Source organism: Grus americana, chromosome 3, assembly GCF_028858705.1.
Source record: "Grus americana isolate bGruAme1 chromosome 3, bGruAme1.mat, whole genome shotgun sequence".
In the NCBI taxonomy this organism is placed as follows: domain Eukaryota; kingdom Metazoa; phylum Chordata; class Aves; order Gruiformes; family Gruidae; genus Grus; species Grus americana.
In genome coordinates, this window is record NC_072854.1 from 85,051,144 (window position 1) to 85,278,823 (window position 227,680).

Genomic DNA, 227,680 nt, shown 5'->3' on the forward strand with positions numbered 1-227,680 from the left:
CATGGGACCCAGGCTACCTGCTTGAATGGATGGATTGGTTTTTTCCTTTCATCACAAAAGTTCTTTCTTTCCTGCACACCCTCAAGAGGGTACATGGTAGGGGTAAACTAAGAAAAATAGGTGCTCAATCAATTTGACAAAGGAGGCTTAAATCATGTTTCCAAAATAGCCTTGGTGTAGTGTCAAACAATTTGTACTCACCCTATCTATGCTGGATGCGGACTTTGATCTAAACACAAATCCTCCAAGAAAAACATGAGGAGTGTGTTAAATAAATAGCAGATAATGAGGTGTTGCAGCAGCTCATGTTCAATCTTGCACGATCTGTAACTGATTTCCCTAAGCTGGATCCTTATCACTGTTAATTGATACAAAGTTATAAGTTGTCTAGAGATGTCGGGTGGGTAATCTTATGAAAGACAAGAAGCTATACCCTTAGTGCTTAAAAATAACCAACCAAGTAGGTGGCTCAGTACATCAGACCCATTTTATCTGGTTTGGGATGATAAATGAGGTAACAGTATAAACCCAGTTTCTGTGGATATTTCTTCTAGCAGCAGAAACAGTTTGAAATATGTGCAAAAGCCACAAACTCTTGAGATAACTAATGCCACATAGTCCAGTTACATCTGTGCTTGTAGAAAGCAGTTGTGCTCAAGAATGCAGAAGCATCTTGTATTTGAGGTTTTCCTGAGAAATTGTTTTAACAGAAGAAAGTGAGGTTGAATGCACTTCTGTGTGGTTGTTAGACAATTGGTTCTATAAAACAAAAATTGAGATGTGCTAGGTAAAAAAAGACATTTAAGTAGCAATAACTTATTTTAGATAGCTCTGAAATAGTCTCGTAATCAATTCCAGTTCTTGAAATTCTTCATGTCTACGTAATGTCTGAAGTGTATCTCAATCTTAGTCATCAAATGACAACTTAAAAAAAACTTAACCCGAACAAAACAAAAACCCCAAACTGAACACATACAATGATTTTTGCAGGCAGTTTGCAAATCTACACACCCCCCTCCCTGACCTGGATAATTTTTTTTTTTTTCATTTTGCAGCATAAGAAGAAAATTCTTTATTCCATCTGAAGTCAACAAATGTTTACATGTTCAAAATTTTAATCCTTACTGATGGTAATTTAACATGTGATGATGTCTTCACATCTGAACATAAGAAAACTCTATTTCATTGCATTGAAGGAATTTCTCTCCATACTTTAATCATTACATTCTGATCTGGAGGTTTCTCTGCTTCTTGTAACAGCCTGAGTCTTTACTATCTTTTCCATCAGAATTTTATGACTATTTCTTCAACATTCTACTCTGTAGCACAGCAGTTTACACACAGGCTATATTTTTAATCGAGAGTTTAATGTTATATTCTCTAAAGCTGCCTTTACATATACTCATTACAAATATTTCAAGACTTTCTTCTCTGCACTGTAGAATGAAACATAATCAACAAAGAATATGAATAGCTCACAGCAGACACTATAATTAAAGGAATTTTTAAGTAACTTGACATTTTATTTCTCTTTGAAATATAAGCTATACTACATGTTAATATTTGAGGAAGGAATAGTTTTCTAGGTCATGAACAAGGTATTTCTGTCTTTTCTCTGTATGCCTTCCTCAGAAATCAGCAGGCAGGATCTATTAATTTCAAGTATACCAACTGGAGTATCACAGGTACTAGGACACAGCTGGAGCAGACCTGAAATGCAGGAGCAAGAAAGCTGTGTCAAGGTACACATATATTTATAAATAAAGATGACTTTTGTGTGGGTTTTGCTTTAAGGTCTCTCTGAAATCTTTCATGCAGTTAGGGCTTTACTTGGCAATAAAAGCAGCATTTATTAATAAATGATTTGGGCTGATGCCAGTTTAAGGAACTGTAATTTTGCCAAGGACTACAGGAGTTTAATTAAAAATATATATTTAAAAAATTATATATATATGAAAATTGTTTGACTTCTATTTTCAGAAAAATCTTAGATCCTGCATACTACTAAACAGATGTTTATTCAAAGCTATTTCCAATTGACTTATTCCTGCCTGTATGGACAACTTTGAGAACTGTGGTTTAGTGCAAAGCCAACTTACTTCTTCTCTGGGACACAGCTGGACGTTCACATCAGAGGGAGAAATGTCAGGCTGCCAACACTGCAAAATTTCACACAGAAATATTAGACTGCTTAGAACCCTGTTATGGCACTTGAGGTATTTTAGATTAATACTGAGTTAAAAGGGATAGAAGAAGCTTATTGGTGACTAATCAGATATTGACGTGATGCTGGAAGTAAAACAATAGCATCATGAATAGTCTATAATGGGAGTAAATAACAATAAATTCAGTGGAACAGAAAAAAACAGGATGAACTGTCTTGCATATATTCTGTCAAACGTTTTCCTCCTTTCTTCTTAGACTGATGCAAGATACTCATCCAACAAGATGAAAATAAGTGTTTTCTAATATTGCTCACTCCTGCTTCATCTGTAATCTTCCTATGCCCCAGAAAAATAAAAATTAATTTTTAAAAAAGCCACCAACCAAACTTCCCAAACCTTGTCTTCTGCTATGCTTACAGAGTGCTTAGTGCACAGTGAGATCCTGATCTAGATTAGGGCTTAATGTAAATACGGATCCTGTGACAAGAGTTGCCTTCACTTTTGCATACTCACATTGGCTACAGCATCTTGCCACAAAAGCAGCAATGGTAACAGTAAGGGTTGAAAATAAAGCTTAGTACGTCAACATGAATAACTATGTGTTCCTGCAATAGGGTAGGAAAAATCCAGCACTACGGTATCTGTGAGGCAGCAAAGGTGTTCTTTGTTCCTTCAGTGCCTGTGGTCTGGTGTATTTGGATGAAATGAAAGCATGAGGTTAATGTCTAGGCCCACAGTTGAGCCACCCAAGAACCAGAGAGTTCAGGGCAATGCTCCCTTTTGATGTATTACAGAAAAGATTGATCTCCCATCTGTCTTCAATTTTCCTTCTCAAATTCTTCCTTTACCTTCCTTGACTTCCTTATAACACTACATTGTGATTGAGCTTTTCATGTCATATTCATCCCATGTCAGTGACGCATATGCTCTGTACTGTCCTGAGCCTTTCAGTAGCTTATTGCCCTTTGCTTTGAAGTGCTGACAGAATTAGTACTCTTTCCTTTCCCACCTTTACACTTACTCGTGTGGTGCTGTACACATGAAATGATCGCTTAATTTTACTAAGCCAGGATGTCTATCCTTTCCACATCAGGAATCTTCCTTGAGTTCATAATTTCTGGAAGGCTGCTGATATTTGTCCATCAAATGCCTCTTCACTGCACTGCGGTGCAAAACCAAAAGCAGTGAAAGGCAGGGGGAAGTGAACAAATGTAATTGAGTTAATGAGGTTATCCACGTGAGTCTACTTAGACTGTAAGCTTTCTGGGGTAGGAATAGTACGCTTGTAGTGTTTTGCTTAGTGTTCAGTACAGCTGGTCCCAGCTTTGACTGACGTGTCAATGAGTACAAAATGCAGCTAACATGATAGCCAGAACATCCTGAGTTACAACACAAGATTGGATTTGTAAGACTCATTTAAAACAAACAAACAAACCCACCTTGTCTAAGGATATACAGTACCCTGGATGATAGACTTGAAGAATAAAATTACCCATTGCTTACCTCTAAGGTGTTTCCTGCAACATTGTACGGACCACTGTTAGAGGCATGATGCTGAACCAGATGTACCATCAGTCCAAATCCCGATTTTTTATTTTTAAAGATGATATATCCTGAAATATTTCAGTATCTGTGGATATTGGTAAGATTTCTGGCACAAAGGCAAATAAATAGTGTCACATGACAATGTGAATACCCTGTTTAAAAGTCATAAGTCTTTTCATGGCTTTTTTTTCTCTTTAGGCTACACTAAAGTAGCCTAATCCTACTTTAGTAAAGAAAACACTTCCTCTAATGACACTCCAGGTAAGACTAAGCTGGATCAGAAAAGACCAGGAGAATTTTGTTAATTGAATAATCTTTTGCCCCCAGGTGGTATTTTTTCCTCAGTGCTGAGTACCTTATGTAAAAAAATAAAGATAACCCCTCTTAGGGTATAATTCATCCTTCTTATCTTACACATATACAAAAAGATGAGCTGCTATATTGACAGTTCACACAAAACCTCACTAAGTTAAATTTAGGACTGCTGCTGAGCATTTCAATCTTGTTTACTTGAACGTATTCCCTGAACATAAGTGAAATAGGAATGGTATATCTCATGTCATTTGATGAGTGAGGCTGACCAGCTTGGATGTTAGGAAGGACTCTATTTTCAAAATAATTTTATGTAAGCTCTTAATTTGATGCCATTGGCAAGGGTGGGGACAGCATAATAAAACATTTTCTGGAAAGTTTTCTTGCCAACAGTTGCATAAATCAATGCTTTGGTATTACTTCAGGTTCCATAACTAATTTCCTAAAGCACTCTAGGCTGTGACATTTTAAACTAAAATGTTTTAGGAGAAGTTAAGACCTTGAGATGTGATGCAAGCATTGTCTGAATTATAACTCTCCACATCATTTGCCATTCTTTCTCAGAACTGAAGCTTGTAGTAGTAACATAATTGTTCTTAATCTCTTTTCTACATGTTTTCTCAGTGGAAACTCTCTATAAAAAGATAGGGAGGCAAATATTTAATTCTTTCCTTTCTGTTTCTGATCAGCTCTGTTTGGATTGTGACCCAGAAGAAGACTGGAACCCAAGTCAGGGTTCCCACAAAGGTGAAAGAAATCTAATCTGCTGCATAAAGCTAAAGGAAATTGTATAAGAATTACAGGTAAAATAGATGGTGAATAGAGAATGTCCTCTATATAGTCATTCATGTCTTGACAATATTTGAAAGACATGGGCATTAACGTTTAATAAAGTTAACTGAGAGCCAGGATAGGGGAGGGAAAAGTAAAAGCAATGATAATATCTGAGATGTAAACCTGTGAGAGATTTTCATTGTACTCCTTACCCACAGTACTGAGTGGAAGAAAGCAATGTTTCGTCCACTCATTACTGGCTATCTACTAAGAGATGGAAGTAACTCCTTCCATCATAGCCACAGATGTGAATCTAGGTACAGTGAAGAAGATCTTGGATTAAAAGATTAAAAGAGAGTGATGTGGTGATACACCATTTAAGGATAGAACACGTAACGCATATAGGAAAGAATGGTGACGGTCAGCAGAAGGAAGAAATGGCACTGCAAGGGAAGGTGCGTTAGAAACTGGCAAACTAATGTCGGTCTTTGAAGTGATCAACAATTTCAGACAAAGAAATGAATGAGGATAAATAATTACAGGAGAAGAGATGCCATTTTGTAGCCGGGGCAGGTCACCCACCATATTGAGACATTCTTGGAGAAATCATGCAACAAGATGAGACTTCACACAAAAAGTTCTTGGATAAAGTGGTGGGGATGAAGTCAAAACAGAGTTGCTCAGGACAAGAAATTCAGTAGGACAGCTGATATTAGATACTTGGTCAGATGAAAATGATGAAATTGAGGAAGAAATGCATGAGAATATGAGATTGGGAATGGGTATGGTGAGCAGAAACAGTGATCTGGCAAAATTTTAACTTGCCTTTGCTCATGGGAGGGACTTTTCATTCCCAAACTGGATCACGCTAGTTGCCCTATGTATTTAGCCCTACAAAAGCTGTAGCTCAATGGTGGCCTCTATGCATGGCATAATCCTTTTGATTCAAAAACATCATCATCCTAATTGAATTTCCTGACCTTTATCTGGGCATCTGGGTTATTCAGCTGCACCATGATTCTTTTGTCTTACTCTAGTCAAATAGATTGCCAGCTGTTCATCTGCAATGTATTTGCTATATAAAGACAATCAGCATGAGAACTTGGCTTATTATGATAACTATTCAGCTGACAAAAGGAAAGCCATTTTAGCTATAAAACCAGTAAGGATTCTAATTAAGCTTTGGGTCCTTCATGCTAAGGCCCAGCCAAGGACATAAAACATAAATTATGGATTGAGCCCACTTTAAATAGTTGCACCTGTCTTAGTGTAGATAAGTCCTACCTGAGCTAGTTCAGCCTAGTCAGGCAGCCAGGACTGCTTGGACATTAGCAAGTAGTATATTTAGGTGGATTTGTAGCCCAGCTGAAATCCTGTGACGCTGTGGCTGATTAACTACTGCTGTCCTCCAAGCCAGCTTCTTTACTGCACTGCAGAGTTAACAGGCAAATACAGATCAAATTAACTGCACCAAAACCAATATCCAATTCTGGCGTACTTGAGGGGTATTCATAAAGCTGCTCTGCTTATGCCCTTTACATGGGAACTTAGTGGAAAGAACTAGTATTCTCTAAAAACTATTCAGATCAGAAAATTAAACTTAGGTGAACCAAAATGTTCTACAGCTAGCCTTTTTTCTACATAAGAACCCCAGAAAGAATAGATCTCAAGGCCCTGAATCACCTTTCATAAATTCCTCTCACTTCCCTGGTCTCTCCTCTATTATGAAAATATATTAAGCTCTGAAACAAAAGTATTGGCCCAGCTAAAGCTACATATGTATAGAGAAGGCAAAGATTTTACTGAAGAGGGGCCACAACTCAACCAACCATTCCTTGAAGTGAACACTAATCCCTGTGCATCAGCAGCTCTTAGCAGTATATATGATAGAGAGTGCATCTATCTAGATAATTCTCTGCAGTAGCTTCCCTCAATCTCTACTTAAGGCATGAACTTGAATTGTTATAATTGCTATAGCAATTTCAGTTTGAGCTGTAGTGTGGAGATAAAGGCAGAAATCTGAAGATAGCAGTTAGGAACCCCCGTATGGATGACTCTTGCCAATCATCATGTGACAACAGCAGAGGATCAGAGTAAGAGGAAGTAAAACCATAAGACATTAATGTTATATGTGATACTTCTGCCTGCCTTTGGTTTTCTCAGAGCTCTTTTCTTCTTTTGGCTTCTTAGTGCTTATCTTACACTGCATTGGATGCTGGTTTCAGTGCACTTAACTCACTTCAGCTGCAAAAGCCTTCATCCTATGAACTCTCAAACAGATGGGGGCATTCACATTTGTTCATTAGTATAAGTAGTGTTCACCTTGCTAATGTTCTATTCTGAAGTAAACCAAAGGACAGGAAAGAGATTTTCTTCCCTATCTTATCAGGTTGGATTTGTTTAATCCCAAATCTGATTATGGAAATACTATAAAAAATACATTCTAAAAACTAAATGTAGTTGAGGCATTGCAAAAAATTTGTACAAAAATATTGCCTTATCTTCAAAACCATCTCATTTCGTAAACTTCTCCAGGTGGTTTACAAAGTGAGCTTGCCCCAGGGTTGTTCTCTCTAGGGGGAACATATTCATGGCAATTGATAGGAGGATGCTTGCTGTTTTAAAAAGAACTGAAAGCGGATCAATGGCTTTCTTTTTTATTTGACCCAGACTCTGGGTGTGCGTATGTCTGCAGCAGAACAGGAGCTGATGCCTAAAAGAAAAGGGTAAAAAATGATGATTTTTTGTCTCCATATATTTTTAAAAACAAACCATGTCACTGGACTCTTTAAAAATGGAGAGAACCTTAGGAAAAAGTTGATCTTTGTCATCTTTTCCTTCAGACTAGTAGATACTTGTTGCGGTAAAAAAAGACAAAATTAGAGCCCTATGTACTTAAGTTAATCTCTTGTCTCCTACAGAAAAGGACTAGGCTCAAAAATCTGCCATTGTTTCATGGCATTTTGGGCTCTCTGCAGGCAAGAAGGTCCACTAATACGATCGAAGTCCACATTTTTCAACCCTGTCATTAAGTACTCTGGGAGTTGTCCAAGAAAACCAAAAAGACAATACGTAATTTTCTGCTTGATTTAACAGAATATGTTCTTCTCTAAGGAATGAAAATGAGGAGGCCCAGTTTCCTACAGATTTGTATTCTTTGTTCCTTTCTCTGTCCTCTAGTACAATAAATCTCTTCTGCTCTCATTTTTCCCTGTGAAATGCTCGCTTGGGTGGGTATTCCTAAACTATATGAATCCCGTTTGATTGACTGACATAGTTCTGCTCATCTTCCCCCCCCCCCCGCCCAAATACTGATTCTGTATGTGCGTGAATTTTGCAGGGGTTTAATGAACTTCATCTTAAAAGCTTGGTCGACGTTTCCTACTGTGTTCAAAAGCTATTATGAGGTCTGAAGAAACACTTTTATTGTATAAATTTCACTCCCTTAGAAAATAAAATTTATAACTTACTCTTACTCTGATGTTTGACTGTACTTCACAGTGGTTCAAATGGTAGAAACTGTCTTATCTGCACTTCTTTGATAGTCTGGTCAGCAGCTATTTTACTAATTATTTTCTTCATGCTGCAGCTTACACTGTTGCATTGAATTTGCTTAGCATATTTTACCAAGCAACTGCTGGCTATCTGCATTTTAAATAAAATTTGTCTGAAATGAATTTTGTGCAAGGAAAGTGGGAGCTGTGCCACAAGATACCTCACTTTTCAGTCTGTGATAGGGAATAAAAGAAACCTTCACACTTCCTATTGTTCAGGTTTGGTTACAATACTAGCGTAGCATCTTGTGGTCCAAATGCAGGAGTCCCCAGCTGTAGTATCTGCAGAGGCCTGGATTTTCCGACTCTTTCTGTGACCTGACCCTGACCTGCAATGCATACATCTCTGGAATGCTGGCAGGGTTTTGTGTGCGGCTGTTCAGCCAACTCTTCCTATATAAGTAACCATGAAAGGTTCTGTATAGCTTTTAAACTGAAAAGTATATTTTACAGTAAAGCAGCAGTAAGAATATGGAAATGTTAGGGGAAACCAATAAAATGGCTTGCTGGAATGTGTATGGATTTTGCTATGTTGAGCTGATCATATTTTTAAACAAAAAAGCTCTGTTTCACAATGTATAAATGTATTATTGCATTTAGGTGAGAAATCCAGGAGGTTAAACGCTTCACAAAGATGTTGGCTCCTAACCAGTGGGTATTCTGCAGCATAGTAGTTGGCAAACATTGCATTGCTGGAGAACCTGCTTCTTCAGATAAGTTTATTTTAAACGTTAGTTCTCACAAGCTAGAAATTATGTGGGAGAAAGTTCAGCACTATGTAGCAGGCATTTGAAAATCCTTGTCATCATTTTCTCACGCACTCAATAAAAGCTCCTGGACAAGCCAAACACTCACCTAGGATCATTGCTTGGTTTCAATAGGTAGAACAGATTTCTCATTAGCTGGATCACCACAACTTAATATAAATACAATGCATGAGGCATGATTTCATACTGCTTAGATGAGTATTAAAAAAAAAAGCAGAGTCTCATATCCACTAGAAACTAAATAAGGCAATGACAGGACCAACTTCATCCCTAGCCACTATGGTCTCTTAATCCACGTTATGTTTTCTGATCTCCTGATTTGGCCCTTGCCAGTCAGAGAGGGGAAGTGAGTCTGCTAGAGCTTGTCAAGTCATAAAAGACAATTCTCCCAATAGGAGGTGGGGGTGGGAAACAATTTTCAACTGCTCAGAGCACAGCTTTGGCAGTATAAGGGACTATTTAATGGTAGTTGATGCCTTCTGGGGAGATAACTTTTCCAGCATGCTCAGTGTGCAGCCAGGGGAGGCTTCCCGCTGCCACAGGACAGCAGGGGCTCCAGAGCTGAACTGAATGAGAAGGAGCTCTCTGCTTGCTTATGAAAATGCAAGCTGTAGTAACATATAGATAGCTTGGAATATCCTGGTCTGCTTGAGCAAATCTTTCTTCATACTGTCTGCATTACCCTATCCCAGTCAGTAATGTGACACCAGAGTATTTTAAAATAATTCTGTTAATCTATGTGCCTTTATCTTCAACCCAAACCTGTGCACATTGAGCCACTAATTAAAAAATAAATTTCTGCCAGGTGTGCATGGCAGAAGGGAGGGTCCCCATAGCTGTCCCTACTCTCCCTCTCCAAGCAGTAGCCCTCTCCCTTCAGGGTTGGGGCGAAGGGAGGCCAGAGGAGCCATGGTGCTGGGGAGAGCGGATCCAGCTCCCAGAGCACTGCCATGGCACCTGGGCCCTGCAGTACAGTCCTGCGGCTCTCACACTGCTGCCACCCCACCCTCAGCCCTCCTCTGTATGGAGGTGAGGCAGAGGGTCTGCCAGTGGCAGCCCAGGTCTTGCTTGCAGCTGTGGAGAACGAGGTTCCGCCTTCTCCAGGAGGCCTCCACTCTGGGCTGCCATGTTGTGGCTTACTCACAGGAAAGCACCTACCCTGGGCTGCAGCAGCAGCCTCCCCCACCCCAGCCACTAAGTCTCCCCAGCAGGGAAGGGGGGTACAGAGCCCATATATACACAGACATAGCCTGGCCAGCCGCTTTGGGCTCCTGGAAGACCTGGTCGTGAGCACAGGTACAGAGCCTGCCCTCAGTCACCATGCAGGGCGGTATGGGGGTATGTGCAGGGTGTAAGGCACAGCTCATCCTGGGGGCGCATTTGCTTCACCCCCCCACCTTTACTGCACAGCAGTGATGGCGCTTCTGTGTTGGTAGCCACAGTGGTACCACCACAGTGCTGTTCTGGGCACCTTGTATGTCTCTGGCACTCCTTCCCCGGGAACCCTTCCCTGGGATTGTACTGGTGAAGCCTAACCCAGCCCCAAAGGCTTGGCCCATGGCAGGCACAGCCTGTGACAGCACTGTGCCTGCCAGCAGCAGTAATGGGGCATTATCTTCTTCCTATAGGGACTTGCCCAACGACTACCACTGAGAGCAGAATGAAATATCACAGTAAATAAATCATAGTGAAAACTCATCCACCCCCAGAAAGCTGTGTGTCCTCAGGGCAGGCTCCCCTAGGCATGCCTCTCTCCACTCAGGCAACCTGTGTTTGCAACAGGCCCAAAACACCTGGTTTTTTGGATATCAACTGATTGCCCAGCCTTTCTGTGAGGAATTTGAGGGGAAGGCTCCCGCCATGGTGCTAGTCCCGCCCGGGGGAAGTGCTCTGCCTTGGCTGTGCTCCAGGAGCCCCAGTCCTGTACCCAGGTGTGGGCAATCCCTGCTTGCAGGCAGCCCTTCCCCTCCCAGCAGGGCGGGCGGGCAGGCAGGCAGGCACCGCTTGGGGATCTCACCACCTTTGCAAGGAGGCTGCAGTAAATAGTAACTGCCTTCTTGAAAATAATCACAATCTTGTAACAGGGGCTTACTTTTCTAACAGGAATACGTTAACGTGGAAGTCTCTGGGAGCGTGAGGACAATGCATCTTGAGTTGTAAGTTTTGACTCCCTTCTCTGTGTTGCTGTTTGCATCTCCTGAGCTGTGGAGGAGAATGAGAGGTGAGGGGGATCTGGGGCCTGTGCCCGCCATCCCACCCCTTGGCGTTTTTACTGACCACTGGCAAATATTAAATGAGGCAGGCAGGCTCAAGGACTAGCCTTGGCTGGTTGTTGACAATCTATGGCAAGCTAAGAATGAGTTATAATTACTCTTAGGTGTTGAAGAAGGATATTTCATTTCTAAATCACCCTCTTTTCCCCATTTATTTTCTGTTGAAAGTTTCTTTTTTGGTGTAGACTGCTGAATATATTCTTAGCTTTTAAAATGTAGCTTATACCAATGCCAAAACATTCTGGTTTCTTGCTGACTTTTAATAATATGTTTTTCTTCAGAAGCTAAAAGACTCCTGAGAATAAACAAATACCAAAGTATTAACATTTGTTTTTATGTTGGGCTAATGTTAACCTGTTGTACTTTCTTGCAAATACTGATTGAGAGTTGTACCTATCACTGCCACTTTGGAGTGATTTGTGTTCTGCCCCCACCCTCCTTTTTTATTTTTTTTAATGTATTTTCTGTGCCTTATGTGGAATAATCAGAGCAAATTCTTTGATGTTCACATGCATACCTCTGTTTACATACGTAAGTATACCCATTTTGGTGATGCTCTTTCTCCATATAGATCAGAAATCCTGTTTGGAATCCATGATGGTTAGGATACCACATTCAGAAGGACTAGCTAGGAACTGGTTTGGCTTTTTTTTCCTTACAGTTCTTTTGCTTTTAGGATTACAGCTGCAGATTGAAAAAACTGAATAATTTTTAGTGTCATGTATTTAAACTCAGGTAATATCTATGGCTTTAAGTTTATGTTGGTTTTTTTTTTTTTTAAGAACTTACTCATCAGGATGTGCTGTATGAAAACTTCTTGGAAATAGTGCAGATATAATGGTTTAAACCATTGTAAGTTTCTAGGTTCTAATAAAAAATGAAGACTAGTCTTTAACTTGACTGTTTTCTAACCCCAGCTCTGTCAATGGCTTGGTTTTGCAGTGAAATTTGCATTGCAATTACTGCTGGTTAATTATCCTTAGTTGTAATGGAAGTGTGTTGACTTTGTAATGCAAGCTTACAGAGAAGGAAAAGGAATGTTTAAAAAAATCCCATTAATGCTACATTTCTCTTACACATTCAGTCCACAATATCTTTATGTTACTTCTACACTATGTTAGTTTCTGGCAAGTTTTAGTGGGAGAAGAGTTTTAAATGGGATTGGAAGCTACAAAAACTACAGTTGTAATCAAGGGTTGGAGCCTTGTCAATTCTAGTCAGTGAAAATACCCATCAAGGTAGTATTCTTCTACTGTGGATCCCTGAAACTGTGCCTTAAGTAATTCTTACTGTGTATCTTCAGATGGACTGAAGTTACCTGAGCTTTCAAAAGCCTTTTGCAAATATGTTATAATTCTGTAAAAGGTAAAATACTGCAACAAATTAGAAACTAAGTAAGATAACAGAAAGCAAAAGGAGGAATGAAGTCAAAAAGCAAAATCATTTAATGTGCTCTTGCAGGTTTTGCTATATTAGCCCTTGCTAGTGCATTTATGAATGCTGAGTGCTAAAAATGGAAAAAAAACCCCACTTCATTAGGTAAGTGAAAACTGAAAAAACCCTACTGAGTGCACAAAGTCATCTGATCCGCTTACCACATTTGAGTTCTTGTAGAAAGAAGGCTTCTGGTGCCTGAGCCACAAGCCCCTCAGGACAGGGCTTACATCAGAGCAATAAGTGACCAAAAAGCACAAGGAAAAAATTATGATAGTTCAAAACAATTTACTTGCATGTATTATTGGCAGTGCTGCTCTTTCCAAACTGAATTAACAGCAATTGTTTAACAATGACTACAGCCCAAATTTGTAAAGGTATTTAGCATCCCTGGAAAAAAAAAAACCCTCTGTATGTGTGTGGGGGGGAGTGCCTGCATATTTTCTTAAGTTTTAATTATATTCTTTTTCTTCTTCTTTAATATGTATTAAGGCAGAAGAAAGCAAGTGAAACCTCTGAAGAGAATGATACCAAAACTAAGAGTTACGTAAATCAATAGGATGCATTTCCCTGGAATGATGTATTGTTTTAAGCAATCTCTAATGAAAGGGAAATTGCTAATAAAGAAGCTCAGAGGTGTGAGGAATACATAAAGTCTTTTGCAGAAACTGAACCTAAGAGACCAGGCAGTTTAGAGATAAATCATAAACAGAAATCTATCTAATTACTTCTTGGCTTCAGCTGAACCAAGATACTGAACAGATCCAACTTGGCAATTTGGCATTCTTATGTCCTTTTGTTTCTATTCCAGCTATTTAAAATCTAAATTTTAAAGGTAGAAGGGAATATCTGTCTGGAAGTTCAGGCAATGTATTTGAGATACGGATGCTTATACATCTAAACCAAAAATGGAGGAGAAGCAGCAATTGATTAAAGCTGTTGCACAAGCTTCCAAAAGAGTTAGCAAGTGGCAGTGTTTAAATAAATCATTAAATATATAAGGTGAAATAGAAGAATGCTTTACTGTATCCTTTTTCCTTAGTAGCATTTGAATAGTGCTATTTTTCTTGTTTGTTTTGTCTTGTTTCATGCCAGATGTTCTTATTAGCGAAAACAATGGTGGTGTGTTTTAATATTGATGAATTGATTCTCCTGGGAATAATAGTATATCTGCCTTCTCAGAATACAAATTGTGGGAGGTTTTTTATAGTGTAATTACCATAATGAGGTGAATTTTAAGTGCAAGTCTTTAATACTGTGGAAAAAACTTTTTATTTATTATCTCTCTTCTATCTACTTTGAGTCACTCTCCTTGTAAAACTATGTATCATGTTTTGGTAGCCTTTAAAAAGTAAACATGTAAATCATCAGAGGGACTGTGTAATCTGTCAAAGTAGCATATGCTTAAGCACCTTATAAACTATTAAATAATCATAATATTTCTCTTTCCAAAGTTGTTAGTTTATTCATTTGAACAATGGCGGAGTAATTAAAGTACCTTGTTTTAACTTTTTCTCCTCCCCCCCCCCCCCCCCTTCCTTCCAGGAACTTGACCATTGAAGTCCTGAAATTATAAATGATTTGGTGACGAGCTGAACTTGCAATGCAGGCAATAAAAACCGTGGAAAAAGAAGTGACTTTTATAAAGGAAATACTTTTCACAGAATCCTTCCTGAAGAAGCAAGAGTGCAGCAGCCTGGAGAGCGGGCGGCTCCTAGAGCAGCAGCCATTGGAAGGAGCTGTCTGCAGCTCTCAGTGCTGTACTGAGCATGTCCCAGCGGAGCCCAATGCAAGCAGCACATTATGCAAAAAGGCAGCTCTAGCAGATGGGAGAGAGGCACAGCAAGCATTTGCTTCACTTGCATCACCACCGCTTGAAAACAAACCTGGATCGCTAGAGGGGATCTCGCCGGCAGGCCAAAGGAATGAAATCCGGGAGCATGGCTTGATTGCTGAAGGTGTTGCACTGCGAAAAATCATGGGGAATCAAGATGGGAAGCTAAAGAAAAACACAGGTGATGTGCATGAAGGAGGAGAGGATGCCTCTGGGCCCAAGGATACAGATGGCACAAAGAAGGTATCGGGAAGCAGAAGGGGACTGGGGAAGCATGCAAAAGGAAGTGAATCCGGTAAGAAGAAGGGTAAGTCGGACTCGAGGGCCTCGGTGTTTTCAAATCTGAGGATCAGAAAAAATCTGTCCAAGGCTAAAGATGGAAATAGTAGTTCACGGGAGGATGTTTTGGAAAGCCAGGCCTTGCAGGCTGGAGAGCTGGACAGTACTCATTCAATTGTTACCAAAACTCCAGATATAAGCATCTCTGCAGATGAAGGGGGTCTCTCAGACACAGATGTTGAACATTTTGAAATCAGAAATGAAACTATCCCAGCTGCTGTGGAGACACAGGATGGACAAAGGACCAGCTCTGGCTCTGATACGGATATATACAGTTTCCATTCAGCCACAGAACAAGAGGATTTGCTTTCTGATATCCAGCAAGCTATTAGACTGCAGCAGCAGCAGCAGGGGGCAATTAACATTGGAACTGAGGACCTTGTCACCAAAACAATGGGCCGACACATGGCTAATTCGCAAGCAGCCCCCTTAGATTTTGAACGGTTTCTTTCAGTAACTACCACTGACAAAGAGAGGAGCCCAGACACTGAGGGGGCTTTTCCAGCGTTATCTGAAACTGCAGAAAACATTCCTGTCTCCTGTGCAACTGAACGTGAACTGAAAGAAGTGGTAAATGGCACAGGCTCTCCTGGTAACGGCTTATTTGAAACACAAGAACGTAAGCTATTGATTGAGGAACAGGAACAGCTCGTTGCCGGAGTGGATGCCGTAGCTAGTGAACTAGAAGATGATGTAAATAGAACTGCAGTAGAAAACGGGTCTCTCTCATACAGCTCCACACGATGTTTTTCAACCTTGGTAGCAGATGCTGAGACTAAAATTGCTGAAGTGCAGGCTGTTGATTTGCAGGACTCGGTAACAGAGGATGATATTTCAGATGCAGGCCGTGATCATGCTGCTGAGACTCAGGAAGGGAAACACACTCTGTCAGCCAGTCAAGTGGACCTGCATAATGGTTTATCCACAGAAATGAAAAATGGCATTTTGTCTTCCGAGGAGACAGCAGGCAGTCCGATGCTCGGTTCCCGATGCTTTAAGCCCTATCTAATTAATCCTTGTTACATCAAAACCACAACTAGACAACTGAGTTCTCCCAACCACTCACCTTCTCCCTCCCCATCCCAGAGCCCGCTTTTTACAAGGAGGCAGGAGTCCTTCCACAAAAAAGAAAAAGTCTCAATCAAGAAGCAGAGGTCTGCTAGTTTGGCAGGTTTATTTAGTCGTTCAGCAGACTGGACAGAAGAAGTATCTAATCACAAATGTGAGATAACGCAGAAGGTGGGCTCTGCAGGCTACTTGGAGCACAAGGGGTTTAGAGAAAAATTTCAAACGGAAAGAGTGCCTTTGACTCATTCAAGAAAGTCCTCAGGGGTTCAGGCTTCTACAGAGGCATTTCCCAATGTCTTTTCAGGTGAGTGACATGTATTAAGGTGTTTTTCCCAGAGAGTCTTTGAAAATATATTTAAAATACTTGAATTCAGTCCTTTGCATGTACTGTTGTCTTGCGTTAACAGTTTTAAAATTGAAGGCCTCATCTTCCAAACACAGTCATATTTCATTAATGAGCACAGCCTCTCTATTCTGTGTCAGCCTGGCAGTACTGCCAGTAAAGAAAGTGCATAACTCTTTGAAGTTTTTCTTTCTGCTTTTCTCCTTTGTCTAAATCCTGTAGGAAAAGGCTGGATGCCTTAAATTATTCTTGTTGAAAAATGCTGAGAGCTGCACTGTTGTAGGCAGACCAGTTCTCTGCATAAATAGATCTTTCAGATGCGAAGCTTTCTGTAACTATGATCCTGTTTGGCGTTTTCTTGTGCTAGGCGCTGTTCTGATGTACTGTAAATATTTGAGAGCTGCACCTGGTGTTAGACTGAGGCAGCAATGAGGATTTGCTTAGTACAAAAAGGAAAAAGCCATGCAAGCACAGATGGACAGCACTACAGAAAGGAACCATTTTTCCCTTCAGAAGGGGGAAAGGGGAGGAGAAAAAAAAAATTAATGACCTGAAAAAGTAGTGTAAAGTGGAGAAGGGAAACTGTGGGTAGTACAATTTGGTAGCTATGGCCAGCTGCTACTCAGGCTGCATAAGGTGACTCACTCAGGAAAGCATTCTTTTACCTTGCCTGTTAGGCAGCTTGCATCCTCTCACAAAGGCATAGGAATATAGAGTTTACAAATGAAATAGTGTGAATAGATGGTTATATTTTCCTGTTCTTTGAGGGTTTTTCCCCCTTTCTCTTACCCCCCATCTGAAGTTTCTATATAAAGCTAATGTATTCACAAATAGAGAAGGCCTCTGCCACATAGGAGGTATGCGTACAGGGGAAACTCTGCAACATATTCCATGTATTTTTCACTTAAGAAAACTGTAGAACTAAGAGAATACAGACAACGTGCCCTATGAGGCATCCATTACAAGATTAAAACAGTTGAATCTATAATCAGGTTTCTTTTGAAGAGAAGTCTGTTCTAAATGCATGAACACAATACCCACATATGTACTGGAGCTATTTGCAAAAAATGCAGTGAGAAATTTTTTGTGCTTTTATGAAAACTAAACAAAATGGTATGATTTATGAAGGGTCCAATGACATGATTTAAAAATCACATGTAAGAAAACAGTTAAGCTATCAACAAGTTTTACATAAAAAGACTATCTTGTTTTATACTGTAGATTTTAAAAATTATATAACGTGTAATTGTTTGCATTCATAGTTGCTTTCTTTGTGCACATTCTACTCTGCTTGACATCACAGTAATACTGGTGAATGAACCTGTCTGGAAACAGAAATTAAAATTAGTGGCTTTTTTGCATAGCAGCCAACTCCAGGAGTTTGAAATACTCAGGTAAAGCATTAACTTTATTTTCCAGATTCAAATCACAAGAATACTTTCATTCTTCAGTAGTATTAAACAGAAATCCCCAATTTCAGTCTTGTACATTAGAATTCTAATTTTTTAACACAAAAAAAGGCAGCCCCCTCTGGGGTGAGCTGAATCTTTTTGTGTGTGTTTTAAATCTCTTCCACCTGTTTTCTTAGATTTATTTATCAGACATCCCTATCTAAAGTTTTACAATTTGAGGTGATCACTACTTTCAGATTTACAGCATATGAAAAGCACCTTTTTTTTTTTTTTTTTTTTTTTTTGGCTAGCAACATTTGACAGCTTATAAACAACTCAGAGAGCAAAGCTTTAAATTACATCATCAGTAATTAGACTTCCTTCTTTCTGGTCGTGCTATGATGGAAATAAATTTTATGTGGCAAACTTCAAGAATATGGAATTACTTTTTAGAGGCCTGTTTTCCAGGAAACAGACTTCTTCACATTTCCTCACGAGGTTTTAATTTACTTATTAATAATTTTTGTTTTATTGTGTTTTCCCACTAACACTTTAGACTGTTATTGTGAAGGGACTAACGTCCAGTGCAACAGTAGTTCTGTCTCTTATGGAAATTACGGCGACCCTCATCTGCATGTACATACCAGCTGTCTTTATAGGCAGAGGACAATTATAGCTTTCAGTTCATGCAGAAAAGCTTGAAATGAGGGAACTGGAAATGACATGATAACAGTTCATCTCTCTTTGATCATTCTTCTTATTTTTACATATATACTTACAAGCTGAAAATTATCAAGAATATAAAAATAACAACTAGTGTACATGAAAAAGGGAAATTAAACTTAACATTAGTATTCCCACAGATTGGCTGTCATTGAAGTAAGAGCAGAAAAGTCTATTTAAATGAGTCTGCACAGCAACAATAACAGAAATAATTTCCTTGTAATTTGAATACTGCTTTTGAAAAATGTTGTATTTTAATTGCATGCATGAGATGTATAGATTCAGGGATTACTGTCAGGCATTGAGAAATAACATTCTTTATAGTAGCTCATTTTTATCTTTAAAAAAAAATAAAAATCAGCTTCTTGCTTAGAGCATTAAATCCAATCTTGCTGTTCAGTGGCTGCAGTGTTGTTCTGCATTTCTAACTAGAATCAAGTGAAATATTCCACAACACTTCAGTCATTGATTTTAATGACAGCAGGTTCTACGCAGATGACTGGCCTACTTTTGCACTATGTTGTGGTTTTGCTATGCACTGTTTGTTTTTTCACAATGATCCATACGAACCCTTCTAAGGGTGCTTTAATGTGAAATGTAGGTGGAAGCCAACAACCGGAATGGTAGAGACTTCACATACTTTAATTTTGCTTTATGTAAGAAATAACTAAAATATGGTATTTCAAATTTTATGCATTGACTAAGAATGTGGTGTGGACAAATTTATGGGCATTTTGTAATTCAGATGTTGGATTTATTTCTTTTATGATGAGGACAGCTGTATTTGAAATTGCAGTGACAGTAATTACAAGTTCTAGATTACCTGATGCACAGTGGAGCCATGGCTTTCATGTTGTGGTCCCAGGAGGACAAGAGCTGAATGAATAGGATTGGCTCTCATTTCGGTATGTGGCAATGAATGATTTGCACTAACATTAAGAGAGTATCGTGATGGAAAATGAAACTGATGTTTCCAAACATCAACATAACAGAAACAGAAGAGATATTAGATTGATTTAATAAAAAGTAGTTTATCCTAGCATTAATCTGAGGTGCAGTGATTGCAGAGGAGCTAGTAAGGGTGTCTGTTACATAAAATGAATATGAGAGTCCCATCAGCTGCCCCACATGGTAATTAAACTCAACCCAGACAAACCAATGCCCTTTCTAATCTCTGTTGGCAGACTGTAACACACTTGCTGCATGAATGTCTTTCAAACAGATCATTTATCTTAAATTTAATCTTCAGAGATTTATATTTGTCCTGCTCTAGCTGTAAACAGGAGACAAACAAACAAATCCTGGTTACCATGAAACCAAACCTGAAGTCAGTCCTGTGCTTGTATACTCACGGCTGCTTTCTGATTTCCACAGAGTGCCAGCCTGCTTCTCACAAAGGCCACTTTATCTCACTTCTATGCTGTACTAATATCATCTGCACCCGCTTGCAGTTCTAGTGCGGTGTCTGCAGGCATATACAAAGGTCTTAGTACAGATAACTATTTGAAAACTTGAAAAAAAAAAAGGATGAAAGTTTGTTTCTGAGACATGAAGTAGATCTTTTTAGATGCTTTTTTCATTCTGACTCATGTGACGATGTGCACAATATGGATTTGTATCTATTGGCATCTGGAGCAGACTATTTATCCTGCAACTGTTATTTAAGATTATTTATGGTTTACTGTTTCGCTGGTGATGTTTGTTAGCAGTAATACAAATGTTTCTTTTATCAGATGGCAGGGCAGTGCAGCCTCCTAAGGGAGCTGCCCAACAGTAGCCCTTCATGTGATATGGGATCATGCGCTACACTGAATGTTGCTACTAAGCATCTGAAGGGAAAGATCTTTCTCCTTTTGCCTAGTAAACCCAAACCTGGGGGGGGGGGGGGGGGGGCAGGGGGCTGCAATACTGCGCTCCAACTACAATAAAATGTGTTTGAAAATGGGCTGCAATATGTTATTGAAAGACTAGTGAGTGCTGAAAAGTTGTTTTAATGTTACTGTGCCAGCACCGCAATATGGGAACCGGAGCAACATGAGTAATGTCACTGGAACGCAGTGCTGCCACAGGGTTGTTTTGATGGGGTCTCATGATTAATACTTTGATCTTTATCTAGAACTTCATTGGGAGTAGCAGGTTTTGGTCATAGCATTGAGTGGCTGCATCTCTCGGGCAACATCCTTCCGAGCAGCAGCCCCACTCTGAGGTCTGACTGGCAGCCTGGCACGTGTCTGGAGTAGAAATGTGTTGTCTTGATTGCCTGCTGGTCTCTTTTGGGGTGCAAAGGGGGAAAGGAAAGGGACAGTTCATAGCCGGAGATCCGTGCAGATCTACTTCCATCTGAGACACAGTACTGTATAATATTCATCACATATGGGATCTGGCTAGAACTGGTCATTAAAGGACATTGTGTGCTTCAGAGATTTCTTTTCTGTGAAAAGAGCAGTGGGTTATTCCAGCTGGAACGGTTATGTGGAATTTAAGTTTGAATATATTTCCTGGATCTAATTATGCTTTATTATTTTTAAAAATATTTATAAATTATTTAATAGCTTGGGGCAGTGGTTTGTCCAGGTTTTTTGATAAAACTGTGCATAGGCCTCTTTGCAGAAAAAAAATCTATTTCTTGAAGCAGGCCTCAGTTTTTTCTCCATGCTATGGTGTCTAAAGGAAACTAAACTTGGACTTGAAAAGCATCTCTAGGAATATTTTAGACTGCCTGTATATGAGGGATCAAGTGGTGAATCACGGTGACAGAAAATGCAGAAATACTAATTACCTAAGATATTTTGTTTGTGCCATGGTATAACCAAGCTCAGGATATGGCCAAGTGTATTCCTTATAAACTACTCCTGCCAAAATTTGAACTTACATAAGGAATAGTGGTGATGAAGCATATATGTGTAGGTGTTTCTGTGACTGTGGCTTTGATTATTTTTAGGTATGTCTAAAAACATCATTCTGTAGCAGCTAGGTGGAATACAACGGTTTCTGGAAACTTACTGTTATGCATAAAACTTACCTTTTGGGGGGATGAGGTGAGCTGATACAAGGGGAACAGGGCAGAAGCAGTGAGAAGGTGTGAAAGGAAGGTGATGGAAGGATGTGAGGAGTTGACATTGTGTCACCTCCATTCCTTCCTCTTCGTATGATAATACAAGGCCAGTTGCATTTCATTAAGTGCTTTAGAAAAGGCAGCAAAGTGGGTTCAGGAGCTGTGTCACACTATTATTTCCTCTAAGCAGCAGCAACTTCCTGCATTCCTCTAATGCAGTTCATGTAAAGGAAGCTAGGGACAAAGAGATGGTCTGTGTTACCTTGAGTACAAAAGTACTGTTCCTCATTTTATTTCCATATTGCTGCTGTGCAGAACAAATTTCCTTCACATTGACGGAAATAACTAGACTTTCTGACCATGAATGTAGGAAGTAGGTTATGTTTTCTGATGCAAAACCTTGCTTTATTCTCAGATAAATACAGAAATTACTTCTTTCATCTGTAGATGCATAGATGATAGAACCAGTTAGCCAGTTAGCAATTTTGCAAGAGTAAGAACCAGTGGTTATGAGATTGTGCATAAACAACATCACAGTTGTAAAAGTAAATCCTAATATACACAAAATTAAATGGAAATATATAAATACAGGAGAACAAAAATGATTGAGAATTTAATCTTTTTGGTGTCTTGAGATATGGAGTTAAACAGTGGCAGGAAAGCCTAGTCACAAATGAGATTTATCGTTTAGACATTCTTACTTGTCAGTAAAAGTACGAACTGTTTGGTCTCAGGATCTATATGAAATTTATCAGCAGTGCCAGAGCTCTGAACCTGGTGTGAATTTGAATCAGGAGGAAGCATAGATAACTTCACTGTGGAAGAAATTACAGGAGGCAGCTTTCATTCTAGAGTTTATTTGATGCTGAGGTCTGGCTCAGATGTCCCATGAAGATGGATAATAGGTAGTGTGTACCAGGGGGAAAATAACTCGTATTCTTTCCTCTTCCTTCCACCGACAAGGAAAATATCACTGTACAAAAGAAGTCAATGCTGCAGTACCACTATAATTAACTACATTAACATCTGCTAAAAGTCATGGAAGAAAAGGTGGTTTTCATTAAAAAAAAGAAAAGAAAAAGAGAAAAAAAAAACAAAACATTGCCTTCATAATAGAGGGTGTGCACTATTTTGTCATGCAAAGAGTCAAGACAATACAGTATGCTGAGAAATAGTTGAGGGAAATATTTGATTACAACAATGAAGGAACATGAAGGTCCAGTTACAGCAAGGGAGATGTGCTTAGGTTTTATTCAAATGAAGTCTAGAAGAACATATCTGCACAAATATATAGGCATGCATGTATAAGTTTTTCATGGAATGGAGTTCTAATTTTCTGCATTTCCCCATCTTAATCTTGCCAGTTTTTGTTTATGGATACAAAGAAGAAAAACTTTTGTACATTGTGATAAATATTAAAAAGTCAATGGTTATTACAGTTGGAGGAGATTGTCAGACCTTGGGTGCGCAGATCCTGGAGAGGAAAGTAAACCAAGGCATTCTGGGGCTCTAATGAGTAGATTGAAAGAAATTTGTTATTTGTGTCCCACTTCAGAGGCTGGCTAGTTCAGTTCAGTTGTGTTTTGTGACCTGTGGCTGCTTGAGCAAATACTTGGATTTACTTCTAAGTTAGAGATGGGCCAGACTGCATTAAACATCAAATGAAATGTAGAACCATTGGGAATAAAGAAATTTTACAAAATTGGGTTGTAAAGAACAGTGTGTCTCAGTTTGGACTGACAAAAGACGCTGTTAGTAATAGCTGCCCAAAAAGACATCAGAGGACCTTCTTACTTTAAAGAGCCAAACCGAAAGAATTGTGGCTTTCCAGCAGTCTGCGAGAACCTGGCACAGAATACTACCTTCACATCGCAAATCACCACAGAAACTAAAAGGGTAAAGATGGGCAGAATTACATACTTGCTGAGAGGAACCTAAGCACCTGGAAAACACAATATGAAAGTTGCCAAAGATGCATATGGTGCCTAAAATATTCAGTAGACAGACACATATAGATTCTCTTTTCTCACAAACTGCTCTAAGTAGGGAAGCTTTAGCAATATACCTCTGTAATCTGCAATAATACTGCATTAGAACCTGAAGAGAAATCGAGGTGAAAGGAGACATGCCATGTAATGTTTTGGGAGGGTGCATCTTGTTTATATTTTTAGAAAGGTATTTTGTACTGTGTACCACTGCTGTATCATAGTCGGGGAATTGTCTGGTATTTAAAAACTTCAACTTCTGAAAGATATTTAGTGACATGTAAGATATGTTCTTACCTTTCACTATATATGTGGCATAGCTTAATACTCTGTCTCAGCTTATCCTGTTATACATATGTCATATATCAGAAAATTCAGTGTGGGGGAAAGGTGTGAAATCTTAGTCATCGTGAAAGCAAAATTTCAAGGAGCTTTATGTTCAAGTTAGGGAGATGGAGTGCTTCAGAGACTTGCTAATCTGCAGGAATTCTGAAAGCACTGTCACAGGCCATCACAAATATTTTAACATCTTTTAAAGCTCTGGTGATAGCAAAGTTATAATACCCACTTTTTAGAAAGAGTACTATATTGTTGTTATTGCAAATGATCCAGGCAATTTTAATCATCTTAATTTTGACTGCAGCAACAAGCAAAGCTTTTTGGAAAGAATCGTGAAGGAGGAAATCGAAAGATATAATTAGCTATCAGGTAGATGATAAAAGGATAAAGAAAAATAGAACAAAATGCAGCATGGTTTTAGCAAAGATCAATAAGACTACATTGATAACTTTTTATGTACAGTTGCTTTCTAGACAACACAAGAGTGGTAGGAAGGAATTCATCTGGGTTTCCGTACAAAATGGCAATACTGTGAATCACTTTCCCAAAGAAGAAAATTACTGGTGACGTTGATAAGGGACTCTGTCATGTTACTTCACTGCCACCAGAGAGGAGCAGCTTTGTTTTGACCTACTTCTACCTTGTGACCAAGATAGGCTTGACCAGACTGTGGAAGTTGATTGCATAGTTAATGCAAGAATAGAGCTGGGTCCTGACCTTTGTCCTGACCATAGTGTTTGCACTGGTCATGTTCATTACCAAGTAAAATTTTTGGTAAACTTTTGTCTTTGTGTATTATAACACAAATTTCAAAATTAGGAGCTGGACTGGCATCAGGAGTTCATTCATCAGGACAAAGGTCTGCATTAATTAGATGTTGATTTGACTGCTTCAGCTCTTTCCAGCATCATTTGTGCAAATATGACATATGGTTAAGTAATCTTTTAACAGACCATTGGGGGATATGCTGAAATTGGTGTTGTTGCCATGTCTCACAGCCAGCACATGTGGAGCAAGCTGTTTTAAAATATAGTTGCTTGATTTGATTAAGAGACACTATGGATAAAGAGTGAGATGGGGTTTTTTGAAAGCAGTCTGTAACATCCTTTCAGGGGTGGTGTTTTACTTCATTAAATCTGGGATCTTTCCTTGTCATCTTTATTTTTGGAGAATCCCATTTTCAAATTTTGCCAGACCTCCCCTTTTTCCATCAGGGCATTTCTGGAAGAATTTCAGGGGCATTTGTCAGAGGTGCCACATTCCCTGAGTGCACTGTGGTGGCCCCAGGAACAGCAGCAGGATTCTCTTGCCGACAGCAGCTTGTGCCCTTGCTTCCTAAAGGGAGCATGCACACATGTGTTCCCTGACATTTTTTTGGGATGTCTGAAACACTTGAAGCTGTTCACACTATGTGTTTCTCTTTCTGTAACTGCGTAATGGGTTGCTCGTCACAGCTGAGTGAGTTCAAATTTCAATGATAGGGTTATTCAAACTGTCTTGCACAATCCAGAATCTGTTTAAATGATTAGTGATAATTGTGGGGTTAAAATAAGGCCAAAAAAAATTGAGTTGCACAGGGGTTGATATATTGTGGATGTAAGTTATAGCTGGTCAAGAGTTTACACAGAAAAATTTTAACCATCAAGAATGGTACTAAAGAGATAGGACAGTGTAAAAGGAAGGAGATTGAGATGCCAAGAGATTCAGATAGCTTGGCAAAAGTAAAGCATGGTGTTTTTATTGTGATAATCAGGTACAGGACTGACAGATGTGAAATTAATAATTGATAGTTTTATTCTAGTTGTTTGAAGAATCTATGAATGTAATCAATCCATCAGTATAATCTTCACTGGAATTTAATAAATATATATTTCTGACTTTGAAATTATGCTGAACTGTGTGTAGGCAGGCATAGAAAATGGGGGGAGATAGTGTTGATATATGTCTTTTTCTTAAATCTGTTATTTAGACAGACTTTCTGCTTTTGACTTCTGAATTTAAGATGATATGTGGGTTCAGTTCATACCATCCATGTGAACAGAGCCAGGAAATATGGAAACAGAACATCAGAGAAGAAAGGACAAACCTCTCTGACACTTCCATGCATCTCTAACTTTAATAATGCCCTACATACTAAAAATAGAAGACATACATATATAAAAAAAATTAAATGTAATATATATTATTACATGATAATATACAATAAAACATATAAAGAAATCAATATAACCTCTGGGGTTTTTTTCCCTTAGAAACAGATGTTTGTGTACAAGCAGTGAATGCATATATTAGCTATTACATTGATAATAAGAACCAAAGGAAATATTTTAATGACAGAATTATAGCAATTTGTACCATTAACCCTAGACCTTGACAAGCTTTGTAATTTTTAAGGTATATGTTGCCTGGAAATTGGACCGATGATATACTTTATGTTTATTCATAGTGGAAGGATTAGATTTTTTTTCTTTTTGTTATGAAACCATGTTGTGTGTGCTGGCCTCTTGCTTGGTGGGTTTTCCATGTTTTATGTAACCAGGCTGTGAGCAAACTGTCATGTGATTTTAGGAAACTCTGTCAATGAAAATTCAATCCCTTAAAAAAAAAAAAAAAAAAAAAAAGACAAACAGTCAAAGCAACCTCTCAGGATGAAAGACCCAGAACAGTTTCCCAATCTAAGTCAGAAGAGGATTAGAAACTCTGCAGTGAAAAAGAACAATAAATGAAGTCTCTTATCCTGGAATATTGGGTGTAATCTCTCAAGTCAGTCTTCAGGCAAGAAAGAGACTAAATTAATTTGTTACTTTTTTAGTGCAAATGTATATTTAATACACATTTATGCAGTACTTGGGCTTGTTATTTGAAGAGAGAGAGAGATGGCTAGAATACCAATCTCCAGTTCTCTTTCTTTCCCCACGTTCCATGAGCACCTTTGAAAACCTCTATTTTCTCAGCAGTCACGTGTTGCACACTATACCTAGGCTGACTGGTACAGGTTGGCTGAAAAACTTGAAATTTGAAAAGATTATAAAATGAAAGGAAAATATTAAAGAAATGTAATACTTTTGATCCTTGAACTATTATTTTTATATGTGAAATATTAGTCACTCAGCGCTTTGTGTATTTGAGACCTAGGAAAGTACATTAAACAGTAGAGAGGTGAAAATGAAGTGTGATTGATTTGCCCCTAGAAATGATTCAGCAAGCTTTTGCTGTGTAGTTTGGGGGAATATGATGAATGAGTAAAACTTGTACTGCAAAGTATTTAAGAAATTACATGTAATTGCAATTACTTGCTTATCTACAAATACGGAAACCTTTGCAGTATTTCTGTCTCTCAGACATGTTTGTCCTCTTCTGGCATTCTGGGGAATGTTTGGTGCTGCGCAGGTCAGCTGCTTTGCCAGATCATTTAGGCCTGACTTAGCTGTGACCTTGATAGTAGTATATGGAGAAAAGGAGACAGAAAAAAATTGGAAGGAATGATTTAGACTTATATAGGGCAGCAGATATCTGAAGTACAGTATTTTCTATCTTTTGAATGCTGTAGAAATCAGTTTTTCTTTTTCCCTATTTTCCATTTTTTTTTAATTTATAGAACTAAGTTTGTAATTGCAATCCTTTGTAAATGAAAAACCATAAGATGACTACAATTGTCTCTTTAAATTTTGTGAGACTAATAGAAAACATATTCTAAATGGAAATTCACCATTTTGTCCATCTCTTCTTCCTTTTCCTTTTTTTCCTCTACTGCCTCCCAAAAATAGAACAAGGCCTATGGTACTTTTGGCTTCAAAGCTTATGAAATCTCTTTGCTGTGTGAGCATTTCTGATCTCACTGAAGTAAAAAAAAAAAAGGGGGGGGGGAAGTCAAGCCGATTTCAGCTTTTGAAGACGTAAGCAGTATGTGCATGAGTCAAGTTAACCCTTGATGTGACTCTGAATAGGGTCTTCAGAACTGGTGTTATACTAAAGTTGCTCACTCTGCATTAGGAACAATTAAAATGGAAAGTCTGTCTCCAGTCTGTATAGGTTAAGATGTGCTGATGCAGCTGCTGTGCTAATGGTGACAGTGTGGTGTAGTGCTCCGGTTGTTAGAAGAGAGAATTGCTGGAGACCGGCAGAAGGGGGAGCTTTTGGAGTATGACTCGTTTTGACCACTATTGTCAACCTGTGCTCACTGACAGCTGTGCTCCTGGGCTTTTGCAAATGCAGTGTAAGGAGGATAGGAGACACGTCTTTAAAGATAAATGTGAGGTTAGCAGCACAATCCTCAGGGAAACATTAATGCAAGCTCTGCTGTAGTGCAGTGCCTCAGTGCATGCATGCGTGTGTTTTTCAGTAGGACTGTGATACTGTAGTTTTCTTCTGTTTCTCACTTCCGTTCGTGCCTCTCCCTCCCCTCAACAATTAAGCAAATATGCTCCTGATATTGCCAGCTCTTAAGGATTTTATTGCTCACCTAGTAGCTCTTGCAAAGGTAAGCCTTCTAAGCAGATTGGACAGGAAAATAGCTATAACATGAATTCATTGAGTTGGGATTTCCCTGTATTTCACTGTGGACAGTACTGAACATGCTTTCAACATTTAATAATTCCATAGGCAATCAAGTGTAAAGCAGACTTGCATTTTGGAAGAGTGTAGATCCCTATGTTTAGTGTCTGCTTGAGGAGAAAAAAGTTGCCCTGGAATATAAGGTTATTGTAATAGAAAGAACATGCTTCCTTCTAAAATAGGCAATCTCTCCCATCCAAAGTGACTCCTAGTCGAGGTCATGACAGCCAAGGTGGTTCAGGTTATCAGTACCAACAGCCAAGGTCTGGAGCAGTTGCTGCCATATGGAAGGAGGCATAATACATGCACACAGATACCTCTGCAGGCCAAGGGAGTGTGTCTGTGGCTGTGTCAGGCTGGTAATGAGTGGGATTATTATATGAAATTATTATATGCATATTATATATAACAATATTTTACAATGTTTCATTATTATATGAAATAATGTTTGTAGAATGACTTTTGATGGGGGTAGGCTTCCTTTCTCCCTCCACCTTACATTTGAGTAAATATGGTTGCAGTACATCTAAAATTGAAAATGATCACTCAAGAATACAAATACTTGCATGTTTCAAAAAGGGAGACAGTGTTGCTCAAGGCTTGGTCATAGGATGAAATGAAGACCTGTAATGTCATATAGGAGATGACAAAATCATAGTGCTTCATCTTCATGGGAATGGGAGGAAGTGGCAGATGCCATGGAGGTGGAGAACATGGAATTTGGAAGCTGAGCCATGGCAGCAAAAGTATCACAAAATATCCACAGAAGGCCGGAGTACCTGATACATTCAAACTTAATATCATGTTCCCATTCTTTTAGTTAATTAATTGTGTAATCCTTTGTAAGAAAAGAAAAAAATCTTTTTATCCCTTAGTGGGATTTAATAAGTCATTCTAAGCTCCTAAAAAATAACTTACAAGTTTATAGTTATCTTATTTCCTGAAGAGTTTTGGCAAGATCCTCAGAATACTGATTTGATCTAAGGCTGAAACTTAGCTACAGTTCTTCTCTAGTTCAAAACTTGATATGCCTTCCACCCCTCACCAAATTGATAATTAGGGGAAAGGTAAGAATAGGCTTTAAGAATTTAATGACCTGGGATTTCTGGGAGGAAAGGTTGTTTAAAATACAGAAAATGGGAACTTAACCTTTTAGGGATAAAAAGAGGTCTGAGAGATCTTTGTTCTTTACTGTGTTCATGGTGTGTAAAGGCAACCAAGAGAAATTGCTTTACCATTGCGTTTAAATCCCTGTAACAGAAATCAGCTGATTATTTAATAATTATGAAATCATTAATCATTTAGTTATCCCAGGTTATTTTCAACTATCTTCACTTATTGAAGGTATTACCTCATGTAAGTTAGGAATATGAGGTGATTAATGGTGTCTGATGAAAAAGACTGTTGCTGTATTTTATTTATAAACCAAAGATGAAAAATTGTAGCTCAAAATCTTGCAGTTGAAATTGATGGGAATTTAGCCTATGCATTAAATATGGCTGTGGTTTTGGTTTTGCTGTTTAACAAATAGATTCAGGGATTAACATTGTACAGTCAATTTCATGTATATAGACACAAAGTCATTTTAATTTGACTTAATTCCAAGTATGTGTAGTGCAGATAGATAGGGTGCTGGCAAACCTTTTCTGGTTCCAAACAAAAGTAGTTAAAAGCCTGTGGAGTCTGGTGTTAAAGAGGTATTTTGCTATAGCTAAGCAAAAATATAACTTTCATCTTGCCCTGAATCAAAATCATAAATGCAATTCCTGCTGCTTCACAAACATCTCTTGCTTTGACATCAGTGCAGGAGCAGGTGGGCTCAGAGGGCAGCGGGGTGGGGGCAAATTTGGCACCAGCCTCCCCAGGCTGCAGAGGATTTTGGAGTTGGAATGCTTCTGCTGTAGTGACAACTGGCTTTTACCTGAAAGTAGGTGAAAGAGAAATATCAAATGCCCTTAACAAGGGAGGAACCACTGCTTGGTAAGCGGTGGCTTTCAAATGTTGTGCTCCCACGTAAAATAGCTTCAGCCCTGTCTGGAGCTACAGTGCTGCAGTGACTCCATCTGTTAGGCGGTGCAGCGCTGCGTGGTGTTGTCACTCATTTCCTCAAGGCATTCTCAAGTATTGACACGCTTTCTTTTGGTAGAGTTTACCTCCTTACTCCCCTTTAAGAAAAATACGTATCGTCTTTTTTATAACTTTGGTTTTTATATTTGATGGGGGTTGGGTCATTCTGACATTTGTAATGACCATTCAATTTGATGATAAGCCCTAGCTGGTTAGGTACAAAACTTCAGTGGTTTATCAGTCTGTGCTAAATATATTGCTCAGTAAGTGCTTTAAGCATTGAACCCATTTACTGTTGATACAAAGATTTTTTTTCACAGCTGTTCACAGTGAAGCTATTTCTGTATGCATTGAAAATTGAATTTTTTTCAACTTGTATTTGGTAAAATGTGGTAACTGAACTGGCAAACGGTATTTCTGTAATTCAAATTTTTGTGTCTGTCCTCAGGTCTCCATAGCAATTGTAAGGAACACAGGAGCTGTGTTAGAGCACAGTTTTATCCAAACGTTATTACCTTTGTGTTAAGAACCTTTATCTTTTTTTCTGACTCAATATATATTTGATGCAAATGACAGCTTAGTAGTACTAAAGGTAGTTTGAGTTAAATGGTTGATTCTCTTACGTTAAAAAGTACTAGCGAATATCATTAAATAATTTTTACTATTGTATTTATTCCAAGACTACTAATATACTACAGAGAACACTTCAGGTTCAGATGGACAAAATGATGTAAGTAATATAACGTACAATAAGAGAAATTAAGTTCATTCATGACTTTTTTTACATATATACTTATTCTATTTTCTCTGAGTGCTTAAGTAGGTTTAGACAATAATTGCTAAGCAACAATAGTTCATAACCAGTATACCAATTAAACTGCAACTGAATGGCAACTAATATTCTGAACAAAGTATTTAATCTTGAGCAAGACTGTTAAGAAGTGCTACAAAAATGAGCAAATGAATGGGTGGATTAAGAAAAAAAAAAAAGCCTGATTTCCTGTTTTGTCATTTACAGTTATTATTCCTGTTAATTAGGTTAAAGCAAAAAGGGGAAGGGGGCTATTCTGCTTCTAGGTCTCCAGGAGAAGACTCCCTAAACATGAAAAAATTAGTTAAATATTGAAACATCCAGACAAAAAAAAAAAAATCGTCTGACATTCAGAAGTCATGGATAACATTTGAATATTTAATATAGCATCAATAAATGTGTAGGTTTTTTGCATAGTCCTTTTTTTAAGTGTGTGTGCAGAGTTCTCTCCCTCTGGTGTATTTTTTTAGTTATTATTTTTTCTTCTATACATTTTAGATAAGTGTAAAACATTGACTTCCTCATTCATCCTCATCGCTTGCAGTCTCTCATTTAGCTAGACAACTTCCCATGTTGTTGAACTTTACTCAGTGATATAAGGTGATACTATGGTAATATGATGTGCTTTGCCCCAGAAATGCTACCTATTGGTGCTCTGGTGCCATTGTGATGCCAGTCCTGTACTCTTATTTTTTTTCTAAAACTGGCTTAACCTCAGTATTTATGGCTAGGAGAATCCATTTATTACAGTAAGAGGGCAGTAGTGGGAGAGGAAGTTTAGTGGTATTTTACAGCACCGCTAAGCATTGGCGACTATGACCCCAAAGAAAAAACGATTAAAACAAATCACAAAAATGTCTGTGAGCGGATAGCTCCCTATTTGCGCTTTGCTTCCATGGTTTTATGCTGTTGCCTTTCTTCGTGTAGGGGATTGCTGTACATTGCTGCAACTGTGGGTAAATTGTTGTTAAAAATCACAGCGCATACCACTCAGTAAGAAAGCCCGTCTTCAGTTAATTAATGACTTTGAAGATTTAAGAACTGAACTGTATCTTTAGCTAAATAGAGGCATATGCTGAATAAACAAGTATGTTATCATCACCTTATAGGTGGTGAAACCAAGGAACAGAGGCAAACTAATCAGCAAACATAACAAAACTTGTGTATAAGTTTATCCCCTAGATTATCCCCTTGAATGTACTGTATTGTGTCTAATAAAAGGCTAGGAAACAAATAATTCAGAATTACCAGATCTTTATATGTGGAGAGGAAAATCTTAGAAATAACTTCTAACACTTTAATGTATTGTTTATTTTAGGCTGTATTGCCACATGAAGTTAAAATAATACAGAAACCTTGGGCTAAATGTCACTTACAATATCCTTTTTTAAATTGCATCCAGATGTTTAAAAGAAAAAAATCTTTTTAGTATGTTCAGAAAGCCTGGGAAATTTTACATTTTGAATAAAATTAACATTCAAACAGAAATAATGAATTTTTGTGTTAAAAACAGTAGTATTATCATTATTATTTTTATTACTACTTTAAATGACACTAAAATGCTTTCTTAATGCAGTATATTTTTTCTGGAAAATACCTTTGGCTTCCAGTGAGCGGGTGGAAAAAACAGACTATAGCAACTGATTTAGGTACAAACTGTATTCACAGCTAGTTCATACTAAAACATGAAATTAACTTTATTACTCAGTTGCCTTTTCTCTTCCAGTAGATCTATTTCATCTCTTTATTTGTATCCTGTAAATCTGAACTTTGGCATCTTTTGACATTTTAGAGCTTAATCAAGCAATTTAATATCCTTACAATGTAGATTTTACTACAGCCTGTGAATATGACTTATTTTTTGTAGTCTCTTTTTGGGTAATTGCACACAGCACAAAGGTCTTTCAAACCTCTAGCATTGTCTCCTGTAATATACTTTATAACATATGCTCTCCTTTCATGCTCTGGTGAGATAACAAAGAAAATGCTTTCATCATGAAATCTGGCCCTGTAATAGGAGTAAGTCTCTTTGCTCTCTCTTCAAAAATTTTACTTCTCTGAATTGCTGCTTGTGGCACTGCTTTTCAATTTGGAGCACTCTGCTGCTCTGGAGCTGTATTAAATACAATTTTAAACAGAATAGTTATCAGGGGGTTTTGTTGTTGTCGTTGTTATTATTCTTTTTTGAAAGTTTCTCCAAAGAACTGGAGCAATTTCTTAAAGACTATGATCATTTTATGACTCAAAAAACAAAGGCTCATTCCAAGAGTTGGGAGTCTTGATTCTATAATAACTTTGTGCGACACCCTTGGAAAAAGTTACTTCATTTCTTGGTAATATCTTGGTTTTCCCATCAGGACAATTGTATAATATAAATAAATAGGAAATTGGTGCTACAATAGCATCTCATGGTTTTTGTTCCTACTCTGCAGTGCAGCCAATACAATGTACATTTTCTTGAATGTCCTAATTAATCAGGCTACAGATAATTTCAAATTATTGTATAGAAGCATTTTATATGAAAGGCTTATTATCAGATACTTTCCTCAAGAATTCCTTTTTTATTTCATTTTTTTTACCTCTAATAGTTGAGATTTTCACTACACATTGTAATGCCTTAATTTTTGTGTGCTGTAGATAGCTACAAATTCTTACTGACCTGTGTCATCACCTTGGCAGGACGAACTCTGCTGGAAAAGCTCTTCAGCCAGCAGGAAAATGCACCACAAGAAGAAGCAGAAAAACTATGTTCTCGCATTATTGCAATGGGTCTTTTGCTTCCATTCACTGACTGCTTCAGAGAACCATGTAATCAGAGTGCCCAGCAAAGCACACCCACCTTTGATGTAAGTACTGAAAAAGTTATCTTTTGTCTGTTTTGCCAAGAAGGACATGATTCATCAATGGCTTATCAGTCCCAAGAGAGGTCCGTTAGTCCTTTTGATGAAAATTACCCTTATGAGAATGGGCAGCTATTTTTCTGAGCTCAGATGCGTATGCTTTTGTGTTCAAGTAAGTGTAAGATTTAAATGTTCTCCCATAATATGATTTCTTAACACTTTAACTCATATATTAGTCTGCTATACTGTTCTTTATCTGTTGTTGTCATTAAGTCTTTTTCTTTGAATCAAAGCGCTCTATAGCACTATCAACATTTCAATCCAACAGCTGCTTCACCAAAAATGTAAATTAAAGGAACAAAAGAAACAGAGTGTCACAAAACTTTAGACAACCCAAATGGGATGTCTGTGCTAGAAAATCTTTTTCCTTCTGAAAAGACTTTTGATACAAAATAGTGCAGGGGTCAGTGCAAATTTGCTGGCAGCCCAACTACAGTGTTATTTGTGTCTTTGGGCTACCTGGCTGGAGCACTGTTATTGGTGATGCTTGCATACAGTTACAAAACTGTGGTGTAGACATCATCTAACATACTTTTCCTTCCTCTTGGATAATGAATTCAACATTAGGATGTCTTTCTATTCTATGATACTGTACAAATCATAAAGTTTTACATTGAACTTGTTTTCATGATCCTTGCCATTAAATTTTATATTTGATACTTCTTTGTACTGTTTTATGTGACTGAAGATAATCAGGGTTTTTCTCTTCACTAACTTCAAAATAATGTACAAATATTAACTAATCTACTTAATACCTTACTGGTATAGTTAGGATCATCCCTATTCTACACATAAGCTAAAGTTTGGTTGGAAATACTCAAAAAATGGTTGGCATAGATATGAGAGAAAATGAGTTTTTTTAATTCTTTAAATCTTTCTCATGTTTTCTAAAAAATAGCTTAAGAACTATTCTTAAGATCTAAGAATAAGTTTAGAACTAGTGAAGAGAAAATGGGTTGAATAAATTTATTTGAATTCTTAAAACAAACAAGCTTTCCTAGATAACCTAGCTTATCTACAAAATCATTCATGGACACTAAAAATATTCAACCTTTATGTTTTTTAAAAAAATAATTTCAAACTGTTTTTTGAAATTAATTGAAAAATGGAATGTGACTATAAAACTGAGGTTATTCAGGCAACTTTAAACACTTTCAGATGGAGTGTGATTTTTACTGGAAAAGACATGTTTCTTATTTTTCAGGTGGTTTAAAGCAGTCTGGCAATGTTTTCAGTTCTCCTGATATTACCATATATTCAGCTAATTTTTTCTTCTTTAGAGTACTGAATACAATTTTTATTTCTTTTAAGTTTCTCCTCACTTATAAACAGATTAGAAGTTTGGAAAGAAGCGGAAGGGGCTCTTTTGTTAACAGGTATTCCATGCTTTGTCTGAGTAAGAGAATTACTCTAGTTATCTTTCATTGGCCGCATCTAACAGGATGGACTTTCCAAAAAGAAACAGTAGCTTAACCTAGTGCCATGTGAACAGTGTCTCAAAGTCAGTGATTTAAGATGTTGCTGGCTTAGCAGAGATCTTGATTTGAATTGGACTATCAGTAAACCACAAATCCCCTGTTACTGTTTTTCAGTATAAGTCCCCTAAATAGATCATGCTCCTGTCATGTCAGAAGTGGTGTAAAGCCCCGTGTATGTGTATGCAAGTAGTAGTGCACCCTACTTCAAAGGAGCATACATCTGCGTTGAGCACTAGGATCTCAACAACTGAATTTCACATGGTACAAAGGTGAGAGTTGCTGTTATTGAGTTTGAGAATTTATTTCTACTTCAGCCTTGGTAACTGCAGTACAGGAATGCCTACCTGTTTATTCATTACATGCCCTACACAGGAGAAAATGTTTAGAATCTGCAGCATAAACTCTAGTTGTTGCAAACTTCAAAATTTGGTTTCTCTTAGCTGATTTTGCTTCTTAGAGTGAGTAAATAAAATATCTTACAGAAAATAAATGCTAATAGTTACATAAGGAAATGGAAAAAATTAACAATTAGTGTGAGAAAACTTATAGTGATACTGTATATTACTTAAAAAAACACATGCAAAATCTTTGATTCATGTCACCTCTTGTGTCTCTCTCCATGTCTGTACTTTGCTGTTTTTCTTATTTAGGTTTTTTTCTTTCTTTTTTTTTTTTTTAATTCATTAGAACAGGACTTTACTGTTGCTCTAACTGTTAATTTCCAAGATAGAGAAATTAAACTAGCCTTAAGTAATACATAAATTTCACCCATCTAGAATTAGGAGATATATCATCTTTGCCCTTACTCCAAAATTGGGAGCACAGCCAGTCCCATATTCTTCCTTCATGTCTGAGCTAATCAGATCTGCCTCCAGTTCCATCCTGGATTGCCTCCAGTTTGGCTGATGTCCTTTTCACTCAGCTGAAACTGCCATCAACAAAGCTCCTGTAACCCTGGCCTCGTCCCAGCCAGGTTTGTCTGCCACCTCGTTGTCCTTCCTCCCTGCTACATTCAGCCCTGGTGCTTGCTTGTGCCTTTGTTACTTATTTGGCTGTTTTGATTTTTGTCTTAGTCTGGTTCTTATACAGTCTCTTAGGTCACTCCTTTAGCATGGGTTGGTTTGGGTTTGGTTTTTTTCAGAAGTGCTAACCTTTTTTCCACTGAAATCTTTCCTTGAATCCCTCCTTTTCCCCTTTTGTGACTGATCCCGTGTATTTCTGAGCTTTAACTTTTTATTTTTTTATGTTGGATAAAATCCATCATTCCCTTTTTGCTTTGTTTTTTGAAGATGTTGGGTTACAGTTTATGAAAATAATTCAGTAAGTTTTGTTCACTCTATGATCTATTGCTCATGGCTTGAGATGAATATAAACAAATTATTTAAAAGTCCTATTTTCTCACTCTGATCTCCTTTTCTGGATGGTCTCCAGTGAATTTAATTTAACATGGCTAATGCTGAACTCTCTGCTGTCTTGAAATGTTTGCAATTGCACACTCCGATTATGTTCTCATCTTTATTACTCATGCCCAGTGGTCACCTTTAGTTTTCCCTGTCTTACAACTGTGTATCCAAATCTTGTGTCTTGTTTTCTCAGTAACACACAAGAGATCTGGGTTTTTTCTTTCTTCCAAGATACTCCAGGCTTCAGTGTGGGTCTCTCCCTTACCCCATTAAATAATTGTACACAACCTCTTTTACTTGTCTCATTGGATTCTATTTCTTTCTCTTCCACACTGACTGGAATTAGGCAATGCGTTGAGAGTGAAGACAACTTTCACAGCTCTTAGTGTCTTGGGCTAGTATTGTAATGGCTCCCTGAAGCCAGTTTAAATTAAATTCTTAGCACTTGTATTTCTGGCATAGATTATGCTTTGTGGATGTGATGTTTACTCCTTTGTTAGTATATGGCAAACATGAAGGACCAACAATTACCCAAAATAAGCATAAATCTTCAGGGAACTAGCAGTTGTCATCACATTTATGCTGAGGATGGTGTCCAGTTTTCAGAGGCTTATGGCTTGATCAGATTTTGGACAGATTTTAATGATGACTGGAAATGGCATATTGCTGAAGTATCTGTGACCTTCTTGTCAAATTTGAAGTCATAGCCCAAAGGATAGAAACTTTAAATCTGTTTTAAGAACTTATGAAAAAAACTTTCATGTTCTATGTTGACCCATTTTATCAATTATTTCTTTCGAAACAGATTGTGGCAGATACCCAGAATAAAAGCTTAGTCTGAAAAACAAAAGTTGAACAAAGCTTTAAAAGTAACAGAAGCAGACAGGGTTCGGATTTTTTTAGATGTTTCCTGTTGAGAAGCAGTGGAAGCTCTTGCTGTAGCTCTTTCTACCTACTCTTCTTAGAATGTAAAGAGTATCTTAAAGAGTAGAGTAATTGTACGATGGCAGATTCACTGTCTAGAAATATGATGCCTTTTTTGCTAGTTTCCTGACTCCTGCAGAGGCTGCTAATTATTGTCTCATGGATGTCATGACTTCTTATTTGGCAGACTATCTTTACAGCCTTTCATTCTTCTGCTAGTATTTTATAAAAGAAAAAAATAGGTTTTTTTTTAAAAAAAAAAAAAAGGCCAAGCAAGCAAATGTACGACATATAGAAAAATAGGTTAGCAAAAGCCTATTCAAAGAATGTTCTCTAAATAATTGCTTGTCTTTTGAATAACTGTTGCCTGTTTTCCTTTTAAATCTTTCCCTTTTTTAATAGTTGTGACTTGTTTACAAGTGCTTCTAAAGTTTCAAATTAAAATAGCCTCTGTATGTAAGAAATTAATACTTTGTTAAAAACTCCGTCAGTCCCAAATGACTGTGTCATGTTATTACATAACTGTATTTCTGTAGCACAGGTGTAGTACTAAGCTTTATTACCTCATTGTATTATCCTACTAGATTAAAATCAACACAAGGCTGAGCTGGCTACACAGTGCATCTTTGGCAAGAATGTAACCACAGGCAAGTTTTGCAGCCACCTGTTGGAGGATCACAATTTTCAACAAGTGGAGATCTCATCTCCCACTTAGCTCCTCTGTTAAAGATGTATCACAGAAGCTAGAAGATTGCTACCTTTTGAGAGCCATCATTAATACCTATAAGTTACACATATTTGCATTAGAATTTAAACTGTTTATGCACCAGTAAAGAAGATGACATTTTCCTATCAGTGAAAGGCAACTTTGTTTAGCTTTGGAGTGCTATTAAGAAATACTGACTGTACATGGTGTTTGCGTTTTATCCAGTAGTTGCAATTACTACATGTCGTGGATATCTAGTCCCTAATTATGACTTCCCATTCCACAATTTCCAGTTCACACTGTGCAGTCTTAATCTATAGGAATTTTTTTCCTTTCATAGCAGATTTCAGCTTTTTTTTCTGACAAGCTTTCCAAGTAGTATTGAGTGCTGTTTCTGCACATTAGGTGTAAAACACTTAAATTCTCAGTGAAAACTTAAATGATTTTGTGATAGAAGCTTTCTATTATCATTTTGTATGTGCTTTTGACAAGAAAATAGAGCACACTTCAATCTCTGTTGCACGCTAAAGGGTCCAACAACTACTTTTTTCATGTGGCACTAACCAGCAATATCTTCTTCCATGTGTCTCTGAAATGCACACTTAACTTTCATCTTTCTTTATTTCTGGTGTCATTTTGGTTGGACTAGCTCTCTTTACATCTTTTTCAGTGCTTTTGTTGAATGCTGTTACTGTGTTGAGTACTGCTGTTAATGCCTTCTTGCTTTATAAATCATTTCAACATAGTTTATATTGAAAGAGCTAAATGGACATCTTCTGGAGAGTGTCTTTATTTACTATGTTATGATGTGATTTTATACATAGGCATGTTTGACTGTTCAGGATAGGGACTGCCCCTTGTCCAATTTGTAGTTATGATGCCTGACTAGGTTGTCATCTGTTTCTGAAATAACACTTCCACAAGGAAGCAGAGCGCCAGACAGCATAAATGGGAAATGCTATACAAATGACTGTGTTCCTATTATCTCCTGGCCACCTGTGGTGATGCAAATGCTTTTTAAGGAAATAGGGACACTGCTTGTTTGCTGCTGAGTAGCAGCAGATGGTGGGACTTTGCAGGTCAGCTGGAAGAGGAGTTAGTGACATGAAGACTTTACTTAATTTTCACTTATTTGCACTGTTTACACCAGTCTGAAAATTAGTAGTTAAGCAGATTGTGGACAAACTCCTTTCTCAGAAGTCGGAGAGCCAAAATACCAGTGATCAGTTTCCAAAGAGCAACTTTCCCAAGAATTGACTTCAGCTAGGAGAACTTCTCTTCCAAACTGCAGCACAAAGCTGGCAACAATGCAGCATTTCTTCAAGTATGCTTTCAATGCTCGGGAACAAAATGTGTGTGACTGAACATAGGTAGTCTCATGAAATTTGTCACGGCAGTATACTGGGGGTCAGTAGCGAATAAGACTTTAAAAGTTAACAAGTGAAAATTGAGGAATAGAGCAGAGTAAACAGGTTGTTTAATCTGCTGTCTTAATCTTTGTTTGTCATGTAGGTTACCATGGCAGTTGAGTTTGGCTAAATCAAAGCTCTCATGTCTCCTCTTCCTTTTCCATTGCCCAATCATACTTTGTGACACTGTGTGTTGTGGTGAGCAATACTGAATGTTCCTGAGTAGTAAAATGGAAACAGTTGGATGATCACTGGGCTGAAGTATTCATGTTCTGCGGTTTCCCTGCTTCCTTTGTTTTGTTTTGTTTTTTTTTTTTAAATTTTAATTACATATTTAGTTTACAGTTGTTACATCTAGCCCTGCAGTCTTTTAGCCTTCTCTTTTTCTTTTTTATTTTTCTTTCTCCATTCCAGTTACTTGTGGTGATGCTACTGTATACACTTTCAACTGAGGTATTTTATATATAGGATGTTGCTAGGTTTTCATGCTTCTTTTTGCAGAGAACATTGTTTACTTGCTTGTTATTCTGAAGAACTGCTTCAGGAGGCATATACTGGATGTTAAGTTTATACCACCTCTTTAAAATTTTCAAAATCATTGTGCATAGGGTGAAGATGGTAGTCACCCTGTCACCTCAAGAGATCTTTGTATTTTATGACTTTCTGTTCACTTTCCTAAGAATGACATAACACAATGTCTTTTTTTTCTAGCTTGGAATTGAGAATACAGTGAGAGTTGAATTTGTGTATATTTCACATCTCTGTAATCAAGAGGAAGTTTTTACATTTTTGTATGGAATAGAGGTGAAAGGAATTTCCTAATGAAACAGATTTCTTTCGAAAATTCAAATTTGTCAGATTCCAAACTTACTGCAGAACTGTGTCAGTGTAAGGGAAAACTACTCCTGATGGAGAAGATTCTTGCTTCAGCTTAGAATTTCTGGAGAGAGTGAATGAAAAAGGACACAGTATCAGATTGTCTAAGTAACAGCCGATTAACCTAGTTGTCTTGGGATGTGGTCTTCTAAGTGGTGGTTCAAGTCAGATGTGTAAAGAGGCTAGATCTTGAGGTTCTACTGTTTCATAAAAGGCTAGCCACTGTTCCCTCTTCCAAGGAAAGTTTGTTGTAAGCTCACCAGTTCAACCCCTTCAGCCATACTAAATGTAGAAATTGTTGGGGAACAGGAAGACCAAGACAGTAACTCTGAAACTGAATGAGAATAAATGTGGAAATCTGAAATTTAGTTTCCTGATTTCCTTTCCCCATGAGGGCCTTAACTGTAGGGCAATTAGCTCTGTTGGCCTCTCATATCCCCAGGACACAATGTTGAAATCTGAGCAAAGTTTGATAGGATCAAGCAAGTTTGTTCTGTTTTGTTGAGGAGGTTGACATCATTCCACGGGAAAGAAATGTTTCATGATTTTTTTGACACTTGAAGTATTTTTGAATGAATTGTTGAGGCACATCAGTTTTCTGAAAAGAAAAAAAAAGTCACTCAAATAAAATGGTCATGCATCAAGTTTAGTTCATGAGGATAAAGTGCTACTTCAGCCATTTATTACAGCGTTATGACTGATTTGCTGTTTTTCAGCCTTGGAAGGCATCTGCTCGCTAGTACAGCCAAAGGTAGTACAAGCAGAGCGCCATGTTAAATCACTGCTCTGGTTCTGTCAGTAGTCAGAGCTTTGTTACTGAACATCTCCTCAAAAAGTAAACTGCTTTCCCCATTCTTGATAGTATTGATTTCTTTATTTTAATAGCTGCTCAAAATAAAGCAGTCTCCTGCTGATAAGAGCATTTTGAGGTAGTTCGGCTCTAGTTTCTCAAACTAAAACCTTGTTTGTCCAATTGACTATTTATATGCAGTGGGAACATGCAATTGGCTTCCTTTCATTTTGCAAGTTGTATACTTAGAATGGTTAAACTTTCTGAGTGTGTGTGTGTGAGAGAGAAATCCTTTCATGCACATGAAACAATCTAAATGACAAATAGTTATATGCAAATGTGGAACAAGCTCTTTGGAGCTTTTACCCAGGAAAACACCACCTGAGTCATGGAGTCTGGCCCCTGTTTATCCCAAGTACCATAAAATGTAATTTCTCTATGAGTTTATCTAGCTCTATGTTAAATGCAATTATAATTTCAGCTCTTCCCATTCAAAGGCTGTCCACATCCAGACTGATTTGATGAGTAGGAACCTTCTTCTAACTACCACTTGGTGTTTAGTCCTGGCCCATTTATACCTATCTGTGCATCTGCCTACTCTTCTGTCCTCCCCTCTTCAGGATAACTTTGAAAGTTTGGGGTTCAAGTGAAAAACTGCTCAAGTTGACTATTTGAAATGAAATGTCCTGTAAGATAGGGCTTGATTCCATCATGGCTTAGCACAGGAGCACTCAGGGAAGTTAGCACCAATGCACTCTAGTATAAGAAAGTTTAGAGGTACTGCTAACGTGCTTCCCCCGTCTACAGCTGTGCTGCGCTGAAGAGCAGAGGCTGCTCCTGATAGCAGTGTACTTGTGTACAGCCCCACCTTTCCCATCTCACCATGCATGATCTGACTGGCTTTTTTTTTTTTTTTTTCCTTGAGAATTGGCAAAATACTTCTGGTCAGATTTCCCCTCTACCTCCTTGATTCTTACATTCATGCCTTTGTGACTAGTTTGGACAGATGTATACATTTATTGCTGTTTCGACTCCATCTCTTGTACCCCTTTTAAGAATTTCTCACAATGGCTATCTTTGTCCTTTCAACTGAAAGCAGATAAACAGTTGATTAAAAGCTATGGTGGCATTTAACAGAAGGTCATGTTACCTGCATATCTCCAGGAGCAATACAGCTGTCAAAAGCAGAGCTTCAAGGTTGCACATTATATTCCTACGGTGAGGGATATACTAATCTCAAATTCAGTCTGTGGCCCAGGGAACAAACCTGGTCTCTGTTTCTCTTCTGAAAGTTCAGGGTCCACTAGTATGCCTTCTGATGCTGGCTGCAGGTCTAGCTTATTGCCCTAATTCTGGGTCCACCAGCCTCTTTCTAGATGTCATTTGCTTTGACTGACTGACTTTGAGTAGATCACAGCGTTGGCTTCCATCTTTAAAGATTAGCAGGAAAGCATATCTTTAGCTCAAGCAATGAAGGAACATAATTAATATTTAATATGTTATGGACTTGAAATGTAACACTGTGGTACCCGAGAATGAAATTTTGTTACAAAAAGCCATTCTTTGTGCCTAGTGATAGCAGGCTGGGAAGAGAGTGAGTTAAAGTACAGACCTGACTCTCTGTGACTCTATTGTAAGCACTAGCCTCTATAAGTGGTAAAATGCCTATTGATTAGGTACCATCAGATCCTGCAGGCAGTTTGCCTCGCCCATGTGCGAATGCTCCGCAGTTTTAAGAACCAGTGGAAAGTGCTGTGTAAGGATATGTGGAAATGCGAACTCTTCTTGACATCATGTTTAGTGCACTGGGCTCAGGCAGCTTTCAGCTTTCAATGTCTGCCCAGAAATGAGTCTGAATAAATAAGACTGGGATCATTCATTGCAAGAATAACTTTTTTTCCTGAAAGAAGTGCTTTAAACACTAAATAGTGGAGTCTGAGCAAGATGAAGTGAATATTCCAGAGGTATTCAAAGCTTGATCACGGTAAGAGTATTCACTGGCTGTACTTACAATGATATCTAGTAAAAATTGCCTCTGAAATGAAAAAATTAAAGGACAAAAAGTTGGATGTGGAAATCCAGGTTTGTGGATGCTTATAGTACAATTATTAATGATAAAATCAAATCTAGATTTTAAAATTTGGATTATTTTATTTCTTTTGCTGGAATAGTACTTCAGCATCATAAAATTGGCTGTCTATATCTTTCTTCAAAATGTTCTAATAATCATGCAAATCTATGGCATTATCAGATTTGGAAAAGGAGAAATGAGATGGGTTAGTATATTAACTGACAAGGAGCTAAAGACAAAAGGTAAAGAGGATTAGATTTTGGACAGTATCCTGAGTGATTAGGAATTAGAACGTTCAAATGATTCATCTCTTTTGAAGGGCACGAAAGTGGAGACAGGGTTAATCTTTTCCCATTCTAAGTGTAGTTTATGGACTATCAACTCAAAGCCCAGACCTTCAGGCTACATTTCTGTCGTGAGGGTTTTTCATATTTTGAGTTATGTTTATAAATTTGCAGGTAATCTGAATGTAGCTGTTGTTTAATGCTTGTTTATATGCTGAACGTGGATAAATTTTGGCTATAGTGCTAGTCCCTGCAAGGCATTTTTGCAAGTTTACGTTTACCTCTGTAAATTTCTCTTACATGATGAGTCTATTCCACCATCCTTCTCTATGTTGAATTGTGAATGAAAAGAATGCCAAAACAAAAAACAAAAAATCCACACAAACAAAAAATACTATCCCTTATACTCACAAACTAATCTCCCATGCTGAGTTAGGGGTCTGTTATGGAGTTGTGCAATGTCTTAATTTATAACTGTTCATAGTTTATATGCTGTAAATTCTATCAGCTAGAAAATAGGTACTTCATATTTTATTACTCTCATAATGTATCCCATCTGTACCATAATTGAGACATACTATGATTTTTTAAATACATCTTAATTCATATAGACTAATCATACTTCAAAAATTTGTTATTAAATGATTTTACTGTACCTTTCAAGAACTGGCATGGTGAAATATCATGTCCAGGAACAGTTTAACTGTTTGTCTTCCTGCTTCATGCTATGCCAATGTTGTCTACAGTCTGTTGTCTTCTGTTTTATTGCCCTATAACCCTACGTGTAATCCTGTTGAAAGTTGACTGTGTTTACCCAGGTAACCCTCTATAGAGCTTGTTCTTCCCTGTGTTCCCCGGACTGCATAAGGTAGTAGAGTGGGCAAAAAAAATTGTTCTTGCTTGCCTCTGGATGACTCTTTAGAATCTTCTTTTCCTCTGTGTTTTTGAGATTTGGATGGTGCAGAAATAAGACAAACAGCAAAATCCAGCACCTTTTCTTTTTCTTTCCACAGTATGTACTGATACGACTCTCCCTCTCACTTTTACTCCCACAGTTCTGGAAAACAGGGAGAAACCCGGAAATACATATCCTCCAAAAAGCTGGAATTAGACAAAGGGAAAGTACTGAGTTACTGAAAGAACTGCATTAATCAAGCCTGTTTGGATATTCAAATGTAGTAGCATAGTAATGGGGAAAGGACAGGCTTTTCAAGGAACATAGAGTTCAGGGCTATGTAAAGAACCTGATGTGATTTTGTGTTAAGCTTTTTATCCATGTATGTTTACCTTTATCTGAGGTCTGCGTATAACACTGGATTTTTTCTATGTTTTTCATGCTGGAAAGACCTAATGAGCTGCTTCTGACCCTGACTGTTTGAGGCACTTTCTGAAAACCAAAACTTTTAACTTTATAACCAGAATTTGTCTATTCTAAGTGAGTTACTCTCAATAGAATATTATCACACTTACCACAACTTATTTTTAGGCAAATAGAAGCTTAGTCACATGCAATAGCAATTATCCCCCCCCAAAAAATGTTAAATTATTTTATTCTTCTCCCTGCATGTCTCTTCAATGTTAGTATCTATGTTAAATTTAAAAAAAAAAAAAAAAAGTTTTAATCTAAAAATGAAATATGCAGCAGAACAAATATATATTACCATTTTTTTACTCAGGCAATAGCGTGAATGAAGAATAAGGAACACAATCTTTCTAAGGAGATACTACTGTGTGATATGACTGTATTTTCATCCTGTGCTTTGATCCCCCCCCCAGTTTTGTACTATAATATTTGCATATTTCCATATTACTCACTAGGATACTCATGAAGTTGCTGTGATTGATCTCTATACAGTATTACAAATATTTAAGCAAAAGGTGTGCATGTTGATATGTACTGTAAGTCATAAGAACACTTGAATTGTGGTCAGCTGAAATCTTTCTGTTGGCTTAAAGCATAAGTTTGCCCTAGTTTTCATCAGACAGTCTGGATGTCTCCTACTTTTAATAAGTGAATTAAACTCAAATCTATTGAGTAATAAGGATATAATCTGATTTGAGCCCAGAGGATTGAGAATACTTTTAGCTGTTGTTTTTGGGTTTGGTTTTGTGGTTGGTTTTTTTGTAAATATTTTATTCTAAAAGCAAACCCACCTTTTTAGCTCCCTTTCTATGAATATGGAAATGTAAATGACAAAAAAATGTTGCAAAGAATAAATGTCTCGGTTTAATTCAAGCTGAAATAATCCTGCTGCTTTTTCTTGCTTGTGCATTTGGTGTAAAAAAAGATTACATAGTGTGGACTGAAATATTTTTCTCTAACCTATAAACTAACCATATGTAAAGAAGTACAGTCATGATGGACAGAACCTGTTATCTCTCCAAGCAAAGAAGTGGTAAAGAGTTCCTCAAAAAAAAAAAAATATGCTCAACTGTACTGTCATTCTGCTGTAGATAACTAAAATATTATATATTCTATTGTTAATTGAGGTAATTGCAAAACGGAAACACTAAAGTCTTTTAATATGGATTTCTGTTAAGTCTTTGTCAGGAGAAGAGCAGCATTAAAACAAGTCTGCCTTGATATAGGGGTGGATATTGAGCTATTTGTGTTGGAAACAAAGGCTTTGATATTTTGAGTTTGTCTTTCTATATGAACTTCTCAACTTTTTTTTTTTTTTTTAATAACCACAGCAAGACCAGCTTTATACTTGGGCTGCAGTTAGCCAACCCACACATTCATCAGATTACATTGAAGGAAGCTTTCCAAGGAGAATTCCATCTGTGTGGCCCCCACCCAAACCTCCAGATGAAGAACAAAGACTCAAAATTACGGAAGAAGGTATAGTGCTTGGACATAGACAAGATATATGTATGGCATAGTGGGGAGCTGCTGTCTTTTAGTATCCAAGATATAAACTTAATATCTTCTAACAAATACCTGATTTTGAAGATCTTGGATTAGCTTCAGAAATAATGTGAGCTAGTATGAATCTAATAAAAAATATTCAGCAGAAATGCATGCTTTTTGTTAACAATGAAGATGTGCACATGGCATCTGCTGACTAATGGATTTTACCAGGTGTTGTGACCTTTGTTCTTTTCCAATTTACATACCTTCAGAGCCATGAAATATGGGTACTTTTCTCTTCTTAAAAATATGGAAAAATTCAGAATATATCACCACTGGTGGTATACTGAAAGTTATTAGGGTGGTGTAAGGTATTCCTATGTGGATTCAGCAGTCCCCTGCTGACAGAGAGGGAGGAAAAGTGTATCTAAAAAATAAATTGAGGTTTTATTTACAAAGTCAGTTTATCTTAAAATTTGTGAGGTTACCAGCCAAATTTCTGAAATCTTCTGCATACTCATTAAAAGCTTTGTTTAAGCTGAGAATTAAAACAAAACCAAACAAACCCCTCTTGTAGCTGACAAAGAAATTTAGAAAAGAATTTCAAACCTGTTTTCTGTTAGTAGTGTTGATGGGCAAATACCACAGGTTCTTGGAGGCTTAGCTTTGCATTAGTTAGTATTCAACAGTTCTCAACACTTTTAGGCTGCATTCATCCTCATGACCTTCATGGAGAGAGAATGGGTATTCTCAAATTTTCCATTTCCTACCACTCCTTTTTCTCAGTGCTCAGACTTGAAGAATTAAGTCATTATTTCAACAGATCTCTTTGTATTGCTTGTAGGCTTTGGGTGGAGTTAATTTCAGATTTGCTTCTCTTTGGGACTTCTCTACCACTTCCTCTGGAACACAAGCACAATATTCCTTGCGTGGATACCATTTATCATGGCAACACTTCACTTTTACTGGTATCACTTATTCCAGTGTTCACAAGTGATGACAGCAAAAATGCAATACTGCTATATTATTCTGTTTATGCTGTGGCTTTTACCAAAGCAGCTCTATTAGTGGTCAAGGAAACATTTCAGCATCAATCTCACTGATGCAATTCAGAGTGTGGAACGCTGCAGTACTGGACTTTTAGGCTAGTCCAAATTTTTTTACTATTAATCTAATATTTTATGCTGTATTTAATGAAAGTACTGTCATACTTGGTAGAAGAATTCATTGCCGTGTAGGCTGAGAGGACAATTTGTGTTTCTCAGTTTGGAGGCTCGGACATGTGATTGGAATATTTATGAACATACTCTGCACTGGAAAAACAAAAGGGTGAATATTTTATTTTGCTTTGAGCTTTTAGTCCGGCAGACGGTGGTGCAAGATAACAACAGTTTTGCTGCTCTAAAATCTAAAGGAAAGTTGATTACATAAAATATTTTGAAATGTAAAGATTTTTTGCTATTTTTACCAATTTCAAAGAGTATTTCCAACAAGAGGATAATAGTAATAACTTTTAAATGTATTCATTTTATACATTTTTTTTCCGTCCTATGTTGTTCTATTTAATATTATACCTACTAAATGAATGTAATATGTACAGTACTTGTCTGTTCCTTATCTCAGCCACTACCTTGTCAAAACCTGCTAAAATATTAAGAAAATAGAATTAGAAGTGAAATGGAAAATTGCGTATTGCGACTGTTTCTAAATGGAACTCTAAATAGTTCTCAAAATTTGCTTGAGGTACTGACGCTTTAAAATATTATTGAAATTTTGGGGTTTTGGTGTGAATTTGCAGTGTAGGGCATGGAGGGAAAAGGAAAAATTATCATTGTTCTGAATAATATTTATGTAGATAAATAATTTAACTTTTCATTTGATTGTTCACATGCTTGCCATGTGGAAGAACCTGGAGGTGAGTCATCTTTCATGTGCAGCCTGAAGGATGAACACCTTCCCCAAGATTTGTAACTAAATTAATTTATGTATATATGGCTTTGAAAGGTGCAGAGGGCAAGCATTTTTTAAAGGGTTTAAATTACTGTGTGCAGAGTAGCTGTATTTTGCTTTATATATAGTTATTACTGTATGGGTTAAAAAGGTACACTATTAACATTAGAGACAATGGTTTATAAACAAAAATGCCCATTTTGGACAAATGTATTGATCCAGAGAGGAATGTAGCAGGATATTTTTATATGTACAGTCTTTATTTTTATTATACAGATGTTAGCATGAGGACAATACTAGGCCTTCAAGGCAAAAGGAAATTCTGCAAGGTCTTAGGTAATCTGTTCCTAAATTAGCAAAGTAGTTAATCATCTTTTTAATATAGTATATATAAAATAGCTTTTGCGTGTGTTCTGTATTATGTGGAGTGTTGCTGGGTGTGAGGAAAGGACTATTAGAGTGGTCAGGGTTTGTTTTTCTTTTTTTGTCAGGTTCATTGGGGTTTTTGTTTGGTGGGTTTTTTAGGCTTTTTTTTTTTTTTTTTTTTTAGTTTGAGTGTTGTTTTTTGGTTTGGTTTTTTTTTTTAGACTGACTATTTATTAAAAAAAATGAAGTTTGGCAATACCTAATATGAATTTGGGTTCAAGCCAGCAGATACTTATGCCAAAAAATTTTTTGATTTCTAGATTCAGAAAAGTTTTTGGGCAAAATAAGTCAATATCACCAATAAGATTAACGTGTATGCCATTAATTTTCCATCCAAATACTCCAAATCTGTTTCTGTCGCTTCCTAAACACAACAGGGTATTTGAAATTCAATTATTTTAATCCTTTGCTGATGATGCTATTCCACTTAACATATAGAAAAAGGCAAGTATGCAGGCACTAGAGCCCAGACATCCTGTCCCCCATGTGACTGTGCTATCTACCTGGGCAGAGACTCAAAGATTATACAACTTCTCCTGCAAAATGAAACTGTCCCAACACACTAAATCTCTGTATGGGTTTACGCCCTGAAATCTAAGTTAGTCTTTTTAACAATACTAGGCTTGTCCAGACATTTATTTCCTTTGTTTTATGAAAAATGAGGAAAAAAAACAGTGTTTGGTTTAGGTTAGAGGGAAGGTTTCATTTGTGATATGGCACTTTTTTCCTTTCCTTACCCTTTTGTTTTTTAAAGTTTTTTTGTTGTGGTGATGGGGTTTGTTTTTGTTTGGTTTTTAGTTTTACTTAAGAAAGATAAAACCCTGTTAGTTTGCTGCAATAAATTGTATTTGGTGAATTTTGGCAAACTAACCTTAAAATTAACTGCTCGTATTACCCTGAACTCAGCTTGTATTTAGAACCTGTTTTAGAACAAGACCTGTCTGAGATAAAAATAAGCTAGGCAATTCTGTCAAATTGTTACATATTCACAAATATATGGGAGCAACCTGTTCCTATTTTTTTTTTTAAGAATTTTTGAGTAAGAGATGTAATTTGTGCCAATTTGCGCAATGGGAAACATTACTTTTTAAGATGTGTGTGTACATGTCTTGTCTAGTACTAGAACATTAGTGAAGCATAAAACCTGGTGTGAGCAAAGATCAAACTCATCTTAAAGTTTCTCTCAACCACACAGAAATCTAAAAATCACATACACAGGCCCTGGGGAGATGACCAATGCACAAATACTAGTGAAGTTTTCCTGGTTTTGCAAAGCAATTGAGGAAGGGTTAGACAAAAAATGTTCTCTTCCAGATAATTTGTAAAACAAGTATCTCACAATTGCTTAGTTTAGAAATGTGTTGTGGTTTAACCCTGCAGGCAGCTAAAACAACCACACAGCCATTCACTCACTACCTGACACCCCTCTGCCCGCCCCCCCACCAGTGGGATGGAGGAGAGAATTAAAAGGAAAAACATAAAACTCATGGGTTGACATAAAGATACTTCAGTAGGACAAAAAAGAAGAGAATAATAATAAAAATCATGATGTCATGTGGTATGGGAATATCACTTTGACCAGTTTGGGCCAGCTGTCTTGGCTCTGTCTCCTCCCGGTTTCTTGGGCACACATGAGAAGCTGAAAAGTCTTTGACTGCTTGACAACAACTAAAATTGTGTGTTATTGACATTATTCTCATCCTAAATCCAAAACACAGCACTATACCAGCTGCTAGTAAGAAAACTAAATCTATCCCAGCCGAAACCAAGACAAAATATTAACACTCTTCCTTCAGAAGAGACATTAATAGCTTTTACCAGAAAATAATCATTGGTTTTGGTGTGGTTCTTTTGGTTGAAATGAGGAGCGAGTGTCCAATTCATAAGTAGCATCCTGAATTTTCTTCAGTAAACAAATTTATCTGAAAGTCAGCAGAAAGGCGGCATGACTTATCCATACTAAATACTTGTCAAAGTGAGAGATGATGAGTTATTTCCTGTTAATGACAGCCTATCCTCATCCAGCTTTTTATGACTTGGAATAATTCTGTCAGATGAGACTTGAAATGCTGTTTTAGTAAACAATTAAAAAAGTAAAAAAGGTTGAGGACTGTTAATTTTCAAGGGGTAGCCTTGCAGCACAACTGCCACTGGCAATGAAACTTCCCCCTTGTATGTCTCACCTCCCAACAGCTGGGATTGTCAGAAAGCTGTGAGGAGGCCAAATGTCTAGGAATTATGAAGCCAGAGGTTCCGGACCACAACTGCTTCACTCTTCCTGCAAATGGTCAACAGATTTGCCTGCTGTATAGTGGTACCCTTAAAAGATACAAGGATGTGAGAGACACATGTTCTCTGGGCATGCATAAGAAAAATACGTCTATTTTTGTCCTGTATACAAAATTAGGTTATGACCGGTTAGAGAGGCATCGTTAGCAGTAACTACTAAGCTGGTTAGTGATCTTGGCACTGTGGAGCTGCTGGGGGTTTTTTTTCTTTGTTTTTTCTAGTTATCTCCTATCACGCAAGGAAACTGAGGCACAAAGAGGCTTTTTTAAGTTCAGAGAAGAAATCTGTAGAAAGGTCAGAACAGAAACCAGAGCTTTTAATTGAAGTCCTGTGCTTTAACTACAAGACTCTCTCTTCCATAAATAAGTTTTTAAAAAGTCTTTGTTATTCTCTGCAATGGCTTACCAAAAGACTTGAGGGTCCTGACCATGTATTGGGTTGTTACATGTTTGTGTCATTTCTGTCAGAAAATCTCTTATTTCTTTTATCCAGCAGCCAATGAAATTACAGCACTGCAGAAACAATGCAGGAATATATAGTATGTGCCTCTCACTGAAAGAAATATTAGCACAGTCTAGGTTTTAATGTAATTTCTTTTGTTTATATAGAAATGTTTTTATGAAAACAGACATTTCAAAGACTAGTATTCGTGGATGGAATAATTGTTATCCAGGTTTTAAAATAAGAAGGGGGGCGGGGGAGGGTGTGTCTTATGTTTTGATGCCCATTTTCCACGTAAAAAGTGCAGATGAAAGTTTAGTCCCACTGTTCTTTTATTTTTCGTTGTCACAGTGATAGTTGAAGATCTGTAGTTCCATTTAAAACTATTATTCTGGGACAATTTTTTTTATCCATTTAAAAACAGTAATTAAGTGAAGGAATGCTTAGATATTCATTAGGATTCTCATTAGTTATTCCAAAGTAAAAAATAATTGAAGGAGATACAACTAGAATGAAGTACTGCTAGTTCATTTTTCAATGTAAAAGAGTAACATGGTCAAAATTCCAAAAGTCAAATTAATGCTGGCTCTTTGCCCAAAAGAGAGCATGTGGAATTCAGTACAAAGGTGAAGAATTAGTTTTGTGTCCTCAGTCTGAATGTCCCCAGTTCTGGGAAGCTCTGACTGTACACTTACACAGTAAGTGTACTACCCCAAACCATCCCTTTTGTAAGGCTGAGATGTTTTAGACAGTGAATAATAAAGCTAGGAAGAAATCGAGTTTTCTCAAAATGTATTTGCAATGGAAAGGCCAGTTGCATTCAAACACACTTTTAAAATGTGAATTTAGATCTTTATCACTATCTCATCGTGGAGATTTCAAATTTTGACAGTAAGGCAGAGGCAGGCCAGTGAGGATATGAAAAAGACTACATAGCTGCCAACAGTCATCATTCGGCTCATGGGTTCTTTTGACCTTTTGTGAACAGTCACAACCCACAGACCTCAAGGAAATACTCCTTAAGGAGATTGGATGGGAGAACAAGCATGAGAACCTTCCCTTGGCCTTCTGTGGAATTTGTATAATAGAGACATAAGTAACTATTTCTCTTTGAATCTGAAATTTTGACAATCAAAATGGACTTTTCAAGTTTAAGATGATAATATTTAATATTGAGTCATAATACATTGCAAATTGAGATCAGGCTGGCTTTATTTATGCATATAACCTGTTTGGTTAATTTTAGATGGATAAATTGGAAAGTGGGACGTTTAAGATTATTTTCTTTTTAACTCTACCTTCTTTTCATTAAATTCTTAATGTGTATTTCAAAAGATCAATGAATTTTTTTTACATAGAACTTCTCAAATCCATATCTTCTTTTCAAATTCAGAGTTGAAATCTGCTGTCCTAGAAACAGAGAAACAATGCACAGATGACGTTCAGCGGGTACAGGTAAGATTCTACCAGAAGTGTTTTATCTATCATTTTGTAAACCTACCAGAAAAGCAGTACTTCGGATGGTTTTGCGATAGTCTTGTGTACTGAATGTTCTGAATGCAAACATTTGGAAGTGCGTTTTTGATTCTAAATTTTGATTTCAAAATACTTACATGCTCCATAGTGTACCTAGGTACAGAGATTGAAGGTTCCTGCCTGCCTAAGGTGATTCTTGTAAAATGTTATTGTTCACTCAGAAGTAAGTTAACACTTGGTTCTGGAGGTCTGATGGCATTACTAAGGAACAGTAATAGAAGATTTCCTTATGTTAGCTAATCTACAAAAGTTCATGTGAATCATAGTGGCAGAGATTTTTTTTTTCTGTTTCTCCACTGAAGCTTATAGCAGTGCTGGTAGGTGAACAGGTTTAGAGTGCCATGCTGCACTTCAAAAGTAGAAAATGTAATACTAGAACAGTGGAGACTTAGTCTGGGCTGGACTTGTTTAACATAAACACAGTCTATTTTTTTTTTAACATGTCACCATTCATGCTATGTTCTTCATTAAAAGTGGTGCAGTTTGATGGAGTTGAGAAACTTCAAATTTTGTTTCCTCAAGAGAGTAGCTTATTTTCTGTGAAAGCTCTTTGATCACAAGTACCAGACTTACCTTACTAGTGAATAAGAGTATAAGACTCTTCAGTTGTTCTGGAAGTCAAGAAGAGGAAGGCAAATTTCTGTTTTCCTTAAATCTTCGTTTGGAACAAGGAGTGGCCAAAAGCTCTTGATAGCTCTAATTTTTTTTCTTTTTTTTTTTTTTTTTCTTCCTTGGTGGAGTTTGTTTTTTGTGGGTTTTTTTGTTTCTTTTAGGTTTTGGGGGGTTTTTTGTTCACGACAAGATGGTTCAATCATCGCTGCGTTTAGCAGAATTTGTGAAAATGATCAGTGATTTGCTTTTGAAATAAGGGGAAATAAGGGGAAAATAAGGAATGGCTTGTTTGTGAAATGCATGCTACTGATCATTAGACTTGCAAATTTAATCTTGGTTCAATCAAGTATTGTATGAGCATGGGTGGGGGGAAGAGGTGTATCACCTGTATAGTTTTTGTCTTGTTAAACAACATTAAAGGAGTTCTTCTAGCCATTTACCTAAATTCTTCTACCTCTGTAATTAAGAACATTTTAAAAACTAGAACCCATTAATTAAAATTATTCTACATTGCAATATTTTAAGTTTAAACTAAAACTTATTTGTCCAATGTTATTTTTATATTTCAGTTACCCAGGTTTCAGTAGCAATGCTTTCTAGTATTTCTTGTGAAAAAGAACTTTTTCCTGTACTTCCAGAAAGGTATTGCACCTAAGCAGTGTATTTATTCTGTCTCTAGGATTTTAATTCATTACAATAAACAACCTATATAAAAGACTTTTTTGTATTGGAAATGTAATTAACGGAAATAGGTTCATGAATGCTTAGGTACTTTACCTAAAAAAAACTCTGATTTTTTTTTTTTTTTACTATGAGAATGAAGGTTAACCAGCAGCACTAGAGCACTGTTTGACTGCTTGAACAAATAACATTTAATTCAAGTTGGTGGTTTTGTTGTTATTTTTAAAACGAGCCTATTATGTTGTCCAGTTAGTGAATTGCATTTGCTGGTGGTGTTAGAGATCCCTATCCCTCTTGCTCAGTGTTGATCTCTAATGACAACAATGCAAACTTCTTCCATTCTGTACTATTATATGTCAATGAAGAGCAGAAATAACTGGTCTGAATGCGTGATCACCTCACTTGCAGAAAATATTAGGTAATCATCATTATGGTTTATTTTGAAAATCAGAGTGGAAGTTATTTAATTTGAGGAACTGTATGTAGATAAAATGTTTTCATGTTTTCAAATTATTTCTGTACAGTTCTAAACAATTGAGTGCATTCTACCTATCAATATCTATCTATATGAATCTATAAAAGCATCTAGGAAATAGAATGGTCACGCTAACTTTTTTCATCATGTTTGTAGATAAATCCTTTAATCAAATCATTCTGGGTGTTATCTGTGCTTTTTAGTGATGAAATACTGTGAAATGTTTCTATTAAAGATCTAGCCTCTTCTATTCTTTGTCTAGCTTGTCCATAGTTTTTCTTTCTGAAGAAAGCAAGTGTTGACTGACATTAGCCAAGTTAGGTGATTTTTCTCTTTTGTTTTGATACATGACAAAGGAAGAGAGGCATGGTGTAAAATTTGAAACTGATCAACTAAGGCTACTTACAGGATTCTTCCCTCTCCTGTTCCTGGGAAAAGACATTTTCCACATCCTATTGAAATAATTGGAGATGGTCAATGTAGACAGAAACAAATGCAAATGCAACATGATGCTGATAATTTGTCTCACTTATGATAAACAGTTAACTGAAAGGTTCAGAATAATTCTAAATTAAAAGCACAAGTCACACACAGAGCCTGGATTCTACACTTTCCTGCCACTGGATGGGGCTTTTTTATATATCCTCTCCATTTCCTTACCTTTCCAATGTTAGACATAACCTTCATATTTTGCAGCATAGTTTCCTAAAGTTTTTAAGATGGCTCTTTTGAGTTCAAAATAGCTAGTTTTTCAAAAATTACGATTAAAACCAAAAAATGAAGGCCTGGGGGTGTGCTTGCTTTTAGTGCAGGAATTGATAAGCAGAGGAAAAATAAGAAAAATTAGCAGCCATTTCAAGTCCTGGTTCTGAAATGCCAAAGAGGAGCAACAATGTCTGCCTAGTCTTCCCAGTACAAACAGAAAGTTTTATTAGGCCTAACTCCTTTAGTGAAAGAATAAGAGAAAAATTGAATGTCCTAATTTAGAAACTCCAGCTTCAAACCTGATGTTTAGATTTGTACTTTTGTACAAGAGCCAATTTCCTTTGTTTCACAGCTCTGATCTTTTATGTTACCCTTGCAATTTTCCCTACACTTTAACTCAGTTTTCAGGTTTGCTTCATTTTGTTTACGTGGTAGGTAAAACCAGAGTCTTAGCAGAAAGAAACAAACAAAACAAAAACAACAACAAAAAAACCCCAACCCATCTTATGGTTGTAAAATGAGTACATGAAAACTAGGCTTTGATTAGTAGTGGGACATCACAGAACTGAAAACCTAAAGTTGTTTTGAAGTCACCTAAATTCCTTGTTCTCTTATACACCTTACTATCAAAATATTTTAGATTTCTTTTTTTGATTGTTTGTGATGTCTATTCTGAGTATCACACAAATTTAAAAAGAAATCCCTCAGTACGTTTATTTAAAGGTCAGCATCCGGATGTAATGAATTCTTCTTCATGCCATTGATGCCTGGTTGCTGTAATCCTGCCTCAGGAGATGAGGTTTTGCCAGGCTGTTCCAATTTCTAGCAGTTTGGTTATGAGATAGTTTACACTGAGTATTTAAACTATATTTGCAGTGGAAAAGCTTGCCATAAAAAAAATTCTTATGCCTGTAATGTTTCCAGCTCAGTTATTCTCTTTGGTTTGGTTCACCCCATTTAAACCAACAAATAAAACCTCAACCAAAATTATATGCCTTCTTGGAACGCCACGTACTTCAACTGGTAGTAACAACCAGACAAAATTTTGGCAGTTCTCAGGCACCGAAGACAGATTTCTACTGCATGATCTATTGGTGCGCTTTCCAACATCACAGGGAAACAATGCCAGCCTTAAAAACCTTAAATTGCAGGACATGTTTTCCTATGTAGAATATACTTCCTACTTTGAAAACATTATAAATCTGACTCTTGGAGTGTCTCTAGAGTATTCCTAATTACCACGCTTTTCTGGTAACCCCTGTCTCAGCCTTTCAGCAGGCTTTTTTCTTACTCTAGTCATTAACTACAAATTATTATAACTTCTTAGGGTAATAACTTAGTGACATTCGAAATGTTCCAATTTTGACACTTAGTAATACAAGAAAAAAGATTGTGAAATCCTGTAAGATAAATACATACTCAGTCTATTTAAAAAATATAAAACATTGGTGGGATTGGGATTTACTTTTCATTATTATAAAATGTCACAGCTAGACTTTCTTGTAAACATGCATGTTGCTCAAAACTCTCTCTTAAACAAAATTTCAAAAAGATTATTCTTTACAGGTGAAGGTAAGATAAGGAAGATAAATGGAAGATTTGTCTGAAATTGTGAAATGATTCTACTACACATACAAAAAGAATAAAATAAAAAAGGGAGATTTTTAAAACCTGTTTTATTTTGACATCACATGGCTTTCATCAGGGGAGAGGCAAATTGTAGGTGAGACTGGTTAACAATTTTGTTCAACAGAAATTGGAGGAAAATTGAGATTTCTTCCTTTATAAGCTCCTGAACCATTCTGTGGCTGTCACTCTTTTTACACTGCTTTATTTCACATTCCTTCTTGAGATATTTATTCAGAAGGACCCAGTGATCCTGGGAACACGTGTCACTCCTGTCCCTTCACTACTTGCTGGGTTACCCTTTGTAAGGGGGGAAGAGGGGGCTTGGGGAGACAATGAACAGTTATTCTAAAACAATTATTTTCCTACAAAAGTATGATTGCTGAAGTCTTAGATTTCAGCAGGGAGAAAAAGGAAGCATATGTAGGCAGACAGTGTTTTCTTGTTAGCCTTGAGAATAAATTATGCTTTTCAAAAATGCACAGAAAGGAGATAAAGTTTGTGTGAAATGAGATGATGGAAACCTGGCAGAAGACTTTACGGCTGGGGTCATAGCATCTACTCAAGTGCAGAGCATTTTGCTCAGGCAGTAAAAGGGAGTCTAACCTTTGTCGAACTTCACTCTGGGACACAATAAGTGCAAATCAGGTATAGCCTGTCTTTTATGTCCATGAAATATAGGTTTTTATGCAGAAGTTTCCAATTTTATTGATGGAAATCTGTCTTTGATTCTTAGTATTAGAATTTACTTTTCAGTTTAAACGTGCTGCAATTTTCAGGTTTCTTTTTGGTTTGTTTTTAGAAAGCCTAATAAGCACTAATAGATTTGTCATTATCTTTAACTGTAGCAGGTTAGTGAATTAACCTTTTTAAAATATTAAGTGACAATCTCTGAGTTAAGACGTCAATATAACGTAAACAGAAATTGTCTGTTCCCATCTGCTGTTCTTCCTATAAGACTAGTAGCTGAACTTTGTGATTAAAACACTGTCTTCTGATAATGTCAGGATTTCTTAGGCCCTGAAGGAAGGAAGAGAACGCAAGTAGAAATATTAGAAATGAGGGAAGAAGTGTTGGAGAGCCTGAAAGACATTATAAAGAGGTCGGTCTACTCAGCCACTAGATGGCAGTTAAGTATTTTTGAATGGACTGTGCAAGGCACTTGTAAATTGTTCCCGGGGGTCCTTCAGCTACCCTACAATGAGAATATTAATTTTTTATTTTCTTTTTTAGTCAGAAAGTGGTGGCTTTCTAGTGGTAAATAAGTTAGCCTGTATAAAGTATGTACACTTTCTGTGTTTAACCAAGTTTTAGTAATTGGAGCATCTCTCAAATATAATAAAACTATGTCCTAAAATAATAACAAAAATTGTGAAACATTAAATGTTTAGACATTTCTATTTTGTCACAGTTAAGTTTGTTTGTTTTCTTTTTAAACCAGTGAAGGGAACACATTTGATTTGGTCTACTGGAATTCTGGATGACTGTCTTTGTAGTGATAATTTAAAAGTTTTACTGCTGAATAACCATCATTTAAAAGGAGAGATCAGTTTTTCTGTTGGATGTGAAATTCATTTCTTCAACCATAATCCTGAATATTTTCCATTAAGTTCTGATGAGGGAGAGATTTTTTTTAAAAAAAAAAGTGCATTAGACATAATTTTTATCAGTTAATTGACATAAATAGAATATAAATCATAGATTCCACATTTAAATAGAAATAAAGGAGTTTAATATGTCAAGCCTGTGTGGTAGAAAAATAAAAGCAGTTAATTCTCAGAACAAATGTTAGTATTTTGTATTATATCCAGACTTCACAATACTTGGATTGACTTCCATTGTTTTGCTTGAGGGCAATGTTTGCTTCTTTAAAAGGAACAATACATTGGTATAATTTTCAGTGGAGTGACAATAGCACATTTTTGCACTTTTCCTCCTGGCCATGGTGAGACTAAAATTTGTTTTGTTCTAATCTGTGTTCTAGGTGTTAATGTCAAGATGAAGTTTTACTTACATGCTCATTTCAATTTGAAAGGCTCTTTATTCTGTTTTTCCACTCTAATACATGGCATGCTACCTCAATTATAACTCTGAACTACCATAAAAATCACAGCATAATTTAGGGCTGAAGAGACATTAGGATGTCATGCTGGCCAATCCCTTCCCTACCAGCACCCTCCTCCAAGCAAGGCTAGCTTAGGTGTTTGGTTGTTTTTCTCGGGAATTTGCTCATCTCTGAGGATGGGTATGTGGTGGTGCTACTATGTACTTCCTGCTTTGCCTAGTCAGTGGTAAAATGATAAGTCTTGCTACATAAATGTGTTGTTTTGGTGACAGCTTAAGGAAACGAAAATGTGTGCTCTAAAAGCACATATATTTCCCGTGAGTTACTCCTAATTCAAACACCACGTACTTACAGTCATTGATTTACATTCTCAAGAAACTGCTGGTGGAGTTCAAGTGATTCATTTGGTTCACAACTTCAACATCACGGACTTTATGACACTATGGCAGAGCATAATATGAATTTTGCATCTTGTAAACATAATTGGCATTCTGCATTCTCCAATTTGACTATGCTTTGCACTTAGACAAAACCAGACAGACTTTTTGTCATTTTAGGTGTAACTTCTTTGGAAAGTAGCACCAACGTTAAGGTTCAGGCAATAATGATGTCTGAACGGTGTGCTTGCAAACTCTACCTGATGGAAGTTAACTGAGGATTTACAGACTTCCCTTTCTTCTATCATTGATGGGAAAACAAGGAGAAATGAGAGTAAAGCTGAGAAACTTACTTATTTTAAGCAGAACTACTTGGTGGTAATTAAAATCCTTCATTATAATGTGAGAGACTTTCTCCTTTTCTCAAGAGACGAATTATTGTATGGGATAGAGCTTGGATAGGAAGAATTACCTCTTTTCTGTGTGTGTTATTCTGAGCGCTATTATGTTGCTTCTCTTGCCTTTTACATTGAGCTTCTTGTAAAATACTAGCAGAGCACTGTCACTTCTCTGAGGGAGCAGTGAATAGAAATGCATGATAGGCATACACTTATTTGAAAATGCAATTTTAAATTGTTTTCTATTTTCTCCTCGGACTCCTCACACTTCTTACTTATGAAAATTGGTAAATTGAGAGAGTGTTCATTCCATCTATGCATTCCTGGTCAGAGCAAAATATATAGCAGAGCTGTATTTATTAATTGTTAAAATAGAATTTATTTTCTTAAATTCTCTCTCTAAAATTGGAGTCCTGTTTCAGATGAAAATCTATAAACTCCCCTTCTCCGCCAATATGGTTTAAAACGGAAGTTTGATTATTTACATATGAAATTCTTTTCACCTTTAGGAGAGAAGTGAAAACAAAGAGGTTTTGTATATTCAATGGTACCATAGTATATTTGGATATAAAATAATCTAGGTACTCTTTACCTTCCTTCCAAACTTTTTTAAAAGAACTCCACAGAAATTGAAGAGAACAGATGAAGAACTCGTATTTAATATAAGACAGCAGCATGAAAAAGTGTGTGTATATAAGTTTTTGTGCATGTGTGTGCATACGTGTGTACGCACACACATACACATGCACATTCCATAAAATGTGTCTCCAAAGAATATCTGGTCACCGAAAGAAAATTTCTTCTTGTGACGTCCCTAGCAGGACAGTGTGATGTAATTTGTCAAGTTGGCTTAATCTGTTTGAGAGACCTCATCCAGTCAAAAGCGAGCCATGATCTAAAGATTAAATTTTTCTTTTGTTTCTCTCAACATTAAAGATCAGGTGCTACTCTACAATGGTGTAGATCGTGAGAATTTCCAAAGGACCCTATGTGTAGAAGAGAGATAAGAAATGCTTTTCTTAGTAAAAAAGAATATTTTTTTTAACTTAGAAATATCCAAAATTATTTAAAACAAAACCCCCAAAACAAACAAAAAACCCCAACCATAACTATGGTATATTGCCATACCAGAATGAGAACTTAAAAGTAAAGCTGAGAAGAATTTCTACTATTTAGAAACAAAACAGGCTAACTGGTTTAACTTCTACTTACAGTCAGATCAAAAGATAGTTATCGTTAAGTTGTCCATTTTAAGTGTGCAGAAGTAAACCGGTAAGATCACTTTTTTCTGTATTTTTAAATACATATTTTTATTTTTATTTGTTCTTTAGAGATTAAGCCCAAAAATATTGACAAAAATTAACTTGCATATTCCTGAATGTTTAATTACTTTCTTTGTTTTCAGTATTCAACTTTTCCTGAAGAAACAAGTGATTTTTTTTTTCTAATGTCCATGACACCAGAAAGTTTTTAATTAACCTTTCAAAATGTAAAGCTCATCTTTGATGAATTGGTTGTGATTGATTTTATTTAATGTTCTCTCACCTGAAATGGTACAGGTTGCTTTTAATATAGCCTTCACACTTTCAAAGAGTTAGAGAAGTTGACTGACCTCCAGCCCCCTGCCTTCAGCATGTTCATGGGAACATTTGTGAAGGCTCTGATTCCATTTCTCCAAACTTTTTCTGTTGGGAGTAGTAGACTCATATTTCAGGGTAATGAAGATTATTCAACCCTTTCTACAAAGATTTATTCTTACTGTGGATGTTTTTTCCTACTTATTCCCTGCTGGAAGCCTGAAACAAAAGCAATATCTGAACCTCCCATTTTGTGGTCTGGCTGACCTCTTGGATGAAAGGGGCAAGTACTGTGTAGAAGTATCATACTCTGGACACTTGCTTATCAAGATCTGGCAAAGTTCACCTCAAAAATCATTAGCTCTTTTGATCTCCAGTACTGGAGATTAAAGGCATTATGAGTCTTTCAAAGTTAGATTGTTAATGTTCACGTTTTGGGCAATAGAATCCTTACTGTTATTTCTAGCATAAAAGCTAGTATAGTTTCTCTGTATAAAGAAACAGAAATAATAATAGAATGAGGTAAGTTTGCATGGTGGCTACCTCACAGGCTACTGGTCAATCTCAGGTTGAATTGAAAAATCAAGAAAAAGCCTGGTGTGAAAAAGTTCAGCTCCTTTCTCCAGTATGCCAATATAGTCATGTTAAAGGTACACCAGATTTTATTTTGTGTTTTAACGGAATGAGATGGATGGCTGCCTTTGCAGCTACCCAAAAACCTACCCAAACCTTTTAGACTCTTAGCTAAAATACTTTAGGACAACCGCAGGTGATAAAAAGGAAGTGATTAATCACGTGATAGTCATTTCAATAAACAGTCTAAATATTGAGCAGAAAATAAATCTGGAACAGTTTTTATCTGAACTTTTAAGGAAATCCTGTTGCCTGTTGGATTGCTGGCATAGGTGGCTAGGTTTTAGTTCTCTCTTCTGCTCAAAGACTCGCGTGCAGATAATTCTGCTCTAGCAGTCTCTTTGTGATCAAGACACCTAAAAAGACAGCAGAAATAGGCAAAATAAGGTTCTATTAAAATTAATGAAGCTAAACCTTTTTTTTCCTCACCTTTCTATGCCCATTCTCATTTATGTACTTGTTTCACACTGGGTGACAGAACAGTTAAACCAGTTTCTAGGCTGAATGAAGCTATATGGGGATGGGTAAGCTTTTTTTGAAGTCTTTAGTGTTTACTGCGGTAGCGTTTCATGCTTCTATAATAATGATATTTCACATATGCTAGGAGAGAAACTTTCAAGACTCGAAGGGGATTTTTGATGGTTTTTTGGTTGTGTTTTGTTGGGTTTTTTGTTTTTTTTTTTAAATAAAGCAGGTCTAAAACTTTCTGGGCAATCAGGCTGAAAAATGCTATTTGTGCAGGCTAAAAGTAATATTATGTAAGATGACAGTAACTATCCTTGACTGCTGTGTAGCTCCTGGGGTGGTCAGTGGTTCTGTGAGATTTTATTTTATCTTGTCTTTTCTGTAGTATACAAAAATTCTTTTGAGGTTCCTATTGTAGCAGAACTTGGGCATAACCTAAGGTTATATTTCAGCTCAGTTAAGTCTTACAACTTATCGAGAGAAAACTCTTTCAGTCTTTGATGTATCTCAGGTTAGGCGTTTGTTTTGTTTTGGTTGGTTATTATGTATTAAAATAGGAACTGTAAAGAACTGGGATCTTATCCTCTGAAATACACTTAGCATCCGGATGAGGAATTCAAACTGTTCTGGGACAGAAGCTTCAAGAAACTGAATCTGAGCAAATCTTTTCTTCTGATTTTCAGCTTTACAAATTGACATTTGTAATGCATCTATCTTTGTTCAGAGGGCCATGGTCCCTACTGATCCTATGTTTGTTTATTTTAACTAATTGAATTGCAATAATTCTTGATTTCTGCATGTAATGTTTTTCAGGGTTTTTTTGTCACCCATGATAGGTTATGATGAAACCTCTTGGTTGATTAGACATGTCCTAGCTCTTGAGTTTAGGAAGAGCTACATAGTCGCAGTGCCAGCGTAGTGCTGGCTGTTGTAATCTATCTGTTACAGTGTGTCACTGAGTGGAAGATTAGCTCATGTCCACCAAATAAAGTTTATCACTTCAGGCAGGGCAGTGCACTACACCTTTTCTATTTCAGGGCTTGCTTGTTCAGTGCTATCTTGTAGCTGTGCATCATGTTTCCTTGTGGTTGTAGGAAGAAACACGGACTACTGTGAAGATGCATATCCTTTGTCCCTATATACGCACCTTCAGTATAATAAAAGCTTCTCAAAAAAGATTTGATCTCTTAGTCTGAGGAAGAAACTAGTATCCAATACTAATTCTACTCCTTCAGCAGTTCTCCCTGGTGCTATTGGCAAGTTTACCAGCTTTTGACTCAACTTCTATTGTAAAACTAAAATGCTGCAATGGGTTTTGAGGATTAAGTGAAACATGAAAATTAATTAGATGAATACTATTTTGTTTGAATGCAAATCAAGTGTCCATCAGTACTTCTCATTTGATAATTGCTGTAGCACTAAAAATGACTGTTAAAATGTTGTGTGTCCTTTTCTTAAGGTTGATCTGCAATTGCAAGAAGTAGCTTTGAAAATGAGACAGCTTTGTAGAGAGAAACCTGAATAGAGATCACATTGACTGAATTAAATTCTTACTGTGGCACTACTTTGTGCCATTTGGTGAGCATGCGCCTTCAAAAATATGTCACTTCATGCAGAAAAGAGGCATTTATTAACAGAGCAGTTGGAAAGACCATCCTTCCAAGTAACTGGACGCTGCTAGTACCACCAGATGTTGATTTATTGGAAGACTCAACGGGTCTTATTTTGCCATCTTAATCCTGTTTAACTGTATGCTTCTATTCCCTCTGCGTGCTTGCAATCAAGTAGCAGCGTAGACTGATTCATGAATTCTGATGTAAAGAAACTAAATGGTTGAGGGTTTTTTTTTTTTAAAAAAAAAGAAAAAAGTATAGTCCTATCATCTAAATATGAATTCCACCCAGAGAGCAAATTTCATGACACTGTGACAAATTGCTGAAAATGATCAAACTTCTGATGCATTTCGTTGGCTAGTAATGCTATAAGGTATTAACTTCTAAAACTAAACTGCAATATGTCTCTCTCTTTCAAATATTCCAAAATTACCATTAAGAAATGCCATTCTGTTTATTTTCAGAAGAAAAAGACACATTATGGCTGTTCATAAAATAGATAAGTGAATGCAAGTTGAGAAACATGTACATAAATATATAATATAGACACACACACGTGTGTGTATATAGACTTGGGCTAACTTTCACAGATGTGTGGGTTTTTTCTACCTGGAAATGTAGTTATAGAAGGCTCTGTAGATTTCAGTCACTCATCTGAGAAACTAGGATGTCAGCCTCAGTAGAGGAGGTAGCTGCAATCTGAGCTTTTACATATTTGAACATCCTGGGCATGTTCTATCTATATAGATCAGCTTATGCTGGACATCTGATGTGCACGTGTGGAAAACATGACAAGATTGGAATGAATTGGATGTAATGTATGGGCTTTTGGTACACGTGCAAATCCAAGTGTGCAACCTTTACCCAGTAAAGCCAGTATTCCCAGATCAGTTGGATACTGTACGCACACAAGCCTATCAGTGCAACGCAAACACAGTCAGGCCAGTAGTCTCAGACTGAGCATCCAGCTCATTGCACGTGGAACATGTTCAACCTGTTTGAGAAATGCTGGACACTGTTCGATACCCATACACCTCTGGAATTTTTTTTCTGCTCACATCTTTCACGCTCAAGTCACCTGGATAAAGCAAGGCTTAAGCTTCCACCTTTCTTTCTTTCTTTACAGAAAGAAGACTGTTCCACAGTACCTGGGTCCTGGGTAAGAACTCTAGTCAAGACAGAGTTCCCTCATATCCCTTTTAAACCCCGTAGGTTTCTGCTGTGGACTTGTCCTTTGGATTAAAAATGAACCTTCTTTTCATTATGTGTGGGGGGTTTTTTTTGTTTGTTTTTTTTTTTTATCTGGGTCTTCTGGTTCTTATCAATAGCTTTTGACCATCTTTTTACATGTATGAAAAATCAAGTCTTATTCTTCTAAGAAAACTGTCTAATTTTCATTTCTAATTGGACTTAGATACATTTTAGATTTCCTTCCTTGTTGAGGATAGTGGGAATATACTGTGGCTTATGTTTGTTTGATACAGCCCTTTCTGATCTAGAGGAAGACTTTACACTTCTTGCTAGTAGAAAGGCAGAAATCTAATTAAACTAGTCTGAGGGCATCTTAAAATTCAAAATGAAAAATATCGCTATCTAAAATAATTACTGAGGCATATAAATACCGGGTCTTTTGTTTTGGTATTTTTTTAAACCAAATAAATTTAAAGTATATGATCTCATCTGGATAAATATCTCTGCATTCATAGCAGTCTTGTTTGTTCATAATATGCTGTTTCTGTGAAAACCTGAATATATTGGTGACTGTTAGGTAACAACACAATAGCAAATCACCAGGTTGTTTGAAATGCCATGTCTCAAGGACAGCAGAAAAATTGCTTCTTGGGGCACGGGTTAAAAAACAAATCCCTCTAATTCATCAGTATATTTTTGTTTCTTGTCTGAATTACTTAATCATCTCACTTGATTGCCTATTTTTTTAAACTTTAAAAAATACTTCTCTTAAAAAAAAATTCATGGTCTGCAGAGTAAATTCTCTTGTAAAACAGTGAATTCTAGGTTTTTCCTGTATTTCAGGTAGAATTTCGGGATTCAAGGATTACATCTTTTTCTTGCAAAAAGCAGAATCCAGTCTCCTGAGTAATGAGTTTTTAAAACAGTAAACTGTTCTGAGATCAGCCATCATTAAGGCAAATCTCTTCAGAATGACTTAATATTGTGTCTAATCCTGTTGGCTTCAGTTTGTTTGTGGCAGGAATGAATTTTCCAATTCAGATAGAATTGGGAAGCTGTATTTGTCATAATACCCTTAGTGGAGAGTTCTTACAGTGTAAAATGGGAGCTTAGGAGAGTTACAGTCTGGGGAAAACTGGATTTGTTCTCAAATAACTGAAAACTGGTGTGTGGCCTTAATAATCCTAGGAACACATTTCCTTTGATAATGTTGCCTTTTGAAGAATTGATAGGCTGCCTCATGTTTGCAGGTGACTGGTGGGGGGGATAAGAGCAGATGAAACAAAGGCATAACAGAATATTCTCTTTCTCCTTTAGAATGTTCTTTAACAAAACTGTTGCTGCTACAAGGGGATTGAAGCACCATGAGTAGTGTGTACTGGAAATGTGGTTTTCAGCCTTTTTTCCTTGTTATAATAGTTTGTTAACACGTCTGCTGCGTTCATTCCTTCACTACTCATTGAAAAACTTTTTTAATATTCCTTTCACTGTTTTACATTTCTCTTCAAAGTTTGGTAGGGAGACCTAGTTGTAATCCATAACTTTTTGTTCAAACTGCCATTCCAGAAAGTTCAAAGAACGTAGGGGATTGTAAGTTTCATAAAGGTGCTTCAAAATAAGACAATATTTGGTTTATATGTAGTAGTTACTGCTTTACTTCTGGGATTGCTTTAGGACAGCTGGGAAACTCTAAGATAAACACAAAATTGAAATTTCATGTTTGAAAACCAATTCTGTGCAGAAACATTTTTTTTTAAGTATTAATGAACATATATTTTCTTAATAGTCCCTAGCTGGAAGCTACAACTTCATTTTCCAGAAAGAAAAATGACTTTTAAATGTTTCATGTGTCAAAGGATGAGATGAAAAACATCATCTTCCTGAAACAAATCAAGGCAATTAGTAGATCAGGTATTGTACGTTTATTTGTAGGACTGCTTTACAAGACCTATAAAATCTGAGTATTTGAAAGATTTCCTACAAAGTGAGCCTACAGTCTCATCCATGAAGCTTATGCTTTTATAAAGGGGAACAAAAAGGTAGTAAATAACTGTTTTGCTGTAACCACTTGGGAAACTTGTATGACAAACTTAATTCAACTAAATGCTTGAAGTGCTGACCAATATTCCAAAGTTAAAGAAAAACAAAGTACTAAGAAGTAAATGCATACAGCTAGAAAATAATAAGTTCTTTATTAAAAGATTTTGTGTTGTAAAGTCATGACTGTTCTGTCTCCTGTTCAACTGTCCTCAATAAGCACAAATGACTATTTTTGGACTAGGTTGCTGCTTTTGGTACCTCTCGATAAAGGCACCTACCCATTAAATCTGGTACAGTTTGTTACTGGTATTTATTTAAAAATGTAGGCATTACTGTGCCATTTAAGGTTAATGGTCCCTCTACTCAGTCTACAGCAGGCAGGATCAGGTGCTTCAGAGAAAGATATAAAATTGTGGAAACTGTCAAATACAGAATAACCATTCCGGACAGGAAGTTTTTCTGGCGTCACTCACTCTCCTGTGCCAAGTGACAGACTGTGTTTCAAACCTTGGTGGGAGGCAAGTTCTCCCTTAGTTTTGTCTTACTTCTTTTCCTTCCCAAGCATGCTGGCTGGAGCGAAGCGTAGTTACTCTGTTCTGAGATTAGCTGTTTTTGAAAAGTGGGCATTAGTTATGTTCTGCATTCCTAATCTGTGTTGTATCGTTAAGGTGTATATTGAGACCCAGTGGTCAGTAGTATGTTGAGCCTGTTACATACAGTGCATCCCTTTGAAGAAACAACGTATTTTCAGTTAGCAGAATTAAAGTAATGCTGTGCCCTTTCCACAGCCATGTCCGCATATCCATGTGTGCACGAACGCTTGCAGCACTTGTGCTCAGTGATCAGTTGTTTTCTTGGTCAGGGTGCGTGGGGGAAGGGTTGATTTTTGTTTTGCTAAATACAATGGCAGTCTAAAACATGCTCATACAGATAATGGTAGTTTCATACTGAACCAAGTCATTTTCCTAAGCTATCTTCTTCCACTGTAGGATGCAGCTAGCCAAAATGATACCTCTGTTTTTTAAAGGTTTGTCACAACTGGCTTATTTCTGAACCTCTGAAATACCAAGATTCTTGATCTACATTTAATTTTTTATGTAGTGATGAATGTTATCTGGTTTGTGCTTATTATTTATTTTCTTTCAAAGGATGATTTTGAGGTGAAATCTGAGGAGCATGCCAGTGTCATCCAGCAACTTGAGCAAACTATTGAGGATCTGAGGACCAAAATTGCAGAACTAGAGAAACAGTTCCCTGCTCCAGAGGTACAGACTGCTGGGAGGGAGCAGGAAAATGAGCACACGCCTGCAGTCTGCAGGGAATTCAGCAGTGTGACTCTTCAAACAAATGAAGAGGAGAACGTACCCAGGACTGTGTCACATGCAAGATCTGTACAAACGTCACCAACGGAGGATTATTTACCACACGCAATGCCTTCAGCCAATGCACTGCCACAGCCACCCCCACCACCGCACTTAGAAGGGGACAAAAGTGAAGGGCCAACTCAGAAATTGCCAGGTCTAGAACTACAGCCCACGTTTTGTTCTGAAATCTCCTTAATTCTGTCGCCGAAGCTAATCTCAGTGCCACTGGATGCAAGCCAATCTGTACAAAGTACGCTCCAGTCACCTCTTTCAGGACCTAAAATTAATTTGTCCCTTGCATTTGAAGGAGAGACTGAAATGCCAGCTTCCCATCAGCCTCTAAGTACTGTAGATGTGACTTGTAGTGAACGTGCCCCCTCTTTGCCCCCGGAGCCCACATGTAGCATTCCCCCATCACTGCCAGTCACCGAACCAGCTGCTCCCCTGTCTGGAGCACATGGCCCTTCCCTTGCCACTCCCATGTCCATAGCAGGTGTACCACCCCCACCACCCCTGCCCAGCTCAGGACTCCTTCCTTCTGCTGGCTCAGCAGTGCCACACCTGGACCACTCTTTGCCGGGCATCATGATGCCGCCACCACCACCCCCTCCTCCTCCTCCGCCTTTACCAGGTGGGGACATACCAATGCTGCCTCCAGCCCCTCCTCTCCCATGTGCTGGAGTCCCACCACCACCTCTACCACCACCTTTGCCTGCAGCAGGAGTCACAGGCCCTCTGCCAGGTTGGGGCATCCCACCTCCTCCTCCACCACTGCCACCACCTTTACCTGGGGCTGGTGTCCCTCCCCCACCTCCTCCTCTGCCTGGCCTGGGAATGCCACCCCCACCCCCAGCACCACCTCTGCCTGGGGCAGGACTACCACCACCTCCCCCACCTTTGCCTGGAGGGGGTATCCCTCCTCCTCCTCCTCCTCCACCACCTCTGCCTGGTGCAGGTATCCCTCCTCCTCCTCCTCCTCCTCCTCCTCCTCCTCCTCCTCCTCCTCCCCCACCTTTGCCTGGTGCAGGTATTCCTCCTCCACCACCACCTCTTCCTGGTGCAGGTATCCCTCCTCCTCCTCCTCCACCACCTCTGCCTGGTGCAGGTATCCCTCCTCCTCCTCCTCCACCACCTCTGCCTGGTGCAGGTGTCCCCCCCCCTCCTCCTCTTCCACCACCTCTGCCTGGTACAGGTGTCCCCCCTCCACCCCCTCCTTTGCCTGGCTTGGGGATGCCACCTCCAGCCCCACCACCTTTGCCTGGACAAGCGCCACCCCTTCCAGTGCCAGCCCAGGGCAGCACCTACCCGGCAGTCCCACAGGGCTGTGGGTTTCTTCCTCCTCTGTTACCATCTGGTTTATTTGCAATGGGGATGAATCAGGAGAAAGGGAGCAGGAAACATGTGATAGAGCCTTCACGGCCAATGAAGCCTCTTTACTGGACGAGAATTCAACTCCACAGTAAAAGGTAAGTTGTGGGGTTGTGAAGAGTGGTGTTTTCACTTTATGGCTGTCCTGATAGTGTCATATGTTATAAGCAAAAGTGTTTACTTGCTGATAGACAGGTCTTTGAGAGAACCTCAGTGCAAACAGGATTTTGTTTGTAGTTGGATATGTAAATGGGGTGCCCATTTTCTTTAAAGCGCACAAACTCTGAGTAAAGTTATTTGCAAATAAAAGCTCTTTGAGGGTAGTGTTTTCAGACGTCCTTTGGGGTTACATACTACGCATTGATCAGAGATTCAGGGGTGACCGTGTGCCACTAAGTGTTCTGTGAGATGGTTTTTAAAATGTCGTATTTGTGCTTACTCTCAGCTTTCAAGATAACCTTGGTCTCTCTTTGGAGCAGCTTGCAAGTTTTGGTAGTGTCTTCCCTCTAGATGAATGTATGCTGAACGCATTTTATCCTTGTCTTTCCTTTCTCCAGTGACCTAGAAATCCCTTTTTTTTTTTTTTTTTTTTTCACCTTGTACACTCAGCAGACAGATTCAAAATGCAATTTCTCTGCATGGCAGCATAAAGCTATTCTGGTAGCCCTTACTTTGATATGACTTTAATACACTTCTTTTCAGTTGTTGATGCTTTTTGTTTGTTTGTAAAATATTCTTGGTTGTGAAAAGAAGTTTCCTCATTAATCTCTTATGTCTCTGAGTACTGATTGTAAAACCCTTCTGCTGTTATTTAATGATTAATTTCTTCTTTCTTTTCAAGTTCTTGCCACGGTCACACAGGTGGTCTGCAGATAACTGTCTATTTCTACTTCTCTTCATGTCCATGTCTGTATGTTTTATAGCCTATATGTAGCCTATTTGTATTCCTATGGATGTAAAGTGGGTGAATGTAAATGAGCCTGACCATTATTGTGTGTGAACAAAGAAGCATGGGGGAGAATCAACAGTATATCTTATCAAAATGCTGCCAGTAGAAGTTAGGCAACAACTTTTAAATTGCCGCTATTTTATTTTCTTCATTCCTCCATTTATGACCTCATTTAGTTTGACGTTGCCCTACATAGGTCTTTTGCTTAACTTTAGAGATTCTAGTGCTTCACTTGTGTGGGAAAAAATTGAAGAACCTTCCATAGATTATCATGAGTTTGAAGAACTGTTTTCTAAAACAGCTGTTAAAGAGAGGAAGAAACCCATTTCGGACACCATTACAAAAACAAAGACTAAACAAGTGAGTACTCATTTAATTTCAGATCTTTTCTAGGCTGGTTTTTACATAAAGACAGATTTTTGCATGCAGCTGAGATGAATTTTGCCTGCTGTGAAATTGTTACCGTATATAAATACACTTACATAGAAATATAATAAAGGGAGAAAATCTAGGATGAGTTTCAAAGCTTATGTGTTAAATACTGAAGATTTCTTTTTTTATAAATTACTTTTCAAATATGTATTCTCTTAAAAATCTATACTTTATCCACTTTAAAATTAACAAAAATAAAACTAATTAGGTGCATATATGACGCTTTGAAATTGACTGTACGTGTGCATTGAGTAGTATATAATTCTGATTAATTTTATAAATAATGAGTTGCATATGAATTACCATGACTTCAGAGAAAAATTGTTTAAGAATCTAAATCCTAATGTTATAACGATCATAACAGTTCTAAGTTTGTGTTGTGTTTATACATATAGTGAATATGAAGCTTATGCATACCATAAATGACAAACACAGTTGGGAGAATCCAATGTTAATCAAACTGGTTTCTTGGAATGATGTACAATCAAATAAAAATAAGAAATGTATTATAAGATAGAAACTCAAGCCCTGGGATAGGAGAATTGAATCTGTTTATGTGCCTATAGAGCTGTAAAGTTCTGCTATCTGTGTGAAAATTGAATTGTGGTGCTATGATAAGTAATTTGCAGTTAAGCTTTTGGGCTATAGAGGAGAGCGTTCTTATGCAGAATCCTAAACTGCAGTTAAAGTTCTTGTTTTATCTCATCTTGACATTCCTGTACTCAATTCAAGACTTGGCTGCTCCTTCCATCATCTTTTAACATACAAGTTAACGCTATACAAGGTTTTTTTCCACGTTAGATATACAGTGAGACTCTTCAAGATCTCCATGCAGTAGATCTTATGTGTGAATATGACCTCTCCACGTGGTACTTCTGGAGATCTTGCCCCCCAGACACGCTTTGGTCAGCAATATAAACGTGCAGGTTCTCTTTACTCTGCTGACAACCTGCTGCAAGCAACAGAACTGGTAGTGAAGTCAGGATGATTATCTGAAGGTGTTGGATAAGACCTTTATCTGGACGGATGGGAAGGATAGTGCAGCTATTCATCACGTACCTGTGTGCTGCACTAGGCTGTACTAACTGGGATGGGAGGAAAGATAACAGTGTTGCTGCTACCTTGCTGTCCTGCAGTAAATCTCCAAAGTGCAAGACCTTTGCTCCTCTTCCCTCCTTCTAGGAAAATGCCCCTTTTGATGGCTGTTCTTAACTAAATTAGTCTGATAGCTCTTTAAGTAAAAAAAGGAATACAAAGGTATACCTGATGCTTTGCCTATGAACTGTTGGTCCATTCGCATCTCATGAGGTTTGGTGATGCACATCTCTAAACAGAGTAGAAATGACGACTGTTTAATTCTGTAACATAAACAGTGGTTAAAGACAGACAGCAATTATGAATAAACACTAGATGTGGATTTGAATACTAAGAGTATTTTTCTCGCAATGACAAAAATTTAGATATGTTGTCAATAAATAAATATAATGTAGATACAACTAAAAGAAAATGACTGATTGTTCTCAACTCCTTTGAAAAGAACATGTTGTTTGACAGAAATTTCAACACAGAAGTTTAAGGCAATATAAGTAGGTGTTGTTATCTAGAATGAACATTCCTGTGGGCCATCTAAATTGACAGAAGAGAATCCCCTGCGTGTTTCTCTTCCTCTGTTGATCAAACAAATGTATCACTCTCCGAAAGAGAGAGAAATTGCCTAATAGAGAAGTCTGATTTGTTAAACTGTAGTATCTGAGGAGAAAAATATCAACCGAACAGATAATCATGGGCTTTCACTAGAACTACAATTAGAGCTATCATTTGTTGTGGATGTCAAAGTTAAACGTTCATGTGTGCAAATCCAGTTTGGGCTTTTCATGGTATTGACATGAGACAACTGAAGTAGAGTAGCTTCGCAAATATATTCTACGTATGCCCTCTCAGCAGTTTGGAATGCAGGCCTTCATTTTTGAAATTCTCTTCATTTACACCACAGTAAACACTTGGATAATGAAGTCCATCCATGTTTAGCAAAAGAAAAAGGGAAAGCATGGCTGTAATTCCACAAGTATGTTTTTATAGGAAGCACCAAGTGCTGTTTAAGTGGTTACTGACTTACATGACTTCTATGATAGTTACGGGCGTTGTAAAGATCTTACAAATGGTGTTTCTGCAGTGATTTTTACAGGGACGGGTTATGCAAAGCAGATGTGTTCTGTCACCTGTTGAGCTATGGAGAAGCATTGTACAGACAGAACCAGGACCCGTAAAGCACGCTCTGCTGCTTTCCAGAAACACTCTAGTCTGGCAATTGGTTTTCCTCCTTGCATTGATGTGTGGATGTGCTGAGCGAATATATTGCTTAGATGGATTTGATGTAAAATACTAGCTACACTGCAAATTGTAGTCAGGCAAAAATGCCCAGATAACTTTCAAATGCATAAAATATTTGATACTTTATGTAAACATCTGATTTTAATAAGACAATATTTTTATTGTCAGCCGAAATAAAAATACATTTACAGAGGAGGCCACATGGCAGCGGGGGGGGATGGGGACATGGAAATTCTAGCTAATCTGAAGAAAGATTTGATAGTTTGGGGATGGCTTAGTGGGTAAAAGATTAATTATTTTGGAGTACGCTGCTGTTCTGCATTCTGCACACAGAGCTATTTATGCTATATGCCGTAGAGTACAAGCACGTGTTTGCTTGTGTATGTATATGGATACACATGATATGATTATTTCTAAATGGTGACCTCTTTTTAAGTGGTAAAATTATCTATATTTTCTGGGTTGTTTGGGGGGTTTTTTTGAGTTAACAATTGAGTTAATTTCACCCTACCCAAGTATTGGTTCTAATTGTTTTTTACTTGGCATGATCATCTGCCAATAACTTAATATAATATAAATCAAGAATGCTTTAAAAAAGTGAATATTACATCTAGCATTGAATAAAGGTGACATTAAAATCCATTCCAGAACTTTAAAGAAAGAGGAAAATACGAAGTGTTAATATTTATTTGTGAATACAGCTAATTTTTTCTTAATGTCTCTCATTTGGTGCTACAGCAAAAGCTGTGATTTATTTTGCTCTGTTAATATGTATATGTCAAATTCTCAGCTGCTGTAAATGTGTGCAGGCTCACTCAATGAGAATGCCTACTAAATCTTCAAAGAAAGTCCTTTATGGGTTATATTATAGGTGGGGCTGCCATTGCTACCTATTAAAGTGGTCTGGCTTTCATTATAAGTCCCTGTTGTTATAACTTTGCCAAAATTTAGCTCTTTAGGCTGCAAATTTTGTTGAGTTGGTTTTTTATCCCCCCACATTGGGTGTCTCCTTCATTTTGCTAACGTTAAGAAAAAAAACAAAGTCTGGTTTTGCTCATGTCCACGTAGTTTCATAGACTTGAAATTCAGAAAAATCATATCAGATACATGTCTTGTTAGTTGTGTAGAAGATTTCTTAAATTTTGCTGCTTTACAGGCTATATCTCAGTTCCTGTTGCTCGGGAGAGACTTCAGGTGTAATTCAAAAGATTTTTCCCTAACCTTGTACCGACAAGTTGGAAAACAGGGGCCAAGAGGAGGAAAGCAAGGCAAGATTAAGATGAGTAACTGGGGAGGGAGTGAAGAACTGAGGAGGTCTGACAGGTGGAAATATAGACTATAATAGATCTGATTCTGTGTCACTTCTTATTCCATCTACAGTAATTTTTCTCAGAAACCTGTTGTGAGCCTGGGGTATTTTTGACCTGGATGTTCCTGTCAGCAAATAAGGGATCTCATCAAACCTACTGTGTTTGACCCAAGCAAAGAGTGAAAACTCGATCTTGGAGTGTCTTGTTCAGCCATGGCATGTAGTTACAATACTAGTTTTGGTTACGTGACCGGACAGTATTTTTCATAGAGCCATTTCCATAGCAAGTATGGACTGTGTGGAAGGAGCACAGTTCCTAATGATTACTTGGGAAATGAAGCTGTCACCTGAGTAAAAAAATGCTTTTATCGGTTGTTGCAGCACTTAAAAAAATCATGTGATTAGTGAAGCAGGAAGAAAAAGGATAGTCTCATGATTAAGGTCACATACTCAAGAATGATGGTAAATGCAATATTAAAAATTTACTTACATGGGGAATATTGGCTAGTGTGCACTGAATGGGTTCAGTGGAAAAATGGTACGTAATCAGAAAATCTTGATATCACTGTCAGCATAATAAGTATACAGAAAGGACTGAGCTGACTGGCATAGATGTCTTTCCTAACTTTTGAACAGTCATCTTAGAAGCCTTACTGATAATCCTCTAACTGTATTTTTGGAAAATAATATACATGTCACTGCAATGAACTTTTCAAGAGCAGACCATGTGTTTATAATCCATCATGTAAACGAAATAAAAATGTTACAGATATTCTCATATGGAAAGTCCACTATTAATCTATTGACATTAAGATTTTAATCTCCCCCTTCCACCCCAGAAAATAAATAATAGGTTACTAAAGTTTCATTCTGTTTCAAAAGCCTTAGATGCAAACAAGATGTATCAATAAAACTGTTTAGTTAATGATTTCAGCATTTTCGCATTTTTAAGTTGAACAAAAAGAAGCTATGGTAATAGAATACCCCTAGAAATAAAATGCCACATAAAATAAGGATAAATTGGTAAATAACGTAAATGCTATATTGAGTTAACAGATAAAAGATTATTCATGTTTATTCATTAACAAGGAATGACATAAAGGGAAAAGTAATTTTCTGAAAAGGAGGGTTTATTCCCCCTGCAAACACTGGAGGCACTGTCTTAAGGAGCTTTCTGTGTCCACACTTAGTGATCTATTACCTGTGTCAATGGCACAACCATTTGCTGTGATTTTATGTACTCTCCAGAGATGCAGTTGGGGTTCTGCTGCCTCTACAGACAGGAATTTTAGAGGACTTGACCAATGCATTGGGGTTTTTTTATGTAAGCAAATAATTAATAGTGTCACAAAGTTGTTTATGAAATTAAGTAATACCTCTCTTATTTGGCTTGTAAGAATAATTTATTTTGAGATGCTTGTCATGGTTTAGCCCCAGCCAGTAACTAAGCACCATGCAGCTGCTCACTCACGCCCCGTCCCCTAAAGGGAAGAAGAGAAGAATGGAAAAAAAAAACCCTCATAGGTTGAAATAAAGACAGTTTAACAGGTTATCAAAGGAAGAGAATAATAACAACAATTTTATATATATATATATATATATATATATGTATATATAAAAAAAACCCCAAATGATCCACAAATGTAATTGCTCACCACCTGCGAAAAAACCAACCTGATGTTGTCTGTTTCCAAGCAGCGATCCCACCTCCCGGCTAGCTTCCCCAGTTATGTATGGATCATGACGTTACATGGCAGGGAATGTCCCTTTGGCCAGCCTGGGCCAGCTGTCCTGGCTGTGCTCTCCCAGCCTCATAGGGTGTGAGAAGCTGAAAAGTCCTTGACTTAGTGTGAGCACTACAACTACCCAGCAACAACTGAAAACATCAGTGTGTTATCAACATTATTCTCATAGTAAATCAAAAACACAGCACTATACCAGCTACTAGAAAGAAAATTATCTCTACTGAAACCAGGACAATGCTGTATGAATGTGATCTCTGTTTTTACCTCTCATTCTCTTGTTTATATGGCTTATTGCGTGTTTTGTTGTTATATTATTTGTTCTATCTACAGAGTTCTCTGTTGCAAATACAATTTTACTTGACTGCATCTATATATAATGTATCTCTACCTGTTCAGGCTGCCCAGGTTGATGTCCTCTTACAACCACATGCCTTTCTCATTCCTGTTTTCTTCCCGCTTTCTTTTCTTCAGATCATATATTTGCAAGTTTCAAAAACAAACACATGATCTTGGCATCTGACAATCTTGCAAACTCATCTTGTGGCCTAAGAGCTCTGTGAGTTTCTCTGGTTTGTACGTGTATCCGCACTAGCACTGAAAGGTTCTGCTGATGTAGTGGCCTGGTTTACATGCTTCGTACGGATTCTGTATGGGAGAGAAAGGTTATGTTCATTTCTTAACCAGAGGAGCTGTGTAGAGTGTCTGATAATGGCCTCATTGGGTTTCTCTATGCTCTGTAAGACCCCTGCAGGGGAAGGTTTTGCTGAAAGTTTGTTCGAATAAAGAGAAAAATAGGCTTTGGGTTGGAGTGAGGGAGCTGCAGCAGGTCTGTGAGACTGAAAGCTGCACATCTAAAAAGCATAACACAAATCTTGAATACAAGCAGAAGGATAGCAGCCACCCTGGGCTGTGTACAATTCTTGCTGTACCTGATGCTGTCGAGTAGAGGCGTCTTTGTCACAGCCGTCTTTCCAGGGAGGCTGGCAATCTCGCATTTCTATAGCCAGTAGTTCTACACCTTTCAAATACTTCCTTCTCCGTCTCTCCATGGTGCTTCTGAGTCTCACAGTACAAGGGCTCGGTGCAGTGGACATTGTAGCATTGGATGATATCAGGGGAAGAAGAAAGAAAGAAAATATGGAGATAGTAATACGCATCTCTTCTATCTCTCTGTCCATGTTGATTTTGCTAAGGAGGCAAGAAACAACACTTTTTTATACAGCAGTTTTTATATCTGATCAAGAAAACTCAAATTGCTTAAGAATTAGATGTGCATATGGATTGAATGTATATCACCTAGAAATTAGAGGTTAGGACAGTGGTCATAATGATTTAGCAAAAAAAAAAAAATCACCTTTTAACTTCAGTGTGAATGTACTTATCTGTATTTCTATCAGACTCTGACAAGTTAAAACTGTTTTTTACTGTCAGCCTGAAAATAAACTTTTTAAGATTAAGAGGTTTTTTATTTGTAGAGAAGTACAAAAATCCTCTAGATGGTAGAAGTATTGATTTTGCAGTTTTTTCTTATGGCTATATTTTTTTACTTAGTGCTGCCTTCAGTACAAACAGCAAGAACAAAAAAGTTGTTATATTCATTTAGAGTAGGTACAGTGAATAATGTCATACTTTTGACTGTAACCATATGCTCCCCTTTAAAAGTGGGAACACTAAAGTTTTTACAGCATGGGTTTTTTGGCTTGTTGATGTTATCTCCTACTAGATATCATATTGGGTTCTCACCTTTCTTTGCGAGTTTTTGGGGTTTTTTTTGCATTCGTTACCCTTCCCTAAGTCCCTTCACCTTCTTCTGTGTCTGTCTCCCTGATTTGATGTGCTAACTTTTTATAAAATAATTAAGGCTGTTAATGTCAATCTCTTAGTAAAAAATCACTTCTACAGTAATAGTTTTATGATATTAATTTCAACACTATTTTAGTGATAAAACAGCGTAAAAGGGCATGAACTATTTCTCATCTCTATTGTCAAAAGCTTTATTTATGAAAGCACAGTACAGTAATAGATAAAATGAAAAGTAAATATTATGTTTAATCTGTACCCTTTAACATAAAGTTCCAGCACCCATAAACTGGCAGACACGGCTGCTTGGCTGCACTAATTTGCATAACATGTCAACAACTTGCATCTAGAAATACATGGCAAAGAGAATTTTGAAACCTTAGGTATCTCCTTATAAATCATGAGAATCTTCAGTGGGGAAAGTAACCAGTAAGTTTGCAAGGGGATTCCAGATTTGATTTGCGTAGGAGATGGAGAGGTGCTCAAAATTACATTTTATGATTGATGTTCTGTGATAAACATTGAGTTCAGTTCAATTGTTATGTGCCATCAGCATGGGTACGCTGACAGCCAGGACTGGATGTTGGGTTAGGGGGTTTGGTTTTCTTTTTGTAAGTATAAAGTAGAAATGTCTGATCTCCTATTGTACCAAAATGACCTCACTACTTGAAGTAGTCCCTGTTTCACCTCTCACAATTGCTGTTACTAGCCACAAGTCACTTCTAGATTTACCTTTAAAAAAACCCTAGGAAACACACACACACAAAACCAACCCACTCATAACAGCATAGTACTATTCTATGATATCTGTAAGCAGGCAAGGCTATATATGTGAAAGATATGATGGATCCAGTTCTGTGATTGCCAATTTTACATTTGGAATACAGTTGAATCTGCAGAAAAGCTCTGTTGTCACAGCCCAGTGAGAAGATGATTGCATTACTGCCCTGATCCTGTCTCCTAACATCTTGTTTGAAACTTTTGGGTTTCTACATCCACTCTGCAAGAGTTACAAGCTATAGGCCTTTGTACAGTAGAGTTTCCTACATGTGACTTTTTTGTAATGTACAGTAGGTTTTTTTCTTAACCACTGAGAGCCTCGGGATAATTTTGCTTAATGCTGGCAGTCAAAATCAGAACCAGAGAGCAAGAGTCATTGCAAAATTCCATGCATTAACTAAATATTATTCTGAGTAAAGGGAATCTTCAGGGTTTTTTTGCTTCAGGGTTCTCATCAAACATGTGTCTTGCATTACCTTTCACTAAATATCTCTTTGACTGTTTTTGCTTGTGTTAAACAATCAGGAACAAATTTGGCGTGTAGCTTGTTTACCACTTAACAATGAGGACCACTCAACAATTAGAAAGTTTGTCCTAGACTTCAGGCTGCAGATAATATCTTTAGCTTCCTTTTTATTTATTTTTTTTAGTTTGTTTAATGCAGACTTCCAGAATCTAAACTAAAAGGGAGCTGTGTATTGTGTCTGAGGCTTTAGATCTTGTAGAGATTGGATTTATCAACCTTTTGTTGTTCCGCCTTTAAATGGCGTCACTTGTCTGTAGCCTGTAGGCCCAGACTGTGCAGCTGATTTATTTTATTGTTTTATTTTTAAATGTGGGAATTGCTTTAGGCACTTATGCTAATATTCATACTTTCTGAATTACTGTTGTATTGTTACAGCCATTCTGTTGGAGGAAACTATAGTATTCATGCAATTGACTGAAATGGCAATGAAATGCATAATAAAGATTAGTATAAAAGTTGACATAAAATGTACATTTTAAATAAAGCCAGACAAAACTGGTAGCTCCTACATGAAAATGCTTTATCTGTTGCTGTTCTGCACCCATTCACCTGACAGTCATGCTCTTCAGTACTCTTTTGATGTCATTACAGTTCAGAATTTTGGCACAAAGACAACCTATTCTTCGTGGGGACATTGCTTTTTTTTTTTTCTCTTTTTTTTTTCCCACCTGATCATTGGCAAAATGTGTCACTCAGTAAATAATTATTCTCTTGGCCCTCAGCTCACTTTTAGAAAAAGCAGCTTCTTTTTCTGCTAACTCTTAGACCAGATTCCTTTTAGAGCACAGTACTTGGAGGGATTTACTAGGCCACTAAATCTGGTCCTAGAACATTGATGAAAATTATGCCTCCTAGGAAAACCATGTTCTAGCCTGCATCATAACAACATAGTTACTTTATTTGGTTCTTTTTCTCTAGCGTGGCTCCCCTTGCTGTATTTGTAGACCTGATCTCAGTAGCTCTCTGATTGCTGATGGGCGGTAGAAACAGCAATTTCACCATTTGAAGCGAATACAGTAGCATATGGGTGCTGACGCCATGAGAAGTGGGAGAGTCCTGAGAACAGACTCCAGCTCATCCTTGCTCTTTGGGCCACCAAGAGACAACCATGTAGCTCTGCTTCCTGTGCAAAGGTCAAGTTCTGGTCCCTTCTGTGGTCCTAAGTACGTTGGTACCTAAATGCACTTGTAACTTTGTTTTGAGGAAGACCACTTAACAAAGCTATTTTACTCTTTCTTTTTTTTTATTTTGTTTTACTTTACTCCTGGCCAACATAGTAGCTTGAATCAATTCCACTTCTACTTATTTTTTCCAGAATATGACAAGAAATATGCATGCATACTCCAGATAAGCTCTTGCCACTTTGTGTGACTATTGTTATTTCCTTATGGGATTTTTTGATTGGTTTGCATTAATTTTTAATTCATTTTTTTTTGTCAGATTTGGGATAGTTCTCTTGTTCAAAATAAAGGCAACAAAGGACTCCCTCTATGCATTGATGACAGCAGCAAGCTTAAGTTATTCTATTATTGGGAGATGTTTCAGAGCTGAGCAAAAGCAATAATAGTGGAGGCTGGACTCAACTGTTTCCTCAACATCTTCCATACCAAATTCAATCTTGTCAGCATTATTGGAGAGGATGGCTTTAAGGAGAAGTTTTTGAACTTTTGTTATGTAACATACCACATTGTTTCTTTGTGTTCCTCTGCCTTTTCTGGAAATATGGTTTGGTAGCGACAGCAGTTAAAGAGTTTCTGTTATTTTGAAATTCTGTACCCACTTTTTTTTTTTTCTTTCTGATAGAACGCAAGATACTTGTTTGTATCTTGGTTTGATACTTGGTTGTTATTAGAGATGTACATCGCACAGTAGTTGTTAGAAAGACTTTGATCCATACCTTGCTACCCAAGATCTATTTTTATTTTGTAAACCTTTTGTAGCTGCAAAGTAGTAAATAGATAATAGCTTCTTTTTACAAGAAGAAAATCTCATATTATGTGTCCCGGAGTTATCTCACTTCCAGGCTTAAATGAGATTTATGTTCCATTTAAAAACCATTTAGATTATGGCCTATTAGAAGGATAGTGCAGGATGTCCTAATCGTATTTTTCTGAATTATGTTACTTTTCCCTTTGAATTCAGAAAATCTGACTATCATATCCTATTTCAGTCCATTTGACTTTAATTTTAAATTTCTAATAATGTATTACAGGGATTAGACAATTGCATAAGAATTTCTTGCTAATTTCTCACAGATGATGTCAATAGCTATGCCTTGAATTTAGGTCTTTAGCCTTGTGAACAATAGTTATGGCATACTTGGTTTCTAATGTTAAAATTTTCAGCTCATGAACAGAATGCTGTATTTTCACTTCACTGTAACTAGTGAGGAATCTATGAGGAAAGGAGGATGAAATACCTTAATAATCGATAGTTATGAAGGTTTAAGGGGAACAAAAATCTAACAAATCAATTGGCCAGCCAGCTACATCCTCAGAAAAACTATATGGCAAGCACCGTGAGTTTCTCAAGCTTCCTTTCCAAAGCAGTCCCAGCGGCAGAGTTCAGGGTCAGGCTTTTACTCCTTCTCTTCAGCTACTCCTCAAACATCAACAAGTATACCTGTCTCTGATTCACTTAAGTTGCCAAAGTTGTCCACAGGGCAAATGTCTTGTGGGTACTTTTATGGGGTTTTTAAGATGTGAATTGGATCATGACATTCTTTACTCTGGCTAAATTAATTCTACTTTTTCTAATCTCATTTCTACTAATCAGTTTCTAAACAGTTTTGCCAGTGGGGCTATAGGTGATACAGCACCTTGGTGCTAAGATAGGAACTGTGTAACTTGGAAAAATTATGTATGTGCTTCCTGACTGCATTGTAAAAAGAACTTCAACTTACAGTTCTAATTATCTGGCTTTTCTTCTTTCCTCCAACTGATTCACAAAGGTTTTCTTCAGTGTGTGTAGTACAGTGTAAAACTGGGCCATGTGAGTAGATTAAAGGTTCACCTCTTTCATCCACGTAATGGTTGTAGCCCTGCATTGAAAAGTATTTCATCTAGAATCCTGCCGTTTTACAGATAAGGGTCCTTTCCTGACATTACTTGCTTCTTATACCAATGATTTAACATTTACAGTAAGTTGCGTTCAAACAGCTTAGAGCCCTGTGGAAGACAGTCTGTGAATTACTTGTTGCTTTTATGCTTACAAAGCAAATATGTATGAAATTGTATTTTAGTGGCTAATTTTAACCCCCTAAAGCAAGATGTTTTGTTGGCTTGATTTTTATTTTTTGTTTATTTTAAAAACAAAAAAGCTTTGAGACCTTTTTTATTCCCTAAAAGTGATCAAAGAAAATCCCAATATGTACGTGGTTATTTTTCTTTTTAAATAAAATTCATATTGGCGCCTACTACGTCAAACATTCAAATAAAATACAAATTCTCACAGTTTTAGCTTACATCAAAGATGGAAATCATTGTGTGGTTTTGGAAACCAAAGCAATTCCAAGATAGACACAGTTGGAATTTTTTTATATGACAGCCTGTTTCATACACTTAGTAACATCAGTGTGAAGTTGAAAGTGTGCATCCTAATGAAGGAGGACGTCTAAAGAACTTTTATAGTGACTCTTTTAGGGTTAAGATTCAACTAGGTGATATAGTTGCTTACACTTGTGATGGATTTATGCAGCAGAAGCAAACTTAAAAAATAATAAAATTACTCATTTTTAGATGTGTATGTAGACTACAAGGTATTTTTTTCTTGAATTTGTCATTAGTAGTGCAAAATATCTTGTACCTTTTCCTGAGGATTAATACTAATAGTTGGGTTTCTTTTGGCAGGTTGTCAAGTTGTTAAGTAACAAAAGATCTCAAGCTGTTGGAATATTAATGTCTAGCCTTCATTTAGACATGAGGGACATTCAGCATGGTAAGTGAAATAAGTATTGCTAATTCTAGCTCAGATCACATGATTAATAATCTGGAAATGCTAATTATGTCTACCTTTTGATATGTAAAATAAGTTAATAAGAGGCTTTTTTTTTTTACACTATTTTTTGGAAAATAGCTTGTTTTGACATTTATCTTCCCCTTTCTAGTCACGTATTCCCTTATCCTGTATAGAAAATAAAACCGTGTATTTGCAGAATTGCCTTCTATAGTTTTTTGTATCGGTTATCTAAGTGGTATAAAATATAGATGCTTTGATTCTGGTCTTTCTGAGGAAGAAAGTGTGATATGTTGTTTATTTTAATTCAGATAGCCTCACGACATATCCTGAAAAATGAATTATAACATTTAATTGATTTGTTCTATAAAATAGTTCCTATATTTGGGTTAGCACGAACTGTGGAGTTCTTTCATCCTCAACAACATTTTTTTATAAAGGGAGATCTTTTGGGGGAGTGTAATACTTTTCACATTTATGCTAGGAGACAGTAGTGCAAAAAGGTGAAAAGCGGAATTACATTTATATGCAGAGCATCCCTTACGTTTCCCAAAGGCTTTGGATAGATTTGAAGCAGATTGAATTATCCTGTGAAGTGCCAGCCTATCTATTAAATAAATGTGGTTTCAAGAATAACACAGACTTCATAAATCACAAAAACATCTTGTGAACTTTCTAGGCTACATATTTACAGCCATGCATTCAGTTTACTATGATTTGCTTATTTTGTCAAATTATTCATAAATAGAACAAATTTCAGAGTATTCTGTCAGCTAGTGAGTAATGCTTAATCACAGTTTTAAGTTTTTATTAAACTGTTTTGATGGTTACTAGACTTCCTCAAGCTGAAGCGCTTAAGATGGTAGTCATAGAGCAAGGCGCCAGTACTGGCGCCAAGAAGTACTTGGTATTTCCAAAGCTGGCAGATGTAGTTCAGTTAAGTCATAGAGCAAAATCTGAAAACAATGATATGGTCCTTTCCTTCAGTCAAATATTCAACTTGGTTTCAGTTAATAATGAGAACCTTATGAACAAAGGAGTCCGCCTAACATCTGTGTCTGTGGTAAAGCCAACACAAGTTCATTGAAAATTTGCTTGCTTAACATGCAACACTAACAATAACATGGCATGAATGTCAGTAGTTGAAGGGGTCAAACAATATTATGCTTAACCTTTATCCTATTACAATATTAAGCACACATGATCATCTAAAAGCTCTGTGCAGATTTTGTATATTCCTCTTTCAATAGCTGTTTTCTAAAACCAAAAGTCTTTGCAAAGGGGAATTTAGTAGTGCTCTGATTCCCTTGCTGTTCAGAAGTGATTGAACAAACGTGAGAGAACTTTAGTCTGATGGGGGGAATTTGTGGAAACAGTTGGAAGATCCTGATGTTAAAAATATTTGGGGTTTTTTTCTTGTTGGTGGTTTTTCTGTAGGGTTTTTTTGTTGGTTGGTGGTTGGGGTTTTTTTGTTGGTTTGGGGTTTTTTTTGTTGGTGGTTGTTGTTGTTGTTTTTTAAGAACATAAAATAGGCGTGGAGGAAAAGTGGTGAAGAGCAGGAAAGAAATTTGCATGGTGGGGGCGAGGAAAATCTCACCAAAAAGTATTTCTGGCATCAGTCGCTCTATGCAGAGCTCTCTGAGTGATCTAGCCATAGAGACTGTGGAGAAATTATAAATTCACAAGCCCAAGTATTTAGCTTCACCTTTATGGTCTATTTTTACTTGCTTGTTAAAAAGTAAGGGGTTTACATATTTTTTACTTTTAGAGCTTATTGGTTTATCTGCTGCAATTTGAATTTACTAATGAGAAGGTAGTAGCAAAAATTAAAATAATGTTAAAGAGTTACCCGCATTAGCAAAATAGGCAGTTGATATATTTGCATCTTAATGTATAAAGATTTAAGATGTATGACAATAACTACAGCAACAAATGTGATCAGTGTTCTTTGTCCCCTGGCCCAGGGTTTTAGTGGCAGTCTTGAGTTTTTGCCGTGGTTAATGTACAGTAACAGGTACATTCACCCATCTCTCAGTACAACACAAATAATGTTTTTGCATAAATTTGAAACTTTTCCCCCCCAATCTGACAATTTGTGGTATGAGACAACTTTCTTTATAGGCTTTCTTATAAATATTCTCTGATTTACATATGTCGGATGCAGTGTTCAAGCAAATTGCAGAAGAAATTTTTTTTTTCTTTTTACTGGCTATAGAAAAGCACCCAGAAAGAGACAGAAACTTTCAGTGCAGTGTGGTACGCAGTCCATTCCTTGGTTTGCATGCTATTGTGTTTTATTTTTCTAATGGTTTCAGCAAATTTCAGTGTTACAGGAACAGAAGGGAAAACAATTGTGCTGAGTATTAATTCACCTAATAAATTTAGGGTTTCAAGTAATATGAATAACTTGAAACCTGGGCAAATGTTGTATTTAATGTCTTGTAAAATTTGTTTTGGTTGGTTGGGGTTTTTTGGTGCATTTTTGTTTGCTTTTTAAGACACAAAAAAATGGTGAAATATTGTCTGTAAGAAATAATCCTTGATGAAAGACTGTTTTGGAAACTTGAAAATCTGAATCATTTATGATATTTTGTTAACTAATCTTGGACACTTAGCTACTTTTTCATGCATGTGTGATGAGATGGCATTTAATGGAAGGTCTCAGAATATTGTAGTATGTGCTAAATAGCTTTCTTTGACGATGAAGATATCCTTGTTGTCTGCTTGCAGAATTGCATTTTTCTGCTCCTATCTTTGAAATAGATTTAGTAAGATAAACTCCCAACCCCTGGCTGCTTTTAAAATATTCTTACAGTGTGGAAGGAGTAGTTGCAATAAGCAGAGCACGTTTGTACTGAACTCCAGTATGTCTTTCTAGTAGTGCTTTAAAGTAGGATAGGTTGATTTTTATTGTTGTTATGGGGTTTTTTTTAGTAGATTCTAATTGCTAACAGAACTCCCAGCTATTTTACGCAGTCTAGGCTAGAACTGTAAGAAATATTGGTCTCTTTATTTGCAGTGCCATTTCTCTATGTTATTAGCACAAAACTGAGTCCTCTTCTCATGGTTTCTCCGGTTTCACACAAGGCTTTGCTGACGCCTATTTTTTACAATCATCTATCAACTATGCAAAACACTTTATCCCGGCATTTTGCTTGCTTTTTTATTTTTGCTATACCGCAAATATCCTTTATCCAGTATTATGTTCCCACTGGAAATATAGCCGTGTTTGGCTGCATGATACAGCCAAAGCTTGAGAAATGCCAAACAAGCACTTCTTACATGTTTTCCCTTTCCAGCTCAGATTTTCTTCCTAGAGAGAAGACTTTGGTTTTAACGTTAGTCTTTTGGGGTTTTTTCTTAACATTTCAGAGGTGCAACATGTGCTTAAATTAGAGATCCAACAAGCTACCAGTTAACTGCATATAGCAATCTATGATGAACACCCTATACGTTAACATAGAAATGCACGTTAAGCCTGGGTCTGCCTTCAGGGACCACGTCTCTTAAGTAAGAGCTCTCTCGCTAATGAACTTGTCATCACATGAACTGTAACAACTGTTTGACATTGTAACTATGATGCAGTGAATATGGTTGGCAGGGCTTTCCCTAATCCCCTTGCTTATAAAGATACATTGTATCTTCTTCGGTGTTTAAGCTTTTGTGACTGTTAACAAGTGCAGTAAGAATAGCAAAAAATTCTGTGCCGGTGTAAAAATAGAAGGAGAAGAATAAACTGGAGATGTCAGCCAGAAGAAAAGCAAATTTTATATTTCATGCAGATAAAGATTACATTTACTACACAGTCAGATTTATATCTAGTATTTATTTCCAAAATAGGAATCTTTCGTTCACCAAAATCATCTTAGTCTGAACATGCCTTGTAAATGTTGAAAGTAGAAGTCTGGCAAAAATAGCGTATGCAATTCTCTGTCTTTTGAAGTTGTCTGTAATGTTTTCCAATTAAGTTTCTCTTAGCAGAGTTTCCCATTTCAGGCACTGTGTTCCTGCCCACATGGCTGCAATACCCTAACTGCACTGCTGTAGGGTTTTGCATTGCACCTTGTGGTTGCCCTGGCTCTGTTGGAAGTAGTTTGGAGATTTCTGCCTCTGAATTTTGGACTCAAATTCTAATATCCTATTTTAATAAGTCATATTCCCCCCCACTCCCCCCCCCCCCGACACTGGTAATCTCCAGAATTTGGTGGCGCTATCTGTCCCACAACTGAAAAAAAACCCCAACAAAACCAACATATGGAAGACCAAGGCTCTTTTTATTACAGCCCTCAGCTAATTGTTGGGCAGTGATACTAGGAAAGGAGGATTTATAAAAGAATCTAATAGGAAAAATAGTTATGGAAAGGGCTAGCAGATTCACCTAACAGCTGGTAAAGCCCAACCTTTAAATCTGGATTTGAGATTATTTTACTGAAAGTTGTATTTGCGGCAGAGCTTGCTCTGCTAACAGAAGTACAGCTTTGAACAACAGACATATCTTCTGCCCTGAATTCAAGACAGATGTGCAGGAAGTCAATGTACTTTAAATGTTAGTGGGCAAAATAAATGTTTATTCTTTAGTTTGTGGCTATTTGTGACAAAGGAACGTGAGAAAATCTTGGTTTTGTTTTCTTACTTGACTGCTCACACTGATCCTGAGAAATGATGAGCTAGGAGAGACTTTGTCAAAGGTTAACTGAATGATTTCTTTGGAGGAGGAGGATAAAATGTTTCTTACACTGCACTATTTAAATGTTCTGTGCAGGAATTCTTCATGCATTGAAGTATCATGTAGTATCAGTGGTCAGAGGTCCAAGAGATGCTTTAAATGGAAAGCAATCAGAAGAGAATGACTCAACATCTGCAAAATAAGACTCATGATTAGTTTATCTTATGGAAAGTCCAGCAGTGATCTGAGCATTATTTATCCTAATAACAATGTTTATGTATGAGCATAATTAATTGAAACTCATAATACTGAAATATTTGTCAAGAATGGGTATCTTCCCAAAAGACATTTTACTGTTTAAACAAGTTATGAGGACAAAACAATACATGATTGGATCAAGGTCTTTGGACATTATTATACTGGAAGGTAAACCAGCTGCCCAAAATTGTTATTTCTGTCCATTTATCCTGGATGTAAGAAGATACATAGAACATTTCTTCTGTCACGTGGGAAGTCTGTATTTCTTTGAGAGGAATGATCCTGAAAGTGATTGCAGTCAGTGCAGGTTAATTACAGAGTTTGAGACTTTACCTGCCAGTTCCGGCTTAATTAATTGAGAATTGCAATTCTTTAAAAACTTTTTTTCTTAATCAAATATTGCACATTCAGACACCTAAAAACTTAATGTTATGGCTTAAACTTCCCCTCCGATAGCCTTTTCAACATGTGTTTAGATTCTTCTGAGACACCACCAAGGAAAGATTAGTTAGTTCAACATGTTTTGGTCCTGTGAACTAGCACTTCCTTGAAACTGCATGCCATAATCCTCAGTCTTATTCCTCTATTTCTTCTTAGCTTTATGCCACCATATTCATTACATTATGCCTGCTGTTAGATTGCAAGCATACACATTTTATTTGCTTATAATTACTTTACAAGCTCCTATTGTGAAATTATTGGTAAGGAAAACAATGGAATATACAAAATGACTTTTATAAAAGACAGACTAGAGTTAAATTAGAGTGCCACACAAGTGCACTGCTGCAAATGTTTCTATTGCTTTGATGCTGTTAGTATGCCCAAAGTGTTCTGTACTGAGCAGCCGAAAGCGATGCTGGGACCCTTGTCTGAACGCTCCTGCCAGAGGCAGCTAGTGAGGAAGGACAACGAAGGTCCTTGGAGACAGGTGGGGTTTCTAATGGATGCGCCATAAACCCCTGAGCTGTGGGTAAAAGCCAGTCCTGAGCACTGAAAAGCATGCCTCAAGTCCTCTTTCTATCCTCTGAGATTTTCTCAAGCTTGGTTCACAGTGACTGGAGGCGAGTAAAGCAAAAGCAGCAGTCGTTAAGGAAAAAACCCAACCTCAGTTATCATTTTCTTTAACTATGCATGCAACATGTCAAGATAATGAGGGACAGAAATATTCATATCACCAAGAAAGGAACTGACGCATCCTTCTGGAATTTACAATCAAAAATAAATATATAGAATTAAACCAGTTTTCTATAATGCAAAATACATTTTAAAGAAGTTAGTTTTCCTCATTTTAAAATGAGGAAAATCATATTGAGTTTTTTCACAATATTTGAATCAGCAGAGGCTAATTACTGCCACATTGGATAGTTTGGATAATTAAAGATTTTTGTTGTTGTTAAGAACATATGAATGTAATTTAATAGAGAAGTTTTGTAAGAAACTGTAACTGCATTGTTTGTCTGTTGTTTCAGTTGAAACAGTTTATTTTTTTTTCTTGGAAGTCTGATTAACTTTGAAACTTTGAGCGAAAAGTTCAGGAAAGTTCTGCTTTCACAAAAGTAAAAAAGCACCACTGTTATTTCTCATTTGTATACCATGTAGTCACTCACAAGAGGGAGGATTACAAAATTCTAAGCATAAAAGCAACAAAATGTATGTTATTAGCATTAGTACCATGCAAAAATTGGGAGGAGGGAAGGAGAAAAAGAGCACCTGGTCTCCTTTCCATAGCAAAAAATATTTTCCAGTGGTCATGCTTTTATCCATTGCTGAACTACTCAGAGATTTTAACATTATAAAAATGAAGACAGACATATTAATTGACTAAGACCTTCCAGTAACAGTCACACCTTTTTCATTAAGTCAAAAGGTTTAGAAGAAAAGGATGCTTGCCACATCACGTTTGTGATTCGCTCATGTGTTTGTTAGATTTGAATATGCTTGTACACACAAAAAATTTGTACACAAAAAATTAATGCCTTTAAAATCTAATTTAAATACAAGGTAGTTAAAATGAGGATTTAGCAAAACTTGCAACGTGAATCCCCCATTTTCTTTTTTTTTAACATTTTTAACATTTTTCTTTTTTTTTTTTAACATTCAGTATACCTTTTTTACTGTATTTTTCTTATCATTCCTCTTTTAAGGAAGCAATTCAAACTACGTGCTATATTTGATCAAATAGAGATCTGTCTACCTTAGTACCTGATCCCCTGTGTAGATAAGCGGGGGGGGAGGGGGAAGTGTGGCACTGACTGCTTATTATGTAATTTTTATAGGTCTCTATATTATCTTTTTGCAGTAGTCATCTTTGTCAAATTGAAAAGTTTTTTTGGAACAACTTTCATGCACGCTTATTCTTTTGATTTTCTTTGTCACCAGCCTGTGTTCCGCAGTTCTTTTTCTTCTGTTTGCAAATAAGATGACTAGCTCTGGATGCTATTTTCAAGATTTATGTGCGCCATATGCCCATGCCATGGTATCACATCATCTTCTATTTCAGGCTTCATTTTTTTCTGTATTGTTACTGACATTCTGTTTTGCTCTTTAACTGTTGCTGATTATTGAGCTTATGTTTTCAGAGAACTATGAAAAAAATCTGAGTGTGTTTTTTGGGGCAGTAGTTGCTAATTTTGTATCCATCGTGGTGTTTTTACAGTTTGGGTTCTTTTTTTCCATCTAGTTTGTATGTATTGACACTGAATGTTTGAGAGATCCTTTTGCACATGTTTGTGGTCAGCTTTAAAGTGGCTAACTTTTATTATTTGCCAGTGTTACCACCTCACATTCATTAAACAGCACAGGAACATGCAAAGATTCTAGTAAGGCTCCACTGCTACAACTCCGTACTTTGAAAACTGATCATTCATTGATTTCCTTTTTCTCTTTTTTGAAGAGTTTTTATTTTTAATCAGAGTAGACCTTTCCTCTTATCCCACGACAGCAGAAATTTTTTTGGAAACCTTAGGTAAGGATTGTGAGGAGCCGTTTGCAAATCCAGGCTGATAATCCTTACCTGTGCTTTTGTTGACTCCATTAAAGCAGTACTATCTAATTTGTGGCTCATCAGTGTCTACTATAAAATTACATGCCACCTCTCTTTCTCATTACCTTGTTTTATCCGTATGTTCTTAAAAAATAGCTGTTCTTCCGTATAGTATATAGACATTTTCCAGGCACAGAAGTCAGACCGACTGGTTTATAGTCTCCAGCACCATCTCGGGAATCCTCTTAAAATTTGCATTTGTATGTTCTGAAACTTGTTCAATTTGAGACGGTGCCGAAAATGTATCACTTGAGAAGTATAGATCTTGTCTGAGAACATCTTTGACCTTTTCTGTGGTTGTGAATCCTAACATAAATACTTTGTTTAACCTTTTCTGAGTCTCTTTCTTTTGTGCTCTTTTTACAGCCAGATTATCTGTACGCCCAACTGTTTCCTGTCAGGCTTCATACATCTGATATGTTTGAAAGCAATTTTATTACTAGCTTTATGCAGTTGGCAAGTTGGGGTTTAGACCTTTTTGTTCTTGTCCAATTTACACTGAACTTACAAGACTTTTTGTTTTTCTATTTTCTTTGGCTGATTTCCATTTTTTTGAAGAGTATCTTTTATTTACAGGTGTCCCCCATGCTCTTGTGTTCAGTCACATATGTGGCTTTGAGGAGCAGGAATACTGGGGATGTGAAAAGACGGGGGGGAAAAGAGAGTCATTTTGAATGTTTCTGTTGGTGAATTTTTTTTTTCTCTGAAACTCTAATGTAGTGTCTGTAAGCCTTGTTGTGACCTCCAAGTTTTTTTACCCTTTTAACTGGCTTCTCATTTTAATGTAATTCCTCCCCGTAAAGTCTAATTTTATGGTGTTATTTTCAAAAATCCTTTCCCCCTGTCCTATAGGGAGATTGCATTTAAGGCTGTTATGGTGTCTCAAATTGTTTTGTACACTCTTCAGAAGTAACCAAGTGTCACTTCTCCTCTTTTGGTATTTCTGCCTAGCTGCTTTGAGTAATACTTGTAATATCCTAAAATTTAGACTCTGTGTGATGTCTCAAAAATACTTTTAACAGATTAAACCTTCCATTATTATGTTTTCTATGTTGCATATTATCTCACGGCTTTTCCCATTTAGAAGCCATTATTAACATGCTTGTTGAGCATTGAGGGGACCAACCGCGTTTCTTCCATTTAGGCATGAAGTCCTTCAGCAGGGAACGTGGTAGATCTGTCACAGCCGATCGCTTTATGTTCACTGACTCATGCTTCCTTCAGTATTCATTGCCACTCTTCCGCAGTAACCATTTATGGCACCATATGCAACCTTATATTGTTAGTGTCACCCTGATTATCGTCCTTGTGTTACGTTTGGGACAGCCACTGAATCCATCAGTAAATATAAATGTGCCCATCGCAAATGTTAGATGCCTGGAAACTACATGGAAACACCTCATATACAACAGCCTGGACTTTATCTAGTGAGCTCTGCTTATCTGGAGCATTTCTCCGACTCATCCCCCTCGGTTTATGCCTGGACTTCCCTCCTCCGCGCCGCACCACTTTCCTCTCCATCCCTGCCAGGTGAGGGGCCGCGCCGGCCTCTGCCGCGCACCTCTCCCGCCAGCCGGGCCTCCCCGGCCGCCCTCGCCCCCGGCGCCGGGCGCGTTGCCCCATGCGGCTCCCCGGCCGCCTCCCTCCCCGGCCGGCCCCGAGTCCCCGCTTCCAGCAGCAGGTGGCAACAGCGGCCCGCGCTGCCGCCGGCGCCGGCGGGGAGCTCCGCGGCCCCTTGGCGAGAGACGCCGGCCCGGCTGGCGGCAGAGCGGAGCCCGCCGCCACAGCGCGCTGGCGGTGTCGGGCGAGGTGCTCGACCTTGTGGCTTCGCCGCGCTTTCCAGCTTTGACTGAGGCGCTGCTTCTCGGCGTGCTTCTCGCTCAGTGAATATCCTCTCTTAAAAAATAGTTCAGAGTGTAAGGAAGAGCAAGGATGATGCAAAGATGGGAGAGGGATTTGTTTGCTGTATCCATCTATCATCCATGGCAGGTAGTGTAAGAAACAGTGCAGGGGAAATTACGGTTAGATGTTAGAAAAATCTTTTTCTTTTGCAAAAGATTGTGAAATATTTAGTCTGAGAGCCTGCTGTTTCTCATGCTGGAGGCTGGAGCCATTGCGTCGGTGTTCCCATACCTCTTGCTTTCTGAACTACCTGGGTTTCTCCTGCTTTTTTCTCCTCTTGTTCCATCGTCATCCCCAAACAATGAAAGGTCAAGGTTATTTCCATTGTTCTCCTGTTCTACAGGAAATCTCCCCAAGCAATAGATGTTAGATTCTCTTTCAGTGCAATGTGGTGTCGTTTTTTTGTGACGCTGCCGTTGCTTTAGCTATATGGACACAAAATATAGTTTAATGCCATTGAACGGAAGCAATATAGAGTACCTCTTGTAAACTTGAAGTCCTCAGTAGGCCGAATCCAATCACAATACTGAAATAAATACTCGTACGTGATTCCAAATAACATTTGAATTTATTTACTTTTTTTTCCTCAGGATGTATATATTTTGATTTTCCACATATCCAGGCATTTGGTGGTGTTGCAATCCCAGCCCTTATTTCCTTGAGTTATTAATACCAGCTTTTGAGAAACACTTTGGAGCGTGAAAAAAGATGGAACTTAAACCATAAACATGCATCCCTCTGCCCTCAGTTATCACAATATTGTGATTTGAATTAGTAAAGCTGTGTCATCTGTCATCTACCTAGCCAAAAATCTTTTCGCATTATTTTCATAATCCCACCACACTTAGAACATGGACTAAATATCACAAGATCATTACATCATTTTCTTAGCATCTGTAGCTCTTTAATGCTGTAACTTCAGAATATTTGGTGAAGGGCTTAACATGCGTTAGTACGATGAATTCCCTGGTGTTTATCCAGACTTCAGACTGGGCAGGCATGTAGAATACCAGGCTACATGAAAACTGCTCTCTGCTGTGCCAAAAAAAAAAAATATTTGGAGAATAAATTGAGAATATTTTTATTCCAGTGAGATACTACTGTCCAACAGAGGGAAAGGGAAATTTGCTTTTGATAGGAAACCTCTTAAATGTTTTGTTTGTAATTCTTGAGCAAGAAAATTTGTATTTTGACTTGTGATTGCAACAGTTGACTGTACAGCAGTTATTGATAAAAGAGGATTTGCGTTGCCTAATTTCTGAATCCCTGTAAGTTTCCAGGTAGTGTTTTCTAACTAGCTCTACTACTACAGACACTAATATCATCACACACAACTGGCTAGCTTGAACCATTAGCAAGGAAAGTTTGTTTCTGAATGGTCATGCATGTCTTTGTGGCTAAAAGAACTTCCAATACTTTCTGTTGTAAATCATCAAAAAGTAGCCATGTTCCATGTAGTCTGTGTAAAATGATTTAGGCTTGTTGATGTTAGAGAAGACTAGTAGAGAACTTCAGAGGGACCCAGCAAAGGGCAAACACACAGCTCAACTGTAGATTTTTAGAAAGATCATTCTAAGCATTTAGTCTGGCTGCAAAATAAGGTAAGTCATGTAATGTTCTGCCTCAAGCCATTAGTCTGTGTAAATACGAACATTTTAGTAGTATAAATGATCTTGAGTTCCAGCTGAAATTCTGACCCTTCAACCTTTTGCTTTCTTTGAAGTCACTGATAGTTTTGCCATTGACTTTGGTGAGTCTAGGATTTCATACGAATACTTTAGGCGATGGAGAAGTCAATGTATCCCATGAAACATTGTTCAAAAGGTTAATTTCCCTCACTTTTAACACTTAAAATATTCTTTCTGTAGTGATTTTGTCAGATTAATTTACAGACGTCATTCTTTCCTACTTTTGGTCTGCAAAATTACGGAGCCGTCTACTTTTGGCTATCTTCTCATGCAGGTATGTCTAAGAACTGCAATAAGGTTCCCTCTTAACTTTCTTCTGTGTAAGGTAAATAGATGAAGCAATTCAACAGAAAGACAAGTTCTCGAGGTTATTCTGCCATTTCCTTTGTTGGTCTCTTTGATATTCCACTAGCTATAGCTCTAGTCCGAAGATTGTTTTGACCTCTAGTCGATCGTTGAGAGACAAGGCGTCTTACATTAGTCATCGATCATGATTACTAAGAATGTAATCGAGACAGGTCTTTAGATAAGTTTGAGTCTGCTCAGGAAAGAGCAGCTCTCCCATTAGCATTGCCACATGGACTTCACTGAGGATTAATAGCTATTTTTAATATCTTTTTGATGTTGGTAAAGATATATTTAGTAGCAGTAAGCTGAGAGCAGATTCCTACGGAATCTACCTTTCTGATAGCAGTTCATAAGCCATTACATTTTCAGATGTATGAGTTAGGCAGTTGTTAACATATTTAGTGTTGACACTTAAGTAATTTAATGTAAGTGTTCTAAATTGCCAACTGGACACATTGGAGCTCCATTAACTATATACTAGCTGTGGGTAAATTTAGAGCACCAAAGCTAAGATCCTAAGTTAGCTGCTTAATGTAGAGAACATATTTTTTTGGAAAAAAAAAAAACAAAAAACCAGTACATTTGGTATATACCCAGCTAACTCTATCAAATAAATATGCAGAGTGCTATATAACTCTATGAAACTGGTATATTCTTGCCATTATTATGAGGGATGAATTGTAGTCAATGCATCTCAAATATAATAGCAAAAAACCCAAGATGTTCAATGCTGGATTAGAAGAATGATTAAAGAGTGGAATGTGTATAAGGAACATGGAAAGACTGGGGACTGTCGAGAGCTGCTCGGGGTCACAGAGTAAGGCAAATAGTTCAGAGATCCTGTATGAAAAAGTTAGTGTCCTTCTAGTGATTATGGTGTTAGAATAAGCCATAAATGAGTCTTCCAATAGTTGGAATAATTTTAACCTAAATTTATTCTTGACTTTGCACTACTTTAAACCTAGGTTTCATCTTTGCCAGTGAACTACTAGATGATTCCAAATAAATCTCTTCCTCCTCCTCCTCCTGCATTTTGTTTATCATTTAGAATGGGCTCTCTAGAGCATGAAAGAAAAAGCTTGTGTCTCTGCTTATGGACTGGACTTCTCAGCCATGACTTTGCTTTGAGCTGCTCTAGTGGAAATAGATAAGATGGTATTAAACCAAAAGCCAGCAAATTTGAATTCTGAAAAAAAATTCCGTACATAATTAAAAGTCTCAATTAGTTTGAAGCCTGAAGGCTTTTGTTTGTATTGCAAGCAAGTCTTGCTAAATTCTTACAGCTGCATTCAGTGAGAGATGCTACCTTGTTCTGCAAAGTTTGACTTGCATACATCCTTTGGCTGTCACAGTTACACTGTCACTGCTATCACAATTAGCCTGTGGAACTCACGGACATAACATCATTGAAATAGAGATTGAAAAATGTTAGAGCCTGTGTGGATCTAAAAAAAGTCAAGTGCTAACACATGGGAAACCCAAATTTTATTTCACTTGACTCATGAATAGAAAGCTATAAATCATATCTGTCTGCAGACAGATTGATACACAACGTCAGATCTACTGCATGTGTGCCTCGCAGCTGATGTGTTTGTGCAGTTTGTTTTTATAACGTGCACTAGAAATACATACTGTCACGTAAACATTCCAAAAATATTCCGCAGATATCCTGTTCTAGTAGTCTCCCCACCAAAAGTGATATAGTTGATAGGTGTGACAAGTTTCCTTTTGAGAACTTTTAAACGGAATGCCTGTGGCATGCTATTCTACCTTAACCAGAAAGTGAAAAAGCTTAGTACAAGCTGATATTGAAGTAAAAGCTAACAGTATTGGGGTTTTTTTATAGCAGTAATATTTTTTCTGTAACAGAATTCCTTACATGTAAAATATATCCATATGCCAATGATTGATTTTATATTAAAATCTTCTTGAAATACTTTTGAAAATACATTTGAGAGACAGGAAGTTTGCCTGGAAAACAACAAACTTCTACTATAAAGATAAAGCACAATTTATTTTTTTAAAATTTATTTAAATGTGTCTTATATCATTTGCATTTGTGTAGTATACTAAGCCCAAAGTAGCTTTTTGGGAGTTATCATGGTAATCCTTTCCAGTTTATTGAAAATCTTGAATCCTGCCAGTCAATCTAGCACTTCACATTCACTCCCCAAAGACCAGCCCCTGGCAGGTTCATTGAGACTGTTTGCTCCTCTACGCACTATAGTTTAAAATAAGCATTATCTGGTAAAATGCCAGTCTTTTCTCAACCTTCCTATATCCCACACCCATGGTTTTTTCACCTGCCAAATTCAAACAAATCTTATCTAAACAATTAAGATAAGCATTGAAGTCCTCTCTATAGTCAAATCAGCAAACCTCTCAAAACCAGAACTGAAATACAATCTCTCTAAATTAAACAGTCTACAATGGCAATCATGTTTGTATTTAAACATTTTATTCTGAAAGGATTACAGCATTGGTCTCCATTTTTTTTTCCTGCCTAGACAAGAAGGCGACATACTGAGTCAAACAAAATATATTTGTTCTCTAAGAACTGAACTTGCACACTTTTTATAAACAAACTGTATAGGTGTATGAAGTTAGACTTCACATAATCAGTAACTGCTGTCCTTAATATAGTAGGCAATTGTTTGAAAGGTATGTAATGTAACTGTTTATATTAACTATGTATAGCTATATATAAAATCTAGTTATATCTGTTGTTGTATGTGTGTATATGTATTTACATGTATGTAAAAAAGCTCGAGAGATACAATTTTATCACTATATGTTAGGCATACAACATAAGGGAATAGTAATGCTAAGGACAAATGTCTGAAAAACCGAATTGTTTTTATAAGAGAAGAATCAGTAGGAAAAGTGATACTAAAGATTCACTCTTTTTGATGAAGTCTCCTATTTCTGTTACTTCAAATTTTGCAAATACATGTTCTTGCTTAATTGAGTCTTATTGCTTCCCAGAAACGTGACTACATGTTCCTGACGGTATTTAAAAATTTTAAGTTGTTTAAAAACAATCTGAAGCAACAGCTAAGTTTGATCCATGGTTTCTACTTGGAAATTTTGTATACTATTCCGGTTTCTTACACAAGCTTTAGATCAAGGTGAATTACTGCCACAGTAAAACTGTGTGCAAGCAGATCTAAGTGTGGTTTCTTGCCTCTGATCCAGGCCGTAAGTACTTGTGTTGAAGATCCAATCTCCATTGTGCTTTGTGCACTTGAAGTTTTCATCCCAAGAAGGTTAGAGTATTTGCTAATAGATAAACATATCACAAAGCTACTGAGGGGAAACAGGTAGGTAACAATACAAAATTGTTTTCATTTATGTTAACTCTACCCAGTGCAGTCATCCTCTACCTGCCCATTATCAACAGGGTGGGTTTTTTTCTGCAAACTGTGCAAGTTCAGATACTCCTGTTTAAATTTTTTTTAATTTCATGTATTTTCTGAGAATCTTTAAAAATTATACAGTCATGATCCTTGTGTGTTTTGCTGCAGCTCCTATTAGCACAGGGACATTTAGTTTGACCACTGTATTTTCCATATTTATTTAAACATAACATTTATTTCAAAGAGGGTCTTTTGGGATTTAACTTTCTACATGAGGAGATTCACATTTCTATTATCTGACATAAAGAAGAATCCCAAGTAAATATCAGTAGTTATCAAGTTGTTGGAAATATCACAGATAAAAACATAACCTTGTACGGTGGGCCTGTTAGATGAATGATGCCAATAAGCTCACATGGGGGGGGAGGGGCGGGAAGTAAAGGATAGCAATTTTTTAAGTTGTGGATTTACAATGTAACCAATAAAAGACTGCAAATTTTGCAGTTTAGTTGATTTTAAAATATAAAGTTGGATTTAAATCTGGGTTTACTTTGCAAGTAGCTTGATATTGCATCATACCATAATTTTTATAACAGCAAAGGAAGCCACTGCACTTTAAGGCTCTCTTGGATCTTTTGTTGATGAGAATGTTGAAGCAGGTGTTTTTCCTTCTGCTTCTGAATTGAGCAGTTCAGCTGCTAGTCATTCCAAGGAACCTGATGAAATTTTCTAAATTGAGACTTTTTTTCTGATTCGCTTGTATTTGCATGTGTGGTGTTCTTGCATTTTCTTCCAAAGACATCTGTCAGTGAAGGCTTCCATTCTGTATTCAGTGAATAAACAAGTTTATTCATTCTTTTTCTCTAATTTATTGTCAGAAACATTTCATACATTGTTGAGGCTATATATTGTCTGACTTGTGTTTCCTGTATCAGAATTTTCCTTGCTAAGGTTTTGCCAGTGTGTTAGTTTTCTAATGATCTTGGGTTTTGACCATTTGAAGTTTACTACACGTATGTTATTCTTGGAGCAGCTATTTTTAATCATTCAAGGAAGATCATACAATGTGACACATTTGACCTACTCATCTTCTCATGTGCCTTTTTTCCTTCCAAATATCCTTTTTTCAGATATTTGAAAATGAATATATCTCATCAAATTTTCAAGTACAATTACTTGAAAATGTTTTAGAAGGTTGAATGAGTTTAATGCTACAGTTCTGCCTCAAAATTATGTAGTAATTCTGAGACTCTTTATATACAGCTTATGGCTTCTATATAATATAGGTACAGGTTCTTAATAACAACAAAGTCTACTTTTGTTGTAAGACTGGTTGATGCCTTTTCTGTTTCTTTCACTCTTCAGCTTGGAATAATATTCCTGGGTTATAGATGGTTTAATTTTTAACATGGAGCAGAGTTATCTGGGGATGGAAGTTAGGAAAAAGTACCATGGAAGTTGTAATCTCTCAGTATCCTGTAATCTTGCATGTTAGAGTCACACGATGGGTAGAACAGCTGTGAAACCCCCAAATCTGTGCCCCATACGGAACTGCGCAATAAGAGTACCGTGATTATCTGCTGTAGAAGTTGGAAGTCTTTCATTCAGTGAAGAAGAATTGGTCTGCCTTTATAATTTGCTGAATTGACTGTCTATTGCTGCCGTTTGGCAGAGATGTGAAGTCTTGCAAAGACTCTTGGTACTCTTCTGGAAAAAGAGAGCAGATGTGAAAGCGAAGAGGCAAAGATGTGCAGGAGGAAAAAAGGAGTGACCTCTTGGAGTGATACTACTTGGTTTTTGGAGAGTCATGGAGAAGTCAATTGTCGTGGAAATCAGCAGGAAGAAAGTGGGTGGGTGGTTTGCTTGTTTGTCTCCCTGGAGCATGGATCCGAGTATAGCAGGATTGGTTCAAAATTCCTTTTGTAAATTTGAGATGGTTTTGCTTCAGCCACTGCTTCTTTCTGAGGAGTTAAACTACTCTGTTACCAGTCAAGTAGGATTTGGAAATTGCTCAGTCAGTTTTTGGGGACAGAGCAGTGCTTCTGCATCTCAAGAAAAGGACACATGCTTTTGGATGGAGTCTGGAGACAGAACAGCTTAGGAAGTGTACTTGGAAAGGCCAGAGAAATGGACTGTGTCTTGAAACCTGCCCTGAGAAAAAGGAAGACATAAGACCAAAATTTGGACTGAATACCAGTATTCTGAAAGTCATCCATAAATGAGATTGTGCTAATGAGAGTTTTATGACATAGAAGTTGGATCCAAAGGATCGGGTTGATAATTCTTTTTCTTCTTCTTGAATTTCTACTCAGTGGGAACTCTTGAATTTTTGGCCTTTTCATTTTAAAAGGAAATTGCAACATCAAAACTCTGGAAACAGAATCGCTTCCAAGCCCTGGGTAGCTGTAGGAAGTTGTCTTTAGCAGTTTATGTAAGTGGTGCTATTGGTGGATTTAGATTTATAGCCTAAGGCAAGTGTAGGTTTGCTGTGTCTATATTACCTATCAATTTTGCTTTAGTGGTAGCTGGTAGTTCACATGCTCTTAGATGTATGAATAATAAACAGTAGTGATCTGTCTTACAATAAAAAAAATACAGCTACTTCCTTTTATAGTCTTCCTGAGAATACACTGTGCATCTTCCAACTTCCTGCTGGTGTTTTCTCATGCATTTCTTCTTCAGGACTATATTGGCTAGCAAAAACTTTGATCTCATTGGTGGCTTGGTTACATACTGTGTTCCCCTGAAAACATGTGGGTGGTGATTATTCATTGTGTTTCATTTTTTTTTGGTGCTGTTATTTTTTAATTGTGTTTGTGTTCTAAATTGGCTTCTTATATGGGAGCAAGTCCATCTGTTCTCAGAGTTCATACATGCCTCTGAATATAGTTGTGTGCTTTACACTGATTTCACTTTTTTTTTTGGCAGTGATATTATGCTCCTGTCAGGTAAAGTATCTTCTAAGGTGCCTAGCCAGACTTGCAAATTAATTCATTAGTAAGAATAGTAAGTCTTTGTGTCTCTGCATATATTTTTTTGTCCTTCTAGTTTGAAACGAGTATCTAAGTTGGCTTTGCTATTGTGATTTGGAGTAATTTATTTTTTGATTCAATTTATATTGTAGTAATACAGCATGGAATGGATACTTCCATTCTGCAGTTGCATAAGAAAGATATAATTTCTGTCCCAAAGTTACCAGTTTAAATTTCTGTGTAGATTGTGACAAAACCAATGAGAATATCAGGAAAAGTGTAAGACTGACAAGAGATTCCTGAAGTCTTTATTCTGGCTACAAATCCTTTAAAATCTCTTTCCCTTCCTCTGTCCTTTATAGTGTCAAGCAACCCTTTGTGCTTGCTCTTCAACCCTTCTTTTTACTTGGTGGATTTTGTGTAAACATCTGTTGACCAGTGCTTGCCAAAAAAAAAAAAAAAAAGTCTTTGGTTTGTACTTTCTTGTATTTTTATCTGTGCATATTTGTGTGTGTATCTGGGCATACTTGGTTCAAATTTGGTTTAATCATATCTATATATGTGTGTGTATATACAGACAATTTTATATATATATATATACACACATCAAGTAATTTTACAGTATTAGTGCATGAAACTGGTGCTGGCTTGCTGTTTTTATTGGCAGCAGTGGCAATAGGAATGCAAGAAAATAGCAGAAGTATGAAATCTTGAAGGTAAGAACTAAATGCCTGAGTATGATGTGATTAAAAGAAAGTTGTTTCTATTAGAGTAAAAACCAAGAGCGATTCTTCACTGATGTCCTGTGAACATATCAGAAAGCCTGGATGATGTGCTGCCTATTAAAGATTGTTTTGTAGTAGTTGAGACAAGGAAATGGCAATATCAAAATCACTTTCTAAAACAGTGACGTGAGTGAGAATATCCAGCAACTGCAAGACTATTACAAACCCTTCTCCAGGTGTTTCCATCAAAGTATACTGGAATTGTACCATACTTCCTCATATTTTCATGAGGAAATTGATGTCTGTCTGTATTTTTTCATCATTGTTTTGCCACCACAGATGGAATCCTTTGGTTAGATATTTGTGTAGTCATGCTGATTGTAGGGAGGGGGCATGTTTAGCTAGTAATCTTGGCTGTGTAAGGAAACATCACTGATTTTATCAGTTCCAATTGTCTAGATAATGAAATTAAATATGCAACAGCTGTGATTTATTTTGCTAACTGTCATGTTCTGCATGACAGTGCTGCAGTACTGTCAAGGAACAGAAGTTCATCTCCTGATTCCTTGGATTCGGGCAGCAAACCTGTGGAGAACGTTGAAAAATCCTAGTGGGATGTTGGAGTGCTATTTATGAATATTTATGTCTTTAGATGAAATATATAGAAATACGTTTGTGTTGGGAGAGGGGGATTTGAAACGTATATACTAGGATCTAATTTCTCCAAGTCCTTGTCTCAGACTGATTTGTTTTAAGCAGCTCCCTGAAGTATGTACACTCTTCTGCATACCTGTTTTGTTGAAAGTACACAGACCTGGCACCATTGTGTTTGCCAGGCGTTCTCTTATCTCCTGCAAGCATTCAAACAAAAGTGTTCTATTGCTCCCTGAATAATCCGTGGGTGATCTTAACATTGAGCAAAAGTCTGAGCAGGAACTTATGTCATATTTCTTAGCGCAGGAGTAGACAGTCTCTGGAAGGAAGGGGAGGGGGGTGGAGCCGGGAGAAGCCAGCCACAACGCAAAAAAAAAAAACAGTTGAAGGGTTGTGAGCGTGTTCATATATGAAAACATTGCATAAGCGTAAGAATGATGAAATGTAGGGATAATACAAACGGGGTTTCATAATATATCCTGGTTTTAATAAAACTGTTTGTGTATAGGCTTTGACATGTGTTTTCTTAAAGTAAAGCTCTCAAACCAATCTAGATCCACTTTCTATTTGCATGTTAATTTTAGTCTCTGGTTCTACAAGGCAAATTTGGCATATTTTTAAGCATGCAGATGGTCCTATTGCGCAACAGGGATATATACTGCAGTACCTTGTTGAGAGGGCATCTTTAAGTCTCTGTTGCAACAATTATTACACTCGGGGGGGAAAAAAAATCCCAAATAATTAGTAGCAGATTTTTGCATGCACCCCCCTCCTCCAAAAACAAAACAAAAACCATGTTGCTTCCTGAACTGTTAACTGTTACATTGCCATTATCTTTCAGATTCTCTTGCTTTCTGGTAAAGGAAAAATGGAAGAAATAGACTTTTATTATTATTATTATTATTATTATTATTATTTCTGAAAATCACATAATTTCCTAATTATTTTTGTTTCAGTCCTATAATTTAGCTGCATGCCCTGCTTAGAGATACAGTGTAGCCTGCTTAGTTTAATCAAGATCAACACTTCTTTGTTTATAATTTTCTTATACTGTAACTAAAACTATGTCTCAGGCCTGGAAAGGGGAAACATGATGAGTCCCAGACTCAGAGTGGTATCTCTAAATGCTTTAGAGCAATCGGAAACAAATGAGCTTGAATTATATTCTCTGTAGTCTTTAGCTGTATACACAGAATTTCTCTGTGACAGTTAGGGAGATGGATTTATAGGACATAAAGTAACCTAGGGCTGGGTTTGTATCTCTGATCAATGTTGCAATTTCTGGCTTAATCTTGCCTAGGGGATTATTCTACTTATTTTACAAGTGCCCACACACACTTGGAGCCCATTAAAAAAAGGGTACAAATTAATGAAGGGCAAAATGGGAAAAGGATGGGTATAGTGTGCTAAAAATATTTTATTACCATCACGTACATTGTAATGCAACATTCTAAATTTCTTTCAAGTTTTAAAATCTGGATGAGGAAAGCTGGATTTATCTGGCTTTTAAATGAATGGTCAGTGTGCTTGCAAAAAACATGAGAGTAAGACTGAGAAGCACCATTTTTAAAATAACTCTTTGTATTAGCTGAGAATAATTTGAGAATAATTAGCTGAAAATAATCTGAGAATGATTAGTTGATAATAACTAGTTTGCACAAACATTTCCTATGCCTCATGAAACGTTCCTAATATAAGTGAGGAGCCAGGGTTGTGTTCCTAAAAGTGTGCCCCTCTTTTTAATTTTTTTTTTTCTTTTGGTCCAGGTTAAGTAGATGGAAATCACTCTGTGCTGTTGAACTGGCTTTTTGATGCTGAAAAAATACAGTGTGTGTGTGGGGCCAGAATTGGTTGGGAACAGGAAAGGCATATTTTGTATCTGTACTAAACCTGTCGGCTTAGTGCATAGAAGACTTGACCCTTGTCAGGTGTCTTGAAGTTAACTGGCTGACTTATGGATTAATCAGTTTAAGACTGAAGCCAACCAGTGACAGGAATGAGCTTTGTTGTGTGAGTGTGTGTGTGTGTGGCTGTGGTGCAGATTTACAAATTTTTATAATGCTTTCTGTCGGACCATGAAAGTCTGATGTAAAGCTTATCTCTGATCTCTGGCTATGGCCATACTCGTGGGATCGTGTTTGTGTGTTTGGGGGGAGGGAGATGAATTCTTTAACACTTGACACCTGGCTTTACCGGGTTTCTAGCCTGCAGTGTTAGGAACAGCACTATTCATGGCTTTAATAAAGTTAAAACCCTTAAGCTGTATGGCCAGTAGGTCATAAAAACTATTGCTGGGTATTGTGCTCAGGCTTCCTTTCACAGCTGGATTATCATCCTGACAACTAATTCTTTTTTCTTTTGTCTTTTTCATAGCTGTTGTGAATTTGGACAACTCTGTGGTTGACCTAGAGACCCTTCAAGCTCTGTATGAGAATGTGAGTAATCAGAGGAAGTCCGTATGATGTAGGAATACTGTAGGTCCATGTGAAGTTATCTTTTGGTTTGCATCAGTAATATTCAGAAAGCTTGCAGAATGTGTCCTATTTTGAAGTGACTTTATTTTACCCAAAGCAATGAACATAATGATAAACATTTAAATTGTGTTATTGCTATTGTATGTTTTATATAGTGCATATGTATTAATTGCCATTGTGTGTTTTATATAGTGCATGCATTTTTATATAAGTAGCATAATCAACTTCTAAATGAGTAGACAGAAATTGAGTTTGCTCCTTTTTTTTCCTTCTTGGGTGGTGCAGTCTTTGGTCAATAGGTATCAGACCTTGCACTCCAGGTTTTTGGCTTTACTTCGTAACTTCACTGATATAACAATGCTGTTCAATTAAAAAAAAAAGTTTTGATAACAGCAATCATTCCATTTGTGGAGTTGTAGCTTTTAATTATTATTATTTCAGGGATTCCTCCAAAATAATTTTTAAGTCTTTGAAAGGAAAGGTTTGCTCTAAGTTAATGTAATAAAAAGTAGTATTAACTGCCAGGGGCTTCATAAATGTCTGGTATTAATCATCAGAGAGTGTTTGACCACTAGGTATGCAAAATCAGGGATCCAGAATATACTCAGACATGTTCTAAAACTTTACAAAGCCAGTCATGTGTAAAATTCAAAAAAGTGGATCTCATAAGCATGTTTCTGCCCTCACTTGAGGCCAATAAGCATTATCCTTTTCTCTGAGCACATTGCCTGAACACATGGAGGTCTGGCTAGGCATCTCTGGAAAGAGCAACGAGGCTTTCTGTTTACCCTCCAATGAACCTGGAAATCTGAAACGTAAAGCTGTGCGCCACAGAATGGCATTCAAGGGCAATGTATGCTCTTGTATAGGTTTGGGGTTTTTTTCTTTCCCTCACGTTGTAATTTTGATAATATGTGAATTACTTTTATACCTTTCAGATTTTTGGGTTTTAGATTCTAGCTTTTTATGATGTACCTTAAATGATTTGTGGATTTATGAAATTTCTCATAAATAATCCACTTTGGGGCCTGAAGAGATAGATAGTAAACTCTAGTCCACTTTATAGAAAAACCAAAAAGCTTAACAAAATGGAAAACAAAAATCTGACAAGAACTAGGAAGCACTCCTACTCTTATGTCATCCCTGAAGAATTAGCTTGTTCAACACTGCTCAGGAAGATAATGGTCAAATGAGAAACCTATTCTAACTACCCCCAAATCTTTATACTTTAAACACTTCTCATCCTTATTCCACAGTATTTCTGGTTTGGTCTCTTATTTTATTTTGCATTATTTTTAATCTGCTCCCTTACACAGCACAGCTATATGCCATTCCATACGTTCTTTAGCATGTAAAATATTGAAGTAATTTTTTATGTTACATATGCATGATTGTGAGAGATTGTGTTGTGGGAAGTACAGAATAGATATTGCCCTCATGATCAGTTTTTGCATGCTTCCCTCTTTTATATTGCACAAGACTTTATTAATTTTTTTTTAAATCATGTCTAACATACTTCGGAGCTCCAGTATAATGGATTACCTACAAAATTTGCAGTTCATTGAAATAACCAAATGCCATTGCGTTCCTTTTGCCATTACCTTCACTAATTACAGAAAATGTCTAGGAAATATTGTCCTGATTGAGGAACGTTATCATATGTTAATCTTGAGCAAGAGTCAAAAAGTTGGAATGACTATAATATATTTCTTTGCTTTGAATAGAAGACAGATCAGCCCAACTTTATCACTATATTTGGGTACAAGACAGAGAAAAAAAAAACCACAAAAACCAAAAAATAATGAACAAACAAAGAAGAAAAAAAAAACCCAAACCTGTTGGTTTGGTGAGAGCTTCATAAGGGGACCTGAATTTTAATCCTGGATCCTCTTTTTGATAAAGCTGTGTCTTGAAAGCAGCATTTTTTTTAATTGAATTTTATTTTCTGTTTTTAATTTCAGTCTTTGGTCAAAATTCGTCAGACTTTGTACTTGCTTCCCTTGATAGCTTCACTAGTTATAACAATATTATTCAACAAAAAAGTGTGACCAATGGGTGGTACCGGAGAGCCTGGCATGTTTGACTCCTCCCTTATTTCTCAGGCTCATCCTGTGGTGTGGGGGATAACTTTGCCTCATTCAGCTACTTTGTAGCCATTAACTTAATTTGTAGTTCTTAGGGTTTATTTATTGGATTGGGATTTTCTGCTGGATATTTAAATACCACTGTACCAGCTCTCAGCCTTTCTATTTGATCTCTATGGAACATATGGGAGCATTTGTTTTACAGTCTTCCTTCAGAATGTAATCTTTTTTTTTTCTGATTGCATATGTCTGGCATGGTGCTTTCCCTTCTTAAATGTGAATGAAATTTGGGCAATCTCCAAACCTAAACACACCCTAATTTCAAAAGCCACAATCCTGAGGGCTCAATTCCTGTTTACTGAGGAATTAAAGTCTTGTTAAACCACAAAGTTACTGTATACATCTTAGTGACTTTTTATAAATGAAGAAATCCACACCCCACCAAAGACCCATGCCCTCAATAGTTTATTTAATAATATTAAGTGGTATTGCATCAAATGAGAAGGACTTTGTTATTGCAGCACTGTATGGTACAGTCACATAGTTCTTACAGGTGGTTGTGTAGTTTACTTTATAAAAAATTGTTTAAATATGTGTTGATATTGAGCTATGCATTAAGACCTAAATAATTTTAATAAGAGAATCTTAATAGGTAAAACTGCATGTGGAACAGTTACTTTACTGTGCTTTTACAAACTCCCTAAAAGCAATACCTTCACATGGCAGCTATAATTAGAGAGGGAGAAAGTAGATAAAATTCAGCGGAGTTATCAATTTGCTGTATGTGGTTAGGCCGTATTGGTTGTGATGAGAAACGTACTTATTTGCAGATAAGTAAATGTTTACTTTGAAAACAGGGAGCCTCATAGCAGCTGAGATTGTAGCTAAAATGTTGCTGTTTGAAACAAGATAAGCCTGCTCCTGCTTATGTCTTCACTATATTGCGAATATAAGTATATAAAAATGGATTAAAAATTGTATCAAAGGATCATCTTTGATCTATGGATTTGCCCTTTTCAAATCTTTTTACATCACAAAAAGATATATACTTTCTTAATTTGACTCCTGGTAAATTGCCCACCCCGTCTCTATCTTCAAAAGACTTAGGTCAATGCTTTCAAAAACCTCAAAATGCCATTTGCAAGTCTGAAGTGCATGCTGGTCCTCTGCCACTAAGATTCAAACCTTCTCCTTAATTATTTCTTGTTTTTTTGTTTTTGTGTTTGGGGTTTTTTTAAACAAAAAACCCAAAAACTGGCAACTACAATGCGATGTCTTAATGTTTTTCTGCAAAGACTTCTGATACATGACCCAGCTTCAAAGGAATATGATAGTTGTTATTAATCTGGGTATCTCTGTATATCCTTATTGTTTCAGTTAAAAATCCACCCCCAAATTAAAAAAACCCTTACATCTAAACTGATCTAAACTCAGAGCTAAGATTCTGCTACAAGGAAAAAACTAACCAAAAAACTAACCGGAAAATGTAAGATTTATGTTTTGAAATGAAAAAATGGCCCTTACCCTATATTTGGTCTTACCAAAGTTCATTGCTTGATACTCTGGCAAAAGTGGGAAAAGCTAAACTAAAGCAGTGTATTTTATGCAGTAATTTCTATCAAATTTATGCTGTCTGATTTTAGATATAGTTAGTATCAACTTCTAGTATTTTACAATATTTTGTTCCTTTTATGATGCTGTTTAATTGCTAAAATTCAAGGAAATAAATAGCAATGACATTCAAAGAGGTGCTAATGCAGTCAGGTTAATGACTTTTATAACAAGTATCCATTGAATGTGTTCTTGACACAAATGTTGGAGGGTAATATAAAAGCTTTTCTTTATTATCCATCTGCAAATTAGAGAATAAATAAACATTAACCATAAAGCTATCTGGTAAAAATTCTGAGAAATAATCTACAATAATACCTGTGCAGAAGGTGTGTCAGCCTTATTCCTTTTCTATCGTAATTTAAAATACACATAAATCAGAATTCCGGATACCAGAGCCAAAATTAGGGACTTGGAATTTTGATTCTGAACTTGCACCACATATTTAAACGTCTTGATTTTGGTGAAGAGTATAAACCATACTACTTGAATTTTGCTCAAGTCTACTCATGAGTGGATCATACTTAGCCATTGTATCTTTGCCAGTTGTTTTTTCTTTGAATACACAATCTGAGAATAATGGCTTAAGTGAGGAGTAGTGAGCCTACCTAACCTTTGCCCATGGGATTTGGTGAAGAAACATTAACAGCTTGAGCACGCATGTATATAATAGATTGCTGTGATAAGCACTTTAATACTTCACTATGTGTGGAACACCAGAAGAGAGTACTCTCGCTATTTATTCTAAAGAATTTGCAAATAACCATTAAGCTTTATGCTCCTTGTTAAAATATTTTCTCCTCTTTTTATGAAAAATTTTCAAGTTATTTCCTTTGTTTAACAGAAGAGAATATACTTTAGAGATTGCTCAGAAATAATAGAACTTAATTTAAAAACTGTTAGTGCGAAAACTTATTTACTTTTACAAAAAACTCATTTACAATTTTCAAGTGTAAATTGAATACATGAGGTCTTTGACATGTTAGTTGAATAAATAAAATAGACCTTCCTACAAAGGCATGTTATTAGCATACCTAGACCTCCGTGGTTCTGACAACATGACCACCGGAACAACGCTACCTCTCTTAGCGTCTTTCTGATTTCTAAATTCTGTAGATTTCATTCAATGCTGAGAGAGTTTTTACTGATTTGAAAAGAAATGGAAGCTTTCTTTTAACTCTTCATTGGGTAAGAATGTTCTAGATGAAGTGAAGAAATCTCCCATTACCCCTGCTCCCTAACACAAAACCAGAAGCAAGTCTTTCTCCTCAATAGCATCTGCAATGTTTAAGTGGAAACTTCTGTAGTTGCATCTTTCCTAGTCCTCACTCCATGCCCAGAGGAGTCTTCTAAGATTAAAAATTGATACAATTTTCTCATCTTAGTATCCTGAAAAATTCCTTCTCAGGATAGAATTATACAAGCAAAATTTACTACTGTAATTATATTTGTATGTCCTAAGCCTGACTTGCCAGAAACTTCACATAGAAAAGTACCTTTGGAGGCTAAATCCCCAAGTTTGTTTTGTCACACTGAAGTGACACTGGGGTAGGGAATTCAGGAAACTAGGTGTTATGGATGTGCTGCTGACAGTATACTAAAATTAAAAAATGATAAATTAGTCTCAGCCTAGCCCTTTTTAACTGAGAAAGGCGTAATACAGTATACACAGATAGATCAAGGAAGGATCAAACAAGTCAACGAAAGAGATTATTTTCCTCTTCTCAGCGGTGGTGAGACCACATCTCGGGCACTGTGTCCAGTTCTGGCCTCCCCAGTGCAAGACACATGAACATATTGGAGGAGTCTAGTGGAAGGGCCATGATGATGATTAAAGGCTTGGAGAATGTATCATACACGGAGAGGCTGAGCGAGCTGGGGTCGTTCAGCCTGAAGAAGAGAAAGCTCAGGGGGATCTTATCAGTATGTACAAATACCTGATTGGGGAGGGGAAGAATACAGAGCTAGACTCAGTGATGCCCAGTGTAAAGACAAGAGGTAGTGGGCCTCTTTACATTGATATACTGGAAATTCCATTTAAAAATAAAACCACCTCTTTTTTACTGCATGGATGTCCAAACACTGGAACAGGCTGCCTAGAGAGGTTGTAAGGTCTCCATCCCTGGAGATATTCAAAACCTGGCTAGACACAATACTGAGCAACCTGATTTAGCTGCCTCTGCCAGAGGGTTCGAATAGACAATCTCCAGAGGTGCCTTCAAACCCCAACTATTCTATTAGTCTGTGATACAGTTCCTACCACAAAGTTTATTGCAGGGGGGTGGGGGTGGGGAGTTGTTTAAAATATTTCTTATCTGTTGGAGTATTTAATAGGTAAGGCCAGACTACTTTAGAGAAGATGACCCTTGAAGAACATCCACAGAAACGCTTGCTAAATATTAGGACGTATAGTATTCAAGACACATGGCCTTGCAGTCATTTCCAGACTTCTTGAAGTAATCAGAGAAACTCTGAAGTGCTTTTGCTCTGAGTGGCTCTTCAATCTCTTCATCTTTCTGTTTCACATCAGTATTTTCTCCCTTTTCAACAGCCTCAGAAGAACTGTCCAAACCTGACTTTCTGGTTTCAGATTGCTGATGGAGCTGTGGCAGTGTGATTTGAGATAGTTCCATACGTCTTCTGCTAGTCGTGCAAAAGCATGTAGGAAAGAATGTAGATGCAGCCTATGTTTTGCTTTGGCATTATTTAAGTATTTAGAATTTAATTTTCCACTGTTGTCTTCAAGTTCTGTGGTGGAGTAAGTTAAAAAAATGTGTGTAGTGTTTTCTTAAAGGAATAAAGGTAGATATATTTACTTCTTTTTTCACTCTTGCACAGATTCATGTTTTGAATCTATTTTGGAAACCACCATGGATGTCAAAAGAAGGGTCAGAAGGAGAAATTTCCATTCTACTTTTATTCCTTTCCATGCCATTCCATTTTCCAGTACTGCAACTGGAAAAAACAATTTCTCTGTAGCATGGAACACAGAAAGAAGTGAGGCTCTGTGTCTTTTGATTGGAATATTGAAGAAAAGACCACACAATGTACCACAGGGTTCTCCAAGAAACTAGGCAGTTTACATGTAATTGTTTTGGCTTATTAAGGTAAAAATGAATAACATTTTACTCCAAAGTAGTATGCAGTAGTTCTCATGTATTATGGTATTACAAATCAACTACTTTTTGTTGTTCCATAGTGTTTTCCAAATACCAAATAAAATATAAATTGTAGTAAACAATACAAACCTATTTTCATTTAGTTTAAAAAAATACATTATTTAAATATATATTTAAAGATCAGATTGCATTCAAATGCAACCCAACAGATTTGGAAAGAGAAATACAACTCATGAAGAGAGTTCTTTGATCCAAAGACATTATAAACAGCCAAAAACAAGGGAGTTAGGATGAAAAATATTGTCTCAGTGCATGGTTGAATGAATAAATCTTTTGCAGATTACTAGTAGTCAATAATATTATTTGGAAGATGTTCTGTTTTCCATCAGATGTATTTATACTTAAAATCACTCTATGGTCCAAGTAGTTTTACCATAAGCAGATGCTAGAAGGAAAAGAAAAATCTATGAACGTGATTTGTTACAGGAGCATTTTTATCTGTGTTTTTTGACTAGGTTACTAATTAACTCTTTTTAATTATTTTTCCCTTTATTCCAGAGAGCACAATCAGATGAATTAGAAAAAATAGAAAAGCATAGCAAGGCATCCAAGGAAAAAGAAAACGCCAAGTCTTTGGATAAGCCAGAACAGTAAGAACATACTTATGAAAGAACAGTTTTGCTCACTTCAGAAAATTTTCCCTGCTATAGTAAACTATCTAGAGATGTTATAAAAGAAAAAAAAATTGTACTGACTGACAGTGATTTTCTTTAATCACTCCTACAGGTTTCTCTATGAACTCTCATTAATTCCCAACTTTTCAGAACGTGTATTTTGCATCCTATTCCAATCAACGTTTTCAGAAAGCATTTGTTCAATCCGTCGCAAACTGGAATTGTTACAGAAACTGTGTGAGGTAGGTTGAGCTCTGTGAAAAGCTAAAGCTAAATTTCTGATATTTAATCTTGTTAAGTTGTACTCATATTTCAAAAGTTTTCTCTTTATTTACTTTAAGTACTCATTAAATCTGAAGGATAGCAGAATAGAACGTTTTATGATTGTACTTCAACATCAAAGCAAATTCTAAGATTAGCTTTTGGTACTGAACTATATCATGTTTTTGCCATCAATGTATATCATTCTCTGGAAAATAGTGTACCTTCTTCTTTTGTTAAAGTAAAATCTTCCCTCTTCATAGTGACCATATCACTCCTTTCCAAATGAATGCTAGTTCAGTCCACCTTCTGTTTGCTTGGATTTTTGAACTGTCCAACTCAATAATATCTCCAATATCCCAAATTAGTTAGAGATAGCAATGCTGTCTCTAGCTAGAAGAGATTACTGGAATTTTGTGGTCCCATGCAAAACAAATATATGGCTTTAAAACACAGGTTTCATCAGTGTTTTCATAACTGAAAACTATTTGAAATATTTTATTTAATTGTTTACCATTTAATAGATTTTTTAAATTTAATTGATTAAATGTTTTAATTGTTCCATGTGGGTTTTTTATGAACTTATTGCAAAATTGTCTCCTAAATTAAATATACTATTTACCATATCACATCAGTTAAGGAATCACTATTTTTTTCTCAACAGGTCATCTCTGATGATATCGTATAAATTTCCTGTTATATTTTTCTAAGTATCCATTTTGTGGATAACATTCTCCATTCACAACAAATTACATATTGATATTATTCTACTTCTACATGTTGTGATAGAAAGTTGTTAATTCCCTATATTTGAGCCTTTATATAAGTATGATTTCTAAACACAGTATCAACAGATTTGTCAGTAATATTGTTAACAGTAGATATTATTGTGAGTTTGAATAGAGAATTGTTTCTTTCTGTTTTGTAGACTTTGAAAAATGGGTCAGGAGTTATGCAGGTCCTGGGTTTGGTTCTTGCCTTTGGAAATTACATGAATGGTGGAAACAGGACGCGAGGACAGGCTGATGGGTTTGGACTAGATATCCTGCCGAAACTGAAAGATGTCAAGAGCAGTGTAAGTTGATTCTAGACTTCCTGTAGGCCTGAGAATTTAACATTCTCAGAAAATTCCTTTGTCTCTATTTCTGAGTAAATGGTGTGAAATTTATGAAGGCATGTCAAAGGGAATTCTTTTGTTAATATACTTAGCTGATCACACTTATAGAGTTGCATGTATTTATGTAGAAATATGAAAATGAACTGTCTCTTTTCATTACAGTAAAAATAAAAATATGTTAAATTATGTCTTAGTTCCTGATCTGAAATGCATTTGACTTTTGGCACTGCATAGTTCTAAATTTTCCTGTATTCAGAAGCAATACTACAATCCTTACACTTAAAAGGTTTGTTGCAGTAGTGGAAGCAATTGTAAAAGAAAAGTTAACTGTGATTTGATGCTGATTTAAAATATTTGTGAGAAAAAAAAAAAAAAGTCACTCCTTAAAATGATCGAGTAGGCATCCTGAGCTTTTGGGACAACCCCAAATTCATCCTTTATATACATCATAATGACAGAGTGTGCATTTGCCATTGGACCACTGAACCACCCAAGTAAAAAGTAATCACAGCAAGTACTTGTTGATTTAAGATTTGTCTGGTATAGTCATTTGAATAAGGAGAATGATAAGTAGTCTTGTTTCTTGCACAGTGCTAAACTGCAGCTTCTGTGTTACCAGCACTTTTTTGGCTTTGGTTATTCAGATTGGGGTTGTATTCAAATATCTACTTTTGTTTACAGGGAAAAAATAATCTTTGAGTCTCTGTGGCTATGATGAAAAGACTCATCTGAATGTGGGCGGTGGTATAAGAGAGGTTATAGCAATAATTCTTGAAACTTTAAATTGGCCCCTACATCTATCTAATGAGTCATTGTCAAGATCTGTTATTCTGAAAGTGGGAGAAAAAGAAGAGTTTGTTTCCCTGCTTGATCACTTGCTAAATATACATGCTTTAGCTGCTGGGTTAGGTAATGGGAGCAGACTGTTGTTTACCCTGAGTTGAGAGACCATGTCGGCCATTTGCCTTTAAAGGGATGGAGGAACTTCATTCTGGCATGCTTGTTTCTCTGGTAAGCCAGGGGAGTGATGATATGAATGGAGCCTTAGTACAACGTGTTTAGGGCAGCTTACTTTAGCTTAACCTTCTGATTGACTCTAGATACATCATCAGGTTTAGAACTTGGTTCAGTACAACATTTAGGCACACTAAATTTAGTTTGGTGACTCAGGTCTTTAGTATGTAATTTGCTGGAAATATTATGAACAGTAATTAACATTGCAATTGCAAGATACAACTTCAGTTTGCTACTCATCAGTCAGCAAAGTTCTTACAAAATAGTTTTCTGAAACATAATTCTGTCAAAAATCCTCTTCAAATCAAAGAATTTTCTGCTGAAGTTTTGTTACAGAGATTACAGAGGAGAAACAATGAGAAAGGCCCCCCAAGACCCCCAAAATTGCCAAAATTTCATTTAGGAAAATAACTTACTTTGTTTAGTTTAACTTTGCTTTCGTTATGATTATAGTTATAGATTAATAAAAAGATCTGAATGTTGCCAAACAAGTTGCATACGTCAACCCAGAAATAGTTTCTCTTTTGTTTCTTGGGAAATTTCAAAATCTAAGGGTTCGGTTTACAATCAGGTAAACTTCAAAACTCAGGAGTGGTTTACATGAGTGTTATAACAGATCTTTCCATTATTTATTCAATGATTAAATGGTATTTCGGTTTCAGGGTGGTGTGTGGTTTGTTTTTGTTGTGTGGTTTGGGGTTTTTTTGGGGGGGGGGGGTTGTTGTTGGTTTTTGTTTTTTGTTATTAGTGAAGGTACCAAATCAGAAAGTATTTTCTGTACTTGACACTAAATGTTTCATTTACTTGAATTACTTTTTTTTTTTTTTCCAGTGAATTTCAGTAACACAGCAAACTTTATTCTCTTCTATACAGGACAACAGCAGAAGTCTTCTGTCTTACATTGTCTCATACTATTTGCGTAATTTTGATGAGGTGAGTGAGAATTAATTTTGCTCTTTTAAATTCAAGTTAAAATCATCTTACTAAATTCACTTATCTGCTGGATGACATGAGGAAAAATGCACAAATATTCATCGTGCTTTCAGTTATATATTTCAGTATATAAAAAAGTAACAAGCACCGTGTAACTGTTCATTTGTGTTTTTGTCAGGATGCTGGAAAAGAACAATGCATCTTTCCTCTTCCAGACCCACAAGATCTTTTCCAGGCTTCGCAAATGAAGTTTGAAGACTTTCAAAAAGATCTCCGCAAAATGAAGAAAGATTTGCGAGGTACTGAACCTAGATTAAGTATTAACTATATGTTTCCAATGTATCCCTGCTGTTATTGTTTGTATAATTTTGAGAAATTAGATGATATTGTAAAAATAGTTGTGTATTTTTGACTCCTCATATTTTGTTTCCTTAATTTGCTTTTTCATGACCATTTAAGCAATAATTCATTATTGATAGATAACCTGGAAGAGGTTAAAGTAAACAACATCAAACCAGTTTGGTTAAATCTTTTGTTTCAAAACCAAAACAAAAAAAATATTTTTTTTTTTTCCAAAAAATGATTTCAACAAGTCTTCACCATAAAAAGAACTGCAAAGTATTGGACCATGTCCATGACAAAAAAAGGTTCATAATCAGGTCCAAATACTATCTAGCAGATAAAATAATATATATGGCATGTTGTTAAGACAGTTGATATAACCTGACTTTACTAAAAAATAATAAGCAAAGGAAGTACTTTTTTCTCATGCTTGTGGCATGATGTCTTTAAATGAATTCAACAAGCTTAAAATAAGGTGTATTTGCTACAATTTAATAAAGAACATGTATCACATATAATAAATTTCTTAATAACATTGGGAACTAAGCACTAAGTTGAAGTTTAAGCAAGAATACAGTTTGCAGAAATGATGGCTAATATCTATGATCTTCGATATTTTTGCTAAAAGTCCCTGCCAGACTAGCCAGGTATGTACCATTATGCTACATTTTGATTCAAATCAAATAGTGAATGTTTCTGTTGCCTTGCTGATTTTGAATACCATGCATCTAGAGACCAAGGAATGGTTTGGTTAAACCATTAGTCTCTGAACAACCTAGAATTGAAGGTTCTCTATTAAAACAAAAACACAACATGGTTACCAAATGATATCTGACCTTCCCTTCTTGCCCCTATCAAGCTTCTGTTTGGGTGTTTTAAAATGTATTTTAAACATTTAGAGGTAATATTTAAAGTTGTATCCAGGTTATGTAGAGTGATACTGAGGAGCAAGCTGCAGCACCATCCATTTGCTGCCCTGAACAACCTAGGGGGCAAAAATCCCACAGTTCAACCATGAAAATTTATTTCTATACTTCTTGCAACTTTCAGATTATCTGAGGGCTGATCTCCAAGCTTGCTCATAGAGAATAAAGCTGCTTAGGTCTGACTGAAAAAAGGTACCTGAATTCAGACGCATGTTTATGAACATCTTTGAGGGTAGATATTATTCCTTGCAAGTTCACCAAAAGAGTTTCTATATCCACAAAAGGTTAAATATTTTTAGATCAAGGTTGAAATTTGCACACAGGCATAAATCTCTTATGGAATAAATCCACACTGTGCAGTGATCAAAGCAGGGGTTCTGTAAAAATGGAAATTACACGCTTCGCTCTGCCATCAGACTGCAGTTGAATTCTTTCTGTGCTTTCAGTCCAGCCCTTAGGCTGGAATCTCTGTTGTCAGTCTGTTCTATAGTTAATGAAACTGAAGAATAACTGCAGACACCATCGCTCTTTCCCTATTGCCTTTGCTACAAACTTTTTTTGGGGACAGCATCAGCCCCCTTCTGCATCCTCCCCTGGATATGGAGCGACAATTTCCATACCAGTCTGCAATCTCATTCATGACTTCCTTATCAGCCCTGAGTAATGCAAAATGCTTTGCATTGGCTCTCTTTTCCAAAGAAAAGTGTCGCTCTAAATTAAAAATAATTTGTGTTAAAATTTTTGACTGCAAGAGCATTCACTAAAAATTCTAGGTATTCCAATAGCTTAATTGTAATGCTTTCAGTGAGACAGAATAGCCAAGTTTAGTGCCAGTCTTTTTTAAATAGAGTACTGGTTTTAACTGAATATATAAAATTACTTCAAGCTCATTTTCCTCTGCATGTATTTTAAGTACAGTACCAGATTTGCTAATCTGCATCTGGAACCTTATGAGTTACTAGAGCTAGCAAGTGCCTCATTAAATAACTGAGTAGGAAGAAGGCTGCAAGATGCTGAGCAAATTCTGACAAAATCATAAATGTGATTCTCTCCTCTTGAAGTCAGTGAGAATAAATGAGCATTGAGTATTCCTGGGAAATACTGATTATCACAGACTGTAAAGCCATACAAAAAGATGCCCATGAATGCATTCCAGTTTTATACCAAGATGCAGACTGTAATCTTGGAGCTATTTCTTCAGTAATTGGATGGAAGATTTCATGAGAGGATTTCACCATTTATGGGAGGTGGGTGGGGGGTGTTTGCTTTGTTCTTTATCACTGAAAAACTGAAAATTGCACATAATATTGATGCGAGCAGTGTCACCAGTTTACAGGTATTCTGTCTGTGCTAGTTTCAAATACCACGCACAGTGAGATCACACTTAGTACAATGTGGGGAAAGGTGTATTGGTTCATCTAGGAATAAAAGCTTCTGAAGATATTTTATTTCTATCTTAAGAAACTTTTCACGATCATTATTCAAAGGTAAACTTCATCCCAGAAGGATCATTTCATAAAATTATAGGGACACTTAAACAAGAACAAAAACCCCACAAAGTAAAAGATTATTATTATTATTAAAAAAAAAAAAAAGTTTTGTAACCATAACAATAGCAGTTCACTCTAGCAATGCTGTACTTTTCCATCTAAATATGTCAATAGCATTCACAAAGATGTGCAGATATAAATAATCTTTATGTTTCTGTAAAATAATTTCATTGTCATGCTCTTTCACAGTTCTGAGCTTGGGCTTGTGTTTGTATTAAAGGAGTTGTTATGCTGATTGCTTAAAAAGAAAAAGCACTCATGATGTTCAAACTTATATGCTTTCTTCCCTTTTAACTGTGGAGGCTCTTGTCCATTTTTAAGTTTTTTTATGAACTGTATGCCTCACAGTTTGTAAATGTTAGAAAAGAAAATATGTTCTAAGATTTCAGATTAAAAGTGTAAGTCCAAAAGACTTTCAGAAAGCATGCTGTGTGCCTGATCCAATATTAATAAGACAGAAATTTCCAATTTTTTTAAATTGAAAAAAACCCCAAAAACCAAACAGCCATCCCCTAAGATTATAGTGGAAGCCACACTAACCATGTAATATTGAACTTGCAAATTGTTCAGGTTTGGTTTTGTTTTTAAAATAATATAGATGCCAGGGATAAAGTTTATATATTAGATTTTTTTTTTAAGATAGAAGACCAAAGAACAGGTAGATCCTTTTACTATCAAACCAGATGAGTTTGGCTCCATCTGTTGCTCCCAGATTTCACAGCTCTCCAGGATTCTCAATTTAGCCTTTTTGACTTCAGTGACATATAGTTTGTTAAGCAACTCGATCTGCTTTTGATCTCTCCTGGCTGTCAGCAGCGTTCCTTGATGCAGTCATGCCAGGCAATGACTTCTGTTCCTATGTCATTCCACAGAAGAAACTTTAGCACTTGCCACATGACTTAAATCAACTCACCATGTAAAGAAAATTGGGCATCCAGGGTCACAAGAGCAGTGCGTGACTCTCACTGATTAGGACTTGTGTTGTATATCTATTATTATCAGTATATTTTTCTAGACACTTCAGAATGCTAGAGGTGGGGCAGAAAGATGTGGAAAACATGCATTGAATCAATTAATGTTTTAATCCTCTCTGCTCTGACGCTCTCTGGAGGTGGAGTGGTGGTTTAGGAAAATGTTGGATTTGTGGCCCATGAAATTCTTCAAGACATGTATTTAGTTTAAGAAAGAACTAGGACACTAAAATGGCAGTGAGAGTTACAGTATTTATGAAGCACTTATGGCAAGTTAAAACTGTTTAGAAGCTGTTCTTTGGCTATGCATTAATATTTTAGCTTTACAATAGTGAGTTTATTCTTGCAAATCAAAAACTAATTCATCAGTTGTCACGTATTGCAAAACTTTCACTGAAGCTCAGCTAAAAGGGAATTAGAAACAATGTCAGGCAGAAAATAAATCTGACTTGTAGAATTTTGAAGAGATGAATAATACCATATGAAGCAGACTGCTATGAACTCAAGTTGAAATCAGTACTCGTTTATATGTCATAATGTTGTCATATTTAATATCTTTGAAAACTGATTACAAGTAATAATTATGATAATTAAATATGATTTTTGCAGTGATGCTTTCTTTTCCTACTGTGAGTGTTTACAACTCATTGAAAAGTCTCCATCGATAAGAAGCTAGGCTGTGTGGCCCAGTACATTGCTCTGATTTGGAATGAATGTGACTGAGAATGTTTATAAAGCATTAGGCATTTGCAGAACACTTTGTATTTAAAAAATGTTCCAAGAAAAGCCCCACAGTAACTTGGAAACATACACGTTCCCTATTTTTTCTGTGCTTCTTAGTCACCTAAAATTACCTTTTTGGCTTGGATCTGCTAGTTGTAGAGCTGGTATGTGCTCTTGGGTTTAATACCTGCTGTGTAAATCAGAGCATTGGAAGTACCATATTGTGCAATAGAAAGACTTTTAAAACTTGAATTTCAGTGGTGTCAATGGGGGACTGAGAGAGATGGGGTAGTAGTAGATATGTTATGCTTTGACCCTTACAATTTCTTTCTCACCTAGTTATCTCATAACTATTTAACTTTTGACAAATCATTCCTCTTGCCTCAGTAATGGTTACCCCTAACACCTAGAAAGAGGCACCAACCCTAAGAGTGCAGTTGCGCTGTAGTTTGAAATGGAATTTTTCTCTTCGTGGCCAATTCTGTATCTGGGATGCATGGATAAGACTGCAAAATAAGATTGTTAGTTCTTTCATAGGTAATATTAACTTTTGCAGGCTAAAATAAAAAAAAATTCACCATTCTATTTGCACGTCATCCCCTCTCTCTCACACACACATCCATATCCTTCTACCTTTTCATATTCACAAGGTGCTCTGTTTCCATTACAGTCCTGATTATGGGAGTAAGACTTTGGCAATGTTTCAGTGCCACTTCTTGAGCAGGAACAGGAGCAGTATTAATTTCAACTTCAATTAAAAAAGTTAAGCAGCCTAAGCCATTTAGGGTCCCACTACAGATGACAGAAAAAGAAGGGATCACTCTCCTAAAATTGAGTGCTAAGGAAAGGTCTTGAGTCTAGGCTGGTGATCTGTCTTTTAAATAACTAAAGTTTGATGAAATGAAGGTCCATCCTATGAGGTTTCCAAAAAACGTAATATTTTTTTAAAGTGCTTCTACGCTGATATTCCAACTTCTTTCAAGAGAAGATGACAGGGAGCTGGAGGAGAGAGAACTGAAATGGAGAAAAAAATTGTATTCTTGGAGAGTTTGAATTAATTGCCTCATGAAAAAATTTCTGTTTTAAGATACTTTGAAGTGGCTGTGTTTCTGTTATTCTCTGTCAATGGTTTTGGTATAAATCGGAATTAAGATTTTTCACAATTAAGGAATAGATCTTCTATTTTTCTTATACGATCCATAGATCCATATTCTGAAGAAAGGATGCCTTTAGTCTTTTATAATCAAATGCCAAATCTCTCAAGGCAATCATTAACAAAATAATTTAGCAACATTAGCTATTTTGGTCAATCCTACGGTTATCTGTACAGTCTACCTTTACAGAAACAGCTATTGCTTTAACCAAATTAAATCTTTACTTTTGCCTATTCATTAACAGCTGTGCATCCACAAATTCTAGCTGTTTGTTCTGCTATCACTGAAAGGGTTAATTGCTGCAGCTATGCAGCATGCAGACTCCTAAACCTAAACCAGATGTAAACTAAAGCCAGGCTTTCAGTCAATCTGTGAGTCATATTTTACTGTCCTTAAAACTCCAAACAAGGAGCTGTCTATGGAAGCCCTTGAAGACTCAGCAGTTCTTAGTGTAAGTCTTTACAATTCCAAAAAAATAAATAAAAGAAAATTAAGAGCTCTTTCTGTACTTGTGGCCAAGTTCATCAGAGTTTGTCTTTTGATGAGGCCAGTATTGTTTCCTTTTGGTAAAGTCTAAGCTTTCTTTTAAAGTCACAGGTTGCAGCTGTAAGGAATCCAGAAAGCACTGAGGAAGTTATGAAAACAGTGGTTATGCTGTTCTATGATTTCCAGGCAAGCAGGACACAGGCACATCTCCTGTGAGAGTCTCAGGACTAAGAACCTCCGAAAATGAGGATGTAATTGCAAAACTTCCTTAAAGACTTAGAAAACAAATAGTCTATCAAATCTCAGTGCAACTTGTACTCTTAAGTGTCTTAAACGGTCTTGAAAATCCACTTGAATTCTATAGGACTGCTATATAAGTATGTGGTTTCAGAAGTGGTTAACCAAAACAGCCTAACGGACCTGTTAATTACTTAGCCAAGATAATTCACAGTTCTGCTTGCTTTCTTATTAGGTATTTTGGTGGGGGTTTTTGTTTTGTTTTGTTGGGGTTTTTTAATGTTTTGAGAGTGCTGAAAGAAAAATCATGGTGCCCATTATTATCCTGACCAAAGAAAATATAGGAAGCCTGAGGAGCAGGCATTAAAATTCTGAATCTTGAAAACACTTTTTTTTTCCTTTTTAAAAAAGTGCAGCAACTATTTTTGATACTGAGACTGGGTGCGTTTTTAGATCGTTTACCAGAATCACTTACTGAAAGTGTTAGTACACTTCCTTTTCTGTATAGATGTCTCTTAACCAATATTGGCTGTTGTGAAACTTTATACAGTTTTAGTATATTGACCTAAAATAAAAAAAAAAAAATAAAAAAAGGATAGGCATGCTAACAGAGTAGCTTGGAAAATGGCAATTAATTGATTTAGAGGGTTGGAGAAGAGGTGTGTCTGCCCGCGCCAACTCCTGCTTAGGATTTGAGATCTTTGAAAGGGATAAGATCAGTGCATGAGGACTGGGCATTCAGGACTACAGGGAACGGAAAACTTTGCTCTGCTGGAAAGCAATATGAAGAAGTTTTTATCTTTATTTATTCTTGTTTGGGCAATTGTGAGAGGAATTCTACTTAGCACTTGGCTTTTGTGACTGCCTACATGACTCTCATTTGTGGTACCTTAAATACCTTTCAATTCTTTCATTACAAGAAAATTTAAAATCTGCTTAAAGTAAACTGAATTTAGGAATGCACTAGCTTTGTCTAAGTTTTTGAGTTGTGTACACATCTACTAAGAAGTGAGAATAACTGAACCTATGAGAATTGGGATGCTAACAGAGTAAGTTTTGAGTCTGTTATCAAAAAAGAGACAAGCTTTTGTTTCAGACAAAACTTTTACAAACTTGTCACAGCAGATCCCCTTTGCCAACCTGTTCCTTTGATATCTGGAATGTTTATCTGGGCTGTTTCATGGACAGAAATATATTTGAGAATGAAGCTGAGGAAAAAAAAAATCACATATAGAAACCTCTGTTGGTATTCTCACATACTTTTTTTTTTTTTTTGGCATGGTTCACCTCCACATTTCTTAGAAGTTATTGAATACACTTCTGACACAAACATTTATTCAGTATCTTATTCCTTCACTTGGGCAGAAATACTGGTAACTGTCTAGTGTTTTGTGTTCCTTTCATATGATCAACACTTGAATTTCTTCAGTTTCAGTGAGGAATAACAATACCTCATCCTCATCAGCAGGGTTTTATACTGTGGTGACAAATTACAGAACATGATAAATTAGTGTACACAGGTTGTACAGTGAGGCCACAATTCCAGTCTTGGCACTCTGGAGAAAGCGGAAACTTAGGAAGAGCTTACAGGCCTGTTATTTCTTTAATGAAGAAGGCATCCAATGAACTAGTTGGTTTTAAGCATCATAATACCAATATTAGTATGGTAATAATGACAGCATTTGTCCTATTTTTAAAAGTTAGATGCTACATATGAGATATTACTTTCTAAAAAGGAAGAAAAAAGGATTTTTTTATTGTTTCCTGTTGGTTTTTAAATGACTTGGATATTGTTTGCAATTCAGGTATAGGGTCAAAAATGGACCTGAACTGTTATTCTGAACATCACTGATTTTAGCCTTGTAACGGAAGGAGAGGAGGAACGAACAAAAAATTACTCCACCAAAAACCAAAGAAACAATGTCATCATTAACCGCGCTCCCTTTCTCCCCACCCCGCATGCGTGCACAAACAAATCAACCATGGAAGAGCTTCCAGTATCTGAACGGTTAAAGAACAGACATTTCATTCTGACAATATTACGTTTTTCTTTTCTGTAGCAAGCTGAATATAAAGGATAGCATATCCCTGCATTTCCTTATAGACTTTGAAAAGGGACTGCTTCAGGCTATTGATATGGGCATAGGCTAAGATTTTTGGTGGGTATATACCTTCATAAGATCTATACTTCTCTCAAATCAGCTGAGAGATCAGGAGTTCATTGTGAGCTGCAGACATTAATACAAGAGAGTATAATGTACTTCTGTGAAGAATATGCAATCTGTATTCTGGAAAAAGGTGTGGAATTCGGGTGATATTAAATGTTATGGTAGGTTCTGCAGCACCTTTGAGCTCTGCCACTTATTTCTGAATAGGAGAAAAGAATAATAGAAATTCTATATGTCTCCATTAGAATGTGTTCCTTTGCAGAATAGTACATAGCTTCTCTATTTATTTTTTTTTGTTTATCGTACGCTGTAAGAAAATTCGTGGTCATTTGGATCCCCTCCCCTGTTTCAGCTGTGTTGACTAACATTTGTTTAAGAATCTGCAGGACAATTTGGGAATTTTTGGAAAGTGGTTCTGTTAATACTGTTTTATATGGAATTTAAAATTTTCTTTACTGAGTATCAACACACTTTGATATTTTTTTGCACAATCTTTAGACATAGCAAAAACATCGGCACCAGAAAGGAAAGTTGAATCATTTTGCATTTACAGTCTGTGAGCTGACCAACAGTAAACACCTATTTATCAAAGGAACAGATTCTGTTCTCTTCCATTCTGAAGGAAGTTTCCTCCAACCTTAGAAACATTTGACATACAGCAGTAATTCCATTTTCATATTTGACTTGACATGTGACTGAAAGATCTACAGGTTTGTCCATGTGATTATATTTGTAAGGGGTTTTTTTTGTTTTGGTTTTCTTGTGGGTTGGTTTTTTGTTTGTTTGGGGTTTTTTGTTTGTTTGTTTGTTTTTCAGTAGTGCTTCATAAGCCAAGTTAGCTGTTTAATATAATATATTCACGTTAACTTTCCCCCCTAAAATCTGCTGGTACTTATTTCTGTTTTGCTCTAAGCTTAAAAGAAATAGTTTAAAAAAAATAAGAAATTGTTATTGTCACCCTGACTTTACTCCACTTGTGGGGAGTTACCAATTATTGGAGTCATTCTTCTGTATATATGCATTTTAAAAATTATTATCTCCAATTGTCTTTGGCATTTTCACAACTATGAGAAGAGATGATTAGCCAGTGCCTGAGATCTAAAGCCACATTCTCCAAAGATTTGCCCCAGATATCGCAGATCAGATGAGTAGTACAGTAAAGGTGAATCAATTTAGGCAGCTAACAGAATATAGAGTGATGTGACTACCTTCATATCTGTTTACCTTCTTGGCACTCTAGCTTGAATGACTAGGTACAGATCGACAGTGGGTTGGCTGACCAGGATTTGCCAAAATTAACGAACCTTTGGATCTTTATCTTTAATTATGTTATCTTTAATTGTTCTACCATGCTCTTTTGGAGATATCATTAGTTTCTTGCTGTAAACTAGAGTCTGGTATTATTTACCAGATTATGAATTTGTGCTTGTTGAAGAATGAACAAGATGACAACTGATTTTTTTAATTTTTTTTTTCCCCTGAGACCCTTTCAAATATTACAGAACCACATTTTTAGAGCATATAATGGTGATATATTCTAAGGCTACTACCTGTTGTTTCTGGTCTTCAAAAGCAGACTACAAGTCTCATCTGTAGATATTTGGATTGATGCAATCCTAGACATCATTTATATTTAAAGGAGATAATTATGATAGTATATTCTGCTTCTTCAGAATCTTTTTTTAAATGCCTAACTAGTCTTCTGTATTTAAAGACCTAGTAATAATCCTATTTTGCTGAAAGAAACTCTGGAGAGTAAACAAGGAAAATACTTTTTTTTTTTTAAATGTTTGCACTTTTACTGGAAATTTTGAGGCAGAATCAAGCAGGATTCATTTCTGTTGAATGATGGGAACTTATCACAGCCCAGAGATTTCCCCTATAATAGAAATCAGAGCTTAACATTCTCTGAAGTAGTAGTATCAAGTTAACCCAAACTTAAATTAGCTTGGATAGTTGGTGGAAACATGACAATACCACCTCACCAATGAATAATCTGTGTCAGGGCTGCTTCACGCTCCAGCTTCTCTGTCCTGGCCTCTAGTGCAATAAAAACCCATCTGTCCTTCTCCAAGGTCTCTCACAGAGTTCAAACAACGAGAACTATACTCATAATCTTTCACTTTAATCATTTTGCACTATTACTTTTGAACAATGCAAGGCACTTCACTATGTCTACGGTTTAGCAGGTATCAAGCCCTCATCCGGTATTACTCACTAAATTACAGTCCTTCCTACTCTTTGGTGCAGGTTTTGCATCTGAACTTTGTTTTGATTCAAGCACTATCACCTGGGGCCAAGTATTACCACATGGCCTGGGATCTGAGTTTGTAATTCTGTTCCCATACATCTCAGCTCCTTAAATTTGTCTTTCTCCCTCAAAACAATTATTTCCACTCATTTAAACTAACAGGCTGGCTGCAAGTTATCTGTATATTTTGGTCAAAAACATTTGACTGGGAACCTAACTGTTGCTGAATATATTATCATAGTGTTTGTACTTGAAGTAGTGTGTTTGGGGCACATATTCCAGCAATTTCACTGGCTGTGCATTAATTTAAGCATCTTTTATTCCAGTATGCAGATCCATACTATGATGTGTCATCCTAAACTAATCTATTACTTCAATTTCAGTATGTGAGACAGAAGCAGCAAAAGTTTATCAGCTATCACTAGAAGAGCACCTCCAGCCTTTCAAAGACAGCATGGAGCAATTCATTAGTCAAGGTAAATAATGAAACGTCACTTAACCTTTTCATGACATTTCAAAGGAAAGTTATGGGAACAATGTTTATACGTTGTGGGAAAGGGATTGTTTATTTTGGCGTCATAGAAAGATGTGGATTAGTTTAATCAGATGCCACACAGTTCTAAAAGATTTGCAGAATGATTCTGTTGTACTGTAGGTGACTCATTCTCTCTTGCATGACAGCAAAGACAAATGCTATTGGCTTGAGTGCTTGATCTTCTGATAAGTTCAACATTCCAGTTGAAAGCAATTTTACAACCTTTGTTGCCTGAAAAATTATTGAAGCTGGATCTGTTTCATTAACTTCTTTCCAAAGAGATAATTCTTTTGTATGCGCCAAAAACATGGAGTAAGCATAGCAAAAGTAGTTAAAAGTTTTCCAGATATAAGGCAAATCCATATGAAATACTTAGATGTGATTAGTGGAAAACGCTGTAAGAGAAAACATATTAGAAATATCTATGATGAACTGGCATCCTGAGTGCTAGGAGGAAAACACTTTAAAAATGAATAGACTGATTTCAATGCTTTAATACACCCCTCTTTAGCAAGACTATAGGAGATATGGGTAACTAATTTTTGCCTAGTGTATATCAGAGCATCTCTCGAAATACTACTCTGAAAGAGTATACTCTGTATTGGCCAATTCACTTTTTGATACAAGTTAGAATTTACTGCCTCATGGTGACAATGGCCTGATGAGTACACCAATGTAATTTTAACTTTCTTGACCACTTTGCTGCTCCTTCTGCTTTGATATTACATTTTATAATAGAAGACAGACCTGTTATCTCCTCAACAGGTAACTTATGTGAAAAGTCAGTTTCGAGTGATGATTCAATGGAGCTGTTAGTAATTTGTTAGCCTAAGGCTGTGTTAATGAGCTATCATATACAGAAATCATTATTAACTGAATGTGTATTATATTTGAGAGGCCAGTCAGATAGGTATTTATGTCTTCTTGGTTAGAATATCCAAGATGACCATCCATCCGAATATTATAAGGAGATGGAGTACATATGTTCTAGTGTATACTGATCTATGCTATAGGACTCTGAATTACAGTGAAAAAATTCAGCAAACCCACCATTTTCAACCATCGAATGTGTACTGATGTTTTCCAAGACAAATGTCTATTAGCTAAACCTGGCAAACAGGATGTTGTCTCCAGCAATAGTAGGTATGAACTGCTTTAAAACTGGATTCTGATTATGTATGTGAAATATAAATGTTACATTAGCGACATGATTAAACATGTAGCAAGCATTTTAAATTAGGTTTATAGTATTATTTATATATATATAGATAAGAGACAATCAAATCACAAGTTGGTCTGAAAGAAATCACTAATGGTATACTGTAAATCATGCCATATGTTTGCATATTAACCTTAATAACAGAGTAGGAAATAAAACATAAGGATTATATTTCATCAGACGTATATCTGTTAAATTTCTTTCACTTCTTTTAGAAAGCATATCTGCAGAATTATTTGACTCTGTACTTTAGCTTACTTTATGATTTCTGGCTATGACTTCCAGATCATAATTATATGTAAGCTATGTAGTAATCTGTTCTGGTTTTGCAAGGATATGTGATTTTCTTTCTCGATTATGTGTCTGTATTTTAGGAACGTGAGGAAAAACAGAGGGGAAAAAAAATGCATCTCATCCATTAAGAACTTTGCTTTATTCCCATATTAACTGTGGATATTGTCGGGTGGTTGACAAAGGAAAAACCCATAATGTCAGTAAAAATATCATTGTCCCATTTTAATGAAAATAATTGGAAATGTGTGTTGTGAACACACTGGACTGTGACTAAACAATTTCTACATTTATTTAAAACTGTAAGGCATATTTTGCAGAATCCTGTCCCAAAGTAGGAAAGACAAAGTTTAACGTATAGGAAAAAAGAATCCCTGGTTAAGTTCCAAAAATAAAGTAATTTTAAATACCTTTCATTATGAAATCCTTTGTTTTTACTTCATGGGATTGAATTCAGACTTGAAAGAGGCCATGTTTAAAGCAGGATTTCTCTTTCCTGTTCAGTGTTTGACAGGCTTTTGATCTAGATATTTTTTCTAAGGGCTTTTGTTGTTTATGTAGACATAATCGATGAGTCTTTTCAGCTAGACTGCACACATGATCATTTAGAAAAACAGAGGGACAATTCTTGGCACCTTTTGGGGATTTGTGTTTATATAACATATGCTCTGGGCAAAGAAAAATCAAGCTTTAAGTTTTTATCTTTTCAAGTTCCAGTTTCTCTAAAGTCAGAAAAAGTTTTAACTTATAATTCAGATGAAAAGCATTTTTCATAGGGTTGAATAATTTGGCATGTTTATATGATGTCTTTTCAGAGTAGATAACTTGTGTGCATAATGGGACCCAAAAGTTCAAATAGCTAGTTATTTACAGCATATTCACTTATACTTGTTGCTAGCAGCTAAAATGGAAAATGGTTTTCCCATAGGCAAGCAAACTTGGACATCAAATTAAATATCCTTGGCAAGGGGTTAGAAAGGCGCTGCTTTATAAGAATAGTTAGTGTCTGGCACAGTTATATAACTTTGAATTAAGTTACTGTAACTAGTCTAGCTGACTGTAACTATTGATCTGTTAATTAAAAAATCTTTTTTTAATGTTAACACATTTATTAGATTTTTTTTAATGTTAACACATTTATTAGATTTACCAGAGCAAAAAAAAATGTTGTATATTATTTGCTTACTTGTAAAGATTATTTCATTTGAAAGATAAAGAAGGGGAAGAGGCAAGAATGTCTTCAGAGTCATAATGTTTTAGATGAAAATGCTACTGGTATATATGATTGAGGCTGTTCAGCATTTGCCTTGCCAGCCTAGTCAGTAGGGTAAATAATCGCCATATTCATTAAAATACGCAAATTAGCAAAAGGATGCCAGTCCTCTTTCTGATGAACTTCAGGATCATTCTTAAAATGATCATTCTACTTAACAGAAGATCAAACTACCTGTCCTATCCTCTCTACACTGGCTTAGTGGATATTTGCAAGCATGCTTTGTCCTATGCATTTGCTTTCTGAGGGTCTATGTGCCTCAAAACCTCCAAGGCAATCCTCTCTGTTCCCCCATGTTTTCTGTCCACTTGCTGAAAATCATCATCACAAAATATATAATGTGATTCTTTTGTTTTCACAAATGTTATTTTTTTTCCCTGAAATTCTCCATAGTCACAGGATTTAGAAAGGAAGAAAAGGGGGAAAAAAGGAAAAAAGAAAAAAAAAGCAGCTACTTCAAAAAAGGAAATTGGAGAAAAATTGTCAGAAAACACAAGACTCTTAAAAATTATATTTTTTTTTTTGTTACAGATTTCTAATCATTTCTTTAAAGGTTTCCAATATTTAAGTAATATAAAATATAAGCATGACATTTAGTAGAACAATGGTCCTTATCAGGACCAGTTATTCAGACCAAATTGTAGGTATATAAAAATTATTATTTGCATCTCCCCAATATAGAGTTTATATTCATTGAAATTTTCTGTCCTTGAGTTACTCCCCATGAGTTATTACAATCTTTAATCAGAGAGATTGCAAAGGAAAACACTATTTGGGAACCTTGTCTCTTTGTTCTGTATGTAGCTGTGGATAGATAGGGATGCAAAACCAGCAGAGATCACATCCACCAGTTTAGAAAGATTCAGAAATCACTTCTTTTCCTGGGGGAAATGTGTCTGTCACACAGGACAGTAGGGAAATACTGAGGGTGCTAATCATCGTGCAGTTCATAGAGGAATTTCATTAGCAGTTAGTAATCTTTTAACCTTGTCCCTACTTGATAGGATAGCCAGCTCATGCTGAAAGAATTGTATGGGCATGAAACACAATGAGTCCCAGGCCCCAGGTTTTGACTGTGGTTAACTTTGCAGTGAAAAGCAGTCTTTGGGCGTTTGCTGTTGGGACCCCAGCTCGGCTGTGCATTCTTGTCAGCCTGATAAGGCAGGAAACTTATGATAGGAGGCAGCAACCATCACTCCCTTGGAAAAGTCTGGTTTGGGAACTGGGAAGAAGCAATGTGTTGGAATCACAGCTTTTCCACTGAGATTCTATAAATTGTGCAAATGTTGCAGTCTTCAAATCTGAGCAAGTCATCCAATGTTATATTCAGAAGCCAAACTAATATAATTGGGTTTAGACTTTAGAAAAGCATTATGGTGTAGGAAATTTAAGCACTAGAATGCATTGTAGAAGAAGCAAACCCACGATTTTCGAATGTTTAGCTAGTTCATCTAAAATCACTGGGAATAATTCCAGTATGATTGTAAGTTTGGGAGTACAAGGTAATCATTCAAACTTTGGTTCCTTCTAGTCCTATTTTGCAAAATTCTGCAGTTCTGCTCTTGTTAGTGAATGCCAGCCCCAGGTTTCATTGTGCTGGACCCAAGAATACAGCCTCTTCTCCAGACCCAAATTCTAGCCACATCCTCGTGATCTTGCAGAATAAAGATGCTAAACTTGTCCCCTTGGGTGAACTGTCTGTAACCATCTCCCTCTTTTGCCAGGAAGAGCACTCAGGAATCCAGTTTCCAAACCGTTAGTAAATGAATGTATAAATCACAAAGTGCGTTGTATTTATCGCTGTAGCTGCAACCAGATAGCTGGCCGTGACTTGTTCTTTTAGGTCAAGCAGCAAAAGGCTGTGCATCATCAAATGATGGATTGTGAATGAGACTAAAGCATCACACTGAATCTTGGATGACTGGGTTCAGTTCCTGGCTCCAGAAATACTGTAGATGATTGCGAAATGAATGCTGCTAGGGTAATCTTAATTCTGGCATTTTCTAACCCAGAATGATTGATTTTGCAGATTCCATTTTCTTTAAATGTTGCTTTTATAATTTGATTAATATATGGGAGAACATAGCACTGCTTCATAATTTTTGCTGAAAATAATTTGAGAAAATATGACCAAACCACTATTAGGAATATATACAAATAAATGTTTTTGGTTTTCTTCTTTTAGAAAATACACAGAACTTCAAGGGGTTGGATATTGGTAGATTGATGTGGATACATTCACTTCAAATATTATTATTATCAAAATACACTCATTGCTAAGATTAAAATTATTTTTTTTCATTTTAGAAGAAAATGTTGGAGAGATGTGAAAAGCAAGCCACATAAAGTCACTAGAACAAAAGATGCAGGAATTCACACTTAAACAAATTAATTCCATGAATGTTTACATTTTTATGTTAGTATTCTTTTTGTTGGATTATTGAAAGAGCTTTTAAAACTTGTTCTTTGAGTGCTGAAAGTATTTTTTTAATCTCACACTGACATCTTAATGCTAATAAATAGTTTAACGTCAGTGTTGTATAAACTTGTCCCTACCTCAGATGTCAGCACCTCCATTGGTGTGCATTATTGCATAATAATCCTAATTCAGATTGTGTTGTATTTGCAGCACTAAACAGGCTTCACTGAATTAGCCTCACCTTGCCTCAAAGTCAAGGGCAAACCTTTAGACTGGGGCTGGCAGCTGTTCGTGCCTTTGGCACAGGACCTCGTTTAATCGTTTTTGTAGGCATCAATACAATGATTGCAGACAGCACAGGTGTGGTAGAGTAAAAAAGGTATTTTGGCATCACTTGGGAACAGATCAATGGATGTGTCACAATAGCATGATACAAGTCATCCACCCCAAACTATTCTGAATAAACACAGCAGATTACTAAAATTACCAAAAACTTTGTGGATAATGTGGGGGACAGGGGGGAATTACTTCACTTTTTAAATCTCTTCTCCAGTAAAATCCAAACTGTGTTCAATAACATTGATTTTAAAGACTTTAAAGTGACAGGACAAGGGGCAATGGGCACAAACTGGAATGCAGGAAGTTCCATCTGAACGTGAGAAACAGCTTCTTCACTTTGAGGGTGGCCGAGCACTGGGACAGGCTGCCCAGAGAGGCTGTGGAGTCTCCTTCTCTGGAGATATTCAAACCCACCTGGATGCAATCCTGTGCAACCTCCTCTAGCTGATCCTGATTTAGCAGGGGGGTTGGACTAGATGATGTCTAGAGATCGGTTCCAAACCCTACCAATCTGTGATTCTGTAAGAGTACTTAGCTCCTTCATTAGCCCTAATCACTATGACGTGGTCTTCAGCACTGCCTAGTCCAGGCTCACAGCTGAACAGCCTTTCTTTCACATCAGGCCTGAAATCTCTTGCAGTATCTTTACTGTACCTAATAACTTATATTTAGTCCTAGGTATGCTAGCTGGCTGCACATCTGTTTAGTGCCTAGTCCTGACCTGAGACCTTTAAGCAGTGTAGGATTTTAGAAACAGTAGCAAGGACTATGGGGTGAGGAGCTCAAAGTTGCACATGAAATACAACGTATTTTACTTCTGTGAATGTGACATATGACAACATCATAGTGAGTGGTTGCTGAATGGACACAAGTATGATGGAGTGATTTTCTTTTTTTAGTTTTTGGTTTGTTTTTGGTTTTTTATTGGTTTTATATTGGTGGGTTGTTGGGGTTTTTTTAAAGTGTTGGATCAGGGTTCCACTTCACCCTCCATTCAGTTGACAGCAGATGGCATCTTTCAAAGGGTGGCAAATAACCCATCTTTTAACCAGACTGCTGCCTGAGATGGATTAAAAGAGAACACAAATAGCAAAATGTAGAGAGTTCACATCTGGAAACACAGCATGTATGAGGGGTAGATAGGACTTGTGCTGAAGTTTTTTTGTTGTTGTTATTAATTAATATAGTTCTTAATTTCAAAAGTCAGTCTCCTTTTATAGAGTCTGTTGATAAGTTTAATTTTTTCTAACTTTCAACAAAGATTAACTTTCAGTGCTCATATATTCACTGAGAGTTTAAACTTGGTCATAATCTATGGGGCTAGCACATAATTTGAGTTGTTCCTGTTGTGTGAGAGTGTAAAGTCATTGTGAAGTGCAGTTGGTTGGAATCAATATAAATGTTTATGTGTATCATAGATTTTGAAAAAACTGGAACAACAGAAATGTCCAGTATATTAGATGCTCTGTCCCCAGTTATCTTCAAGAAACTGGGGTCTGTATGAAGTATTTAACTGTTCTTTTTCACATATGAAAATCTTAGAAAATGGGGGAGAGGGAGTGGGTATTCTTCATGCTCACAACCTTCTGTGAATTTCTCATAGCAAATACAGAAGGATGTAAGACTCTTGCTAGGATTCCCAGAAGAAATCCTGCTTTCTTCTCAGGCAAAGCTTTCTTAGTGTGAGTGTACCTGATAATAAACCATCCAAATGTACTTGGATCTTTGTTCAGTGTAAATAGAAATTCTGAAAACTATAGCAATGTAAATCTAATGACTCATTGAAAAGGCGTTGTGTCTGTCAAAACCAAAACAAAAACAAACAAAAACCCCCAAAAACACAAGCCAAAAAAATTTAAAAAAAACCAAACCCCAAAATACTGGCTCCACTTGAAAGTTACTGGAAAGCACATTCATAGCTAATTATAAACAAATACTAGTTAACACTTTAAATAAAAAGAGAGGGGGAAAAAGCAAAAAGATTTAGGACATACACAAGCAGATGAAAGGATTCTTGTTGCCTTCCATCTGAGATTACTCAGATGCATTCCTGTATTCAATTACCTGAGAAGATGTGATATTCCCTTAAGAGAGATCAGGAGATCAGAAGGGATGGCAGTTTCGTGCATCTTCTTACTCATAGTCCTTTGAAACTGGTTCAGCAGAAATAGCTTAAATTGCAACAGGGTTTGGGGCCAGACGGTGACTATAGACAGTAATCACTGGGTTAAGATCATACCACAAACCAACAACAAAACATTCTGGTGGAACAAAAGCTCTGAGAGGGCGTTTGAATGCTATTTCAGTAGACCTATAAGGTCTACTTGGAATAATTTCTGAATTGGAACCAAAGGGTCAACTTGTTTTGTGACTATACTTATCAAGTACATTTGCACATAAAGGACACTGATAATTCTTATTAACTGTTAGCTTTGAGTCTATTTTTCTCATGAAATTCCTGATATTACTGCATATTCAAGCTTAAGCTTTAAAGTTGGGTTTTTTTTTTACAAAGCCACTAAGCACGAGCCCCTGTCATCATTTGAAAATTAATGATCATCTAACTTTTCTTTACAATCTTCCTCAAAACCCACTTCCTTTTTGATAGTTTCCATCTAAAATGGCTACTTAGTTCTTCCCAGCGCCTCTCTCATCCCCAACTGCATTAGTCTTATTAAATAAAATTTACAAAAAGAACAAACAACAACAACATCCAAAAATTGAGGCAAAACACATTCAGAAGTCTAAAGGGGGGAAGAAAGAGGCTTTCCTTGAGAGCTTTCTACTGATCCTGGTGTCTTTGCTACTCTGCTTTGGTATTTCAAGGTATTTCAAAACACAGTGTTGAATAGTATGCTGACTGCCAAATAAACTAGCTGTGAGTATTATTTTGGTGTTTTCTGGGGGCATTTAAAAGTACGTGTGCTACCAAGGAGAATGGGGGAATTCTCTTAGGAGCTCTGGCAGAGGTCTTGTAAACTTGAACCTTCAACCCTAATTATACCAATGTAACTACATGCCCTTGCTTATGGAAGTTGTTCATCCAGTGTTTCCTCTGTTTATCTTCACTTTCTTTCTGTCCTAGTCACACGCATGAGATACCTACAGAAGGTATCCTCATGGCCTCTATCAGGCACCTCAGGTCCTTGGATCTTAGTTGAGCTGGGTCAGGAGTGACAGATGAATTGCCTGGTGTTCCATATGGTTTTTAAGAAAGTCTATCCCTTGATTTTGATTTAGTTTTGTTGGGATTTTTTTTTTAGTTTATGGCTCTGCTAGAGGAGATACTTGGTATATTTTCAAAGTCCTAGCTACTGTTCACTCAGCACCACTGTGGAAAAAAATGTTCTCTTTAAAGATCCTAGTAAACCTGCAGCAAGGGTTTGTAAAAGTATTAGAAATAATTTTCTTTATTTTCTATTCGGTAAAAAGGATTTCTAAAAATTTCATTGCTTTTCAATAACGTGTATAGCACAGGGGCAGAATAGTCCCAGTTTAAGACAGTTGTTGTAAGTTTTTGACCTCCCAGTTAGTCTTAGGTGAAATATTTCTTATGATTTTTAAATCCTCTGGAAGAGATGATAAAGAGTGAAATGTCACACTTTAAAAAAAAAAAAAAAAAGCAGCAACATATAATAGAGTCAACAGACATTATATGCAATGTCTGTCCGTATAGAAAATAGATATATTAATGTAAATAACTTTTTTTAAAAGATCAGATACAATGCAGAAGTTATAACAGTTAAATTTGGAGGAGACTAATATAGAAAGTTTATTGGAATGAAAATGAGAGAATACTTGGCAGTGTTCTTAGTTCACAGAGTAGCTTGATTCCTGCAGAGATTTTAGCATTATAGGTCTGAAATGTCACTTGCCATTGAGACTAGAGGGGACAATTTGTGGTCAAGAAATGGCTTTTATGTCCTTACCTTTGAACTCCTCTCCGTTTAATTTAATCTTCTAGGCTTCTTAAAGACAAAGAAAAAAAGGACTATTTGCAGAAAAGTGAATTATACTGTTCTGCTAAAGACTGTTATTTTCTAGAATGCCTGTGTATACTTCTCACATTCCATTTTGTGAGATGCTTCAGATTTTCATAAATGCATAGCTCGCTTTAGTATGGCTTTTCATATATGTGCCTTTGCAGAAGTTTATATGTAATCTTTGCAGGACTATAATCTAAAAGAATTGGAAGAGCAAACACAGAGAACAATGGCATGTATCATTCTGGAATGTGTGTATATGCTGATAACGACAGAGCTTTTGTGAATTAAGTTAATTAGACTTCATTTGTGAGGCCTTGTTCGAAAGCTCAATCTGAATTGCCTGAAATCAAGTTTTATGCCCCAATTATAAAACATCAAGCAGTAAATTTAAGCAAATACAGAAAGTAATAAGATAGAAATTAGAACATCTGATGTGAGTAAATTTTGAAGAAATACATATACCTTTATTTAAAAGAATTGATTGAAGAGTCTTGGATATAGTACAGTCCTCATGCTTGGTAAGGAATGACGTAGGGAGGAAGGAATGTACTTGAATTTTGACCAAATATATAAAGTATTTAGGAAGTATAGACCTTGCTCTGAAGGGAAACCATCTTTAAATAATCTGAAGGTATCTTAATGGAAAAAGCAGGCAAACAGTGGAACATCATCCAAAAAGAAGGCATTACAGATGCTTTCAAAAAAAAAAAAAAGTGAAAAGATAACTAATTCAGTATATGTTGTAAATAGTAGATAAGGCAGCCTTGCTCCATGAGAGGTAATTTTCATTCTGAAATGTTCTTTTTTTTGTGTTTTGATATGGCGATGTTTTTCAATATGACCTGAGGTTATTTTTCAACTATATCCTTTTAAGTAGATTTTACAGAATATATATGCCTTCAGGATTATGAGAGCTGCTTATAAAGCCCTACAATATATTGAGTGTATGCAGGCAGAGATGTAAAACTGTTTTACCTCTGCTTACTGCTGCATTACATGAAATATAGGAGCTAGTATTTCCTGGTATGATATAGTCTTTGATAGATTTAGAACAGTGTATTTGGAGGTGGTTTAGTAAGTTAGTGTCAAGGATCAAGAAAACTACTCTTAGCAGGGGGTTGGAGAAAAGATGATGATTCAATAAAATATGGACTATTTTCATTTGGGAAAGATAACTGACCCAAGAGCCGGAACTCCTACATCTGTCAGAAAAGCCTGCAAGCAGTCGCTGCTGTGATGAGCTGACGGATTCTGAATATATATGAAAGCAGATGTGGCTACTGGATGACTACAAGGTTTCTTTTAATGTTTTTCAAAGAAAATCAGTAAGAGTTTCTGCGGTAATATTGTTTCTTGAGGACAGAGAGAAAGAGAAATTTTAATGGCAGAACGGAGCGGTCAGACATGCTCAGCTGCCACAGTATCCCTGGCAATCACCATTGCCATCAGCCATTGCCACCGTGGGATCACTGTGGCGTGGGTAGGGATTTCCTCTTTACTTCACCTGTTGGAGGAGTTTTCTTTTGTAAAAGGAAATTCACTTTCCTCCCAAGACTGTGCTCCCAAGGTGGACACCTTTCAGCTGGTACTCAGCACTTAGTTGACGTAGGCTGCCGAGAAGGGAGAAGGCCAAACTGGTGCTTTTCAGACAGTCTCTTTACAGTTGTGATGAACTGCTTTTGCAGAAGAAAGGCCAGTAAAGATGCATTATATTGGATGAAATTATAAAGTCTAAGGTATTCTGGGACACTTCAACTGAATCTGTCATAACTGATTTTTTTCCTCCCCTACTCAAATGGGAAAAATGAGTTGAAAGCAGTTTATTAATAGGGCAATTACTACAGAGCAAAATACCAATAACCGCTAATATCCGGTGACAATATTAGTGGCCAGTTCCAGAAGTTGTAGCAATCTTCAGCTGCTTCAACATCTAATAGTTATTCCATTGTATCCAGGTGACAGTAAGACTTTTGTAGTTTTGATGACAGGAGGCTTTCTTTCCTTGCTGGTTAAATCTCAATGCATGTTTTCGACTAGCCATTGTCCATAGCTTTCAGATGTTTGCTGTGTACTAGTGCAAAAGCAGTCATCTGAATACTTGCTTTGAACAGGGACAGATCCCCAAGTGTACGTACCATATTCTCTTCTCTTTCACTGGTGCCACCCGTTGTCTTGTAGAAGCAGAATTGTTTTCATACTGTTCTTTACCTTTTTATGTCTAGAAAAATGAGAAAGTAAATGGATTGCAAGTCAGATTTACACTGGAATAATATCCTTTTAATAACATGCAGAAGGTTTAGAAGCGTCATCATGTATTTGGAACAGACTACAAGGGAATTCTGTTTTAGAGAAAAGTCTTTCCTTGCAAGACTGTTTAATGCCAATAGGTGATCTGATGCAGGATTAAATCTCTCTCTGTGGGTATAGTGGCTGCCTTATGCATATGTACTTAATACTTTTTTTAAAAAAGCTGTTACATATACCTGCATAATTCAAGGATTCTCAAGATTCGTTTCATTGTGTAATACCCATTCTCTATGAAATGAATAAAAGTACAGATACCTGAAGTATTTTTTTCCCTTCCTCTCTGGACCATAATAACTTTCCTTTTAATTGAAAGAAAACTTGTTCCAGAATGGGGACATTCTGACATACTTTGATAAGCCTAGTATGGTATATTGTGCTTGCAGTCTTTCAAAAAGTAAATTAAGCAATATTTGCTCTGTTATTGGTGGGTACATAATTGTTTGTAAGCATGTGCAGAACATGAAATAAGGAAGAACATGAAATAAGAAAGAAAAAACCCCAAAACTAGGCAGCTCAGATGATGGAATATTCCATTAATCCTGGAAATTATAAAAAGAGTTATATCCTACAAATGTGATGTATGTACTAAAAGACTGTCCTAGGCTGGAGCATGCTAGCCTCCATTTCCAAGCATTGTTGAACTGAGAGGAGTCCAAATAATAATAGTAATAGAATTATTTATTTTAAAAGTTGTATCCGCAGATACTTAGTGAAAGTGTTAATGCAGAATTAGATATTGGATCTCCCTTCATCCAGGGAGTTTGTGTGCAGTTTTTTCTCTCTTGCACCATCTGGTTTTACAAGTCATACCTTGACTTTCAGGACTGAAGTATGAAGGAAAAAAAAAAAAATTAATGAAATTCTGTCAAAGCTGCCAGGTTTCACCTGGTTTCATATCCAAAGCAAGGCAAGGCTTTCAAGAAAAACTATAAGTGAGCCCAGATTCACTCAACACTGGGCCCAGGTTCACTCAAAAGGGCTGTGAGCCCTCACAAACCTTTTGAAGAATCTGGGACGCCTTTCAAGTCAGTATTGAAACCTGTAATCAGGCAGGCTTCACATGCTCTTGAATTTCCTTGAGAACATTTACCCAGCTCTCCCTCAAGTTTTCTGTGGTTTGCTGGGATTTTTTTCACTTTCAGCAAAACAATGATGGAGCCCGAGTCTTGAAGTAATGATTACTAAATACAATGTTTGCTGCTGCAAGCAGCCAGGCACTGCTCACCCTTCTCAGTGGACTACATTACTACTAATAAAAAGCATTTGCAGCATGAGACATAGCTCTGATCCTCATTCTGACGGGGAAAAGAATAGGGAAACTCCATTTGTGTATCTTTGCTACAGATTTCACATATCTATTTTAGTGTTACCGTATGTTTGTAAAGTGCTCTTGATTGAAACATTGTAACAGAAAAATAGTGGTTATCTTTGTTCTCTAATAATTCCATTGCCTTTCTCATTTTTGCCAAATTTAAAATTAGGATTTCCTTTTCCAAAGGCGGTGTGTCTACAATGTAGAAAAATAATTTTAATGAATTATTATTGTAGAGCTATGTAAGGAAAGTGGAATGAAAACTAGCTTAAAGGTTTATTAATATTTTTTTAGATTTCTATATGAAGTCTGTACCATTGACATTTGTTTCCAGGACAGTTCAGAGTTCTTCATGTCCCAAAACATAGGACATTTTCTTGGTTGCATTTGTTTTGCTTTGAGGTTTTTTGTGGTTTTGTTTATTTGTTTTGTTTTTTAATAGGGCTATCCAAATTCATGTAGTTTTGTGTGTTTGGGGGATTTTTATTTGTTTTTCCTTTCAGAATTGATGTACATGAGTATATCCTCAGGTGGTTTCTATACATCTTATACATGATATATTAACAATAAACATTATCCTTAAACAACATATTTATCTTGTAGCTAATTCTTTGATTGCATTTTTACAGCTAAAATAGATCAAGAAAATGAAGAGAAGTCACTGACAGAAGCACACAAAAGGTAGGAAAGAGTGATGCAGTAAAACCTTTCAAGAAATATGTTTTGGTAGAAATTGCTATATTGGTAGTCAACATTACCGTATTTTTTGAATAGTGAAAGGAATGCACTCAGAAAACTAAGTGATACTTATTTATTGTCAATTTTAATTTGATAGCTAGGAAAAAATTTGAAAGAAAATAGTCACACAGCCTACCTTTAGACAAATATTGCACATGACTCCTGTCTTTCAGAAAATGCATGTACCATATGTAAAAATTCAGAATATACCATTAGGACTGAGAGAAAACAGCTCACAGTACACCAGAATCATGGCGATTTGACGGACATGTAGCATTCCCCAGACAACTATTATTCATTAGGTACCACTTCCTGTGCTTATAAAATGTCTGCTTTAAAATAACGAAATCTGTTTTTTTAATATACTAATGATATATATAATTAAATGTGACTTCCTTTGTAAAATTGCTAATAGATCTTCAAATAGTTTTTTGTGGCAAAAAGCAAAATACCTCATTAAATTTCATTACAGATGTGTGCAGTTGAAAGAGTTTTCAAAATTAGGAACTTCACTGCATTGCACAACTTGCGGTTTCTTCTGATATTTTGGCAATGTTTAAATGGGACAGATTTTTATCTGTCCCAGCAAAAGACCAAACTATGACACACACCATTTATAGTCCAGATTTAGTGAAACTGACGGTCTGCATTTGTTTTTCTTTCACTAAAAATAGTATCTTCTTTTTGTACGAGCTACAACTGCCACTGAATATATGCTGATGAATATATTAATTCTATATTCCCAGAGCTGGGAAGTGTCTCAATAGGATTCCAGTAAAATATACCGCTATAAAAGCTTCTAGTTCTTACTATGGTTTGTTAGCCATTCTATGGCCCCGGTGCGCAAATTTGCTACCTCCTGTAATGCTACAGTGCAGTTGACATCTTTCCTGGTACGGCACCACAATTTCTCTCTCTTCCCTTGGGCCATGTACTAGGGATAGTACCTGAAAAGGAAGCCAAGGGGAGAGTGGGTGTTCCTCTGCCCTTCTTAGCTGCAAGGAGGTGTTAGGTCCTTGAGTGGTGCATCAGTGATGTGGGATCATGATGGAAAAAATGGAACAAAGGAAGTATTGCTTTGGCTTAGTATCCTACCTCTTGCTCAAGTGTATGAAAGGCATTTCTGACATTTCTTAGGTTTGTTTAACTGCTGAGTTACATAATTCTTATCCTTAAAAATCTCCTTCATAATAAAACTTTGAGAGAAGAAACTCCTGTTAGAATAAGAGATTTTGGTGATCTCTGCCTGCTCTTTAAAGGAAGCTGTTTCTCCTATGGAAAATGGATTAGACGACTTGTCCAAAGCTGACAGATATCTAAGGACAAGGGGAATCTGCAATGCGTTCAGAAATCTTGTGACTTTTCACTGTCTTCTGGTGTCTAATTCACTCGCCACTCTTATTTTTTTTTCCCTGACTGCACTGGAACCATCATATCAAAAACTTCCTATTGGTATACTCAGCATCCACAATATGGGGGAAGAAACCAAACTACTCCCTGGATTATCGTTCAGCTTGGTCTGCTCCTCCCAGCTTGCCCTAATTATTTCTTCTTCTGCGTTGAGTGCAGCAGCTCCTTTTACATAGTAGTTTGTCAAAGAAGAAAATTCAGCTTCGTTGTTCTTCTTTACTGTGAATATCTAGCAAGCATAACACATCCCAAACCTTTTGTGGAACACATGAGGAATTATGCTAGGACAACATTAGGGCAAAGTTCTTTTTTAGTATTATCTAGGCGACGTTTTCCTTCCTTCCTTCCATCCATCCATCCATCCATCCATCCGATTAGTGATATTTGTTAAAATATTGAAGACAGCTTCATGGTACAGTTTTAGTATTACATGTATTTATTTCACTAAGATCTTTAATTGGCTTAAAAATAAAATGCTTGGGATCTTTTTTTGGTGGGGATGGGTGAAAAAGAAGATGAGAGCTTAAAAATCTAAATAAAAGATTAGTTACATTTGGCTAATCATAGGTAGAACAGCAATGTGTAGGATGACTAAACAAGCAAGTAGTGCAAGGAAAAGTGATGGATTAGATGGAGCAAAATTAATGTGATTAATGTGCTTGGATTTTCCTTTTTGAAGTGGATAACTTCAGCCTGTGTATAAGTTCAGGTCTACCCCACAATAGCATTTCTTTAGCTTTCAGTAAAAACTACATTTTTTTTAATATATATATTTATATTTTTTATAAATATCTGGTTTGGGCACAAAATATTAAAGCTGATATGTCCATAAAAATATGAAAGTCTAAAAGAAAAAGCTCTTGCAGCAATAACAACAAAAATGTTTCTAAAATGAATAATGATTTGGGGAAAATGCAGCAATAGATGAGCTGAAATGGAAAGTTAATCTTCCACACAAAATAAAGACAAAGAAAATGGAATGTCTGCTCCAGGGACTCCATACAGTGTATAGCTGTTCATTTGTCACAAGTGAGAAAATGTTTAATCGGTTTTGAAATGATGTATTCTCTCTTTATTTATCGTGTTTAGTGACTTTAAGAGTGTCAGTATGTAAAGTGTTTATCCAAGGAATGGATTTCTGGCACATGGATAAAATGAAAAGTGAAATGTTTAGCTTGCAATAGGCATATGTTCCAAGATCTCTCTGAGTAAGTATCCTGAGATGAGAAGAAAGCACACAGGTCTGTGTTTATCTAGCTTACGCAGGCAGACAAGGAAGGCTCCAGCCTGGTATTAACACTGAAGTGACATGGAATGTCTTCACCAAACCCCAAACAATTACATCATTCCCTTAACAATATTGATAAAGTGTAATAAAAAAGAACCTGGCACTTTCCAATTAGATCCTCATTGCTAAATACTTGAGAAACTGTGAAACACTTGACAAGTTAAAGTAAAAAACCACTGTTCTGGGGGGAGGGGAAAGAAGTAAAAGAGGAGAGGGAGAGGAGGAGGAGAGTAAGAGATGCTTCTATATTTTAGAAGTCCATATTTGACTTTTTTTTTTTAATTTTAGATTATGTCCTCTGTCCCAAGATGCATAACTATATGCTCAATTCACACAACTGTAAATAACATTTAAACAACTTTATAATTAAAATTTAGTATCTTTGAAAATTTGGAGATACAACACACTTCCACCAAGCACCAAATATGTTCTCTGGTTTTTGTGTTTTCATTTACTTAGCTTTAAATATCTCTAATTTTCCAGGATGTGATTTTCTTTAAGCAGGGAGAAAAAATTAGAAGCACTATTTTTTCCAGGTATGCTTAATACAATTTTAGAGTGAGATAAAGTTGGATCAGAGTACCCACAGCAAGTAGGAACCAAGATTGCATCAAAGTTATTGTCAAAAGTAATATGATAGCTGATGTCTTGTTTACCGTGCTAGCATAAAAGGCAATAGCCACAGCAGCAATATAATCTTCCTTGCTTATAGTCAGAAATGAGCTAGTTGCTCCTCTTCTTGCACTTCATTCCTGAAGAAGCAGCAGCTAAACAACCTGACCAGAATTATCAGAAACAGCATTCAGTGAAGTTGAAAGTCCTAATTCTCTGCCTCACTGCCTCTGTGCAGCTGAATAGGTATGAAGGAATTGCGTGTAGCTTTATTACTTTCTTATAATACCTTTCCCAGTATTGAGTTCTGATCTTGGAAGGCTTCCAGATTATGGTCTCTTTTTAGAAGGAAATAAATCCAGACTGTAACACTGATCTTTCTTCTACTGAAATAGTTAAGATGATCTTCCCCTTTTTCTTCCCCTCTACCTGCAATGATTCATCTCTTCTTGGAATAACACCTCGGGAATCATTCAAAATGAACTGGAGATGTTTATTTTAGACCTGAGACACAGTCAGATGATCTTCAGTTCTCTTAAGAACACTACAGATCCTATTATTTCTAATATTTCAGATAGTGTAACCCTGCTTGAAGTGATAACATAGGTCACTGAGACACAACAGTCCCGTATAATGGCGGCTTGATTTGGGGTGAAACTGTTCACCCTTTTTTCCTGCTGCAATGCCTAATGAGGGCTGAATAGACAGAATTGCTGCTCACTATCATGGCTTTGCTTACGTCACTGATGAACAAATCTGAGAATTTAATTTGTTCTTTAGTAAATCTCAATGCATTATGAGAATATATGTTTGTTTTAAAAAAGTCAAACAGAGGACTTTCTGCCTTCTGACATAACTATCAACTAGGGAATTTAGGATGTGCGTGGCTGGGTATGGAACACTCATCTTCCTGTGTCAGGATAGTTTTATTTGGTTTATTTTATAATTTGCTCCCATTACTTGCACATTCCAGTGATTTTTAGCTTTTAAGTGCTTCCTGAGTGCAGCCTCCCAGGCACCTCTTCTGTTTTCAGGACATTTAATAATCCGTTTAGCAATGTGTTGTTGCTTTCTTTGCTGTAGCAACAAATGACATTAATTTTGAAGAGAAATGTTTACTTTTAATTCCCTGGGGGGGGGGGGGAACAACAAACCAAAAAAACCTACTCCTGACACAACACTCGCAGACTTCCATTGGCTTCAGTGAACATGAGACTTGGGGAGGAACAAAGCTTTACACCTGCTTAGGAGCTGACAAGTCGATGACACTTAAAGAAATAGCAGACAGTATGGTACAATGGCACTGCTGAAAAGCAACACCTAGAAATGTGTCACCTAAGTCTGGTAATCCTTTAAAACAGTAAATGTTCCTCCCGCCTCACCACCCTCCACACAATGGTTTCGATTGTTTCCAAAAATGAACTGTAACGTTAAAGTGAAAATTGAGTTAATGATTGAAATAAAGTGGTGAAAAGCACAGAATGGAGAGAGGTATGTAGGTTAAAAAACCCCTAGCACAACACTTTTAACTGAAAGGCAAGAATATGCTGTTGGCCTCCATCTTTCACTACTCTTTGGCCATTCATCCTTTGTTGGTTCCTTTACTGTTAGGTCTCTCTTCTCGCTGTGTGGCTCCCAGCACGCAGACTTGAATTGCTCGTGGTAATACATTTCAGACTGTAGGTATACATTAGTTGCATCAGCAAAAAGTAAATACTGGGTGAGCAAAGGAAATGTGTATAGAAGAAGCTTACAGACTGTTAAACAGATTGGATCGTTCTAGCTTAGTATCCTGTCTGTGACAAAATATCAGGGCCTGTAAATATGCAGTAATGGAAACTTAGCCGGCAGTTTAGTTATGTCAGAAAGTCTCTTATGAAATATGGGCAATTGATCTTTCCCTGAAAGACGAGGTCTTTGTCCTTTTCTGAAAATATTTGCCAAATGACTGCAAGTCTTTACCCACTTGCACAATACAATTTTTGTCTGTAAGTGCATTATCTTTTCTTTTAAAGATGTTGAGCTGCTTGCTTAAAAAAATAATTTTATTTTATTGGTTTTAAATTAGTTTGCATTTAATGGCATTCAGTGCTGCTATGAACAAATAGTAATATAACTTTTAACAGATGGGGTATAATTCAGAGATCTAATATTCTGCAACATAAGCTCATCTTTATACAATTTATTCTACATTTTATGTAGAGGATCTATCTTACAAACAAAGATAAAGGATATTAGTTTACAGTACAAATGCAGTTACACAGTGAAGTGAAGCATTGATGACAATACAGCTAAGTAACACCCTGATAACAATATAGTTAAAATAACTGGGGTCTGATCATACCAAAACCTAATGCCATAGCATTAAATTCAGGATTTAAAAAGGAAAAAAAAAAAAAAAAAAAAGACTAAGAGGAGAATCACTTAGCTAATAAAATTAATGAAAAAAATACAGAAATTAAAATCTTTAAATGTGGCACATTATTTTGACCTCCAATTTATGTCCACCAGGTGGTTTCACTGAGTTTCACTCAAAAATTCAAGATATTCCTCTTGAGCTGCTACAGCTGAAATAAAACGCTTGTGTGCATGTGTGTACACACAATTAGCTCCAGTGCCTCTCCATCAGCTTCTGATTATGTTCAGCAGGTTTTTTCTTTCATCATATTGTCTACCTGAGCTGTTTAGTTAGATTGTTTTCTAAAACCTTCACAGTATCGTGTTCTCATTTGCAGCAACTGTGACTTAAACGTGCATAACACTTCTGCTCTTACTCTTATGTTGATTTGCTGCTACAGTTGTTGATTTCTTCCTTGCTGTACTTCAAGATTTACTTTAAGGATTATTATATTATATTGCTGTTGTCATGTATAAGCAAATAGAACAGCAGAACATCAGGGATGTGGTTTAATTAGGTCACAATTGCATTAACTCATCTGGGAACTATCCAGTAATAACTTGTACGATATAGGTCATTCCTTCTGTAATAATTTCCAGTTGATGGAAGGCTGCCATCAGCCCCTCCACAGTGTAGAGCTTGCCTCAGCCCACTGCTGAAACCTTACTGTGCTTCTCATGTATGGAGATTAAGCGACTATGGAAAAAAGTGTTGCATCTTTACCCTTCCTCCGTTTGTTCCTTGGCCTTGCTGCCTTGTTTCTTGTCTTCCTTAACAAGCTAGATTCAGGAACAGCCAGGTCCCTTCTGCACTGTCTCTTAAATGAACGTTTCTTGTAGGATAACTTGCAACTGCCTCCTTTCTCAAGTGCTGCCTGAAAGATGGTTCTACCTTCATCAGTCTGAGGAGGAGTTAAAGTTCCTTCTCCAGCCCAAAGGAAACAACTAGGGCAATGGTCACTCCAGACCAGAAACACCATGAAGCCTTATGTAATCCTTGGAAGTGATGGGAACAGCTCCTCCAGACATAAGAGAGTATTCTTAGGCCAAAGGTGTATGGTTTATTTAGCTTTGCTTAGAGGTGTGAATATCGATGATTTGCATATCCAGTGTGATATGGTTATTTATTACAATCTTTCCATAAATTCCAATGGCTGCCACCTTTCATTTAAACTTGATCCGTATGGAAAATGCTACCCATTTTTCTCTACTCATCTAAAAAAAGGTACTGTTACTACTATAAAGAGAATGTATTGGGATAAATTGGGAGTTCAATCATAAATGCCTAATGTTTGAAAAAAATGCATGTAAAGAACTTTTCAATCTGACACTTAACCTAAATTTTGAAGTCTTTCAATTTACTTTCATGGCATTTTGTTTTAATTGACTCTAAGAACATGAAAATCCCTGTGAACGTCCTCTCCAAAGGCTGGATTTCTTCCATTCATAGTTGTGCTGGCTTTTGATGATATTTGGGAATCCTGTGTTCATGCGTGTTAAGGAGAGGGCTTGAATCAAGTAAGAATGTTCTTCAGAGCAACCCTGAAGGGTTAAGATGAAACTGTGTCACAAAACATTTAAAATACTAAGAGGTTCTATAATACCCAAGTATTTCAGAGGATTTTTATTCTATCATTTTCAAATAATAGAAACTGAAACCTAAGTTTGGCTTGAGCACCAAAATAGAAAGAGAACGTGACAATACTCCCAATCAGACCTGTAGATTCAGTTCACTTGTTATTTTTAGACTGTGTTTTTGTAAATGCATTTGTATAAAATTCAATCTACGCTGGATTATATTCTTTGAGCGTGGGTTAATATTATACATACATGAACTCTAGTAAAGCATCTGTGTGGTTTCTGTCTAGATATCTAAATAATCCACTCTAGGTTTAAGGCAAATTACTTCTTATTGTGTTAGATAACTCTAACCTTGACCCTGCGTGAATTTCAGTTATAAAAGTGAGCCATACTATGGGAGCAGGCAGATTACAAGCCTGAGGTTGACATCAATAAATTGAAAAAAGCATAATAAAATTTTTAACACGATATTTAGTACACAACAGTTACACTACCTCCATATGTAATTAACAACCTCTGCAAGTAATAATGATTGCTCAGAAGGCCTCCATTGTACTAGACAGTGAAGATGAGGTGTGTTAATAGAAACATCTGGAGACAAGTTGGGCTTTAACGTGAGGCATTTAGCTGGTTCTTACAGCACTGAGGCTAGCAGCTTGTGTATCAGATCACTGCTGTTGAAATTCAGTCTACCACTGTATTCTGTGTCTACTGGCACCTTATTATTTCTTCAAGTTCAACTGGCCAAGGGTTATTTAATATGTTTGAAGCTCATATGTTAGTTTTTAAGAGAGAAAATAGTTTTCTCTTGAATGTGTTACTGGGCCTGACTTTCCAGTGCACACAACTACATGACATTGTTTTATGCATGCTCATATCGTATATGCCCAGTTTAGCACAGAGCTATCCACGTGTCTACATAACAGCCTAGCTGGCATGCACGGGCATGATGTCCACACTAACATAAAATTTAAAGCATTAAACTCTGGGAAAGAGAACATACACGTTCATGCAAAGTATGCAGATTACGGTGAATTGCAGATTGCAGCTGACACCAATGCATCCAGGGAACTGTAAATACCTCAAGCCAAGTTTTTGAAAGGAAGTTTGAAGCCATTTAAAATTGTAATTTTAAAATGACAGGAGAAAGCACATGCAAGTTAAAAATGCATTAGAAGTATCATGCTAAAAAGTGTTTGCTTTTTTCTCCAAGAGGGCTGGTAGAATACAATTGTCAGGGACAAAAAAGACCCCAACGTTAGCTCTGTTTCTAATGTATTATCTCAATTCATGTTTTAATCTGAATAATATTCTTGAACAGAGACATAACCTTTAAATATGCATAACATAATTTGGATTCACGTAAACCCCAATTACTGTTTGAGCTGTGTCTGACGAATACTTTGTACGCGATATAGCGAAGGCAGCAAAAATATCTCTAACCTACGTTTCCTGACCTTTGATTTGCAGATGGCTGGAGGCTGACTCAGTCTGTGCAGAATGGCTTTTTAAACATTGTATTATTTGTCATCAGAAAAGTTCTGTCTGCCAAGATAAACTCCATCCTGCTTGTGACCTAATTTAGCACCTAATCCTATGCCACCTTGGATAAAAGATGTTATTGTTACATCAGCAGAGCATTTGCTTACATCAGAGCAATGCAAAAAACCCCACCAAACCAAACCCAAACATATAGAGGAACGAGGTTGCAGCCTAGCGTTTTAGAGAAGAATGTAAATAAAAATAGGAAGAAAAATAAATAATAAAACCAGAGAATGAAATCTTGAAGAATGTTTTTAAGATGTAGTGTTAACTGTGATCCTTGAGAATCTAATGCTTCCAGAAGATATAAGCAACAGAAAGTGATTTGGCAAATTTTTTTCATCGTGCCAAGCCAATATACCTTAATCTGGACCTGATAAAATTAATTTCTAAAATAAACAGATTGTGAAAATCTCAGTGCTCAAATTCACCTTCCAACAAAACTATAAATTAGCTATGGCCATATTATTTGGCTACTTTGCTACCCCTATTATGAGGGACTTTGTTCCTGAAAGACAGGACTAAAGAAATACCCACCCATTGAATGATGTAAATATAAGGGCTTGAAGTAACAGTTTGAAGTGAGGTTGAAATGGCAATCTGATATGTGAAGGATATTCATTGCTAACTCCATGAGTTCATCAGTCCTCTAAGAACTTTATTTTTCCTGAAATACTTGTTTGAAGTGCAAGGTTATATTCTTAATACCTATTGAATTTAACAGTCTGTGCCAGGGTATATGCTCTGCTTCAGTTACTGGGTCTGCTGCCTTCAGTGTACAGCTCGAAGTACAAAATATGTAAGTTGTGCATTTATGTTACTAATCAATGTGTACAACTGATAATCTAGATCATTGATGATGAATATTAAAGCTGTAAAACATTCCTGGTATTGGGCTGGATCTAAATTCTCATGAACAAGGTAGACTAGACTGTCAAAAAATATTTTCCTGTTCTTCACATTGGATGCTTTTTGTTGGACGTTTGCTGGGGGAAAAAATGGTACCTTGAAGGTAGAGGGGTTTTTGTTGGTCTTGTTGAAGCTGTTATTTTTTTATCTAGTTGGAGCAATAAAACACTTTTCTGTTTAATATGAATTTATAGGAGGCAAGGGACTAGAGATGAGGGAGATGACTTAGGATTCAAAACATTGCAAATGTTTGGCAGGTTTTTTTTTAAGAGGAAAGGAAAAATCTCTTGAGACTTTTGTTTTCTAAGGAACAATATTACAAAATCCATAGTTACACAATATAAATTGGCAAATGAAAGAAGAGATTCATGATTCTGACAGCTGACTTAAGATGGCATATTATCTCAACTTTCTTTTTAATATAAGAAAAATACTTTTCTTCCTTAAAAAAAAAAAAAGGTGGGGGAAGGACCCCAAGAATTTTCTTATCAATATTTAAGTACTAGATATTTTGAATGAACCCATGTTTATTTTTATATTTTCTCACTTCTAATTATGCAGAACAAGGGATAGCACTGAGGAGAGGCAATGATATTATTTTTTTTTAAAGAAAAAGGTGAAGAAAGTGATTTATAGTGCAAAGAGGACCTTCAACAAAACATGTCAATAGAAAATGAGAGGCTGCTTAGGATTCTGTGCGTATTAAGCTTCATCACAGCCTTGTGCTATCTCAATAACCAGGATGCTGGTTCTGTTTCATTTTATATAATTTTGTGTGACTTTGTTGAACTGCTTGGCATTCTGTCTTAAGACTAAGTCTCATTAATGCTTTCAGATGTTGAAAATACAATGAAAATACATACAAAGGCTTTTCCTCTTTATAAGAAAAACCCCAAAATTAATATGACAATTCATATGATTAGCTTTTCCAGGAAGCAAGTGATGTTACCTGTATACTGTACTTATCTTCCCTATGTAGTCATCAATTCAGGATCAACACTCTTTACAGTCTTATATGCCTGCTAACTCAGTTTGGCATTAAATGTAGCTCATGTCAGATTTAAAGTAGTAAGAAGCATATATAGTCTTTTCTCCTTTTTTTACCTTTATTCTTTTGGTAGAATATGCTTAGTCCTAAATTTTACTTGTGACTTTAATCAAACTAAAATGTACCTTAGCAGCTCCTGCCTGATTCAGAACTGCTTCTGAAACAAAACTGCTTCACAAAACTAACACAGTACCACCACTAAGGCTACCTGTTCTTAATCTCAAATGTACATAAATGATGCTTAACAATTTATAAAGCCAAACCTAAGTAGTCAAGAATATCCAGGTTTGATCCTCAACCAAAATATGTAATCTGTTAAACAGTGCAGAATTGCAGAAATACTTTTTTTCTGCTTTTAAATCCACATTGAAACAAATCTTTACTGTTGCAGGCGATGTAGTTTGCTGTAAGGGGAAACCAGATGCCCGTGTGTTTCTCAGAAAGGTCTGCTAGGGCATGTCTGTACCTATGGTTACTTTGCTATTTGGCCACAGAAGCCAGATCAAAGGATGCTGAGATGAAACTGCTGCTGTCCATTGCTTAGCATTGTTGATTTGTCTCCTTATTGGGGGTTTGTTTGTTGGGTTTTTTTAGCAAAAGAAGTATTTTTGTACTTGCCAGCTGGTCTGCCTCCTCACCCTCTCTTTTTGCTTGACTACTGCATACATTCACATACGTACATGCATGTGTACAAACATATGTTATACATATTTATAAACTGGCCAATGATTTGCACACAAGAGACTTGAATCTGAATCATTGTCTGCAACTACTTGCAAACTGGCTTCAGAATGGAATGGAAAAAATTGAATAATCCATAGCTGCTATTAAAATATTCCTAATGGATCAGATCTATTAGCTAGAAATGCTGTCAATGAGTCATTTGCAATGTGAATGGCTTCTTTTCTTTCTCATATGATTAAATTTGGTTTGGCTGTTAGTGCATCCATTCCTTCCTTCTCTCCAAATAGAAAATTCATTTACATAGTCTCATAGCTGTACCCAAGGGAGCACACAGAAAAGTCCAGTGATTCATTCATCAACTTTCCACATTTGAGTAAGCAGTAAGTTCAGTCATCTCAGTCTGCAGTGACTTTTCTGAATTACACAAACACTTGAATCAAGGAAATTAGAAGATGAGAAAAGGAGAAAAGGAACTAACCATCTTTCTTGATCTTATTTCCTTACTTGTCAGGGATGAGCAACTCTTCCATTGTTTTGAGAGATATAATGTTATTTAATTCTCTGTCAGGGCCAGCATGAGGGATATGAAACCCAGCCTGAAATCTGTTTAAACAATTCTGGCTTTTGCCGTGTCAGGGTAAGATAGTGGTGTGAACATCACTGCCTGATTTTTAATCATGCTTGAAAAGTCAGGCTGTTTGAAGCAAAGCCAGTGACCTCCTTTACATCTTTTAATCCCTGAAAATAACTCACATGCCCTTCCTTCCCTCTTCCATGACCGCTATCTCTTCTCTAATGCACATTCTTTTCTTTTGAGACACTTGCTAAGAGTACAGAAAACTAAGAACCTTTTCACTTGAGAAACGGACACTAAACAAGCTTTGCAATACCTGTTTGGCAATAAACGTTTTGTTTTGCAGAGAGGTGAAATCAAATCCAGAGAGGTCAGATGAGTTTCCCAACGTTTGTATGATGCAGAAATTAATGTGGGTATAGGAACAAAAGCCTTCTGAACTCTAGTTCCTTATTTGATTCAAAATGTCTGTGTGCCTGCACATATAGTCAGGAACAGTATCGATGGTATTTGCAGACGTTTTGTTTCAAAATCGACTGAAGGATCAACAGGAAAATTTGAATGTGCTGCCCCACTGAAAAGCACCAGAGAAAAGGTATTTGTTGCCTGGCTGATGTCTGAAAAAACGATATCTGGTCTTGGGGTTATGGTGATGTCATCCCAATTTCTCTTTGTATTTAAAATCCGTGTCCCCTCCTGGAGTCAGCTTTGAGATATGTCTAGTTTGACGTATGTAAACACTTCCAAATCAGATACTTAAAGAGAGTGGTAATATAGAGGATTTATTGATGTGCATGTTTTATTATTTGATGCATTTGGATTCACTTTATTTTCTTTGTCTTTCATGTGTGAATTATGCCACTTTGTCTTGTACTACAAAAATGACAGCATCAAATGTATAGCAAGCAGGTTTCCATATGTCTTCTAAATGTACTCTAAGAGACTTAACTGCTAAATAAGGGTAGACCTCTCTGGTTGAAAAAAAATATAGTAACTGTCTTGGCTGTTTGATCTGCTTATATAGAAAAAATGTTTGATGCATGGAGATTTGTGCCCTGAAGTCTTACTGTGTTGCAGCTGATGTCTTGTGCGTTGTTACCGGGCATTAGAAAGGTGTGATGTATTAACAATGACAACCTGCTACGCTGCTGTTGTTTCACATTTCACAAACAGCTTATTTCCCATACCTCCCAAAGTAACTGCCAGGGAGGCAAGCAACCTGGCTATTTCGCTTCTCTCTATAAACCTAGAAATTAAGCTATAGCTGCTAGACACATCTGTATGCGTGTGTAAGGTGGTACTGGTTATACAAGTGGCCCTCAGGGAGATTTTCAGTCACCAGAGAAAAAAAAAACATTGGTTATGTCCTCCTGCTCCCAGAGGATAGTTGGAGTAATTAAAGAGTAATGGAAGCCTTTGTGTCTCCAATAAATGTCAGTGCTGTTTATGAATTTTTTTAAGCATTCTCCTGTACAGCATGATTTTCATTTTGTCTTGGCTTCCTGTTTCTTGGGACGTTTTCCTGTGAGGGAATTATAGCTCGTTACCTCAAATTTAAAAGCATTACTTAAGATCACCATTCACCGTCAAATTCTTTTTACATTATTGTCATTTGCAGAATGGTTTGAAGACACATTTCACATAACAAGGCTTCTTATTTGAACTTCTGATCTTTCTATGTTCTGTAAATCATTAATGGCTTACATTCAAAGAGCTTCCTTAAAAGTAAGCCATTGACTCAGCTGATGTCTCCAGATTTCTCTCTTGTCCAGTATTCCTCATATTCTTTCAAAAATGTTGTCATCGTTCATTCTGAAAAGTCAAATGAGCCTTTTATATGACATCCCCACTAGCCAGGTCCAGAGCTGTAAGTCTGGGAGAAGGGGCTGGTAGGAGAACCAAAAGATCTCCCTGATATGTTTGCAGTCTTGCAAAAAGTTGAAAATATGTGAAAGTAGATAAAAAGTGTAAAATATAGTGCAGCTGACTGATGAATATCAGGGATATTATTTTTGAGTGATTCTGTGGGACCACAGGATAGATGATAAATATTTTCCCCAGTATAAAACTGTGGGGAAAAATGTAAATAGGTAAGTAGAATGGATTATTATTATTTTTTTTTAGTTTAATCAGTAGTATCACTCATCTATAAATCATTTGAAAAAACACAACAATACCCAGCCACAAAAAAGACATTCTATTTATTAACCAAGCACTGACTTGCAGAACAGAGTGCCACGCTAGGCTAACTGAGAGACTGAAGAAATGATACACTCAGGTAAGGTGGCATTAGAGTATCAACACAATGGGTTAAAAAGTGAGGATATTTTTGTCTTTTATATTTTTCTGTGCTGCATCTTCGTTGCTCAACAGCTTCATTTTGTTGCAGCAGACGGAAAAATGAATTGCAAATTATACGAAAAAGTGTGTAGAATTTAATTGGTAAACTGATGTTAAATTTTTAAGCTATAGACTTTTTTTATTCAGAAATAGGACAATTTACGTAGACATTTATTTTTCATGTTGGGGAAAACAACTGGAGTATTGAGTTTTGAGAACTAGGACAAACAGTTTCACAGAGACTTTGAGGTTGACCCTTCTGAATAGTTGAATCTTTTTATATTATTGTCACTATTAAATACTTTAAATTATAACTACTGTGAAAGCACTCTATCTCCAGTTACAGTAATCCATGAATGAAGATACAATTTCTGTGACTAAAATGACATTTGCATCTATTTAACTGGAATTGCATTTTTTCCCGTAATTAAGTGATTTAAACCGTGATGTGTGTTTCACAGAAAATTATCATAGGGGTCGATGAGTAGTAGTAGATCAGTGAACAAAGCATCTACAATTATATTTCAAGAGACAGCTTTCCATAAAATTTTTCATAAAATAACCAATTCTCCAGAGGCTTCTGTGTTGAGCTTAAAATGAGAAAAATGTTCTTAAAAGCTCCAGTATTTACAAAACATAAGTCAAAAAATAAAATGGAGTAATAGTTAATCAAACAATTAATTTTTTGAAATAATTCTACCATAGCTTCCTATAACATTCCTACATATTTTAAAACTTGAAACAAAATAGAAGCAATTCAAACTCAGAAATTTGTTAAATTTAGTTGCAGTCACAGTCCTCACTCAGTGTTGAAAATATGACCTTTGCATTTCAACAGCAGTTCTTACTTGAGGTGTAGCTTTTGTGTTTAATATGCTACTTTACTTTTGCTGTGCTCAGGAAGGGGTTGTCAGATCGTTGTGGTGGAGTCATGATGGGCACCTGTTTTCCAGCAGACTTGCTCCTGGCCCAGTTTTATGTTGCATCATTTCTTGTTTAGCAGACAGCAGGTTTGAGTTTTAACATTTCTGTGTAGGCTTCAACCTAAGCCATCTACCCTGTTGTGTTGTAGTATAAATCTAACAGAACTTGAAGAACTTTGTTTTCAGTCCTTTACAGGCTTTGACTCTGTGTTTTGAAAAGAGTTTTAAACACAACAGAAAAGCAGTACATAGGAAGGTGTGGATGTCTGGATTTTCAGGGCTCTGGACAGTGCATCATTTTAGCTTTTGAAATGGAAAATACTTTGGTCAAAAACAGAACCTATGATAAATGCCAGATCCCAACTTTGCTGAAGAATCATCTTATATTGTGTATCTATCTCTATACGAAGAGCTCAGACTGTTATGTTTTTATATTCTTTTATTTTAGTTCTGCTACCAAGAATAATTAAATACCATGTCGGTGTTAAGGAAGGGGAAAAAAATCTGCATCAGTGGGTACTGGAACATTTGTCATTTTTGTTTTCTTTGACAGCTTTTTGGAAACTGCAGCCTATTTCTGTATGAAACCAAAAATGGGAGAGAAAGAGGTGTCCCCACATTCTTTCTTCAGTATTTGGCATGAATTCAGTTCTGACTTCAAAGACTTCTGGAAGAAGGAAAACAAACTTATTCTTCAAGAAAGGTACATTTGTTTGTTTGTTCAAAGGCTTTTCTCAGAGAATGTTATTGGGAGCAATGGCACAGAAACCAGTCAGCCTCACTTCATTAGCACACAACCTATTGAATCCCTTTTGGACTTTTCTCAGTACTTTTTTTTTTTTTAAAGGATTTTTTTTCCTCCTAATTGTTATAATTTTTGAATGGGACATTAATATCAGTTTGTGTTAAAGTTTTTCAGGTCCATTACCTGAATGACATTTTTGGTAAAGCATGTAACTACTATGCCACTGTGAATCCAAGCAATAGCAGACTTGTTTCAGGTCTGAAAGTTGATTAGCATATTTAGTGGAAACGAGTCAAGACATGAGATATTGAAATATTTGTCCAATGAAGTTGGGGAAAAAGGAATGGAAAGTAGGAAGACAGAAGGAAAAAGTAAATTGATCCTGCATTAGGAAAAGACTCAGACTGAGCCATATTGCAAATCACAGCACAGGACATGAGTATGTGTGGTATATAAGACATAAAGAAATGAGATAGCAATTTTGAAAAATTATCCATACCGGCTGGTCCATGTATTAGAAGAGCCATGAAGTTCGCTTTCATCTGCATGCAGGTATTGCATTGTGCTCACCCGTTGTTTATAAAAATGATGCCAAGCATTAATCAGTTGTTTAAAAAGTAGTAAATGCCATATAAGGACAAATAAAACACAAACATGAAAACTGTAATCACTGATATATAATTCTGCATCTGTTAGCGACTTGAGTGACCTCAGTATACCGATAATGAAGCTACTTCTGAACCTTAACAGGACTGAAGCTTTATGTTCATGAAATGATTGATATCAATCTATGTTTAGGTACCTTGACAAGAACAGGCCTCTTTTTCAAGAGTACTTGCCCTATGTAATTGTCACAGACACCAGATTAGTGGCTTAAGAAGTCATTGAAAACTTTCCTTAGGCACCTATATGATCAATATCATGTATACCATATATGTTTAGTATAAGTGGATACATTTTGGAGCAACGTCACGGTTAAGAAAACTAGATTCTGCTCCTGTTGCAAGAGTGTGGTGCAAATGTTAGCACAGTAGAGCCGCTCTCTGGGGATCTATTTCATTTTACTGACTGTCTGAATTAATTTTATGTAATTAAATATATCTCTTTGGAATCGAGTTGACAGTTAAATACTATCTTTGGGTTTCTATTCGGGGATTTAGCTGCCAACTTGATACAGGTTAATCTAATCTTGTATATTTTATAGAACTGGATTTGAGAAAAATATCCTGTCCTTTCCAAAAAACTGGGCTATTTTTCTAAAAACAAACAAACAAAAACTCTCTGGAGGAGTCCCGCTGCAAAGTGTTTTTCTTTAGGAGACAATAACTAAACAAGCACAAAACCTCTTCCTCCTATTTTTCTTATACATCTAAAGTTTAAGAGAAGAATGGGATTGCAATACAATCATTTAGTTCTTTCAGCTCAATGTATGAGTATGCTAAGAGGATGTGTTGAAGCAGCAGAGAAAAAAAGTGGCTGCCAGCTGGTGCCTTCTAGGACAAGGGTGTTTTTAGCCTGAAAGGAACGTAACGTATATAAGCTAAGAAATGGCTCTAGTGCAGGATGTGACAGGGAAGGGAAAGGACAGTGAGAAAGGGCCTGCAGTGGGAAAGAAAACTGGGACATCCCTAGGAAGAACAGCAGAGAGACGCAAACCCAGATTCGGAGCTGATGGGATGAAGGAGACTTTCCCAGAGGGACAGACAAGGCTGCGTACCTGCAGTCCAGGAAGTCATTGAGATTAAGACTGAAAACGATCCATCCTGAAAATCACACGTAGATTTTTGTTTTGAATTTTAATTTTGACATGTCTCATCAAGTTTAAATCTTCCTCTTTAAAGATTTTGTTTGTTCAACTGAGGCAGGGTTTAAACTTTGGAAACCTTTGATGTCTTGGTTTGTGCTCACCTCTTAGAATCAAGTTTGGCATGGTGCTGATTCAGGTCTGGCAAAGTCAAGCTCTCTTCATTGCCATTTAGGAATTAAAATATTTTTGCCGAATTGGTAACAAGAGTAACAATTTTCCAAGCAAGACGAATAATTTTCCCCAAAATGAAGACTCTTCTTTGGTAAAACAACTGTCTTATCAAACTTTTAAGCAGAAAATATTTTGCCTCTGATCATAGTTCAACCTGATACCTGAAGCTGTCATTTAGGCTTTTTTCTTTATCTTACATTTCCACTTTTCTTAGTGAAAGACAAGATGCTGTGATGTGAAGGTGTCTTGGTATTGAGAAGCCAAAGGAGAAAAATCTTGATGGGAAAATAAGTGTTGCCCAAAGGTGTAAGAATGTACAACATAATGGTTTTCAAAATGTCAGCCTAGATCAACAGATCTGTAGGTGACAGGAATCTAAAATCTGTCTATTGCCACTGAAATAAACATTATTATTTCAAGAAACTACATTTTGCTCTTTAGTTGATGTTCTTGAAAGTTTTTCTGCTGCTAAAGTTGAAGAGCTGACTAGAACATTAATGGTCAAAGTAATTTTCTGTAGTTTTTCATTGGTGGCAAAATCAAGCGACAGATACAGTGACACTTTTTAAAGTATTGCTCTGTGCCACCTTTGGTGAATTATTTACCGGATTGCTGCCTCATGAAACATACTTTAATCATTATCATTATTTTTAATATGTATAACTTAATTCCCTTTTCTTTTTTAGTTTGATCATCTTTTTTTCTCACCTCTTGGTTGGTTTTGGGACTTTTTTGCCACTTCTCCCTCCACTGTAGTGTTTAGTTTAATAAACTTCTATGCTGTGGGCAGTGTTTCTAGAATATTTTATATCCCAGTTTCCATATGGACTGTGTAGGGAAAGGAATTGCTTGTTAATAGAGGCTGTTCCTTATTTAGTCTCTGCAAAATGAGAGTCACACTGTTTTACAATAATTTACCCAACGGCTTTTCATAGATGGTATTTCCTAAGGTGGTACTACTTTTTGTTACCGATAGATTAAAAGTGTATGTGTTAAAGAAAGCAGTAAGCCAGTTCTTATTTTAAACACTTTTCACTCAGCATTTCAACTTGTATATTGGTTTGCCAGGCATTTATATGCAAAAGATAAACATTGAAGTGTCAGACTTCGTATTTCCTTACAAGAAGATGAGGGGAAAAAAAAGAAGAAAAATGGTGTAAAGTTAAAAACAAATTAATTTTTCTGAAGTTTTCTACTGCTTTCACTCAGTTTTCTCACTTGAAATAAAACAGAACTGGAAAATACCAGCTGTAGGGAAAATTATGCATGACAAACCGTTAAATACAGTAGCAATAAAAAGAAAAATGCACCTGAAAATTACAGTGAAAGCATAGGTCTGCCAAAAGGTTTTTTGAACAGTACTATTTTTTGTGGTCACTGCAGTCAATGCTAAATGGAGCAATCCAATAGACGTTATTATCTGGGTTATTTATAAAGTTCTCAAAAATATTTTGTGGAGGTTGAAATTTCTGATGTTATGTCTATCCTAAAGATGTATCCTTTTAAGTGAAAATTTTCAAAGTAATGTTACTTCTTTCTGATTAAACAACTTTAAAAACAAAAACAAAAAACCAAACCCAAACCAAAAAAAAACAAATGAAAAACCACAACAAAAAAGTAAAACCACAACCAAACTTAATAGGGCATGTTTTGAGTTTTTACATGTTGTTGTTATCATTGCCCTTTCATTGTATATGTAATGTGTCACTGGTTGTCTATGCTTTGCATTAGTACTTTGAAAACTCTTGAAAGGTATCTGTCAGTACAGCCTGCACTTTACATGTGATCAGCAAGAAAGCCAAGAAGAGCTGACATATTTTCCCTAATACGTTCTCAATGTTGTTTGAAAAAAAGACTATGATTTTGAACCTTGCAAGCTTCCTGTTCATCTTCCTTATTATCTATATGTGTATTTCAGTCGCTGCATACCCTGAGATGCATGTTGCTCTCTGAATACATACGGTCAGGTAATGCACAGCGGCAGTGACAGTCTCACCTTCTTAGGAAAACTCTTAGGGAATCACACTACCAATCTTCAAGTGCCTTTTTTTCTCCTGTAGTGAGAAACTGACATAAATATATTAACTCTTTTCTCATTAATCTCTGCCTTTATTTCCCCCCCACCCCGGTTTCTTTATATTTCTGAGGTAGAGATATTCAATGTTAAGTGCACTATTCCAGTCTAGCACTTCTGTGAGACCAAGAAGTATTTTAATTTTTCTTGACATCCAGCAAAAGCCTACAGAAGTGTTGCCCAGACCCTGCCACTTTCCTAGAAACCAGGAAAAGATAACTTGTTCTAGGAATGAAAAGATAAAAGAGCTCATGAGGCAACACCTAATATAACCCTACAGAGGGAAGTCTTGAAAAGTTGTCATCAATTAAAAAAAAAAAAAAAAAAAAAAAGGAAGGAAAAGAAAGGAAAAGAAAAGTTAAGAAACTGCTGGGTATGGCAAATATGGAATATGTGAATCCTTGGTAGCTAAAAATGCAGTTAATGATCAGAAAATCTCATATTGGTGTGGACAGCAATGATCCATGTTTAGGACTACAACTTCATCTTTACGGCCATGAATTACACCCTAGCTCATTAAAGTGACAAAAAGCTGTCAGTCTTTTAAGAACTTTTATGCAAAAAAGTTCCATTGCTGTCAAAGGTTAATGCCAATATCATTAGGCCTTAGATGCCAGTTCAGATCTTACTAGAAACAGGCCGATAACAGGGCAGAAACATGTTTGCAGGGCCGCAGTTCCACCCTCCGGTTTCTCTGGGCACAAGTGAGGTGCTGGCACTCGTCTGTCCACTCCAGCTCTGGACATGTTTCTGCTTCTTCAGGTTGTTTGCTGCTCCAGAGGGCCTGCGCCACCTTGCAAAGATTTACCTCAACAAGGGAAAGAAGGTTATATTTCTAGACAGCAGAGTGAAGGGGGGACGGGGGCGGAGAGAGAGAGAGAGGGAAAGGGACAGATATAGGTGCCCTGTGAGTGTGTACGTAAGGTATGTATTGCTCATAAGCTCAGTCTGGCCCTTGCCTTTATGAAAAGACGCGTCACTGAACAGACTGTGTCAGGGATGCCAGCAGAGGAGAGTTCATAAGCAGGATCAACGTGATGGTAAAATTCTGTAAGTCCCTGATATCTTGCATCACACTAAGCTTGAGAATTTCTTTTGGCTGACTTTGTTCAACCCTTTAACTCCCACGATAAATCTTTGACACATTAAAAATAATCTATAAACTCAAAAAAAATGCACTCGTCTCTCAAATGTAGAAGTTGCCCATTCCCGTAAGAATAGCAGTTAAGCTGGCACCTGGTGTGTCACACTGTGTATATCTAGATGAAAGGGAGATTCCTGGCCAGCATGTCTCCACAGCTCATTGATCTCCCTCTGCAGAAAGACTGGTATGTCTCCCTACAGACTCCTTGGCAGGATGATTTAAAACTTGCTGTTGAGCAATTTAAAGTCTGGCATTGGATATCTGTACGTTGCACAGTGAGGAGCATATTGGTAAGCTGCCACTTCTGCTTGGAGAGGAGGGCATTAAATCCCATAGCACGAGCAACGTCCTCTCAGAGTAATTTAAGGGATATTTTGTTAACGCTTATAATAGGAACCAGTGAGTCAGACTTGAGAGTGAGAAATCGAGGGACACGGGAATATGCACTTGCAAAGAAATGTAGAGGTAGAAGGAAAGAGAAGAAAAATGTATATGGAGGGGCAACATGAGAGGGAAATGATGAAAATGTGGAGTATGTTTCATGCGGTCACATTTTGCTTGGCATGCAGTTGTAATGCCAACTAAAAGCTCCAAGTGTTACGTTAATAAGCAGTTATAGGTAGATACATTCTTCTGACTTGGGAACTTTAATCTCAATGTCTTTATTGCTCTCTAATCAACTAAGTTGCATGCTGGTAGGTTTGGTTTTACAATTCGTAGTTATAATGACATTTCAAAACAGAATGCAGCTTACGTGACTTTGAATTGAATAATTAAAAGGATCATCAGTTTTTGAGAGTATTTCAGAATTTTAGCTTGCATAAAATAGCTTTCTGTTCAGAAAATACTGTTACAGCCATTGGAAAATCTACTTAAAAGAAGCCCAAACACACCAAAGATTCAGAAGCTAGGAACACTCCTTTGAGGCAGTGCCTCACAAAGAGACAATTTGCTGTCCAGCTGAGAGAGATTGCTCAACACTTCAGTACTCTTTTTTTTTTTTTTTCCTTCCTTGTGCACTTTCAGCAATTAGTCCATTTTCCAATGAAAACCATCATTTTTTGGTTAGGGGAGGAGAGCAGTAACTTTCATTTTTAGCATTGCTTTTGAGGGAAAAGTTTGTGAAAAATAAAAGCATTTGGACATAAGTTTCTCAATCTGGATCTTTGGTGGAAATTAGTTTTAAATACCTTAGTTTAACATTTTTAAGTAATACTGTGTTTTGTAAGGCAGGAACAAATATTTCCATTTGCAACTGTGAGCCAATCGGTGCATACAAATAGTAAACTTGAACAAAGTGAAGGATCTAGTAAAAAACTAATTCCAAATCTGTGATCTTTACTAGTTTTTGTGATTTGTGTGAGGCCAGCTTCCAGAATGCCCCCACATAAACAGCAGAGGGCTTTTCAGCAGTCTCTTCTTTATTTATGCAGTGATGGTATTGTATTGTGCAGGCACGTTATGTTGCATCCTAGTATGTGTGTTGTGCATAAAAGGAGATAGATACTGAACATCGTCTCAGTTTGCAGCCTGTTTTCATGGCTGTAATGTCAGACCAGGTGTAACAGTTTAGGGTATAGATGGGATACCATGATTCCTACCATATAGTGATCTTTTCAGGTTTTTTTTACCCTTTCCTGTTCACCAGTGCTTGAAAAAAAGAATGACATTTGCCTATGATAAAAATCAGCCCGACATACTCAATAGATATTTGCATATTGGTGAAACAAATTCCACCACTAAAATTTTTAAACAGAATTTTTGATAAGAGGTGCTACGCTTTCTATACTTGTGAAATGTTTTCATTCCCAAAGTGATTGCACTGACATTTCAGGTGCAATAAAATACTGTAATGTTTTACAAGTGAGCAGCATTTCTCATTAAAATATTAGTCCCTAAAAGTTTGAGATGCTCACAAAGACTTAAAATCTACTATAACCCAGACTGCTCCTGACCTACTGAAGATGTTTGATTCCTCAGTAACTGAGAGTTTGCCAAACCAGTGCATGGAGTGGGCATAATAATGACAACATCCATTAAGTGTAAGTAAATGTCTGTGTGCATGTTTTATGGCATGAGTACAGGGAATAGTCTAATGTCAGGGGTTTTCTTTACATTTTTGGGAAGAGCCTTGCTGTGTCTGCAGTCATTTTGAGTCATTACATAATTATGAATAGGCACCTTTTGATAAGATTATTTTCACCTGATGCAGCAAAGTTGGAGGCCTCTTATTTTCCCATGTCCTGCACTGGAGATTTCTAATTCTGTGGCTTTCCAGCTGACTTCTACTTTTTTTTTCTTTTCTTTCCAGTAATCTCTTCTATTTACTCAATTCTCATCTTTGCTTGTACTGCCAATCTTGTAGCTACCAATTATCCAACGTAGTAGCCTCAGTATACCCAATGTAGCAACTCATCTATCCAGGGCAAGTTTCCATATCCTCTTTAAAATAGTCTCCTTCTCCACATAGTCTGTTCACCAAGACTTTTCTTGTTCTTTTGCTTTTTGCCTTCTTTTCCCTATCTGCTGCTTAAAAATATTTTACAGCAAACACATAGTTTCACATTTCCGTTCACTCGCCAGTTTCCTTTCTTTTTCTTGCTGATTATGTTACCAGTTTTACCTCACCTCTAGTCTTGTTCCCTTCTCTTATCATTTCCTGCTGAATTTCCTAATGAAATAGCCCAGAATGCAGCCAGCTGCTTTGAGAGCAACCTGGCTTCAGTTCCAAGAAAAACAATGGAAGGTGATGACTATCTTTTCTTAGAGAAACCTTGATTTTCATAGGCAAAATCTGTAGGAAAGTGATTTCCATCTTGCCTGGAGGTAGCCAGGTATAGCCTGAAATACTGGCCACTTTGACAAGAAGAAAAAAAAAATGTATTTGATGGCAGAAGTCAGGAAATGTATTTAAGTGGATATATGCATGTTTTCATTTTATTAGAATCATAGCCACCCTTAACAGTTTCATTTTTTATGTCATTACATTTTCAAGATGAAATTTTCTTTGATGCTAAAGTTATAACTTTTAAAATGTTTTTCAACACAGTATCCTTTTTTGTATTTATCCACATCTGAGCATCTCTGCACAGATAGGAGCAGAATCCCTAGATCGCTAAGAATATGATTGCCAGATAGAATTGAGGGAAATGGAATACTTCTGAATTGAAATTCTTTCAGAATATTTTGAAGTGTGTTGTGGATTATAGTAAGACTCTGCAAATGGGAAGGTCTCATTTTCATTTCGGCTGGCCTCGAAGCCTTATTTTAGGCCTGTTTGACATGATGCACACTGGAGAAAATCTGAAATGTATTCCCCAAAGTCTACTCTATACTGTTGTCAGAGGAGGGACCTTACTCAGGGTCCTGCTACAGGTTAGTCTCTGTGTAAAGTGGCCAGATTAAAACACTTTAATCTATTTGTCCTTGGTCCTCTGAGCCAAAGTATGATTAATCACTGCATCTTTGAGCCGGCCATTGTCTGGCCCATGGTTCTTGAAGTAACCATGCAAGGAGCTGGCAGGGATGTCAAGATAGTCTAATACATAAGCTCTTTGTTGGCAGGCAGAGGTTAGGTTTCATCAGTCAGTTTGATGAGACCAGGTACACTACAATGTGCTGCTTATCTGTATAAAGTCTTTGCGGTCAGTTACTGAATCATATCTATGTCATCACTTCAACTCTATTGGCATGAAAGTAAAAGCTCTACATTTTTTACTCAACTTTTACGTTGGGAATTGTAATTTTCCTTTCTGTTTTTTTGCTAAAGAGAAACTCCTTAGCAAAAAATCATTTCAATATTTTAGTAACTGGGTCAAAGAATAAAATATAGATACATTGCTCTGGAAGAGTTTTCAAAGAAAGAGTTCTAAAGTTTTCTGCTCTTGAAGTCTTTAAAGACATCTGGCACTTGATATTTTTGCTGAGGATTTTTTAAGTCTTTTTTATTTGTAAAGATACTAATATTATTACCAACAAGTTATCTACAACCCAGACAAAACTACATAAAATATTTTGGCAACACCCCTTTTATTTATCTGCTAATAAGCACTTAAAGGGTATTGGTCTCAGCTTTATTTTATGTTAAAAACTATATAAAGATCTGCAGAAAAATGTCTTTTGGGTTTCATGAACTGTACTGTCAAACTGTAAAAGTAATGTCTGTCTGAGTTTAGCATGGAAGTTTTTGTGAGGAGCTCTACTATCTAAGGCATATAACCTTCCAGCCTTCTCACTGTGCTTACATTTGTCATGTCGTAGTGCTCGCTAGTGAAGTGTAAGGCTACCAAGCCTAGATGGAGCCAGTAGGAAATGAATCTGTCTGCCACAGATACTTCAGACAAAATTATTAATGTGTAGTGGCAGGAAAGTGGCTCTCCCTGCCCTCAACAGATTGAATGATGACAGAAAGTCTCTAAGCCTTGATAAGGTTGTGGCCAGGCTGGCTTTTGGTCTAGAAGGTAGATAAAAATACTCTGTCTTTTGGGTTTGTAGGGATGTCTGGTTTCTTTTTCCTCTGTGCGTGCCAAAGTGTAACTTGCTTATTCATCTTACAGACTGTCTTTAAACTTAATCATAGTTTGTATATGTTTGTCTTGCAATAAATATGAGGTAGAAGGAGGTGAAAGTGCTGGAGAAGAGTTTGTACTATGATGGAAATAAGAAACTACTTTGTTACGGGTGACAATTATTAAACTCTCTGAATCTTATTAAGTAGCAGATTCCAAGACTTTAATTCTTGGGCTCTGTAAGTGACTGTTCATTCATTTGTAGATCTCTTTTTTTAATTGATCCATGGATTGCCCACTGTTGTATGCTCCCTACGCATTTTCTTATTGATGGGGCCATTTGGAAGTATATCGTTTCTGAAATAATGCAAGCAATACTTTAGCTAAATTTAATATTTAAGGAGATATATTTGTCCAGATTTGAGTTACGAACACTCTTATCACCCTGCTCTAGGCCTGATGTTGTGTCCACTGCTGTTAATACCTCTGCTCTTCAGATTACTACAGTGAGAGTTAAGCAACTCTCTGATTGTCTAGGTTGAGAAGTCTAGTTTTTGTAGGATTATGTTCTCATTAAGATAAAATCAAGAAATTATTTGTGAAAAGAAGTAACAGGTAAAAATTGCTAAAGGTAATGCAGCTGATGTTATCTTTCCTATCAAACTGATGTGCTCCCTTTTAAGCCAGAAGTGACATGAGATGGGACAGGGGTTGATAGCAAATGAACCAGTCAGTTTACTGAAAGAAAGCGAGTTTGAGAAGGAGTTGAAAAGTATGAAGTGAGATAGTTTAAGCATCAGTCTAGCAAAGAAGCTTAGCACACTGTAAGCTTGCAAATTATTCCCATCACACTTACCAAGTGTACCACCTGTAGCACCTGGCTTCTTCAAGAGCACACCACGTCCCTTGTCACCTCCATCTCACCCACTCTCATACCATGCCTTGAGCATCTGTCCTGCCTCTCAGTATTTGGTTGCACTTAAGAACAATGGCTCTATAAAGGGACCAAACAGCCTCTATAACAGAAAGTATTAGTTGCGTAGAACTAAATAGTTTAAGTAAAAACAGATCTTCAGAACAATAAATCAATCTATACACATGCCTGCCTTTGCCTAAGGGTCATAATTCTCAGGAAGTGGGGAACACCCACCTTCCTCAGACTCTTTTTCCACAGCCTCCCCTGGTTGCAGCCTATCTTTCCACACAGGGCCTGACAATTGGATCCCCACTCGTTTCCTAGGAATGTCTTTTTAACTGTTTCATGCTCTTTGAGCTCTTTGTGCTCTGCATTGGCAGAGCAGCAGTGTCACTTTGGCTTGGAGCCTGGAAGTATGTCATTGTCTGCAGTTGCTTCCCCTTTTGTGACTGTTGGGAGGCTCACAGATTCATAGCTCTTGTGTTGTTTTCTCCAAATATCCTCTTCCCTCCTCCCAGTATCAAATTAGATCCATTGATTTCTTCATGAAGCTCTAACAATTCACCGTAGTTGACTAATTAACCCAGTCTTCCTGATATAACCATTAGCGTTCATACAACTTTTGCACCTTTTGTTCTTAGGTTATTGTCTTGCACCTCCACATCGATCAGGGTCTCACTGAAGTCAGTGGGAAGTAGCACAGGAAAAGGCTGAGCAAGAGGAAGGAATGCAGGAGTTTGCCACTGTGAGAAGTATGACTTGAATCAGCCATGAGTTGACAGAAGCAAGGTGGCTTTGCCTAAATCTTGTTAGTTTTATGGATGGGAAGTTGAAGAACGATTCAGGGAAAGTGCAGAAAACCTAAGAAGCTGACAAAAAATTGCCAGTGGCAACTAAAAGTTATTTTCCAACTGAGTTAAGACTCTTGCCCTTACTTCAAAGGTAACCTTTTATCTGCTTTTCTAGATCTTGCTGTTTAAATGGTACTGGTGTTCATATCAAAACACATCCTTTTGCTCTTCTAGAAGCATTAGGTTATTTTAATTTTATGTTTAATAAAATCCTGATTTAGTTGAATGATCAGTCTTCAGAAGATACACTTGCACACTGTAGAAAATGATAGCAGTTCTGCTGGTTTATGATTTAGCACTGTGGAAGGCTAATGATTGCCTTTGTCTCTCTATCTCAGCAGTCTGCTGACTTTTCTTTTATAGATACAGCTGTAGATTTATACGGTTCTCCGTGCTTCCAGTTTTAACATGGTCATAAACTAAGCCTCATAACAATGAGCCTTTGGTGTGCTATCTTTACATTTCTAAGGATATTTCTTGCTGAAGAAGCATACGTATAGGTCACGTTGGCTTCAGTGAGGCTCTATCCAACCACTTGAATCTTCCTGCGCAGAGAGCAGGACGGGGGCCAAGAGACAGTGAGCTGTCCCAAACCCACACAGTGAGTCAGTGATATGGTTGGAACTGGAACTGAGCGGCTGCTAGCTTTCAGCTTTGTCTTAAGTGCATTAGGGAGTAATGCTTCTCATCTTCTGCATTCCCGTCGGTATGAATAAATAGGCTCAAACTCCAAGGAATTTCACAAAAGCTCCCAAAAACTTGAGGACCGCAACCATACTAGTGAGACCAGAACCTCTTACATAATCCTAGAAAAATGGGTAGCACAAGCTTAAGGTTGTCATTTATCAGTCTGGAGGTTGTGGATCATTTTTTCAAGTGCAAACTAAGGGGGACAGAAGTTCTGACTTCCTCCCCCACAGAATGGCATTGTTATTAGCATTTTGCTGTTTCAGGGGGAGACAGCCTTTCTCCAAATAGCAGAACATTTACACTGACAGTGACATTTAACGGGACCTGCTTTTTAGAAAATGCCTCCTAACACTGTGTTATCCACAGTTCCATTCTGTAAGAGGATTTTTGTTTTGAATTAATGTGAGACCCACAGAGAGCTGTGCTGTCTTATGACCTGCTATGTTAGGCAAGCAGTGGGTAATCTATCCTGGAAGGGGGATATTTAGATGGGACAAAGATTGGAACTAAAGATTCCCTGACATTTCCTGAGAATAACATCTGGATCTGTGTGAACTGGTTTGGTAAATATTTTTGTATGTTACATATGCTGACATTTGCATGATGAGTAGTCTGAATACCTGCATATATTACATTACTGCTATAAAACAGTCATTTTGATAACCTCAATAGTACTTGTACAGTCCCTGGGATTTGATACTAATTTACTCCCAAGTAACATTTCATTTTCTTATTTAAATGATGTCTACGACTGAAGGGAGCTGGCTAAAGTTGTATTTGAAAAAGAGGAAATTATGTGATAGATGTTCTATTTTATATCTAACTTTGTAAGAGTGGCTTTTGATGGGTTGGAATGATTCTGACTGTTAGGAAAAGATCACGGGAAGATCAATGTCACAGATACTTTTCCTCCTTCAGATGCAAGTAGACACGAAACAGAAGTAAAGGTGGCATTTTAGGAAAAAGAAAATGTCTCTGAATTTTACTGCGTTCGGTATCATTCCCATAAGCTTCTATTTAAAGCTATCACCACATTTTGGCTGCCACTTTTACTGAATCTATTTAAATACATTTTAAAGGTGAATTACTTGGCTGTTTCACATTTTTGTTCTATATTATGCTGCAGCAATCTATCTGATTTGCAGTCAGATAGTGAGTGTTACAGCTTGAAAATAATAGGTTTCAAAGCCTTTTTTCCGCCACCTGTGCACGTAAAGGTCTTCCTACATTAATAAAATATAAGGCCATCAAATGAAGAGAGCAGCTTGTTCAAAGTGCTGGAAAAGAACTGACGTTTAAATTAAGTTTTGAAAGTATAAATTTGAAACTTATGAAAAGAACGAGGTGTGTCTGGTGAAGCTGGATAAAGGAGAGATGAATGCGAAGGCGGTTTTTTTAATGTGCTTAGCAGACCCAGCTGGAGTCATATTTTCAAAACCTGGCCCATACCACACACACAAAAAATATTTTAAAATAATAGTAACGCAAAGTCTGATTCTCACATTGCCCTGTGTAGCCTCAGTGAAATAGCAGACATGCAAGCGGTCTGGAGATGAACCGCAAGGAACCAGCCAAGGATATATCATTTCTTCAATATCATTTTACTATTGTTTCACTGTTGGATAATGATGAAAAGGCAGAATAAGCACCATCTAAAGTCTATCTATATTGTTGGCAAGAGCAAGCCAATGTAGGACTTACATTTTTATTTTCTACTTTCTTATTTATAAACAATATTCTCATCTCTCATTAAAAAAATAAATTACACATCTCACACCATTTAATGTATCACATAGAAAGGGTTATGTAAGTCTTTGAAGCTCAGAGAATTCATAACTCAAATCTGTATTATCAGCATTTCAGTAACCATGTGTGTTTGTAAGGTTGATCTACAAAATGAGTAAAAATGGGAAAGAAATGTTTTACTGTGTGCCAGCAAACCCACCAGACTGATTCTGACAGGCTTCCGGTTGGAGTGTAGCCCTCTGCCCTTCACGGTTTGTTTGCTATCTGCAGGACAAAAAAGACATTTAAAATGTCATCAAAAAAGTGGCATTTGGTGGTATTTCAGAAGGCTCTTATTTGGTACCATTTACCACTTGAGGAAGCACTAAGAAGTGAACCTCACTTCTGGAACCTGCTCCTCTTTTTACATCCAAGCAGCCCAAGAGATAGAGATGTGTATAGTCATGTGCACCACCTTGGCTCTAAACATCATGCTCTTTAATAATGATTCCGCAATTTTCCATTTTTATTTTAAGTTAGAGAGTGAAGACTAGAAATTTCAGTTAAGCTGTTTTGCCATTTTAAATACAAACAAATTGGGTGAAAGGGAAGACAGCTTGGTGAGAACCTTTGTTTAAACTCTAGTTGAAGTACTGAGGTTGGGAATAGATGAAGAATGACTTTTAAATGGTCATAAAAAAGAAAAGAAGCTTTCTTAGCAGTGTTTAGTATGAACGCTCTGAAAGGTAATCTTCATGTCATCCAGTGTATTTTAAATCCTGATATGTTTGAATTTTCAACTCAGTAAGTACTGATTGCTTTTGTAACTAGAATTGATTATACCTGTCCTCGTAAGTGCCTTGTATGGCAGCAGCCACAGAGTGCAAGTGCTATTTTGTGGAGCGTGATAATGAAAATGTGGGGAATAAAGTTATCCACTTGTGTCCTCAGGCCTAAATTTGTAAGTTATATACTGCATTGTGTTTGGAAACGGTTTTGGTCTAGGGGAATATTTATAATTTACGTCTCTCTTCAGAGTTAAAGAAGCAGAGGAAGTCTGCAGGCAGAAAAAGGGGAAGTCGCTATACAATATAAGACCAAAACATGACTCTGGAATTGTAAGTAAATCGTTCCCATCCCTCACTCTACCTTTTTCTCTTTGCATTTTATAGGTATGTTATTCTTGATGTACTTTCTTGGTCTGTTTTTTTAATGTTTAGCATTTTCATAAAAGGTGTTAGATTAACAAACTTGAATGCTGCCTATGAATGTTACTCCACAAAATAGATGTAGCACAAGTAAGAGTGGCGTATTATTGCCCCATCCTGCCAACCTGTCTGCATCCCAGTCTTGGTGTGGGATGCTCCCAGAAGGCAGAAAGGCAGTTCCAGTCTTCGAGCCTATTCAGTCTGTATTTGCTCTCTTTTCAAAAGTTACAAAACGTAAGGAAGAATTGTGATAGGAACGCATTAATCCAGTGGAATCCCTGTATGAAATACTAGTGGCTTCTGTTTCACTGATTTGGATTTGTTTGGAATGGCAACCCCAGGAAAAGATAATACTGTGTTCTGACTGTTCTTCTGAAAGCAGATAAATAATGATAGTAGAGGAGTAATTTTAGTCATCCAATGAAACTTTTCCACTATGATTGCCTAAGCATTGCTAGAAGCATGACTGATTTTACAGAAGATTAATATTCCTCAAGTGAAAAATTAATCTGGCACCTCGCATTAAAATTGTACCTGTAGCAACTGCCATTAGTTATATTCGTAAAATATTATAACAGAAGATTTTTTCATGTGTCCGTGTTCCTGTCTGTCGCCACCGCCCACTTCCCCCACCCCCCCGCATGACTTAATTCTTTTGTGCTTTGTAGTCATGGCTATGTTACTGTGACACATCCTTGAAATAAAGCAGGTGGTAATTTACTATATTCTAATTAACATAATCTGACACAGGAAGAAAGAAAGTTTTATTTATTGTTTCTTATTCTGAATATTTAGGGAACGTTGGCTGTGGTTAGTGCCACAAGAAATGTAAATGGAGTAACAGCTTGGTTAGGAATGATAAACTAGATTTTATTTTGTCAATTTTATTTGAAACCAGATCACAATGTTATTTTTTTAAAAAACCCCAAAACTAACATTGATTTGGATTTCTCCATCTCGCCTTTATCTTGCCATACGTAAAGACAATGAGAGATCTTTCTTTTTTAAGAAATAACTATAGGCTTAATTATTCCCGTATCGTTATCATTGTTATTTGCACTGAAACTGGGACTTTAAGTAGTACTGAAAATTTGATAGAGCAAAAAGGAAAGTAAACAAAAATATTTCACAAGCAGTGTATAGCTGCAGCCTACTTCATTTCTAGCTTCAAAGGAAATTTATTTGTGAAGTCAATTCTACCGTGAGTATAATTGAACTCTAGCCTGTGTATTTCTGTGCTTTTCATATTTGTGCGACATGGGTTTATGTATACTTATTTTTATGCTTTTTTAAATTATTTTCTTTTTCAGAAAGCAAAGATAAGTATGAAAATCTGAGAGAAGAAAAGCAAAAGCCATTGTTACCTGGTTACCAAAACTCAACATGCCTGTGGGTGGGGAGCGAGGGGGAAGGAAACTACATCATCCTGATCATTTGCTTTCTTGACCTTTTTGAATTTGCTTTTTGTTCTCTAGAGTTTTCCACCAAATGATGTGTTATTGTACATTCATTCACGAATGTAATCACTTCAATGGAGTGCCCAGCAATAGACTAGGTATGGACTTGAAACACCTTCCCTGTACTCCGTATCTCCTTTGCCACTCAAAACCGGTATTTTGTAAAGTGTATGGTATATTACAAATAGGCCAAGTCAGCATGCATAAAAAGCGACATCTGCATCAGTTCTGAACATGCTGAAAATTGCATTAAGTTGAATTTCATAAGAATGCTACTCGATACAGTAAAACATTTCCATTCCTACTGGCAACATCTGTCTAACACAAATACTTCATGGCACTGCACTTAGATTAGGGAAAGAAATGTTACTCCTAGTGAATCGTTTGTATCCGTTTCATGTTGGCATTTGTAGTTTGTATTTTGAATCGTTAAGTGCTGTTTATACAGTATAATCAATGCTTTCCCAACTTGTTTAGTTGCCCTCCATGACTAAATATTTGTGGAACAAGATGTTTACTGTAACTATCTTTAAAATCGATAAGGCAGCATACTTTTACTTCATCTTTTGCCAGATAGTGAATGCCAGGTGGTATGGGGGTCAGAAATCCAGCATTCAAAAAAAAAAAAAAAGAAAAAGTAAAAAAAAAAAAAAAAGAGTAAGTGAAAAGCAGGAAAATACAGAAAAGCACAGAAGTGTGACAGAGAGTATGGGAGAGATTTGGCTATTATAGTTTGTTAATATATAAAGCAGCTAATACTTTTACATGAACTTTAGAAGGTATAGTATAGTTTTAACTGCTGATCACTTAAGTCAGACAGGCTTTTGGCCACATGTACGTGACTTCCCTTTTGGAATTAGCTTTACAGTTATTTTAAAACTCCTTTAGAGAGCCATTAAAAGATGCACATGGGGATTGACATTTAGGGAAACAGTAGCTGATTCTAGTGACAGAACATAGACTACCAACTAATTGACATCAATTTCACACTTAACAGAATTGCAGACTTTTCCTCCAGGCTTTCAGTGTCCCTAACTAAGAGGTTAATGATTGAAATCTATGACTTAGGGCTTCCATTTTAGACCACATGCTTAATTCCTATTTGCAATCCAGAATTTACTATATCATTTTTGATCTGCTCAACCGAAAACAACCCCTTCCTCCAGTCCGAATTAAAGAGCCCCAGACCAATCAGCCTGATTGATAACATTTTTCTTTCAAAGCGCACTTTTCCTGAAAGCAGATAGAGTGTGCAACTGAATTGGAAGCACGTGCTCACAACTTTGGAGCCTGAAAGACACTGGGGTAAGGCAAATGAGCTCTAACCTGCTGGGCTGGGTTATTCCCTGTCTAATCTAGCAGATCAAGAGACATTCCTAGCTGTCCAGAGGCTAATATACGCTACAGGGTGTCATAAAAGGGAGTGCGAAATATGACCTCAGGAATCTGTTATTCTTCACATATACCAAGCACTAGAAAAGATGGTTTTTTTCACTATGTGAAAAGCATGTTTCCTGCTGCTGACAAACCTATGTGAAAATCTGTACTCGTAATAATTTCTGGCAGGGATATAAATTACCAAGAATGGAGTTCTAAAATTTTGTGTTGATGGGAGTAACATTGCTATTTGGGGAAGTGAAAAGAAGAGATTATTTGCTGTTACAACTAACTTATGGAAAAAACTTTAAAAAATAAAGCTATTTTAATGGCACTGATTCAAATCCATGTTTGTATTTATGTAAACAATAGTCTTCTCTTAACTTTGCTCCTAAGTGCAAGGATACAGTAGCATGTTTTCATTTGTAGCCTTCCTGTTCCCTTCAGTACCTACAGTATGTATATTACTATACTAAATGAAATAATAGATCATCTAACAAAGATCACTATGTGCAATACTGTATTTAGTGTTTCTATTTCAATTTTTTTAGAATGTTAATTTATATGAAAATAAAAGGAATAATAATGAAATAATGGCCTTCTCTCTTCACTGTCGAGCTATGCTGTAGTTTGCTAGCAACCGTTTGCTCCCCAAGCACCGCATCCCATTCAGGCTCCTGTGATCAAGGAAAAACCTTTGTGAAGGGTTCGGTGGAAACGGGGCTTCTCTTTCCTTGCCTTTTGGAAGCATAGTGACAGTAGTTCCCAGTGATGTGGACATATTACCTTTTCCCCAGGTGGTGGTAGTGAGGAGCTTCAGAGTCCTTTACCTAACCAGGCTGTGTGTCACTCAGTTCCCGGTTATGCATGCCTTCCAGCGGTGCCTTTGGCTTAGGCTTGTAACCTGCTCCTACTAACACTGCCTAAGTAATGGCCTTTTGCTGTCAGGGCAAACTCATGCATTAAAAAGTATTATCTGCATATTAGCATCTCTTTGTGTATATATATTTATAATACATATTTTACATCATTAAAGTGTTGTCCAGCAACCTGGTAGGCCTGTCACGTACAGACATACCACTCTTTTCACTGGGTCTACAGCATGGATGCTAAAAGTTATTTGCAAATCTCTCTGACAAACTGTGTCAAAGGCTGACTGCAGGTGGTGGTACCATGTTATGATTTTAAGATACAAGCTGCTACATAGGTTCTCCTCTTCCATTTTACTCAGGCCCAACCTATCTGGTTGAACATGTCTCTCTCTTACACAGCTTCTCTCCAGCCTGTTTTCAAACTCCCATACAAGGTGAAGTAGCCCACTATGTGCAGCATCAAAGTTGACCCACAGCACTACCAGAGTAGATTCCCAGCGTAAGTTTCACCACTGCTCTTTTTTTTTTCAGTGTCACACTCAGTTTTTTACAGAATTCTGGACTGATGTTCTTTTGTTTGTTTGGGTGTGTTTTAAAGAGGTCAAACACCCCATTGGTCCCCCCTCCCCCCATTTACTGCATCAAGCAGTCCTACAAGAGTTCTTATGGACCTAATCCTGAGCCTTTGTTGATCACCAACACCACGCATCACTCACCGTTACTTACACAAATGCAGCAGCTAAGTAAGGGCTTTCATACCTGAGTAGCAGATGTCACTTACTGAGAACAACAGTCTGGTTTTATGAGGAGCTATGAAGATTCATGTTGTTTTGCTTAAAAATTAAAGCATTTCAGAAGCATGGTACTTTGTCATGTGTCATGACACAGTAGTGGTTAGCTTTTTTGTAGCACCTTTCATCATCCCAAAGCACTTCCAAAACTTAGTTAAGTATTAACCAACACTGGCAGCGGGAATACAATTAGTGACATCCTCCATAGACTGACATAATTTCTTGCCCAATTTTTCAGTGATCAGCCTAAAAAGTTGGAAGCAGTTATTAATTTTATTGAGAGAAGATATCGCAAGTCTTTGCATTGCAATTATTTTGTTGCATACTCCAGGTTAATACGCTAAGCTGCATTTGTCATAAGTCCATTATGTCAGCTACTTAAGTTACACCAAATTTAAGCTGCTACGAACAGAGTAAGTGAAAACTGATGGAGATGAGTTTTTTCTGGAGATAGTGTGAACAGATGGGCAAAGGGAGAAGACAGAAAACCATGTCCCGCACCATTCAGGTCTGCCACCCATCCATCAAGTGGGATTCACGTTACAGAACAGGTTTTCCAGGCCATTCTCTTGCTTCCGACAGACCCGTCTGTACCTGTGCTGTACCTGACATTCATCCAACCTGCTTGTAAAGACATCTAATGGTAAGTCCATTGCCTCAAAAAAGGTGGTTTCTTTCTGAAGATAAAGGGTCCCCATTGAGTCAGCACTGTTTTCTCATTTATTTCCAGTGGCAGCTCAAATTTAAGCTTTTAGAAACTGAGGGTCTTCATTTGTCACTCACCCCAAACTGGGGCCCTGCCAACGCAGCAGTTCCATGGTGGTGAAGCTGAATGCTTACTGTCCCCCTCCTTCCCCTGCCCCAAAACACCACTCTACTTTAAGAACTACTGGATCTATCTGACCTAAAGCTTTTTTCATCTACCTGGAGAGACTTCCCTTGCTCTTGGATTGCTTCCACAAGGGGGACATTTTTGGATGACAGTGTATGCCTCTGGTACGGTGGTTCAGCAGTCGGGCAGCGAGAGGCTGGGATCGCTGGAGTCTAGGCTGTACCATGAACAGCAGAGGCTCAGGTGGGTGCTGGGCAATGCACCTACCTGCAAAGCAGGACAGTGGCTAAGAGACAGGAGGAAGTGTGGTGAGGCGTTGGAAGAGATGGTGGCCTGAGCTCCTTTTCAGCTGACTGACAGGGGAACTTGTGAGTTCCGAACAGACGGCCCTGACCATGCTTAGGTAGCTAAAGCACAGCAACAGTAATTCTCAAAACCAACTGCTACTTAAAAAAAAAAAAGTCCCCAAACCCATTAAATTTCTGAACTGTGATGGGATTTGGGCAAGATATGGGGAAGGGAAGAGAGCAGAGGGTCCCTGCAGGTGTCAGTTATAGTGCCATAAAGGACATAGCCCTCCCTTGCTACTTGTGGTCTAGGTGCTCCTGCTTCTTTCAAGACCCATGACAGGCATCTCTTCTGGTCACATGGATGCTTATTCACAGAATCACACAATGATAGGGCTTGGAAGGGACCTCTGGTGATCACCTAGTCCAACCCCCCTGCTACAGCAGGATCACCTAGAGCAGGTTGCACAGGATTGCATCCAGATGGGTTTGAATATCTCCAGAGAAGAAGACACCACAATCTCTCTGGGAAAGCTGTTCCAGTGCTCAGTCACCCTCAAGGTGAAGAAGTTTTTCTTCATATTCAGATGGAACTTCCTGTGTTCCAGTTTGTGTCCATTGCCCCTTGTCCTGTTGCTGGGCACCACTGAAAACAGTCTGGCCCCTTCCTCTTGAGACCTGCCCTTTAGATATTTATAAGCATTGATCAGATCCCCTCTCAGTCTTCTCCAGGCTAAACAGACCCAGCTCTCTCAGCCTTTCCTCACACAAGAGATGTTCCAGTCCCCTGATCATCTTTGTAGCCCTCTGCTGGACTCTGTCCAGTAGTTCCCTGTCTTTCTTAAACTGGGGAGCCCAGACCTGGACACAGTATTCCAGATGTGGCCTCACCAGGGCAGAGTAGAGGTGGAGGATAACCTCCCTCGACCTGCTGGCCACACTCTTAATGCACCCCAGGACACCATTGGCCGCCTTGGCCACGAGGGCACACTGCTGGCTCATGGAGAGCTTGTTGTTCACCAGGACTCAGTGTGAGAACTCCCTTTCCTCACTGAAGTTTTCCTTCAAGATTATTCTGCAACTATTTTTTCTCTGGGTTGGAAAGAAAAAAAAAAGAAAAAAACCCAAAACACTGCCCTACCTTTGGAGAGACATACCGTGTACTCATTGAAGAGCTGATAGCAACCATTAAAGCTCACCTATATTTAAGCTATACTTCTTTTTTCCATATGAGTAGTTCGGTGCCTGTTACATAAGGATCTAGCTATATTTTAAGCAAAACCACTTAGGTCAGGGTAATAGTTACTTCTCTTACCGCAAATGATGCCAGCAGTTCAGCAAGTGGTGGAGCTTTGGTTGTCTTCTTGTCAGTTACCCAGAAAAACAGAATTTGTGCATGCAGAATCTACTCCAGAATCTAGGATTAGCGCAATTTATGTTTCCCTCTTGCCTCGCCGGCACTTTTGGGGGCCAAGGGAAGAAGTAGCTAAGTTTTCCCAAGCTGTCAGGGTGAGCCAGCATTTCCCTGCATCTGGTAGGGTCAAAAGGAAGCCAGAGAATATACCAATTAGAGAGCAGTTGGACACAAGGTGTTGAAGCAAAGCCCGTACACCTGGATGCCATATAACCCTAGAGTAGCTTTATTATTTAATCTATAATTTAATAGTAGACCTATAAAATAATTACATTATACTTAAAGCATTTCTTCATTTTTGTTTTCATTTATAAAACAAGAATTAAATACAGTTTTAACCATTACAAGCTCAACTCAGTTTTTACATAAACACAGCTCCTAGAAGGAGCTTTAAGCTGCAGCATATTCATATTGCAAACTGGTGAAAAACCCAGGCAGGGCATAGCTTAAAGATAAAGATTCTTGCACATTTTTCTTAACTGAAGTTACTAGGGTGCTTTTCTCTCTCTAGTCCAAAATGCCTGACTTTCAGTTAACTTCTTTCAAGTGGAGACCGAGATCCCTGGAGTCTTAGTAGACTATTAGCTATTGCCTCTTCCCCCCCCCGCCCCACCCCCAGCTATTGCCCCCAACCCAGCCCGGATACTCTCAAGCCCGGACGGCACAGTGCCCGTTCGGTGTCTGGCACGACGCTGGCAGCGCAGCAGCGCCAGCCTCTCAAGCAACCATCTCCCCGCGAGGAGCCTCCCGGGGCACTGAACTGACACGCTGAACGATCACAGCAGAAAAGCCACGGCCGTTCACGTAACAGGGCTAACAGACCTGACCAACCTCATCCTGCCCGTGCCAATCCCCGTAAACCGCTTGGTGAGCTCTCGTGGAGCTCAGTCCCGAAAGCCTCTTAGAGCAGCCTGTCTCACGTAACAGAGACCTGTGGCACTGAAGCCCTGGCCGGCGGGAGTGCTGAACACGTTAACCCCTTGAAGCGGCTGCATGTGAAGAGGCTGGCGGGAAAGGGCTCCCATGGCAAGCGGGTTTCACTAGACGCAGATGCTGAGCTGTGAGACATGCATCAGGGAGTCGGCATGTCATTTTTAATTTGTAAGCTTCAGACAACTGAGCACGCACGGGCTTTGGTTTGGGGGAAGGGGCTGGTTTGTTTTGAGACGTAGAATTTTAATGCAGCTGGGACTAATACAGATCAGAACTGGAACAAACGGGATATACAGGACATGCTAAACTCCATCAACTCAGTAACAACATAGTATGACTTAAAATGAACTGCAAGTGTTCACCAACACTGACTATGTAGGACTCAAAAATTGAGTGGACCACCAGTACTGCAGCAATTACAACTTACTCTCTCCCTGCTCCTACAGCTGTGACCCATTCCAGCGGCACTGCCTGATGGGTTTGTCCTTTAACACTTACACATTAACGTGGTTTCCAATCATGGGAGAGACACCACTCCCAAAACCTGATGACACTGATGCAGCTTTTGTATTCAGTCCAGCAATGACCAAATTTTGCCCTTTGTGCGACAGTGCTTTTATACTTTAAGTGAAACATCGTTCCCTTAAGTGTTCTCAGCTCCTCTCCCACTACCCTCCCACCTTCCCCAGTCTGAGCAGGCATAAATATAAGGTCATAAATGGATGTTGTCCTTTTTGGAGTAAGAAACACACACGTATCTAACACACAAAAACCTACCGAGAGCCTAGTTAAACCATGTCCATTTTAAGCCAGGCAGCTGACCCAGCAACCAAGTCTCTTACTCAACACATTTTAATCTCTGGTATATTCTGCCACAAGAAAAATATACATGGCTAGGTCTATAATACTTTAAACAGCTGTTTACTATAGCTAGGTTACAAAATAAACACTGCTGCAGAGACCACGTGTTCGATATACTCTAACCACAACAGCATCAGAACCCACCCCCAGTCTGCTCTGTGGTCACGGTGGCTGACCCAGCGCCTCACCCTCTCCCCCTCAATTCTTATCTGCCGTTCAGACAAGAAGCCCGGAACCGTCTGTCATTGCACAATTAAAGTCGTCTTAAGGAGATGAGCCTCATCGGAGAGTCTCGCTTGCTTTTCGCACGTTACTCCTCGTTGCTCTCCCTCATCTGCATCCCCCAGTCCTGGGCAGCGCCCCAGCACTTCCAAGTGGGAGCAGCAAGCTCCGGACCAAAGCACGGGGAAGGCGTTCTCGTCTTGTGGAGGCGACTGGAGTGTAGGGCAGAGGGCTTTACTCCACACAGTGGAAACATTTAATGCTGGATTCAGCCAACTGGTCACTTAGATGATCAATCCCAACTTCTGGGAGCCTGCTCCACTCCAGAAGATTCAACCGCCAGATGATATTGGAAATACAATGAAATTTTACGGTGAAGTGCCTAACACAGCCCATTAAAAAGCTTTATTCCAGTAGGCAAGCAACAAGGAGCCTTTCCTTGCTGGAGAGATGCCTCCTGAAAGAAAACAAACAAAAAAAAAAAAAAGGAAAAGAAACAAAGCAACAAAACAGACGGTCTGCTCAGTGGGAGAGGCAGCAGTAAATCTGATGGGGGCAACATCAAGCGGTAGCTACACGCCTGCTCTCACAGTTTGCCTGAGTTGTTAAGATTCACAGACATGCACCGGCACTGCTTGACCTTCTGAATTTTCTTGAGTCGGAAAGGTGGGTCCAGCTCAGGGCACTCCAGCTGCACGGTCGAAGAGGTGACCTTGTGCGGCTTGCAGAAAGCACAGGACTGGAAGGACTCCTCCTCCTTTTTCACGTGCCGTGGTATGTAGAAGGAGTTGCACTGCCCATAGCAAAAGCGGTTGATGATGGTGCGGCTTACGCAGCCCTCCTCGCTAACAGTCTGCCGCAGGGGCTGCGTCTTGCACCAGTCGCTCTTGAGGTACTTCCTTTCGGTGACCACCAGGGCCTCCTGGCTGGAGGCCAGCACCTCCTTATTCAGCTGCTGCCTCCGCTCCGAGTGGTTGCTGCTGCTGTCTTTGTATGGGGAGGGAATGGCGCCTGCAGGACGGTTTTTCCTGGTGTCTGTTACTCGAACCAGCGCTGCCATCAGGAAAACGGACAAGGCAAATTTCCAGATCATCCTGCAACGGCAACACAAGTAGCTGTTAGGAGAGACACATTTGCAAACCACAGAATTGTAATGGAGTTGAACTGTACGCCTGCTTTTAGATGTGGAGACCTTACCGCCTTTGTAATCCCACCACTCTTCCTAGGAGATTAGCGCTACTCTTGGGTGATTATTTATCATGAAGAGGCCAGGCCCTGTGGAAAGTCACATTGCTCCCCGCTGCCCCCTCCAAGCTCTCCAGCTACTCGCTTTTCCCCCATAGGGACACTGCTGCTTCGATCGCCGCAGCAGTGATTTTACAGAAGCTTCAGCCAGAAAGGTTTCCTCTTTCTCTCTGCAATCCTGGGCCAAACAGCTGGGCAAACTCCTGGCTAGCGAAGGCTCAGGAGACTCCTGCCAGTACTGTGACAGCTGATTTGGGGATGGCAGGGGAGAGGGGAAGGGAATACCAGGTTACACAAGGTGAACTCCCATCTGCCTCTCCAGCCCCCGATTCCCTGCCCAGCCTTGTTCCACACAGAAGTAGCGAGAGGTGTCCAAAAGCATATTTTTATTATTTTTAAATTGCTTCTGAAGTTTCTTGGGGCTTTTATGGCACTTACAGCCTTGCATTTGTTGTCTTTGTGGGAGGCCGAAAACTTGATGGATTTATACTTGCATTAAGAGGAAATGCTTAAACACAACTTTGAGGACTTCATTACTGCAATGTCTCTTAGGCAAATGGTTTAAGAAGGTTTGTAAACAGGAGAGAATTCAATATTTATTTTAGATGTTAAGGAATAGGGTAGTGCAGAAGCCAGTTGCTAAGTTAAAATAGCCAGTTGGCAAAAATATTTTTGGTTGTCTATTAGGACTTCTTGTTCTGTAGAGCATCTCTTACCAGCTCTTGGATTTTCATCAACCACTTGTCCAATTCATTTTAATAGTGCGTCTCGATGCACTTCCAGGATATCGGAGTAGACGTACTAAATTTCCTCATAAAGTCAATGCTCACCAGTGAACTGCCACAACTCATTTGACAGTTCATTTCACGTCCTTCTCCCTGGGAAGGGAAAACAGAGGCTCTCTAGGGTGCCAGAAGTGAGTGCAGCCCAGAAGCTTCCTGTTCGGAGGCAAGGACGCTTCAAGTCTTTCTAAAAGTGCTCTGCTCACCTTTGTTCTTAATGGACTGCATTTTTGTAATAGCGTACAGATGAAAGACTCATCCCTCTCTTCCCAGTAAAGCTTCAAATCCTTCCAAGTAGTGGTTTTTTTTTTTTCTTTAGAGTGATGGAAGACAAAAAAAATGCCATCACACTGGTAAATATAGATATGTCTAACACTATAGACTCTTGAGATGTTGCATAGCTATTCCTAATGTGAAAACATGCCATTTTCCAAACAAAAGCACCAACAGGTCAAAAAAGTGTTTGCAGCAAAGGTGCAAGAGAAGACCAGCAATAACAAATACTTCTCATCTAACAAAGCAGACCTAATGTGTTTAACCCCTATGGAGATAAAGAGAAGGAAATACTGTAGCAGACTGGGTGACATAACATCCTTTTAGGTGATTTTCTAAGTTTATGAGATCTCAGTGTCAGACTTTGACTAAATTTCTAAGGGGAGACGTTTGAAGTGCTGAAGGAAAGGAAAGTGCTAATCCTACAGCTGTGAACAGAGGATGTTCCGATGCAGAGTTAAATTTCACCAGATATTGTGTGCTTGAGAGTCACCTTCAAATGGAAACCAGTATTTCTAAAACCCAAATAAGCTCATTCATCTGCAACCACGCCAGCTGCCCACTGACACCCATTGCAGCCATGGGTACTTTAAATCAGTGGCCTATTTTCACACTGCTTAGCATTCAGCACACAAGTCCAGAAATTTTGTCCAGAGTCTTTAAATGAAGCAAGACTAGACTTGGCTTTGCTCACAGGTATTGTCGCCAAGACCATTGGATGTCAACCCACACAGCCAGGCCAAAACCTAATCAGGTAATTAGTTTCAGTTGAATATAGTGTTCCACACTTCCTTTCAACCAGTTCTCATGTTATTCTGCACTGATGGCTGCATTTCAGTAGTAGATAAAACAACCGATCCCCACTGCTTTCTGTTTTATATAGAAAGGGGAGGAAAAAACCCAGGAGTTACAAAGCTACATCTTCTAGAAAAAGAGAGGTGAGGTCTCCACAAGATGCCTAACGCCAACACTACTCAGGAGTACTCGTCTACTCTTCCCTTGAAACGCAAGCCCACCAAGCAATTGCGATAATTCTACCGTCCTTCAGGAAGGGAGTTTGACCCTTTTCAGCAGGGATATCACCTCTCCAGTCTCATTTCTCTGATCCTGGCGGGGAAGAGCACGGTACAGGTCCAGAGGCACATCAGAAGGAGAGACGAGCTCTTTCCCTCATTCCTTCTTCTTTTCTTTGGGTCTTACCACACCCGCCCTTTCTCATCACAAAATGCAAGCTGAAATCACTTCCCCTTCATGACAAGGATGGGGTCAAGTAGAAATCATACGTAGGAATTCAGGAAAGCTGACAGAGAGCAAACAACTCAAAGTCTACAATATAGAGAAATATTATAGTAGCTTTCTAATTACTGAAATAGTTTTATGTAGGCATGGAGAGCCATTCAACAGAGTAAGTAGGATTTATTCAGTAAGTCTATGTTTATAACTAATTCAGCATTATTAATCAAGGCCACTATTGTAAGGTTATAAACCAAATGCTGCAGTACATTTTAGCAAGTAATTCTACAGACAGGTAGGAACACACTACCTATTTCTGTCATTGATCCTTATCAAACCTGAACCTTAGAATGTTTACATAATAGAATAATAATCTATTTTACACTAGCAGGTCAAATGTGCGTCCTGTCAGATCGTGGAATTTCTAATCACAGGGTTGCCCCTTACTAGCTGGCAAATCACCCCTTTCTAAGCCCTGGCACACAAACCCCCTATTCAAGCAAGAAAGGGTGCAAACAAGGTCACCTGGTGCCAGCAACATGCCAAGGACTACATATAGTTTCGGTGCTCACATACAAAGAGAAGAGAAACCTCAGTATTCTCAGAGAAACAGAACAGTTTGGTAAACTCGGTCTGAATGCAAAGCAACACGGTGAATGCTGTCTGTCTGCAGACAGAGCGGGATGAGAAGAAACACAAAAACGTACTGGAGAAGAATCTGGCTTCTGGCAAGAACAGGGCAGTTCTGTCCTACTTGGATGTCACAGAATTGAACAGTGTGTGGCTGAGACCGAGCAAGCGAGAGCTGCCTCCAGAGACCAACGCCTCTACAACTCGCAGCAGTGCCAGCCTGGGCCCACCATTCCCACTCGCTGGGGCTCCCCGTGCAGAGTTGGTGGAAGGTCCCCCGTGACACTGTTCAGCTTCTTCAAGCGTCATTGCCAGCTGCTGCCAGTTGCTCCCAACCCCTTTTTTCCAGTGCATGAGCTGGTGCAGAAAATAACTTAAGCTTAGACTAGACACCAAACAAGGCCTAGCTGCATTTACATTGCACATGCCGAGTTTTTATCTCTTTGAGATAAGGAAATTAGCATCAAGTACGAGTTCATAAACTCATCAAACCTGTCATGCTGGAGCTGGGCTATCAGGTACCGAGGAGTGCAAAAAATCCTTGGCCAAGGAGACAAGATCCAGCTCTATAATCCGGAGAGGTCAGGGCACTCAGCTAGGAGGGGAAGACCCAGGATCACTGTGTCCGCCCTTCGCTTTATTTCTTCTTTGTATCCAATTACTGTGTAACATAAAATATCTACCAAGGCAGGCTCCCTCTTGCATACCGACCTTCTGGCCCTATAACTCATGCATTCTTGAAAGCAATCCAGCTCCGGAGCAGGACAGGCAGCAGTGTAACCCCCAAAATAGCCTATAGTTTTGTGGTTAGGGCACTTCTCTGGGAATTGGAGCATTGGGTTTGACCTCAGAATTCCAGTGCATCATTTTTGGAGAAGTCCCCCAGCGCAGAAGTTGGTGCTATGGTCTGAACGACAGGGCAGGAGGTAACAGCAGTGCCCATCTGTGCTGAGTGACTGCTCCACTGTTTCCTCTGGTTTTCAAAGGCATGACCAGGTTCTCAGCTCAGGGTGCAGCTTCTGACTAGGAATTCCTACTTTGTAGATCAGCCCACTTCGGGGTTGCAGGTGGACAGAAAGAGAGAGGCATGTAACTGGAAGATCACTGTGATATTTTATGTTAGCTGCTCAGGAAATCAGCAGGCGTGAGACCCATTTCTTTGGTTTAGCACGCAAGACGTACAAAGAATGCTCGGCATTATCAGCATTCCTGGAAGCGCCCAACTCTCTGATACAGGTATGACACACAATCACCTCCCCTCCACCAGGCCTTCCTGGGAAGGGTTCCGAAAAAAAGCCACAGCCAATGGTTTAAAAACAAACAAACAAACAAAAAAAAATCTGCAAAACCTGTCTTATCATGGAACTTGAAAGCCTACCTGTTTAGCTTAGTCACAGGATGGATTCAGCCTGTAAATACATGTAGAAGAAGATTCGGTATTATAAACCTATCCTAAACCCGTCAAAAGCACTGTAAGAGCCAATGACTGGGAAGATGATAAACAAACTGAGAGACTCTTTACTTTTTGAAAATTTTGAATTTATTTAACAGCTGAAGAGTTTGCCTTGGAAAATGCTTTCTCTTCAACTACCAGCAAAAGGCAGGCGTTATAGGCTAGATTAAATCAGGTATAGTTCTGTGGCACAGTACATACACAGTGACATCTGACCACCCGCATCGCTCTTTTCCAGTTTCCATCCTGCAAACCTCAGAGACACAAGACCTCTCCTTTGGGATCAGCTATTCAGCTGACTGTGGGAATCCCTGTTCCCAAAAATTTTTCTGCTCTCCACTTAATTTTGTATTAGACCTAATCTAAAAAGAATCAGTAGAAACCAGCCGTACGTATATTAACGTAAGAACACGGTGTACATGGTCAGTTCTTAGCATTTAAGAAGGGACACAAGAAGTGTTCCTTGAAGACAAGCCAGGCAATAACTTTTCAAAGAACTAAAACTTGGCTTTAGCAGCAGATGTGGGAAGCCAGGAAATATCAGATTCTCTACCAGGAAGCCAAAAATGTTATTTATTTAATTTATTAATGGTTAGGCATGATTCTAATGGTACAATGTTTGCATAAAGACTATACAAATCAGGCATCTTTGTGCAAGGGAGACAGTTGGTTCTCCCTTTTAAATATCTTGGAAACTATTGCTCCCGTGTCTCAACAACGTCGGCAATAACTGAACACTGTACCGTATCTTTCTTTTCACAGAGCCACGGGCCTCTTAGTAAGTCATTCCATCATTAATAGATTCTCATTATTAAATTGCCAAGACTGAGGCCAGCCACAACAACAAAACACGTAGGAGACGAGGGCGGGGGAGGACCAAACTTAAAAAAAAAAACAAACTTAGAAAACCTAGTACAGCAGCTAGAACATGTTATTCAGATATTCGGATACAAAATCTCTGCATTTTAGCAGTAATGAAGAGATACCATGTACTAGGAATGCTAAGCATCACTTTTTAAAACCATTGCATGCAACACCAAAGGGAATAATTGTTTAAAAAACAATAGTTAATGCCATTACAAGCAGAAGTTTTTCCATTCTTGCCCTCTAAGAACCTTCTATAGTGATTTGAGAGAAAGCTATTTTATTGCAACACAGCCCTAGCAGTAGGTGGTAGAGGGAGAAAACATTTCTTTCAGGCTTAATAAACTCCTTGTACCCTTGCTGGCTGGCTTGGATGGAGATCCTTCCTCCTCTCCATCCTTCCCTCTCCCTCCCACCAAGGAGAGCCATCCTTCTTTCTCCCTTGCACCAACACCTCTCCCATGGAGAGGCCCAAGCAAGCCCACAGCGAACACCACGAAGCTTTGAAGGAAACAGGAAAGGTCTGCCTGCAGGCTGGACACCTCAGGAACCGTACTGTCCTGTCCAGGCTGTTGTTCTGGTTTCGAAAAGGGAAGGTGGGGCTGGGTTTCACCGATGCCAGCCCGTGTTCCTCAGGAGAGGACAGCATTTCCCCCACAATGCCAAAACCTCAAAGTGTTCTTTGTCAAGACAGTTCTGAAGAAACTGAATTTAAAATATTGAAAAATAGAGTACGGCATTGACCGAATCAAAGTACTTTGAATAAAGACACTGGTGGGGACAGTCTATGCTAAGATGAAGCTAGTTGCAAGCAGCTCGGAGGATGTTGCTTCCTACCAATTTCAGCTCTCACTGTAGATTTTCTACAACCAAGAGCTTTTATCTTGAATTTTCTCTGAAGAGGCTGGGAGTTTAGAAGAATTCCTTGTCCGTGCACAAAAATATAAGAGGAATCAAGGACTCAACCAACTACTCCTGTCATATTCAGCAATGTGTAAAGTGTCAGATATGTTGTTTTTAGGATAGGAGCAATTGTGAAGAAAATGTGAAGGTAAACTCACCCTTGGCACTAAACCTAACCAGCTTGAATGTTGGGTTTTTCCCTTACATTTTGTCCTCTTTCATATCTACCTTTACTGCCTCCAGAAATTCACGTTTCTAACCATTCAACCTTTCCTTCTTTCAGGAACTTCAGACAAGCTCACCTGAAATAGGTTTGAATGCAGCTGCTCACTTCATCAGCATTAAGAAATCACATTACTCCAATGCTCTTCTTTGCACCAACATCCTGCCAGGAAGTATATTGATTTAAATATTGTATTACTGATCTATGGTATTAGGCTCTCCACAGGCTGAATCATTCTTATCTTGGATAGCTTCTAAACCTGTGCTTCACTTTATTTTTTTAAGTAGTATTAGTATTGGAGGCATTGAAAGAAGTTTCTCATTTTTCAAAGCCAGAATAAGGAATTTGCGAGGAAAGTCACTGAAGATTTCATTAGCTGAGATATCAGTTTTTATCTATTATATCCAAGATATGAACTAGAGTTCCAGAAGACTGGAGAGAGGGGAGGGGCGGGGGGGGGGGGGAAGTATTGGTGAAGCCAGCCCTGGTATTTTTCTTTGAGATACATTCACTAACGCTTATATCCATGACAAATACCAATGCTTCCCAAAAAACCACATACCCATATAATAAATGCAATTACTAAGGCAATCACCCAACTAGAAGAAAATAGTGAAGGAAACCATGCTCCAAGTTGTTTTTCTTTTTTTTTTAAGGCTAAATGTTAGCCAGGTAATATAGTAAAGCAAGACACTATCATCAACTTCATAATGCCCTGTATTTATCAGTAGCAAAGATTTGATTCCACAGCTGTGTCAGCATTTATCAATTCAACACAGGGAAAAGTAAAATAAAGAGGAGGAAGAAAAGCTGCAGGAAATGTAAAAGTTAAGTCATCTTACAGTAGCTCTGGTAATGTGGCAATGCCATTTTTAGTGGAACATGAATACACAGAGCTCAGATTGGATATTGACAGGTAACTGGACAAAGGCTTTTTGGAACATTGTTATGATTAAAACTCCTAAATTTTGTTGCAATTTCAGCTTCAGGAACTTGTGGTTTTAGAGCCAACCACAGACAAATGTCTGCCTGGTGAGCACATGTGAATTGTCCCAAGCAGAGTGAGATGTCCTACTCAGAAGTGTCTGGGTAGTCATCAGTACTGGCAGCACATGCAACACTGGGGAAAAAAGGGGGAGTGGGAGGAGGGAAAAACCCACAAAATAAAACCAGATTTCTGCTTGCTGTCCATGAGGTTGATTCTCTTTCTCCCAACCTGGTTTTGGGAGAATGCTACAGTCAGGGGGTGGGAGGAATAAATAAAATTCCTTGGATACAAGGAGAATAGCTTTTTGGGAAGGATGGAAAGTTTGTGCTCCTATGAATCTAAAAAATGTCTCTTTGCAAGAGTGATACAGGTTCCTCAGCTTTTCAGTACGAGATAGAGAGCCTCAAATAGGCAAGTCAGTTCTGTTTGTACATGAACATTTTGTCCAGCAAGCAATAATAGCCTACATTCAACTTTATTCTTCTGTGCAGAAGGCAGCTGGTACACTCCCATTTGGCAACATTTCATTCAGGAGAAAACAGCAGACTTCTGCCCTTGGGAAACTAAAAACTAAATCAGAAGGGAAGCGATGGCTTGAGCAAATGTCTTCGTTTGTGACCATCTCTCAGCCTGTTGGAAAGGAGGATAGTCGACACAAGAATGGGGAAAGTTCAGCATTTAAATACAATAGCTCATTTCATTGCTTCCTCACTGGAGAATCAATACTACAAAAGACTATTTTGCAATGAGTAGTGTCCATTATATTTTTGTTGTTTGCATTACAACAGAACATAGAAATCTCATCCAAGATCAGTGCCTGACTAAGCGACACAACTTCAAAATGTTTGTAGACTAACTTGGTGAGCAACATATGGTGGGACCAGAACTGAGCACAGAGGGGAAGTGAGTTACTGGAGGTCAGAAATTAACTGAGAATGGAGCGTTTCCAATGTTTCAGTGGCACTGCATGGCACCAGGGTTCTTCTTTTTGCTGATCAATCCAGATTTGTTACCCTTAGGCAAGCTTTTCTTTAAAAATATTATATTTTTATATACGAGAATAGTTCTGCATGAAAATTTCCAAATACAGTTTCTCTGAGTTTTGATAGAACAGAGATTGATTTAGGAGCTTTATTGCTTTGTAGCTTCAAACAATGCACTACTTCCAGAGCACACGGCTCATTTTCTATCTCATGATAAGAGAGAAGATGATTAGATTTCAATATATGAATTGCTGTACTTGCACCATTCCCAGAAGAGGGCATTTGGATGACGTCTGCTCTAGAAAAAACTGAGGCCTGTACATTAAAGCATCATAAAAGTGCTCAAAAGAATTGCCGTTTGCTCCTCTTAACGGCCTGAAAAATGTAATTACTTCTAACAATCAATAGGTGGCATGTAATCTTGTATATGAGGAACATTATCTTAATCAACAGAGAAGTAACATTTAAATTTTCCAGATTTTCTGATAGATTCAGATACTTGTATTCTTTCAGGTTCTCTATTCAAGACACCATCCTCATTTGATACATTATGACTCTACTTAAGAGACTCATGTTCCTGTTTGAGAACTAAAATGTTATTTATGATCTAGAGTTTATATTATGAATTTTTGTAAGCCACTGTCCTATTTATAGAGCTGAAATACACATGGTTCAAATAAGAATTACTCTTATCTCATATCCTACAGGCTAGCCTTTCATTAGATAGTATGCAAATTCCCATACACACAAAATTTCAGGTATGTTTTCCACTATTTTCCAATATGTCACTTGCAAGAACCATTGCAGCTGTATTTTCATAAAGTTGTCCTAAAATTGGCATAGATTTATTGCTTCAAGAGTTTTTCATTTACATTTCTCTCTGCTTAAATTTGCCTGACAAAGCATCAGTCCTCCTGACTGAAACTTAGAGCAGTTCTGGGGACAGACTGCAGAAGACGACCTATGCTAATGAGCAAATAAAGCAAGCATTAAGTCAATCCAGCCTGTTAGTTGCAACCAGGTCTACGCCATGCAAATGTGTAACTGAGCGCCTTACCAGAATGCTTAGTTTTGCAGAAAAGCATTTTTCTCCTCAGCGAGGCTAAATCTAGGGAATCCTCTCATCCTTTTTTGTCCTTTCTTTGGTTAATAAGCAACATGCAATTACACATCTGACAGTTCCTCACAATTACATTTTTTAATCCACTGATGAAATTTCAAACAAGTTGGACAGCACGTCAGTTTTGAAATTCCTATTGCATTACACTAAATGTGTTTTCTCCTAGGCTGTACAGGAAGGCATGAAAAGTATTTCAGGGAAGGGGAAGGGGGAGGGGGACACACAAGTCAAGGATATCACAGTTTGGTACCACAGGAGGCGTGAGTAGTAAAGAGGACGTTTAGGGTTACTGTGGTGGACTGGCACACCGAACACATCCATAGAAAATCAGAGTTCACAAGCTCTAAAGTTCACATGTAATACAAGACACCTTGAAACAACAGTGGGTCACCTCAAAGTTTTTAATACATTCTCTTGCTCAGGGTGTAGGCTGGCCTAACAGCTAAGAAAAACTTATTTGCACTATGTGTAGACGAAAGCCAGGCAGCAACGAGTCACTGCTGCACACCACGCGCAGTATTACCCTTGGGTTGATCCTTTAATATTTTGTATCCCCTCTTGTTCATGAACTTGGAGAGTTACAAGTTGTTTTCTTCTTTCTCTAAGAACACCAGGCTTCTGCTTGGCTTACTTTTGCAGTTACTTTTTGTGGATTAACTAATGGTCCATCAGAATCCCCATTTAATTGCTTTTGTTTCAAATGTTTAACGCAGTTGTGGGCTTTGCTCTGAAAGGAAGCCTGTTCACTCAAGGTCTCATATCAGAAAATTCAGGTATGCAACTGAAATGCAATTCAAACCTGTGAGGGCTGTGAAGCACAGCATTCATGTGCTCTGATGGTTGGTTGAGTATGTGCATTTGCAAGCCTATAAACAAAGATGACCAGAGTTCAAAACCTTCAGTGTTATATGGGTTCTTGGCTACCCTAGTGCATGCATCAACTGATGTCTTGATGCACGTTCTTCAATTTGGAACTATTCTGACCCTTATTTTCAAGTTATTTTGTAAGATAACAAAAGGAATTTTCATTTATTTCTCTACATGCCTATTGATATTTCCAAATTGACAGTAATGTTTATGACTGTAATAGCTGTCAGCTGGACCAAAATAAATCACAGCAGCTGATACTCAGCAACTGTCAAAAGTACAGAACTTACGAGGTGCTATAAAGTCAGGAATACAAATAAAATTGTAATTAGATATGCAATGTCAACATAAACATTGCTAAATACCTAAACATTTCAGTATCACTTTCTAGATATACTGGAAAATGTATAGCACACAGAATGAATGGACAAACTACAGTTTACTCACTGTTATTGGCAGTGTGTGTCACTTAACTAAAAGACGAATTTTCAGTGAAATGCTGCGGGATGACCTGTACTACAGGAAATTTCACATCCAAATACTGGAAACCTACTCCATCCCTCCCACTTCACGCTGATGGCAACACGTGGCTGTCCCACATCTATGTTCTTGTGGCTTTGATTCATGCTCTGCTCAGTGATTCTCCCTCCGTCATTGCCCAAAGAATGTAAATATTTGTTCTGTCGGTATTCTGGTTTACAGACTTAGCCCATTATTGAATATTAAGGCTGTAATTCAATCATAGAAGGATCTGTTGCCATGCATAAACTGGGATTTTATGTTTTATGACCTAGGCTTTGCAGAGCAGCCGTCTTCCTACTCACCTCCCCCTCTCCTTGCCCATGACTGAATTATAGTTCTGTCTCTAATTGAAGCCTAGTATTATTCTATTTCTCTTCTGCAGAGAGGAAGACCAGAGCTATCATACTGAGTACACACCAAGCCACAGGAGCCTGGATGAGGTACTATAATGACAGGTCCTCCTACACAGCACATTTGCAGTCTTTCTGCTAATTAATTTGATTTCCTTTGTCTAGACTAACATAATACAGCAAGTTATGCTCATTTAAAGGAGGATCGTTAGCCTTTCAGTTCCCTCCAAATGAGGAAGAAAGAAGAGTCAATAGACTGGAATCCGGGGGAGACTGAATTTGTCCTTGACTACACCATTGCTTATGTTTTCACTTGACCAAGACTTTGTCTCCAGGAGAACCCGAGACAGCACTATCATCAGAGGAGAGACTATAATCAAAATCAGATATCGTCGGTATGTGCATGGCATGGCAGTGGCAGTTACACAGAAGGGTTCTTCTGTCTACGATGCACTGCAGTCAGCAGCTTTCTTCCTGGCAATCACTTGGCATTTACTGTTCACAGCTCCTGACATCCTCAGAGGGCTGAACAAACATGTAATTCAAAACACACGCAAGCTGGTTTCTTCAGACTCCCTTCACACAATGAAAGGAGATTCAGTAGAGTGCCACTGGACTAGTAAACCAGAGGCAAAGCTACTAATGGGAGTTAAAGAAGTAACTCCTCACTATTGGGAAGGCAAGACCTTCATTCAGCAGTTTTGATGATGATTGAAACAGTGGAGCTGAACAGAGTCTCAGAGCTGAGCTGTCAGTCAAATACAGGACTTGGGAAATGGAGTGATGCGTGATAAATAGATGAAACGACTTGGATTTGAAAGTTCAGCCTTCTGAGTCAGGTGGGAAGATACCCTGCCAGAGAGAAAAGTGACAAGGAATCACACATCGCATAGGTGCACTGCGGAGTGGAGTAAGCCCACATGTTTCTTAATAACAGCAGGAAAGGTCTTCCCCTATGACAGAAGAAGGAGGGAGGAAGCCTACAGAGGCAATCACCAACCTCTTCTGCTCACAAACTCAGAGGAAAGTGCCAGAACTCCCCTTCTGTAGGCAATTTCAGGATCATCTCTAGCCTTGTAACTTCAGTTGCACTTATCATTTTGCAGCATCACGGGGGTGGGGAAGGTTTGCAACTTTGGGACTTACTGGCTCAGGGAGTTTTTTTGGCTGATAGTAACCGGGGACCCTCTTTACATAAACACAAGCAGAAGATAAACAGCACCTAGAGGCTCTTTATTAACTTAATGTGACCTTGTTTTTTTACAGTGTTTGGCCATAAGCCATTCATACTGTGTCACCATAGTTAAGGTTTGAATATTTTTCCATTACTCACACTTTCAAGCTCAGTAGAAGTAGACAGTAAGTAAATCTAAAGATTCTTCTCTTCAGCTCTTTCAGAATGCTGTTCTCAGAAAGGTCAGGGAGGTATCTCAGAAAGACTTAGCCAACATCTAGCTATAAATTTCAGTGTGAGATGGCAAGCTCCATTTCTCTTCCAGGTCTATTCATGTTACTACATAGAAGGGCAAAGATACCGAGACTCCATTTTGTGTCAGCGCTTGATATGATTGAGAGTAATGAATTGTCCAAGTGACGTGGCCAAGACAGCTTCCCTTTTGACATGACTACAATGTTAAATACTAGCTAACATTTCCATATGTGACCAGTAAATGCAAGACCGATTGCGAAGAGGAGGAGTGAGTGATCAGAAAGCTTGCTCATTCAGGATTTGTTTTGGTTTTCCTCTTATTACAAAATAGCCAGAGAACATGTGCATTCGAGTTCACGCCATTTTACTAATCTTACCAGTTAGTGCTGTTTCAAGCATTTTATATACATCTTGCTGAAGCAGCAAAGGCAATCGATCACCTGAAGGGTTTGGCAAACTACTCGTAATGGTTCTCCTAGCATCAACATAGCTTTGTGTTCGTGCTAAGAGAACCACTACAAGTAGTTTAAACTTGTATAACCACCCTATAACCCATTCAGTTGGCTCAGCAACCAAATGCCATCTGCACCACTTGCTAAGGTCCACTGTAGTTGATTAGATCAGATAAGATCATCCCAAGGAAAATGCTCTGATCCATAGGTTTGCTCTGGTTCATAGTGAGTGATCATGCATACAACTCACATACTCATTTGATTTAGACCACAGGTACAAACAACGTTATGTACCCATGAACATGGCTCTTTCTAGACTTTTTCCTATGTCTTGGCTAAACAGTAGACTTTTCAAAGAAGTTATGTATAACATGGGATTAAGAGGACTGGAATCTCAAATAAGACTAGATGGAGAATATTTTCTGACACTATGAGAACTAGATATATTGAAAGCCTCATCTCCAAATTGGAGGAAAAATTAAGTTCTGGCCATTGGCCTATGCTTTTACTTCAGATCAGCTGCACTATTAGATTCTGAATTCTTCCTTATTTTCCTTTTGAAGAAGGAGATGAAGTGAGCAAAAATTGGTTTTAAGATACTTAAAATTATTAAACCATCAAAAGCCAAGAAACCGTTTCACAGAGTTAACATGAAACATCTTTTTGTCTCAGTAATGGGAAAGCCCCAAAAATACACATAAATTGAACTAGGACCTGCAGGTGTTTTCAGTCTAAGGATACTGATATCTCTTCCTGAGACAAAGCAACTTTGAAAAAAGAATTTTGATCAACACTTCACCTGAAAAGTTTCATTCCCACTGTGTGGAGAGGCAAAAAAAAGCTTCAACTCTGAACCCTTGAGGCCAGCTACCACAATTCGTGTAGCATGATGGTCCTCAATGGGTCAAGGATAACCACAGCCCCACGGGATTTTTTTATGCTTGTATTTTGAAAGGAGGCTCAGGAAAGAATTTGGCTTAGCAAAACAAGACTACGCTTCCTCTCTTCCCTTACTTAGTCTCAGAACAACAGCTTTTGCTTTGAGTGATTATTTCAGCTTCCATAATTTTTCTCCAGCACAAAACTGTAGAGAAGCTCCATACAGATCAGACCAGAGATTTGGGCAGCATGTGAACATGGATAATATCCGAGCATCAAAAAGAAACGGAACAGCAATTAGGAAAAACACTACCAAAAATGCACCTTGCAAAGACAAAGCTAAAAGTAGCTCACCTGTCTGAAAATCTGCTAACTTGGCAAAAACTGTTTTTCTTAGAGGATCTTAAGAAGCTCCTAATTAGCACAAAGATTGAGGAATACTAATTGCCACTTGGCAAAACTCTGCTCATTAAAAACACAGGGCACATTTGTGGGTTTTTTTTCTTCCTTCCTGCCCCCAAAATCAAACTCTTGTTTTACAATATGAATGACATAAAAGGCTACATCAGAGCAAGTGCACAATTTCATATCTACATATTTGTTATAAGGCTGAAGGGGAGGACTCTTAGGCTTATCAAAAAAGAAAAAAAGGAGTGAGAATTAAATCATTAGACTGTGTGGTTTAAGCAGAATATGCAACGGCACTGCAGACTCGAACAGGAAAGGAAGCAAGAGAGATACATTTGAATTACTAGAAGCAGATCTGAGGCGGCGAGCTACTGAGTGGATTTACAGCATAACTGTACAAAAGACATAAAGAGCTCCTCTAGATACCATGGTTTTAACAAGGTCCTCTCTGTGACTGTTCTCCACCCCCCTTAAAAAAATATTATGTGTTTAAAGCTGGTTGCCAAATCCATGGCAAAGCATCTAACAGAAACCAGAGATGAGATTCAGAGACACTTTAGAAACAGGTGACAGGGACATACGTGTCACTTGCATCAAGGCGAGCAATCCAGAAAACTCCTGTTCCCACACCTACAAAGCCTGCAGTGTCATTTTGGACTGCAGCATCGCCGACGTGTTTACGCAGCGGTGCCTCTGCAGCGCTCCCAGACCTACGGCTGGGTGGGTGGTAATGCCGCCTGCTGCCACTCACACAGAAGGCAGGTGAAGCTTGGGAGCCGCTCAGCAGCTCCCCGACTGTCCTGCTTTGGCAAGGGTGTTTCACATACAACCAACCAACGCCATTGGATGGAAAATGAACGGCACTAACGACTACCAGTCATCCAAAAATGTACCCAATGGGGCACGCCACTTACCTTTCTCACAACCAGCCTCGCAACAAGATCCCTCCCACTTACGAACATAAGCTTAGCGTTTTGGTACCCACACGAACTGGAGATAATGCCACTCACATTCCCCACACTGCAAAACAAAAAACCCTAAAAACTGCAGAAAAGAGTAGTGGGAAAGTGGGAAGCACAAAGAGGAATTACCCGTACTTTCTGTTAAAGCTGGGTTATTAGGTAGGGAGTAAACATAAAATTCCTGGACCTAAAGGGAATTATAATACCATACCCAACATTATTTTTCTGTGATTAGGCTTTGTGATGTGGAGGGTGAGGTCCTGATCTAAGCTCCCTGAATTTTATCATCCTCCCCAACACATTCAGAAGGTAATTTGTTCTGTGTTTTTGAATCCAAATGAAAATAATCACAGACCAAAAGAATTAAAATGTACGCCTTTTTCTCTCAATTTTATCTTCTGATAAGAATAGTGCACGATGTGGGTTCAGATATATATTCCAGTTATATATACTCACTGTAGAGTAGTGTAAGTCCACTTTGGTTAAGTAATGGCAGGTAAAGTAATGGCACAGAGAAAACCCTGTATCTGACTCTGAGAAACAGCAATTAATGTCAGCTGGATATATTTCTAATTGCAACCCATGCCCCTCTGAGATAAAGCTTAAATCATCGCATGCTGTCACCCAGTCCAAGGTGCAGTTTGATTCCTTTAAACTGTGAGCCTCTCTCCCCCTGCCCCTGGCCCCCACTGGTACCACCGTTCCTCCACCCAGCACACGAGCATGTGTGCGCACACCGACGCACACACTGATGCGCACGCACACGCACACGCTCTCCTCGGTCACTCTGTGCCAGTACTAACAACCATGCAGCCCCACAGTCAGCAAGACGAGGTTGCTGATCCAGCCGAAAAGGTATATTTTTTTTTTTTATTGTTGTTTTGCCGGCCGGCTTTCCAGCCGCCTGCAGCATCAGTAGCAGGCACCGGCACACGGGCAGGCTGCCGTCAACCAGCCGCCAAGCCCCACCCTGATACTCCTTCCAAACTGGGGCCTGGGAACGCTGTCACCCAACTTACCTGTTTCAGGGTGGAGGAGGCTAATGTAACTGGGAGGGTGTGCCTGATAAAGGTGGCGTTGACTGACAGGACTGCATGCTTTTGCTTCCTGTAGGAGATGCACGGTCCTTATAGCCAAACGGCTTGGGGTTGGGACTACAGCCTGCACCACAGCAGTGAGAGGAAGTAAAATAGTAGTAATAGAATGTGATGAGTAGTATCATTTCAGATGCCCAAGGGCACCCAAGATGTTTGTACAGGTGGGCACACCAGAGGTAGACCCCGTGGGAGATGCATACCTCTCCACAGTGGCCACTGGAAGCCAGGTGAGAGATGAGGGGTGTTCAGACAGGCACTGATTTGTGCAAGTGTCTTAAACATTACAGCTCTTACTTATGATTAGATTTGTAAAGGAGGTATGCGCCACTTATCTCAAGTCCTCAATGGATATGGGGTACTTACTTAGAAAGAGGATCTTTTATCGTATCTTGAAAATGTGCTCTGCAACTGTAGTGCAAAACTAAATATTAAAGATGGAAAAACAAGCAGGAAAATGTAGTCTAACTGCTGCATCCTACTGTCTGACTTTTGAGTGTCTTGCCTTATAATTTCAAAGGCTTCTTGCACCAAGGTTTGGGGGTTTTAAGTGATTAAATACAACCACTGGTTAGACTACATAGGAATAATCTACATGATATCTGAGGCACTGATGCCTTCTCCTTCACTCTTTCTCCATTGTTACTGAATGAAGGCGTCTTCATTCTCCAAAAGCCCAGATGATGTTGAGTGCCACGTGGGCTAACGTTTTCCAGTTAACTACAGTTGCATGTATGTATAAATATACTTACTGGTCAATAGAGAGAACTAAATGCTCATATAGGTATGAGCTCACACCATTTTAGTAATTAGGACTCTGATTAAGAGAGGACAGCTTTAAACTAACACTAAGTCAAACAAACACTTAATTGTCTTCCAGTATTCAGGTCCAAAAACCTGTTGAAGTTACCAGACATTAGAAGAAAAGCGTGGCAACATACCCTACGCTCCAGCAAGTCAAAAGCATCCGGGAACACACCTTGCCCACTTGTAATCAAAATTGAGAGACAGAAATTGTTATCAGGGTTGGATAAGTTTGCAGTTTGGATCAGATGGCATTTAAACAGGCAAAGCTGTCTGCGATCTCAAATGTATAGCTCTTATTTTTAATCAACTGCCTCAAGTAATATTTATTCATCATGAAGGAAGCCTTAGGCTCTGTACTTCACTGAGAGCCTGTTGCTCTCAGCGTTGCTGATTGGTGTTCCTCTGTGCATTGATGTCTCTCACAATGGTCAGCACAGCAACCTGCCTGTCCCAACATGTCCCACAGTAGGACAAGAGACTCCTCATTAAAAAAAAAAAAAAAATCCAAAAGCAGAAGCTAACCTAATTTGTATGCAAATCTCAAAAATATCAAACCCATCAGATCTATGCCCACTGCTTTTTGTTGATGGTACGCTGAGGACATTAAGGGCAAATCAAGGTTCTGTTTTTGGACTTGAAAACATGGCTGCACAAATACAGAATGGAAAGTAGTAGGTTATGTGCCAGTCCTGGGCACCATACTTCAGGAAAGCCATAAAGATTTCTAGAGGGGAGGCAAAGAAGAAAAACAAGAACATTTATATGTACAGAAACTATAACTTAATGTGGCAAGATTGCAGAAATCAGGGATCTTTAATACAAAGAAGCAAAGACCAGAGGAGTGATGTTCATAGCTTTCAAATGCATAAAAGGCTATCACAAAGAGTGAAACAATATGTCTTTACCTTTCATGGATGCAAACGCAATAATGTCAGCGAATAAGATTTCAGACAATATTCCTATTAACAAGCGCCATGACACAGATAGTGAAGCTTTGGAATTATTTGCCTAAGTCTGTAGATTGATCATCAGGATTATTAAGGAGAAAGTGGCACAAAAGGAGAAAAAAATAACCACCACGTCTGCTAGGAATTATGTTAGATTAAATGGATTGTAAGAAGCAGGAGATGAGCCAGATGACTTCTCAAAGTCCCTTTAACTCCCTTTTATGTAAATAACCATATATAATATAGAACAATTATTGTGCTCCAAAGAACCATCTTTTTAATAGATTTCTGCCTAGTTTTCTGTCATCTCTCTTCTCATCTTTCTAGGCTTCTATGTTTCATGCGAGCTATCACAGAAAGACATCACCATTCGTTTTGCAGCACAGCTTAAGGTGTGCTTGCTATGGGGGTCGCTAAACCACTGCTCAAAGCCAGCCTTATGTTTAACACACTGCAACTTGCTAATTGTGAACCTGCCAGGTTTATAATGCAGATACTATCAGATTCTTTCAGAATTAAAGGCTCAGCTTGATTTCTTTTGCTGTAGGCAGAATACATAACATTCGTTTCATGCTCCTCTGTTGGCAAAAGAAGTCAAGACTCAAGACCCTGCAGAATGCCTTGGCTTTTCCAAAATCTAAGTTATTTAGAGGAAACATTCCTAGTTTATTTGTTGAAGAAGAGAAATGTCATTTATAAATCATTAGAAAATAATTTATGTTCCTAAAGCACATTTAAATACCCATAAAACACACGCACACACCATTTTCCACACAAAGGCACAGTCTTAAACCATCTTTGAGGACTGATATCAAGGCAGAGAAGTGAAAACCGCTTAATTAGCAGTACTGGTAGATAAAATTGTGCCAATATGGTGCCATATCATACTTTTTGCTCCCGGTCCCTTCGGAGCCAGAGCGACAGACACAATGAACTAGAAGCAGGGCAGCGGTGCTGCTGCAATGGAGCCGATGGAGCAACGAAAGTCCACAACCAGCAACTGAACAGGGCAGCTGAGCGGCTTCTCATCCAGAAGCCTCAGGACGGCAGGACAGGCCCAGAAAGAACCACGTCCTCGAAGATCTGAGGCAAACCGCAGAGGTATGCACGGGCCAAAACATCTGTATTGTCCTCGTGACAGCGAACACCCAAATTTCTCTCTATTCATAATACCCATAATTAACAGGTGTGGAATAGTTTGTCAACAGCTGTCACTGTAAAGCTGTGGTATTTGTCCCACAAGCACAGCCATACACTGTGAAGATGTATCCACTGCCCAACCCTCCCTTTCCCACAAAGCCCAACAAATAAATAAATGAAATTGCCCTCAGACAGAAACTGAACACACACTGGAATCAAATGCCAGGTTCCCATCTACCTTCTTTATCCTCCTGAAATTAAGTTTGGAAATTTGATTTACTTACTGTTGCTAATTGCCTAAAATTAGCCTACAGAGTAAAGGCAAAAATGTGAGTAAAGGCACATTTTTCCTGTGAGGAACTGCTTCCCAACCTAGATATACTCTAATATTTCCGATTACATTAAAGAGGTGGGGTGATATTACAGTGTGCGGTTTCCTAAAAGCCAGGAAAGAGTCATTCACCTAAAAGCAACTTGCAACACCAATATTGGTCATTTATTTACTGTTATTTGCCCTTATTATTATTAATTTACTGTTATTTAGTAACTATTATACAATTCCTCTTAGTACCGCTATTCCCGAGAGAAGCCAGTCGCTCTGGCATGTTTTTAGATCCAATGCCACGTTGTAACCCAATGCAAAGCAATGATCAATGATCATACATATGTTCAGATTCTAATTAAAAGTACGTCACTCATTGCCAAGGAATTACTGCACGATTGAAACAAAAGGGAAGTTTAATACAAGACAGAATCCTGCAACAGCTTAGTACAGCAGAGGACGAGAAGAAGCCGCAAAGCTTCGTGCAGTAGGCAATACTACAATGTTTGCTACCAACAAGAAGCCCCCCACACCTTTTCACTGTGTCCAGTAAGCTCAGGGGAACAAAAAATATGGAGGGAGGGAGGATTCTCTGCAAATATGTTGTTAAAATTATTTCAGAGGATTTAGCTGACAAACACTGACTTCATTAGACTCAATAAAAAGAAATAATATTTTACTTCAATGGAGCCAATTATTTTACTCTGTGAGAACATCCATACAGAGTCCTTGTGGTTTAAAATATACAGTAATTTAGACCAGGCAAGGATCTGCCTTCAGATAGACTCACTGATATTTCACACAATTCAGGTGGACAAAAGAAGTACTGCCATTAAAAATACTCAGTCAGTTTGAAGTGATCAGCAAATGCTTACAGATGAATTATTGTGACAGCTGACAGATGAAAAAAAAAAAAAACAGAAACAACCACACCAACAATGTTTACCAGGAAGTAATTTAAAACAATAGATTAACAACGCTTACGTTCTTGGAATATCTTGTAATTCCAACACAAGTTGTTTCTCATTTCTTCTTTGTACTATGTTTCTTTCTCAGTTATTTTGCATATTTTAAATTGTATTTTAATTAATTAAACTTCATCTGGCTATAAAGGGGGAAAAAGAACAAGGGGAGAGAAAACTTCACAAATGTCTGTTTTCTGCCTAGTGTAACCACACTACATAAACCTAGCCTCGCTAGTCCTAGTCTGGGCTACAGGAGTCTTTGGATATGCAAGAGCACCAGTACCTGAACAAGTTCTGTAAACCACGGCTAAAAAGGTATCTGCCAAAAGTGCCGGTAAGACTGAAACATTTCCCTCTTTTTAAAGATGTACAAGCCAGCAAAAGTCCGGAAGTCCTGTTACATGGGCCAGCGGTAACCCCAACTTTTCTGCTCGAGTTAGTGCCTTGGTTTTACGACTGAGCAGAGCTGCCCAGCAGGCTCACATGGGACATCCAAGAAGGGTTCGATCTCCCGTTACATGCCTTTCTAAGGAGTTTGAGCCCACAATAATTAAATATCAACACTCCACAGTCAAATAGCTCCTGCTCTTTTTTTCCCAACCTTAGGTATCGGGATTTAGAAGAACTTAATGGAAGACCGTTGTGGGTAAAAGAGTGAGGTGAGGGAAGAGGGACAAAGGGCTGCAATACAACTTTTGTGGAGGGAGAAGTGTGAAGAAACAAGGACTTTTTCATTGCGTGACTGCCATATATTCTAAAGCAAGAAATAGAATAGAAATATAATTAGAATCCTTCTGTATCCCATAGATTTACACTCTTGGCTGGCACCAAATTGAGATCTGATTAAAGTTTACTTCAGAGATTCCAGACCTTCTGAAGTCATTAACTTCAGTTTCGGCAATGGTGACAAATAACTGACTATTTTTCTGAAGCTAATGCTACCTTTCCCACAATGTGTGCTTTAATTGTAGGCTTCATAACACTAGTGTCTTGTTTGGTACAGCTTCCTGGCTGGAAGGACCTAGTTTGTGCCAGTTGGCTGTACCAGGCAAATCACTTAAGCAAAGAAGGGCTGATCCTAATCTCTCCTCATGCAATGCTAATACAGTATCAATGAAGAATTCAGTATCTGTGTTGCTTTCTGTGCACAGCTTCCAGCTGAACTTTGGACTTGTAAAATTGATTGTTCTGCAGGACCTTCTCATCTTGAAGTAAAATCATGTTCAGCGATCCTCAGAAATATCAGGGAAATCCCAACGGGCTCTGAGAGGCTCACAGGCTCTGAACTGTGACATTCTGGCCACTGGCACCAGGGGCCATTCCCTATGTAAGGGTTTGACAGTGGAGGGGAGGGGGTAAAATGTGTCTAGCTGTACTTTGGATCTAATTACATCTTCTTATAGCTCTGAGGATTTTATCACCTTTAGTTCCAGAGTGTAATTTAACCTATGCATTCAACCCTCATAGTGAACCTCCCCAGCCTTCAGTGGCACCTTTTTCCTTACAGAGGGAAAATCTCAGCAGATACATCCAAAGATGGGAGCATTAAGAAGCATTTTGCAGCATTTCTTATCTTTCTTCCACCTTTTTCCCCCAGCACTTCTGTGGGAGCATGCCTCATGAGAGGCAGGGTTTTGGAAACACTCATTTCTTCAGTATTATCTGACGCTTAATTCCCTGCCTCTGCACACTGACATATGTACACCGTAAACCTAATCCCCGAACTCTCCCTATTGACAGCAGAAGGAACGCAGGTGTCTGCCTCACCTATGGAAATTCCTCATGCTGGTCACCTAATTTTTATGTTCTTCAGTAGTTCTTATGGTGATGCCTCTACTAAATTATTTAGGTTGCTCAGTTCCACATTCAAAAGCAGCTGCTTTGGAAAATCAGGGCTTGCACTTCCATAACTCTTTGCAGCTCAGTTCACAGAGCACTTCCATTCATTTGGAAGCCACCTAGGCAGGTTACCACAAAACAGGTTGCCTTAGCTGTTGCTCTCCTGCTTCTCTGCAGGGCTTATCAAGTTCGGACTCTGTCAGCTTAACCTAGCTTCACAGCTTCACATACTGAGCAAGGACTCTGCAAAATTCTTGGTCTTCGTACTGCTGAGCAAAGGAAAGTCTAAGCACTCCAAAATACAGATTTAAGGTGAATCGCTCAACATGAAACAAAAAGTTTGTGGCTCCATGTTCCCAAACTAGCACTCTAGACATTGTTGTTTGTAGAATTCATTTGACCTTCATAACAGGCCAGTCTTCTGCATAGTGAAAATAGTGGAAGGAAAGAAGGCAAAGGCTACTTTTACCCTCCACATATCTAAACAGTGCCAGAGGGGCCAGATACATTTAGATTCTTCCTAAGTTACTCAGAGACCATGCTGAAATACCTAGAATAAAACCAAAAGGCTCCTTTCATTAACTTATGCATGTATCAAGGTTTTGTTGTAAGTCATACATACATATGTGTATGTGTGTGTGCATACACACACACACACACACACATATATATATATATATGTAAGGTTGGGCTCACAGGCATATTTTAAGTAAAGAGTAAGCTGATATGAGAAGGTGACCCAGACAGAGTGGCAATGTCACAGTGGTTCGTGACTTGTTTTTTTTTTTTTGGTAGGGTAAAATAACATAATCCTATCAGCAAAAACAGTGAAAGAAAAAATGGCTAAATACTTAACCTTTCTCTCTCTCCATACCCCCAGCATGTCATGGAGAGCAGCCCAATAAACAGAAGAAAGCAAAAGCTGAAAATGTACAACCCTCCACTTCGCAGGCACCAGTGACTGCTGTCGTAAGCACAGATTCAGAAACATGCCAACATTTGTCTTTCTCCCTTTCCCCCTGCACATTCCTTCTGCAGACTTCTAACTACAACTTTGCATCAGGGAAATAGTTGCATGCCACAAGATGATTTGGAGAGAGACTGCTGTCTCAACATTGCATGAAGATGACTAAATAGTGACAAAGTAAATCATCCCTCAAAGATAAGTCAGTAGTGAATAAGTAATTTTATCTGTCAAGAGTTAACATGCAATGAATCCTTGCAAAGGTTACACAACATAAAATCTACTAGCAGTTAGATGTGAGGTCCCTCACATCCGCTAACCAAGGAAGCCTACGGAGGAATAGATCCTATTTGACTTCTTGACGAAAAGTCTTAACAGTAAATTCTATGTGTAAACTCCTAGAAAACGATTATATCCTGAGAGATTGTTAGCTTACAGCCAGATATCTTACAGTAAAGATGCACTTTGTAAGTATTTCCTAGGAACTATGTTAAATTTCCATTTAAAAATATTTTAAATGAACAGTTTCTAATGAATAAAAAAAATCCTAAAGGTGGTTAAAAAACCCAAAACACTTGTTGAACATCAACACCCTCCACCCCCACTCTGGTGCCATAAACAGTTTGGAATTAAACTTGTAGTTAAATCTGACAGACCACTGAAAAGCTTAACTCACTTTTCACTTCTGTCACTATTTGCATTTTTCTTTTTTTCCATTACATAAAAGCATTAATCTGTTTGGTTTTTCTTCTTGAATATACTTTTCAAGTCCTTATATATATATTTCTATCATGGCATGATATCTGTCCTATAAACTCTGTGAAAACATAGCTTATGATGTTTAAAACATTCTATTTAATTAAAAGAAATTAAGAGTCCTCCTAAAATGTGCAAGCAGCAGTTGTATATTCTGAAATCCAGGCTGTAAGTATACATCCCTTAAATTTTCCTAACTTCTTGAATAAATAGATCCTCTGAGGTTTCCCAGATAAGATATATTTTAGATTACTTAGGCTATCCAAAGAATGTTTTTGCCGCTCTGTGCAATTAGAGCTGAAAGTGCATTTATCTTGCTATAAATAAGGTGACTCTTAAAGAATGAAGTTCAGAAGTGTTAATGTCAACTCTTTAGTGGACATATCTTTGATAGGGTAACTGCAGATCTCAAAGTACCTTGGCTAGTTTCACTCAAGTTTGAAATTAATTCTGACTTTTATAATATATGCAAGCCCGAAAAACTGATGGAATAATTCCAGAATTAAATTATATGAGTTTTATCATAAACCCTAAGTATTTATATAGCTGGTTTGAAAGTTACCATTTAAATATGATGTTAACTTAGAACTACCCCCAAAATCATATAGAGTAAAAAATATAACTGAAATGTTCCAGAACAATCTATGTATGAAATAATTCAGTTCATCAGAAGCAAATCCTCTCTTCCCTACTTTGCAGTACTTGGGTTTAGATGTGCTGCTTCAAAAAAGAAAAGTGCAAGGGTAATTAGCTGACGGTGTCTCTTTATCTTACTACCGTAAAACTATAATTTACAACTATGGATGACCTTGTGTAAACCATAAACAAAAGTTTTGGATGTCCCAGGTTAGAAATGTTAAATAATGAAGCTAGCAGAGCAATAAACAATGGGCAGAAATCCCCACTATCTAGAAGGCATGGTTAACAATGCCTTTTTTAAAGTATAAAAGTATTTTTGCATTGTCTTGAAGTAATACGCTGTTCTACTCCTCTGTGCAGGAGTTAATTTAATCCAGTGTGTGCAAAGCTGTGTTAGAATTCCCATCCTTATAGGCTTTGCAGGAAAGCAAAACATTAGGGTTTTTTTTGCATCTACACATAAGGTCATGGCTACCTCTTTTACATACTATTCATGTTTGCTTACATACACATATATCACACTGTAATAAGCACTTTATAGTACATGCATTTTAGCCTTTAATAATTTTTTTTTTAAAAGTGTTCAATGACAGTAACAGTTTTTACAACCTGTAAAGTGACCCATAATGTTCTGTTCAAACAATGATGGCATTATACAATCATAGAATCGTAGAATGGTTTGGGTTGGAAAGGACCTTTAAAGATCATCCAGTCCAAGCCCCCTGCCATGGGCAGGGACGTCTTTCAGAAGCCCCATCCAACCTGACCTTGAACACTTCCAGTGATGGGACATCCACAGCTTCTCTGGGCAACCTGTTCCAGTGCCTCACCACCCTGATTAACCTGTGTCATTGCTCAGAAAGTTTGGGAATGCTGGTCTTTGGGCTGTGTCTTAAATAGCAACCATATTCAAAGATCTTCCACATTTAACAACCAAGGCTGTCTATCTAGACTACTAAGGCTACCCTATACTAACAGGGTTTTCAAGACACCATGCAAGGATTCTGCACGTATGAACATTGTCCCCCAGCTGTCCTCAGCTAGAGAACATACAGTGTTTTGAATACTTACGTCAACATTTACAGCACAATTTCTGAGCCAGTTTCCCATCGATGTTGAGCGTACCATTTTAGACATGCCAGATGGCAGAAAGAAAGCCTGTAACAGAATTCAGACACAACCTAGTGGCCAGGAGGAGAGGCAAGGGCAGGATGACCCTTTCAGCACAAGTAAATTGATCATGCAATGAAAGCAAAAGGCCACCACAGAAGCTTTAGGAAAGGCTGACAATTAGCAAGAAGACAGTACTTATTTAAAAGCAAAACTGAAGCATGATACTCACCCAAAAAATTCCACCAGCATTGCTATCTGACTAACTGCTGTCTATGTTAGCAGTTAGTATTGTGCATCCAGAAGTTCAAAAGTTATAGTGCATTTGATGACCTAATTGAGGGCCAGCCATAATCATGGTAAAATAAGCCAGTTAGCATTTTAAAGGAAAAATAAATATCTTGGGGGGGGGGGGAATCTCATCTGGGGCACTTCATAACCAAAGTCTCTTAAATAACAGTTCACTTTTATTGAGAAACTAAGCCTCTCTATAACTAATACAAATCCAACCATTTATATTCTAATATGACAATAAAAACCTGATCTTTTTATGAATTATTTTGTATTGTCCTATAAACAGTAAAGATAAATCTAAACCCATGATAAATACACTGAAAAATGCATTTCAATACTGTCAACAAAAACACCTACATTTCAGCGTGGGGAAAAAAAACCCAAGCAGCACTGCATTAGCACCTCAAGCTCCCTATATTTTACACATTCAGAAAAAGTAACAGCTTAAGTCAATCACGTTTGACTGTTATACAGTTATTTATATGAGTAAATGAAGCTGGCGTCCAAGTGGGGAGATGAACTGGCAACTTGCCGCAGCCTTGAGTTACAATTTGTATATAATGGCGCAAACTGCAAGCACTCTGATCGTAGCCTATCTATGTGGATGAAGCTAAGCAGAAGAGTTCAAATAGGCAACATTTTGTTTTAATTAATTACAAAGTAAGATAGAAATTTCTTCAATCTGCAGGTGAGGTTGCCCAGGGCAGATCTGCAGAAGAACTCGGCCTCCCCATGACCTGAAGCTTGGTCTGCCAATGGAGTGAGATACACAACAGTCTCCCCTGAGACAGGAAAACCTTGGTATGGAATTCTCACCCATGTGTTTGCAGTTCCACTGTCTGAATGGACCAGCAAAAACCAAAGTGAAAATTCCCATTGTCGTTGGCAGTCTCGGAGACTCCACAACACACTGGGCTGTACTATGGCCATGGCTACACCAGAAGGGCATGGACCATAATGAAAGGATAACTCAGCTGGCTGGTAAAGGTCTTTTCCAGTGATTCCACAGACCTGTAAAGATTAGTTTGGGTTGGAGAGGAAAGCAGGAGAAATGATATTATTCCTCTTCAGCACAAGTGTGTTGAACAAGATGACGAAGATTTCTTCAGATTTGAGTATCTCGAAGAAGATCAGCAGCTCACATTCACATCTTCTGTTGAACAGGAGAAGAAATGGGTATTTTGGGGTGAGTTCACGGATAGCATACAAATTGATAAATTTCATACAAAAAAATGATCCTTGCTTTTTAGGCATTTTTCTAAGATATTTCAAAGCTGACAGCAGCTTAGAAATAAACTAATTTATCTAACTTTTTATCAAATAATTGTGTTACCATACACAGCATGAATAGCTCACAGCAGTAGCTTCCATAATCAACAGTGACTCTGTCCTGCAGTTCCCTACTAATTCCCAGCACATGGTGGGAATAGTCCATGGGCCTTTTCTGGTGTTCAGAAGTACTTCTGAAGTAGCTTCCCACTGTTGCGAGACACCTGCCGTTTTGGAGTTGATGAAAACATTTGCAATAGTAGCTTATGTATCACATTGTGATTATGCATTCCCCTCTACTCTTGATATTTAAAAAAAAAAAAATCCTCTATGCATTTCATAGCAAAAGTACTTCATTCTGGTTTTACTGATTTGTAAGCAGCATTTGTGTCCATGTAAAAATGACCTCTTAACATGTACTTAGGAATGGAAAGTCATCCCTCTGGCCTTTTCTTTCACTCTCTAGTTGAAACATTGGCCAAGGCACAAATAAACAAACATTAGTAAATACGAGACTGCACTGCCATTGCTTCTCAACAATAGAGCCTGCCAATACCAGATATGGATCCAGAGATATTGCTGGGCTTGCCTCTTCCAGAATAACTTTTCCAAGGAGCTACACCCTTGTCTAGCTTGCTCAGATTCTGAAAATCACTGTTTATGACTGTGGCTATAATAGTTGACCTATCCAGAAGTGCCAGGAATCAAACCACAGACTTGGGAAAGCAACAGGATCCATAAGCTACAGACTCCTTATTTTGAGAGCCTATGGTATGAGTCCCAATCTTAAGCCGCATAAAATGGCTATGCCAGGATAATAGCTCAGATTCAGCAAATCCATATTGTTAAGTCTTTCAACGTCCGGCATAGTTTTAAACGGACAGCAAGTCTGTTTGTCGGATAAAGTCTGAACTGCTAAATAAATAGTGATAAATTTCCTAATACTACTGGGCAGCGTGTTCCTGCAAGTACAACGTGTGTTTATCAGTTTCCCACTGAGCTAGCGTTGACTTTCAAATTTCCTTTAATCCTATTATAGTAAACATAGTACAGCTCTCTGGCAAACAAGAGTAACATTCTTCCTGTAATATCATATCCTTCTTTTAAAGAAACCTTAGAGATGTCCAGAAAAGAACTAGGCTCAACTTGGAATAACACAATAAACTTGTTTCCAAAGAAACAAGTTTTATAAAATATTAGATTTTAAACTGAAAAAAAACCCCACCCAAGAATATTTTTATAAAGGGAAGATTAGCAATTTCTGATAGGTACTCAAAATAGTGTTTGCATGTATCATACTTTTAAAGTCAGCTATTGAAACACCGACATAAAAATATTTTTCTAGTTGGAAGCAGTCTACCTGAGTTGAATAAAGCAACTGGCATTTTGCATGTAGAATTCAGAATATAGTGAACTGTAGCTTGTGAAGGAGCTTTTTCAGTGCTCCTTCAAGAAGAAAGAACATCAAGTGCAGATGACTTTAAAAAAAAAAAAAAGAGGATAAAGAAAGCCAAATGGGATTTATTATGGTACAATTTGTATTTAAAGCTTCTCTTCATTTGGGAGGAATTTATGGTAGACAAAGGTAGGATTTGTCTTACAGTTTAAAAAAAAAAAAAAGAGAAAAAAAGGAAATCTAGATTGATCTGTTGAATAACTTTGTGTAAGAAGTGACTGAAGGGACTTTGGGAACCTGAAAGCAAGACAGTTTCAGATGGCAGAAACTAGCTCCATTTCCAACTGTGTGCATTTGTCTCGCTTGCTTCAGGGTTCTCATAGAAAAAGGGTCATTACATATAACAACAATAGCACACAATGGTGCTTTTTTCACATAGTTTCTGTGATTTTTGAATAAAACAATAAATTTTCCTAATAATCAGTTTATGTGACACTTCAATCTTCAGCTTCAGATACCCTTAAGAAGTCACAAGTTCTGGGCTATGACTTTACTTAGGGATCAGCTTCAGTAAGAAATGGAAATGTTAAAGAAGCAGATCAACAATCGTTCCCTAGCTACAGAGTCCAAGGTACTTAGAATTTGTTTCAGTTTGTAAGTATTCCCTCTTCAGAATATCTGGGCAAAAGCTGTGCTCACTGAAGTATCAGGCAAAGTTTCCATGGGCTTCATTAACGAAGAATATAGACCAAAGTCAACAAACATGCTCAGTATAAAGCCATTGTGTGTGGTAATCTGAAAGGTGTCAGCCAGAGAACAAATTAAATTGAAATACAAGCGATAGCCATCTCTCTCTTTATGAGGAGACTTTACTGGATGTATCCATTAAATCCTGCAGCGTGTTCACGTATTCACCGTCTTCTCTGCATGTCAACCTCCTCTTGTTCCTTGCAAGGGATACCGAGCTCCAAATTATGTTGACGGAACAGGAACTGACAAACGATAGACGGATCATAACAAAAAAACATGCCTAGAGCAAGGATGTCTGACATCTGAGAGCCGGGATGTTTTCATTTTGGATAGAAGCTCTGACCCACTATTTACACCCCTATCCCAAGCTCTCCCACATATTTTTAAATGACAACTTTCCAGATCTTATCTATATGGAGACTGGCCAGATTTATGGGCAGGATCCCGCGCAACTCTAAGCCAAACTAGTGTTTTGGCCTCAGTGGAAATGAGATTAGGTCTGAGATTTGCACCAGGAAAAAACTGCTGTTTCATACCAGAAATGGTCACGCAGAATTTTTACAATGCTGTTTATTTTTTTGTTAGCACTACTGTAGAATCAGGCTATTTAGCATTATCATAATAGCACTTAAGTAGAGTAATAGGATAGACTAGACATGGCTGGAATCCACAACAAAACTGCACACAAACGAAGAAGGGCAGCTAGTTCACTTGTAGCACCAGCTCAATACGGTTTTCCAATTCTAGCAAGTGTTTGTACAAGACAAGGTCAACAATGCGTTCTGCATGAATTGTACAAATGCTGCTTCCAAGTTTTAAGAGAAGTCAAAAATTCAGGAAATTTTTAAGATTTATTGCTCTTAAATCCACAGTCTGATGTCGTATTTGTGCATTGCCCATCACACTCAATAAAAACTGCTTCCAAAATGAAATTTGAAGGGTAAATAATATATTTTCCTTTCCCAGTGTACTTTACTTCTCCCACTTCCTTAACAAAAAATAGGCAAAAATGAATCTTTATGAGACTTTTTGTATTTGAATGTAACACAGTTTTAATTTCCTCTTAGTTTCATTACAAATTGCGTTTTCTTAAAATACTCATTTCCCAAACAATAATGACTTTGAAATTGTATGGAATGAGAGATAAATTTACCTTTTTCTTTCTATAAAGTGGCTTGTAGGAAAGACAGAAGCATGCATTTTTCTATATATAACATACATCTACAGTATAACTAATTATATATGGCACTGTAGCCTCTATGAAAAACTGACCTTAGTAAAGCCCCCTTAGTTTTATGACTAATCTAAAATATGCGGCTATAACTCTTATAGATACTACATAGACAGCAACCACAGGAAAAAATATACAAAATCTCATAGACAAACATGGTTATGCCAAGAAGAAGAAGAAAAAGAATGTGAAAAGTAGATGCTGTGAGACGACTTTTTGACAAAGACAGGTTACAAATGAAGTTGCCATGATTGCATCACACCGGATATTGAAAGATAGATTGCCCTCTGTTTTAACGTCCTGGAGCAAGACAGATTCTTATGGTCTGTTTCCCTTTCTGAAACAGGCTTCAAAAATTTTCTTCAAAAACCCGTAATAAAAGACAATGCACTGAGAACAAGAAATAGCATAGTTTCCAGTGACATATCTGTAATCTATGCAACTCATGTTAAAATCTACACTTCATCCCAGAGAGCAGCTATGCATTGGAAGAAGGTTTGAAGTAGACAATCTCTAGCAATAGAAATACAGCCATCTGAGAAGGAAAAGCTCTCTTGTTTTTCAATTCTTATTGTTCTGAATAGCACAACATTTTCTGTGATCTAAAAGCAGTCTCGGAGCAGACATGGTGATCCAGAACAAGAAGGAGCTTTGTATCATTCATGCGATACACCTGGAACCCTATGATTTCCATCACGATCCCTGTGAAAATGTGTGCAAAACCAAAGTGTCAACGAGAAACCCAATTTTTGCAGCAATGATGACCGTCTGCTGTTACTCAGTAAGAAGGATCTGATCCCTAATTGCTCCAATAATATATTTTCTAGTTAGAAATGCTTTTATACAAAAGATACTGGTTTACAATTAGCAAATTCATTTTAAAATAATTTTCACAAAAGAAGAAAACTAAAGAAAAACAAAAAAGTGCAAAAAGCCAGCCAAGTCACCAAACAACAGGGAACTGAAAAGTTTTCATATTTAGAGTGAAAACTGCAGACAAAACTGTATTTGCATTTTCAAGTCAGAAGCTTTAAGTGGATGTTTCGAAACGTCTCCCCGGGCATCGCGCATTCCCACCTGCAGCTGGACTCCAGGGCCAGAGGATGTTTCTCAACTGACACCTTTGGCGGCACGCTCTCCAAAGCTGGTGTGTCATGGGAAATGTAGTCAGCCAAGATGCTGCAGCCACGAAATACACACAGCATTTCTAATTGGCAGTTTTTAAGTTTCAGGTCACTCCCAAATGCAATGAGGGACATAAACACAGCCTTGTGAACCTTTATAACACAGAAGGGCCACAGCCAGTGACAGGCAACCGACCATGAAGAAGCACCAGTTGTCCTTTCCTAAATGCAACTACTGTGTTCACATTCACCACAAGGCTGCATTATCCAAAGTTCCCACTCCAAAAGTAGTCCACTATCACATGTCAGACTTAAAAAACCCAATACATAAATTAGCCAGCTTCTTTTAGCACTGAAGAGAGCTCAGTGTGTGTATGTACGAGTAGGGCAGCCATAGCTTGTTGCAGAGTTGTGTTCTCCTGCTGAGCCAGAAGGAGCTTCTCGGTAACGCGTGTGCAGGCACTGGTGCAAGCAGCAGAGACTAGCCCACACCCCTGGGAAAGACTTAGTACCGGCTTCAGACTGCACAGTGCACCAGGACCAGTCTGCTGCAAAGGGACTAGGTCTGTGTTAGCAGGTAGCACAGCCCGACAGGAACAGACATACGGAGCAAAACAGTTCAGCACAGAAGACTTTCTATCAACACTTATATGCATTTTATAGGGATTTAGTTCAGGCTAGCTTTGGTCTGGTCCCACGGACTGAATTTCCAGCAATGACTCAAGCACATCTTCTCATTTAGATTCATCCTAAAGGAATCCAGCTGGCCCACCATGAGGTATATGGAGATGGACAGTAAGTGGGAACAACTGGAAGACTGGCATCAAAAGTACGCTCCTGACAAGAACCACACCACTAATATAAATGCACAACCACACCCACGAGCATCTGTGAGAGTTAAGTAAACGACCTTATTGGCCAGCTCTTGAAGAGACTCTTTGGATGTCTGTGAATCTGCACAGTGACTTGAACGGCTCATTGAAATAATCCTAACAACTCAAGCATCATAATCTGGTAAATTCCAATTTGGAATTGGTAAATTGGAATTTATCAGTTTCTGATGCATGAATTAGGATTATTTCAATGTGCATTTAATAGTAGTGTGTGTAGAACTATGAAATTGAGCAGTTGGAATTTACCAGTTACCAAATTTATCAAGCAAAACCACAGCTGGACTAAACTATTTATTACAGAAGATGATCTGGATCTACTTGATTTACACTTTCATAAGCATTGCCAAATGGTGGCTGAAACCAAGCATTTTCCAAAGGACAGGATTTATTGATATAGTTCAGTTGGCAGGTCAGGTACTAATTTTTACCCTCACCTGATACTGTGGAAAGAAACAAAAATCTCCTGAGTGTTATTCTTCAACTTCTCATACCTTTGTTCTATTCCACGTTGAAAGTCATGCTTCATGACAGCACAGTGTATTTGAAAGACAAATAAAAAGCAGCTAAACCAATCAGCTCAGAATCTAGGGTTAATGGTATTTATTTTTGTGACACCCTTTTAGAGGTCTTACTGATGCTTTTCACTGACATGTCTTTCACTTACTTATCATGCTGCAATGGAAGGCAAAGCAAACCTTGCTGCTACCAGACACAGCTCTTCCCCGCGCACAAGAGCTCTGCATGAACAGGCTCCAAGAGATGCGAGAAGACAAAATTCTACCTGTTAGGTTTCTCTCTCATCTTACAACATAGATTTAGCAAATCGGTCCACTCTCTTCAGCTTCCCAGTAATCATACACAAATGTTTAGAATTTAAGACTTCACTGCATGATGTCTCGGATGATGGCAGTTCATGAGGACCATGCAACAACAGTGAGAGAGAGAGGTTTCTTGCCTGAATACTGACACAGAACCCTCACGCCTTGGCTCTCAGTAATAAGGAGATTGCTGTTCCTTACTTCTATTCAATTATTTTTCTCAGGGCTCTTCTTTAAATTCTTAGACCATTATTATTCCTCCTTAACTTTTGCAAAGAGATGAGGAAAGGCCAGCCTGAGAACTAGGCACCGAGTTTAGCAAGTGAAGCATCTGCGTTAAAATACATCAGGCATTCTAAGCAAATATTTCAGGCGGTGTGTACTTCTTGGAGTTCAAGCAACAAACTAATCCCCTAAGGGAACACAGTATCTGTATTGTATTGGAACCGGTGGGAAGACAAGACATGATGTTAATTTCTCCCTGGTTTAGCAAGAAATAGCCTTGAAGTGGCCTGATAACCAGCTTGCTAATTAGGGCTCTGGGCAGACATTGCTCGGTCTTGCACCTGCTGCTTTGCGATTCTTGGGAGGACTGTGGGATTCTTAACCTGGGGCTTTTCCTTAGGGAATCTGTCGCTGTCATTCGTCAGGCTGAAGTTCACCTGACTCTACTCGTCGGGCTTTCATTCAGTTTATTTCTCCTCTTTTGGAGAAAAAAAGAAGTTTAACTTGTTACGAGCTGTTAATTTTGTCCTCAAAAGTCCACCGAAAGTTATATAACCACTTTCACAATACCGTGCTAAAAATAAGAGTTGTTCAGCCAAATGTCAGTGCAATTTTTTATAAGACCTGTGACTCCAATTCTGCAAGACCCGTGAAAGTGCAAATATTTCCTTAGCTTTAGCTGAAAGTCAAGCAAGAGCTCCTTGTGAGACAGACATGGGTTTGTATTATTATAATCCTCATTTGCAGGGGGAAAAAAAACAATGTATGTATACACATATATATATTTCCAACTCATGACATAAAGTAATGCTATTCGCTCTTGGAGCTGATCCCTTGTGGGATTTCATAATCACAAACCATCATTAACCCAAAGCAAAGAAAGAAAGGTACAAAGGGGCACAGGTTTCAAGCATGAGATTTTTTTCCTGGTGGGTTTGTGGTTGTTTTTTTTTTTGGGGGGGGGGGTTGTTTTGGGTTTTGTTTGGTTTTTTTTTTTTTTATTTTTTACTCGGGAGGGAGAGTGGATACGCGATGCACGACACTTCAAACCCGCAGGGATTTGGCCATTCAGGTAACTTCCGAGGGCGCTCAGAGCAAAGCCCCGAGACCCAGCCGCTGCCGGGAGCCGGCTCTCATTAATTTAGTTACGTGCCCCTGGAAACGCCCCGCGTTGCTCCCCGCTGCTCCCCGCGGAGACGTCCGGCTGCCGCCGCCAGCGCTCCGGCCGGCGGGGATCCCCACGCGGGGACGGGCAGGGCGGGGGCCCACGAGGGGTGCGGTGCGGTGCGGTGCGGCGGGGCTGCGGCGGGCGGAGGCGCTGCGGGGCGGCCCCGCGCTGTCACCGCCACCGCGCCCGCCGGGCCCTGCGCGCCGCCCGCCCGGTGCGCCACACCGCTGCCCGCGAAGGGGCGAGGAGTGGTGAGAGGGCAGGGGAGGAGGAGGAGGAGGAGGAGGAGGAGGAGGGGAGCGAGCCGGCCGCAAGAGAAGCGGTGCTGGATCAGGACGCCGGGCGCCGCCCGGCCGCCCCATACCTGCACGGAGGCGGGGAAGGGTCTGCGGCGCGCTCCGTCCCGCCGGCTATAGATCCCAAGGGGTGATGAATCGGGGTGGCGGTCGTCGCCCGCTGCTGCCGCTGCCGTTGCTGCTGGTGGCGGTGGTGCGAAGCCCTCGCTGGTTGCAGATGCCCATAGGCGCTCAGTGGGGAGAGCGGTGCGTGGAGAGAGCGAGGCGGCTTTGCCGGTCCCGGCGGCGGAGGGGAGCTCGGCACTGGCTCCGCGCAGCCACTGCCCGAGGAGAGGCTCAAGCCCCAGCTTTCGATTGGCTCCGGTGGCCAAACAGCTCCCACCAGCCTGCCCGCCCGCCCGCCCGCCCGCCCGCCTCCCCTCCGCCGCCCCACACGCTCCGCTCGCCGGCGGCTCCGCTCCTCCCTGCCAGCCTCCAGCCTCGCAACCTGGTGGGCAGATCTAACCCCCTTTCTTTTGTTTATGCAGGGACATTCTCACCCTGGATCTGACAAAACATGCTCCTTCCCTTCGCATCTTCCTCCTTTGGCTGAAGGACCTGCAACTTTAAGCATTCGTGACATTTTGTGTCACGCTCAATATTCAGACACGTTTGTTCTCTGAACGTTTTAAAAAATATCCCTAGCTGGTAAAATTAAAAGCATGCAGCGCCTGATCACCTGAGGGCTAAAGCTGAGGTAGGACAAAGCATTCTTTGCCTGAGTTTAGTTTGCTTTTCTTACGCTGTTTGGGTTCCTTGCCCTCTCTTGGTTAACTACACGTCAAATCATGGCATGCACAGAAAATAAAATCAGGATGCTAAGCCTCCTCTTCCTGAATCTGGGCTTATTCAATCACAGCGGCTGTGATTGTCATTCCTTGGTGCACCTTTGATGTTGGTATTCTCTTCGCTCAGGATGACTTAAATGGCCTATGGAAAAGGATTCTCCCTCCTGCAGTTGTGCTGTAGTCTAAAGTCAACTCTTAGACCTGTCTTCTGGGCAAAATGGCAATCCTTTGGTTTCAGTATGACCCTCTGTTTAAACAAGAATACAGCTGAACCAGATAAATAGGCCCTTTGGGTTTTCTCAGCGCAGGAAGATGTTGTAATATTTCCAGTAAACATGTTGGCAAAATTGCTTATTAAGGAGAGCAAAAAGATCAGTTATAACAGATGCACTTTTAATTAATGCAATGACCTGTATTTAACTGATGCTGTTGAATTAAGTAGCATCTATGCCTGTTGGTACATCAGGTGCCATTAAAAGCGCATCTATCCAAATTTGGCTGACTGTAGCATTTGAAACAGAGAATGGAGTTGCAGAGATACCTTTGCATGACAGCAGCAGGTACATTTTTAAATGGTAACCTCCGTAACATTTTTAATCAATTCTGTATTTAGTTATTTTTTCCCCCACGAAATTTTATGCTATTTTTCATTCTCTAGAAAGTATGCATACTTTTGTCTCTTTGGGGCATACAGAACTACTTAAAAAAATGGTTTTGTTTATTTTTTTTTTGTTCAGGCAAAAGTCAGAAAAATAAAAATAGAAATATTGAGAAATATATAAAACCAGATATATTTAGAAATATCCATAGTTGGAGTATAATCCATCCCTCATTTTAAAAGCTTTATTAGCAAAAACATCCCTTGGTGAATTCAGTGGAGCTACATCTCTGGAATACAAAAGTAACTAAAAAAATCGGGGGGGGAGGGGTTCATTATATGTTTTTCCTTCACATATTGCCTATTTATTTTTCCCTGGGAGAAATTAACTTACTAGTTTAGAGATCAAGCTACATTTCTAGCCATGGCCCAACAGGCACAGCAGCCACCGCATCTCCACCACCCCCCGACACCTCCGCAGCACGCATATTTCTTCCTGCACGCTCCTGATCCAAATGATTGTCTTTTGGTATTTCCTAAGTCAGAAAGTGGTGCCTTCCTTCCCCCTGACTTTTTCCTAGGAAGAATGCTTGCTTGTGAATCATACTCCATTTTCAAGCCCTTTTTCAACCTCCCGTTTTTCTGCCTTGACAGAGGGATAGCCGTGTCGGAGGACGGGGTACGGCCCTCCAGCTGAGCGGCTGTTGAAGCAGGCACCACAGCAGGCTGTTCCCTGTGGCCTCCTTCTAGCTACTAGTTTTCAATCGCATTATCTTATTATCTCTACACATATTTTATCTCCTGCTTTTTGTTATTTTGGGAAAAAGCTCTGAACTCGCTACAGAAGTTTTCCTGTAATCAATTCTTTGTGCTCCTCCTTATAACCCAAGAACTTTCTGCAGTACAGATGAATTGGGACCTCGTAAGATTTTGTACTTCCAGAGCTGCTACTTCCCATTAGCCATTCTCAACATTGTGTTTGTTTCCTTCTGCGTTAGTTTGGATTCCTTTACAGCACTGATTAGGTTTCCCTCTAGTCTTGTTCAATTTAATAGCTTTTAACCTGTCCATTTTATTTATGTCTGCTTAAGTGCTTATTTAATCTTTTCCCTTATAACTATAATGACCTTCCACAGGTTACTATAATCCTAGAAGGTATGTGCGGAATTTAAAGATTTAAAAGTCGTTTGACTTCATAAATAATTTTTATTTTCTCATTACATGCCTTATTTTTAAAACAGGAATGTTACGTTGTCTGTTTGATCAATGTTTGCTTTTCATACGTATTCCTTCCGCATATCTAGTAGTGAGGCCAACGGAGACATTTTGGATTCAAAACAACTTTTTTTTACACTTTGGTTAATGAGAACTGCAAGGGGTGTTGATCTGACATAGAAAATACATAGCACGTTTATTCTTTGCTCTGGTCTACAACCAGTTAAATGCCATTAAAAGTGCTTTAGTTAGGTGTGCAGGTTTTGTTTTGACTTTTAAAACAAAAGTAGTTATGTGCTGCAGATAGCAGTTACCTAGCAATATCACTATAACATGCAGTCATACTGATATTACTGCATCTTTCCTCCCGTGTGAGTGCCTGACTTCTTTTGTATGCTGTACTTAAAGTAACGGACTAACCTTTTAACGTCCCCTGGCAATTACAGAGCCTATAATTCAGTAAGCTGTTGAAGCATAGACCTACTTTTAATCTACACATTTCATGACTACATTCTACTTCTGATGTGGCCACACTTCAGGAATGACTGCAATCCATGTCTTTTGTCTCACACTGAGACAAAACACAAACAACTGGTGCCCATCTCCTTCACAGCAAGGACCATATCTTTGTCACCGCCGTTACAGAAGCTCTGTTCTGCTTTGCAGCCCTGAACGCAGAACTTGTCTTGATCTGTGAACACATCTGGCAGGAGTGCCTGGAGAGCACAAAGGGCTGCAGCACAGCCCCAGAGCCAAAGGAGGCCTGAGAGGTGGTACAGTCTGTCACGTACCCCAACCTCGTTCCTGTCCCGAGACATGATCCACAGAGTCTCATGAGATGGAAAAGAAAATACCTGAGAGATCTGGTGATTCCATTATACAATTTTTCCCTGCTTGTAAATTGAGATATCTAGGCTGAATGAACAAACTGATCATTGTGCCAGGTTAGGCACGTATCCTCCTCTCTCAGGCCCTGACTAAGCGGCCAAGCTCTATAGCCAGAAACTGGGCTCGATAATCTCCTAGAAGATCAGTGTCCTGAGAAGCCTGACTGTCTGAGGGCTGGCATGCGTTTCTGATTCAAGCACGGGGGGCAACCACACAAACCGCTTTCACTGCCTTGCATCTCCTTTGGTTCTGCGCAGTTCCTGTCTCTTGGCTAACCTGCCTTATCTCGTTCTAGTCCTAACTCATCTTTATCCAAGACTTTTAATACAAGCTCTTTGATTTCCTGACCTCGCTCTTGATTTGCTCTTTGGTTTGGAGCGGCCTTGTTTTCTCTGTTTTCCTGAGCATACTTTCCACCTGGAGCCTTGGGCTGGTCTATCCTTGGTGACTGACTCCTGGTCTTCAGTTTCCTTGGTCTCTGTGGCTGGACCCACCCCAGCTATAGTCACTTTGAGCAAGTATTCCACTTGTGGCTCCTTAATAACTCCCATTTAAAGCCACCTTGCTGAATGAGAATTATAAGATGTGATATCCCACTGTTGACGCAGAGCGTTTGGCACATAGCTTATCTGCGTGATAATTCAGCCGCCTGTGGAATAGGTCGTAGCGGCAGTATTGGGTCGTGGCTTAGGAGAAGCTGTGAGAATGCAGGAGAATGTTGCGTCCCCTTGAGATTAATCACACTTGTCAAGAGCTTCAACAGCTCATACTGTTTTCATAGACAATTAGGCACCTAAATGCCTTTGGACATAGTGCACCTGTTTTTTAATTTGGAGTTCTTTCTAAACTTGTGGATTCAAGCCAGAAAAGCACTCTAAGCAGCAGTAATTTGGATCCTGGTTTTTTCAGTACTTTATCTCTGCTATGAAAACCAACTCTCAAATATGTCTCTACCTGAGACAGGGCAACATCCCATCCCAGGACATGAGTAAATACTTCATCCAACCCCCAATAATGAACTTCATAAACAGGGATAAAACTATTCCTGTCAAAAATGCCATCTTTGTATTTCATAGCAGACATGAATGAAACTTTCTCAGTCTTGCCTGATTCTGACTTCAAACATAAATTACTCTGTGTGGTCCTTAGAAGGAGAAGAAAGTGCTAACACCTTTCTCTTCTTTCACCTCATTCCCAGTAAAATTTCAATTGAGCCAAGCTCTATCCAGATGCCCTGAGCCCATCCATATATGATCCAGAAACTTGGGCTTTAGGTATTTGAAAGTTGCCTCTCCTTTGTGTGTTTTTTGGGGGTTTGGTTTGGCTTTTTTTGAGGAAATGATTGCTCCTCACGCATCTACCTTTGAAAATTCTCCAGAAGGCTCACAAATTCAGCCTACTAGGTTAAAAAAGATGAGTCCACACAGGGCCTGAAATAAACTTCTCCTTGACTGGAATTTTTTTCCAGCCTGGGGATGATTCCTACTGAGTCTGATGAAGGCTTAATGCTGCCATACTGGTTTTGAGGAGATCGTGGTAAGCAAAAGGTGTAACTAGTGAAGAACAGAAAAAAGCAGAGGGAAGGAGTATGTGAAATGTCAATGCTGTCATTCCCTTTTAAGACAGAATGGGTCTGTAGATATTTACTGGTCCTTTCTCAGAACATGGTAGCCAAAAGCTTCTCAACACTATTTTTAAAGCTGTGGTTTGTTTAGTCATGAGCCCTGTACAAAATCCTTGAATTCTCAAAAACATTTTGAGGAACCTGAGCCACCCAGAACCCTTCAAAAATTGCTCTTGTAGAGTGAAAGCAATGATCCCATATGCCAAAGCATAACACATGTCCAGGCCTGTTTCTTCTGTTTCATACACTCTATGACATAGATCTGGATTTTTGCTTGGAACTACTTTAAATGACAATTAAAAGAATAAGCTAATGTTAAGCTATCTGAGGTCTGTCGTTCCCCTTCTCTAAATTAAGCTTAGACACTCCTTTTTTACCCTGTTTTGATGATGCTTTAACGGTTTTAGAGCAGATGATCCTGCCTAGATCCAAGATGAATCGAATGAATGAGGAGACCATTTAACCTCCACTCCATCTCTGTTTTCTCTGGTTGGGCTGAGAGACTGCCTAGGCGAAGAGGAGAGATGAGCAGCAGAGAGCAGAAGTCCATTTGGGATGAGTTCTCTTCCTTCTTCACCGTCATGAGGGGCTGTGGGGACATCTGGATCTCTAGGGAACGTCACTAAATAGGACCAGATAACCTCAGAATATTAGAGCCAGACCAGCTCTGTCATGTATGATTCACTTGCCGTATAACGACTAATAAAGGCAATATGTGTGGAACCAGGAAGGCAGCCAATATAGCTTCTTCCAAGAACTGTGAGTAATTAACTGGGTCCCTGGTTAATTTCTTTCATGAAAATGTGTTGAGTGAAATTCTTACAAGTGGTGCTCTTTGTGTGATGTCTCCCTCTACTCCCAAACAGCAATTTGGAAAGGCAGAAAAAGTAAAAGACAAAGTTTCAAAATCTTGGGGGTATTTTTTCTCCAGCTGCATCAGCTAGTATTTCCTTGCCCCTCCTTAGTTCCTAATCTCCTGGTGGCTTTCTTCTCAAAACCTGGTCTATAACCCAGCCATACATATTATATCTTTGTATAACGGGGTCCAGCTTCTTGCTTTAGTTCAAGGTGTTCCAAATCTCTCGTGTTTCAGAGGAAAAATCTTTCAAAACCTCCCTAAGATGGAAGACTAATAAGTTGCAGTGTCTCTCGAAGAAGAAAAAACTCACCTGAAGCACCATGCTGACCTTGTTTGTGGACCTTACATCACAGCAGCTATGAAGAAGAGGAAAAGATGATTCTCAGCCTGCTATGCTGCTGTTACACCTCTTTAGGAAAGCTCTTTCGCTCTGTGTGCTTCAGGCTTTCCCCCTGTTACCACTGTTGAGGCAGCCCATCACTGTCCATGACTGAGAGCGTGTCTCCTTCAAACTTAACGAGCACTTTCTTCCTTGCTATGACGGAGCGAGCAGGCTGTGGGAGATGTTTCAGTTGCCCAAAGCAAACGGAGCCCACCCCCACCCCAAGCAGCGGAGGATGCTCCAAGCAAACAAATAAAATGATGGATGGTTCATTCTGACAGCAGGGCAGATTTTAAGTGACAAGAATCGTGCCAGGGATACGTTGAGGACAGAATACATATGACAACAATTTAATATGTACAGCACTCAAGGGAAAAGTCTATTAATATCACATGGCACAATTGAATTAGATATTTTAATTAAATTTATCTCACCAATAGTGACTGGCAGTGGATGTTTTGGGAAATGCACAAGCATTTCACTGAAATCATCGGTTTAAACAAAAGGATCTTCCAATGTTTCGAACATATTTTGACCACATTAGCTAAATGTTATGGAAAAATTGCATTAAGCTGCTACTGAATGAGGTAATGAGCTGACAGAGCACAGAATATCCTGTAACATAGTATTTGCCACACGCGACTGTCCCTGCAAGTCCTGTTCTTTAGGAAGCCTTTAAGGCATAATGTCCGGCCTATGTCCTTTTATGTTATTTTCTTAAGACTTTTTTTTCATAACCCTGGGAAATAAATAGATGTGATCAGGGACCAGGAAAACTGAACAACAACAAAATTTGTATCACTGTGAAAATATTCACATGTATTGCGTGAACTAGAAAGTGACTGAGATTTGGCCAAAACAAGTGGAATCTATGATTTGTTGAGAATCTAGGAATATTTCTGCCTTTTTTAAGTGAAATGTACCAGTTTGAATAGCACCAGCTTGTTTTTATTGCGTAATTTGACTCTGTGGATTGAATTATTTTTGCCGAGTTTTGTCAATCTGCCTGGCCTGTTTTACACAATTTAGGCACAGTTAATACATCATTCATCAACTCCATGTAAATGATGGTATGTTGTTTTCCTTCTCTCTGCTCATAATGTCACACAATAATGTCTGCCCAGTTCTGACTCAATGATCTAGCTAAACTTTGAGATATAGATGTCTATTAAGTAATATAGCATTTTGTTTCTTCATTCCTTCAGTTCCTTCTTTTTTTGTTATTAGTTAATAACAGATCTTTGTCAGCTGTGGGTGGGTTCACTATGAAGACTCTTCTTTCAAAATAACAAAATGATACTGTGTGTTATGCAATGAAAACGATTTCTATATATTGAAAATATTTACACACAGTGGCTTTTCTGAAAAAAAAGAAATAAAGATTTGTCTTTTCCTTTTTTTGAGGAAGCTAGGAATTTCCTGAATTATAGCCGGCTACGTCCTTTTCCCCAAAGGCAGGAATATAAAGTTCAAACTGATAAGAAGGCAGAACTACCACGTAAGAGAGAAAACCCGGCATCTGAGCAGCTCTGTCACAAATGGTAGGAGCAAGGCGTGCTGTCTTCCCACTCCAGGCCGGGGGTCTGGGGGAGCCTGGTCAGTGGCCGCGGTTCTGCTGCCCCGATTTGCACGAGGACCGCTCGCTGCTCACCTGCCTCACCTGCCCCCTCAT

The 227,680-nt window shown here is 37.9% G+C and overlaps 2 protein-coding genes across 4 annotated transcripts; one reads left to right on the plus strand and one right to left on the minus strand.

The window, feature by feature from the left end:
* Positions 1-14,568: 14,568 nt before the first annotated feature.
* FMN2 (formin 2) lies at positions 14,569-176,234 on the plus strand. 3 transcript variants are annotated; one of them, XM_054822145.1, is made up of 19 exons: positions 14,569-16,369; positions 34,013-34,179; positions 46,869-47,016; positions 53,525-53,586; positions 69,274-70,399; positions 70,553-70,955; positions 72,022-72,166; positions 84,578-84,665; positions 106,669-106,730; positions 114,142-114,233; positions 114,370-114,499; positions 115,447-115,593; positions 117,523-117,582; positions 117,761-117,881; positions 128,774-128,866; positions 142,701-142,752; positions 158,671-158,820; positions 173,785-173,866; positions 175,267-175,404. In XM_054822145.1, exons 1-19 carry the CDS (start codon positions 14,803-14,805, stop codon positions 175,291-175,293), a joined length of 4,722 nt encoding a protein of 1,573 aa, XP_054678120.1. In that variant the 5' UTR covers positions 14,569-14,802; the 3' UTR covers positions 175,294-175,404. The 3 variants fall into 3 exon arrangements, with proteins under 3 accessions (XP_054678120.1, XP_054678121.1, XP_054678119.1); XM_054822146.1 differs by having other exon boundaries at positions 70,595-70,955; XM_054822144.1 differs by having other exon boundaries at positions 69,274-70,955; positions 175,267-176,234.
* Positions 176,235-181,162: 4,928 nt separating this feature from the next.
* GREM2 (gremlin 2, DAN family BMP antagonist) lies at positions 181,163-219,973 on the minus strand. Its single transcript, XM_054822147.1, has 2 exons — positions 219,684-219,973; positions 181,163-184,096 (listed from the first exon to the last, which is right to left on the minus strand). The coding sequence occupies exon 2, from the start codon at positions 184,093-184,095 to the stop codon at positions 183,589-183,591; it is 507 nt and encodes a 168-aa protein (XP_054678122.1). The 5' UTR covers position 184,096; positions 219,684-219,973; the 3' UTR covers positions 181,163-183,588.
* Positions 219,974-227,680: the final 7,707 nt, after the last annotated feature.

Bases quoted from the DNA above. Each gene is read 5' to 3' on its own strand.
- FMN2 (XM_054822144.1), top strand. From the start codon at position 14,803: ATGGGGAATCAAGATGGGAAGCTAAAGAAAAACACAGGTGATGTGCAT. The intron at 16,370-34,012 runs GTGAGTGACATG...TCACCTTGGCAG, and splicing joins ATTTCCCAATGTCTTTTCAG to GACGAACTCTGCTGGAAAAG. The intron at 53,587-69,273 runs GTAAGATTCTAC...TTTCTTTCAAAG, and splicing joins ATGACGTTCAGCGGGTACAG to GATGATTTTGAGGTGAAATC.
- GREM2 (XM_054822147.1), bottom strand. From the start codon at position 184,095: ATGATCTGGAAATTTGCCTTGTCCGTTTTCCTGATGGCAGCGCTGGTT.